A 229,936-nucleotide genomic window follows, 5' to 3' on the forward strand; every position below is an offset into this window, starting at 1 on the left:
GTATGAAAGCACACTACTATGCAAGATGAGATGACACTGAGTTATTAAAAAAATAAACGTAAAATAAAAAGTAAATGGCAGACTGTGCCTAATTGAAATCAAACCCCTAATAAATTTTCCCACTTTGGTGTTTGAGGTGGATATGTGTGTCACTAAGAGCTAAACACAACGGTAGCAAGTCCCCCTGCAAATTCCTCACAATATGGTACTAGCTGCAAATAAAAAAAAAAAAGTATAACGTTATTGTAGCCCTAAGAAGGGCTGTTGGGTTCTTGGAGAATCACTCCTGCCTAACAGTAAGCTAATAGAACACCCTAACGCTTTCCCTGACCAGCAGCAGCTCTCTCCCTAGCGGCATCCAGACACAGAATGATCCGAGCAGCGCGGGCAGCGGCTAGTCTATCCCAGGGTCACCTGATCTGGCCAGCCAACCCCTGCTATCGACGTGTAAGGGTACCACGTCATGCTGGGTGGAGTGCAGAGTCTTCTGGCTTGTGATTGGCTCTGTTTCTGGCCGCCAAAAAGCAAAACGGCGGGAGCTGCCATTTTCTCGAGCGGGCGAAGTATTCGTCCGAGCAACGAGCAGTTTCGAGTACGCTAATGCTCGACCGAGCATCAAGCTCGGACGAGTATGTTCGCTCATCTCTAGTAAATATCTCTTTTTGTAAATTTAGTAAAATAAGTTACATAAGTAACCCGAACAAATATAACCACAATATACAAAATATAAACAATATAAACAAGTCACTTGTTTTATGCTACAATGTAAAACAAATACAATATAGCTTCCAATTTTTTCACATACGGAGCGTAGTATCTTATGTATATAGGTCTTATTATAGACGCAAAATAGTTAAAAAGATGGTCTGTACCAAATATAATGTATAATACTGCGCATAGAGAGTAACTCTCAATGTTTAAAAATTGTACAGGAAAACTTTGAATTCTTATGTATAAAGTAACATTTAAAAATGGACATACTTGTTAAGAATTTGGAGTGCGGTTGTGTTCTGGTGAGTGTTTTATTTGTTGGCTTTAATGGTTTTAAAATGTCACTTTCCATGGTATAAGTACACTTGATTTTAATCTCTACTAATAAAAGTGAAGGTTTAGTGGTAAAAGGGTGGTTTAGCCGAAGGGCAATTTTCTGTTATTTGTTGTCCGACACAAGGCAGAGGTAGATATATTTTCATTATCCCTTCCTTCTCTGTTGGATCCTGACTGGTTTTGGCTTACAAATACTGATGCAAATGACTTGTGTGTGAAAGTGACCTTATGGACGAGCTTTATGGAACCTGCCCCAGTGTTATGAAGGTCTATGGGGATACACATGCCTCCATGGCCTCCAGTTTCCTACACATCATCCCTCTAGTGGTTTTTACAGTTTACAAAAAGTTGATCATTTCCCAATTCTGACAATCATTCACCCAGCTTTACCCTCACTGCGAATAACTATGTACCCTATGCAGCCAGAAGACAGGCTTTCAGATAATTTCATAATTTCTTGAATTAATACAACATCCAAAAATTTAACAGTGGTTGTTGTTTCATTGGTTAAAAGTCCCCTAAATAAAGTCTGAACTTGTGTTCTATTCAACTTTAATGGGGGTTGACCGATTCATTTAATTTTTTTGTAATGTGTGTGTAAACGTGGGGGGTTGGGTATTTTGTAACTTACCAAAACACATCTATTAAATGTTCGGTTCTGCTTTATTGATATGTAGAGTGATGTCCCTTCATTAGCTGCCATTCCTGTCCATAAAATGGCTGCAGATGGAGGGTCATCTGATCCTTAACTATCCATGACCAATCTCCCTTCCAGGACCTTATAATAATATTCATGAGTACATGCTTATGGTCCAGGAGAGGTAATAGACAGTCAAGATTTGTTAAAATATAGAAATATAAATATTTGCCTGAGTGGTTCATGCTCTCGTGCCATAGCTGGAGTCCTCTTGAGAGGATAGTATCTTTTATATTTTCTCACTTTTTACTAAACCTTCCCCCCTCAGTTTTTCTTTGTAAGTAGAAATGTGCGGTCCCGAAGTTTCCGTTTGAGTTCGGGGTTTGGGTGCATCCTGCATGAATTAGACATATCGGAGGATTGGGGTCAATAGGGGTGTCAATTTTCCAAATTAGGGATGCACCCCCACCTGAACAGAAACTTCAGGTCTGCTGGTCACTATGTATAAGGTAAGGAAGGAATCAGCTTTTATTTTACAAACCAAATTCTCCATATTTTACACTCCTCAGCTAAACTGCATTCAAAAATTGCCGTGGACCTAGTTTTTTGGGGACTGGGAAGTCCAGCTTGCTACCTATGCTTGCAAGAGTATTACCATCCCACTCCAGCCACCCCAGACAGGACAAAATGGTTCTGGTTTGCCCCCATTCTTGGGTAAATTTCTTGCATATGTTTGCTAACATTGTAGGACATAAGAAGACCTCAGCAGAAGTTAGACTTGTCCCCTATCTCCTTGTTAACTGCAAAAAAGCTAATAAATACAAACAAACATCAAACAGATAACAAACAAATCTGAATTAAAATAAGTGGTTTACATGTCCATATCAAACTATATAGTTCACATTCCCAGACTGCAGTGTTGGGGAGTCTTCATCTTGTTGGTGAGGTCACCACAGCTGATTGACACCTCTGCTTGTAAAGATGTCCTGCAGCAGCAGTAGCCTGTGACTTCCTCCAGCTGCTGGGAGTGGGGGGAGGGAGGTTCCTTCACATCTGGAGGCCAATGATCTGCTGCTGCAGACTAGTATAACGGGACAGCATCCCCTCCTGCCTTCTCTCCCACCCCCCTCCACACTGATTCCCGGATGTTGGATCCAATCCTGGAGTTTTATTCACTTCCATAAAAGGGCAGAGCAGCCTCCTGAAGGCTTGCACTGAGTGTGCAGGATCTCAGCATCTCAACTCCTAAAAACTTTTCTCCCCTACTTGTGCTCCCCCTCCCCTCTCCTCCTCCTCCTCCTCCTCCTCCTGCTCTTCCTCCTCCTTCACTCACTTAGCAGTTGTGAGTCTGAGCAGAGAAAAGGGAATAGAGAGGGGAGTGACTGCAGCAGATTGAACAGCAGTGACGTGAGGCCAGAGCCTGGGGGACTCCATTAGAAGAGCTCACACTGCCCTGCACAAGGGAAGCTGCCTCCTGCTCTCTGAGGAAACACTAGGACACTAGACTAGAGGTGAGTGTGCACTCAGTGCCTGATCCACACTTGCATCTGCTACCCATCAGCCTTGCTCCAGCCTGCTCTTCCCCTATGGAAAGTTAATATTCCACCCTGGCTGGGAGCAGACAGACCGGTTGGATAAGTTGTAATGAACAGGTGAACACAACGGTTTGCAGAGAGCAGAATGTGTGCAGACAGCTGCATGTAGGGTCTACAAGGGGCTGGAGAGGGGTCCTGGGCTGGGGGGATTAGCCCTAACTAGGAGGGGCTCAAGCACTGCTCACTCTCTTAGGCCATATGGGATTTTCTGGGAATGCTAAGACTTGTAGTCCTCCAGCATCTAGACTGGATCTGTATCTCTGTTGTACTGCTGGGACTTGTAGTACCATAGAAATTAGAAAGCTCAGACTCTTTTTAGCTAATGTGACTTTATACCCAGACGTAAACTTGTCTGTTTTGGGAAGCTGCCTCCTGATGTTTTGGATTCTATAGTTAATATGTATCTATATGAGGTGTATTGTATCGTTACTGCAGGTATATTATGACTTTAGGCCATGTGCTGCATGTGAAATGTTTTGGATCTGGCGGTGGATTATGACTCACATTATATCTTTGTTCCTTTTTCTATGGAAAGGGCTATAGATTTGTCCTGTGGTTTTAATGCTCGTCTTGAATAATTTCCTTTCTATTATGGGGCTGGGTGTGATGTCGTTGTGTTGCGGCTCCCTCTGCTCTGCAGTCCTGGGTGGGGATAGTGAAATAAAAAAAAATGGACTGGGATTCCCCTGTAATTTTGAGTAGTTTCATGTTCCATTTTAACTGTGAATGTGTCAGATATATTAGTAAATATTTTACAGTAAGATTAGTTATATGTGAAGATGGCTACGTGTATTAGGGGAGGGTATACTATACAGCGTATATAAAGATGGTTCCTGGCTAATAGGATTGTCATTTCCTCTCCTCACAGGAAGGTAACGATGGCTCTGGATGGTATACGGATGCCAGATGGCTGCTATGCCGATGGAACATGGGAACTAAATATCCATGTGACGGATTTGAACCGGGATGTAACTCTAAGAGTCACTGGAGATGTACATATTGGAGGGGTTATGCTTAAGCTGGTGGAAAAACTTGGTAAGTTGCACATGTGTAGGTGTGGCTGGCTCACTGTACTGGGGTTGGATCGTTCCCATCCCCCTAAGCCAAAGTCTGCAATAATGAATTCATTTTGCTGTTTTCACTCCTTTCTGAATAACTTTTTTGTTCTGCATCACCTTGTATTTTTGGCTCTTGATTCAAGAGTCCTGGTAATTGCCTATGAAATCTTTTAGGCTTGTTACACTGTTGTAGAAAACCTACAGGTAGATGGAGAACAAATAACATCTGGTGCGGTAACAATGTATCTATGCTTCTGTGTTGGAGAAATCCATAAATGCCAATTTTCTTACATACAACATAAATATAACTCAACAGTATTGTTACATCACACAGAGAAACCATAAAACTGGACAAAATGTATATTTATAGACAGTGTAAAAATAACCAAACGCTAATTCTAGCTGTAATATTGCAGGACAACCCCTTTATGAGTCTTTGCAATGTATTTTATTGTTTTAATTGTAATGTAAATGGAGGGAACCAACCAAGGACTAGTTGTCCCAGAAATTTACAAGTATGAAGCTTGTTCTTTTGGAGAGACTTGTATGGCGCACAGTGTATAAATAGCTGAATCCATGATTTGTACTCTGCTAAAGTAAACATGTCAGATAACAGGCTGTCTGCTGTATGTACACACCGGCCACTGCATACAATGGAGCCGCATGTGGAAATGCAAAGCCGAGTACTGCAGACTTTCTCTGACTGATAAGTTTACTGATACCACTGTAATACTGTATATTTGCTGGTTAACGGTTTATTTCCCCGTTGTTTGCTAGTGTTTTTTTTTTTTTTCTAAGAATGAAATGTGTTAAATATGGTAAACCAAAAAAATTGTAGTGGTCATATTGCTCTAAATTATTCAATAGGTTTACTGGTTTGCACCAGTCCTCAACTATAAAGAATAACAAATTGTATTGCTTTACCTTCCCGGTACTTCTGTGGGGATTCTGTACATGTTCGAGGCTGTAGCTGCTTTACTCAGACTTTTGGATGGCGATTTGTTTGTCCTCCTGTTTAAGCTGTGACATAAGATTCCTCTATGTAACTGTAACAGCCATTTTACTTGCCCAAAATTTCATAACAAAGCTTATGTCCCGGATCTACTGGACCAAACCCAGCACAGCTCAGTTTAGTTAAGTTGTATCCGATTTGGGCTGGTAAATCTGTCTGACATATGAGTTGAGTTAGTCAGACCAAACTTGCCCATGTGCATGGCCCTTAAAGTGCAAATATACCTTCCTGACTCACATATTTTTTGCATGTGGTGAGCATGTGTTCTCAGTTGGGACAGGGGAATAAGTCGCCTGCATCTCCCATAAGAACAAGGAACAGGCACGTTGAAACCCAGCATCCTTTACCCTATCTTTCCCCTGGCAAATGACCGTTCACAGTAGTCTGCTTGGCTCACTAAAATTAGCTGGTCCACCTTTACCTTTTACTGTTTGTGTATTTGCACCTTGAAAGAAGTGCATATAACCATTATCAATACACGTAAGCTGGCACAAGTGTCTCTTCTCTCCCCATATATATCCAGACTTAAATGGGTTGACTGGGATTAAAAAAAAGTTATACATTGCTTGGGCAGGGCTATTAAAACAATAAAAATATTTTACTTTAGCGCTCCTGTTCACCTGTGGTGCTGTGTGTCACTGCTGGGCCACTTTTTGTTTAGATGCCGGCAGTGCCGTCCCGACCACACCCGCACGCCTGCTACAGTGTGTGGGATGTACAGCGCCGCGGGTGAACGGCGATATTTTTTTTTTGTTTGTTTTCAATAGCCTCCCCCATATACAGCTTTTTTCCCCCCCTTGTAGACAAACCCCTTTAAGTAGTTAGTGGGCCATGACATTAGGTGAAAAGCAGACAACATAGGGATGGCCCATTTTATAAATGCCACTCATCTAGAATATGTTGGGATGAAACTTCACTGTTTATTTTCACTCTATTGTCAGCAGACTGTTCGCAATGATAAGTGTAAATATACATTATGCCAATAGGTTGTTTGTCATTGTCACCGGCTCGTAATAGCAACCGCTGAGTGGCTGAAACAAGTCCAACTCGTGTTACATTATTAACACATCTGTTGGGTATTGGTTGTTAGAAACACTGGTCAGGCCCAACAACCAATTTTACTTTCATCCCCTTAAAGTAGGAGTTGACCTCTTGTAGTAGTTCATGGCAACCAATTGGAGCTCAATTTTGATTTTATAAACTGCTGTAGGAAAATGAAAGCTGAGCTCTGATTGAGAACAGAACTTCTGATAAATCTCCCCCCATTTCAGACTTCTAGATATAAGGCCTTTGACCATATTGGGCTGCATGAAAATGATGGAGGCCGCGGCTCTTATTTGGCTTCCCTGTACAATCTGTATTATTCTGGTCAAGTCATAAGTTACATGTCTGCCAGGGTTACCTGTATGAAATATTGGGGGATACAGTTGTATCCTTAAAGCTTTGGGGAAAGATGTTTTTTTTTTCTAATTAAAAACAAACCATTAATATGCATTCCGGTATACAGACAGTCCCAGGTTACATACAAGATAAGGTCTGTAGGTTTGTTCTTAGGTTGAATTTGTATGCAAGTCGGATCTGTATATTTTTTAATTGTAGCCCCAGCAAGAATTTTTTCGGTCTCTGTGACAATTGGATTTTAAAAATGTTGGATTGTCATAAGAACCAGGATTAACAATAAAGCTTCATTACAGATGCCTTTAATAACTGTCATAGCTGTTTATTGTAGCCTAGGGCAAAAGTACAGTAAATTACCAACATCCAGAGGTCCGTTTGTAACTAGGGGTCCTCTGTAAGTCGGGTGTTCTTAAGTAGGGGACCGCCTGTATTCTGGAACTGCGTCCTCCCCTCCCCCACTGTCTTGAGCGACTGATGTTTCTTTGGCAAATGGCATTGCAAAGAAAATGTAAATTGGGTTAGAGTAATTCCAAATTGTTTGTTTATAAGCTCATTTTTTTCTGTTTCTGATAATAACAGTAATTCAGGTCTGGGATTGTGCACGGAGGGCAGTGTTGATAATGGGCTTCTAGGAGGCTGTTGATGCTTGGCACCATAGTGACAATGACATTTGCTCCTTTATGCAGTTGTTGTGTGTCTGGGCAGCAGTGTTGTACACTAGCCTTAATCTGTGTGTCCATTTTTTTTTCTTTTAGCTCTAGCTTCTTTTGGCTCTGAAAGTAGTAAGTGGGATAATTGAAGGGTAATTCCTATCACCAGGTCAAGATGGGAACACACACAGTCATCCCCTATCTTGTGGATAGGCAATATAACTATAACTTTGTACAATCTCTTTAAAGTGATTGTCCAAATTTCTTATTTTTTCTATTGGTGCCAGGTGGTATAAAAATACCACCTTTAATATTTACCTCTGTCTGCCTCTGGTCCAGCACGGTGTCTCCCATCATTGATGACCTCTTCTAGTAAACAGAGGCTCAGCATCACAGCCCTAGGCTGTAGTAGACGTGCACTGTCAATGTGACATCACTTGGGGTAAAAAACGAAAGGGCCTTTCATACTCTCCGCCAACCTTTGTGTGTTACATAGCAGAAATTGTTCGGCTCATTCTGGTGAATTTGGATTTTCTTTCTAGATCCCCGCTGTTACTGAGTACTCCATGGCATTTTTTCTTATTTCTGTCAGATGGGTGAGGCCAGGCAGTCTACTCCAGCCCTGCACCACCCATCTGACAGTAGAGTCTAATTAGCTTAGTTTCAGTACCCAGCATGCTAATTAGGCTGTCAGATAGGGGCACTGAGCTGAGCCATGTGATAGCTGAAAACCTTTTATTACTTATTAAGGGGGAAGCCTGATAAAAATCCCAACTATTTTAGAATATGCTTTGGATGTCTACAGAACTTGGCTCCTTGAATCCGAACCAGAGACGGTTTAGAACTGTCTTCTTGGTTATAATTTACTTTGGTATTAATGGTATAAACCAAACTGTATTTTACACTCATTACTTCAGACAAATGTCTGTGTGTAAACCATCGAAGATGTGATATCGGAGAAATATGTCTTGCAATTCGGGCCACTGCTCCATTTCTCGTTAACACATAAAGAGTGGACTTCACCTCTTCATTTCATTCACTTCCATTGCTTCATTTGGGGGGGGGGGAACAGCCAGATTGCTTCTCGTTTTTACGTCCTTCATTGATTCTGTTGATCAGTCACTGCCAACTTAGATCATGAAGGGGGGGGGGGGACCCTTGAATGAAAATATTCCCTTTAGGGGAACCCCTTACAAGAACCTCCCCACTTTTGTAAAGTTTGTCTTCTAGAACTTGTAATGCTGCAGTTATGAAAAATAATATAAAACCTCACTGATTAAATAATGTAGGATCTACAACTATGCATTTTATGCATTTCTGTTTTGGGTGCAAAAACTTCCATTTTAATCAATGGGGAAGATAAAGGAAGGAAACAGAGGATTACGGTAAATGAAATTCTCCTCTGTTGTCATCCTCTGCTGCTCTACCTTCACCTTGGCCGTTGTGTTGGATCTTCCATTGGAGTGCAACCACCATTTGTGCTATGTTTTTTCAAACCATGGAAGCTAATGGTGAAATTTAGTGACTGTCGTTCATACACCCTATGAGAGGAGTGAGCTCTGTGTCTGCATAGTGCTGTTATTTTTACACTAAGGCTGCTCCGTTATAGACATACAGCCAAGGTGACTTCTCCAGGACAGTTATACTCTCAAAATAAAGCCATTAGTCTGCAGAAATGGCACAAAGTAATGGCTGGGCTTCAGCTTGTGACTTATTGATTTTCTTCATCCCCTGTATGAGCTGCCTACTGGCTTCATTCGCTGTTAGGTTGTGGTGATAATGAATGGGCTTTTTGTCCTACACAAGGAGCAACTATTTACTGTTTTACATGTGATGGGTGTGGAATTTAAAAAATCCACATGTTTAACAGGCATTCTGCATTTATGGGAATCTGTAATGAGGCTTTGGGCTCATAAACTGACCTGTTCTCTAGGACAGTGACAGAATCACAATGATGTCCTTCTATATTCTGGGAGATTTTGCATAGAAATAGATCTGAATTATCAGGCAGAGAAATTTAATAATAGGATTTCCACTCCTAGCATGATAAACCAGGGACACTTACTCATATATACAGGCACAGTGACTGTGGTAATCGTCTTATATTTCTCCATGGCCTCCTTCCTTCTAAAATCAACTTTTAAATGATTCCTCAGATAAATCTGAGGTAAGAGGAAGTGTCAGCACAGTGTAACAGCTTGTGAATCTGTGGTATGGACAAACACCCCTGGGAGCCCTTTTAGTTTAGTTTTCATAATTTTAAAAGTTTTAGATGGAAGATAACCCACAGATCCACTGTGACTGTGGTAAGTGTCCCTGGTTTATCATGCTTGATTTTGAGGAACATTGGTCAAGCCAGGAGGGGTTAGGGCCGGCGTGACTCTCTTCTGCCTTTTTGACTCCTTAGCTCATCTCTATGCAGATTTCTTGACCTTCTAGTCCTTGTAGTAGGAAAAGGGACACAACTTGATACTCTGATGCAACATCTGTAACGGGCCATTCCCATGAATTTAATGGGCGACTTGCATGTCTGGCATCTGTTCTGTATTCCCGTGTCTGTTTTAACGGATTATTCATATCCACTTCACTGACGGAATTTTAAGAGTATTTTAGCAGCCTTTTTTTTTTTTTTTTTTTTTTTTTTTTTTTATATGGATGGCATGCCACGCCTATTGTGGTGGTTGTCTCAGCTGGTTTTCTGTTATCCATAGGAATCAATATACTGCTGATCATGTACATACTGTAAGTTATCACACAGATGACAACTGTCCACTCCTTAAGATCAAAATTGGAATTGAGTGTAGACGAGATGCATCTGGTGGCGCTAACCTAGTGTGAATACATTGTATGACATGTACAAGCAGACAGTCTAGTAAATGGAGATGATCTGTGCCACCAAGCTTCTTATCACCCAGCAGTTATCTCTCTCAGCTCTGCTGGCAATAAGTGGAGGTAATTGGGCTTTTAACAGCTAACCGGATTTTACATTTACAGCATTTACTCCGTTACTGTAGATGTAATGGTTCCTAGAATCTGGAGCTGACTTCATAGTGATGCTAGGAAGTGGCTTTATGGTATGTAAATGGAAACTGCCCCAGATAAACATGAGCTGCGGAGCTAAAGGTGGAGATGGTTTTTTTTTTTTCTAGTGGAAATATTTATAATGGGTTTTGTTAAAGGATTTATCCATTGAATGTCATAGAGAAGGGGGGGGGGTCCTCCTTCAAGAACCTCTTGTGTATTGGATGTGGCTCCTACGACCAAGCAGTCAACCTACTCAAAAAGACTGGAAGGAACCCTTTAAGGAGTTTTCCTTTGCCATAGATTTATACAATATCACTTGGTTTTATAGGCAAATGTCCTCTCTGCTTCAAGGGTCATTGGCTGTATCATACGGACCCTCAGAGTCTTGCACAGTGATTCCACAACTGCCATGAGACATTTGTCAGTACTTCCCTCAATACTTAGTTTACACGTTGCTCATAATTTTGACTGTACTTGAAAAGTTACATATTTATTTAAAATATTTTTGTTTTTTGGCACAGAGTAGCCATGTTTTTTTTTTTTTTTTTTTTTAGAATTTTGTACAATCCCTATAAAGGTTTATAGATCTACATGTTTATAAGAATTATCCCTCCTGTTTTTGTGGACAGGATGTGAGAAACTGGTGATGCATAATTCAGTTGCAGAATTTATAATAATTTCCAGGTCAAGTGGATGTCAACAGACAAGCTAAAAAGGTTCTTGTTAATGTCCCTTCCTGCCCGTCATAGTTAAATGGTCACTAGTTTTTCAACAAGTTTTACATGCATCAATAGTAGAAGTGACTGATAATATAAATTACAATCTGTGTTATTGGGCAAAATTGCGTATTTCTAAACTTGTTCTTCTCTCCATCACTGAAATTCACTCCAAAATTTCTGCTATTAGATTACATAGACGTCTATGAAAAGGGGGGAGGGGGGGGTATGCAGGTGTTAAAGGGGTATTTCCATGAAGACAAGTTTCCCAAATATACTCAGAATAACAAAATAACACATTCTCTAATTCACTGTTATTATCAAAAATGCAGCATTTCACAGATATAAGTCCAACTTGTTTCTATCAGTCCTGGTGTTTACTATTTCAGTTGCCCTGGTTTCCAACCCTGAATCTTCTGACTTCAGGGTTGGCAGACCTCTTGCCTGACTCTGTGGAGCTGAGGTCTTCTCTGCTCTCTGCCTCTAGCCCCCTGCAATCCAGGAGGAGCTCACACTCACTGACTTCCTGCTGACAAACAACAGATCACATGGTGAGGAGAGCTACGGGTAGATAAGTTAATGTAGCTGTGCTGACAGTGTCGTTGTGTGTAGTTTGCATCTCATGGATCTCTGTGTCTGCTTGGAGAGTCCCCGCCCACACTCTGGGATTTTACACTGACCATAGCTGAGTGAGCGGAGCTAAAACTGAGTAAAACTGTAAAGTAAGGGGTTAAAATGGGATCTCTATTGTGTAAACATCACTAGGGGATTGAAATTTGAGAATTTTCTTTCGTGGGCTAACCCCTTCAACTCCTTACCAGTCAGCACCTAATATCCCATGATTCTGACTTGGAGAACATATTTTTTCTTAAAGGTCAGAAATGATGTTCTTCTTTTTAACTCAATTTAGTATTTATGTAATTTTTGCTGAGAGGTTTGGTTAAAGGGGCATTCCCACACAATGGTTCTTAAATGTACTTAAATAACACATTCTCCAATTCATTGTTATTAACAAAAATACAACATTTCACAGATATAAGTCCAACCCGTTTCTCTCTCTGTCCTGGTGTAAACAATCTCGGTTGCCCCTGAGATCCGACCCGCAAATCCTAAGACTAGGGTTGGGCAGGGCACATTGTTCTCCTGTCTGCCGGATCATAGCCCTTAAAGGGACTCAACCAAATGTGGGCGAATCGCTAACAGTGTACTTGGCTTCAGGCTCCCCGGCCAATTAACGCCGATTTTTCCTGACTTTCGTCTATGGCAGAGTGAGGGAACAATAAGTTCCCTGCTCTGCCATAGACGATCTCATATAAGCAAAGATGGCGGCCCCCTGCCGCTAGCGGCGCATTGCATGACGTCTCAGCGTGTGACGTCACGGCGCCACGAGTAGCAGGGCGCCGCCATCTTTGTTTACATCCGACACGAGAAAGAAGATGATGATGGTGCACATCGGGGGAACGCTGGAAGGTGACAACAATTTTATTTTATCTATGACTGTATATAGTTAATTATAGTGGGATTGTCTGTATATATTTATTATGGGGGGAGGGTATTGTATATAGTTATAGGGGGTGTATATAGTTATAGGGGGTGTATATAGTGGGAGCCGGATATAGCGATTGCTGTTCCCTGTCTGGACTACATTCGATGGGGGCCCCCACCAACCTTGATCCGGCCCTGCTGACGCTGCACAAGCTCCTCTCTGTAGCGGCCCCCACCCATGCTATCAAAGACGAACACACACTTACACTCACACACTCTTTCGGTAAGCAGCATGGTGAGGAGAGTAAAGCTACAGGCAGATAAGCACTTTATCCACGGGAGGGGGAAGGCACAGCAGAGTGTATGTTATGCCTGTGATGGCAAAGCTGAAAATGTCATGGGTTCTATGTATCTCATCATCTCAAATCTGTCTCATCTCTGTGCCAGATATTAGTGGAATGTCCAGCAGCTAAATGAAAGTGTATATAAACCTGGACCCTGATAATCTAAGCACATTGTCAGCTCACAGCACAGAGGAATAATGAACAGTCTGCTTAGAATGTCCACGGCCACACCCTGGAATTTTACACTGACCACCACTGAGTTATAGGTGCTAAAACAACAATACAACTGAGTAAAATTGTAAGGGGTTAATTATTTTAATTGTCTACACATCACTAGGGGATTGAAATTTGAGAATTTTTTTTCATGGGCAAACCCCTTTAAGAGAGTAGCTATCATGACTAAAAAGGATTGTTTTGCTTTATAAAGGGTTTTCATATCTGTATATGAAAATGTTGTGATCGAAACTAGAAATAGTCAAAACTGTGCAGTTTATTTCTTGCCCCATACAATAAGAAGAGTATCAGCAGATAGAGCTGCTCCCTATGCATTTGCTTATTCAAATGTAGTACATTACTCTCTGCTTGATGTTTTTCCATTTGTACACACCGCGACCTCTGGGAATATCGTGCTCTGTATAACTCCCACCACCAGTAATCTCGCTAATGGCTCATCCCATAGCCTATGAATAAAACACACTGCTTTATTGATTCTCTGTCTGGATGAAACGTTGGAAGCTTCAATGCACTGTGTTGTCCTGACCTGCGCTTTGAGATTAACAATGTCTTGGCAGAAAACTTGGGTCACAGAACAATGATCTGGTCATTATCCAATAAAAGTTAAACCGTCAGATGTCTAAAGTGATCCTTGCAGGAGGTGACAAGTTACTCTACCCACACATAGCAATGTGCTTCTTCTTTTTACACTGTGCCAAGTAAAGACATGGGATTGGTAATTTTTTTTTTTCTTGTTGCAAGGAACCACATGGTGATGTATGAGCAAAAACCCCATATAGTCAATCGGCACCACTTTAAATACAATGGCTGGGTCTTTCCAAATGGAGACCCCCTCTTATGACTACAAGCTCACTTGTAACATAATACCAAAGCCAGAAAACAAAACTGAATTTTGGTTCTAAAAAAAATACATCTTTTTATATCATAATAATAACATTCACATAATCAACAAAATACCAGTATCAGATGGGTGGTATAAAAATAAGATGCTGTATTTTTAGAACCAAAATTTACTTTTGCATTGTGGGTTTGGTAATGGTGATGTTTGGTATTGCACATATTTTCAAAATGTTGCTGTCCATAGGGAGTTTAGATAATGCAGTCCCCTTTAGGAGGTTTCAGGGTCCTCCTTCCTTACATGAGGTTACCACTACCATTATAAAGGGTTGTCTCCTGAGTCTCAAAGATTAGTCTCCTTCCAGGGACATTACTCTGGGTTATAATGGAGAGACTCCCTTGCAGTCTCTGCCCTCTCCATGAATTTCACAGACCCTTCTCTATGTGTCCACCATGAGATGGTACAGTTTTGACATTCCCATTAAGCATATATATAAGCTGTGATCCGAACATTAGCAGCTTTATTCTTCTATTTCGTCTATGGAATAATAGACACTGGACTATGTTTTAAGAAGTATAACAATTTGCATATAAGAAAGCTTTGGGGTTTGATTATTTAGACCTCCTGGCATTGTTGTATTGTACTGGAGGTGGCAGCCATAAGCTTTACTAATGTTAAAGGGAATGATACCCAGCCAAGCAAGGCTTCCCCAGCAACCTCTGTATTCTCCAAAGTGTTAACTATGTCCACTTTTGCACCAGAACCTATTGCTGAAATGCACTAAAAAATGTAGCAATTGTGAAAATAGGTTCTCTTGTTGCTGAATACTTAGTTTCATGGTATCATAGTTTTATATGGTTGAAAAAAGATACATGTCCATCAAGTTCAACCAAGGAAAGGAAGGGATTAGAGATTCTCATTTAATCTATCCATTTCATCTATATGTAAAAGTATCTAAAAAAAAACTATACTTTCCGTTCTCACTGTTAATGAATGTATGGCGCACCTCCATGCATGAAGTGAAAGTCAAAGGTCAAGGAGCCATGGGTAAGGCTCATAGATAAGATTTTCGAATACATAATACATAGACACAATTTAGAATGGTCCTGACACGTTTTATGGTGTTTATACATGACCCAGACCAGACATGATATTCGTCACAGACATCATGCACTCATCTTCCTGAGGATGTAAGTCCCACGTCTTGTCCTGGATCTTTTGTCTCTGGTATAATGTGATGCTTTCCATATTGTCTTCAGACAGCATGTCCTAAGCAATGTCCGAAGCAGATTTAATTTATGATGTAAAGCGTTAGCTCATTTTTAATAAAGTTTAATTTCAATTCCTCCCTTTATATGTTGTTAGAATATTGCTGTAAGTAGTGGTGAATATTTATAGATTAACAACATACAAACGCAAGGCAACCTAAACTCTCCTTGTATGTCTTGTAAAGCCGGTAGATGGCTATTCCTGAGAAGCTTTTTTTCTATGTTTAACTAGGCAGAAAACATGCATATTCATCTGTACATACATGTTTTTAATTAAGTGCTATGAAATGCATTAACTGGAGAGGAAGTGAATGCTGAAGAAATGTACCATTTAAAATCAAGCATGATAAGCACTTGCTCAAAGATCCAGACACTATGGGGCACATTTACTTACCCGGTCCTGTGCGTTCCCCGATTTAGAGTGCCCAACAAGAATGCACTGTGTGGCGATTCACTTACATTGTGCGCCCGATATCCTGCATGTGCCCTTCTAAATCCCTGTCCCAGCAGTGTGATCCCCGAAAAGTCAGAAAAACCAACGGAAATGCGCCCACGGGACCCTTGGTAAATAATCCCCAATGACTGTGGTAATCTTGATTATCCAAGGCCTCCTTCCTTCTATAAACAACTTTTAAGATTATACTAATGACTCCTCTCTCTACCTGTCTATCATGGTAAGTGTGGTTTATTGTATATTATTCAATTGGCATAGACTTGAATATCTCCGTTTTAGTTCCTTATAGAGGGAGATGGCCTCATATCTCTGTTCGATCCTTTGACTTGCACAATGCAGAGGTCCCCCGTATATGGTTTGGTTTAACTACTGATTGTGATATATTTCTACTTCTATTACTACATGTGATATATGTTTAATTGTAGTCACCTTTACAATTGCAAATTGTAATAATTAATCAAACTTATGTCATTGCTAAACTTCAATAAAGTTTACTGAACAGAAAATTATATGAATGGGCCTGAAGGGCTACCCTTGCACCTGAGTGCTCTGTCTTCACAGCCTGTCTTACCCTCCGCCCTTCTCCCTCAGCATGCCCTTCCTTCTGTGTGCTGCTCCTATCTGAATAAAGGAAGAAGCAGCAGTAAGTTCTGAAGGAGCAGGGAGATGGTGAGTATAACTGCCTGTGAAGACAGAGCACTAATTGGCTCTGGTAGAGCCTTCTGACTCATTAGCATACTTTTAAAATGTGATCTGAGAGATTTAAAAAAAAAATTGGTATGCACTTTTAAAGGGGGTTTTCCCATGACATAAAATTCTCATATTTCAATCCCCTCTGGATGTTAACACAATTAAAGATTTTTAACCCTTTACTTTACAATTTTACAATTTTATTGCTGTTTTGGCTCCATCACTCAGTGATGGTCAGAGTAAGGTTCCAAGGTATGGGCGGGGACTCTCTTAGCAGATACGTTATGATCCATCTAGTTCTGTGAGTTGAAAATATGGTAAAGATTATCACGGTCCAGGTTTATATAGCCTTTTTAATTTACCCTCTGAACATTGTACTAGTATCTGACACCTAGAAAGAGAGATGAGACAGATCAGGGATGAGATCCGTGAGATGCATTTTACACACAATGACACAGTTGGCCCTCTTGCATCTCTGCTTTTTCACAACACACTGCTAGACTTGCTGTGCCATCCTCCACCTCCCCAGATACGTTCTTTATCTGTCTGTAGCTTGTAGTTCACCTCATGCTGCTGTCGGCAGGAACTCCTTGTCTGTGTATCAGTGTGACCTCTGTTCTGGAATGCAAGGGGAGTACCTAGAGGCTGAGTGACTGAATATCTCAGCTCCACGGCCATCACACAGAAATATGAGTGTAGTAGTTTTAAATCAAAACAGAAACTTAGTAGCAAAATTGGACCCCCCCCCCCCCCCTCCATACAGTGTCATGTTTCTGGATGAATCATGGTAGATGTGATAAAACCTGTGAGCCACAGGAACAGAAAACAGCTGTGGTTCTCTGTACTGTCATGCTGATTTTCTTAGATAATTCTGCAACCAAAGTGGTATCTCTAGATTTCGTTTTCATATGGTTTCAAACCACCACTCTGAAGCGGAGCCAAAAAACACACGTTGTAGTGCAAGGAGGAAGTCCTGTCTTTGGCTTTCCATGAAATGTAATAATGGTCAGTGCATGGTCACATAACCTTGTCAGGAAGGGGGTGGGACGGCGGCCTCTCGGCGTACAAGGGAAATGCCTGAGAGTGACACAATCTCTAATATTAGCAGCGCCAGTCACATACTATGGGTTGTGCTGTATAATACTAGACCTCTGTGCATCCTGAATCGTTATCATTTGTAATATGTATGCCACAAGTAGAGGAAGTGGTTAATGTGTAGTCCGTGCAGACAGTGTATGAAGTGATTTGTTATTATTAGCAAATATATCCAGTTCTGTATCTGATTGCATTCTCCTTGCGTGAATGAAGCCAGAATTTTTCGGCAGCCATTGTTATCAGATCCAGAACCTCATTTTGTCATAGAGGTTTCTCACTACTGTCTCCTCTCTTCCCTTCTCTGAACCTTTTGCTTATCTTTTGAAGAATGAACATTCGGGCATGTTTTATTTCAAAATACTAAATCTTTTTGCTCTTAAGGCACAACATCTTTGCAGAATGTCTTAAGCTAACTGGAGCCAGCTGTGAGGGAAGGAGGAGGCTGCAATAGGATGCAATAGCTTCTTAGACTGTTATAGTAGACTTCCCTTAGATGTTCATTCTTCTGTATCTAAAATTTACCCACAATTGCCAATGTTATTAAGCTTTAGAGATGTGTGTTTCTTGGTGGCCAGTGTTCTTTCATCCTAAGAAAATGTGGTCACGTCATTTGGGAACCAAGCTGGGTACCCCATAAATTGCCCTACAACACCATTTTGTGATGTTGGGATCCTATAATGGATAAATCACCCTTTAGACTTTCCAGCACACCCTGTTGGAGGGCCAAGGGTTAGAGACCTCTGCTCTAAAGCCAAGACATCACATGATTTCATACAGCCCCCCACTCCAATTATCTTTATTACAAGTGTTGTGAAGTATCTGATATTGTAAAGATACACAGAACCATGGAACTATTGCCATAGAGTCTGCATGTCTTGAAATAAATGGGATTATGCAGAATTGATTGGCAATAAATAACCAGATATTTGGAGAGCTGAGCTTGCAGGTGTCTTGCGCTCCCATACTTGCTGTAAATTTTTGGTCCTACATAGTTTTTATGCTATGTAATGCAACTGATGAAGTGTTCTTACTAGCCTATAAATCTTTAGTTATGATGACGCATATTCTGCTGCTTGTTGGATAACCACCAGTTCTCAACCATCTTTCCTCTACTCAGCTGACTGTGGTTCATATCCTTCAATTCATAAAAAAGGAGATCTGCTGCTTATATATCTTAAGTTTCTCTGAGTTTCTATGGTTCTGAATACAGTCATGTGACTCTGCATCACGCTGCTCCCTAGACACCGCCTAATGGGAAGTGATCGGGCTCTTCTGTTTAACCATTAAATGGTTGTCGAGGTTGTTTTGGTCTTTTTGTTAAGTATGTAGAATAGTTCAGGCAAGTGGATATCTGGAGGATCTTCTTGCTTGTCTAGATTGCGTCAAATTAGACTGGAAACTTCAGGGATGGGACTATATGGTTTGTTTATTGTCATGCAGCTAAGGCTTAATCCCACAATGCTTTTTGAAACTAGAAGTTTCTTCATAGAGCAAGGATTCTCTTTCATGATCTTTGAGCTCCTGTCAGAGCACCATGGCACAACTTCTGCCTTCAGACTCTGTCTGGCCCGGGGTTGCATTTTACTCCATTTTGGGCAGAGTCATTAATTTTTATGTTTTACCATATTTCATATAGCATACTAATAACTGCTTTTTTTTTTTTTTTTCTTCTTTTTCACTTGGTAGTGCAGGTTGGTAGCAGCTGCCCTTTGATCAGGATTTTCTCTTTAGACCCTCTAAGGCAGGCGAAGGGTGAGAACTGGGGTCAGATGTGCCAACCCACCCACTTCTGCATGTTGGAATTTGTCACAACCTGCTTAAGTTGTTTCGAAAGGCATGCACCTGTTAGTCCCCCCAAAAATACACAACCTTTCTTCTATAATTTGTTTTCCTGTCAAGTTTTATTTATTCATATAGGAAGTTTGACATTTGCGATCATTCATATTAGTTTACGTCCATCTTTTCTTTACTTCTTAATAACAATAGGTAGCAGATTTGTAGAGGCTTGTTTTGGCCTTAACCCCTTCCCGACGCGCGCCGTACTAGTACGGCGTGCGCCGGGTCCCGGTGCATGGAGAGGGCCCGCGGGCCGAGCCCCCTCCATAGCCGGTAAGTCTTTGCTGCATATTGCACCGCGGGTGCTTTCACGGCGATCGCCGCCGGCAATGCTGCCGGTGGCTCCAAAAAGATGGCGTCACAGGGAGCGGTGATCCGTTGTCATGACAGCTTTGGGTCTCACGAAGGCCCGAAGCTGTCTCGTTTTAACCCATTCATTACAATGTGCTGATAGCACATGGAGTAAAATCCCCATATACTGCCATATTGCAGTATGGCAGTATATGGTAGGATCGATCAGACAACCTAGGGTTAAAGTACCCTAGGGAGTCTGAAAAATAGTAAAAATAAAAAAATAATAAAAAAAAAAAAATTTATAATAAAAAAACCTAAAAATTCAAATCTTTCCGTAGAATTCATATTAATATTAATAAACAGTAAAAATCATAAACACATTAGGTATCGCCGCGTCCGAAAATGTCCGATCTATCAAAATATAATAACGGTTTTTCACTGTGTTTAACCCCGTAACGGAAAATAGCGTCCAAAGTCAAAAATGAAATTTGTTTGCCATTTTGGAAAATATAAAAAAAATAATAAAAAGTGATCAAAAGGTCACACAGTCCTAAAAAATGACACCACCTACAGCTCCGTACACCAAAGTATGAAAAAGTTATTGCCGCCAGAAGACGGCAAAATAAAAAAAAAATTTTTGTACATGAGGTTTTAATTTTTTTAAATGTATGAAAACATTATAAAACCTATACAAATTTGGTATCCACGTAATCGTAGCAACCCAAAGAATAAAGTAGACATGTCATTTGGGGCGCACAGTGAAAGCTGTAAAATCCAAGCCCACAAGAAAACGTCGCAAATGTGTTTTTTCACCATTTTCACTGCATTTGGAATTTTTTTCCCCGCTTCCCAGTACGGGCCATGGAATATTAAATACCGTCACTACGAAGTGCAATTTCTTACGCAGAAAATAAGCCATCACAGAGCTCTTTATGTGGAAAAATAAAAAAGTTATAGATTTTTGAAGGTGGGGAGTGAAAAATGGAAGTGAAAAAACTAAAGGCCAAGTCGTTAAGGGGTTAAAAGAGTTGTTTTCTTTGGGATGAAAAGAGTTACAGATTTTTATCAATTTCAGGAGACTGAGCGGGTATATCTTCTAGAGCAATATTTATGTAATCCTTTTGTTCTATATGATTTTGAGAAAAGTGTTGATATATTACCGGAATGGGACACTAATAAACCATTCATTGATCTATTGCAGGTCTCTGTATAGTGATATTGGCCCGGAACATGTTATTATAAAGCACATGTGTTATCATATCCATAGCTCTGGAAAGAATTTCTACATCCAGACAGCAGTTGGAGCACACTGCTTATTAAAGTTCTCAGCCAAGATGTTATATGAGGGGTCTCATGGCCAAGAAACAGATTGAATATGGACAAGTTTTTTTTCAGGAATCCTTTGGATTATGTGCTGGCATGTTTCCACGTCTCCTGCTTTTCTTATATTAGTGATGAATTCCATGAAAAATGGCCAAGTCTATTGTACTTTTTTAGCACTGTAACACTCAAGCACCTTCTCTTTAATCTATTAGATTTTTAATGTATATATTTAAAAAGGCAGAGCTAAAAATATTTGTGGGCATCCATTGTCCTTCTGCTTTTTATTTATTATGCTATTGCATGTAGTTAGTTTTTGACTTGGAAACTACTGATTGTGTTCTTTAAAGCCATATTTGAGAGCCTTTAGAAACTCTCAGATCCATATTGGTGACTCCTAATGGCGGTTTAAACAGTATTTTATTTTACAGACTTGGTTAACTAAATGGTCATAGATGGTCTCCACTGTTTGATGATTTCTTGCCTCTCTGGTTCTCTCTTATCTTGTTGTTTATTTGTGACTTAATAGACTGAAGTGTCTGAGATATGTCAGAAGTCTTTACTATCAGCTGTAAAGTGGATGACAGAAGATCAATACCCTCTTTGTTCAGAGATTTGTAGTTTGGATGCTCTCCTACAGCTAAGTCATGATGAAGAGCTAAAACTTTATGACCATCTCCAAGGAAAGAAGTGCAAGTGCTCTTCTGATAAGATGCTCTGACCACAAATTGACTTCTCTGTAGTCCTTTAAGTGAGATGTGGTGGCTTTGTCTGGAATATCTTGGTAGATAAGAACAAAATTGGCTACTCTCAGAAAAAAAACCCATTCCAATTATAACCCCAAATATTGCTTGATTTGTGTTCCATTCATTTCAAACCATTAATGCATTTACTGAAGTTCTGTTTAATAATACAGAACTATTGCAGAAGTACCTGGTATATTGGTAAAAACAAATCTGGATGATAACTTAACAGCATAGATAAGGTGCAAGATATTATACAGATACGGTATTTGTACTTAAATTATATTGCATCTTTTTTTTTATGTTTGAGTTCTGAAGAGCTCTGAAACTGAGCTGATTAGGACTATAACAATCACCCATAGGACGACGCTGAAAAAAACCCACAGCAACCCCACATGGTGCCAAAAAATTCCTAAACTATTGAATGAAAAAAATGACAGTTTAGCTAGTTTTGTATTCCAAAATGGCCTTTGTTTCTTTCCCAAGGGGGTAAACTGTCGCCAGAAAGATCCCCTCTATGAGCATGCACGTTTTGTGAAAATGACTATTGGCCATCTTGTGTATATGAGCAGCTTGATAAGTTCTGGTTTGGGCTCCAGTGTATGAGTAGCTTGATATTTTATGGCAACTTATATCCTGCAACACACTAACAGAATGGACTATGTCCTTGGCAATTCTAAGTATGCTGTAAGTATACCATACTTCAGTCTCCACCCAGTTCTGTTTTTCAAGACCAATCTATTTTTAAGAAGTGCCTGATATCTTGGGAGATGTTCCTGGGTGTGAACTAACCCACATTGATAAAATGGAAGATAATAATACATTGTAAGATAAGGATTATATCCATTTTTTGCTGAGTTTGGCAACATTTGTAAAAACTGAACCATATTCATCAAAGTTGGCTCCAAACAAGTATATAGGGTGGAGGTTGTATTACGTTGATGGATATGCTGCAGCTTCCGTCTTCATTAGTATCTTTATCTATTGACCTATTCCACTGTGCTGAGAGCAGGGCTGTCTAGTAAAACATGAAAGGGTCAGCTGTTCTTTTGAAGTTGAAGAGTGGACGTCCCGTTTTTTTCTTTTGTTTTTTTTTGCGCCAGTCTGTCTTTTATGAAATATAGATACAGACTGGTGATAACATGAGCGTGTGTTTTTTGTTTTTTTTTTCTTTCTAAATGCCCTTTCATATCTTTATCTAGAATTGGAGTGAATCCTTCAAGGAAACCTACCATCAGGAATCTACCTATTTAGGTATAACTGAAGGTAGGTTTCTAGAAACCTAAGCACTAAACTACATTTGCCAATTCTATAACCCTTTTTAACCTGAACTACACTTTATATAACTAATATGGTATTTTTTTTGCAGAGGCTACTGGGGTGGGGGTTAGCCTTTCCTCCCACAACCCAGAAAGGCTACTCCAAACCCCAGTAAAACAATAGCATATTCATTTATATTTACATTGGAATGGTAAGAACAGTTATCATAAAAATGGAATGCTTCAACCCAGCCTCCATTGGCCCATCCAAGTCCACACTGAGCAAAGATCTAAATGAATAAGAAAGTTATAGTTTGGATTTTTTTAACAATCTGATCATTTCTTCCTGCTCCATAACATGTTCACAGATTAGACTGCATTGTCATTGTGAAAGGTTTCCTTTAGGGTGGCTGTAGAGCTTTTTAATTTTGTTTGATGGCACATTTATCACATTTACCTTTTTAGAAGCCGATTTCCATACTTGAGTAGCATTTAAATGGTCTGTTAGAAAGGCATTGTGGATCTGAGCTTTTTGTGCCAATTTTCAAGTGGCGTATTGCCAGCATTAAAGAACTGCAAATACAGAAGGACAATAAGTGTCCTATTTAGTGCTGGAGAGCATCTTAAAAGGAACTAGTTGAGAAATTTGAATTCCTATACATCTGTTGAGTGTTGACGGGAAGACTGAAAATTAGGTCGATGGTCATTGGAATTTGAGACCCTATCTAGGGGGGATCCTAAATTATGTTGTTAATAAATATGTTCTAGTTTTCAATTTGCTACAATGGTCCCCATTGTATTCTTAAAATGTATGTATTGCTAGACTGACTTCCTTGTATAGGCCATGACATGTGTTGCATAGTTGTGGCAGCTTGGTTTTCCACCCACATGTTCATAATATTTCCCTGCAGCAGAGTTTGGTTCCATGCTTCTAGAGAGCAAATAATACAAGACCACCCATGTATTTTATCTGCATTATGTAGTGAACTATAATCCGTGAATATTGATTAACGAATGGCTCAGTAAAGATGGCCAAAGTCTCAGACAAATCCATCTAATGCCCACAGCCAAGCCATGGGTAGGCTGTGTCTCAGAGGACTTCTCTTTTCCTTTTGTTATCCAGGAAGAAAAATGTTGCCACCTATTTATTCCATTCTAACTTCATAAATCATGTGACATCAGATATATATGTGCATACATATATATGTACAAGTATATATTGTTTAGTATTGAATTTCTTTCTTGATGTGTATAGAATTCTATTGCAGTTCAGAAAAATATAGCATAATGGCCATGTATTGTTGAGTCCCTTGACCGGTTTTCCTGTTCTTGGCTTCTGTTTCTCTTTGTTTCCTTGAATGAAAGGTGTATTGTACATTCCTAAATGTTGCCATGTATATAACATTTTATTGTACAAGCAGAATTTTAAACTAACTCGTGCTTCAGATTTCACATTTCCCCTTTCATAAGGGCATTTAGTATTGAATTTGTTTCCCGGAATGTTTCCAGTTCTTCGACGCAGCGTCCTTGGATTGATATTGATGTAACCAACATGAGACTTGAATAACAATTGCTACATTAGCCTATAAATTCAGGTTGGCATCATTACTACTGTGGTGTCCAAGCCATGACAACTGGATAAATCCCTTTACCAAGTCTTCTCCTAATTGAATTATTAACCCTAATTGAAACGCTTCATGGATGAGCACAATTCTGAATAAAATTAATGTCTCCTGGCCAGGCTTTAGGAGGTCTCTAAGGAAACCTAAATCTTATAAGAAATTTGGGCCTTTCAACAAATCGGACAAGTGACTTGAATATAAACTGGTCAACTTATGTGCATGTCTACGTCCAAATTATATTTTATTATTCTCATTTTCTTTGTATATTAATAGGGTATCAACAGTCATATTTAAATAATATTTAGAATATGCCCTCATTCAAAAGGGAACTCTGCCATGTTTCATTTGGAGCACCTATTTCCCTGGGGATCTTGCAGCAGTAAGACCTAAACTTAATGTTTCTCTCCTTTTTATGAGCAAAATCTCTATAAAAAAAAAAAGCAGTTTAAAAATGTATAGTTTTGAAAATTGCATTGTGACCAGAACCAGTCATCTGGAGACATTCCCATTTAGAGATGGCCTATCAATAAAGGCTTGAGGGCTCTTTATTTTTGCAACCTGGTGGATGACCAAGGTCATCTTGCTGATCCAAGTGATAGTGATGAGGTTTCATTATGAAATGGTCACTTTAAGATGAGTTTTGTTGGACTCGGGTTCTGCTTTTATGCATGTATTTTCAGTGCCAAGAGGTGACTAAGCTAGTATCAAAGATTTATGTTCAAATTTCCAAACCCTCCTTTGACTAAGGTTGGGATATCCTCATACAATGAATGGAAAACTGAACACTTTTTTTTTTTTTGTTCCTTTCAGATGTAAAGAAAGACTGGTCTGATCATGCCTTGTGGTGGGAAAAGAAGAAGACATGGCTTTTGAAGACCCATTGGACCTTAGACAAATATGGTATTCAAGCAGATGCAAAACTACAATTCACCCCTCAGCACAAACTCCTACGATTGCAGCTTCCAAACATGAAATACGTCAAGGTGAAGGTCAACTTTTCTGACCGGGTGTTCAAAGCTGTCTCTGACATTTGCAAGACGTTCAGTAAGTTCAAATAATAATAAATAATAAATTATCTGTTCAGCTGTTTAAAAGTGATATTAGCGAGTTCTTGTTTACAGCATGCCTCATGTCATCATGTGGGGTAAGAGACCAGGTATCAAGTAGCTGTCAAATGTCTCATACCAGTGTGGGTAGGTTGTGTCTTCTTGTTGGGTAAACTTTCTGATATGAGGTCGTAAAAGGACAATTTTTCTAGCGTTTTGGGAAAAAATTCAGTTTTTATTCTTGGGCAAATATTGCCTCTTATAGGGATGGCTCCTGTCTGAGGGTGTACCAGTATCCTTCCTATAATACCTTGTAAAGGTTAGGGTGGTTTCAATTGTTATAAAAAGGGGTTCGGATTGGGCAGTGTAGGAAAAAAAATTGGTTCACTGGGAGCATTGAGAAGACTTCTACGTTGACAGTTCCACTCTAATGCTATACTGTGGATTAAGCACTCAGTCAGAGAAAACGGTTATAACTCTAAAGAGTATTATGAAATTTATCTTCATAGAATGTTGGACACATGGAATCAGGTGAACATTAATTTTGAAGTGATTTTCAGCCACTCCTTTCTGCTGAACATATGGCAGTTACAGGCAGTTATAAGCTTTAAAGAAAAGACTCATGCACATTAATGCGCATGAGACTTTTCCCGGCACATAAGAACAGAAGCACTGTGCATGGATTGCAGATCATTTCTGCTGGTGCCATATCAGTAACATTAAGTAACAAAGCTTCTTAAGGTGTTATGACCCTCCCTAACTGCTGGGAGAAACTGAACTTGTTATCATAGACTGGACTGATATTATCTTTTTCCACATATCCACTGGGGCTATGTTCACATGATTTGCTCATATGTGTTCAGGTAGGAGTTTCTTCTGATGCATTTGCAATGCGTTTAAGAACGCTATCCCAGCACATGAAGTTAATGTAGCCCGATAACATAGGGGATGTAATGTCACTGGCTCAATATCAATAAGTCAAGGCTTATGTTTAGTCTATGGTGTAAGATAAATTTGGAATTGCCAAATGTCCATTACTGCAAATTAATGTATTTTTCGGACTATAAGGCGCACCAGATTATAAGGCGCACCATCAATAAATGCCTGCTAAAACATCTAGGTTCATATATAAGGCACTCTGGATTATAAGGTGCACCTTATTATAAGGATGAATGACCAGCAGGTGGCAGACCTGTGCACTGTTCAAGGCAGCTGTTGTCTGTAAGTACGGTTCATATATAAGGCGCACTGGACTACAAGGCGCACCTTTGATCTCTGAGAAAATCTAAGGATTCTTTGTGCGCCTTATAGTCCAAAAAATACGGTATGTACTTTCTCATACTTCTCAGAAATACTTATTTTTTGCGTGGAATATTTAAAGGACTTCTACTACCAGGATGAAGGACTGTATGCAAATGAGCCCGAGGGGCTCCGTGCTCCATTAACACCTATGGATCCTGGAGCCCCTCACACTCATCTGCATTCAGTCCTTCATCCTGGTGGTAGATGCCCTTTAAATATCACTAGAAAGTACAATTTGTAGCACACTAAACTTGCCCTCAATATTTGTGACAGATAACTTTTGCTTTGCTTTTCTAAAATATCGCATAATTCTGTAAAGTCACAATGCCTGCAACTTTTGCAGTTATTGTACCCAACCACCCAGTTTTTTTTTTTTTTATTTATTGATGTTTTTACAGTAACTATAGAAGTGGTAAAGAATCGAAGTATATGGTCACTCTGCTTTGTCTGACTCTGCCTTTCCCTTGATGGGATGTAAAAGCAAATTTGTCTTGTCAGGTAAAATCCTGATGCAGCAATAATTCTTTGTGCTGAACCTATATATTGATTTGAAAGGCAGTGGTTGTAATTTTATTAAAAGAAAAAAATGCAATAACTACAGTAATCCACCCCCTCCTCACTGCTCAGTGACTTCATTAGAACATATGCCTTGTATTGATTGATGTCCGTTCTAATGAGCCGGGTTCAATGTAGCCAATTGTGTGGAACGACTGGGTGGATGATGGGCATAGTGGTCACTTTGTGTGATGTGACGATCCCCCTCTTGGTGAGGACTGTAAGAATCCAAGTACTTTACAGACAGTGATTGTTATAGGGACAAGGAAAGGTCATCCAATAGAGAGGAGATTGTTCCTTACAGGCACGAAGGGACACTTTCTTCAGCCATACATTCCTCAACTCAGGGAGTCACCACAATAATCTCAAGGGTGTTTATTTTTAAGGAGGGGGGGGCTATATACTTATTTCATGTACGGAAACCGGATGAATACGGATGAACATGCAGAACTAAGGAAGGACGCTCTTTTTAGAGTGAAAGTGGGAAACTATTTTTTTAAAGTATTATTTAAAGAGAAATGCTGTCAGCATGTTATAGAGCAGGAAGGCCTGAGAAGATTGATATATTTTGTAATATATATATATATATATTATATGAGACAGGTGGAGAGTTATCACATGCCGGCGCATGATAAAGTCCTGTGACCCGCCTCCACGGTGGATACATCATGAGGCCTAGACCTCATCATGTATCTGCCAGCACACTGCGCCAACGGACAGTACTTCATGAGGTTTGACCTGGCTTAGTTTTGAGTAAAAACCTGCAAACATTTAGCAGCGAATGTTAGCAGGATTTGAGAGCGTGCGCAAGGACCGGGCAGGAATGCCCCGTACCAACCCACTCCGCCAGCGGCTGCGCCCCTTCACATCCATTCCATGCCCACATAGCGTGAAGGTGCATAGTCACGATAATAATCGCAATTTCTTGCATTCCACAACTGTAGACCTGGAAACAACCAAGTGATGTCCTGTGGACTGAGGACTCCACAATTTGACTGGAAGATGTTCTATGAACCCCAACAGTCTTTTAACCCAGAGCCAGGAGCTTTTTTTTGGCAATCCTAGCGTTTTCCAGAATTGCTGATGTTTTGTGATGAAATATTGGTCAGCTGATCAAAGCTTTCAATGCTTGATTACATGTACATAGTAAAAAAGTACATTTCTATATCTATTTTGTTTTTTTTACACAATTTTGCATTTATTTTCTCCTGTGGTGGTTTTCCAATTGCTGGAGGAGGTGCGTGAGTTGATTTTAGTACATGATGTATTCTTGTATTGGGGACTCTTGAGTGTTCTCCTGTTACTTACCATAAGGCTGGATGTTGCGTTTGTGCCATTACATCTGTTTATATTGCACTGAGACTTTGTTTCCAGACAGACAGGTCCCAGTGGGATATATCCCTTGTAAATCTTATTAGCAGGCAGGGCAGAGTGATCTTTCTATAATTGATTCATCCACTGAGAGCCTTGGCCTACGAGCTTGCACTCTACAAGGCGTAGTTGGCATTACATGGGTAAAATAAAGTAGTTGAGCCATCTTTACATTATCTTTTCTGGTAAACTCTGTTAGTTCCTGTCATTAAAGGGGTTGTCTTTTTAAAGACTGTGTGTGTGTATACAGCGTGTTTGCGCATATGGATGTCCTCAACAGGGGTCCTTCACCTTCTTTCGTATCCTATATAAGAAGGCAATTTCATTTAAAGTTATAAATCTGGACAACTTGCCTTTTGCATGTAGTATATCACTTGTCATGATTAAAGGGGTATTCCCACGAAGACAAGTTTCTTATTTGTACTCAGAGAATGTGTTATTTTGTTATCCTAATTCACTGTTATTAACAAAAATGCAACATTTCACAGATATAAGTCCAACCTGTCTCTATCAGTCCTGGTGTACACAATTTCAGTTTCCCCTAGACACAAGCCAGTAACTTCTGACTTGGGGTGGCCACCATCTTGGATTTCTGTGTGAGATCGCTGAGCTGAGTTTCTGTCTGTCTCTGTAGTGTGGCTGCAGCCCCGCCCCCTGCCTGAAGCTCAGACACATTCACATCCTGCCAGAAGATCCCGAGCAGAGAGAGGCTACAAATTACAAGGAGATAAGTGGTCCAGGGAGGGGGAGGCAGGCACATATCTGTGAGATGAAGCAGAGCTCACAGTGTAACAGTGTAAAAGTCTGTCAGCCTATGTGTAACAGGCTTCATGCATCTCATGCATCTCTGATCTGTCTCATCTCTCATCTGGCTTCTGACATTGTACTAACACACTGACACATAGAAGGAAAGTGTATATACACCTTGTACCCTGATAATGTAACCACATTGTCACCCCACAGAACTAGATGGATAATACAGTAATGTGTCTGCTTAGAACACCCTGGGATTTTACACTGAGCACCATAGAGAGTGATAGGAGCTAAAAGAGCAATAAAACTCAGTAAAATTATAAAGTAAGTGGTGAAAATGATCTTTATTGTGTTAACACCACTAGGGTATTGAGATGTGAGATTTTCCATCGGTGGGAAAACCCCTTTAAGAGCATCTACTGTGCTTGAAACTCGTTGCATTTTATGTGACAAACGTGCTTTGTATTTGGACTACCATAATTGCGTGAATAAAGGCATTTTTTTTACCATAACTGGAGCTGGACCACAAACTTCATTTCAATTAATATTTTCCTGTGCCTGCCTATAGGCGAGCTGTATTTGCGTGCCACGGCTTCATTATGTGTAATCTGGGCACATCACCATTATGGTAGACATAATACCGGTGTCCTGGCCACACACCGCACAGAGATTGTGTATCTTTCAGGGTAGGAGGAGGATGCAGTCTTTGAACCTCTGTCACACAACAGATTTAGCAGCTTTCACCCCCTCCTTCAGCTGCCAGGGACTTCAAAGCTTGTAACCGGATACATGGCTGGCTTATATAAGTTACTACTGCATGATAGGAAGTGCCCACACAACAAGTGTTTCCTTATCACTGCCCCTGAACAATGGTACACACAGGATCTTCCAGCTCTACCCTGTCTTTATTTTCTGCCTGTATATTTCTTGTGGTTCTAGCGGTCTTAGCAGAGGCTTCTCCTGAGCTGCGCCCATTCTGTCAAATCACTGCCCTGAACTTTTTGTCTAGACTAGTCTCAAAAGGAACCTGTCAGCACTATTTGGGATACTAAATTCTGGTGTCCAAAATAGACTTCAGACTCTTCTATGGTGCTTTCACTGAAGTTGAGGAAATACATCTTTCTCACTATGTAGGTACAGAGCACTATGCCCCCCGCTGCCAGCCCGATTATTGTGCCAGGGCAGTAGAGCAGATCCTGCTGTGGCTGGCATCAGCTGTTCTTTGCATAGTTTATTAGCATGGACTTTCTGCTGGCAGAGGAATAAGTAGAGGTTGAAGGCAACCAGGGGCTGGCAATGATTGACATGATACAAAAGCTCCAGTTGATGTTGCACCTGGAAAACTGGAGTCCTATGTTGCTTTGGACCTGTCCTGCTAAAGCATTTTATACCTTCTTTGCATTTGGAGCCCTGCATAACTATGTACTTTCCGGGCAAATCCTGCTGGCAGATTCCCCTTTTAAAGGGTATATGGTTAACAATTTTATTGAAATGCTTGAAATCTAAAAAGAAAAAAAAAAACAATCCATTTGCAAAATCTTATTAAGGTGTTGTCATGCAGTTTAAAAAACAATTTTCCAGATTTCCTTCCTTAACGGCTTAAAGGACTCTCTTGTGCCAGTTCTTCACATCAATGCCTCTAACTTTGTCTACTACCATACGAATGTGACTTGCACTACTTGGAGCCACCGATTTTGCTCCTATATATCACTTTAAGCGGAGCTCCACTTCTTCTATCTGGGTGCCACTTGACATGCATCATGTCTTATTGGCATTGCCTTTTTAAGAAGTGTAAAATTCTTTCACGATCATAAAAGCAGAACACAGACCCAGCATGTCACTGCAGCCGCGGTTGGGTCATCACCGCCTCTCCTGGTCTCTGTCTCTCCCTTTTTTGTGCTTTGAACTGTCAAATATTGCATAATTGTAAGCAAATCTGCTTTCCCCTTAAAAGGCTGTTTGCCTGCTCCTCTGTTCAAGGCCAGGCAAGAAATTCCTTTTTGCTGCCAGTTTAAATACATAACTTTAAAGTTTTCACATTTGTGGCCAATGACCCGTCTCTCCAAAATGTAATTTCCCAATCGGTGAATTACAAAATACTGGCATCATGGCCAGAGAGTTCGAAAGCGTTATTTATCCCCACCACCAAAAAAAGGAACTTAATTGCTAAAAAAAAAGGGTTGTCTGACCAATCATTGGTCTCGGAGAGGCCAAAAACCACACATCACTGCCGAGATCAGGTGGTGATCAGATGGACTCCTGTTAAGTAAAGCAGTGTCTGGATTTTTTATGCTTAAAAACGTTGTTTAGTAAGTGACTGACAGCCCCCATTTACAGTATGTGCATACAGGGATGACCTTTACTTATATGACCACCACCTAATAATTAGCGCAGGAAAAATCTGAGATCTGCCGTAATCTATAAATTCTACAGAATCTGTCCCCACAAATTATGGAACAATCTGCTCAGCTGCTCCTGCTTTATAACATGCTGCCTGCAGGATTACACAGCGTTTTCATGGTGACGTCCCATTTTTAAGTCATTTTGTTCATTTTTGTTATTTTGTCAGCTTTCACAAATAGTATACTTTATTTAACATTTATGAAGCATCTTTATAATTCCTTCTGTAAATTTATGAATTTGTTGGCTGTTGCTACATATTCAATGGGGCCTTTTCCTGCACAACCCACTATCTTGCTATTTATAAACTGATCCTGGTGGCAATATAATTGGCAATGCACAGTTGTCATAGTATATAAGGTTGGAAAAAGATGCAGGTCCATAAAGTCAAACTTACAAGAAATCTTTAAATAAATGTTTTTTCCCCATAACCCATGATATTTTTGCTCTCCAGAAAGTCATCCAGGCCTCTCTTGAACATGTACAAAGAATCTGCCATAATATTCTCACTGCTCTTACAGTAAAGAATCCCTATCTATAACATTGTTGAAATGGGCCTCTCCACTAGGCATAGAGGATGCCTAATCTGAGAATGTGCCATTAATGACGACCCTCTGTTTTCTATCACCAAGTCGATTGCTTGCCCAAATACAAATGGCTTGGAAAATGCCTCGGGGATAAATGTTATCCTGAGTTCATTAAAGAATCTTGTCCTTGTGGGAATACCCCTTTAACAAAAAAAGACAACAATTAGTTGCATGGCAAAGCACCTAGTAATATTATTCGACAAATCCCAGAAATATAACATGTAGGTCTATGTGTACCTTTTGTGTGACAGCGTTGTGAAAAAAAAGATGTTCCGGAAGTGTTATGTAATGAAAAATGGAAGTTTTTTTTTTTAATGAAAATGCCATCTTTTAAGACATTCTACTGGATGCCAGACCATATGAGTGATTTGTATTGTGAATTTTTCAGCATGTGTTTGATATTCCTGCAGACATCAGACATCCAGAGGAACTTTCACTTCTCCGAAAACCGAGAGATCCCACAAAGAAAAAAAAGAAAAAGATTGAAGATAACCAAACGGAGGAGAACATTCTAGAGCTTGATGGACCTTTGACTCCTGGGACTGGTCAGTATAGGACAAAGAACCAGTATTCTATAGGCACACATGGCTATCTGTACTTCATTTTCTATGTTATATCCCATCTTACACACATGTTGTATCTATGGTCATCCATGATGCAGCCTAATTAATACCATTGAGAAAAGATATGTTCAATAGAAGCCACGCATTATATTAATCAGTGACCACTCTGCAATGGTCCATCCAACAATACAGGCTTTTGGCTTAGTGTCCTTGTTGAATGAATTCTCAGCTACGTTTCCTTGTTACTTGCCTTTAATGATTTATATGCCCAATTGATAAATGGCAAAATACCCAGTGGGAAATTTCTTTTTGAAGAATATCCAGCACCTTGTCCTTTACCATACAGACCGTAACAGAAAAGAAACATTGGAGTTGGGTTGTGGTGGGATTATTCTGGGATCCAGTTTGTTCTGCTGACAGAGCACCATCCTTCTGTTCTTCGCCCTCTCTGGCGGTCTCATTTCCTTTCTTTTTTTTCCTTTTTCCTCTCCTTTCTATAGGAAATGATGTTCTTTACATTGGTCCTGTCAAAGGTGAGTTTTCTCTATGCCTCTGTGTCTCTGCTCCTGTCTTCACCCCTTTGTTTTCCCACCTTCTTGTATATTATATGCTGGCTCATGTAGCATGCCGGATATGACTTGTGTCGTGATTGTTTTGTACAAAGAATTTTTTTTTTTTCACCTTTTCGTCTCTCATTCTCATTTATCTTTAAATTTTTTAGGAAGTATATACTCCAGCCCTGGGTTGTATAGCAAGACCATGACCCCGACATATGATTCTCGTGATGGCAGCCCTCTTTCACCCACTTCGGCATGGTTTGGAGATAGTGCCCTGTCAGAGGGAAACCCTGGCATACTGGCTGTCAGTCAACCAATCACCTCTCCAGATATCCTTGCTAAATTGTACAAACCCCAAACCCTTCTTGACAAAGCCAAAATAAATCAGGGGTAGGTATTAGAAAATGTTAGTAATGTAACTTTTCTTTTAGAATGCATTTACATATAAATATACAGTTAGTATATAGATCTAATTTAATCTTTGTTTCAGTTGGTTGGACTCTTCCCGATCTCTTATGGAACAAGATGTGAAAGAAAATGAGGCTTTACTACTTCGATTTAAGTATCACAGCTTCTTTGACTTAAATCCTAAGGTAATTCATAGAGGAAACTTCAATGTGATTATGGCCTAAATTGGTCAGCTACTATCTGCTCGGCCAATAAATAGAATACCATAGTGGGGGTTCTGTATGGTAGAAACAGTACCACTTACTTTGTATTTGTCTTGCTTGGGACTGGTTTTGGTTTATTTGATATTACTTTTTTTTGCCCCAGAAACTCCTCTTTCTTATTGTCAGGAAATTACAAGGCTACTAATAAACAATTATTTTAGACACCAACAATCACAAACTAGTAACTAGTCCCTCCTTCCCGTAATAGACACATTTTGGTGAACACAACTGCTCTTGATCACTGTGGCAAATGTAGTGAACCATTATTAAAGGTTGTAAAGATCTCTGAATATAATTAGTCATAAAAGCCATGACAATGAAGGATCTTCACTAAAATCAGATCATTTGAGTGCAGTCTATCTCACCAATTATTTTTTTTTTTCTGGGCACAGGCCCATAGAAAGTAATGAGACTTTGTGTTCGCCATCACATTGCCTATTACACATTTGTGTGCATGAGTCCTTATTCTCTGAGTGGTTCTCAACCCGTTGCTCACATGTGAATGTGGTCCGACAAACTTGCATTGTGTGCTTGCAGGATTTATCGGGGCGCAACTAGAATCGCTGAACTGAACAGACAAGCTCAGTTCGGTGATTCCATGTTTGGCCTTGTAAATTTTGCATGCACAAAGGAGCAAATTTGTAGGACCAAACTTATCTGAAGGCAAAAGGAGCATCTGGTTGCAACATCAGATTTTACCAGAAAGTTTGCTTTTTTTATACGTTTTTAGAGATTTTATTTTTGTATTCCTGTGTTCTAGTATGACGCCATCCGCATCAACCAGCTTTTTGAACAAGCAAAATGGTCCATCCTGCTAGAGGAGATTGAGTGTACGGAAGAAGAGATGATGATGTTTGCTGCTCTGCAGGTGGGTGAAGGTTGGCTGGTCTAATATGTTGTCTTACTAAATCCCCACCACCCTTTTTTTTTTTTTTTAATAACACTTTTCGTAAGCAAGTGAGTTTCTTGTTTTTGGGAAGGTACATGAAATGTCTGTGTACACAAGCCCTCTGAACTGCTCCTGGCAGGGAGTGCACAGCACATCTGAGAACTAGTCTTGGGATTGATATGCTTCTTACATCTTTGCTGAGTTGTGCAGATCTTAAAAACTGTACGCTTCACATTTTCTGTTTTTGTAACTCATGGACTTTTCCTTTTGTTCGCTTTCTATTTTTAGCGTAAAGATTTTTTTGTTTTGACACAGATATTTTGTATCTGGTCTTCTGTTTCCCTGCCGGAAAATTTGCATAGTGTGAGATGTCTATTGACCAGAAATAAACCAAAAACAGATCAGCCTTCATGTAGTTGCAACAGGGAACTGAGATATTTACAGGACCAGGAAAACCTTAGAGCCTTGTGACATATATTAAAAAAGTGTTCCCAAATAATTTAAAGGTAGTTAACATGATCCCCCACAAGTATACACGGCATTGTGTAGGGCAATTCCACCTTCCAGACAGTTTGTGTTTCCCAGTGACTTGTTTCTATACAATGCAGAAAGGCTGCGCAATTTACGGCTGTAATTCTGAGAGAAACGGAAACCAGTTTGGTGTCTGTAGAAGCTTTGCTGCAGTAGAGGGAGGGATGTACAATTCGGCACGGGAATCCACAGAGGGAATTTTATTTAGATTTTACTTACTGGGGCAATCTGGAAACTGATAGCATTAATACTATTGGTTGCTTACAAAAAAATTAAAAATGGTTGTTGCATCTTGGTCTACTCATCAAATATCTAACGATTGGACAGGATTTACAAATATTTTTCTGGATTGAGTGACACAAAGCTGGTGTTGTCACACCACATTATATGAACTGGATTAAGTATGCTATCACAATGCTGGTGATGTCACACCACACTTGTTGAAATCATACCATGGCTTTGATCCTAGAATCACTGTGGTGGAGGCCATAGGTATAGGTGATTTCATAAAAGGTATTAATCTCGTCAAGCAACCCTTTCAATATGTATTAAGAACTCGTGTACACTTCCATTTATACTCTAAAACGGCCACCACAAGTGTGTTTTTTTGGGGGGGTCAGACCGCAACATTAAAAATTGAATGTTGAAGTCTATGTCGTCATCAAAGTTTGTTTTTTGGCAGGTACGGCTTGCTTACAGTGGCATACGGGTAATGTATGCGACAAACCTACGACCATTTTTACAGCCGCAAAAAGTAGTCCAAAAATTAGGTCTATACGAAGGTATATGGTCACTAGAGAAAACTTTCTCTGACTGGGCCTTGCAAAAAGCAGATGAGATTTTGCATCCAGGCACCAGGAATGTCTATGCATTGCATAGACGACTACTAATCTGTATGCAATCATTAGCAGTTGCCATTACCATTAGGGTGATCACAGAAGATCAGCAGGATTTCGGATATGGGTAAACAAAAAACTAACTTTACATAATTAAACCTATCGGAATGAAATGTAATGGGTAGTCTCCGTTCTGTGAGCTCACAGTACTGTTCACCTGCTAAAAATACAGATTGTAAAAACAGAGTTGTGACTGGTCCTTGGAGTGGAGACATTACATCTGATCTGGGAAAGCGCTTGCATTTCCTGTTGTCGTTTTCTCTCGATGTGAAATGGGATCTGTTTTTCTTGCACAGCTGCTGGAGCGGTTAGATCGCCCTTCTCTATTTATAAGTGGTATGGGAGGGTGGAGTCGCTTCCTTACATCTCTCAACCCTAATTCCATGAAATTAGCCCTGCACAGCGGACATCCTATAAGTACTCATTAATGTCTTGAGCTGTGAATGACCCAAAGCTTGTAACAGAGGGTGGAGCATTCTCTGATCTGTGATTCAGACTTGTAGAGCTCAGATATCCGTATTTCTAGTTCCTCCCAGCGTCTGGGAATGTAATCCGCTTACCAAGTGCAATGCTATATGGCCTTCAATGCCGTCAGCCATAGTGCTGATTCACAGAGTTTCATTAATGGTCTCTTTTTGCTCTGTGTGATATCTGATATTATGACTCGAACTCAGCTAGTGTGTAAACTCAGACACGTAGGATGGCTCCCAGACTCCAGAGTGGATTGTGCGATTATATTTTATATTGGTAAACCAGAAAGTATGTCAGCACAACATGACCATAAAATTCTACAGCTCCCAGACCAAAGGACATGACAAAATGCATACACCTATGCATAAAGTACTAATATTCCCAATATTGTGTCATCCTCTCTGTATCTGTTCTCTTTTCCAATATGTCTTTCATGTGGTGTTTTTGGAGTATTGAGCGTGTTCCTCACACTTCACGCCCACCTTCTGCTAAGGATCTAGTGGGAATGTCTTCTCCTTCAGGGTAGATGGGAGATTATTCCTGTGGATTCTCTAATATTCTTTAGCCAGTAGGAGGTTAGAATCTGTAGAACATCTGTAGCTGGGTTGTTTCTGTCAGGAATAGAGCTGCTGACACAGAAAAATAATGTTTTTGTAGGTTATGTTGGGAGGGTATAGATCTCTAGAATCCCTCATATGACACCACAAACTTCAAGGTCTCTTGGCCCGTCTTTGGTCTCCATGCTTTCGTTATATATCATAAAAACCCAGCACTACGTTGAAATGACCAGCACATGCTCTTTGCACTTGTGAGGCTCACATGGAATTATATTGGACAGCCTCATTCTTAAGTATACTTTTTTTTTTTTTTCTTTCCAGTATCATATTAACAAACTGTCCATGATGTCAACAGAGAATCATTATAACAACAGTGATAAAGAAATTGATGAGGTTGATGCTGCTCTGTCCGATCTGGAGATCACTCTAGAGGGAGGCAAGACCTCAACAATTTTGGTAAGTCTTTTATTGACATTGCATAGAGAGAACTGTAAGCTTGGATATGCCCTTGCTACGAGATTGATGGGGTGTGCTTCGGGTACCCCAATAAATTTATTCAAAATGTCAGCGTTTTATAAGATTGGTTAAATATGGCAACTTTCTTCCAGACAACCTCCTATACGTGGGTTGACAATGGTATTGTACCTCGGCTCAACTGAGGTGAAGCTAGCTGAGCTGCATTGCCAGCCACAATCCATGGACAAAAATGGCACGGTCTTTGAAAATATAGAGGGGCAGATTTTTAAAGTGTCCTAAGGTTAGACAGTGCAGTGTTAGACTAAACAGATTTATCCTGCACCAGATTAATAGAAGTGTCTGATGCTGGATGATAAATCTGCCCTAGTATTAGACTATCTAGTCGTACTCTGCACGTCCTTTTAGCAGTATTTCTAGTGCACACCTTTTTGGTGCAAGGTCACTCCCTCTTCTTAGGCCATGCCCCTTTTCTCGAGCTAGTCGTAGGAGAACCTGAAAACTGTCTAAAATCCTTTATAAATGTGGTGCACACAGTTTTTTTTAATACCAACTAGGACAGAATACTGTCATGGACAGCTTAATAAATCTCCCCCAGAGAGTTTTTCTAATTGCCGACAATCCCAAGCTCTTCATCTTCATTTTCAGGAATGTGGGTGGGGTGCCAATGGATGTATATGCCAAAACATTATGATTAGTGATGGTCCAATTATAAACCAACATTTATTAGAAACCACACATGACTTTTGATTTGAAATTTAAACGATCTTCACTTGTTCACGATTTGCAACCTACTCATTTTGGAATTGCTAGCTTAGCATCTACGTAACATCCTACAAAGCTGTCACAATTCAAAGTAAAATAAGTGGAGGTGTCCTATTGATGTTTTACTATATCCAGCACCATGCTTGGCACAGTCCTGCCAGTTCTGCCAGTCTTTTATTCTTAATGTTCCTCACAGAGGCAGATTACTCTATTCTGTCCATACAGTTCCATGTGTCAGGATGCTGCTGACAGAGATGTCTTTCTAAACAATAAGCTAATGAATGTTAAAGGTCACATTCTCATAAAGACGGCATGTTCTGCCAGATTATTAGTTTAAAGCCGCAGTCCCTTCCTAAAACATTCACCCTTCCTCTTATACTTACAAACAAAGCAATGCTTTGCTGTAAAGATGGTGGATTTTATTTCCCTTCCTTCCCATGCCCTCACAACCCTGCCCAGTAATCCCATAACGCTATGGGATAACGCAAGATTGTCATCTAAATTATTTCCTATCTATATAGTATAAGGCTACACAATAAAAAGTTCCTAATCTCATCCTATTTTAACATAAAACACAACACCTTTGGGTCCTGCCTCCAACTACTTGTTGACTGTCAAGAAAAGCAGCGGCCACTACAACTACTACGCTACTGTATTGATAACATTTTGTAATTTCATCCCTTTTAGGGTGACATCACCTCCATTCCAGAACTTACAGACAACTTAAAAATCTTCAAGTAAGTACATTTGTATTGCAATAATTAACCACCATGCCTTGTTTTTTAGAGGGCGAGCCAAACTTTTGGAGCTGCTATCTTCTGCCCAATGTATATTGGGCACAATGGGTGTATTGGCAGGCACGTACAGTAATACTCCAGCTAAACTCCACTAATATTGGACGCACACTGCCTTCATGTCCGACAACTGATGAGCATGTGATATGCAGGCAGACCCCGGGTTATACGTACAGGATAGGTTATTTAGGTTTGTTCATAAGTTGAATTTGTATGTAAGTCGGAAATGTGTATTTTATGATTGTAGCTCCAGACAAATTTTATTTTCTGTCCGAGTGGCAATTGGATTTTTAAAATTTTCAGCTGTAATGGGACCAAGGATTATTAATAAAACTGCATTACAGACCCCTTAGCTGATCATTGCAGTCTGGGACTAAAGGCAGAGAGGTCCGTCGTAACTAGGAGTTGTCTGTAAGTCCAGTGTCCTTAAATGGGGGACCGCCTGTTTGTGACTTCTACACTGAAGCCAACCTGAGAGAGACTAGTTACTGGGATGAAATAAAGGCTTTTGTCTTGAGTATCTTGTAATAGGATTTCCAAGACAGGGAAGCAGCACTCCATAGGGTTAAATTTTTTATTCACATGTGGACAAGTGCCCTTGTCCACATGTGAATAAAGAATTGAACCCTATGGAGTGCTGCTTCCCAGACTTGGATATCCTGGTAACTCTGAGGTTTGAGTCGGACCTTGGTAGTCTACACCCGCATTGGATTATAATCCTTCCATATACACTGTGCCACCCTTTACTTTCTGAGTATCTTGTAATAGATGTATCCGCTTAGTCTTTCTTCTACATGGTTTTTAATTGTAATGTATTTTCCATTGGCTTGGTTTATGGGAAGTAAAAATTTGGAAATTACAGTGACACCTGTGCTGGACACATCCCTTTAAAAAAAAAAAATAGAAGATGGTCCCCTGCCCGTGTTGTGTTTGTGCTTGAATGAAAACCTGTTGCAGGGAATGTTGGCACATCAGAAATGACACTATCTTGGTCTTCATGATCTCTCAAAGTGCTATTTGTGTTCCCGACATAAGAGATTCTTAAAGGTCAGGACACTGGAGACCCCCCTGAGCACAGGGAGGTACAATAGTAGAGCTGTCAAAATAGGGGGTGGCAGTAACCCAATCTGCTCTTCCTTTGCAAATGCTGAAATGTCAAGCCCCAAAGGCACCACTTCCAAAAGCCGCGCAGAGCAGCTCTATTTATAGGACTGTGTTCATTAACTCCCAATCTCTTTCTCCGCTTATCCAATTGAAGTTTGGAAGGATTCCAGAGCTGCCTGGGCAGAATCCGCACAAAGATCTCAATGCCGAACACATGGCCATCGAGGCGGAGGGATGATCTCTTTTTAATTTATTGCAGAAATAAAAACAAATATGAAGAGTACATGAAATCCACATTGTTTTTAAAAAATTATCGGATTTTGCCAAAAACATTCAATTGAAGATCCAATTTCCGTTTAGTTGGCGGCATGGAAGTGATATTCTGGAACGAAGGTGTTTGGTTCAGGATGATATGTAGTAAGAAAGAATGTATGCTTCTCTGCAATACTCCCATATAATGTGTACAGGCAGTTCCCGGGTTACAGGAGAAGATGCGTTCTTTAGGTTTGTTCTTAAGTTGAATTTGTATGCAAGTTAGAACTGTATGTTTTATAATTGTAACTCCAGCCAAAATTTTTTTGGTCTCTGTGACAATTGGATGTTAAAAATATTGGATTGTCATAAGTACCAGGATTAACACTAAATCTTAATTACAGACACCTGTAACTGTTACATCTGTTTATTATGGCCGAGGGCTAAAGTACAGTAGATTATCAAAATGTGGAGGTCTGTTTGTAACTAGGGGGTCGTCTGTAAGTCAGGTGTTCTTAAGTAGTAAATTGTGCATTTGAACAGACAGCAAGATTTCTGCTTGCTGTCCCTAAATAACAGTCATTGTTCACTTTTAATTGATAAAAATGGTCTGGTCTTGTGATGATTATTCATGTGATTGTCTTTGATAATTGCATGAATTGTAATGAGGGCTGACAATATATAGTACATGCATACAGAAAGACTCGCCATACATGCAGTGGAAGTCACGTCGCAGGACATACTGACTCTATGTGATTTATTTCTGCACGGTGCCTCAGAGGTCACATGGGTGTATGAGAAATATTGGATCACTTGATGTATCGTTGAACTGGACCCTGAGAAATCGGGTCATCAGCTGACAAAAGGCTATCCACTGCTGATGACCATCTGATGCTCCATGCTCGTGACATAAGGAGATTTTATGTAGAAAGATAAATGTTTGTCCTTTTTTTTTTTTTTTTTTTTTTTTTTTTTTTTTTCCTTGACTAAATAGGCCCAAGAAACTGACTCTCAAAGGCTACAAGCAGTATTGGTGCACATTCAAAGACACTTCCATATCCTGCTACAAGAGTAAAGAAGAAGCAAATGGAACCCCCGCCCACCAAATGAACTTGAGAGGTAATTTAAGAAAAGCATAACTGTCCGAATTTCATTATATTCTTCTTCATAGGAGCAGTATTAAAGTAGTTATATTCTTCTCCATATGGGGCAGTATGATTGCAGTGATATTCTTGTACATAGGGGGTAGTAGTATAATAGTTATATTTCTGTACGTAAAGGGCTGTATTATAATAGTTATATTCTTGTACATAGGGGGCAGTATTATAGTAGTTATATTCTTGTACATAGGGAGCAGTATTATAGTAGTTATATTCTTGTACATAGGGAGCAGTATTATAGTAGTTGTATTCTTGTACATTGGGGGCAGTATTATTGTAGTTATATTCTTGTACATAGGGGTCAGTATTATAGCAGTTATATTCTTGTACATAGGGGGCAGTATTATAGCAGTTATATTCTTGTACATAGGGGGCAGTATTATAGCAGTTATATTCTTGTACATAGGGGGCAGTATTATTGTAGTTATATTCTTGTACATTGGGGGTAGTAGTATAATAGTTATATTTCCGTACGTAAAAAGGCTGTATTATTGTAGAGAGATTCTTGTACACAGGTTTAGTATATAATAGTTTTATTATTGTACATAGGAGGTATATTCTTGTACATAGGCGGTAGTACTGTAGAAGTTGTATTAGATACTGGGGTCTAAATTATAGTATTTGTATTCTTGTACGAGAAGGGCATTATTATAGTAATGGTATTCTTGTACACAGGAGCAGTATTCAAGTAATTATAGTCTTCACCAGTAGGGGGACAGTATATAACAATACAAATTCTACTATAAAGGGTGGGGGGTATTATAGTATTTATATTCTGGTGCCTTGGGGGCAGGATTGAATCCGTTACATGCTTATAAATTTGAGCAGTATTTTAGTAATTCTATTCTTGGTCACAGGGGCGGTTTTAAAGTAGTTCTATTCTTGTCCTTAGGAATATTTTTATTTATTTTATTTGTAGGTGCTAGTATTCTTGTAGCTAATGTTGGTGAATTACAATCTAGAATATCCTGGGGCACTGAAAGTGCAGGTTTAATTGTCCAGTCACTAGCTAACCTGTATGGCTGTGCAGTAAACACACTGGCTGCCAAATGATGTCAGGCCACAGTCATGACAGATGGTGCCAAGAATACCTTTTTGGGTACATTGACCTGCTCCAAAAGCGGGTGACTGAGCGTTATGGAATGCTGTTCCTCAGTGATGTGAGTGGAGCAACGTTCTGTCACTTTAAGATGTGAAGTGACTTTTGAGACCTGAAATATGTGAAGTGATTTTTAGGAGAAACACAATGTAGAAACCTGCTTTGGGGATCTGACCATATATTGAAATAGGTAGTGATTTAAATTGATCCTTGTTTGTCTATGATAGCAATGTCCCAGACTGCTTATTCTAGTGAGGCTAAACGATTGTTCAGATGCAAATAATTATTATGGCATCTGTGATGTTCCATCTCTGAGCCATATTTTAATATGAATGTTCTCTTTGAGAACTTAGGGCAATAAAATGTACCAATTCTTCCTGTTTTCCAGGCTGTGAAGTAACTCCAGATGTTAACATATCTGGGCAGAAGTTTATCATTAAGCTCCTCATACCAGTCGCTGAAGGAATGAACGAAATCTGGCTCCGGTGTGAAAGTGTAAGATATGGCAATACATACTGCAACATTTATATTATCACTAATTCTGATATGTCCTTGGGATCCAGTAATTATACTACATCTGCCCCAACCCAAAGGAGAGTATTCTGAGAGTTAACTTTAAGTTGTCTAAATTACCATGCATTGGTCAACTAAACCATACATACAGTTGCCAAAATACCATTGTCACACATTGCTACCGTTAACACACACTATAAAAGTACAGAACTTTGTGGGGCCAGGCGTTACACCACAAAAGACTCGCACCCCTGTGTTCATCCGTGATTTTCTTATTCAGGAATCGGTTTCATTGCACTTTATGTCCCAAATATATTCTTTAGGGTTAGCATTAGGGCTCCTATGTTTCTGCATTTTATTGGTAAAGAATAGTTTGATACCAAATAATATCTATATTATTAGGGTTGTCAATATTAGTCCCCTGTAGAGATCCAGGGCAAAAACCTACAGAACTGTATGGGTTTAATTCTTTGTAATAAATATATATATTACTCTTGCAGGAGAAGCAATATGCTCACTGGATGGCAGCATGCAGATTGGCATCTAAGGGCAAGACCATGGCAGACAGTTCCTACAACCTAGAAGTGCAAAATATCTTGTCTTTTCTGAAAATGCAGCATTTGAACCCTGATCCCCAGTTCATTCCAGACCAAGTCAATTCCGACATCAACCCAGAATGTGTTGTTTCACCCCGGTATTTGAAGAAATACAAGAATAAGCAGGTAACCGAGGCGTTTTGGTGTAACTCGGACACTGCTTTACGCATGAGGCTTAAGCGCAAAGCAGCAGTTTGATAAGGAGCAGCAGCAAGGGTTAATGACATAGTTGCTGCATCCGGGAAGTGGCTCTGGTTTGTGGTGGCAGAGGTCAGATGGGACGTTTCAGTCCCACAGAATCTCAGGACACCAGGCATCAGTATAAAGCAGGATGTGCTGTGCCAGGGGAATGTGTGGAATGCAGATACACATATCAGCTGGCTGCTCAGCATGGAGACAATCAGGACATCATTTCAACAGCTTTTCACTGTGTATATCTATAGAAAAAAGCAGTGGTGGTCTGAGCTACTCTAGAGTGGAAGATCATGCCTGTCATGTGCTTGTTGGATTGTTGTAATTTTGTGGGTTTACTGACCACCACGGTAAATCATTATAGTATTCCATCTTTCCAACACCTGCTTTTGCGTACCTGGGCACCTGGCTGTGAAGAAACACAATGAAGGCATCCACCTGTTGGTTGTGCCCGTACCCTCCACCATATTACACAACCTCCTCAAACTTCTCACTTTGCTTGCATTCACTTTTGCTTTTGTTTGTCCTTTTTAGTAATAGCAGATTATTCTTTTTTTATTTTGATTTTTTTTTTCTTATTTGGCTTAAAATCCATATTCACTCTTTTTGTTTTATCTCCATATTCCTCCTTATCCTATTATCTTCCATTTCTCGGCATTGCCACCTGCAGCCTGGCTATGTAAGAGACTTGGTAAGTTCCAAGCAGAAGTAGTCTTGTGTACCCTTGGCAAATTTCTACTTGTCATGCTGACTTTTTTTCTCCATTTTTTATAATAGATGCATCATTCTAACCAAACGTTTTATCTAATTCTATAATTTGTGATATAATTACTATGCTATTTTTTTTGTTTCTAAATTTGTTGTTTGATAGAAAGTGACAATATAGTAAGCATGTGTTAATAATCATAAGTATACACATACATATATGGAACGCATACGTACAGATAGTTTGTGACCTTTTGTACCTGGCATGAGGCTGACATTTGTATTTTGACATGTATTTTGTGGAGGAGGCTAAATCAGAAAATAATTTGGTGGATTTTCTGAAAATGTACCTAGAACTTTGAGTTCTGCTCCTGCCTTCAGTACCTGCACAAGGTATTATTCAATGAATCAGCTGTGACTTGAGTGTTCCTTTTAAAGGACATCGAACGCCACATTTAGGGGTGGTAGACTGTCAACAAATGTATGCCAGGAGGACTCCCAATTAACACAATTAACCCTAAGGTAACAAGCATGTATTTTATGACAGTTCACCACCCCTAATTGTGGTTGTAGAAGTCCTTGAACTATGAAACTTTTTATATGATCCAGAAATGTGTGAGTTGCCATAATATAATGGCATAATACGTTTTGACATTATTTGTCACAAAATATTCCTGAAGAACTGTGTATTTTTGACATATCTTGAATTTCAAGTGATTTGCAGTACAGGCAGTCCCCGGGTTATATAAAAGATATGAACAAATCTGCAGAACCTAAGTTGAATTTGTATGCAAGTTAGAACTATATACTTTATAATTGTCAAAAGTTGGGTTGGTGTAAGAACCAGGATTAACAATAAAGCTTAATGACAGACACCTTTGATAACTGTTATAGCTGTTTATTGTTGCCAGAGTCTAAAGTACAGTAAATTACCAATTACCAGGGGTCCGTTTGTAACTAGGAGTCATTTGCAAGTCTGGTGTTCTGAAGTAGGGGACCGCCTGTATTTTTTGTGTAATAGCCTCTTTTGTCTGACCAGTAGCAATAATGTTTGACTGCCCTTTCAGGTTATTCGAAGTACAGTAATAATTGTATTGATATTACACTTTGACTGAGCAGTGAATTAGTTGTAGTTATGGTAGTAATTAGAAGTGGCCATTGCTATTTCAGAGTCACAAGCTTCACTTGATGTATGATTTGTTCACGAGCGAGCCGCTCATTGCTGGAATGCTTGTCATCTGCTAGTAAAGGGAAGGATGTAATGATCCGATTATGTGATTGGAATGTGCTTATTAGTCACTTGTATGCACACATTCACTGGATAGGCGCGAAGTCTAGCAGCCTCTGGCGCAAGGCAGGTATTAGGGCACCAGGCAATGGCCTAATGCTTTCTAGAGACTGCTAGCACCTGCAATAGGAGTAATGCCATTATTTATGCCATACGCCCCTGTTTTTTTAAGAAAATGGAGTTGAAATCTGATGTAGTAAAATCTGATGTCCTGGTTCAGCCTCATAGAATACTGTATATAATATGAGTCTATGTATAACAATTGATCTCTGTGCATCAGTACAATAATTCTGCTTATATAGCCGTCTCCTGATGGTCATGACTCTAATCATTGACAGGAGCTCCAGTTGGTTTCTAATTCTAATTTACTAAATGAGTTTGGCATGAATTTCACCGACAACTCAAACATGGATACACAGGAGGATTCCTATTTATCCAGCATCTATTAATCTAATCTGAGAATGCAGCATGTGTTTGTAACACAGAACTGTGAATATACAAGGGGCAGATTTTGTGTAAACCCTTTTTATGCTTTACATTTTTACTTCAAGGGGGGATTTCTAGGATAGGCAATCAGTATAAGATTGGTTGGGGTCCAACACCTATAACTATCACTGATGTGGTGGAAAGGGACTGCAAACAAGTCATGTAATAAATGGAAGTGACCGCAGAGACCTGTGAACTGGCGCTTATAGAAGGGTGCTGACCCCCACTCATCTGCATGGGTGTAACTTGAGGGGATGAAGAGGGTGCAGTTGCAACTGTGCCCAAGAGGCTTAGATGGCCCAGAAGGTGCCACTTTCTCATATGGGAAGACTAGTACATTAAACCGTTCATTAGTTAGGTGGGCACAGAATTTGCTCGGGGGTCCATCAGCTGCAAGTTATAACACAGGTAATCTGATTTTAATGTTCTTCCCTGAGAATGGGGGATCATTGTAGAAACCCTAGAATGCTTTCTTCTAAGTGAGTTCCACGAAGTTTCCTATAACTATTTTGTATACCAGAACATTTCAAGCACCCATCAGATCCCATTGCTGAATTATAGGGGGTGTGAGTTTCATCTATGTACAGTGTGTATATTAAACATTGTGACTAAGTACTAGAGTGATCTGTGCTGTTGCTTAGGGTGAGACATTGGCCAGGCTTTGGGGGATTCTTAATCTTGGTTTCATCAGGTTTCCTTCATGGAGTGCAGTATTTTACCGGACAAAGGATAGGTTACTGCTCTATCTTTTCTGGTTATCCTCATGGAATCTGCAGCAGTGGAGCATATGTAGCTGCAGAGCATAGCAAGACCAGATACATGTGTTCTGTGCTACTGAGGGGAAGATTTACTTGTATTGAAGCATCTCTTCATCCATTGACAGCCAGCAGATATCTTGAAAATTTTGAATCATTGATCAATTGGGGGGGATTTAGCATTCGGCAGCTCCTTGGGACAGTTCTATGTGAGTCTTTGGGTCTCGGCTGCTCATCAGATTCATTAAAGTGGTTTTGGCCCTTTAATAAATGTTCTTATGCTTTATATGTGTTTGGTATTTGTCTTTCAAAAAGGCGCAAAATAAATGAAAAAAGCCCAATGCAACTTTTTTACGCCAAAATGATAAATCTTCCCCTTTGTGCCTATTAGAATGTAAATGCTTAATACATTTCAGATGGCGATATTTTGTTTAATGGCCGTTTTCGGTTTTTTTGGTGTCAGATTACAGCCCGTATTCTGGAAGCACATCAGAATGTTGCTCAAATGAGCCTAATAGAAGCCAAGATGCGGTTTATTCAAGCGTGGCAGTCATTACCTGAATTTGGTATCACCCATTTTCTTGCCAGGTAGGTGTAAATTACTGGTTTGTTGCCTTGCCTTGTGGTAGAAGCAGCACCTATACCAAGTTTTGGATTCCTCCCCGTGTCCCACTACCACTCGGCTTTCCTATATAATAATGCAGATTGTTGTCCTTATCAGGTTCCAAGGTGGAAAGAAGGAGGAGCTGATTGGCATTGCCTATAATCGGCTCATCAGGATGGACGCCAACACTGGAGATGCCATTAAAACATGGAGGTTTAGTAACATGAAGCAATGGAACGTCAACTGGGAAATCAAGATGGTGAGATGGGTGTATCATGTGTTTATTAGGCTTAAAGGAAACCTGTCACCATGAAGACGCAGTATGTTATTGTTTTAAAAAGTTCTACGTATTCTTTTCACATAAAACCATATATCAATCTGCTCAGCTGCCTCTTGCTCTATAACATGCTCACAGCAGATAGGCTCTCTTTAAAGGGGTTTTTCATCTCGTACATTAAAGCTTAATGCATAAGAAATAACATAAATGTTTTTGTTGGAGGTCCTACCTCTGGAATAGGAAGTTGGCTGTTCATGCAGGGTTCTCTCCACATGATTTCTATAGGTGCATTAGGAAACGCCTGAAAAAGTGTGTTTTGTATTCTATTAGGTATAATAGCCGTCTTGTCGATTTTTAAAAACTACTTTTATCTTTATGTTAATGTTTCTGAACTGCTCCGGCATCACGGACCCCATAGCACTTCTAACCCGCCTGATGCCGGTTGTCATCGGGAGGGGAAGGATAGATGAGGAAGTGGGCAGGTAAAAAGTGCTATGGGGAGTGGGTTGCCGGAGCACTTCAGGGACATTGGCATAAAGATAAAAGTAATTTTTATAAAGGACGAGAGTAAAGGTAGTGGGGCATTGCCTGCTGTCTAGAGATGAGTGGACTCAAACTTTGCGTGCATTCAGTGCATTATGAACCAAACATGCCTTGAGAATGCTGTAGGTACACTGATGCAGAAACATATCTTGTTTCATCCCCTTGCTGAGTGGTTTTGCTGAAAAAACTATTATAAAATTATGATAATGAGGCTCTCTTGCTTCTGTACCTGGCTCCAGCGCATCTTCTCTTACATTAAGGCAGAATTCACACAACCGTAGTGGGGTTTATGTACAGCCAGGGCCGGCGCTATGGGTAGGCAAAGGTGGCAATTGCCCAGGGCCCCCAGGGAGAAAGAGGAGAATCTCTTCTTTCAAATGAATCTTGAATTGTGTTTCTAGGTGCTATGGATCCAGAGATATTCAGGTTTAAAGTGAGAATATCAGGTGCCATTTTTATATATAAATATCACTTCCGACGGCAGTTTAACAGTTAATATCTCCGTTTTTCTGCATTTTAGAAACACAAATTTAGATTCATATAAAAGAGGAGACTCTCTTCTTTCATAGGAAAAAAGAAGTGAGGTTCTATGAGTCACAGAACCAGAGATACAGCCCCCTGAAGTGTCTCCCCCATCTCCAGATTCTTAGCCATCAGGCTGCAAGGAGCATTAGCTGCACACAGGAGCTGCTGCACCTCACAGATAATGGAAATATTCACTTTATATGTTACTACATTTTGAGAAGAGATAATATCAACTAATATTCATGTTTTTAACCCTTCTCTATGCAAATCAAAGAACACACTTTGGGCCACATGTATCAATCGTTTTTTTCTGTTGTTTTTGCGCCTTTTCATTCAGGCGCACCATTTTTTGTGCCATTTTTGTGACTAAATGTGACTAAATGCTAGCTGCGCAGCAAAAAATAACCAGCTTTCCCTCATTTATCCTAGCAATCCAGATGTTTTGATGCGCCTAATGATATTCATCACTTGCGACTTTTCATTTAGGCGCAAAAACGGGCGCAAAAACACTCCAGCCCGAAGGTGGCGTTATCTGAGAAGAAAGCACTGAGCCCCTTTGCAGAACTAGCTCATTTCTAGCAGCAGAGCTCAGCCAGACACTGCAGACACTAGTACAGATCATACAGACATGAAATAATCTGCAGATACTAGTACAGATAATACAGTCATTAGATACTCTGCAGACAGGAGCTGCAGACTCTATTTACACTTCATCACCTTCTATTTACAAAACATTCTGCAGAATCCTGAGCTCAAAGCAAGAGAGAAGAGAACGTTACAGAATGTTGCACATAGTACTGACAAGTGTCCCCCATGTAATTCTACACAGTGTCACCAGTGTTTCTGAGGGGGATACTGTGCAGAATTACAGGGGTCAGCAGGAGATCAGCACTGGGGGATCCCCTCCAGGAGAAGCCCCTGCTGAGGAGGTCACTGGGTGCAGGGTGCTGGGTGCTGCTGTGAGTGTTATCTCCATTCTGGGCTGTGGGAGAAGCAGAGAGGAGCTTGTAGCAGGATCACATGTAAGTGCCTGAATCTAACATTACGCCGAAACTGCGCCAAAATTGCGCCTATACTGTGTTAAAGTAAAGTGATTAATAAGAGGCAGAAAATATACTTATCACAGATGGTTGTGCTAATTCTGTAAAAGCTTGTGATAATTCTTGAAAACAGTGCACCAGAATTTAGGCGCAGCTACTACACCTATGCGCACAAAAGTGATAAATGTGGCCCATTCTCTCTTATTCCCTTTTATTTTGTGATAGTTATTTTTTGTTGGGAAAATTGACTGATACGATGAACATTCAATCCTCTTCGCCTAATGTGACTACACCGTGACCAGAACATGTCCATAAAGTTATATGTAACACCAAAAACACACACATGTCCTGGTATAAAGTTTTTATTTCCCATCATCCTCCATTATTTACACCTATGTTATGACGTTCTCACTCTCATTCTTATGAAGCGCGGAGGGTTCTGTTATTGTGATAATACAATGGCGACATCTAAACGTGACTTTTATTATCTCATTAGCTTGGTTTATGGATATATAGTTATTTATTTGGGTTACCATTGTGTAAGGAACAGACAATGATAGATCTGTGTGAATTTTCTGCAGTTCCCTTTGCTGCTTATTTTGGTGAATATATTGGTGTGGGGTCTGTCTGTTCTACTCACTTCTTACTTTTTTAGGAAAGTAGATTTTCTTTATATAAGTATTCTGGATTTGTACATATTTTAGAGGAAATTTTGAATGTTAATTGCCAAATGCATCGCCTGGTTGTCTGCTTTCAAAATTCTATAGGTTTTATGTCGCCTTTACTTTTTATTCTGTTTTATTGATATATTTTGTAGGTTGTGACTGTCTAAAAATGTCTAGCTGAAAAGCAGATATCTAGTTATTACAGTTAGTGATATTATGTGGATTTATTCATGTGAACATATCAATAGGGCACATTTGTGAACTCTACAAATGTCCATGTATTACATTTAGGAGATGTGAAGGTAAATATTTTCTGTTTGGATCAAATTTTTTACCATCAAAGTCAAATTTTAAGTATTTTTAATAAAATGTTTCAATTTGAATCAAAATTGCATGAAGGCGCCTATGTCTATAAAATCTTTGATGCAATTTTGAAAATGGGGCAAGTGTCTGCTTTCAGAAAATATCGGTCCCCCTCCCCAAATTTTTTGGAGTGTGGGAGGAAACCGGAGGACCCGGAGGAAACCCATGCAGACACAGAGAGAACATACAAAATTTTTGCAGATGTTGACCAGCGCTGCAAGGCTGTAGTGCTAATCACGGAGCCACCATGCTGCCCATAAATCTCCCTATCATCTATCTATCTCCTATAAAATTCTCCCATATTACAGTTTGTTTTACCATACTAAAGGGAGCCTCTTACTGACTGTGACTGGTCATAAAATAGTTTTATTTTGGGGCCCCACTTTTAGTTTTGCCCAGGGCCCCACTTTGTCTAGAACCGGCCCTGTGTACAGCCACAAGCTTGTGGCCGTACATATGTCCCACATGGGCTCATGAAGCGGCACCGCACCGCTCCTTGATCAGGGAAATGATAGGACATTTCCTATTTTTCCCATTGTTACAGCGCTGTGCAACGCTATGGAGAGGGAAGGGGTCACCACTCCTCCTCTCCATGGCGCCGAATGTATGCCCGCCCAGCAGGCATATGTTGGTGTGAGTGTAGCCTTAGTATGCAATGCTCCAGAGAATGTTGTAATCGCTAATCAATTGCTGCACCATCACTCAGCTGCTATGTATGAGTGATCGAACTCAGGTTGATCAGTCCTGTCTGGACAGTTCAGGAAGCTCCGTGTAATGTGGCAGACTGAATGCAATCCAGCTTTACCAAGGTCCTGAATGTTATAATAGTTTTTTCAGCAAAGCCACTGAACTCGGGGATTAAACAAGATAAGTTTCAGCATCAGTGTAACTACAGCATTCTCAAGGTATGTTTGGTTTATAATGCATCAAATCAAATGGTAGGTTTCCTTTAAAAAGAAAACTCAGATGGCCTACTCCTCATAAAACTGTAAAGATAAAACCCTGCATACACAACTCAGCTTCATCCAAAAATCTAATTTCAATAAATCCTGCAGAATAGTCTGGAATGTTCCAAGCCCTGGTTGTTGTTGTTGTTGTTTTTTTTTTTTTTTGCATGTGTATTTAGTCAGTAATGGAGTCCTTTTTCCACCCAATAGGTAACAGTGGAGTTTGCAGATGAAATGCGACTCTCCTTCATATGCACAGAAGTCGATTGTAAAGTGGTTCATGAATTTATTGGGGGATACATCTTCCTCTCCACACGGGCCAAGGACCAGAATGAAAGTCTTGATGAAGAGATGTTTTTCAAACTCACAAGCGGATGGGTGTGAGACCTGTGCAGGCCAACAACAAAACCTGAGCATTTTTTCCTATTTTTTTCCCTTTTTTTTTTTCCTAAGTATGCTGCTTAAGAAAAAAATAAGATAAACATAAGCTTGAAATGTATCCACCCTATGAAAATTCTGCATCTAACAAGCTGTGGACACTAACCAAAGCACTTCCATACTACAGTATGTAGCAAGTACCACCTGTTGTTTAAGAAAACATTTACAAAAAATGGTGGAAATTAAAAGGTTTTTTTCCACTTATTTCTGCCAGTGGTTTGAGGGGCCTAACAGCAAAATTAGGATGAAGAAAATGCAAGAATTTAAAGCCATTACCTTAGACAAGTATCAAGGGCTTAGACTGTTACATAATATCAGGTCTACTGCATGCATTTTTGTATTTTGTTTCTCAACAACTTCAGCTTGCGGGTTTTTAACCCTTTTGATGAAACCTTTTTTTTAGCTTGACATCCTGAACAATTTTGTGCTTTTTTTAAAGAACACTGTGGCCTTTAAAGAAAAATGCTACTTTTACACTCTAAACCTGAGATCTGGCAGCCATTTTGTGGTCCAAGTTAGGAGCCACAACAGAACAGGTTCAGCAGTTTGTAGACAAAATGGATGCCAACCTCTTGCCTCAGAATTGCCTCTGTGATCTATATTGGGTTCTGGGCTGCCTCCACTGCATATGGGCTCTTGGTACATATAGCTCAGTTACATTTCTCTGTATGTCTCCTTACAGTCTACACCATATAGTATTAAGTGAAAATGTAGTGTTCACCAGCGTCCTCAGCTAAGATATGCAATGTTTTATGACTATATGAAGTAAAGGTCGAATGAAGTATATGTTAATTCTTTGTTTTTTTGTTTTTTTTGTGTAACTTATGTAAAAAACACAAATTTTATAAAATTGTACAGTGTTTATTTTTTTGTTACCTGCTCACCTATGTTTTTTTGCTTTAGTTCTAGTACTCTGCATATAAGAATGTATTACTTATTGTTATTTTAGCATTAAATATATTTCACTACAACCTTATGTTCTTGGTTATCACTGAAGTGTATATATATATATATGATCCGAGTAAAATTGAGGGAGGGGGGAGTGGGTGTGGGGTGACATTTTTGGATGAGAACATTTTCTCTTGGACTGATAACGAAAAACTATCTATGACAAGAATACAAACAAAACAATTATATCCAGAAACGTAATTTGCTGGCTTTTGGTGCTAATGATTTATACACACAACAAATTGGGGGAGTAGGAGGATCAGGACTTGGGTTGAGTTAAAGGAAATCTACCATTTGATTTCATGCATTATGAAGCAAAAATACCTTGAGAATGCTGTAGCTACACTGATGCAGAAATATTTCTTGTTTAATCCCTGAGCTGGGTGATTTTGCTGAAAAAACAATCATAAAATTCAGGATAATGAGGCTCTGTTGCTCCTTTGCCTGGCTCGGCGCTTTTCCTCTAGCATTGCTTCGGAGAATAATGTTATCACTGTGTTGTGCCTTACAGGCAGAAGTAATCAATCCTGCACCATCCCCCAGCTGCTGTGTATGAGTCATCCAGCTCAGGTTAATTAGTCTGGACAGTGCAGGAAGCTCTGTGTAATGTGTTTATGAACGGCAAGTAGAATGCAAGCCAGCTTTCCCAAGTTCCTGAATCTTATAATTGTTTTTTGAGCAGAACCACACTGCTCTAAGATTAAACAAGACATGATCCTGCATCAGTGTAGCTACTGCATTCTCAAGGTATGTTTGCTTCATAATGCATCAAATCAACTTTGTTTGTCTTTTTCTTTAAACCTTTTGAACTCCAATTTCCAGTTGCATGCTAACAGTTACCGGGTGTCTCTGCTCCTTTCGCACCAATGTGACTAGGAAGTAATAGTGGGGAGCGGTAGAACAGAAGTGGCAGCGGAACAGTGAGGAGATGCTTTCTGGCTTTTAACCCAGCCTTAACACTATTGCTTAGCTTTTTGTTATAGAAATAGGCCCATAGTAGCCAATCAGGGTTTCTCTCTGGTTCTGGACAGTTTTTATTGTACCTATGACAGTGGTGGCGAACCTATGACACGGGTGCCAAAGGTGGCACTCAGAGCCCTCTCTATGAGTACCCTTGCCTTCACCCCAGGGTAGAATTTGCCAGACAGGACTTAAGGCCTCTTGCAGTCCCAGGCAGCTCAGGACCCTAGAAGGAAGCTACAATGATAATCCAAACTTCTTCTCCTTTTTTCTACTGTATTGGTTACCTCAGATGCCGATACAAATTAAACCTGTGAAAGAGCAGGGAGTCAGAAGTTACTGCTTAAACTGTCGCATTGACACTTTACAAAAAAAAACATGGGTATTGGTTGTAGTTTGGACACTCGGTGTCTAAAAGGTTTGCCATCACTGACCTATGATAAAGATAACAATTGGACTGATGCCAGACCATCCCATGATCCATATAATGTCTGACCTTTCTTAAGTATAGAAGGGTATAAACAGGCAGTCCCCTACTTACAGACGACCCCTAGTTATAAACAGACTTCTGGTTGTTGTTAATTTACTGTACTTTAGCCTTAGGCTACAATAAACAGCTGTAACAGTTATCACAGGTGTCTGTAATGAAGCTTTATTGTTAATCCTGGTTCTTATGACAACCCAACATTTTTAAAATCCAATTGTCACAGAGACCAAAAAAATTTTGTCTGGAGCTACAATTATAAAGTATACAGTTCCGACTTACATACAAATTCAACATAAGAACAAACCTACAGAACCTATCATGTACATAACCCGGAGACTGCCTGTATAGGTTTACTAATTTCAGAATTGAGAATTCTAGATTTGGTGCAAGTTAACATCTACCTTGTAGAATCATTATGGTTACGGCATTTTTTTTGGGGGGGGGGGGAATCCTTTCATAACATTGTGGCTAATGTAGTTTCTGGGTTTTTTTTTTTTTAACCTGTAAATGGTTTTCCCTAAAACTTTCTTACAGAAATAGAGTTTGAGATCGGTCTGGGATTGCAGCTTGGCTTCAATAAAGTTTATTAGGCTGAGCTTCAATGACCAGATGCAACCCGCGAACACTTGTAGAGCTGTTTCTGGAAAAAAATTTGTAACAATTACGTACTTCATAAAGCCCCAGAAATTTGACCTCTGGGCTCCTCCGTTTTTTGTTTTTGCCTTTTTCTTTTCCGAGAGTGTTATTTTGTCAATGTTCAGTGCAAAATGCTGCATGAGACACCTCAGACATACTACATGGCAAGGTATTGTGTTCAAACATGATATATTATGACTTAAAACTATGTATAAATGCTTTTTATTTTAAATAAAAGATAACATTTTATTTTAATGTCTGTTGTGTTTTTATAAAAAAAAATTTGGGATCTGCAATGCCAAACATTTGGTAAGCTGGTGGACAGGATGAAGGGCCCCTGCGCATTCCCACCAGCTCTGTGTATGCGCACACAATCCTCCTTCTTTCATACAGCGTCATCTATATACCAACTTTCCGGATGTGAAATAGGGACATAAGCCTCACCGTTTCCCGTTCTCCGGTCTGTCCGCTACCACTGCAGTACATGACTCCACAGCCAAAATGGGCAATGGTGACCTCATATCGTGCAGAGGCAGAATAGTGAAGCGGTAAGTCATGGGCTCCATACTTAACATTGCGTTCAACTTCAGGAATTCATGTATATTATAATTCTGTTTGGGGCCATGAATATTTTGATATGCAAAGTAACTGTGTACTTGTACACTGGGGGAAAAGTATTTGATCCCAGGCTGGGATTCTCACCAAACTGCTTACCTATTGTCCTGTAGCCCAACCAAGCCTCACGCAGGTCTACAATTTTGTCCCTGGTGTCCTTGGAGCTCTCTGATCTTGCCCATTAAGGAATGTGATGGGTGATGGATGGAATGTGCAGACAGGAGCCTTTTATATAGGAAACGGGTTCAATTAATACAGGTAATGAGTGCAGGGTATGAGGAGAAAAACTAGGGGATCAAATCTTGTGATTTTCTGGATTCTTTTTAGATTCCGTCTCTCACAGTTTCATGTGCACAATGCGGGGGGGGGGGGGGGGGGGGGGGGAGCGGCCACAAAATCTGCCCTGATTGCAGCCCTGTCAGGGACATTGGGGCAGTCCCAAATAGGTCAGATCCAACAAAGGTTTGCCAGGAAAATGGAGTGAATGTCACCCCTAGAAAGTCTTTAGAATGAAATGTTAAATAGGCAACAAGTGAACCTGTTCTGGTATGTGTCTTGTGATTTTTTTTTTTTTTTTTGGTCTAATTAAATTGAAGGCACCTTTTAACTGCATCATAGCGGCTATAAAGTGGTTAGCTCCGGTAATTAGCCTGGTCAGGTCATTATTTGTAGCAGGTATTATGAGGCTTTTAGGGTGCGGACACACGTCGCGTTGCAAAAGCTGAAGAGAGATTTGCCTAATTAAACGGCTGTTAACACTTGTGTTTACAAAATGCTAATGTTAATACTTGCATAAACAAACACATGTGTTAACGCGATGTTAACACATGCGCTAACAATGCATTAACGGTTGCGTTTTGTAAACCTCTCTTCAGCTTTTGCCATGCGTTTTTAATTGGATGCGTTAAACGCGACATGTGACCGCACCCTTAAGATTTACCCAGACTTATCATTTAACGTTCTTGTCATTGTTGATGCTATAAATTTTTTTTAAAAGACAAACATTCCTTTTTTTTTAATTTGTTTGTTTTAAACAAGGGCAATATTTATAATTTTGCTTAAAAAAAAATCACAATTTCTAAATGTCACCCATCATGTATGGATGCTGCTCACTAATTACATGGCTTTGACAGAAATAAACACCACAAAAATGCAGCGCTGAGTGAGTCATGAAATTACACTGTGCTTTCAGCTTACGAAGACTTTCCATTTAAGAGGCAGAGTTTTGACAGCTTCCTTTTCTGGCAAATGGGGGAACTATTTAAATTTTTTTTATTATTTCTGTACTTTAAAATTTTAAGACCTTTTCCAGTTCCTGAAACCCTGGTACAGATTGCAGCTCCACATTCTTCACATTTTAGTAGAAAAAAAAGTCACCTACAACTTTCCTTATGGGCTCCCACCTACATTAAGGGCAGATGAACACGGGGGGAGGCATTTATTGACCTCTTTTGTTGTCTTTTTCCAACTTTCAAGCATTTTTGTGCCTTTTTTTGCAACTTTTGTTTTCATTTCACAAAGTTTTGTGCAAATAAACTCTAATCCAGAGCAGGTGTAGGTAAGGGGTTGCACAAACATTTGAGACTTTCGGATGACTTTTTTTGGTCTCAAAAAACCAAGAGACTCGCAAGCCCAAAGCTAAGAAATCCCCAAAACTAGACACATTTCCAGAATTGTGATGTGTCCCCCAAGGTTCAGACATAAGTAGCTCCATGTATCTGCTAGATTTGAGGCCCAGATCTAGAGCTGCTGTACTGAACTATATTTGCGAATCCCGATGGAATCGCTGTCCCTCGGACCCTTAGTAAATGAGCCCCATGGAGTGAGATTATTGGAACAAACTGTGTTCTAAAACTCCTACAAAGAGCCTCTCCTCAAAGTGATGTGGTCAGTGCCAGGGCATTGTCTGTTGTGCCTGGGAAAGGAAAGTATTGCTAGCACTAGTAAGTATTTGGCCTGCAGTCTGTTGGGTGGGGGTTTGGTCTGATTTTTGCTCATTGCAGCTACACATATATATAAATCGGTAAGGCCCCTTTCACACTTGCGTTTTTCATGCGCGTGCAAAACGCACCATACAAGTCCTATGGATCAAAAATGCATTGCACTCTGAGACGCATGCAAGTCCAATGCGTTTTTCACTGATTAATTGCCATAGAGAAGATCGACCACAATCCTGAGTTCTTTGCACGCGTGTTGCATGGAAAAGGCATTGAAAGCACCAAAAAAACAGAACAAACTCTGATTGAAAACTGATTTAACTCTGATGAAAAAGGTCCTTTTTTCACTGACCAAACCCTGATTCTGATGTGATCTGCAACGCAAGTGTGAAAGAGGCCTAAGATGCACACCTCACAGCTTTTGTTGAGGGGAAAGATGCATTATTTTTTTTTTGCCCTATTCCTTGCTTCACCCCACACACACTATAAGTCCCCCTTACTGCCATCCAGCTCCCATTCACATAGTGGCTACCTCATATTCCTGAGCTCTCCCTCATTCTGTGCCCCCTACTTGACCCACCTACTAGTCGGTCGCTGTGATGTGAATCTGCATAACATATCTGCGCTAAATGCTGTTATTTTACCAGACTGTGCAACCAATGCGACAAATGTTTACTTTGTAAGTGACTTGGAGGACTGAGAGTTTCCCTTCAAGAGACCTGATCACGCCTGTCAAGTGTTCTCATTCAGGATATTGTTGACCCCTATTTTCATGATGTTCTGCCAGTCATGACAGCTGCAGTTCTAGAGGTTGCCCATCCTTAATCCATGGTATGCACATTAATTGAAAGACTCGGTTGTGTCTGTTCCGGCATCCTACCAAGTGTTTCTTCAGCATAGTAATAAATGTTTCAACAGGTTTTTTTTATTCCTGGAAGTAATAAAAGTTATAGAATCCTTTACTTATAATGTTATTCTTTGACAGTGTTTCCTGTTTATACACAATATATTTTTGTGTGCAGAATTTTGCAATTGCAGAATTTCTGAGGGTAGGAATGGGCAGTAATTTCAAAGGTTTTTTAGTCCATATGTAATAATTTGCCTGATAGTGGAGCTTTTAGAGATCCCGGAAAGAAAGGCTAGTAGCAATCTTGATGGTACACAGAGCCCCTCAAGTTATAGTAGATCTGAAGTTACAATAGACTGCATGTGCCCCTGCATGGAACAATGGGGGGATCTATCATGCGGCCATCTTATTCCCAACACCGGAACTACAGTGCGGTCCTGTCTGTGAAGATTTAAGCTATAACCTGCATCAGTTTTCTTGTGCAGGCCATGCTGTGTCCCATCCTGTCACTCCCACTTTACAAAGATGTGGTGTGAAGGTAACAAAAAGGAGAGAAAGTCACACTATCAAGACGCCAAAAAACTTCTGCATAAGGCATAGAAAAAAAAACAAAAACAAAAAAAATTTCTAGGGTAAAGGACCTCCATAATATGACATGAAACATAAAATCTGCATAAACTCTATAAGCGGAGTGAAAGACGAGAGGTTACTGCCCTCGAGTCATTGTACAGATGCAGGCCTCCACTCTCATTACTGCTCTCTCCCATTTACAGAGTAATCTGCAGCTTCCTGCGCACACTGCATTAGACTAAATGATGAGCGCCAGCATGATGGATGCACTCTGGAAAATGGATATGAGAGGAACATCCTGAGCGCCTATCACCTCCAGACCTGCTCTTCAATTATAGTGAGGATAAAACACATACAGCAGAGATGTCTCCTGCTGGCAACTGTGCGTCATACTTTAGAGTAAAATGGGGTCCAGAATTAGAAAAACATGGCTGTTTATTTAGCATTCACAGGTTATCCCCAGTATTGTAGCTACTTTCATACCATTTGCCTCCTCTTAAATTTTATCCTCCCTTTACATTTGTTCCCCCAATTTTATTTATCTCCCCTTCACTTATATATGTAATACTTTCTGTACTCCTCATATCGTTGCCTCTCTCTTCCACCTCTTCTGATTGTGCCCCCCTGCCCTCCATTACCTTCATATTGTGGCCTCCTGCCCTCCATTACCTTCATATTGTGGCCTTCTGTCCTCCATCCTCCCTCATATTTGGCCTCCCTCCTCACTCATACATTGGCCTGCAGTCCTCCTTCCATCCTTGAAATAATGGCCTCCCTCCTCCCTTGTATTAAGGTCTCTGTTTTACACCCCTCTCTACTTCATTATATTGTGGCCCCCTCTCCTCCCTGATATTGTGGCCTCCTGTCCTCCATATACCCTCATATTGTAACCTCAATCCTCTTCATATTGTGGCCTTCATCCTCATATATTGTTGCCTCCTCTCCTCCCTCATATTGTGGCCTCCATACCATTCCCAGTATTGTAGCTCCTCTCCATATTAATCACTGGTTATGACCAGTATTGTAGCTCCTCTCCATATTATTCACAGGTTTTGTTCAGTATTTACTTCCTCTCCATACCATTCACAACTTGTGCCCAGTATTGTCACCCCTCTCCATACCATTCACAGGTTGTGTCCAGTAATGTTGCCTCACTCCATTAAAATAAGAGCTGATATCTGATTGGTTACAAAGGTTACAGCTCCATTTATTTTAAAGTATTACAATCGGTTCTTGCTGTAGTGAACAGGAGCCATTCATGTTGTTGACAGTAACCCTTACTGTCAACCCATCCACTATTCCAGACTGCTGAAGTGGCGCACTTTGAGCTCTGCATACATTTTTTTCCATAAGCCACTCCGTGGCAATGGCCATGCCCCTTACTCCACCCATATATATATCTATAATTCTCTCCCTTAGTGGCCCCCAAGGCTCCCCATTATATTGTAGCTGCCTCATAATATACCCTCCCTTTTATATATATATATTATATACAATTCCCTCCCTTAGTTCCCCCCACAGTCCCCTGTCCCCAGCTCCCCATTATATTGTAGCTGCCACATAATATACCCTCCCCCAATTCCCCCACAAATTGTGTCCCCAAGCAGCTCCCCCTAATTGTGCCATCCATAGCTCCTCCCTCATATTTTGCCGACCCCAAAACCGTTTCCCCTCATATCATTCCCCCCCAGTAACTCCCCCTAATATTGTGCCCTTCAACCAGCTCCCCTTCACATTGTATGCCTCAGCAACTACCCCTTATCTTGTGCCTCCCAGAAGCTCCCCCTCATATTGTGTCCCCCAAGCAGGCCCCCCTCATATTGTGCCCCCTACTAGGTCTCCTTCATATTGTACAGCCCCAGCAGTTTCCTCTCATATTGGACCCTCCCCCCAACTCCCCGTCATATTGTGGCTCCCAGCAACTCCCCCTCATATTTCGACCACCCCAACAGCTTCCCTTCATATTATGCCCCCAGAAGCACCCCAGCTCCTTCTTGTTGCTGTTTAAACAATAATAATCACTAAATACTTACCTCACCCCATTCCTCTGCGGCAGTCCTTTCCTCTCCACCTGCTATGTGTAGTACTGTAACCGGCAGGCAGGATGACATCATATAATTGCACCTGCTGGCTTACTGCACACAACAATAGCATAGGTAAAGAGATAATGTGGAGATCTGACAGCCCTTTGTATTATCAATGTATTCAACTCAGAGTTGGGACATACCTCCCTACGGCCATGGCAGTGGGACAGAGTCAAAAATTTGGGACTGTCCCATAGATCTGGGACGGTTAGGAGATATGGATTTGTATATGATACACTTCCCCATAATCTTGTAAAAAAAACACTGGCCAGGTAATGGTGAAATAGACAAAAAACACTCCATAGGTCATACAAAAGTAGGAACTCCCTTTAAATAATCACTTGCACATACTATAAGCCCATTATCTGTTTGGCGTTAAGAATACACTTCTTTCCGATGTCTCAGACTTTACAAATGTCATATGCTATTCCTATTAAGAACATCGATGATGTGTTACTCATACTGGCATTTCAGCCTGATCCACCAAACTCGTCTGGTTTCCAGTGATTTTCCTGAGACTGATGAGAACACAAAGAATATTCTGCACCGCCGTCTGATACAAAATGTAACATAAAAACATAAATGACATGAGGCTGCGTGAATCACACGAAGTCCCAGAAATCTGTTCTCTCCCAATTTAGAAACATGTTTTAAAACATTAGCACTTTGTGAATTGTGCAATCGCTATACTGTGTGAAATGGAACAAGTTTGCATATAGCCAGAAGTAATGCTTAGCAGCAGTGCATTTACTGTAAGCGTCTGCACACATTTTGACACAGGGTTTAGCTCAAAGAAAACCTACCACCACGGATCTACCTATTAAAGCAGATCTGGTGGTAGGTGCCTCTATGGTACCCAAGGATAGCCCTTCTAAGGGCTAATCCTCATGTCCCCGCAATCTTTTTATAACTTTTATTTCCCTAATATGCAGATTTTCTAAAGAGGCTACCGGGTGTGGAGTAGCCTGAACTGAGGCGCGGCACGGCTACTCCACACACGGCGCGGCTACTCCATGCCCCAGTAGCCTCTGATCCTCCTACCAGATATATTTGGAGCGCAGCTACGAGGAGCTGCGTGCCCTTATCCGTGATGCCTCCCATCTGCATGCACAGACTGCAGGCTTCGTGAACGAGCTCCTCATAGCTGCACGCTGTTGGGGTGGTCAAAATAGGGAGTTGCTGGGAGCCACAATATGACGGGGAGTTGGGGGGGAGGGCCCAATATGAGAGGAAACTGCTGGGGCTGTACAATATGAAGGAGACCTAGTAGGGGGGCACAATATGAGGGGGGCCTGCTTGGGGGACACAATATGAGGGGGAGCTGCTGGGAGGCACAAGATAAGGAGTAGTTGCTGAGGCGTACAATGTGAAGGGGAGCTGGTTGAAGGGCATAATATTAGGGGGAGTTACTGGGGGGGAATGATATGAGGGTAAACGGTTTTGGGGTCGGCAAAATATGGCTACTCTATGCCCCAGTAGCCTCTTTAGAAAATCTGCATATTAGGAAAATAAAATTTATAAAAGATTGCGGATTAAGGGCTACTCCTCACGTCCAATAGATTTACCCACCACCCAATCTACCATTATAGGTAGATCCGTTGGTGGTAGGTTTCCTTTTCATTACAAACGGAGCTTAGTCAAGACAGGACTGATCAACCTGAGCTGGATCATTCATACACAGCAGCTCGGGGATGGTGCAGCAATTGATTATTCTGCACAACACAGTGATTACATCATTCTTTGGTGCAATGAATAACTAATGTACTAGGAAAATTCCAGAGCCGGGCACAGAAGTAACAGAGCTTCATTATCATAATTTTATAATTGTTTTATCAGAATAACCACTCAACTCAGGGATTAACCAAGATATGATCCTGCATCAGTGTAGCTACAGCATTCTGAAGGTATGTTTGCTTCATAATGATTCAAATCAAATTTAGGTAGGTTATTGCATCTGCCCATTTGTACCAAATTTGTACCATTTGTACCAAATTTGTGACATTCACCAATCTACTCTGCTTTTCACTTTTGCCTACTTACACCAGACACGGACAACAGTGACATCAGGTTGGTGGTGCAATACCAATATGTGCTATCATTTTTCTTACTTCACATAATCTGGTCTATTTGTCCATGTATGTTTGAACTTGTATAACCCCCAGAAGGTTTTTAATATTTTTTATTATATATTATCTCGGCCAATAAAATAATTTTACATGTGATATACACATCCCACTTTTATTTTGGATTACAAAATACTTTTGGATGTGTTTTTTGGTATTCAGGGCACTATTTATTATATCCACTGTCACTGCCACATCACTGCCGGCAGTAATGGGTGTTGCTGCGGGAGAACAGGAGTGCTGGATCACACCCACATGCCAAATAATTTTGTTTTATCCCAGAAAACCCCTTTAGTAAGTTCTGTTGTTTTGTATTTATATTTTCATTAAACTCAGATTTGCCAAAATTCCCAAATGCCCAATCAGAAGCTCAGATGCCACTAGGTTCTTATTCAACATAGATTTCCTAGGTTATTTCACTAAACCTTAAAATCTAATTGTATTTGTAATATGGTTGCTAGGATTTGTGTCCGCATGTAGATACTCCCTCCGAAGTCTAATGCAAATTCAGTATTGGGTCCCCACCTACTTTTTACAATATTAATGTGTTCCTATATGCCCAGGTAATGCGTCTACTGCCCCCCATCCATGGCTACACATTGGGCCAGATTAGCAGTGTGATAGTATCTTCTGGATACTATGGATGGTTTCTTATGTGTTTATTTTCTATAGACACTTCTAGTATAACAAAGCCAGATTTAAGATACAGAGAGGAAGAGAGTTTCTGCTCCCTAACCTCTGCTGGAAAAGTCAGGGATTGCCTCTATATTCCAGACAGTGAATTGTCACGTTTTTGTGTAGTTTTGCCCATTCTTAATTACATTTGAGGATGAACATCTGGTAGAGTTTTCCCACACCAGCACTCAATGGGGTCGATGTATCAAGCTGTGTATGGCAGTTTTCTCTACAAAAATGATAAGTTTTGGAGATTAGCATACAGTATTTGCATAAAATGTATAATTCTTTTCCATATCAGCGCCTATTTTCTAAGAAGGGGTAGGTATTGGAGTAGGAGTCAGAAAAGGATAACGGATGAAACCTATTCGGACACCTACCTATCACAATGGATATCTGGGCCACATGTTTCACCACCTTTCTTCTACTTCTACGCGATAACTGAAATGAAAATAGACAGCAATCCTGTAGCAGTGAAGTGAGAAGTGGTCTCCATTGACCTTGTACACTCAGATCTTGTGACACTTATTCCCTATTCTGTGCATGGCTGCACTTGAGTCCAGGAACTTCAAGTTACACCTCCGATAGCTAAAATGTATTTTCTTCCTTCTTAAACAAACTAAAAATTGCATGTGACAAAATATTGATCATAATAACATGAATTTCCCACTAAAATCTATGGTGTGCTGTTTGGAAGTGTGATGATGTGTGAACACAGTTTTAGGAAAATCCAGCAGGAAGGTGAGGTAAAAGTCACTCATATTGTTCATCTTAAGTTTGTATGTATAGCCCATAGCACATTTAGAGGCTGAAAACATAAAAAGTCAATATAATAGTGATGATTTCTAACATTTATAACCTCTATAGAAATATAAAGGCCTTTGAAATACAGGATCTTCATCTTCTGGTCACTTACTGTAAATAGAATTCCTCCCTCTTAGATTTGGGTGTGTCGAGGTTACACTGTCAAAAACAATTTTTATTAATATGTTTTCTTTCCAGTGGAAGAAATCAAAAGTTTGGAGCAGATTATCCCATTTTCCACTCACATGCGAGTGTGAGGTGTATGTATGGAAAAACCTCCTCATTATGTCTAGCTCTCCTGTCTTTAGATGTTACACCCCTTTTTACACCACTTTAAGATGGAGTTACATTGGCAAAATTTTTTGGATATTTTTGCATTTGATAAATCTGCTAGACAACCTTGTCCATGGCAGAATGGCTTGATCGCACTCTCCTAGGCATGGCCGGCGTTAAGGGACAGCAAACTGGCTATTTGCCCAGGGCCCCCGGTCCTAAAGGGGCCTCCTGCATGTGGACTTTTGTGGGCAGAGGATGTATTGCTCCTTTAATACCCCTTGGTTTAATGTCGAGTAAAGATGCTTAGCATCTATCTCATTTCTAGAAATGATCTATCATCTTTATCATCTATCTGTCTAGTTATCTATCTTCTATAATTTGTCTATTTTCTATTTGTATATCTGTCTATCTAACCATTTATCTATCTAGCTTTTTGTCTATTAATCTATAAATCTTCTATATACCTATCTCCTATCTATTATCTATCATATCAATATGTCTTCTATCGATCTATCTATCTATCTATCTATCTTTAATCTACTTTATATTTATGCATCTATATAACTATCATCTGTCTATAAATCTATATGATTTACTATCATCAATCTACCTATCATCTGTTTATCTCCTATAAAATTCTCATACAGTCCCATATTACAGATTGCCTCACCATACCACTGCTTGCAATCTACAAAGTGTTATTATTGTGTGGGGCTAAAGGAGCTTCTTACTGACTGTGACTGTTCATAAAATACTTTTATTTTGGGCCCCCACTTTTAGTTTTGCCCAGGGCCCCACGGCTCTTCTTGCAGGCTCCTAGCACCCAGAACCAACCCTTGGTTCTTTGGAATGAGCCCTCTTTCTCTTAACCCCTTAGCGCTCTGCACCGTAGCTGTACTGCGCTGAGTCCCGCGAATAGAGCTCAGCGCAGTACAGCTACTGCGCAGAGACGATGCCGATTCAGCACTGCATAGCAGCCGAACCGGCATCGTTAGCCGCGGGATTTCAACGGTAATCTACCGTTGACATCCCTGGCTAACACCCGCGGTCGGAGTGGGCTCCGATCGCGGGCGTTTAACCCATTAAATGCCGCGGTCAACGTGACCGCGGCATTTAACATGTCTTCCCGGGTCTTTACCTCACGATCGCCCCCCCCCCGCGCCGTTTTCGGGGGGGCTGATTGCTGTTTTGGCACCTCTGGGGTCCGATCGGGACCCCAGAGAAGCCTGAAGGCGGTGCCTTTAAGATGGCGTCTGTGACGTCATCTTAAAAGCAAAGTGTCAGCCTATGCATCTGCATAGGCTGGCACTGCTAATACCCTGCAATACATGAGTATTGCAGAGTATTATCAAGAACAAGCAATCAGATGATTTCTTGTTCATGTCCCATAGTGGATCATGTAAAAAATGTAAAAAAAAATGTTTATGTTTATAAATCACTAAAAATGCCCGTAAGCCCCAAAACATATAAAGAGACATATAACGCTCTAAAAAGTCTAAATCATAACACAAACCCCACATATATAGTATCACCGTGTCCGTAACAATCCATAGAATAAAACTAAATAACTATTGAACCCATATGATGAACGCCGTAAAAAGAAAACTTTAAAAACCCGCCCAAAATTATGATTTTTACCTATTATATACCACTAAAAATGCAATAAAACATATGTACTCCAGAATAATACTGTTGCAAAGAACAACATGTCCCGCAAAAAACAAGCCATCAACCAGCTCTGTAGCCAAAAACGTAACAATGTTATGCCACTTGGAAGACGGCGATGCAAAAATGATAGATTTTTCCCCACATTAGGGTTTTATTTGGCAAATTTAGTAAAACATAAGAAAAAATATTCATGTCTGGTATCCCCGTAATCGTATCGACCCATAGAATAAAGATAACAGGATTATTAGGATATACGGTGAACACGAAAAAAAAAAAAGTAAAAAATCCAGTACAGAATTGATGCTTTTCTACTCATGACCTCAAAAAAAGTTCCTAAATTTTCAACAATAGGTGATACAAACCCCAAAATGGTAACACTGGAAAAAGCATCTCATCGCGCAAAAAAAATGCCATCACATGGCCCAAATAACGGAAAAGCGAAAATTTTATAGCCTTCAAAAGGGGGCAACGAGAAAACTAAAATCCTGGCAGCTGCAGGGTGCTCCTTCCCTTCTGCGCCTTGCTGTGCCCCCATAACACAAGTAATGTCCACATGTGGTCGCTGCACTCAGGAGAAATTGTAGAACAAATTTTATGGTGGGTTTTCTCTTTTTATCTTTTGGAAATGTGTAAATTTTAGGGCTAAATGAACGTATAACCAACAAAATTTGACCATTCTAAATTTCACCGCCAATTACTATGAAGATCTCAAGGGGTTAACAATCTTTGTAAATGCTGTTTCTGATAGTTTGTGGGGTGCAGATTTGAAAATGGGTTGGTTATACAGGCAGTCCCCGGGTTACGTACAAGATAGGGTCTGGAGGTTTGTTCTTAAGTTGAATTTGTATGTAAGTCGAAACTGTATATTTTATAATTGTAGATCCAGACAAAAATATTTTAGGCCCCAGTGACAATTGGAGTTTAAACATTTTTTGCTGTAATGGGACCTAGGATTATCAATAAAGCTTCATTACAGACACCTTACAGCTGATTATTACAGCCTGGGACTATAGTAAAGCATTCAGAAAGCTTCACCAGAGGTCAGAGGGGTCTGTCTGTAACTATGGGTTGTCTGTAAGTCGGGTGTCCTTAAGTAGGGGACCGCCTGTATAGGGGGTTTTTGATGCTAAATATGTAAAATTTAATTTCAAACAGTATTTATCCCCAAAATAGTCAATTCTGAAAATACGGAAAATCGCTATTCGATTTGTAGGCCGCATGACGTCAAAATAAATTATCCAAACATTTCAAAAATTATGAAAATGTAAAGTAGACAAATGGGAAATGTTATTCGGCAAGTCATTTAGGTGGTAAATCGATCTGCCTGAAAACGTGGTGATTTAGAATTTCGAAAATGGCACATTTTTCTAAAAATTCATCATTTTTTTCCTTTTTTTGTAAATAAACGCAAAACTTATCAGCCAAAATTTACCACTAAAATGAAGTACAACATGTGGGGAAAAAACAATCTCAGAATCGCTTTGATAAGTAACAGTGTTCAAAAGTTATAACCATATAAAGAGACGCAGGTCAGAATCCAAAAAATGGGACTGAGCCTTAAGCTGTAAAATGGCTGCGTCCTTAAGTGGTTAATGAATGTCATAGGGTTAAAACATAACCTATTTCTTCTTTACCTTTTGTCCGTCATGGGGGTTCATGGAGTTGACAAATAAGTAAAATAGTCAAGTGTCTGGTATCTATTATTAAAATCTGCAAAATAGTGGGACACATTTACTAAGAACAGTTTCCCTGTGTAGTGTGCAGAAGGCGCCAGATTCCGGATTTCTGGCACACTTTCACGAATCTGGTGGCTCCAGCACTGCTCCGACAGAGTTTACCACTTTTTTTGATGCACCTTTAACATGGGATGTGCGAAACAATTATGTCGAACTTTGCATGATAAATGTGGTGCACGGTCCCACTGAGCACCAGAACACCCCCTAATTTGTATGGCATGTTGCCTAGTGGAGCCGCACTCCAAAACAGTCATGTGTGACACAAATGTGGTGCAGACACTTCTTAAATACCAACAGAAAACTGTGCCCCATTATGTATGGTTAAATTTTATGCACACATAGAAAGCCAAAGCTGAACAGTCTGGAGAAAATATGTGCCTGGCCCCTCGTACCTCAGTAATTCTTCCTGTCTATCTGGTCTGCCGGACTTTGGATTATTTTTGTGTAAATATTTTATGTTTTAGGGAACAGGGCAACTTTTCTCCTCCGGATGCTGCCATAGGTTACCCATCCACAATATAAGTCATGAGGCAGAGCTACGCCTTACAGAGTCATTGCGCTGGGACAGTACATTGAGACTTTCCGCTTTGGCTGTAAGCGCTGTATGTATGTTCCCCACCCATTAAATGCTCTGCTGACAGTAGAAAGTTACAAGCAACTTCCACATTGTCTGATACAACAGCTGGGAATTCTCAGTACGATGACACAGCTGCAGCATATATTTCATATTTGGGGGAAGCCATATAACATACGTCTTCCAGATACTGGACGTATGAGGCTCTGGCCCAGCGGCCTGGATATTGATATCATGGGGGTCAGTCGAGGCTGAAGCACATCGGAGACCCCCCCAGAGCATGACGTAATCTAACCACAACTCCCTCAAGATGAGTAACAAAGTAATTATAGAGTCAATGATTGAAGATCCTGGAGCTGGAGATTGGAAAGAATCAGACAGAAGACTCCATCATTTTGATTTAAAATGTTATTTTTAGATTCATGGTGACAGGAGGACGTGGGATATATACACACATAGAGGTATATGACCAGTTAGTAATCACCACCTTACTTTACATACAGAACTATATATATATATATATATATATATATATCAGGGCTCAGATCCTCTCCTGCCACAACTCTATGAAGTAGTAGTTCATTTAAAAAGGTATCTGTATTGAATTGTCATCTGCTGCCCCCTTGTGGTTGCCATATTACTTAACACCTGGAGATTTTTTGCACTCACTTCTGTATAATTCCATATATACTGCATTTTATGACATGTGGTGGCTGACTGAATAATATTCAATGTTTTCAATAATCAATATTCAATATTAAATCCAATTTATACATCTCCACAAATGCATGTACATCTGTTTACACCTATTATTCTTATTACTAAACAGTACTGTAGAGCAAAATAAACCTTTTTATAAAATCACAAGCTGCACAAGGTTTCGCCTTTAAGGTTTTTGGCTTCTTCCAGGATATTCTGATCCATGTGTATAACGTATTCAATACAATTCATAAAAACAATTTTCACAGTTCGGATCTCAAAAAGACACAAAAATACATTCATCTGTAATGTAAAAATTGTACTAAATAAGTTACACATATGGATCAGTATGAACAGGATTTGCACGTTAGGCAAGGGATTGGAAGCGCTTGACATTGCGGGTTGTGATTTTATGAAAAGTCCTTTCTATGCAGACAAAACAAGACTGAGTTCACTCCAGAAGAATGCAGTGCTTTAAAGGAAATCTACCATCTGCTTTTATGCATTGTGAACCAAACATACCTTGGGAATGCTGTAGCTACACTGACGCAGAAACATATTTTGTTTAAAATTCAGGACCTTGGGAAAGCTGGGTGATCTGCCTGCAGTACATAAACACACAGCTGGGGGATGGTGTTTGATTAATTCTGCCTGTCAGGGCCAACACAGTGATTACAGCGTTCTTTCACGCATGCCTAATTAGGGTAAGAGGAGAAGCGCCAGGGCAGCCACAGGAGCGACAGAACCTCATTATCATGATTTTTATAATTGTTTTTCAGCAAAACCATTCAGTTCGGGTATTAAACAAGATATGTTTCTGCACCAGTGTAGCTACAGCATACTCAAGGTATGTTTGCTTCATAATCCATAAAAGTAAATGGTAGATTAACCTTTAAACTCTAAAGTCTGTAGTGAAATTGTCTAAGACAAAAATAAAATATAACTTTTATCATAATCATGTAAAAGGTCATGCACACATAAAATAAAGGTCAAAAGTTGTATTTGCAAACCTATTAGCCAAGTTAAGTAAATATTTCAACAGTTCGGGTAAACTTCAGCAAAAGCCACTTAGTGTCAGACAAGTTTTATGTAAGGCAAGATAGTTACAACAACCAACCGTGTGTAATGTGTTATTGATATACCATATAGACAATGGATGGCAATAGACTATTCCAATTAGAACTAAAACCCCATGATGTGTGTTCTAATATATGAGAGTATTCAGGAGATGTGCAGCTGTAGTGGACAAATGCAACGCTAGCACCCAGGGGTGGGCAGGCTCCTGGTGCTGGTTACCCATCACATGCTTTTCACTGGGAATGCAGATACGATCGGGCTGAGGCCCTCTTCCGGGTGCTAGCACCATGTTTGACCGCACCCCTTGGGTGATGCTACTAGGGATCCATCCTGACTGTTATCCAACTTGAATTGATTTACACATCTTGGATAGAGTAATAGCCGGGGCGCAGTCTTGCACATTGTAGGTGTGTAGGTGTCTATTACTTGTAGGGGTGCCTGGTCAGGGTTTTACTTGCTTAGGTGTCTGTACATAGTTTATTTGCTTATTTGCATATATGTATTAGTCTGGCCGCTATATAACTTTATTTGGGATTTATTTTATTTAAGAAGGTCTACCCTGGCCTATATGTTACTTCAGAAGGTCAAGTTTGGTCTCCATATAACCATAGGAGGTCTGTTCTGGAGACTTTATTATATTTGGAGACCTGTTCTTGGGTCTGTATTACTTTAAGCATCTCACCTACTCCTGAGTCCAGTGCTGCTCTTTTCTAGTGGCACCTACAGTATATTTGCCTACTTTCCTGTGCACATACGGTATACACTCACCACTTGCTCACACACATATTCTGCACACTGCCATAGTCCAAGTCCATATTTGCTACTTCCCTACACAGAATAAATGAGAAATCTCTGTTATCTTTTTGCCACCACTAGGGGGAGCTCAATGTACATAGATTTTTATGGCCACTTTATAAGTCAATAGGTGCTGTAAAATGCCCTGTGCATTGAGCTCCCCCTTTTATGGGCTACAGGAATGTTCACAGACTTCAGTGTCCATGACCAGTCTGCGGCAGGTTTATCTATAGCAAGACCACCAGATATAATCGGCTGCTGGACAGCAAATGATGCCAGCTACAGTGCTCTCAGTATAGTACCAGGAAAAGAGCCCATAGCAGGGCCACTCATCCTGACTACAATGTCAGGAGACTCAGAGAGCCGGATATATAGAAGATTTCCCTCAGGCTTACAATGTCCAAGTGGTAAAGTATAAATAGTGTATACATCACAGTACAACAGAACTTCATCACATAATAACACTGCACTCTAAAGAGCTGACAATCTAGTTTAGATTGTCTGTGATAATTGCTCATCCTACTCCAAAGAGCGTACAGTCTAGAGCAGTGGTTCTCAACCTTTCTAATGCTGTGACCTCGTAACACAGTTCCTCATGTTGCGGTGACCCCAAACCATATACAAGAATATTGTATTTGTGCCAAAAAATGCAATAAAATCGTGGCTCAGATGGCTTTAGGCGACCCCTGTGTTTTGATCGTTCGACCCCCGCCGGGGTTGCGACCCACAGGTTGAGAACCACTGGTCTAGAGCACAAGCCGTAAGTCAGAAGAGCAGCATAGGACCGAGGCAGGGGCGGACTGGGAATTTAAAGTGGCCCTGGAAAAAGATTAAAAGTGGCCCCATGATATAGGCGGGGACAATTTACTTTAGGCGTGGACCATAAGCGACAACAAGGGCGATGCCACACATTAGCGTTTTGATTCCGTTTTGTAACTGAATCAAGACGCACTGTGGTGGCCAGCGGCCGATCGCATATGTGTTTTGTATGTAAATGCATGCATCACAATGAGCGTCCGGTGGCCCGCATTTACACAATACGCGCTGATTGCCAATTTCATATACGTTTGCATAGAAATGCATATTGCGATTGGCCGCGGGCCGCCACGATGCGTTTTGATTCAGTTACAAAACGGATTTAAAACGCTAAGGGTGCATTCACACGTTGCGTGTTGGCATGGGTTTTCATTGCGTTTGAAACATATTACAACAGCTGAGGAGAGGTAATTTGCCTAATTACGTTACTGTTAGCATTTGCGTTTACAAATGTAAACAGTAATGTAATTAGGAAAATCACCTGTTTACATGTTGTAATGCGTTTCAAACACAATGAAAACTCAGGAAAAAGGGAACGTGTGAATGCACCCTCACACAAAGCATGCGCCAGCCCCCACTCCCCCCACACACACAGCAGGCGTCAGCCCCATCTCCCATACACACACACAGCAGGCGTCAGCCCCATCTCCCATACACACACACAGCTGGCACCAGCCCCCTCTCCCATACACATAAACAGCAGGCACCAGCCCCATCTCTCCACAAACACAGTAGGCACCAGCCCCATCTCCCATACACACAAACAGCAGGCACCAGCCCCATCTCCCCACACACACAGCATGCACCAGCCCCATCTCCCCACACACACAGCAGGCGCCAGCCCCGTCTCCCATACACACACACAGCAGGCGCCAGCCCCACTTCCCATACACATACACAGCAGGCACCAGCCCCATTTCCCCACACACACACACAGCAGGCGCCAGCCCCATCTCCCATACACACACACAGCAGGCACCAGCCTCATCTCCCCACACACACACACAGCAGGCGCCAGCTCCATCTCCCATACACACACACAGCAGGCGCCACCCCATCTCCCATACACACACACAGCAGGCACCAGCCCCATCTCCCACATACACACACGGCAGGCACCAGCCCCCTCTCCCATACACACATAGCATGCACCAGCCCCATCTCCTATACACACACACGGCAGGCGCCAGCCCCATCTCCCATACACACACACAGCAGGCGCCAGCCCCATCTCCCATAAACACACACACAGCAGGCGCCACCCCCATCTCCCATACACACAAACAGCAGGCACCACCCCCATCTCCCATACACACAAACAGCAGGCACCAGCCCCATCTCCTATACACACACACAGCAGGCACCAGCCCCATCTCCCCCCACACACACACAGCAGGCACCAGCCCCCTCTCCCATACACACACAGCATGCACCAGCCCCAACTCCTATACACACACACAGCAGGCGCCAGCCCCATCTCCCATACACACACACAGCAGGCACCAGCCCCCTCTCCCATACACACACACAGCAGGCACCAGCCCCATCTCCCATACACACACACAGCAGGCACCACCCCCATCTCCCATACACACAAACAGCAGGCACCAGCCCCATCTCCCCACACACACAGCAGGCGCCAGCCCCATCTCCCATACACACACATAGCAGGCGCCAGCTCCATCTCCCATACACACACACAGCAGGCGCCACCCCCATCTCCCATACACACAAACAGCAGGCACCAGTCCCATCTCTCCACACACACAGTAGGCACCAGCCCCATCTCCCATACACACAAACAGCAGGCACCAGCCCCATCTCCCCACACACACAGCATGCACCAGCCCCATCTCCCCACACACACAGCAGGCGCCAGCCCCGTCTCCCATACACACACACAGCAGGCGCCAGCCCCACTTCCCATACACATACACAGCAGGCACCAGCCCCATTTCCCCACACACACACACAGCAGGCGCCAGCCCCATCTCCCATACACACACACAGCAGGCACCAGCCTCATCTCCCCACACACACACACAGCAGGCGCCAGCTCCATCTCCCATACACACACACAGCAGGCGCCACCCCATCTCCCATACACACACACAGCAGGCACCAGCCCCATCTACCACACACACACACGGCAGGCACCAGCCCCCTCTCCCATACACACATAGCATGCACCAGCCCCATCTCCTATACACACACACGGCAGGCGCCAGCCCCATCTCCCATACACACACACAGCAGGCGCCAGCCCCATCTCCCATAAACACACACACAGCAGGCGCCACCCCCATCTCCCATACACACAAACAGCAGGCACCACCCCCATCTCCCATACACACAAACAGCAGGCACCAGCCCCATCTCCTATACACACACACAGCAGGCACCAGCCCCATCTCCCCCCACACACACACAGCAGGCACCAGCCCCCTCTCCCATACACACACAGCATGCCCCAGCCCCAACTCCTATACACACACACAGCAGGCGCCAGCCCCATCTCCCATACACGCACACAGCAGGCGCCAGCCCCATCTCCCATACACACACACAGCAGGCACCAACCCCCTCTCCCATACACACACACAGCAGGCACCAGCCCCATCTCCCATACACACACACAGCAGGCACCACCCCCATCTCCCATACACACAAACAGCAGGCACCAGCCCCATCTCCCCACACACACAGCAGGCGCCAGCCCCATCTCCCATACACACACATAGCAGGCGCCAGCTCCATCTCCCATACACACACACAGCAGGCGCCACCCCCATCTCCCATACACACAAACAGCAGGCACCAGCCCCATCTCCCCACACACACAGCAGGCGCCAGCCCCATCTCCCATACACACACACAGCATGCACCAGCCCCATCTCCCATACACACACACAACAGGCACCAGCCCCATCTCCCCACACACACACAGCAGGCACCAGCCCCCTCTCCCATACTCACACAGAATGCACCAGCCCCATCTCCCATACACACACACAGCATGCACCAGCCCCCTCTCCCATACACACACACTGCAGGCACCAGCCCGATCTCCCATACACACACTGCAGGCACCAGCCCGATCTCCCATACACACACAGCAGGCACCAGCCTCATCTCCCATACACACCCCTCTAGCACTGACCTCTTCCTCCATGCTGCTCGGCCCGGGCTGTGCTGTGGGGGCGTGGCCTCCTGTGTAATGGGCAGGGCCTGGGAGGAGCCCAGCGCTTGGGCTGACATCTGCAGGAGAGAACAGGCTCCTGCACTGCCACCCCTGCTGTGCATCCATATCATAAGGTTAGTTTATCATATGGATGCATCAGGGAGGGAGGGCAGTGCAGGAGCCTGAGCATAAGAAGTGATCTGCCCGACAGCCCGACACATGTAGTGAGGGAGAGGAGGAGGAGGTGCCCGGCCCTGAATGTAGTGAGAAGGAAGAGACCGGCCCCATCAGCTGCTCAGAGCACCGGCCAACCGGGAAGTCTCCCGGTAAAGTCTATGGCCAGTCCGCCCCTGGACCGAGGATACTCCAATACTCACCTTTCCCCATTCCCCTGAAGCAGCAGCTGTCTTCCTCTCCTCTCCTTTCGTGTGGCGCTGCACATGGTTTAGAAGCTGGAAGAAGTGATGGCTTCATTACATCATGTCTGCTGGCTTCAGAGTCGCAAGCACCCAGTGCACAGAGGAAAAGAGAAGTGTATGGGGAACATTTACTAAGGACCATGTGCCAGTGTTTCTAGTGCAACTGCTTTTACAGATGGAAAAAATGCTATTATGTAGAAGCTCTTTAACTCGCCACTTGGTTTTAATGTATACCCCCAATTCAGTGTAAGATGTCATCATTATTATTATTGTTATTGCACTGCCGTTTACGATATTATTGGTCAATTTGCAGTTTTGCAATATTTGCATGTAATGAATATAGATCGATATTGACCGGAAACTTTCGGCTTCTGTGTGTATGTGCTCCTCCTTTGCTTTGGAAGAACGCCCAGACCCAACGTTTTCCGGTCATTGTTTTCTTGTATATACACTCACCGGCCACTTTATTGGGTACACCATGCTAGTAACGGGTTGGACCCCCTTTTGCCTTCAGAACTGCCTCAATTCTTCGTGGCATAGATTCAACAAGGTGCTGGAAGCATTCCTCAGAGATTTTGGTCCATATTGACATGATGGCATCACACAGTTGCCGCAGATTTGTCGGCTGCACATCCATGATGCGAAGCTCCCGTTCCACCACATCCCAAAGATGCTCTATTGGATTGAGATCTGGTGACTGTGGAGGCCATTTGAGTACAGTGACCTCATTGTCATGTTCAAGAAACCAGTCTGAGATGATTCCAGCTTTATGACATAGCGCATTATCCTGCTGAAAGTAGCCATCAGATGTTGGGTACATTGTGGTCATAAAGGGATGGACATGGTCAGCAACAATACTCAGGTAGGCTGTGGCATTGCAACGATGCTCAATTGGTACCAAGGGGCCCAAAGAGTCCCAAGAAAATATTCCCCACACCATGACACCACCACCACCACCAGCCTGAACCGTTGATACAAAGCAGGATGGATCCATGCTTTCATGTTGTTGACGCCAAATTCTGACCCTACCATCCGAATGTCGCAGCAGAAATCGAGACTCATCAGACCAGGCAACTTTTTTCCAATCTTCTACTGTCCAATTTCTATGAGCTTGTGCAAATTGTAGCCTCAATTTCCTGTTCTTAGCTAAAAGGAGTGGCACCTGGTTTGGTCTTCTGCTGCTGTAGCCCATCTGCCTCAAAGTTCGATGTACTGCGCGTTCAGAGATGCTCTTCTGCCTACCTTGGTTGTAACGGGTGGCGATTTGAGTCACTGTTGCCTTTCTATCAGCTCGAACCAGTCTGCCCATTCTCCTCTGACCTCAACAAGGCATTTCCGCCCACAGAACTGCCGCTCACTGGATGTTTTTTCTTTTTCGGACCATTCTCTGTAAACCCTAGAGATGGTTGTGTGTGAAAATGCCAGTAGATCAGCAGTTTCTGAAATACTCAGACCAGCCCTTCTGGCACCAACAACCATGCCACATTCAATGGCACTCAAATCACCTTTCTTCCCCATACTGATGCTCGGTTTGAACTGCAGGAGATTGTCTTGACCATGTCTACATGCCTAAGGCCCCTTCCACACTAGCGAGTGTGATGCGATGAACTCGCATCACACTCGCAACGCAAGCTGCCGGGAACGCACGGCCCGAGCGCTGCACCGCGGGAGTGAACTGACATGCTGAGTTCACTCCCGCGGTGCAGCGTTCGGGCCGTGAGTTCCCGGCAGCTTGCGTTGCGAGTGTGATGCGAGTTCATCGCATCACACTCGCTAGTGTGGAAGGGGCCTAAATGCACTGAGTTGCCACCATGTGATTAGCTGATTAGAAATTAAGTGTTAACGAGCAGTTGGACAGGTGTACCTAATAAAGCGTCCGGTGAGTGTATACACATAAGGGTAGCACTAACAGACTAGCTATGATGAAGGGCATGTCATTTTTTCTTTTTGCCCGAAACGTGTCATCTGTTCAGTACAGATAGTCATGTCGCTTTTTTTTAATATGTTCTAATAATAACAATAATAATTCTTTATTTATATAGTGCACACAGATTACGCAGCGCTGCACAGAGCTTGTCAAATAGGTCCCTGTCCCCATGGGGCTCACAATCTAATCAACCTAACAGTATGTTTTGGAGTGTGAGGGGAAACCGGAGGACCTGGAGGAAACCCACACAAACACAGAGAGAAGATACTAACTCCTGGGACTTGGACCCTTGTCCTCAGCATTGCAAAGCTGTAGTGCTAACCACTAAGCCACCGTGCTGCCCTAATAAAGACATTTTTTGATTTTCGATGGAACTGGGACCTTAAATCTTTTCATCCCGTCTACATGCTTTTACAGGTATTTAAGAAGTGTACGCACCACATTTGTGTCACACGCAACCCTTTTGTGGTGCGGCTGCACTATTCTTTATGTGACACAGATTTGTGCACTGAAGGGGGCGTTTTGGTGCTTAGTCGCACCGTGCACCAAATTTAACATGTCCGACAGATGGTTAAAGGTGCACCAAAAAAAAGTGGTGCTCTCTGGCGGAGCTGTGCAGAGGGTGCCAGATTCATGAAAAACGTGCGCCAGAAATTCGGAATCTGGCGCACCCTGCACACTACACAGGCAAACTGCATAGTAAATGTGCCCCTATATGTTTTCTTTTTTTTTTAAGCAGCGAAAAGGAGGAGGGTGGATGGATGGGATTTTGAACGGAAGGCAAATACATCTTGAGGAGGGGGAGCTACAGACATGGGTCTATTCCTTGTGAGGAGGCTAAAGAAAAGGGAGTATTATAATACTGTAGCTCACTCTTTAGAATAGCCCCTTTTTCTGGCCTATTCTGTGACTACTGGCTTCTGTGGGACGCTGTGACTGTTATAAGGCTGGCCCCTCCTCCCTCCATAGAAAACAGCGGCGCATGGCCGCACACTCGCCGAAATATAGAGCATACTCTATCTTTTTGCGGTGTGCAGCCCGAATTGGTATCCCCGCCGTGCCGCTATTGCCGTCTATGGGGACATACATGCAGCCACAAATTTGCGGCCGCATGTACGTCCCCGCAGACGGCCATGTGAATGAACCCTAAAAGAGACTACAACACAGTTCACTCAACTGTTTAGGGATTAATAAGTTTATACAGTAAAAAAAATAACATTCAGCCCTTTTAAGGCTCAAGTGAAAATGAGTTTGTCACCCCTGGTCTAGAGAAAGGAATCCTCTCTAATCAGTGATGACCAGAGCAAATCAGGGAAGTCTACTGGGATATGATAGTTACAGGCGTCATCCATGTTCCCTCGGTATTTGCTGATAAGTTGTCATCAGTTTTTTATTTTATTGTGGATCTGCAAAAGCAGATGTCATACGGTGACAGGTGGTGACGTGGAGAATTTTTGTGGACATACGGCTCAGAAGCATTAAAAAGGTTAAAAAGCATTAAACACTGACCTTGACGGACAACAGATCTATGTAGTCATAGATAAAGGCTATTTTCATACACAGCGTTTGTGTTGAATTTTGAAATGCCACACAAGTGCCACTTGTGTTTCTACTGAAATGTTTGTGACCAGTAACTAGCACAATGGCCCACATTTACAGTGCAAACTGTACTCTGCAATCTGCAGAGGGCCGGAGTCACCCAGGGCACAGACACCAATCCAATCTACAACATGGGTAAGAAAGCATTTTCTGCTTCATTCAGGCTGTCCACTCTGATGCACTTTACACAGTGAAACAGCTACTGCTTCAGTTGGTACATTTCATACTGCAATTCTAGAGTGGTTCAAGCCTTTACAAAATAGTACTTATTGGTTGGGTTGCTGTTGTGCCCCAAGGGTTGACTCCTCTGTCCGCGCATCAATATCTGGTGGCTGCACATTTTTTATGCCTTGTTTGTCAATATTGTATTTGTATGTTTAATTAATAAAGATTCTATTATATTATCTTCTTTAATCATTTTTGCTTTGGTTTGTTCACCTTGTGTGAACACAATAGGTTATTTATGATTCATTTTAGAACCATAGCAGCTCTGGTGTCTACATTTAGGAGGCCACATCGAGTTTAAAGCCACCCATAGGTGGGATGTGTTTACAGGATATGCCTCAGCAAGCAGTTTCACTATTAGCACCAATCTGCAGAGGGCGCAGATTCTGGTGCCTGTTCTTCAAGAATCTGGCGCCTTCTGCACTGTTTGGACGGAGTACAACAAATTTTCCTTTTGGTGCACCTTTAACATAGAGCTTGCAACACAATTCTGTCGGACTTTGCATGTTAAATCTGGCGCTGCATTACTTTTAGAGGTTTGGTCTCGTGGTCTGTATTACTTTTAGAGGTTTGGTTTGGGGTCGGTATTACAAGAAATCTTCTTGAGGTTAAGTTTGGTTTATACGGTTGAAAAAAGACACTTGTCCATCAAGTTCAACCAAGGAAGGGAAGGGATTGCATGAGGAAGAGTTATAGGGGGAACAATTCTTTATAACATAACCATCAATGTCATTTAAATGTAAAAAGGCATCTAGACCCTTCTTGAATCTCTCTGCTGTCCCTGCTGTGACCAGCGCCTGAGGCAGGCTATTCCACAGATTGACAGTTCTCATAGTAAAAAAGCCCTGTCGCCTCTGGTGATTAAACCTTTATTTCTCTAGACGGAGACAGTGCCCTCTCGTCTTTTGATTTGATTTAACCTGAAACAACTTAACACCATATTTTTTGTATGGACCATTCATACATATATATAAATGAATCATGTCCCCTCGTAGTCGTCTCTTTTGTGGACTAAATAAATCTAGTTGTTTTAATCTTTCCTCATAATTGAGACTCTCCATACCACTTATCATTTTTGTGGCTCTATGTTGAACCTTCTCCAGCTCCAGGGCATCCTTTTTATGGACCGGTGCCCAGAACTGGACAGCATACTCCAGGTGAGGCTGAACCAATGCCTTGTACAGTGGTAATATTACATCCCTATCACGAGAGTCCATTCCACTTCTGATTCATGACAAGATCCCACTAGCTTTAGAGGCAGCTGATTGACATTGCATGCTGTTATTCAATTTATGATCTACTAGTACCCCCACCAGTTTCTTCAGCTACTTAGATTTACTATTAAACTATGATAAGTATTGTACTTGAATCCTTGGGTATGATCTCCTGAATCCCTGCACTGCCCCATGTCTGCCACGTTTCTCAGCTAGTTCCTGTACGGGAAATCCCAGGAGATGTAAACTATTACCACATGGGGTCGGTAACCATGGTAACGCTTAGACGCCCCTTCTCCTCCATCTGTGAAGGCGGCGCGTCTGGTGACGTCAGAGTGTGGGCAAGGTGAGGCCGGTGCGTTGTGCTGGGCGCTGATTGGCTGCTCGCATGGGCTTGCCGCTCGGCTGATGACGTCACGCCACGTCCGAGATTCCCCCAGATCGCAGAGGCACCAGGGCCTGAGGAGACAGAGACTGGAAGCGGCGACAACCAGGTGAGTGCGGCCGGGACGGGACACTACATAGTGGGGACACTACATAGTAGGCTGCGTGTACTATACCCGGCCTGGAGGAAGGGGCCACCTATAGCTTATACACAGGGAATATAGTTCTCCCATACTATACTTCATGATAGAGCTGCTTCCTTGTCCGCTGTCGTATCCATCAGATCAATTCTTAGCATAGGAAGAGCTGGGAAGACCATGGCTACAGAGCAGTGCCCATGCTGATGATGGGCTAGAGGAGAGGCCATGGCTACAGAGCAGTGCCCATGCTGATGATGGGCTAGAGGAGAGGCCATGGCTACAGAGCAGTGCCCATGCTACTGATGGGGTAGAGGAGAGGCCATGGCTACAGAGCAGTGCCCATGCTACTGATGGGGTAGAGGAGAGGCCATGGCTACAGAGCAGTGCCCATGCTACTGATGGGGTAGAGGAGAGGCCATGGCTACAGAGCAGTGCCCATGCTGCTGATGGGGTAGAGGAGAGGCCATGGCTACAGAGCAGTGCCCATGCTACTGATGGGGTAGAGGAGAGGCCATGGCTACAGAGCAGTGCCCATGCTACTGATGGGGTAGAGGAGAGGCCATGGCTACAGAGCAGTGCCCATGCTACTGATGGGGTAGAGGAGAGGCCATGGCTACAGAGCAGTGCCCATGCTGCTGATGGGGTAGAGGAGAGGCCATGGCTACAGAGCAGTGCCCATGCTGCTGATGGGGTAGAGGAGAGACCATGGCTACAGAGCAGTGCCCATGCTGCTGATGGGGTAGAGGGGAGGCTATGGCTACAGAGCAGTGCCCATGCTGCTGATGGGGTAGAGGGAAGACCATGGCTACAGAGCAGTGCCCATGCTGCTGATGGGGTAGAGGGGAGGCTATGGCTACAGAGCAGTGCCCATGCTGCTGATGGGGTAGAGGGAAGACCATGGCTACAGAGCAGTGCCCATGCTGCTGATGGGGTAGAGGGGAGGCTATGGCTACAGAGCAGTGCCCATGCTGCTGATGGGGTAGAGGAGAGGCCATGGCTACAGAGCAGTGCCCATGCTGCTGATGGGGTAGAGGGAAGACCATGGCTACAGAGCAGTGCCCATGCTGCTGATGGGGTAGAGGGGAGGCTATGGCTACAGAGCAGTGCCCATGCTGCTGATGGGGTAGAGGGGAGGCTATGGCTACAGAGCAGTGCCCATGCTGCTGATGGGGTAGAGGGAAGACCATGGCTACAGAGCAGTGCCCATGCTGCTGATGGGGTAGAGGAGAGGCCATGGCTACAGAGCAGTGCCCATGCTGCTGATGGGGTAGAGGGGAGGCTATGGCTACAGAGCAGTGCCCATGCTGCTGATGGGGTAGAGGAGAGGCCATGGCTACAGAGCAGTGCCCATGCTGCTGATGGGGTAGAGGGGAGGCCATGGCTACAGAGCGTTGTACTGTGTCTTCAGGTTTAAACGGTAGACATTTACATCCCCATAGCAAGAACAATAGACAGATTATCGTGTTCACCACTGTAACTGTATCAGGGTCCATTTATCTTCTGTCCTGGGGGTAGTAGAGGATTTGTATGTAAATCAGACTGTTGTGTGATGTAAACATAATGCAGATAACATTAACTTTACAGAATTTCCATTTCAAAGAGAAAGTTTTCTTTGTCCTTTAAAGTCAATGTCCATCCTTATCAAGTGTAAAGGTGGGCTAATGATGATGTCTGTTTGTCCCCAGTCCTGATGCCTGTCCCATTAGGGGTCCTACTAAGAGCGTCTCCCGTTCTGTCAGATTTCAGCCATCCATTTGTGACTGTCTGCGTACATCTACCTAATGCTCTGGCTGGATGAAAATCAAGTGATCTATTTATAGCTGTACATGAGGGGCCTGTAATACAACATTGTGTATGGGTGAAATTTTAGGACAGCCCCAAAAGGATTAAATGGCCCTACAAAGCCCATGGGTGATCCTTCTTAAAGCCAGAGAGTACCCATGAAGATGTTGTAGGTAGTTTTCTGGTGCTGAATGTTCTCCAATAGGGGTTTAGGCATTGTACATGTGGCGTTGTAGGCAGTGACGTACACATAAGAGGTGGAGAGGTGAAAAGTCACCCTACAGGATCTAATCCTGCTTGTCACACAGGTGTGTCACTGTGTATATCTAGCATATATATGTCTTAAAGGGCCAGTGACAACATAGCTTCTCACATCAGGTGTTGTAACTACAAGCAGTACAGCACTTCCGTCTTTCTAACTAAATCACACTTGGTATAGAAGTTTACTCCATATATATATACTAACCACATCAAGGCACTAGATCTGCCCCGGAGTACAAGCTGCACACAATACTTCTGATTGTAGAGTGTGTCAAGATATTTATCATAGACCTGGGGTCCTGGCATCATACTTTAGGTCAGACTGTAATAAGATGCGTTCCCCGCTCTGTCAGGAATGACACTTATCCAGGACATTGCTCTCTTGTGAATGTGGCTGGAGTCAGTCATCCACCCGTAGAGCAAACAGTATGAGTCAGAAAGCGAGAAGTCGCTTATAAGAAGTTAATGTACAGGGGTGGATGTAATGGGTATATAATGATATTAGAACTTTTCAATATACTTTTACAGTTACAGTTTTGCATTGCTGTGACAAATCATGGTGGGAGCTCAGTGCATACTGCCAAGAAATGTGTCTGTACAGCTTATCGGAGGATAAACAGCATTTGTGTGTTTTCTGAGACCTTTGCCTGATTTAATTTTTTTTTGCATTGTGCTTGCAGGTGTTCCAGCCATGATCCCTGATGAGACCCCCTTGTTTGACCCCCAATTACTGGAAGAAATTGACTGGAGTCAGAATACTGTGTCGTTCAGACCACCCATTTCTCCTGTACACCCTGGGGAAGGACTTATCCTGAGACCCCTGTGCACTGCAGACATAAACAGAGGTTGGTGCCAACAGTGTATTAGTATGTTCTGTGTCCATTGGGAGCCATGTTTTATAGGACTACTAGAGCAGTTGCGTAACTAGGAGAGGCAGGGCCCCATATCAGGCTTCTGCATGGGGCCCCCCTTCCCACTTAAAAAATATACATATTTGTATACTCACACATGCGAATTACAATCACACATTTATACACTTAATGTGCAAACATATAGAGCATATACAGACTCACACATACAGTGTCATATACAAATATACAACATACATACACACATACACCATATACACATTACACATATGTTACATACATATTATGCTGTACAATGTGCAGCATAATATGTATATAATGGTGCACATCCTCCATTCTTTGCTGTTAGGTTGGAAGATAGGGTCCCCTGACACTGTGGGCCCCATAGCAGCTGCTATGGCTGCTACCGCTGTAGTTACGCCCCTGTACTAAAGGCTTTTTCCCCTATGATATTTGTCACATCCAAGAGATATACCATAGTTGCCTGACAGACACTAGTACAAAATCTGAAGGGATTGGTCAATAAATAAAAAAATATATTTAAAAGGGCCAGTAGGGCCCCCTTCACACAATGTTTTTTTTATATGCAGAACTCGCATTGCACTCTGAGACACATGCAAGTACATGAGTTTTTCTCTAATCAATTGCAATAGAAATGAATACCACAGTCAAGAATCCTTTTCACACGTGTTGTCGGCATGTAAAAAATATGCATTGAAAACACAAAATAATGTCATTTTTTTCATGCATTGCATACAACGCAAGTGTCGAAGAGGCCTAACATGATAAAATGCTCTTTGCTGTACTTTCTGGTTGTAACACCACAGGACACAACCAACAACTGGTTCAGCAGTGGGAGTCTTTTAACCAGTCATTGGCTAAGCTGCTGTTTTATTATGTTACTTGGCCCTTCAGAGCCCACTTTAAGTTCTCTTCCAACCATCTGCTTTAAGTTTAGTCATGTCCTCAAATCCTTTACTGACTCTCGATTTTTAATTTTTTTTATTTCAGGTTTTTACAAAGTACTTGGGCAACTGACAAAAGTAGGGGATGTGACAGCCGAGGATTTTATCAGTGAGTAGGATCAGTAGCTGGAATATGTCCTCTTAGGCCTACTACACACAAGTGCGTTTGAGGTGTCCCACTCGCAGCGTTTCCGTCTCGAACAGTGCACAACCAGAACTGAACTCAGCATCTCAGTTTAGTTGTTCCAGCCAGAACATGCTGCAAGTTTAACACATCAAACCCTGTATTTTTACACCTTTGCTATCTAACCTTCACTTTTAGGACAGTAAAGTCTGATGTTTAACATAAGTTTGACTTTTTCTTCAGAAAAATTTGAACACATGAAGAAGACAAAGGATTACTTTGTGACTGTGGTAGAAGATCTGAATCTTGGCCAGATCGTAGCCACAGCCACGTTGATTGTAGAACATAAATTTATACATGGCTGCGCCAAGGTAAGTGTAAGCTTGGCTCATATGAGAGCTTTGCATAAAAATGCCAAATTTATTTCTTATTCTGTGTCACGTGGCGAATGACCTGTAATAATCTCTTTTTCTCTGCAGAGAGGTCGGATAGAGGAGGTTGTTGTCAGCGATGAGTGCAGGGGAAAGCAGCTTGGAAAACTGTAAGTGATCATAAATATTTCAGTTATGCTAATTTAGTTCCAAAAAAATATTTCTGCATAGTGACATGATATTATATACTCAGATGCCAGAAATGGAAAGCTCCTGTGCTCGAGCACAAGCCATTGCTCTCTACTGGAGGGCATCATAGTTATGTCCACTACCACCACCTTGTTACTAGGTCACCTCTCCTGGCATAAGTTAGTGAATTCTCAGTAATGGAGCAACTCTCGGTTGTGCCTTTTCACTGTATTCCAAATTTCCAAGAGGAAATTTAACAATTAACCCCTTGAAATGTGATTGGTTGGAGACGTCTCTACACACTCACTTTGTCCAATCAGAACCACAATGTGTGGATGAATACCAGGAGAGTGAAGAAATAAGGCAATGCCTTTTTGAGGCTTAGTTTTGATGGTGAACTTTCGAGAATGCTAGTTCTCTTCGTAAGACATGAAACAGAAAATTTGCAGCATTTTGTACACACTAGACAGTGATCATCAAAGGAGAAAAAACTTTAAAACATCAGAATTATATATACATAGACATCTTATTTACAACAAATTGATAATAAACTAAAACCTGTGAAGGGTGACAAGTGAGCTCTGGCTCTTATCTGCTTGTGGCCTCCAGGTCAGAGATAGGGGGTCATGAAGCTGGCAGGTCTTCCAATGTGGTGACTTTGTGTGAACAATGTCCAACCACAGGCCTCTGTGTGCAGGAAACAGGGCAGAGACTTCATTAGAGCATGATCTCACACAGATACAACATTAAATAGAGGAAATATCTCCCAGTGGTTGCACTATAGAAGATTTGCAGATTACTGTTTTTATAAGACATTTCAAAACACAAAGGAAAGGAAAGAATGGAAGTATAAATTAATGCAGAGACTTAACACCTTACAAAGTGGTCTTAACATTCATGCCAGCTTCATGACCCCCTTATCTCTGACCTGGAGGCCACAAGTAGATAAGAGGCAGAGCTCTCTTGTCATGCCTCACAGGTTTTTAGTCTGTATATTACCATCCTGTTGTATATAAAATGTCTATACATATCATTCAGGTTTTTTTAATACCCTTTGATGATCACTGCCTCGTGTGTATAAAATGATCTGAATTTTCTGTTTCATGCAAAACCTCATGTCTGACCCATAGAACTCAATTCTATTCTCAAAAGCTCACCATCAAATATACTCAGCGTCCAAAAGGTATCGCCTGATTTCTTCACTCTTCTGCTCTCTATGGAACAAGTCTACACTACTAAAGAAATACCCACAATACAAGGGATAACACCCGTTTTTTTTTTAATTCTTTAAAAATCCCTAGAAGGTATGACAGAAAAAGTTTCTTAAAACGCAGGGTACTAAGAAAACATTCTTCAAATGGTTGTAAGTGGCATACAAGTATTAACTAAAGGAGACACAATACAGACATAAATCTGCAAACTAACACCAGATCATGGTATTGCTGCAGTAGGGGCCAAAGCATATCCTTTGCATTGCTTCCTGCAGCAAATAAGTGTCTGGTCTTAAGGGTGAAGGAGGCGGTAGAGCATCTTGCCCAGCTCAAGCCATACAATTCGTATTGACCCACACTTATTAAAGCGTTTTCTGTCTGATTTTTGTACTGAAAAGAACGTGTACACATGTGTTTATGAAGTGTTTTGTGTCATGGTTGCACTGTGTCTGCCATGCCACAAAACTCAGTACTTAAAGGGCTGTTCTGGTGGAGAGTCAGACCGTGCACCACATTTATTACTGTGACTCCACAGAACACTCTCTATGTTAAAGGTGCTCCAAAAAAAATAAAAAGTTGGTGCACACTTCCCGGTTTTGATAAATGTGGCCCATTGCATCACTGAGCTGTTTCTTTTATCTGCACTTCCCTCTCTTTCCACTAGGTTGTTGTCTGTGCTTACTCTGCTCAGTAAAAAGCTGGACTGTTACAAAGTTACACTGGAGTGCAAGCCCAAGAACGTAGCATTTTATGAGAAGTTTGGCTACACCGCCTCAGATGAAACCTACATGCAGTGTCGATTCTTCGATTGACATCAACTAGGATAAAAAAAAAAAAGTATAAACTTGCCAAAGCGAAAGATGGAAGAAGAATGTTCGGGGGAAGCAGGTCCTGCAAGCAAATCTGTAAATACTATGATTACTTTTACACTTAGAAATTCATACCGTGAACTATGAAAGGGATTTGTATTTTATTTGGAAAAAAATATATCTAAATGAAAATTGTCAGGGCAGGTAAAACCAGTGGACAGGTAAAGTGTTATCACAATTTAGGAATCTCCACAAGTTAACGTGGGGACTTTATTTAAATGACCAGGACATGTTTTCATTTAATTTTTTTTATATGTAGTGCTGGAGTTTGTCTCTATTAAAATAAGCGACCGAGTGCCCAAACTACAACCAAAATCCACTTTTTTTCCGTGAACATGGCCTCATAAGCAGTAACTTATTTCTACATGTTTTTCCACATCTTTTAATCGTATCGGATACCTGAAGCCACCAATACAGTTGAAAGAAGGAGGGCAAATTCAGGCCATCATAGTTGCTACTCTCCAGTGTCTATCTGTAAATGAAGAATGGTGGGTCTAGCAGGAGGATCTCCAAAGATATTGCAGTTCAGTCCACACCTTCAGGCCACATTTTACCTGCAGTTCCAAATGGTTAATGAAGTGTCGCTTTAAAGTAGCGCTGAGAGCAGCATCTCTTAAGTTGCCTGGGACTGCAGGAAGATTTGGTCCTGTTTGGTGAACTCTGTCCTGAGTGCCCACAGAAATGGCTCTGAGTGCCACCACTGACATAGGTCAACATCTCAATCATCTCCCTAGATGGCATGTCAATATCCCAGCACAGCTGAGGCTTATGCCCTTGAATGGCAGGCCACCTGTTCCACAGCCTAAAGTAATGCTGGGAGTTGTAGTCACCGTCTGGAGATCACCAACCTGCAGTGTATGGTCCCCATTATGTCCTTTGCTCAGTTCTATATTGATGTTTTATACAAATGGATATTTAGTCACTGAATTGTGAAAACATTTATTGGAGAGAATTATATTTTGTGATATCTTTTGGTATTTTAACTATTGTTATAGTTTACTTATTCTATCATTTCTTTTAATGAATGTACAGACATTTGGGACTAAACCTGATGCAATGGGTTATGCCTAGTTTAGGTCCTTAGGGGTAGGACACATCTTTAATCCAGTCCTGAGCCCTTCACTAGGCAGAAAGCATAGGTCAGTGATGGCAAACCTTTTAGAGACCGAGTGCCCAAACTACAAAGACCCGCTTATTTATCAAAAAGTGCCAACACAGAAATTTAATTTGATTTATACTTCCTTCTCTGTCACAGCTTTAATTGATACCAGCACCTGAGGACACCAATAAAGCAGAAGATAGTCCCAGGTACAGCTGTCACTTTAAAATAGCTCTGTGCACAGCAAGTCCTGGGCTGTGTGGGACTGCAGGAAGATGCCTGGAGTCATCTCTGGTGATGGCCTGAGTGCCACCTCTGGCACCAGTGCCATAGGTTAGCCATCACTGGCATAGGTCTTTATCAGCTCTGACAGGACTACCGCCTACAATGTAGGTAATAACACATTACACAGCACGGTGGCAAGTAAACTGATGCTGATTTAGTGAATACTGTACTAACATTTCTCATAATACCACTAGTCTGGCTCATTTCTCATCCATGTTGTGCCACTACTTTGTTATTCCATTTAGAAATCTAGGAACATTTCCCTACACAGAGACAATAACTACTCTGAGGAATAAGACACAGATGGCACCAGCATTGTTATTTCATGATGAATGCAAGTATTCACTAAAACAGAGGTCGGGAAAACTGACACAGTTTTTTTAAAGGTTTTCTCTGGAGACTGAAAAAAAAATGGCTGCTTTAGTCCAAAAACAGCGCCACACCTGACCATGGTTAGTACCAGTATAGAGATGAATGGAGTGGAGTTGCAATAACAGCTGAAACCACAGTGAGGTGTGGTGCTGTTTTGGAAGAAAGGAGGCATGTTTTTCAATCCTTTAGGACAACCCCTGTGCCATTACTTTGGATACTACCCTCTAGAGTTAGTTTGTGTATTGGTACTGAACTTGTAAGCCTGACATCCTCTTCAGAAGGAATCCAGAATCATAACCCAGATAAATTAGCTAAGGCACCAATCCTTAAAAAACAAAACAGGAAGGTGTATCATAAGTTACAAAAAATGTCCACTAATTATGTAATATTGTCTGTGAACTTGAGATTTTAGGGCAGCTTTTTTCCAAACTGTCTAGAGAAAGGTCACAAGACTCTCAATTCCATTGTATCCGCTGAGCATTGTAGGTTGTGTAGTCATTTCATTAAACCTTTCTAGAAAAATATCTTGTTTAGTTCAAAGACGCAGAAGATAATTTTATAACTATTTATGCCAGAATACCTCTTGTCATTTTACAACTGTATTTATTAAGTGATTTCTAGAAAGACTTAATATAGTGTATACAAGTGGTTATCAGCCTGTAGCCCTCCTGCTGTTGGGAACTATGGCTTCCAGGTTGATAACTACTGGTTACACCAAGAATGTGGAACATTTGGGCAGGGTGTAAGGCCACATTCACATGACCGACCAGAGAAGTAGTTTGTTTTGTTTATCCTTTTTAATTAAAATGCAAGAAATTTGAGCTTGTTTCTAATTTTAACATCTCTTTTGGGGAAATGTTAATTTATTGAAGTGTATTTAAAAACACATGATTTTTTTTTTTTTTAAATAAAAAAAAAACCTTGCCTTAATCAATGCCACTTGCTGGTTTATTGTAATTATCCTCTCTTCCCATCTGCACAAACCCCATTAAGTCATATTGAGATCATAGAAAAGGGTGGATGGAAATCAATTATCTATTACACAGTGCAATCACTGGGCAAGTCCTACATTGTTGAACAACTGCTCCATTATCTGGTATATTATGGTTTTCAATGGATGGCAAGTATAAAGCTGTATTCACAGTGTACCCGTTCCTCCTATCCTACTGTCACATACTGTATCTGCATGCAAATTTTTCCCCATAGAAAGGGGTAAACTCTCCACCCACACTACTGCAATGCTCATAGCCGCTTATAATACTCATCAAACCGGTTAAAAGGGAACCCAGGGAATTCAAGACCCAAAACCATCTACAGGTCCTTATGTCCAACAGTTCCCAAATCCCTACATTATAAAGTGACCACGGACAGGGATGTTCATTTAAAAAAAAAAAAATAGTATCAGTAGGAGTCTAAAAAGGTGTAGTGGAGTCATCCCTGGCACTTCCATCTCATGTAGCTTCAACAAAGCCAATGTAGTACAGCCTGGCTCCATTGCATGAACCTTTCCTACTGCAAATATCATAATTGATTCACAGGCTGAGCCCTGTCCATACAAGGTGAGTGTTTGCTGCATATTGCAGCAAACTGGCACTGATCACAGGTGTTAACCCTTCAGTGCACATTGTAAGAAATGGTCAGTAAAATCCCCCTATACTTCCATACTGTAGTATATTTCAGGGGTCAAAAAGTAAAAATCACCACCCTTTCCTGGAACGGATATAAAAATTTACAGTAAAAATCAAACATGTTTGGTATCGCCAAACGTTATCAGACGTTATTCTGGGCGTTTAACCCTACAATAGAAAATAGCACCCAAAGTAGAAAATGCCATTTCACAACATATTAAAAGATGTTGTGAAATGGCGAAGTGGCATTTTCGACTTTGGGTGCTATTTTCTATTGTAGGGTTGTATAAGCAGAGTTTTTCAGCACAAAACCTAATTCTGCTTATACTTGAGTCTATAAAAATTATTAACACCGTACTCACTCTGCCAAAATTTAGGTACCTCTGCTTATACTTGAGTATATACGGTAATAAAGAGTGATCAAAAGGCCAAACAGGCCTCAAAATGGTAGCGTTGAAAGTCCTATTGCAAAAAAATTACACCACACACAGCTCCATACACACCAAAGTATCAAAAAAAAGTTATTAGCGTCAGAAGATGGGGAAAAAAAAAAAAAAAGTTCAGGTTTTTGTTGTAAATGTACAAAAGAATTCTGAAACCTATACAAATCTAGTATCCCTGTGATCATACCAACCCAAAGAAGATAGGAGACATGTGAAAGCCATAAAAATCAAGCCCACATGAAAATGGCACAAATTCGTTTTTCACAAATTTCACAGTGCAATGTATCACGCAGAAAGCAAACCCTCACACAGCGCTTTAATTTGAAAGTTAAAAGTTATAGATCTTTGAAGGTGGGAAGTGAAAATGAAAATGCAAAAAACAAACAAGGGCTTGGTCGTAAGGGGTTCAGACCTTAGATGCCCCGTTTACTAAAGACTATGGCCCTGAAAGTGGTTGGTCAGATTCACAGACAACATGATTGGTTGCTATTCAACCTGGAGGACTCGCATCTTTATTTTGCAAAGACAGGATGACTTTACTGGGGGGAATTTATCATGACATGTACCTTATGACACCTGCATGCCAAGTGAGAAGGGAGCGGGCCCAGGAAGCTGCAGTTTGACACCTTTGCCTATGCTTGCACCAGCATTGTGCAAGACTCTTGGCATACAAGTCATTCAGGTGCACAATATACCAGTGGGGCATTCAGTATCACAACTGCTGCTTGACGTGTCCAGTCGTGATAAATCCCTCCAATAAGCTGCACTTATTATTGTACAAATAAAAACCTGTCACACCCATAAATTACCATGCTGACCAGTATAGCAGCCACTGAAATTAGCTCATTCTGCTAAAAACAGGCCCTTATACCAGAAAATGATCAGTTATGGCTTTTGGAAAAACCATTTTTTTAAGCTATAGTAAGAAGCAGCAGATTTTGTCATAATTGTAAACATCTCAAATTTTGAGCCGCTGACCCAAAATTGTGAAATTCCAATATTTTCCTTCATTCCTCAAAACATAGTTAACTAAAAGGGAAGTTAAAGGGGTATTCCCATGAAGAAAAGTTTCTTATATGTACTCAGAGAATGTGTTATTTTGTTATGCTAATTCACCATTAACAAAAATACAGAATATCACAGATATAAGTCCAACCTGTCTATCAGTCCCGCTGTGCAAAATATCAGTTGCCCATAGACACGACCCTGTAACTTCTGACTTAGGGTCTTGCGAGACTCGTGTCTTTCTGCTCTGTGCCTGTAGCCAAGCCCCCTGCACAGAGTTCAGGGACACATACACTGATTCATTTCCTGCCAGCACATTGTGAGTAGAGAAACTACAAGGAGATAAGTGATCCGGGGAGAGGCAGGCACATATCTGTGAGATGGTGAGATGTAGCAGAGCTCACAGTGTAAAAGTCTGTCATCCTCTGTGTAATCATCTCATGCATCTCATTTTTCTCTGTAAAATAGAAAGAAACACAGGCGGCGCCCCTATTGCACTATGTAGTTGTTAGGACTTAAATTGTGATTGTAAAATCTGCTCACCTTGTGACACCTCATGTCTATTGCATTGGAGCAGATGGCAGAGGTTCAGTTTTTTCGGGGAGGATGTTTGTGCAGGGGGTATGCGGCTTCTACCCAGGTTCCGGTACTGGATGGTGCCGGCTAGGAAAATTGTAGAGGTAAGATAATAAAATAACCGGGTTGGTGTGAGACACGCTTCCCCAACTTTGGGATGATCCAACACAAACTTCTTGAATGTTGAAAGGTCTTTTTTCGGGTAATAAAATGGACAACGCGTTTGGGGGGTGGGCCACCCCCTTCGTCAGGTCCGTGTTAGAAGCTACGTAGCCATATGAAAGTGTATATAAACCTGCACCCGGATAATGTAACCACATGGTCAACCCACAGAACTAGATGGATTCTAATGTGTCTGCTTAGAGAGGCCCCGCCCACACCCTAGGATTTTACACTGAGCAGCCTATGCAGTGATAGGAGCTAGAACAGCAATAACACTGAGTAACATTGTAAAGTAAAGGGTCAAAATGATCTTCATTGTGTTAACATCACTAGGGGATAGGACGGCACGGTGGCTGAGTGAGTAGCACATCTGCCTTGCAGCACTGGGGTGCTGGGTTCGAATCCCACCCAGGTCAACATCTGCAAAGAGTTTGTATGTTCTCTCCGTGTTTGCGTGGGTTTCCTTCGGGTACTCCGGTTTCCTCCCACACTTCAAAACATACTGTTAGGATGTTTAGATTGTGAGCCCCATTGGGGACAGGGACCGATTTGACATGCTTTGTGCAGCGCTGCGTAATCTGTGTGCGCTATATAAATAAAGAATTATTATTATTAGGGGATTGAGATGTGAGAATTTTCCTTCCTGGGAAAATCCCTTTAATCATTATGAGGATCAGTTCATATCTCCGTGGTTTTATCATCAATTATTGTGATCCAAAACCAGGATTGAACACACAGAACAAGTGCAAGCCTTTCTCTTTCAACTTAGCTCACCTGGCTACACTAAATTCTTTACTTTTCAATGGAACTGTGCAGTATGAAACTTACTCAATATGGAGTATGTACTAGCCCAACTATAGTTTTTCACCTCTGAAAATCTGCTCAGTTATCGACATCTAGCCTTGAACAGCCATGTAGACTGGAATCTTTTCTCCCCACACACCACATCTTCCATTGCAAAAAAACATCACTTCCATATTAAATGTATCTGTTTATTTGGAAAACCTTGGAACAATCCATTATGTAGGAACAAACTCAGTTTTTTTTCGTTCAGGCCAAAGCCACAATATAAATTGCATAAAAAAGGACTCTGATACTTTAGAGGGTTATATCAACAGTGTACAATCTGCCCCAATGATCAGGGGTGTTTTTTTTTGTTTTTCACTTTAAGTATATAACTTGGTTTGTTAAAAATTTGTAGAACTTCTAAACCTATAAAATGTATTTACAAAACACAAAGTTTAGCAAACATTTCATTACTAAAGCTTTTCTTCTCTTATAAATTAAACAACTTTAGGTAGAAACTCATCTCCCTCCCATTGGTTGCATTGCATGAAATTACTTTATATTATACAAAAAAAAAAAAAAGATTCAAGTATGAAAAAGTGCGTTATTGCAGTAATACCTCTTTGCACATCAAAAAAAGAGAAAAAAAACTTTCAGTAAAACGGCCGTGTAAAAAGCAGTAAAACAATCAGTGAAATCCACTTATCCACGGAAAGTCCCGTTATTGTCTATAAAGCACAATAGCAGCACCTGGACAAGAAGGTGACGGGAGCCGCGTGTGGTCACTAAGGTTCCCATGAGTGGGCTTGGAAATCAGCCCTCGTGGGTCGCAGACACCTGCATATTCCCAAGCTCATCTTCCTCTTCGAAGGTCCGCTTCAGGCTTCCTGAACACAAAGAAAGAGGCAGTAGTCAGTCAAATATTCTTTCCCGTTTTTGTTGTTCCATTCTTTTAAGCCCTGTCCTATAAAAGCTAAAAGTTTACAAAACCGTACAAGTCCATGTTATGTGCGATTTGTACTTCCTAGTGGATTCATTTCACATTCACTGCAATAGACTGGAAGACTAGAACATCAATTCCAAAGGCCATTGAGTCAAAACTGAACTAAAAGGGTCTCTAAAGGAGAATCCAGTTATACAATCACTAGTGACTTGAAAATATAGATAATATCCACACAACATGTCCTCAATATTAGTTTGCCGGTAGTGCATCACCCATTCCCCCAGAGATCTGCCCTGTCTTAGTGGTCAGACCAGGTCACAACAGATCATTCCTGGTCAAGCCTCCATTTATTAGCTGTTGAAAAGTTGTGTGTGTTTGTTGCCAACCAAGCCACATATTTTTAGCCCTCAGGTCAAATCCAAAAGATCCTAATATATGTATAGAGCGCTGAACCCCAACTTAAAGGAAAAGGACCATTAAGTATTCTTAATAGTCCTTTTCCTTTAAGTTGGGGTTCATCGTTCTATACACAAAACAAACCAGACACACTCACCTGTGCTCCCCTTCATTTTGATCTGGTGGTGTTCTTTAATGTTGACATGCCAGGATTGCCTATAGAAGAGACTTAGAATTAGCAGGCTGAAGCGTGGGGACAAGATGCCCAGCACTCCGGGCTGCTAATTATGCACAACCCCAGGTTGGGAGGTGCAGCTGAATTCACGCCTCTCCACTGACGTCATCTCAATCTCCCCATGCTTCCAGCATGGGAAAGGGAGGTGCGGGGGCGTGCACAACTAGCAGACGAAGCACCGGACATCTTGTCCCCACACTCTGTGCTGCTAATTATAAGTCTTTATTATAGGTGATCCATGCGGGTCGACATTAAAATAGAACTCAGTAGGGATTGTAATAAAGAGGAGCGCAGGTGAGCAAGTCTGGTTTGTTTTGCATTATTCCTAATGGATGTTCCTTTACTCTGATAACCTGAATCCTGAAGCTACTGTACAGAAAATGGAGCTCCACAAAGGAAAGAAAAATGCATCCATCCAAGTTAGTAAAGACTACAGACAGTGAAATATGGCCACCCTTCTTTCCAAAGACCAGAGGGACAGGAGAGAAAGGCAATAGCTATTCATCAGTATTTACTATCCCTTAAATGGGATATTCCCACTTCGGCAAATTAATGTTGTTTGTATGATGAAAAATTATACAATTTTCCAATGTACTTTCTGTATCAATTCCACAGTTTTCTAGATCTTTGCTTGCAGTCATTCTATAGAAAGCTTATATGTTTTGTTCCAGTGGACAGAAATCTGACCATGGTCACACAGGTGCACGGCTCGTTAGTATCAGAGTAATCAGAGCTGTGGGTTATAACGAGCCGTGCACCTGTGTGACCTATTTCCACTGGAAATAAACAATGAAGCTTCCTATAGAATGGCAGCAAGCAGAGATCTAGAAATCCATATGGAATTGATACAGAAAAGTATATTGGAAATGTGTATAACTTTTTATTGTTCAAACAAAATCTATACTATACACAAAGTATGTATGTTTGCTGATCACTTACCTGTAGCACCAGACTGTAAAGAGAAAGTCCTCCCCAACTGCAGAGGAGACATCATTTTGATGGTTAATTTTGCTAGATAGATGGCTTCATATTCCTGCAAATAGATATGGATAGAATAGATAAGTAGGAAGAGAGTAATATGATTATGGTTGAAGACAGGTTGCGGTCCTCCAGTCAGCTAGTGCCACAATGGTTCCCAATGACAAATGATTAGCAAGTTATTGGAATGTTCAGATAACGAATAAAACAATAGAATACCTGAAGTTGATGTACAAATCCAGCGTTGGGGTTAATGCAGAACCTCCTCTCTTGAACGTAAGTGAAGGCATCCCTTGGAGTGGATCAAAAACAGGCAAGGTCAGCATTGGATTACATTCATAGTTGTCATACTATTTGGTGCTGTACAGTTTGTTGCTGTGTCAGCTTGATACATCATTTTGCAGGAAACAATTCAGTATTAAGTTTTAGTTTATATCTATGCTTCTGTGCCAAAGGTCAGTAGAAGTCATCCTCAATCTATCAGAGATGGCCATTTATGTATTATTGATCTATAGAGGGCTGTAAATTGTTCATAGGATCCCATCCCCCTTTATGACTTTTCAGCATCACAAGATTACAGATTTAAGTGTGTAACTATCCTTTCACACAAAATTATACATCAATCTGCACGTCTCCTATAAGACGCTGCCTACAGATGACATTTTACTGTGGACTACTGAGCAAACAAACAACGAATATAACAAATTGTTCGCACATAAAGATACCACCCCTACCGCAACAGGAAAAAGCCTGGAAAGATTCTGAGTAGTTTTTTTTGTGTCTGCATGCACTACTGAGGAGAATGGACTTCAAATATATGGGTCCTAGAAACCCCCCACTGAACTGTACAGAAGGCACACATACAACCCCAGTGGTGGGTGAAGGCATTCAGCATTTTAATCACTGAACTCTAGCAGGAAAAGGTTAAAGAAGAGATCAATAAATATATAAAAGGATTCTATATGATCACCTAAAATGTAAAATGTATTTTCTACCTATATTTAATTCCAAAGGTTTCCATGATGTATGCAATAACCAAGGCAGCGCTTCTAGAGATTCCTGCGTTCCCATGAATAAGCACTTTACCTGCAAAAAAAAAAAAAAAAAGGCACAATATTAATGTGAGAAAAATTGCATTCTCTTTACTAAATTTCTACGGTACCCAACTAGGATACCAGGCAACACACGCAGTTGCACAGTAGAACAGACAAAATAACACGTGTATATAGCCCGATATGATGTGTGCACACAAAACCTACCTCCAGACTGTAAACAACCATCGATGAATTCCTTTGTCTACAAAAAATAAATAAAATAAAAAGTAATCACAAAGTGGATGATAAGTGAGGATGCACTGTACAAGGAGACATAGTGATAGAGATCAGGGTACAATATGGCGGTACAGGCGAGCACTATACAACGAATGAGAGATTCCCATCAGTATTATATATTAATCCAGAGGCCCAATAACACAACACAAGAAACTTCCACACAAGCCATTTCTTATAGAAACCAGGTCCAAAGCAAATGAAATGAGTTTTGTCTTCAATAGGTTCCAAAGTAGCACTTACCATAGGGAAAAACCGTATAATGTTTTCTATAGGGTTATCTGCAATATCCAGGACTAAATATCTGTGAACCAAGAACAAAGAATGGTCAGGACATGACCACATCCACCACACCCAAGAAGGAGGTCAAATATATACAATGCATTAATGGCAGCACTTCAGCCATTTGTATGTATAGTCACATTTATTAGGATGGCATTATGGGGGCCATGCGCCATAAATAAGCCCCCCTCATCCCACCTCATATGTGCACCCTCATTCCTCTATGGAGGTTGAGCTCTTTTAGCCACATCCACTCAAAAAGCACATAGACAGAAACTAAAAAATCTTTGTTATACTGATGAAGAACTTAATGACAAGATATATTAACCATTAACAACACGTGTTTTTCCAGGATACAATTCCCACAACCTGTACTATTAGGTCATATACTATGATGCTTACTCAATAGCTGCTGCATCAAGCTGAATATTGGGTGTTCACATCAGACAAAAGTAAAAGCTGCCACTTTTACAGAAATACACTATTTCAGTGTGAAATTAGTTGTGCACAGTTGTATCAACAGAAGCAGGCTCCAAAAACTGCTGTACCCAGGATAACCTGCTTAACAGTTATCCAAATACATGCTTCTGCTGGCCCAAGCTGTGTACAGCAGCGGCTCTGGAGTTCAGATGGTCACTATACACCTCGAAAAGTTCCTCGATGGTGGATATTTTTAAAATGCTATAAATAGGCCACAAAGTCACCTGAAACTCTTCCACTCCAGAGCCTGGTCATATTTCACAAGATTGCGACCACACGTAGGGAGATTCCAAAATTGGAAAATACAAACTTATTACTCAGAATCAGCTGGGGAAGATAAAAGGAATCTGTACAAAGCTGTAGACAGTGTTAGGTAGTGGCCCTGGAGAGCTGTGTAATCATAACATTGTGTTATAATCCAGATCTGCAAGTGACATGGCCAGGTTTTTCAGCCTAAAGACCTTTCTGTTCTGCTGACTTAGAAGCTTCACAATCCCTCCCCTCTGCTATGAGAAAGGGGTGTAGCAGGACTGAGGTTCAATACCACAGCCGTCACTCAGAGCAGTGTGGAGGAAAAATCTCTCGGGCTGCACTGGGTGCTTGCAAGAGCTGCAAACCTGGATTTAAAGGATTTTTAAACTAAATAATTGAATAATGTCTGATACAGAGCCGGAAAGGAGGAGCATTACTCATTTTCATTGTGTTCCTAGAACCTAGAGTCACGCTCCTCACTTCAGGTCCTGCACAAAGGTATAATTCAATGAAACAGCTGTGACTGCAGTGATCCTTCAAAGTGTTTTTTAAATTTTTTTTTAAACTAACAGTCCTGCTGTTACTAACAACATACATAAAGTCATGGTTTCGGGGTCAATATCGGTCACTGATGGGTTCCCTTTTTGTATTAATACCTTTTGAAATGCTAAGTTACAGGATAGAATTAAAAAAAGTGAGCTGTGTCAAGAAGCTGGAAACTTGCTGTAGCGGGAAGGGGTTAACAGATCCGATCTAGCCGCGATTTATGGAAAATAATTAGCAGATGAATACTCCCTGCCCCAGTTATACACAATGTAGGCTAGTCAGGCTGTCAGCTGTTGCAGTGAACCAGCAAGTATAGAGAACATTATATGAAAAGTAACACACTATTTTTGCTCTGCAAGCAGTAAAACATTGATATCGATATATGTATACACTTACCGAAATAGGTGTTGAAAGTTTGGTTTGATGAAATTTGCTTCAATGCTTTGCCTTATACAGACTACGTGTGTTATGCCATATTTCTGAAGTATGGAGAGCTGCAAGAAGAAAGGGATAGGAGTCTTGTTAACCACTTACCAACGTACCGGTTTCCAACTTAATATCCAGGAGATATTTGTCTGTTTTGTTTTTTTTTCATAAACTATAGCTGTATAGCTGGGGTCTTGTATATTTTAAAAAACGTTAATTTGTATTTTTTTTTTACTCTTTATTAATTTTTTTTAACAATGACAAGAAAGACACATAAGAAACATCTCAAATAAATAAACAAATTCAAATAACAAATACAGGCAGTCCACAGGTTACATACAAGATAGGGTCTGTAGGTTTGTTCTTAAGTTGAATTTGTATGCAAGTCGGAACTGTATATTTTATCATTGTAATCCCAGATGGAATTTTTTTGTTCTCTGTGACAATTGGATTTTAAAAATGTTGGGTTGTCATAAGAATCAGGATTAACAATAAAGCTTCATTACAGACACCATTGATAACTGTTACAGCTGATCATTGAAGCCTAGGAGTGTTCTTAAGTAGGGGACCGCTGTATTCAATGAGACTGGAATCACAGACATAGCAATGCTACAAGTTGTTGCTTGGAGGTTCCATTGGACGAATAGCTAAAGTTCTTGCTAGTACATGACTTTCTTTTTGTCTACAACCAAGAGGGATAGCATGCAGAAAAAGCCCCAAACCTATATGGAACACGTAGTACGAGTACAGTTTTTTTTTTTTTTTTTTTAATTTCCTTTTTTTTAAGAATAGTTTGTTTTTATTCATCCAATTTTTTTTTTTTTTTTTTACATTATGTACTTTGTCCCTCACTTCATCGCTTATATAATACACAGCAATAATTATGTAGTGCAGTGTATTGTAATGTCAGCAAATAACTTAGTGGGTACAGGTAGCCATGTCACTCCGCACCAACTTAGACATCATAGTCAGTGTTTGACTGTGGTGTTTAAGGGGTTTAACAACTGGGATAAGAGCCGTTTTAATCCCAGGTGTAATAACGTGGCCAAGCACAGGCAGTAGTAGAACACGTCCTACAATTTTCTTCTGATACATAACCGTAGAAACCCGGCGCATAAGCAGTACCACCTTCAACAACCAAAGGTTGTGCCTGGTACTACAACTCACTTTGGAACCTCATTCATTTAAAATGGGCCAACCAGCACTAAAACCACCAGTATTATTTCTTTACTTTTAAACACAAAGATTTCATTTTGGTTGCATACACACACCTTGCTTTTCATTGCTGCGGAGTAGGGACCCAAAAATAAGCCGGGAAGAATTTCCTAAAATAAATATCAACAAAACAGATGACAAATAACAGGAGTAAAAAAAAAAAGTAATCTATCACTTCTCCTTCCATCCCTGGTCGGTGAACCTACCTGCATCTCCCTTCTCATAGGGTAGCTCCAGTCCTGAAGAAAAAGAAAACACAATGAGATGGTGCAAGCCTTTCCATTACCAAATCTAAATATATGTAAATGTATGTTCCATTCACTGATGGCAAGCAGAATGATCTGGAACATGAAAAGGAATCAATAAAATTTACTAGAATGCTGAAGAACTTCACTAGAAAGCATCAATACCCGCTAGATTTTATTGAAATTCATGCGTATGATTTATGTTAATAAACTTTCCATTGTATTACGATGTGAGGGACAGGATGGAAAATAACAACCTGGGTTATCTAACAGAAACAATGAATGATACCAGATAACAATAGTGTGCAGCATTAACAGCACAATAACACTTAAATATAACAGTATTCCCTGGGAACACTTTCGGCATAACATATTATTACACGTGAACTGCAAGCTGTTCTCTACAATGATCAACATATGTGATAGGGCTCACTCTGGAAGGGAGGAGGGAGAAGATTTTTTTGCATTAGTTATTAAACTTTACACAGAATTTATTGGTAATTTTGTTTTCCCATTTATTAATCTTATATCTATAAGTCTTGACTTTTATTGCATAACACTGCTTGTGTTTACAACTAAGGGTTTTATAAATGTCAAGGGTGCCAAAGTAGAAAATACAGTTTCCCAAAAAATAAGAGCTAGTACAAGACCTGTAAATAAGACCTAGCAGCAGTCATTGCTATAACTCCCTCTGCGCCACATTAGTGTTAGTAGATATTTTAGATACTGCAAGAGGTTGTGACACGGGTGAGGAATTCATGGCATAAAATCAGTGACAATTGTACTGCAAATGCGATACAGTGATTCTTAACTGGTTGCTGACCGCCCGCCGTATGGAGAGGGCTCACCGAGGGGCGGTCGCCGCCATGAGGTTGCGAAAGGCCTTGGTCTCTACCAGTCTATAGGGCAGCATCTCTAGGCTGAGTAATTTGGAGATGTGGATGTTGAGGGCTTGGGCGTGTGGGTGGGTTGCACTGCATTTCCTCTTGCACTCCAGCGTCTGGGGTATAGACAGCTAAACGCTGCGCATGGAGACATTGGTGGATGTTGTGGAGGATCGTAGAGGCGAAGGTGTGGTTTTCCCACGGGAGGTGTTTGGGCCGGGGTCCTGGGCAGGGGGTTGACCAGAGGCAGCAGATGACACAGGGGAAGGAGCAGTGGTGTGCCCGGCCGGAGGTGAACGGCCTCGGTTCCATTGATTGGGGTGTTTAGCATTCATATGCCTGCGCATACTGGTGGTAGTTAAGCTAGTAGTGGTGGAACCCCTGCTGATCCTGGTTTGGCAAAGGTTGCACACCACAGTCCGTCGGTCATCCGGTGTTTCTTTAAAGAACCTCCAGACTTCCGAAAATCTAGCCCTCGCCACGGGAGCTTGACTACGGGCAACATTTGGCGCTGATGCACCAACTCTGGCCCTGCCTCTTCCAACCTGTTCTCGTCGAGGACTCGCCTCCGTCTCAGAAGCACTGTGTTCACCCGGCCTATCAACCCAGCTTGGGTCTGTCACATCATCCTCCAATCCCTCAGTCTGCTCCCCCCTCGGACTTCCTGCCCTGACAACAACTTCACCACTGTCTGACAACCGTGTCTCCTCATCGTCGGACACCTCTTTACACACTTCTTCCACTACGTCGAGAAGGTCATCATCACCCACAGACTGTGACTGGTGGAAAACCTGGGCATCGGAAAATAGCTCAGCAGCAACCGGACAAGTGGTTTGTGACTGTGGGAAGGGTCCAGAAAACAGTTCCTCAGAGTATGCCGGTTCAAATGCCAAATTTTGCTGGGAGGGGGCAGACTTGGGGGAAGGAGGCTGAGGTGGAGGAGCTGGAGGAGTGCTGATTTCGGTGACATGGGTGGACTGCGTGGAAGACTGACTGGTGGACAAATGGCTAGAAGCATTGTCCGCAATCCACGACATCACCTGTTCGCACTGTTCTGGCCTCAACAGTGCTCTACCACGAGTCCCAGTAACTTCAGACATGAACCTAGGGAGTGTAGCTCTGCGGCGTTCCCCTGCTCCCTCATCAGCAGGTGGTGTCTCACCCCGCCCAGGACCACGGCCTCTGACCCCTGCAGTAATTTGATGCCCACTCCCTCGTCCTCTAGCCCTCGGGTTCAACATTTTCCAAATTAAAGTCTATTTTATAGACAAAAAAGAGAAATATAAACTGTAAATTTTTTTGGAGATTTTTTTTTTTTTTTTGTTGGTTTTTAAGAACAAAACGTGCAGAAGAAATCAGACAGCAGCCTCAGAAGATGATTGCTATGGCTAGTTTCTAACCAACACTGACAGGACACAAAAGGATTTTGTGCTGTGACTCACTTTAACTTTTGAAAAACGCTAATGTAGCCCTAACAAGGGCTGTTGGGTTCTTGTAGAATCACTCCTGCCTAACACTATTCTAATAGAACAGCCTAACGCTTTCCCTGACCAGCAGCAGCTCTCTCCCTAGCGGCATCCAGACAGAGAATGATCCGAGCAGCGCGGGCAGCGGCTAGTCTATTCCAGGGTCACCTGATCAGGCCAGCCAACCACTGCTATCGACGTGTAAGGGTACCACGTCATGCTGGGTGGAGTGCAGAGTCTCCTGGCTTGTGATTTGATTTTTGGCGGCCAGAAACAGAGCCAAACGCCGGGACATGCCATTTTCTCGAGCCGGCGAAGCACCGAGCAGTTGCAAGTACGCTAATGCTTGAACAAGCATCAAGCTCGGACGAGTATGCTCGCTCATCTCTATTTGTTTCCGATTTCAATCAATTTCCTGTCAGAATTTGCTCAGCGTTTGGTTTTTCCACACACAATTTTGATCATTTTTATAATGCGTTTTTCATGTGTTATGAATGTGTCCTAAATTTCTGATAGCAATGAATCAATTAAAAAAACACATTGCACGCATATTGTGCCAGAGTGCATTTTATTTAGGCGTCCCCACAAACTTGAGTTCTCACACCCTTCTCTCATAGAAGAGCGGACTGCACGTTTCTCTGATGAGCAATGAACGGTCCAGTAAAGTCTATGGGGAGTGGAAGACCTTCCATATGTCTCCTTTTAGAATCTGTTCTAACACGGATAGGGTAATGGAAAGCCCTGGCACAGGTGTGAACTGGGCCCTAAAGGGGTGAGGGAGTGAGTAGCACATCTGCCTTGCAGCACTGGGGTCCTGGGTTCGAATCCCACCCAGGTCAACATCTGCAAAGAGTTTGTATGTTCTCTCCGTGTTTGCGTGGGTTTCCTCCGGGTACTCCGGTTTCCTCCCACACTTCAAAACATACTGTTAGGTTGTTTAGATTGTGAGCCCCATGGGGACAGGGACCAATTTGACATGCCTGTGCAGCGCTGCATAATCTGTGTGCGCTATATAAATAAAGAATTATTATTATTAAAGGACCATTGCATTTTTGCTCTATTCCAGTGCCTGCAGCTCAGTCCCCTCCATTTGTGGTCCTATAGTAGGGACATCCCACCTGCCACATTGAATTCAGCAGGACTTCTAGTCCAGGGGCTGTCATCACATCACACAGAGGAAAGGACCCCAGGCTGCGGCGCTGGAACACAGTAAAACACGCATTGCCCATTCTGCTGCTAGTAAATTAACGTGAAGCTGGAGACACAACGGCGGAGCTGACATACTCGTCCCCTATTACACCGCCGATAGTCCCATGGCAGAGTCTTCCGTACACTGAGCGGCTTCCTCCCTCCCAGTCACATGACCCGGGGCCGGCTGCGGCCTGTCTCACCTCAGCGTCCTCCTTGCATTGCGGAAGGGAGGGGAACTCCAGCTTCACGTCCTCCATGCTGCGCGCAGCACTCCGCTCTTACACTACCGGGCCGGGGATCAGCAGTGCCGCTACCCCCCGAGCCATGCTGCACTCTACAGACCTCCCGCTCGTCCCCGTCAACGCCACATACGCGGCTACGCGCACGACGCCAGGACACCACCGCGGCGCCGCGTTATGACGTCTTAAGCACGCGGCGTTTGATTTCTTTGAAATTAATTTTTCACAATGAATAAATAATTTTACTTGTCTATGGATTTCTGATAGTTCTGAACTGGTATATAAGACCGGCGTAATAATAAGACGCTTTTATGTTATATGTACATCCCGTGGACTACAAATTCCGTCACCATCACCCACTCCGTGTGTGACAAAGCATGATGGGACTTGTAGTCCTACTGTTATATTAAGTGCAGACCGATCTTTTATGCTTTGTCCTACCCTATACGGATCAATCCTTTGTCCCCGTTTACACGGCATTATTCTGATTAGTTTTTTCTTTCAGTATTTGTAACCATATTGTGAAAAAAGAATAACGATTCGGGAAAGATTTACAGCTTCTCCATGTTTATGTTCCACTCCTAACTTTGATGTTTAAAATGCTAAGGAAAACCCTGATCAGAATACAGTCGTCTGAATGAGATATTAGCTTTTTTTTTTCAAAAATAATAAAGCTTTATTTATATAGCACAATTATATCCCACAACACTTTACTGAGGGACATTTACAAATAAAAAAAGACATTACAGAGTAATAACATGGTCAGATAAAACAATAGGAATGAGGGCCCAGCTCACAAGAGCTTACAATCTGTGAGGGGGGAAGTGGTAGAGCTTGTACAACGGTCCAGTCATTCTTATAGATCAGAATAAATCAGTTAGGGTGATGCCACACGTGCCACTGGGGCGGGTCGCAGCTCGATCGCATCGGCGTTTCTATGGAAACGCCTGAGATCGGGAACGAGCTGCCGGTGTTTTGCATTAAATTAACGCAAAACACCGGCGCCTCGTTTCCGATCGCAGGCATTTCCATAGAAACGCCGATGCGATCGGCCCGCCCCGGCACGTGTGACATCACCCTTAAAGGGTTTTTTCCACAAACTAAAGTTAGGCCCTATCCACATTTGTGTTATGTTAATGCATTGTTAACACATGCGTTAACATCACGTTTACTCAGCAATTTGTAAACGCAAATTTTAATAGTAATGTAATTAGGCAAATCACCTCTCCTCAGCTGTTGTAATGCATTTTAAAACGCAGCCAAAACCCGACGTGTGACCGCAGCCCTCAAAGCAGCCAAACACATGGTAAACATGCAAAAATGAATGCAAAGTCAGTGTGTGACAGCACCCTAGAGGGACTCCCATTGGCTTTTTTTTTTCACTGAACCCATTTTAGCTTCTGGACACAGATTTTGTTTTTCTTCCTGGCTTCAGTGATTTTTCACTGATGTCTTACTGAACCACGCTCTTCAATGGGCTTTTCACACGTCCGTTTTTCACTAACCAGTGGTCAATTTAGAACTTGTTCTTAGTAGTGTATAATATAATAAGCGGTTTGGGCCCATTGGTACCACAACCACCTACCAAATTTGATACTGAGAATGGCCTTCACCCATGAAATCCTCATGCATCTGTTCCTACTCTTAAGGCCGCAGTCACATGTACCGCTAGGCGTCCGTCATAACGCGACGCTAGTGCACAGGGGGAGGTCCACATGCGTTCGGGCTGAGGACCTCCCCATGTGCGCTAGCGTCGCATTATGAACAGACGCCTAGCGGTACGTGTGACCGTGGCCTAATACACATGTATACAAGAGGCATTTCAGGACTTTTGAAGGTCCTTCATAGTTCCTGAAACCAAGGATAGAAATCAGGCAGAAAGGATGTATCCTCCATTTCCCAAGAAGTTTGATTCTAGTACTGTGTATAGGAAGTTATTTCCAGATGTGTAGGGGCTATAATATTCATTCAGCCCAGGGCCCATGGCAGTCTTAATCTGACCCTGCCTGTTCTCTTTGTCTTTAATGACAACATTGGATCAGCGGGAAAAAAACAGTGTGAACTGTGACTTTTTTTTGGGGGATAAGCCCCTTGAAAGGAATGGTTCAGTAAAACAATCAGTGAAAAATCACTGAAGCCAGGAAGAAAAAAACAAATCTGTATGTGTTGTGAAAGGGTTCAGTGAAAAAAAAAAAAAATCACTGATGTGGGAAAAAAACGCCAAAGTCAAACTACCCTAGGGTGATGCCATACGTCGCTTTTTTGGGCCGTTTTAAAGCATGCATTTTCAGACCGTATAAAACCGCATGTTTATGAATGCACCGCTAGCGGAACAATGACCATGGCCTAAGGGTGCAGCCACACGTTCAGTTTTTCAGATGCAGTTTTTGATGCCCCAACCAGAAGTGGAGTGAAAATAGGGGGGGGCAGCTTCTTTCAATAAGCCATTTTTATCAGACCTGCTTTTGGCTCCAAAATCTGCATCTGAAAAACTGAATGTGTGGACACACCCTGAGGGCGCGTTCACACGTTCCGCTATCGGGCGGGGCTCGGGCCGATCGCATATGCGTTTCCCCAAACTCCGCCCCCTGTGCGCTAGCGTCGCGTTATGAACGCGGCGCTAGCGGAACGTGTGAACGCGCCCTGAAGGTTTAACATCACACCTTTTTTCAGCCTCAGTGAAAAAAAGGGATGTTCCATAATTATTTTATTGTGCATCAGTAGACTTCTATTGCTTTCCGTGATCCACGTTTCACATTTTTCAACGGATCAATGAAAATACAAGCCAATGTGAAAACATCCATAGAAATCAATGGCTTTGTGAGGCATCCATGAAATTTACAACCGCATATGTGAAAAATAGCGCCAACGTGCAAGAGCCCATAAGGTGCGTCCACACATTCAGTTTTTCAGATGCAGTTTTTGGACTCAAAAATAAGACAAATAATTGAAAAGTGCTACTCCTCCTCCTCCTCTTACTCCATTCCTGGTTTGGGTATCAAAAACTGCATCTGAAAAACCGAATGTGTGGTCGCACCCATAGGATAACCCTAAAAAGCTTAAACTGTTCCCTGCTCCTAAATTCACTTCTGGCTCTGAAGGGAATGAAAAGCAACACAAATTATGTGTGTGTTTTCTTGCATCAATTATGTGCCAAAATCAGATGATGTGTGATTGGTAATGGAAAGATTTGCACCTCTTATGTTTTAGACCACTCTTGGTTGATACTCACAATATCGGACACAAAAATCAATGGGGCACATGTACCTTGGTTTTTACGCTCCTGCCTTTTTTCCTTTTTCTGATGGTCAGATGTGTTTTTTTCGGAGTTTTGCCTTTTTAATAAGTTTTGTGACTTTTTGACTAAAAGTTGCATAAAGCCTTAAAAAAAGTCGCAAACAGCTTTCCTAAGTGTGGCTAGAGCAGGTATGGAACACTGCAGGAAACTAGTCAATGGCAAACTTTGAAGGGATATGGCCCTATGTGCAAAAAAAAAGGAAAAAAGCTAAACATGTGCCCCAATATCCTCGGTAGCCGAACCACAAACATCCGACGGCAGTGGGTAGGGGCTTGGCCCGGTTGCACATGTGTTTAGACTGAAACGTTTGTAATCGGGAATAAGGGCCAAATGCTTTGTAATGTTCACAATCAAAATACTTGGGGGGGGGGGGCAATTGTAGCCCAGTGTGGGATTGCACAGCATCAGCCCCTCCTGATGTATCCAGCTGTACCATAAGGTACTTTATCATACACCAGCATATCACAAATACCCCCCCATGGTCCTCATTCCCAAGGGTTTCAGTCTAAACACATCTGCAATTGGGACAAGCTCCTAACCAACCCCATTAAATTTACTTTCAAAACGTTATTCAGATTGTGTGTGAACACTGCCTGACTGTGCTCGCTCATGGATAGCTGATGCCACTGAGTAACCAAAGTTATAACCAGAGGTTGCGCTGCTGGAAGCAAGATGCCCATTTTATTATCCCAGCCTACTACGAGCACAAATGTAAATGTGTCACAATTATAGGGTCGTATCTGAATTGCCAATAGTGGGTTAGCACTGTAAAGTAAATTATCTTGACCAGGACAATTCAAGATAAAAGGTTTCCCAGGCAAAGCTTTAATGTTATACATGCACTCCAGCATGTATAATGCAGATATGCATTTGTTACAGACCGGTTCGCAGATCCTGAGTTGCTTAAAGAAAATCTACAAACAAATCCATCATGATAAACCAGGAGCACTTGCTCATTAATATCCTTGCTGGTGTTGTTTATATTAGACGGCCTGTCCTACACGTTTACAGGCCACCGTGACCATTAAGGTAATTTGATGTTTACAATATATCAAGGACAACATCCGATTTAAACATGGTTTATTTACCTTGGAAAGAAAGGACAAAATTCAATTGATATAAAATATTTTACGAAACACAGTAACTCTCTTAAAATCTGCTATGTGGTTTCTTTATCTTCAGACTTTACTGCTATTTACAAGCAGCAAGGATTTTCTTTGCAATGTAAGAACTGCATAGAATGTAGTATGACAGAACCCTTTGTGTAGCAGACTTCAGCCAGAAATTATCAAACTACTAAATTCTGACGATGTTGTATGTACTTTTAATAGACAACCATACCCTAGAGGAAAAGGAAACCTCTAACAAGCCATATATATCACCCATGCAGTCTCTATTTACATTAGACAGGCTTATAATCTAATTTAGACTCCAGCTTCTTGGAATCCGCAACTTTCCTGACCGCTTTCATGAAATCCTCCTGGACGACAAAATCATGATCTGCCCGAATGGCAAACATACCTGTAAGAAAGGGGGGGGGGGGAGAAAAAAAAAAAAACAATGAAAATGCAGAAATAGCCTAGAAATAGAAATAAAGCACCAGCATTTCCAACATGGCCCTATACATCCATGTAAAATACAGAGATAGATTTGGACTCCTACACGCTGCATTACAGCTTTGTAGTCTTCTGCATTAGGTCTGTTTTGGATACTGAAAATCACAAAACCTGCTGCTTTTTTAAATAAATGGTCAAAATGGTGGAAAAACAGTATAGTGTTATCTACACTGCCTTCCTACTACTTCTGCCACATAGTACCCCTCCCTCCTTGGCACCAAGGAACTTATTCATTGATTGAACTATGGTATACAACTTCTGATATGTTAAAGTTAATGCTCATCTTAAACCAATTTACATAAGGACAAATGATTAATTAGAAATGGTATAGCAAAACCCTCGCTTTCATTTATACAAGGAAACTTACTGGAACACTATAGTCAGATGAACCTTATTTAATAAGTTAAAGACCCTCAGTTACTTATTAACCAGTAGAAAAAGGAATAAAGGTAACAAGTAGGAAAACATACATCTGTTTTCATCAAGAACCACATTTGGTGACTGCATGTGATCTTAACCCCTTCCCACCGCAGCCCTTTTTCGTTTTTGCATTTTCATTTTTCACTCCCCACCTTCAAAAATTTATAACTTTTTTATTTTCTCATGTACAGAGCTGTGTGATGGCTTATTTTCTGCGCAACAAATTACACTTCAAAATGGTGGTATTTAATATTCCATGCCGTGTACTGGGAAGTGAGAAAAAAAAAATCCAAATGCAGTGAAATTGGTAAAACAAACGCATGTGTGACGTATTCTTGTGGGCTTGGATTTTACAAATTTCACTCTATGCCCCAAATGACATGTCTACTTTATTCTTCTGGCGCTAATCACTTTTTTATACTTCGGTATACAGAGCTTTGGGAGGGGTCTTTTTTTGATGACGTTTACAATGTTATCATTTTTAGGACTGTGCGATCTTTTGATCACTTTTTATAGTATTTTCCATTACGGGGTTAAACGCAGTGAAAAAACGTTATTATATGTTGATAGATTAGGTATTGACGCGTCCGAAAATGCCCAATGTGTTTATGATTTTTACTGTTTATTTATATCCGTTCTAGGGAAAGGGGGGGTGATTTGAATTTATGTTTATTATAAATTTTTATTTTTACTATTTTTCAGACTCCCTAGGGTACTTTAACCCTAGGTTGTCAGTACTTTCCTATCATATACTGCCATACTACAGTATGGCAGTATATGGAGATTTTCCTCCTCATTCATTACAATGTGCTGATAGCACATTGTAATGATTTGGTGAACACGAAGCAGACTCGGATCTTCGGAAGACCTGAGGCTGTCATGGCGACGATCCTCGGAGCGATCAGCGCTGGCACCTTTCATGGGTGTTACTGTTAAGCCTTTGATACAATATGCAGCAAAGACTTAACGGCTATGGAGAGGGCTCAGCCGGTGAGAACTCTCCATGCACCCACACCCGGCATGTGAAGTAGTATAATGTCACATGTCGGTAAAGGGTTAATGGCTATACAACAATGCACCAAAAAAGATATCAATATAAACCCATTTACACTGAAATTAATATCAAGTTCAAAAGTTGTTAAGACGTACAGCTACCAGAGTGCTTAGTAGAGAAGAGATCTATCCAGCCCATATCCAGCAGATTACCCAGAAGGACATTTGGGGCAGATGAGGAGAGTACCCAATTATGGAGATCTATTATTGGACTGAGCAACAGCTACAGATGGTAAAAAACTTAGACTATGAAAGACTATTTTGTATCCAAAATAGGACAAGAAACCTTCCAATACCAATGTATTTCCTTACCAGCTTCAGTACAGACATTCCTCAAATCAGCACCATTAAACCCATCTGAAAGCTTCACAATGGCTTCATAATCTAGAAAGAAAAATACTGTAAACCACTGTTCTTGTCACAGGTAAAACAGTACAAAAATTATGGGGAAGTCAAAACACTAAAGATTTGTAAGACAACCTTTTCAATACTAAAAGGGGGTTTCCCATGAAAGAAAGTTCTCAAATTTTAATCCCCTAGTGATGTTTGCACAATAAAGATTATTTTAACCCCTTACTTTACAATTTGACTCAGTTTTATTGATGTTTTCAGTGTAAGATTCCAGAGTCTCTAGGCAGACACCTTATGATCCCTAGTGCTATGACATGCTGTGTGGTGTGCCGACAATGTGCTTAGCTTATTATTCTACTAGTATCTGATAAATAGAAAAAACTGAGATAAGACAGATCAAAGATTATGAGATCCATGAGAATGGCATTGTGTGTTATATCTTTCTCAGATCTGCTAACTCAACTATAACACACAATGGGGGAGATTTATCATCAAGTTTGTTAGGCAAAACTGTTCTAGTTGCCCATGGAAACCAACCAGAGCTCAGCTTTAATTTTAGAAAGAGCTGTGGGAGAATGAAAGCCGGGATCTGATTGGTTGGCATGGGCAACTAGAACAGTTCTGCTCAAAGAGACTAATGATAAATACCCCCAAATATGCCTCCCTGCATCATGACCTCATCTGTCTGCTGCTTGCATAGTATGTCTCTGCAGGCTGCTTTCTGGCAAGAAGTGCCTGTGTCCAAGCTGGTCTTGTAATGCAGGGGGGAGGTGGAGGCAGATAGCACTGCGTCATGCAGACAAGAGAAGCTATTCATGAGTAGAATCCGACGATAATCAGAAGATTTACAGTAGGATCCAGGGGCAACTAAAATTGTATACACCAGGACAGACAGGTTGTAATTATATCTGTGAAATGCTGTATTTTTGTTAACCGCAAATTAGAGAATGTGTTATTTTGTTATCCCGAGTACATTTAAGAATCTGGTCTTTATAGGAATACACCTTTTAAGAGTGACCATGCATATAGTTACATTTACCTATTTCTCCATGTTTAGTTATGGGGCCCGCATGAATCTTCAGAATATCTAGCCTGGCTTGTTCATTGGGCAGTTCAATATCTGAAAAAAATGAAACATTAATATTACATATAGTAAATAGTTGCTTATGCACAGAAAGGAAATAGGAAAGAAAAAAAACTCACGAATCTTGCGGTCAAGTCTACCCGGGCGCAACAAGGCTGGGTCCAATGTGTCTGGTCTGTTAGTAGCCATGATCATTTTCACTCTGTGCAGAGTGTCAAACCCGTCCATCTGATTCAACAACTGAAAATAATAAGAGTGAGGGTCAAAAATAGAGTTATAATGTACCCACAACTCAATCGCTTCCGACTACCCAGGATAAGGGCATACCTCCATTAGAGTTCTCTGAATCTCACGGTCAGCTGAAGTGCCTTCAGAAAACCGCCGACCCCCTACAGGTTCATATCACAAAAAAGGCAATTCAAGATATGATTGAATAAAATGAATTAAATCATAAATTATGGTCATATATACTAAAAATGACTTTCTGCTCAGGCTTCTTACCTATGGCATCAATTTCATCCATAAAGATAATACATGGCTGGTGGTCTCTAGCATAGTTGAACATTTCTCTAATGAGTCGAGCACTTTCACCAATGTATTTATCTACAATAGAACTAGACACAACCTAATGGAGGAAGAAAAATAGAATTGTTATTTATCATGACATAAGGGTCAAAATTACTACCAAGGCTGAAAAAAAAAAATCAAGCAACCACAGATACATTTAACACAAAAAACAATGAATTGTTACACACCTTCAAGAAATTGCAATCCAGCTGACTGGCAACAGCTCGAGCCAGGAGCGTTTTTCCAGTACCTTGGGTAGGAGGCAATAGTAGAAAATTATATACATATATTTATTGTTTAGACTGTTTTAGTCCAATTTATCATAGTGCCTTACACTGCTTAATAAATTTGGCCTTTGAGGCATTAATGTCTACAGACAAATTTTTGCACATACCAGCAGATAATTTTGTGCCCAGTTTGGGTGGGTAAAAGGCATTTAGAGGCTTTAACTTAGACATTAATTCCTGATAGTAGTCCCAGGCTATATTATTAGAAAACATATGCCGTGAAGTAGAAAGATTTGGCTTTAGGGTTTTCTTTATTAAGGGTGTTTGCTTAGACTGGAGTTTGAAAACATGGCTGCTTTCTTCCAAAAACAGGCTCTCTCCTTGGCTAGTTTGTGGTATTGAAATGAAGCTTCAATTATTTCTATGCGATTGAGCTGCAATACCGGCACACTGCCTTGTGTTTGGAAGAGAGTAGACATGCGTTTCAACCTCCAGGCAACCCTTTTAAATCTACTCTTTATGCTTACACCTACACAATTTTTAGACATACCTGGGGGGCCATACAGAAGACAGCCCTTTGGAGGAATTATGCCTACACGCTGGAACAGTTCTGGATTAGTAAGTGGAAGTTCAATGACCTAGCAGAGAATAAATCATAACAATATTGTTATCTCCAAGAACAGTATAAATCATGTACAATAATTTAAAGAAATATTTACTCACCTCCCGGAGTTCTCTGATCTGCTCAGACAGACCTCCAATTTCAGAGTAGGACACATTTCCAGGGTCTTCATGGGACATATTATACACAAGTGGATCAACCTCTCGTGGCAAGTAACTAGGGTAAAACAGAGGATTAATGGAACAGCACAACAGTTCATATAAAGCAAATTAACAGAACCACATTAGGATTTAGACACCTTGGCTATATGGGCAAAAATAAGCCATTTTCCCGATGTCACTACTAAAACAAAAGGGCATGTATTTTTGGCGAGGTCAGAGCCAATTGTTTCCAATATGTGGATGGTCTGTTAATTTTTAAAATAAAACTCTTGGAGAAAAACTCTGCAAAAATCTCAACTAGAGTGCAGGTGAAGCAAGAATGAGGACTCCAGCTAGCATTCTTGTAAGTTGTCCCATCACAGGGTGAAATCTTGGATCAACCTAGCATACTGGGCTCCACATTATATAGATTCAAGCCTTCTATAGACAATGGAGCAGATGAGGGCGAGTGAGAAATCGCCTTTAAATCTTACCGCATAATAGTGAGCGTTGTCATGTCTAAAGCTACTCTTGTTCCCGGCTTCAGCTTGCTTTTATCCAGCTACATGAAAAGAAAACACAGAATGTGGTTAGATAGCCAGAAAGTTTAAATGCATTACATATAATTTTGTGTCCACATTTACAGTAAAGGGATAAAATAGTATTGGAAGGCGACTGTTTTTATTTAAAGGCCAAGTTCACACCTTTGTCACAGTTCCCATAAAAATTCTACATAAAGTTCTACATGCACTTTTATAAAAGGAGAGGAGGGTTAAATATATAGAATAACACCGGTTAGAGAGCTAAACATACCTGTCGACGACACCCGACTACATATCTTGGCCCATTTGTAGCTTTGACAATGACTGAAAACAGATAATTTGAGTCAGTTTTATATATTTATAATTTTTTAGCCAAGTCTCATGTCAACAATTCCACCCCACTCAAAACCCATGTGATTTTGAAAATGTCCCACCTCTGCCACCATTGTAGAAAGTCCAATAATGATCACCAATATAGGTACACAGAAGTGTGAATAGTCACATTTTGTCAGAAATACAGAAAATTACTTACATTTTTCTTCTGTGAGCTGCTTGAGAACTTCCCCAACAATCTGAAAATATACAGAAATACAGCCATTAAACCGACAGGAACCACAAATCTAGATTTTGGTTTCATAAAAACAAGAAAAAGAAGATTTCCAATGTTTATTAGTGCTCTTAAAAAGGGTATTCCCCATCTAAACATTCACAGCCACAGTACAGCCTGTCCTTCTACTTTTAGAATTCCCAAAGAAATTGAAAAAAAGCCAAGTGTTTACAGTCCCTTCTCCACTTAAAGCATGAAGGTTTGAGGGTGTGTTCCAAAAGCAGGTATAGATGATAATGGGTGAACATAGTGAGAAAAAATGAATCTGAAAAACTGATCGTGTGAACGCCTCCCCGAGAGGTGGGATGTGGACCTACTGGACATTTACAGAATATCACTTGGAGAACAGAAGCCCCTTTATCTGGATGTACAATACTGCAAAGAATAACAAGATCAGATTACATAGGTCTTGATTGCTGTAACCATAGAAACACAGTAAACAGGAGCTGTGTACTTAGTGGACTAAAGACAAGTCTGATGAAAACACTGGACTCATATTCTCAGTTCTTTGGTTTAATCTGGGCAGACTGGAATAATAAAGGATTATTTGGCACACTAAACCACCAATCAATGACTTGTCTCAAATGCACAACAACTTCCGTCATCGTTAATTCCATCATGGACATAAAAATCATACGCAGCATCAGTACATAGCAATTCGCATTAGATAAGGCAGCTTACCTGCCCCACACTCTGCAAAGCCTTGAGGTCATTTTCGGATTTCTCATACTGCTTAGTGAGTTCCTTTAATTGCTCCCTTACTGAAAATAGAAATAAAGAGTTAGATTTTCTAGAATAGGGGCATATCCAGGGCCAGGAAATCATAGAACTCAGATTAGCACTGAGGAGTTTCCCTTCCTACCAGGCAAACTGCCATGCATTTTATAGTGGCTGTGCTGGGAATTGCATGGCTGTGCAACCAATGATGTGGCCACAAGCATAAAAGCCCACAGTATTAAACAACAGGTGTCATTCATAATATAATATATATATATATTACATACACTGGAGTTATAGCTATACAGTATATTAGATAAATGGGGATGAGACAGAGGCCATGTTGTATATGCTATATGATAAGTGTGCAGTGCATACAGTATAGGATATAGACGGGTACATGACAAGTATGCATTGTATATACAGTAGATGATATAGACCGGTTGCAATAACGCCTTTAAAAGTCTCTATTTACTCCCTCAAAAAAAACACCATTGCAGCACGTGCCGTCACCAGGACATGTAATGCAGAGCCACTCCCTCTCCCCTGCCAGGCCAGCTTGCAGCTCCAATAGAAGGTCATGTGACTTGAGCTCAGGTCACATGACATTCTACAGCAACCAAGGACTGGAGCAGTGAGTAGCTCTGCCCATGGCTGCGTGCACTCCAGTAACAGGACTGAGCTGTCTATGTGACAGCGGGCAGATATTATCAGCCCCATGTAGTCATACCTGCCCCTGTATACAGTGAAAGGCATGCTGGGAGGATGCTATGCGAATCCTCTCTGCATATCTCTATATACAGATCACCGATAACGGTGATCCAATGGGCTGTTACCATTAGATCACTGTCATCTTTAATCTATATATTAGAAAAGCAGGTAACACATACTGTGTTCCTTGCTAGGAAAAAACTATAAATGAAAAAAGGTGTTTTTTTTGTTTGTTTTTTTTTTTTAAATGTAAGCATTGTAAGCAACCTCTAAAAAAAATAAAAATTCAGCGGTGTCAGCCCTGGACTCGCTCTGTACAACCCCTCTGGTGCCGGCGCCCACTCTGGGGTGGTCTGGGGCCAGGGTCAGCCCAGGTATTACTTTAACCGTCTCAATTGTTTACCTAAACACAGGAAACAGGGCTGTAACAATTTATTGAATATATAGACACTATAGCAGACTAGGAGTTATATATTTGTATTACTCAAAATTTCACACTCATCCTCAACTAAAAAAAAACGATGAAAGGAGAATTATAAACATTCTGGAAAAACGTTAGTGTGACCTCTGGACGGGGTACGGGACACGGACCCAGTGGGCATACACAGTACGGGACACGGACCCAGTGGGCATACACAGTACGGGACACGGACCCAGTGGGCATACACAGTACGGGACACGGACCCAGTGGGCATACACAGTACGGGACACGGACCCAGTGGGCATACACAGTACGGGACACGGACCCAGTGGGCATACACAGTACGGGACACGGACCCAGTGGGCATACACAGTACGGGACACGGACCCAGTGGGCATACACAGTACGGGACACGGACCCAGTGGGCATACACAGTACGGGACACGGACCCAGTGGGCATACACAGTACGGGACACGGACCCAGTGGGCATACACAGTACGGGACACGGACCCAGTGGGCATACACAGTACGGGACACGGATCCAGTGGGCATACACAGTACGGGACACGGATCCAGTGGGCATACACAGTACGGGACACGGATGCAGTGGGCATACACAGTACGGGACACGGATGCAGTGGGCATACACAGTACGGGACACGGATGCAGTGGGCATACACAGTACGGGACACGGATGCAGTGGGCATACACAGTACGGGACACGGATGCAGTGTATACACAGTATGGGACATGGATGCAGTGTATACACAGTATAGAACACGGATGCAGTGTATACACAGTATAGAACACGGATGCAGTGTATACACAGTATGGGACACGGATGCAGTGTATACACAGTATGGGACACGGATGCAGTGTATACACAGTATAGAACACGGATGCAGTGTATGGGGGAGGGGTACAGGCTCCGCTCCAGGCCTGGGGTAGTTGGCGGCCGCTCTCCCCGGGGTTTCCAGCTATGCCGCCTGGCTCCGGGCTGCCCGGTCTCGTCCCCGCAGTGTGAGGCTCCAGGGGTAACATGTTCCCGTGACCGGTATCACTGGAGGCCTAACCAGCCCCCGGGCCCGGTCAGCACAGGCCGGCATGACAAAGCGTCTATGAGGCCGGGCAGTGTGCAGTATGAGCTGCCTCCCAGGAGCTCCAGCCTCCGCCGGCCGAGCCCCGCAGCTCCTACTCCCCTGCACTTACACTCCTTGAGGCGTCCGTCTATCTCCTTGTGCTCCAGCAGCTTCTTTCTGTAGTCCTGCAGCGCCTTCTCCCGCGGGTCCGCCATGATGAGAAGCCGCTGCTCATAGGGAATGCCGGGAAGGGCCATGGCCGCCGGGGGAGGAGAACTGAGAGGAAAACGAGAAGCCACACCCCCTGGCAGAACGGGCTGAGCGTCGCTGTACACATAGCGAAGAGGCGACACATCACAGCGCCCTCTCTGGTAGGCAGTGGTATAGCACCTAGGAAGATGTGAGGAATCTAATGCTCTGTACTGCATGGGGACATACAGGAGCACTATAACATCCATAATTATTAATATAAAGTTGGTTCCCCCTACAGTATATAGGAATAGTGTCTAGATAATTTGTTGTACAGAGCAAATCTCAAAACAATCGCCCCCCAGTTATTAATATATATACAATGCAACCCAATTATTTTTAGCATAAACAGCCCCGCACAAATTAAAAATATTAGAGAGACACATTTATGAATTATAGTGTATGCAGCTCTATCCCACTAACTTACCTTAGACATTGATCCCACTAAATTCATTTTAACATATACAGTGTCCCCGCTTTAATTAAAAAGTACCTTCCAGTACTTCCAGTGTCTTGCAAATTATAATATTGTGTCTGTTATGATGTATTATAATAGCGATTTACATATACACTTCACCAAAATAAATCTCAGTTCATAAATACAGCACCAGTACAGAGTGCAATACAGTACTTGAACTAAGATTCATACAGAAACACAGCACCAGGACCAAGTCCCAGTCCCTATATACATAAATACAGTATTCCAAACTATTTTACATATGTACAGACCCCTCTAATTTATGTATACAGCCCCCCTTTTTACTTCCTACTGTGCACTCTGTAATAAATATAGAGAGAAACTGTGTCCCCTGTATTATCTATATACAGTAACCATGTATTATCTATATAGCTATATACAGGGCCGATTCTAGCATATTTGCTGCCTGAGGCGAATATTAAAATGCTGCCCCCCCCCCATGCTCCCTGTTAAGTAAATGCTGAAAACTTTACTAACAATTAACATCCCTACAGACAGCTCCCTGACACTGTGTGACTGACTACAGGTTCTGGGAGTCATTAGTGGCATCTAGTACCTTATAGATGGCAATCTCTTCCATCAGGAGGACTTTATTCCGGGTTCTCCAATCCATGAAGTATCACAGGTGAATTCACTGCCAGATGTCTTCCACTCCGCGCAGCATCTCCACCCGGCGTCCCTAAAAATACCACAGTCACTTACAGTATAAAGTCTCCTGGAAAACAACACTGTGCTCCTAAATAATATATACCCCTCACAACACAACTGACCGCACTCTCCCCACATATAACACATCCCTTCATTATATATATATATATATATATATATATATATATATATATATTAGTCTACTGGAATTATAGCATGCTAAGCACCAATCAATATACAACACCCCCAATTTATTATTACAGACCCCCCAACATTTGGTTTACATGATGCAAAGTAATCTGTATCCTATAACTAATAAATATATAGCACCCCCTAATGAATATATATATATATATATATATATATATATATATATAATACATTTATTTTTATATATCCCTGCTCTCATATATTTAAAGGCCTCGTTATTCACCACCCAATTAAATTATATACAGATCCCCTACAGCTTAAATAAAATCTTGCCCCACATATACAGTCCCCTCCCAGCCTAGTAATATTCTGTATCCCATATATATCCCCCCAGCTCAGTAATATGCTGTACCCGATATACAGTCCCCTCCCAGCTTAGTAATATACTGTATCCCATATACAGCCTCCCAGCTTAGTAATATACTCTATCCCATATACAGCCTCCCAGCTTAGTGATATAGTGATATATAATATATAGCATCCCCCCCCAGTATAAAATAATTATGGCCCCAAATCCCCAAATAAAATATAGCATCCCCCCCCTAGTATAAAATAATTATGACCCCATATAATATATATAGCATCCCCCCAGTATAAAATAATTATAGCCCCAAATCCCCAAATAAAATATAGCATCCCCCCCCCCCTAGTATAAAATAATTATGGCCCCAAATAATATATATAGCACCCCCCCCCCTAGTATAAAACAATTATGGCCCCAAATAATATATGTAGCATCCCCCCCCCTAGTATAAAATAATTATGGCCCCAAATAATACATATAGCATCCCCCCCCTAGTATAAAATAATTATGGCCCCAAATAATACATATAGAATCCCCCCCCCTAGTATAAAATAATTATGGCCCCAAATAATATATATAGCACCCCCCCCCCCCCAGTATAAAATAATTATGGCCCCAAATAATATATATGGCACCCCCCCCCCCAGTATAAAATAATTATGGCCCCAAATAATACATATAGAATCCCCCCCCCCCTTAGTATAAAATAATTATGGCCCCAAATAATATATATAGCACCCCCCCCCCCCAGTATAAAATAATTATGGCCCCATATGATATCTATAGCGCCCCCCCCCCCCCAGTATGAAATGTTTTCTAGCCCTGTACAGTACCCCCCTCCCAGTATAACATGAAACCTCCCCACATTTAATTAAAGTACATGAAAAATAATAAAATCCTACTCACCTGCAGGCAGCTGCTCCCTCGGCGCGCGGCTCCGGTCTTCACGCGGCTCTTCTGTGAGCCGCGGCTCCGCACAGTGACACATGACGTCATGACGCCTGTGTCACTGCTTAGAACGGAGCGACGCAGCTGCCGGAAAGGCACTGCGTCGCTCCGCATATAAATCGCGCCTGTGTCTTAAAGAGACAGGAGCGATTTATTATAGCTGGTGGGCGATTCGGCGTTAATGGACGCCCGAATCGCCCACTTTAGAGCGGAAAATTTTGCCGCCCTTTACAGGGACCCGCATTCTGCCGCCTGAGGTGAGATTTTCATCCCGCCTCATGGCAGATGCGGCCCTGGCTATATACTGTGCCCCCTCTATTAGATATAGCTATCTAACACACTGTCCTCAATATAAATGTATTCGTATAGCCCCAGCACAATGCAGTCCCCCCCAACTGTTAGTATATAGGCAGCCCCCCACTCCCCAGTAATAATAATTCCTTTATTTATATAGCGCTACATTTATTTATATATACGTAGCGCTACACAGACGTCCTGATGACATAGGGAAAGGAAGTGGGGAAGTCGATGCCTGTAATTTTGATGTGATATACAGGCAGTCCCCAGGTTACGTACAAGATAGGTTTGTTCTTAAGTTGAATTTGTTTGTAAGTCAGAATTGTATATTTTATCATTGTAACCCCAGACAGCAGCTGACGCAGTCTCCATCTGCTCTAATATTGCTGCTAAAGCAGTGTCTCCCTTCTCTGGACGCAAGTAACTGAATCTGGGCTGTGAGCTTCGCCTACCATACTGCATCCAACCAGCTACCTTGGATTTTGGCAGATAGGACCACTACCTCAGCTTGTTACCGTTGCTGCGTTGCAGTCTGGGAATAGAGAGATTTTAAGTTTGATGTTCCACATCTTGTTTCTGCAACATCCCACACCAGGCCTAGCCTTTTCTTGGAGGCCTGGAGGCAGCCATGGCCCAGAATACCGGAGTGGCTGGCTGTTGCTGCCTAGGCACACTGTGGTCACGGTGCTTGGTATGGGGGACCGGAGGGCTGACCTACAGCCTGGCAGGTCTCCAGCAGGTGGTGTGTGCAAGAAATATGGAGGGTGAGGCTGATGCAATGGTTTCTCCCTGGGGCAACCCCTGAGGTGTCTATTGGATGAATCCCTGAGTGATAGATGGGAAACCTGTGGTGGTAAGCAGCCGTATCCAGGGATCAGGCGGAGGCAACCTTGTGCAAATCAACTTACAGTTCTTTATTGAACGGCAGGCAACAGCCAAAACGGATTCTTTAAAGGAGTATTCCCATCTGGGCATTCACATTTAATTTAATTCATTTTCCATATGTAAACATTTCTTCAATTGGATGTTATTAAAAAAATGTTCTTGTGTGAAGATAACTTCTCATGAATGTAGTCATGTTGTCCCTTAGCAACAAGATAGCTTCCTCGGATACGACCATCCCCCACTCTGGCAGTAGTGGCCAGACTTGTGCTGTCTGACCTCCTGGATTCTGTGATCATTATCTCAGGACGGCTGCGGGACGTGCAGTAACTTCCGGACATTTCATATACAAAAACCTTTTGTTTCTTTATGCAATCACTCCAGCAGAGGTGGTCGTATCTAAGGACACAGTGTTATTTCTAAGGGACCGAATGACTACATTTATGATAAAGGTCATGGAGAGCCAGTCCGCTGGAAAGGTGCACTCAGCTGGATAGAAGATTCAGGCTGGGCTAGTTCAGAAGGAACTGAGTCCATTTGGTGGAACTTAAGTCTCTGAACTTGAACCGGGGTGCTAGGCAGTAGGCCTGAGGCACTAGAATGTTCTTGGGATTAATGGTGCTCACTCTGCAGTCTGACTCCAAAATGGAGTTTCTCACTCTTACCAGACTGAACCATGTGCTTCCGCCCATCAGAGGTTTATATCCTCCCCTGGTCAGGTGGTAGCATCTCTCCAATCACCTTCCAGCTTGTGTAACAAACACCATTGGATAATCACATATCACAATTAACTGTTGCCTTGCCAGGTAGTGACTACAGCTGTGATTACACAATCTTCCAGTTCTAGAAACTTCCTAGAGAGTTCTAGATCCCCATTAACAGCTCCTGGCCTGGGGAGGGTGCTATTCGCAACTACCAGCCTACTTATGCATTGGCAGGGATGTTGCATTTCCATGTGTGATCCGTATTATTGCGACCTCCCCCTCTTCTTGATAAATACAGTTAAAAAGAAATAGAAGATTGATCGATTGATAAATAGATAAAAAGCAAAATGTATAAATTAATGGTGTGAAATAATAACTTTATTCCGAAACTTGTGTTTGCTTTTGGTGTTACATATAACTTTATGGACATGTTCTGGGTCGCAGTGTTAATTTGTAGCCACATTAGCCAAAGAAGATCGAATGTTCATCGTATCACTCATTTTCACAAAAAAAGATCACAAAATAAAAGGCAATAAGAGAGAAAGTGTGTTCTTAGATTGTTCTGGATAGGAGAGGGTTAAAACATGAATATTAGTTGATATTATTCCTTATCAAAATGTAGTAACATATAAAGTGATTATTTCCATTATCTGTGAGGTGCAGCAGCTCCTGTGTGCAGCAAATTCTCCTTGTAGCCTGATGGCTAAGAATCTGGAGGGGAGCACACTTCATAGGGCTATTTTTTTGGCTTTGTGACATTGAGAATCTCACTTCTTTTTTCCTATGATAGGGGAGAGTCTCCTCTTTTATATAAATCTAAATTTTCCAGAAAAAAGTGCCAGGAAAACAGAGATATTAACTGTTAAAGTTATATTTATGTATATAAATCGCACCAAAATCCTCACTTTAAACCTGAATATCTCTGGTTCCATGGCACCTAGAAGCACAATTTTAGATTCATTTGAAAGAAGAGAATCTCCTCAAGAGGCCCTGGTAAAAATGCCTACTTTGCCTACCAATAATTAAGGCCCTGCCTTGGTGTACAAGGACTGTTCCACCTGGACCAGTTGAACATGACAAGTCTAGCACTAGGCTGCACAAAAGCCAGCCACTCAGGTACCAGGGGAATCCAGGCATTCTCCTTATCAAGATGGATGGCCCCTTATAGAAGGCTACCGGCTACATAATTGTGGCAGGTTTCAATAGATGTAGTGGAAAAAATAAGGGGTGTAATAAATACTTTTATTTACTTCATGATATATTGTTTATACAGTTATATGAATTCATTCCATAGTCCATCATTGATGTTTTATACAGGTTCTTGCCTCCTCAAAGTGAAGTATTTTGGAACAACTGGGAGCAGATGGACAAACAGGAAAATTTTCTATACTGGGTGGCAAAACCAAGCACCACAGCTGCTCTGTATGATATTTGCCCTTTTTGTGTCATGTGCCCCACTGAGTGATTACAGAAAAATAGATAATTTAACATTGACCAATAATTGCTACATTGTAGATAAATTGGTAACATACTGGCCCAACTCTATTAAACTGGCTGCACCAGTTTTCTGTCTGGCTTTTCCCCAGAAAAAAATGTGCAGGTTACATGCAGGGGCGGACTGGGAATTTAAAATGGCCCTGGAAAAAACTAGTGGCCCCATTTTATGGGCGGAGTCAAAACAAGTGGGTGTGGTCAGATAATGTGGGTGGGGTTATAACAGACAAATTGTTGGTAGATGGCCTTAATGCAAAACAAGAACATCTTTTGCTAGTAAGTGAATCTAATGTGCAAAGAATGTGACCTGTCGATCAGTAAATGATGCAAACACATGACCCGATAAGCCTTAAATACCTTTCCCCTGTGCCATACATGTACAATTCAGAGAAAGAATATATTGATACTGCCTCCTATGTACAGTAATAATGCTACAATAACACATTTAGAATAACACAATCAATCCTGGCTTCTATATACAAAATAAAACTACTACAATACCTTCTCCCATATACAAGCCAACTACTATAATACTGCCCCCTATGTACAAGAATATAACTACTATAATACTGCCCCCTATGTACAAGAATATAACTACTATAATACTGCCCCCTATGTGCAAGAATATAACTACTATAATACTGCTCCCTATGTACAAGAATATAACTACTATAATACTGCTCCCTATGTACAAGAATATAACTACTATAATACTGCTCCCTATGTACAAGAATATAACTACTATAATACTGCTCCCTATGTACAAGAATATAACTACTATAATACTGCCCCCTATGTACAGGGATATAACTATTATAATACTGTCCCCTATGTACAAGAATATAACTACTATAATACTGCCTCCTATGTACAAGAATATAACTACTATAATACTGCCTCCTATGTACAAGAATATAACTACTATAATACTACCTCCTATGTACAAGAATATAACTATTATAATACTGCCCCCTATGTACAGGAATATAACTACTTTAATACTGCCCCCTATGTACAAGAATATAACTACTATAATACTGCCCCCTATGTACAAGAATATAACTACTATAATACTGCCCCCTATGTACAGGAATATAACAACTATAATACTGCCCCCTATGTACAAGAATATAACTACTATAATACTGCCCCCTATGTACAGGAATATAACTACTATAATACTGCCCCCTATGTACAAGAATATAACTACTATAATACTGCCCCCTATGTACAGGAATATAACTACTATAATACTGCCCCCTATGTACAAGAATATAACTACTATAATACTGCCCCCTATGTACAAGAATATAACTACTAATACTACAAATTTACACAGAAGTGAACATGAAAAAAAATCTGTATTTATCATATACAGCTACAGAAAACACATGAGATCCTCACCTAATGCATCCAGTGACATCAGGTGACGTTTCCTCGGATTGTACTCGTTCCTCTTCTCCATTAGTTCCACCATCACCTTGTCTCTTCCTCCAGGTACACAGCTTTCCTGCAGAGTTTACCACACAGACGTCTTATGTTCTGCACTTTCCCATTGTCCCTTCTTCTGCTACCACCAATACTGTGCCCCAAATACTGTAATAGAGCCCCCTGAAATATTAGTACCACACAAATAGTGCCCCATAATGTAACACACTGTAATGGTAAGGGTAATTTATTTCTTCTTTCTCTCCTACCCCAGACACATAATAAATGCCCCCAGCCTACCCCAGACATATAATAAATTCCCCCAGCCTACCCCAGGCATAGAATGAATGGTCCCAGCCTACCCCAGACATATAATAAATGCCCCCAGCCTACCCCAGACATATAATAAATGCCCCCAGCCTACCCCAGACATAGAATGAATGGCCCCAGCCTACTCCAGACATATAATAAATGCCCCCAGCCTACCCCAGACATATAATAAATGCCCACAGCCTACCCCAGACATAGAATGAATGGCCCCAGCCTACCCCAGACATATAATAAATGCCCCCAGCCTACCCCAGACATAGAATGAATGGCCCCAGCCTACCCCAGACATATAATAAATGCCCCTGCCTACCCCAGACATAGAATGAATGGCCCCAGCCTACCCCAGACATAGAATGAATGGCCCCAGCCTATCTCAGACACAGAATGAATGGCCCCAGCCTACCCCAGACACAGAATGAATGGCCCCAGCCTACCCCAGACACAGAATGAATGGCCCCAGCCTGCCCCAGACACAGAATGAATGGCCCCAGCGTACCCCAGACACAGAATTAATGGCCGCTGCCCACCCCAGACATAGAATTAATGGCCCCTGCCCACCCCAGACATAGAATAATGTGCCCAGCCCGCCCCAGACATATAATTAATGCCCCCCTGCCCGAGACATATAATTAATGCTCCCTGCCTGCCCCAGACATATAATTAATGCCCACTGGCAGCCCCAGATATACAATAATGCCCCCCCCCAACCCAGACATTTAATTAATGCCCCCTGCCTGCCCCAGAACTACAATAATGCCCCCCCAGACACATAAATAATGCCCCCTGCCAGCCCCAGATATAGAATAATCCCTCCCGCCATATAAATAATGCGCCCTACCAGCCCCAGATATAGAATAATGCCTCCCGCCACATAAATAATGCCCCCTGCCAGCCCCAGATACAGAATAATGTCCCCCCCCCTGCCCCAGACACATAAATAATGCCCCCTGCCAGCCCCAGATATAGAATAATGCCTCCCGCCATATAAATAATGCCCCCTGCCAGCCCCAGATACAAAATAATGTCCCCCCCTGCCCCAGACACATAAATAATGCCCCCTGCCAGCCCCAGATATAGAATAATGCCCCCTGTCATATAATTAATGCCGCCTGCCAGCCACAGATACAGAATAATGTCCCCCCCCCCCCTGCCCCAGACACATAAATAATGCCCCTGCCAGCCCCAGATATAGAATGCCCCCCGTCATACAATTAATGCCCCCTGCGGGCCCCAGATACAGAATAATGTCGTCCCCCCCCTGCCCCAGACACATAAATAATGCCCCTGCCAGCCCCAGATATAGAATGCCCCCCGTCATATAATTAATGCCCCCTGCAGGCCCCAGATACAGAATAATGTCCCCCCCCCCTGCTCCAGACATGTAATTAATGTCCCCCTTTCTATAATAAAAAAAAAACAAAACATAATACTCACCCCTTTGGCGCAGGTGTCTTCCTGTCCTCGGCCTTCTGTGGATTGGTGTAGAGGCGCGGGATAGTGACGTCACTGCTCCGCGCCTCCACACCAAGCCGCGGAGCTGCAGGGAGGGCCGGACAGCTGAGGTGGTAAGAGTCAGCCTCCTCCACTCTACACAGGTCGCGCAATGACGGGCCAGTCCGCCCCTGGTTACATGTGTATAGTGCAGAGGGCAACTAATTCTTGATTTCTGGTGCCTGTTCTCCACTTATTTTGGTGAACCTTTAACATGGGCTGTGCAACACACTTCTGTTGGACTTTGCGTGTTAAATCTGGCACATGTCCTACTGAGCACCGGAAAGCCCATATCAGTGCAGAAATTTGTGTTGCATGAAGACTAGTGCCACAAAACAGTCGCGTGTGACACAAATGTGGCCCAGCCATTTCTTAAATACCTGTGCAAGCAGTTTGCACAGAAAAGAACGTGCAATATCCAACAGGAAACTGGCGCAAAATTTTAGCACCCAAGTGACTTCATAACTAACATTTCCCAAATGTCTGCTTTATATTGACATGGCTTTTTATGCATCCTCTCTCTTTTCTAGGTTGTTAGGAAGTTCAGAACTTTGCGTGCAATTTTTAAAATTTTTATGAAAATCGCCAAAACCCTTATTTAGAGGCATCTCCTCAGCTTTAAATGACTTTGAGGGCGCCTTCCCACGTGGCATTTTTCTCACGTTTTTAAACGTATACAAAACGCATATGCGTTTGCAATTAAACGTTTCAGACAAACCCCCCTCCCACTTTTGTTTTGGATGCGTTTAAAAAAAACGCCACGTGGGAAGGCGCCCTGAGAGGCCTAAATAGCAGTAAAACCCTGTAAATTATGTCATTTTAGAAACTTGTTCACTTGTACATTTGATCATTTATTCATTGTAATATACTGCAATATTAACATATTGCAGTATATTACATAGCGAGCCTATGCCTTCTCCATAGGCTGACATTAGCACTGTTAGATCTGCAGAATGCAGAAGGAATTTACTGTTGGCAGCCCTGAGGTCCTTCATCGGACTTCAGGGCTGCCATGACAACGTTCAGCACGGAAGGTGCCAATCGCCGCGGTAACACACTATAGCAGCCGCGGTCACTATGACCATGGCGTATATAGGTTTAAACAGGCGGAATCGCGATAGTCGCACTGCCGGGATCCCATGGTGATTGCAAAGGCTCAGCTTCTGAGCCTGAGTGATCACCATGATGTAACTGTATGTCAAGGTGTGGGAACAACCCGCATCCTATGACATAGAGTTACGTTAGGGTGCGGGAAGGGGTTTAAGCTGCACCAAAAATAAAATGGTTTACACTTCCAGAGCAGTGCAGAGGGTGCCAGGTAATTGAAGACTGAACATTCCACACGCAAACTGCACTTAGCGCAGATTGCATGATGGTACTTTAAAAAAAATCTGGGCCAATGTGTCTGTTACAGATATGGCAATAGGTTTTATATATAATACTGTCACTGTTAAGTGAGTAATAAAACATCAAGGTTTTTTAATAAAATAATAATTTGCCTCACAAGGTTCAAGAATAAAACTTTAATTGTGAAGAATAAATATTCATAAACTCTTTTTTTTATATACAAATTATCTCCAATACTCAAAAACTGCATATACAGATGTATACAAAATAAACAACTGGTCTCTTCAAGATAGTAAAGTGGTTCTCTGATTTAGATGGCCCATTCTATAGCGACTATTAGATTATGTGGACATAATAGATCCCTTTCTCCACTGAGAACTCCACCAAATACACTGAACCTTTATTAATGTTCATGACATACATAATAGGAGGTAGCTTCTTGTGATGTAGGGGTAACAGTCACACATTAGCTAAGGGCTTCTCTAGCACACCCACTGCAATGTGGTCCAGAAATGTCACATTACGTCACTTTTCTTTACAATATTTACCTGTTAATGTTCAGATCATATTGATTGGCCAAAGTAAAAGATTGTACAAAGATAAAAAGAAAAAGCTATCCACCACCGTAGTGTTGTTAATGGTAAATCTAGTCTACTGTAGAAATCTAGTCTACACTAACAGCTTGGCAATATGAAGGACACATGGGAGCTACATGAATTATCTCTCATGGCAGGGCTTACTAGTGGTATTTGTCAGCATTATAATGTTCAACTATGTCCAGCATGCGTTTACCAGAAATATCTCCAACCGATAAATAGAATATTTAAGGAGCCAACTGTGACGCCAAAGTGTGCAGAATCTGTAACATCAGCAGGCAAATGTGCTTCGAGATACCATACAGAACCCTCTACCTCTCCATTCCCAACCACATCCAGGCTAAAAGTGGCCCAATAGAGTACAACAGCTTCTTTTTACAATAAATAATGTATTAACTCTAATACTATAATCACTTACATATATCAACATTACATTCAGAGATACAAAGTTTTATTTGATTACAACTCCTTTTCTGAATTATTTTCTTTTGTGACGTAATAAAAGAAAAAATCTTTCTGCAGGAACCACTAGGGGGAGCTAACTTCTAACAGCTAGTGGAAGATGTATAAATGTGTATGTATGGAGTTCCCCCTAGTAGGAGCTGCAAGTGATATAATGTGACCTATAAGCTAGGAGAGACAAGGCTGATGTGAGAAATATGTCACAACTTTAACCCAATCATTCATCCAGGTGAAAACAAGACCCTTAAAGGAATAGGACTCTCTATCCAACAGAGAGTATATACATTCTGAGAGGCTCCCCAATCCTACAGAAAAGCATTACATTTTATCTACAATTATCTGCTTATTTGAATCCATTACAATAGATGGACCCTGTAATGCCACTGTATGTTCTACGAGGCCATATGGGGTCAGAAAAAAAATGCATTCATTCGTCATGTGCTAAGCAGGTAAGATATCACCTTCCTTAATGTTGTCGGTGTTCCTTTAAAATGATGTTCCTTTAAAATGATATAAATTTTGATTCTAGAGCATTCTTAAGAATTATTAAATTCAGAAACAATCTTCTAGATGTCCAAGTTTGACCCGCCATCATCACCCACAAGCTCTAACTACTGGTTATTTGTTAAGTATAAAGTTTGTGCACGGTGGTCAGTAAGGATGTGATCCATGGCACATACTGTCTATGAGACCATGATCCAATGTTTCTGTAGGTTGGTAGTCATTGTTGCCCTTAGGGGTTCCTCATCCGTTCAGGTGGAGAAAGGTTTGATTGCCTTTAGTATGGCTTCATAGGTTAGAAAGACCACCATATTGACGGGAAAGGCTCTGAGGCAGTTTAGTGACAATCCTTTAAAGAGAACCGTGACTCCTTCTTGCCGCACACTGTCAGTGATACAGTGAATAAACCCTCTGTACCTCCGCTGTGTGACACCATCTGCCTGCAGACGAGAGTTAATCACATCCATAGGTGTGGCAATGCTCCATGCCACCACTCCAGCGAGCCCACCAGCCATGAGGACACCCATTAATTCTGGAAGGAAATACAGAGAAAGGATATTATAATGTTACATCTACAAAACAGAAGCCCTCATTTTCTAACTTGATAGATAACATCCCTTTGTCTGCAGCCACCACTAGGTGGAGCTTTATAAGTCTACATGAAGTAAGTACCTAAATTAGCAGCTACAAATAGTCACTTCACCCTGCCAAGCAATCAGGGGGTGTTATTTAGTGCCCCTCCATGGACTCCATATCTCATGTTTTTTTATCTGTATTTGCTACCACTATAATTTTCTTTTCCCCTTTAAATCCTAATGTTACCAGGTGATCTTAACGTATAGCCAAAGTAACAGAGCAGAAGGACTACCTCTAGAGGTATTACAATACCTATTAGTATGTGCAGTTGTCACATATACAAAACATACATGTTTGCAATCAGCTACAATACATACAGGAGTGACATATCTATTTGTATCTGAGGATACAGGATGTCCCCTCTTCCACCAGAACTGCTACTGCTTCAAGGAACATGTAGTACAATGGTGAACAGTCTGTAGTTTTCCATTCCTTACTGTTCAGCAATTCATGAGGATACAGTTACAGCCAATGATCCCTGCAATCCTGCACAGAACATCTGAGCCGTGTTTACCCTCGAATACCACAGACAGTAATAAGTCCCCTCACTTCATAAGAGCTGGATATCAGTGTAGTCATGAAGAAAACCAGTCCAGACAATGGCGTTCTGTATTGCAACCTGGCCAGACACATAATATAATGATCTGACCTGCTAGCTTCTTTTGGAATGGATTATAGGGAGGGCAAAAGGGGAATTCTGGTTATAACCTGGTATATACACAGCTCTCCGCAACAATTTCTGCTATGGAGATGATCTGATGCACGTCTTACAATATGGTCCCTGTCAAATTTCCTCAAATCCGTATCCATGCCTATTTCTCCTGCTTCCAACACGTCAAAAACTGACTGTTCACTTGACTTATATCTGTTACCTCCTTTAACAGATTTCATTGTCCCTGGATAAGCAATATTATAATCACTTCATCTGTCAATGGTTTTAATGCTCTGGCTTTGTGTTGTATGGTAGTCTGTGAAGGACTATTGTCATTTTGTTCCTAAGTTAATTTTTCTTACATGCATCATATCCCTAAAAAACGGATTGTGTGGTATATTTCAATTACATACCTGAATTACTCTGCTCCACTGGCACAAACCATTCCCGAAAGACGGCATATGACAGAAAGTAGGTAGCAAACGAATGGCAGTCTCTGAACATTAGAGAAAAGCAGCCTTTGTATAAGCCAAAAAATCCATCTTCCTTTACTATAGTCAGGAGGCAGTTGACAGGGCCGGTGTATTTTGGTTGGGTCAGAAGGGTGCACATATTGGAACGGTATGGAGACACCTGTGTCTGGAGCCGGACCTTTGCCATATCTGCAGGTGATGACACAAATACCTACAAAGAGGCAGCAATAGTTTGTATTTAAGAAAGCGCAAGAGATATAAACTTTCTAACCACACAGCCCCTTTAGCAGATTTTTCTTGGTCGTCCATAACTTTGTTATTTTTATGAATGAATAATATTTTATTATTCCCGTACTTTTAAAGCACTGTTTCTGTAAATAAATATCATTGTTTGTATCATGAAAAGTTACAAAATTTTCTAATAAATTTTCTAGAAAATTCTTTATGGTTTTCTAGATCTCTGCTTGCTGTTGTTCTATAGATAGCTTCATTGCTGACTTCCCGAGGATAGAAACTGTCCCTGGTCATGTGATGTCATACAGATGCACTTCTCTTTAGTATCACAGGTGAGTAATCAGAGTTGTGTGTTATAATGAGCAGTGCACCTGTGTGACCTCACATGACCAGGAAGCAAGCAACAAAGCAAGAAGAGATCTTGAAAACCTGGAGGAATTAATACAGAAAGAATATTGAAGCGTTGTATATCTTTTCACTACAAACAAAATATTTATTTGCTGAAATGGGAAGACCTGTTTAAATCTGTCTCGACTCCACAGAACTTAACAAAACAATATTATCCCCCTTACGGTCACCTGACAACTATAAATGTCAGCAAATGACTACAGCTGCAGGGATTAAGATTTCTACAGTGAATAAAGCAATGATGGACAGGATTATGTCACACAAAGAGAAGGAGACAGGGTTAATACAAGAATGTTTATCACTATGAGATGGGATCTAACCATAAATACCTCTAAGGCTGAATTTACACTACCATATGGGGGGGAGGGGTGTATATACTTACATATATACGTCCCCCTTATACGACAATGGCCGCACGGAGCAATATGGTGCTGCACATGTGCAGGACTGTACCGCTTCGTTCACGGGAAAAAGATAGGACATGTCCCATCTTTCCAGGTGTTACGACCCGTACCCAATGCATTGCTATGGAGAGGGAAGGGGTCACGCCTCCTCCTCTCCATGGCGCCGGACGTCAGGGTAAATGCAGCCTTAGGGTGATGTGACACGTCACGTTTCCAGACCTATTTAAAGTGTTTTCAGTCAGTTTTGAAAATGCATGCTTTAAAACTGTCCAAAACCATGACGTGTGGCATCACTCTTACGCTAAATTCACACTAACGTCTGCTCGCTAGACCGTAGCACAGTGGGCACACGTCGGCACCGGGAAAAGGAGGAAGGGATGAGCGATGTCCTGTCTTTCTCATGGGGGGGGGGGTATATCCGACGTATATATCCCCCAATGGCCCTCTGAATGAGGCATGAGTATGCAAGAATGACAGAAAACAAAGCAAAACAATTCAAGAATTTGTATTGGCTTTACTTAAAGGGATTGTACCAACCATTTAAGTTATCCCATATCCACAGAATAGTGGATAACATACTGAGTGGTGAGGAACCAACTGCTTGAATACCACCAAACATGAGAACAGGACTCCTGCTATCTCTGGCAACCCCATAGATAGTGAATGGGATTGCCAGAGATTGCTGAGCGCTATGCAACTGCCATGCAACTGAATGGAGCAGCAGGACCTTGCTCAACCTTCATCAATTAGTGTCCCAGCAATTAGACATTCACTGATCAGCTTTGGTAGTAGGTGCCATCCCTTTAAGGGTTTGGCATGGGAGTTTTGGCACTGCTCAACCCAATGTACTACCATATAGCACAAACTGCGGCTAGCTCATGCTTGTTCCATTTTTTAGTTTATAGCTGCACATGCTGTTTCTATACATAAACCATTTTGATTTGTTAACCATTATATTTTATCGTACCCGTAAACCTCCTGCTGCATAGCCAGATAGGAAAATATCCAGTTTGGAAGGTTTGACATTTGGTGTCCCGTATTTCAGCTTGCATAGGTGGTACAGACAGTTTCTATACATTCCAAACACAATAGATGAGCTGACGGAGACAGTAGAAATAGGAATTGACATTCCTTTAAAAAATCCAGATGCCTATGGAAGATAAAATTAAATTGAGTGAAAATACAATTCATATGTGAGGAAATTGAACATACTCGTATTTTTCGGACTATAAGGCGCACCGGATTATAAGGAGCACCATCAGTAAATGCCTGCCAAAATGTCTAGGTTTAAATATAAGGCGCACCGGATTATAAGGATGAATGACCAGCAGGTGGCAGACCTGTGCACAGTTCAAGGCAGCTGTTGTCTGTAAGTACGGTTCATATATAAGGCGCACTGGACTATAAGGCGCACCTTTGATTTCTGAAAAAGTCAAAGGATTTTTTTGTCCGCCTTATAGGTTGAAAAATACGGTAACTGGGGGTACTTACTTTCTCCACTTTGTAAGTAGAACTGATGCAGTGCCATATTCCAGTGTAATTTCTCTGAGTCTGAATTCGTACCTACAGTGGGAAAATTTAAAAGTATTAGCTCAGTTATAGAGGCTTCACATGCCAGCGCACCATTGTACTGGGTAATCGGTCTAGTTTATTAGCTTATAATTTACAGATGGGGACCAGTACAACCATCTTTTATACAAGGGTCCATTTACAATAAGCTGGCTGTCATGCACCAGGGCCACAGTGATCTGTTTTAATATGTCAAGGTCCTTGTTCAGTTCTCTCTTAAGGAATATTTTTGAATGTTATCAAAATTGGCTAATTTCTTTCCAATAACATTTTTATAGGGTTTTGAAAATTATTCTTTTGTGAGAGTCCTCCATCAATAAATAAATTATACATTTACTCCAGTGACCAACTACAACCTGTGAGGGACCCTACCAGCCATGGTTCTCCTGCAGCACCCCCACAAGCAAAATGAAGCATTACACCATTATTAAAGAACTGCTGTGCATCATCCTTCAGAGCTAGAGATGATCTATTTAGATTTTTTTCTCTTTTAAAACTAAAGCACTTTTGATTTCTGTAAAATCCTCTCTCAAATTAATTTATTTCCCTGCTCTTCCCTTAATTGATTCCCCTTGTTAGGAAATCAGTTATAGAAGGGTAAGCACTAATGGACACATATTGGACATTTTATTCTACAAACCTTCACAGTATCCAAGGGGTACCCGACCACAACTCCAAAAGCCCCTGCATTACAAACACAAAGGAATATGATGAGTATCAGTATATGGGATTATTATGCCAGTAAATATCATATTGTTAATATTTATAATTAGCTAGTAAGTCTTGTATTTATATCCAGTATTGACTAAATGATTGTATTCAAAGAGTAGCCAAAGAGAGGGTACTTATATACTAAGTACTTTATATATAGAATAGCTCATATGTCTGTTGGTGGACTAGTACTCTTTACACATTCATAAATCATGTTTAAAAGGGTTGTCCATGTTTAGCAAATAAGTGATATTTTTTTGTGAAATTAAAAGTTGTACAATTTTCCAGTATACTTCCTGTACCAATCACTCATGGATTTCTAGATCTCTGCTTGCTTTTATTCAAAAGGAAGTTTCATTGTTTACTTCCTGTAGATAAAAACTGGACCATAATCATGTGATGTCACACGTGCACAGCTCATTATATATATCAGAGAGAGTAATCTGAGCTGTGTGTCCTGGGGAGATGTGCACCTGTGTGACATCACATGTCCATAGACTGATTTCTACCCACACACCCAAGCAAACAGTGGCTGAATGGCGGCAAGCAGAGATACATAAGAGAGTGAGGAATTGATATAGATAGTACATTGGAAAATTGTATCACTTTTCAATACAAAAACAATCATTTTTTTCTGAAAGTAGACAACCCCTATAAATGGATAACTATTGGCTGAATTTATAATGGAATCAAGAGTAACTGTAATATTTTTATATATGTACCGGTAAGTAGTTAATTGCAAGGACATGCAGAAAGTTTGGTATGGACCATTCTTCTATTAAACTTGGTAATGTTAGAAAGCGTGTCAAGCTTTAAATAAAAAGTACTTATCTCCATGTAGTCTTTAATACAGCACTATAATAATCTAGGGATCTGTCCTATTGACAGCAAGGGGTCTTAAATTAATTTTTCACTTGTAGTGAATTGGTCTTGTTTTGTGCATTACTCTGGATAATCTGGTTCATAAGTAAACTGTGTAAACTGATGGACTTAGGTCTGTTGTCTCAACCCACTAGTTACGTAACTGTGTAACAAATTATTTAATAATAAATTTAACTGATTGATCACTTGTACAGGGTTATATGTCAATATTTATTATGCAATCCAGTTTCCTATGACCATAAATGGACTCTACCTTCCTGTGAACGCATGGAGATTAATATAATCAGCTTTCCTATGCTAGACTTCAGCGATTCCTAACATCCAAATGCCTGTTTGGCTGTGCATAAGAAGGTCACATAATAACTCATCCCCCACAGACTGGAATGCAAAACTATTATTTCACTATCTGAATATGAAATGCCAACTGGACAGCTTCTCCAAGCAATACAATGCTATTATGAGAACAAGCAAATCATGGGTGCCGCCTGTGGCCTTCAGGCAATGTTAGTAGTTTTGGTACAGCTGGAGGAACATTAGTGGGAGCTTCTCCTCCACAAGCTGAATTAATATTAGTAACTATAATAATTAGAATAATAATTGGGTTGTTATATTATTTTGTGTTACCAGTTGCTGTGTCGCTAGTATTAGAATCAAGAGTTAACTAAAGGGGTATCCTCATCTGGACATTCACATTTAATTCACCTGTCACATACATCCATTTCTTGAACTGTACCCATGTGAAGATAATGTCACATAAATATAGTCATATGGCCCCTTAGAAACATGATTTCTTTGGATACGACCTCCTCCGCACTGGACGTCTATTACCACAGGACAGCTGCGGGAAAGGCATCAACTCTCAGGCATTTGATATGCAAAAACTATTAGTTTATTTGTCTGGTCACTCCAGCAATGGTGTTCATATCCAAGGACAACAGTCCTACATTTCTATAGGACCATATGACTACATTCATGGGAAATTATCTTCACACTGGAACTTTTTTTTTTTTTATAAAACATGCTATTCAAAGAAGATACATATGGGAGATGAATTAAATTAAATGTGGGAACACCACTCATTGTGAAAAATTGTAAACATTGTAAAATGTTTATGCAAAATTAATTAAATTAAAATAAATTATATTATTTGTAATGAATAGTTCTACAATTTTCCAATATATCTGCTGTATCAATTTCTCATGGTTTTCTAGATCTCTGCTTGATCTCATTCTATAGGAAGCTTTGTGCGGATATAAAACAGTCCATGATCATGTGATGTCATACTGATGCACAGCTCATTAGTATCACAGGAAGCATGCAGAGCTGTGCGATATAACGAGCCGCGCACCGTCACATGACCTGGGACCGGTTTTTATTCACAAGAAGTGAACAATGAAAATTTCTATAGAATGACAGCAAGCAGAGATCTAGAAAATGTAAGGAACTGGTTAGAAAGCTGTATAACTTTTCATTTACACAAACAATATCAGTTATTTTCTGAAAGTGATCAACCCAATAAAAGAAAAATAATAACAATATAAATAGTAATATTCATATGAATAATTTAAAGTTCTAAGACCTCATGGCAAAATTCAATCTACTATGCACTGTATATAATACTGGAATCTAATGCAGGGGGACAGCTGAGCACTCCAAAGCACTACAGCTATATCTGTATCCCATACAGTCACATCCAGAATAATAATCATACTATGATATACAGTAGTAATATGGGTAGTAATAGAAGTGCAAATAGTAATATAAGAAGTAATAACAGAAATAATAGTAATAAGAGCAGTTACAATAATAGTTGTAAAAGCCATAATGACAATAGCGATGATAATAATAATTCTAAAAACAAGACAAAATAATACATTCATTTGTACTAATATAAATAATTCACTCAGTTGTAATCCTTCTAATAGATATGTCAGCAGTAGTAAAAATGTGTTCAATGTAATCACTATGTAATCATAGTCATAATATTACTCGTAGCAATAGGTATATTTAGACTAATATTGCTTATGCTAGTAATAGTTATATGGGTGTTAGTGATAATGATGAGAATGTGTTTTTAGGATCAGTAAGTTTCCCATGTATGTCACTTATCTTATGTTGATGCCTTGTAGCTCTACTTATGGTTCTAGGACAGTGATGAGCAATTTAAGCAGTAACTCATTGCTCCCTGCTTTCACAGCTTTCAATCGTATTGGCGCCCTGAGGACACCAATACAGTAAAATGAAAGTGAAGAAAATTGGTGAATCATTGTGGATTCCCTCCAGGTTCCCCTGAACAGAAGGAATTGTGGGGTCCAGAGCAAAAGCTCTAATGGCAATCCATTTCTGTCCACAACTTCTCCCACCTCAGGCTGTCCAGGATGTGTGTTTGAAAATATAATTGAGGACAGCATGTCTCAGGCTTCAGGGACTGGAGGAGGCCTTGAGTCCGGTCTGCTGAATTTTGTGCTAGGGAGACAGCCTGGGAGCCCACAGGGGGGCTCTGAGTGCCACCTATGGCACCCGTTCCATAGGTTACATAGGAGGTCATAGATATGCCATTGGGAAACCAGATGAATAAAATGTATTCACATAATTATATGGGATTAGGATAACCAATAATCCAAAAGATGTGGCTATTATACACTAATATCTATGCATATGTTAATTTATCCACAAGTATTGTACCTCCCAGAGCCCCAGCGATGAAGTCAGCCATATTCCTGTGTATTTCAGCCTGTTACCCGTCCTGTAGTACTCGTCACACTGAGCTGGTGTAATAGCTGTAGTGCCAGGCAATCTATTCCTGCATTTATATACACGGCTCTCCTGGAAGAAAGAAAGAGTGAGGTGAAAAGTCAGGCAGTGAGGGGTAAATACACAGAACCTGCCAGAACTAGCAGTCCCTGCCACCCATGTCGCACGTCAGGTGACAATCTGTGCTGCTCAGTGTGATAAAGGTGACACAATGCATTATGTATTCAGCTACAAAGTCTCAGAGCTGCAAAGCACAGACACAAGAGGAGGTTGATATCAATGTCTATGAGAGTACTGACGGCATCACAATCTCCTGGAGTCCTCCTTCCATAATCTGACCTTGTCTGAGTCATTGTCTCTCTTTATGTCCCCGATCCATAATTAGAATGGAAACAGCTGGGACAGAGTCTTACCACGTGATATTACACGTGCTGAAAAAAATGAGTAGTAATTGTATTCTGTATTTATGGCCCGTTTTAGATAAACCCCTCCCCCAGCCGGTCGCAGCCAGATAACTCTCCTTCCCACCCCCCAGTCCGGTGTCTTCCCTATATTCAGCAACAGCCTGTATTGACTCAACCTAGATCTAGAACTCTTATTAGTAGACATTCAGTACTTGCCCAATATTTTTTTGTTTTTTAAGAGTTTCTGGTGCCCGCACTGGCTAGCAGATACGGTAGTCCCTGTCTTATGGATGATAATGCTCCTGACGGAAGGCCTGGTTGGTCTGGCCATCGACCCCATATTTTCTCGAATTTTTTTAATGCTTTCCGTTTTAAATAAACACCATACTCCAGAGGTCATTCTATTCTTAAATTCCCTTAAGGTGGGAGGTCGGTATACCTAACAGGCACAGCTTAGGATCTGCAGCTATCTGAATTTGAAACACCTGTTGTATCAGGTTTAGAACCCTTTTCCAGTAGTCCTCCAGTTCCCCACATTCCCATAGCATATGCATTAAATGGGCATCTGGATGTCGACATCTTGGACAGATCTCATCCCATATTTATGTAGCATAACGGGAGTTCTGTATACTCTATAAATCATAAACAATTGCGACATGCGTTGTCCCTCACTGGGAGACAGTAGAGGCACCACTCCTAATGCATTTTCCCATTCGTCCTCATTTATTGGTCCCACATCCGATTCCCATTTAGCACAAGACCGGCAAGGGAACTGGTCTAAATATTTATCCAATAACCAGGAATATATGAATGAGATCATACCAGCTGTGTCTTCCCTCTCTAGAATATATGTTAGTAGTACATTAGATTGAATAGGTATTGCTACGTTTCCAAATTGTGTATGTATTGCATGGCGTAGTTGCAAATATTGGTAGAAATACCTATTTGTGATACCAAAATCCTCAGTTATTTGTTCAAAGGACTTAAGTTTTCCCTCCTGCAGTACTTGTGATAATAGTACTATACCCTGCCTTTTCCATGGGGAGAAGGCCTCTAATCGAAAGGTCTCCGGCAAGTTAGGGTTGCGCCATAAAGAGCTATGTTTTGTCAGTCCCTGAAGCCGAGTGAGATCCTTAAAGACCTTCCATACTTTATTCATCAATTGTAATGTGGGAAGGGTCGTATTATGTAATTTTTGAAAACCTGATTCCTGTGCCATCGCCGGAGTGGAATAGTATTTTGCTCTTTGGAGGTATTCATATCGTATGCGAGCAGTTTTCTGTTTCCACACCAAGGCTCTAAACAGTGATAATATATTTTGAAAGTATCTCTGCGGTATCCATACTGGGGTATTGTGTATAGTATAAAGGACTTGAGGCATGAAAATCATTTTTACTAAGTTTCCCCTACCTATAGGGGATATGGGCAGTTTACATCATGTAATAGTCTTGCTTCTAATCCGGGCAAGAATGTATGAGAATATTGTGACCGCCTACAGTAACCACAACCACTGCTGAAGTATGATGTAAGTCCCATTCCTCCAGCATCCCTGGTGTACAGTTCTACGCTAGGCCATGCCCGGGTAATACCAGCAAAGGTCCTGGCATGAATGGTCACAGGCGATAGCAAGTGCACAGGCCAACTCCATCGCCACTTGGCGTGGAGTGGCGCAAATGGGAAAGAATTACAATGCCCGATGCCTGCCACAAAACTAGCAAACAAGCCATTACAAATGTCCCCCTATGTGTCTATGCTCCCTGAATTGGTACCAGTTGAATGCCACAATATTACTATTATTATTATTTGGTTCTCTCTTTGCAGCTCTGGATAAAAACACCTGAACTTGTAATGTTGGACTTGAAAATATTAAAATGTTTAGAAATGAAGATTCAGTTTAATGAATCAATTGATTAGCAAATCACATATAAATAGTACTGAAACTAAGCCATCAGAACTTGTAGCTGACCTATTCTCATCTTCTCCAGCAGCAGCACTCTTCCTTTTTGTATACCTCACTCAGTTTTACCTGGATTTTTTAAGAGCTCAGTACAAATAAATCTAAAATAATCCTAAAACCAGATAAATCATCTCGGGACAATAGTTACCCTTTGTCCTAGTTGGATATTAATGAACACATTATAAGGTCGTAGAGCTCTCTTCCCAGGGGACAAAAGGACCCAAACGCCGTCCAAGTGGAATTTGTACTTACCCTAGCCATGCTGACTGCTATTTTGTTTTCATGATGAAAACCCTTCTTTATGCATTATTTTCTTAAAACATATGAAAAAAAGCGTAGAAATAATCCATTATCCGTTAGCTGTTCAGGCGGCAGCTGTGTCTATCCTCCATGCTTTACATTGCAGCTCTGTTTTTTTCGGTTGCTGTATGTACAGATACTCAACAAAAAGTCAGTGCAGTACAATCACCGTCCAAAGAAATTGTGTTTCCACAGACAAGTATATAACATCTATAAGGCCAAATTCATACCACCATTGACATCTCCGTTCTTTACCTCCATTAAAAAATAGTAAAGAACAGAGGTTTAACACATCAGTTAAAAATCACATTGACATCAATGTACATTTTTTGTCAATCATTATGTTCAGTTAGGCAGGTATCCATTATCCATGGAGGAAAAGAACTGCAATTTTCAGTCCCAAAATCGTATGCATAGAGATACCTGCCTAAACAGAACATAACACATAATACTTACATTGATGTCCGTGGGATTTTTAATTGACAAGTTAAAACTTTGTTGTTTACTTTTTTTAATGGAGGCATGAAATGGAAATTTGAACATAGAGTGAACTCAGCCTAATATGTCACTAAAATTGCCCTTCCCCCATGTTCTTTTCTTTCCCCACCATGGTCAAGAATATACGGTAACTATTATAATATTGCCCCCTACATACAAAATGTATATGTAAAAAATATAAAATACTTCTCCCTATGTACAAGAATAAAACTATTATAAAATTGTCCCTTGTGTGCAAAAATGTGGCTCTGGACAGGGAGGAGAATGATCATGTCTCTTTGCCTCATATTTGCAGTTGATTTCCAAATATTACAGCCTACACTTATTTAAGGCTTTGTTAATAGGAAGGGTTTTAGTAAAATTTCTCAGTACTTTTATATTTAGTAATCAATGTCTATTCTGGACAATAGCCCATTGACTTCTAACAGCTTACCCCCACATCTGCCAACCACAGGTTATGGGTTAAAATCACAAAACATTATACGTCAGCAAAAAGTAGTCATGTTCTGTGATGTTCCGATGTTAGAATGCCCTCATTACAGACAATTACAGACAATATTACAGAGTGTTCTTATGCTATCCGTGCCGTATGTTCTAAAGGGATGTTCCCATTTCAGCAAATAAATATTATTATTTGTATAATGAAAAGTTTTACAATTTCTAATATACATTTTTTTATCAATTTATCATGGCTTTCTAAATCTATGCTTGCTGTTATTCCATAGAAAGCTTCCAGTGTATAGAAATCTGTCCCTGGTCATGTGATGTCACACAGGTGCATTGCTCAGTATATTACAATACAGAGAGTAATTGGAGCTGTCTGTTATAATGAGCTGTGTACTTGTGTGACATCACACATTTGAAAATTGCATAACTTTTTATCATTAAACCAAAGTGGGGGACAGCAATCAGGGCTTCTACACCAGAAAACTGTCAGATAAGCCCTTAAATAATTGTGATGCCTTGCACGCCACCAGGTATTGCAATTATTATCCCCTTTACAACATTTCCAGATCAAGGAGCAAGGCCGGTGGTGGAGTCGGGTGCACGCTACTACCTAGACCATGTGAAAACTACAATAGGTAGTAGCAGGGAGGAGCTTCCACTAAACTTTGGTGCTCGTAATTCTCCCCCAATAAAAATTTTATTTGCCAAAATGTGAATATCTCTTTAAATCCGATTTGCTGCTGACAAAGGGGCTTATTAACTAAGGGTCTCGGATTGCACTTTCGTCGGACTGTTCGCTGGTTTCGGGATTTGCGTAGCTTTGACAGGTATTTAACAGGTGTTTGCTCTGGGATTGTGGCGCACGCAATCGGAATGTGGCACAGCGGCACTGGTTTTCATGCAACAGAAATCAGGGCTTGGGCCATCGGACCATCCAACTGATTCGGACTGAGCGCAGTATTTAACTTTCAAATTGTGACGCAAGACAATGCACTTACATGCACCAGTAAAAAGATGGTGAACTCTGTCGGACCTGAGTGGGGAAGCAACACGTGCAGAATATTGGGCGCACGATAATAGTGAATCGCGGCACATCGGACAATGCACTTTCAGTGAACTTCAAGGAATGGGTAAGTAAATGTGCCCCATAGTTTATGTTATTTGCAACCATTTTATAAAAATAGAATAAGACTGCATAAATTTCTTCATTTTAACAAAGAACCTAAAATGCAAACATTGTAGTCAAACATTGCAAGTGATAATCATAGGGCAGAGGAAAATGAGGTACAAATTAACAAAAATTAAGAAATTATTACAAATAAAACCTAAAAACTGCTAAACTCATGATAAATGTCACTCTATGTCACACTAAGAGTGGAAAGGGAAATGCTCAAAAATGACTGCTTTCATAATTTGCCATGTCATGACATCTATTATGATGTGCATATGCACTGTTTTTTGTATTAACTTTTTGAAAACCAAATAAAAATGACTGCTTTCAAATTTCTTGCCATAATTGTGGGTAGGAATGAATTTGCCCCTGGATTGTTTAGCAAAACAAATCCAGTATATGTTAACCCCTTAAGCACCTGGCCCTTTTTAGTTTTTTCACTTCCATTTTTAACTCCCCACCTTCAAAAATCTATAATTTTTAAATTTTTCCACATAAAGAGCTCTGCACTTCATAGTGACAGTATTTAATATTCTATGCTGTGTACTGGGAAGCAGGAAAAAAATTCCAAATGCAGTGACGCATTTGCGTTGTTTTCTTGTTGGCTTGGATTTTTACGTCTTTCAATGTGCGCCCCAAATGACATGTCTACTTTATTCTCTGGATCGGTACGATCGCGGGGATACCAAATTTGTATAGGTTTTATAGGGCCTTTCAGCGACGATACGCGTGGGGAGCCTTCCACCCTGCTAAAGGTGTAGTGTTGGTGGTTTTTGGTACCTCTTCACTTGTTTGTTCTGCTGCTATTGCCTAGGTGCTGGGCCCAGCACATGGTAACTCTCTGCTTGCCTATACTTTCTTGCTTATTACATGAATGGATCTAGCACATGCACTTCATCCATATTTATACTGACACAGTTGCAGTGTAGCTAGCAGGACTGGTGCACAGATATGCACACATGTTTATTTGGAAATATTGTGATGGTGGTTACCATACAGGGTTAAATATGTTTTTATCTGATGATAGAAAATTTATGCCTCTATTCCAACAACCTTCAGTAGGGGTGGTGGAGGGAGAAAACAAATACCTCAGTTTTTCTCTTTCCTATAGGGCAAAACTGGCTACTGCAGGGTGCTCCTTCCATTCTGTGCCTTGCTGTGCACCATACAACAAGGAACATCCACATGTGGGATAAAGTTCATGAACGTATGTATTACTGACAAAATCGAACCATTCTAAATTTCACCTCCCTTTTGAAACTATGAATATCTCAAAGGGTTAACAATATTTCATAATTTCTGTTTCTGAGTTTGAGGCGTGTAGATTTCAAGATGGAGTGAAATATAGGGTTTTTTTTTTTAAATGATAGATTTCAAATCTCCTTAAAAATAATAATGATCCCCAAAAAATGTCAATTCTGAAATCCTCTTGAAAATATGGAAAACTGATGTTTGATTTGTAAGCCGTGTGACATCAAAAAACAATAACCAGACTTTAAAACTTAAGAAAATATAAGTAATGTGGGGAATGTTGTTCAGTAACTAATTTGGGTGGTTAAACTATCTGCCTGAAAACAAGATCATTTAGAATTTTGAAAATGTCAAACTTAAAAAAAAAATTGCAAGTTTAATTTTTTTTTTCAATATATAAATGTAAGATTTATTAGTCAAACTGTACCACTAATGTGAAGTACAACATGTGATGAAAAAAACAATCTCAAAATCACTGTGGTAAGTTAAAGTGTTCAAAAGTTATAACCATGTAAAGCAACACATGTCAGATTACAAAAAATGGAACTGAGCCTTAAGCTTATAAACTGACTTCGTCCTAAAGGGGTTAAACTAAATCAATCTAAAGCCGTCCATATACATGATGCTATAAAGTCACAATCAGTGGCGTAACTACAGCAATAGCAGCCATATCAGCTGCTATGGAGCCTACAGTGGAAGGGGGCTTTGGCATCAGACCTGACACCGTAAAGAATGGAGGGTGTGCACCATTATATACATATTGGGGCACATTTACTTAACGTCCCGCAGCGATCCCCGCTGTGCGCTGTCCGCCGAGGATTCGGATCTTCCGCAATTCACATAGATTGTGCGCCCGATTTCCTGCATCTGTTGCTTCCCCGCTGAGGTCCGCCGGAGTTCACCATCTTCCTCCCAGTGCATGTAAGTGCTTGGCTTGCGACACAATTTTGAAGTCCAATCCCGCAGCTTGTCCGAATCCATCGGATCGTCCCGCCCCCCCCCCCCAATTTGTGTTGCATCAAAGCTATCGCGATTGCGTCAAAATCCGATCGCGTGCGCCAAAAACCCCTTTTAAATCCCTCTCCCAGCGCCGCAAAATGGAAATCGTCGGGATGTCCGACGAAAGTGCAGTCCGCGGGGACCTTAGTAAATGAGCCCCAATATATTACTCTATACACTATTTGCACTTTACTTTTTATTATAAAGTATTTATCTAGATTAATTTATATTTGTATGTATTTATGAATTATGATGATCTATTTAAAATTATGTATTCACCTTTTACACATTTTTGCCGGCTTGCACATTTTTAATTGTCCTTCATAATTTATGCATGAAATCTGGTCAATTTTTTCTTTGTAGTATGAACTGAACAAAGGGTTCTCTGTTGCACTAACCCATTATATTTCTTTGATCTTGTATTATCACTAGCCTGTGCCTGGGACGAGTGTGCTTCGTGCGTGCGCTGTCTAAAACTGAGTCTCTTGGTTGCACTGCCAACAGCATAACTCCTGGTGACGTCACCTCGGCCAGGACATCACAGCGGTAGCGCGCCATTACATCTCGGCACAGGTGAAGTGAATTCATCAATTCATCTAGTATATATACTTCCGTTTTGCTTACAACACACACCTCCTGACGAAGCCGCAGGGTGAAACATACGTCGAGGTGATTCTGTCCGCGGCGTGGCCCTATTCACAGGATGATGCAAGGTATACATTAGTGGTGTAACTAGGTGAGGCAGGGCCCCATAGCAGATTTTTGCATGGGGCCCCCCTTAAAAATATTCACACATACACACACGTTTATACAATCACACACATTTATACACTTAAATACACAACATAACATTCTACACTCACTTTTATATACTCATCCACACATACATACGTATACACTCATATGCACACATTTATGTACTCATATATACATCTATACACTTATACATACAGTATATACAAACTCACTGTATATACATACAGTATATATGCATCAAAGTTGCATGCATACTGTTTATATACATACATATAGCATACATACATCATATTCTTTTACATACAGTATACACCCAATGTGTATACACAAACATGCAGTATAAAGACACCATATACACACATACTGAATACAATACATACAATACAATATATACACACAAAATGCATATACATACAGCAAACATACAGCATATATAGCATATAATCACACATACAGTATATACAGCATATACACACTGTATATACAGTGCTTACAAACATACATACAGTACATACCGCATATACACACATACAGTATATACAGCATATACACACATACAGCAAATACACACATACAGCAAATACACACATACAGCATATACTGTAAGCAAATGCACACATATAGCATACATTCATTAACTATACATACATACAAAAGGACTTACATTTCTTGCAGTGGTGTGGGTCGCTTAGGAGGCATCCTCCGAGCCTAGGAAGTGTGCCGGCCGGGCGGCCGTAGCAGCAACATGGCGGGTGACCGTGGGAGCAGTGTGGAGGGTGGGCGGCCGCGGGACCATGGTGTCGGCCAGGTGGCCGCAGGACCAGGGACCGTGGAAGCAGCGTTGAGGGCAGTCGGGACTAGTGTGCCAGCCAGACGGCCAGGCGACCACGGGGGCAGCATGGAGCAGTGCTAAGAATGGGCGGGCAGCTGCGGGACCAGTGTGCCGGCCAAGGTAACCAAGGTAACGGCCGGGCTGCCGCAGGAGCAGCATGCCTGCCGGGCACCCGCAGGACCAGCGCTGAGGGGGGTTATTCATTATTGGCTTTTCAACAAAAAACTGACGATTATTTTTTCTCCCTTGCTGCGTGGTTTAGGGCTTATTTATCAAGTGTCAAGTGCCACAATATTGATGCTTTTCCGACACTCACAACTCTTTCTTTTCTTTTGGGTGCTGCTTGGGAATCTGACATTTTTCCTGCGCTTCTAGTTTATGACACTTTTTTGGCCCAATTTTTGGCACGCACTTATAGCTTCTAAAATTGGTCTTATGAAGTTCTATTTCACCATCATGTATGTAGAGAGAATTATTCTTAACCTTTTGGTCCTGTGCCAATTCATTGACCCCTTGCGCCACAATCTAACATCCAAGTGTAAATCATAGCACAATTTGTGCGCCAAAACAGACCCTGTGCCAAAATTGATAAATGCCCCACTACTGAGTATGTAAACATGAACAAGACCAGAAGCCAAGTATCTTATCTCCTGGCACCAGCTCTGCTGCCAGTTTACTTTCCCAAAGCATTTGTCTGTGATGAGAGTGGCGTGGTATGAGATAACTGCACTTATATCTCTTACTGCCCCCTGCTGGAAATCATGACAAATATTCCAATTACACTTTTTCACCTCTGCAAATGTATGTTGCGAACTTATTTTATATTTATCCTAAAGTAAAAGTAAGTGAAGTCATCGATATCTCCTACAAAGTGACAAGACTCCAATCATTGAGTACTTCATCATTGACTTTCCAGACAGAAAACTGACATTTTTTTTTTTCCCTTGCTGCACCTGTTGCGCCTTATTTATGAAATTTTTTTCTTGTTTTTAAGGCGCACAATTTGGACACTGCTTTCCGTGCGCTTCTAGTTTACTAGATGTTTTTTGGTACAATTTTTATTGTACACTTAGAGCTGCAAAAAGCTGGTCTATGGAGTTCTATTTCACCATCATAAATGTGGAGACAGTACTAAGCCTTTTAGTACTTGCACCAATTCACTAACCCCTTGTGCCACAATCCAACATCCCAGTGTAAATTATAGCAGGATTTGTGCACCAAAAATCCAGACCCTGCATCAAAATAGATAAATGCCACACAGGAGTAGGCCCATTTATTATGGCCTTTCAAACGGAAAACTGGCTATTGTTCTTTTTTTCCTATTTGCACCTCTTGCACCTGAATTAATGTGTCAGCACCACAATATTGGAATTTTTGCATTGCTGCACCTGTTGCGCCTTATTTATGAAGTGTTGGCTTCGCAATATTGGTGCTTTTCCAACACTCACGACTTCTTTTTTTGAGTGCAACATTTTTCCGGTGCATCTCATTTTCAGGTTCTAATTTTCTAATTGTGGCGCAGGGTCCATATTTTTGGTGCACAAATTGTGCTATAATTTACACTGAGATGTTAGATGTGGCGCAACGGGTTAATGAATTGACGCAGGACCGTCTTGACATTCATGAAGGTGATACAGAACTCTGTAAACCAGCTTTTTGCAGTTCTTAGTGTGCACCAAAAAAAAAAATGTATGTCGGAAAAGGACAAATATTGTGGCACCAAAACTTCATACATAAGGCACAACAGGCACAACAAGGCAAAAGAAACTGTCAGAAAGTCAATAATACTGTAAATGCCCACCTATATGTCTCAAAGAAATGGTGGGTTGTCAGAACCTGTCAGAGTGCAGCTAAAATCTTTTTAATAACTTATAGTGGTGCTCTTATAGTGGTGTGTCCCATACACATTCCCAAACACACAGAGGCCATGAATGCAGGTCATTTGTCTTGTCTTCTGCTATTTTGTCTTCTGTATTTCTGTGCCCATGACATCATTACTCTTGTAAAATTACTTATCTGGGGTCAAAGGTTATGCCCCACTCCTAACAGATGAAAATGCATGAGTGTTTGTAAATCTGAGTTTAACCAAAGGCCATCCACACGCTCCACTCAACAGGGTGAAACTGATCATGTTACTGTAGGATGTTCTGCGTCAATGCTCCCCCCACATCCGTGTATGGTAACCAGTAATGGAGATAAATAGAAAGTCCCTTCTCCTTTTGGATATTACACACAGGTTTGCCCCACATTATATACTTTTTGCCTCTTGAAGCCGAAATAGGTAGTGCTGGAATTTGTTTTGGTGATCACCAATCCTTAGAATAGATCATTCAGATTATGGTGATGGAACTCTGCCACATGGGGGGACATTTATTATTGGCTTTCCGACAAATTTTTGGTGTTTTTTTTTTCCACTTGCTGTGCCTGTGCACCATATTTAAAGTGTCAGCAATATTGGTCCTTTTCTGACATGTTTTTGGCTCTATTAGGCAGCCATACATCAATTGTGGCGCAGGGTGGAGCATAAAGCACACTATGATTTTCAGTTGGATGTCAGTTTGAGGCGCAAGGAAACAATGAATTGGTGCACAGCCCAAAATGGTCTAACCTAACTCCCCATTAATGAATGTGAAATAGAACTCCCTAGTTCCAAGTTTGTGCCCAAATTTGCACCAAAAATACGTTGTAAACTATAAGCACTGGAAAAGTGTCAGATACCCCAAGCCGTGCCAAAACTATGCACCCAAAAAAGAAAGTAATAGGGCACATTTACTAAGGGTCCAAACGCCACATTTTCGTCGGGTTTTGCAATTTTTTTCCGTTGTGCCCTGAATTGCCCCAGGATTTTGGCGCACGCTATCGGATTGTGTCGCATCCGCGCCAGTTTGCATTCAATACAAATCAGGGGCCGTGGACGTCGGACAAACCGCGGCATTTAAAAAGCAAATTGTGTCGCAAGATCAGCACTCACATGCACCGGGAAGAAGAAGGTGAACTCCGGCAGACCTCAGCTGGGGAAGCGACAGATGCAGGAAATTGGACGCGCGATCTTAGTGAATCGCAGCAGACCCGAATCCTCGTCAGACAACGCACAACGGGGATCGCGATGGGACGGGTAAGTAAATGTGCCTCAATGAGTGTTGGAAAAGCACTAATATTGTGGCACTGACACTTCATAAATAAGATTCAACAGGCGCAGCAAGGGAATAAAAATCTGGAAGCCCCCCTTAGAGTTTTAACCTATGGATCATTTTCAAAATGCTTATTTTCATACCACAGCATCCCATTCTTTTCTAGTCACATAATTCATATGAATGCAACACCCTTGCCAATGCGCATGGCAGAGGAGTAGTTGCAAATAAGCCCCTTGTACCATTTAGTACTTACAGAGGTAATTGTGCAGCGGTAGATACTGCCTGGATAGGCAAAGGTTAATATTATTTAAAGTTTATCATCCAATGATGTTCCACTATTGTGACTGGAGTGTGATTGGAGAGTGAGACCACCTGACCAGGGATTAACTAAACCCTAAATCAGAGGAGGAGTTAGATCAGTGAACAGAGTGAGTGAGAAGAGGAGAGAGTTCCAGAACTCCTGAGAGAAGGAAGCAGAGTTCTGTGTAGAGAGCACACCTGCTACTAGCCTAAAGTGAGAGACCTGGTATCAGTCCACCTTCAGGGCTGATACTGAACAATACCCAGGATTAAAGCTGCAGCTTCCAGCATTGGACACAGCTACATCCCAGCCTGCTCCTGCATCCAGGCTGGTGACCCAACTCCTGAGGTTCAATCTCCAAGAGCACTCCAGTACTGTACTTGTACAGAATCGTTTGGCCTATTGCTGCTGTTGGTTCGAATAAAGAACTGTAAGTTACTTTTATGCACAACATTGCCTCCGTCTGGTCCCTGCTATGGCTCTATCACCGTCAAGGGCGGCCCATCTATCTACCAGGGACACATACTACAGACTCTAATGGCTGCACCAGGGAGAACCAGTACAACAGCCTCTCCCTCATCTAATTTCTTGCACACACAGCCCGCTGGAGACCTGCCAGGCTGTAGGACAGCCCTCCGGTCCCCATACCAAGCACCGTGACACTAGCGTGCCAAGGCTGCAACTGCCAGTCACTCCGGTATTCTGGGCCCCGGCTGCCTCCAGGCCCCAAGAAAAGGCTAGGCCCCGGTGGGGGATGTTGCATGAAGTTAATTCCTAATGTGCAAATCTGTATCCTTTAAATAAGAAAACCTGTCTATTTTGGGTTGGTTTCCATTAGCCACATGTAGTTTAGCCCCATTGAATCAGTGTACAGTTCCTCAGCACTACATACATTATCGATTCTGAGAATAGTGAATAAAAACAGCAAATCCCTGGTGGATCTTGCAGGGGAGTGACTGCTAAAACTCCTTTCAGCTGATGGCTGTAGGGCAATGTCTGTAATATGCTGGGAGTCACAGAGATGTGCCACTATGAGAACCTAAAGATGGGTCTGCTGCAGACATGATATGCTCTCATCCGCCTGTCATCGGAATGCACATTAGGATATAACATGATGGGAAGGTTATTATGGGTTGAGCTTCTGTGTGCCAGGGGTGTGAGGGAGGTGTGTTGTGTTGACATTGGCAGGCTGGCATTCCATTGTGACGCAGTAATCGGCCAATATTAAACTGGCAGCAGTATTAACACAGTGAAGCTGCTAAATCATTAATATGATCCAGTATTATTTGTGGGCATCTGTTTTTAGAACAGCTGGGACACGGCTGCACTTTTTAATGGATAAGTTCCCAAAGTCATTATTTAAACAGACCATGCAGCCTATCGGTTGACAGGTTGAGAATGTGCTAATTCCAGCTGATTTTCACTGATCATTCTTAGCCTAGTACATGAGGATACGGAGAAAACAGATACGAGACTGACGCAAATACGCCGTGAAAGAACGGACGTGAATGGGCGATTGCTACAAAGCTCTGCTATATATATATGTATATTATTTTTCATTTTATATAAAAGGGTCATCTGGAGTCGGACATCTTTTCATGGGTCCTAGTTAGTGTACAGATGACAAACAACTTAAAGTTACCTGTGTCCTTACCTCCAGCACCCAGCACCCATCATTGCACACCCACTACAGGCTGTATTAGGCCATTAGACAATGACAATGCAGTGTCACCGCTGAACATAGGTACATCATAGGTCAGTGGTAAAAGGAGGTGCCGCACTGGACCGGAGATAAGTTAAAGTTGCTTGCTAATGTTTTATCACCTAGGCCCTGATCCTTGACAACCCTTTAATATTATTTCATCATAGATGTAAGATCCATATACTACGTTATATCATGGACTGCGATTAAAGAAAGTGTATTGTGAATGACAGTAGTTCATGCTACAAATGCTAATATTTACATTTATCAGGACCAGCTCCAGGTTTCAGTAGGCCTCAGGGCCTCTGGGTGCCCCTTTGCAGCAAACTTATGTGGCGGCATCAAAAATTCAGAAACTAACTAAAATGTTCTTTAGTTTATCATTCCCAAACATCCTTGTCAAAGTTATTTTATATACACCCTCAGTTTAACTATATACAGCCCCCATTGCTTCATTATATACAGCCCCTTCACCCCTCACCAGGTGCTGCCAGCCTGCTGGGGACTAAGATCCGACTGTGTGGGCCCCCCAGGAGCTCTGGGCCCTGGAACTGGCCCAGGTATACCTGGTGCTGGCGCCGGCCTTGACATTTATAGTCTTTCTAGTGTTTATCAGAAAAACAAACAGAAATGACATAAAGGGTGTGAAAGAGAAGTAGCAGAGCTGAGCTTGTCATTTAGTTTTACATAGGATCCCCCAACTACATTATCTGTACTCAGACAGCACTTCCAATGCTTTACTCAGCCCAGCTACATCCTAGACAACCTTCACAATTCCTCTTACCTAGTAATCCGCTTCTGTCAATGGACACTGTAAGCTTCTGCCATTGACTTTCTTGCACCTCCTCCCTCTGAACTGTAGACTCTTGTGACATGATTTCCCAGCCCTCAGGAGCTTCACCTTCACGTCTATAGGTGCTTACGTTACCCACCCCCCTCACTCCCCTTGCTGTGAACCTATATAGCGCTGACTGCTCTCAGTCCTCCCCTGACTCATCTAATCTATTTCCACTGACTATCCTATCACGTCATATCCCTGTAATCTCAACCCAAATAATCGCTAGCAGTGAAAATCCCATTATCCCAGCTTTATGCCACATTTATTAATAGACAGATCTAGAAAAGGAATTACATTCTTCTCATTCGAAAACTCCAGACAACCCCTCTGAGGGTGCTGTCACACGGTGCGTTTTTGGTCAGTTCTTGGTGCATTTTCAAACTAACATGTTTACCATGCGTTTGGCTGGTGTGAAAATGCTAATACAGGATTCAACCAGCACGGAAAACACGCACGGTAAACATGCAAAAATGGATGCCTTTTCAGTTTATGTAAAAACGCACCAAGAATGGTCCAAGACAGCACTGTGTCTAACGGTCCAAGAAAGCACCCTCAGGGTAAAATGGCTGATCGCAGGGAATAATAGCACAAAGCGTACTAGGAATGTTATGGTATCTGTGAATGACAGTTTTGCCATTTACCTCCTCAGTTTGCCTGTGAATAGTGCAGAGTGCACCAGATTCAGGATTTCTGGCACCCGTTCTGCATGAATCTGAATCCGACAGAGTACACCACTTTTTCTGGTGCACCTTTAACATGGGGCGTGCAACACATTTCTGTCGAAAGTTGCATGTTAAATCTGGAGAAGGGTCCGACTGAGCACCGGAACGTCCCCTTCAGTGCAAAAATTAGTGTTTCATGAAGAATAGTGCAGCCACGACACAAGTTTGCACTGAAAAGAACGTGCAAAGCTGGCCATAAAACATGTGTGACACCGATACGCACCACACACGGGGAAAAGATCGAGCATGCGGCCGCGTGCCGCTGTTTTCTATGGAGGGGGTCACCTCCTCTCCAGCGCACAGTATGCCCGTGTGAATGTACTCTAAGGCTACATTCACACGGCCATATGGGGGGCATATATTCGTCCCCCATAGACGGCAATAGGCGCACGATGCCACACACGTGCGGCACCGTACCATTCCTATCTTTAACAGTAATATGGCAGCGTGCGCCATACATAGCTGTTGAGAGGGGCGGCGGCGTGTGCCTAGTTTGTCGTGTGAATGTAGCCTAATGGAGCATGTACCTAATATTTATTATCCTCATAACATGAATGAACACACTATTCCCCATATAAAACAACCTTTATATAGTCCCTTGAATAAATCATAGTATGTACAGAACCCACACTCCAGACCCCCTGCACTACAGCACCTGGCTAATTTATATACACACCAATTTATTTATAACAGCCCCCATATAGATACTTCCCAAATTACATTATGTACAGTTATCCACATAAGGCCACCCAGTTTTATTAAAATCCAGCCCCTATATGCACATCCTCCATAGATTTATAGAGAACAGTTTCCCCTAGTAGCCCACAAAATACACAGCCTCCCCCGGTGGCTCACAGTCCACACACAGCCACCCCCAGTGGCCCACAGTATAAACAACCTCCCCCAGTGGTCCACAGTATACACAACCTCCCCCAGTGGCCCAAAGTATACACAGCCTCCCCCAGTAGCCCATCATATACGCAGACTCCCCCAGTAGCCCACCATATACACAGCCTCCCCCAGTAGCTCACAGTACACACAGCCTCCCCCAGTGGCTCACAATACACACAGCCTCCCCCAGTGTCCCACAGTATACACAGCCTCTCCCAGTAGCCCATCATATACACAGCCTCCCCCAGTGGCCCACCATATACACAGCCTCCCCAGTGGCCTACAGTACACACAGCCTCCCCCAGTGGCCCACAGTACACACAGCCTCCCCCAGTGGCCCACAGTATACACCGCCTCCCCCAGTGGCCCACAGTATACACCGCCTCCCCCAGTGGCCCACAGTATACACCGCCTCCCCCAGTGGCCCACCACATACACAGCCTCCACCAGTGGCCTACAGTGTTTACAGCCTTTCCCAGTAGCCCACCATATACACAGCTTCCCCCAGTAGCCCATCATATACACAGCCTCCTCCAGTACCCCACCATATACACAGCCTCAACCAGAAGCCCATAGTATACACAGCCTCCCCCAGAAGCCCACAGCCTCTCCAAGTAACCCATCATATACACATACTCCCCCTGTAGCCCATCGTATACACAGCCTTCCCCAGTAGCCCACAGTATACACAACCTCCCCCAGTAGCCCATTGTATACACAGCCATGACACAGCTCCAGTCCCTGCGCTCCCCTGCAGCTCCTCGGCTTTTTCCAGCTGTCATTGTGTGTGCTGCACCGCACTGCCTATCAATGACATTGGCATGTTAAAGGCGCTGGTGTAATAGATTTTTCAGGTAGTGTGGACTAGTACTACCGGCGGCGATGCGCCGCCCCCTACAAGGGTTCGCAATCTGCAGCCTTCGTCCTGCCTCATGGCAGATGTGGCCCTGTTTGGGGAGTTACCAGAGAACCCCCCACCACACACTTGCTATAGATTCACCGGCTGTCACACTGTGCAAGGAGCACTTCTGCTCTCCCACTGTGTGCAGAAACATCCTCTACTGTTACACCACTGAGGGAGGAACAGCCTATGAAACAGCAGCAAGGTGGTGCTCTGGTAACACTCCTGTATACCAATGGTTCAGGGCCAGATTAAAGGAGAGGCTCCTGGGGCTCTAGGGGCACTTTCACTTTTTAAGGGGCCCCCACCAGTTTCCAACAGTCAGAGACTCAGCTGTGTCAGTGAGACACAGCTGCCATCGCTGGTGGAGTTTTCTGATGCACTGTTTTGGTGGCAGCAGGTTGTGATGGGACGCCGGCGGCGAGCAATGACGTCAAGCTGTCGGCGTCCGATCACTACATGCTGCCGCCAAAACAGTGCATCGGAGATCTCCCCCAGTGATGGCAGCTGTGTCTTCAGTGGATGGCGGCTGCCTGAAGAGCGAGGAAGAGCCTGCAGCGTTGTGGGATCACTGGAAGGGAAGGTGAGGTAAGTATGAAGTTTATTATTTTGTGGCCATTTTCTACAGGGGTCCGGTGGCTATATACTACAGGGGTCTGGCAGGCTATATACTACAGGGGTCCGGTGGCTATATACTACAGGGGTCTGGCAGGCTCTATACTACAGGGGTCTGGCAGGCTATATACTACAGGCCGGCTTCTCTCACCTCCCCCGGCTCTAGCGGCGTCCTCCGCAGCTCCCGCGGCTCGCCGTGCGCGTCCACGTCTCCTAGGGTGCGCGCACGCTGGCTCGCTAGGATTTAAAGGGCCAGCGCGCCAATAATTGCCGCTGGTCTGATTTAAATTCCAGCCCCTTCCTATTGTTCTTGCCAGATCTTCAAACTTCCCTGAAGAGAAAGCTCCCGTTATTCCTGTGATTCCTGTGTGCCAGTCCGTTCCTGTGGTCCTGTGTTCCTCTGTGCCAGCCCGTTCCTGTGGTCCTGTGTTCCAGTCCATTCCTGTGGTCCTGTGTTCCTGTGTGCCAGCCCGTCCCTGTGGTCCTGCGTTTCTGTGTGCCAGTCCGTTCCTGTGGTCCTGTGTGCCAGTCCGTTCCTGTGGTCCTGTGTTCTTGTGTGCCAGTCCGTCCCTGTGGTCCTGCGTTCCTGAGTGCTAGCTCCTGCGATTCCTGACGTGAGTCCTGTGTGCCTTCTTGTGCTATTCTCCCGCTGTCACCCCGGGAACAGACTGTCTCCTGTGTTACTACCTTGGCAGCCACTGCGAGCTAGTCGCACCTGTGGAACGACCTGGTGTTTACCCACCGCAGCAAGTCCATCCCGCTTTGCGGCGGGCTCTGGTGAACACCGGGTTCCAATTAGACTCCGGTCCCAGGTCGGCTAGTACCACCTCCCGCGGTGGTCCAGAGGGTCCACAGACTCCCAGTCGTGACACCTGTGACTGCAGGAGGAGAGGTCTGAAAAGGAGGCCTCCGCCACCTCCCTCCTAGCAGGCTCCGCTGTGCCACAGGAAGGAGACACTGCTGGAGGGTCTGTCCTGTACACTGTTCTGCAGAGGGGGACACTTAAGAAAAGCATTCTTCTACCTGAAGGAGAGCAGAAGAGTCTTCAGCAGACACTGCAGACAGCAGGAGATAAGGTCCAGCTTGTCCTCCACTCCCCCAGTGTCTGCATTAACCCTTCACTGCCCTGTGTGTATGAGCTGACCGGTGTCATGTAAAGGTGACCGGTTTTGTATGTTCCAGGCAGGTCTTCTTTACAGCATGGAAGTCCCTTATAAGGCCGTGGTCACACCTTCCACTTGCATTCATAACACGATGCTAGCGCCTCTTCTGATCTCATATGCGTTTCCATATGCATTGTTTAAATGCAAAACACCGGGCCTGGTTATCAATTGTATGCATTTCCCTGGAAACGCAAATGCGATCAGCCGAGGCCCGCCCCTGTGCGCTATGAACGCAAAACAAGCGGAACATGTGACCGTGGCCTAGGTCCCACACCACGGCCCTGCTACACCTGACCGACGCGGCCCTGCTACACCTGACCAACTCACCTCTGCTACACCTGACCAACTCACCTCAGCTACACCTGACCAACGCGGCCCTAGTACACCTGACCAACTCCATCTGCTACACCTGAACGACGCGGCCCTGCTACACCTGACCAATACAGGTTCCAAACATTTTGCCAAACATAAAAATTTTAATAAAAAGCAATCATTAGGATGTACAATCATGAAAACTGTATTGATGGAAACATCAAAAAAATATACTTTAAAAATCTCCGTAAGTATGAAATAGTCCTACATATATGTTAGAATATTTGGTATCGCCCTGATCTTATTGACCTAAAGATTAAAGGGGGATATCCTATGGAGTGCACAGCAACAGCCGTAAGACAGCCCACAAGAAAATAGCGCATTTGAGGATTTTATTTTGTGAATTGCCCTGCAAATCAATTTTCTTTCCACTTTTCTGGTACACCCAATGTATCCCCCTCTACAGGTCACAGGGGGGGCGTCTTTCTGAGGTTCTCAGGCAGCAGACAGGGTAGCTGCACCCCGGCGCATGACACATTCTCTCCTCATCATCTGAGGTGAATAATACACACACAAGCAGTGACATGCTGAGGGTAAACGCCTACACACCAGCTCAGTATTTTTCCATGTGTGAACATGGTCTTATTGTATATCTGCATGTAACCCCTCAGTCTCCGTGCTGTAGCCAGGCTGCGGTATCATTACTATGCAGGGCACACACACTCCCGCCCGCTCCATTATTATGGATGTCCCCCTCAGCCCGCGGCGGTGTCTCTTTCATGTCAACATGTGGAGGATGCTGAGGGCTCCGCCTCTTCCCAGCCTTCTCCTCAGGGGGGCGTGGCAAGGAGCTGAGGGCTGTGGGTGTTGTCCCTTTTTGCTGCGCTCATTGGACAGGACGCGACTCCTAAATAAGGATATTTGTACCTTGTTGGGCGGCGTCAGTGATAGAAAAGACTAGAGTGAGGCTGGTGCAGAGCGGAGCGAGGATCGGGGGAGGGGGCCCCATACACATCATCAGCAACCACATTATTATTACTACACAGTCATCGGTGCAGCTCAGCACCTCATCTGTGCGACCTCATTACTACCCCCTATAGCGCCGAGAGTCCTTGTCCTTCCCACCCCCTGAAGAAGCAGAGGGCACTTGGCCCTGGCACTGTGGAGCACACTGAGGTGGACATTTGCTATTATTTGCATCCATCCTAGGAGGAATGGCGATGGATTTCCTGGCTGGATGCGCAGGAGGTGAGATTTGCCTATGATCAGTCATTGCTGTCATTGCTATCCGTATGATCAGCCATTTCTACATATATGAACAGTCATTGCTCTCAGATCAGACATCGCTACCTATCTTGAGATCTGTGTGTGGATATATATATATATATATATATATATATATATATATCTCAGTTACCTCATTTTAGATCAAGATTGTCAATTGTAGAGGTTGCATCAAGTGCATATGAGATTCCCCTCCTTCATATTAGCTGGATTATACAGAGGTTTATGGCTAGAAGTCTATAGATTTACACAAGGCGCCATCAACAGATGCTTAAAAACATGACATTACAATCTTGCTGAATGTTACATTGTAGACATCTGATCTTTTTTATATATAGTGTATAAATATTGATTTATTTTTTTTAATATGTAGACTCTACATATTACCTACATTACTCTACATTGTAGAGAATACAGCAGGAGATATACACAATATGTAGATGAAATATATGACACAGGGAATTCTGCAATAAGATTAGGCCAATGCATGGCAGGGTAGAATTGATGCCAGCTACATGCATAAGTCTGTAATGACTTTTTGGGGTCAGCTGGTGAATTATTGCTGGTATGGCAGTGTGCACACTGTATCAGACTAATGGTGATAGGAGTATACACTGCATGGGCACTAATCTGGGTAGATTTGATACCAAAGGCCTGCTCCTGGTTTACACTGTATTGTAAACTAATCTGCTCATAGGGCAGATTTACCAAGATTCACAAGATTAGGGATAAGATAAAAACGTGCCATGTTTTATACATTCATTACAAAATTACATTTTCATATATAGCGCCATGGTATTCTACAGCACTTTACAGATCATGGGATCACAAGAGCTTACTGTCTTACATGTTTTGAAATAAATATATTCAGTGTGCGGTTGAGGATTACTGGGACAGTCAGTATGAATCACCTGCAGACCTCACTTCCTTTTTCCTTTGCAATCTGCTGCACTGTGGATTAGTGAAATGCCATGTTACATGTGAACAATGGGCACGTTGGTTGCTGCGCGCTCTTCTACCGCTATACACAATGAAGCAAAGGACTATGCGGCAGCAGTAAGGATGTGCCATCTGATTATTTATTAGTGTCCTACTGACACTAAGAGGAAGATTGCATCATATTTGTGTTCTCACATATGATTAAGGTAGATAGTGCACATCTGCATGAATATCACCAAGGTTTATTGTATGTGCATTAGTATCATGGCCCTTAATCTTGACACTGTATAATTTATACTGTATAATGTATATTGTGGGCTTTTAAACATTTTTGCAAAAGCCATTTTCATAATCGGTAGTCTGTCTGTATTTTGGAGTTATGGGGAAAGTCACAAAGGGTAGAGGGCAAACAAACAGGTTATTATAGGCAGATATCAGTTGACAGGGCTGACGGCAGCACTGGGCATACCTGGGCAAGTGCCGGGGCCCAGAGCTTCTGGGGGGGCCCACATAAGGCTGTACATAATAAATCCATAGGGGTTGAGTGGGGCTATATATTTAATAAACATGAGGGGGCTGTTTAGTATGATAAACTAGGGAATAGTTTAGGGAACAGGAGACTGTTTTAGCTTCTGAATTTTTAATGCGCCCACATGAATTCACTGCAAAGGGGCCTATTGAGGCTCTTTTGCCCAGGGGCCTACAGAAACCTTGAGCCGATCCTGATTGGTGAGATGCACTTTTTATTAAAGATATGATTCCATCTTGGGTTATAGAATACCTGTTATACAAATTTTGCATTAAACATATGTTGTAAGATTTTGGTGGAGAGATAAATATGTCAGTAGTAGTAAGTGGGAGCAGCCATTATCGGGGTATTCCATTTACTCACAGCCGCAAGTTCTGTAGGTTGAGCCACTATGGAACTCCACAGCAGATGTGCAGGTTGCAGTTACATCTATACCCTTTTATCCAAAGCCCAGTCTGATAACCCAAATTATGAGTTTTGTATGTTCTCTACATTAAAACGGAAGAGGATTTTGGTTTGAGGATTTTGGTGGAAAATGGTTCTAGAACCATAGAAGAACTATGGTTCTTATTAAAGCTAACAAAATATTTGCTGGCTGCGAAGAGCGGTAGTGGGTTCTAGGTGAGATATAGATGTGTTTGGGTTTGCTCCAGTCATTGTCTCAGTGTGCATTAAACAAAACTTCTACAGGATTAGGAACATATGTCTGCCCACTTTCAGAAATGGCGCTTCTATAGTTCTTTGGATTGTACCTGGTATTGCATATCCGCCATATTGAAGCAAATACAGTATTCGGAAAAATTTCAAATATTTTGGTGCATTCTGCCTTTAGACACTAAATGCTTAAGGCAATATGTATGCATACATCATCAATGAAAAGTAAAATATTCTAACTCTGTAATGTGAAGGTTTATTAGTTGAGTAATAATGTATCAATAGCACTATCATGTAAATAGAGGTCTAGAAGACAAAAATGGTACTGAAGTTTGTAATTTGAATGATCCCCTTTGGTGTAGATGGATCCAAGTTTAGACCAGTTTCATGTGAATCCAATTATTTTAGTTTGTTGGTTGCAATGGGAGCAATACCAGAAAAGCACACAGATGCTCTGCACAGTTGCGGCATGTTTGTCTACAGGAGGGGGGAATGCTCTGTTAACTGTTTAACGCAAGAGTAAAATAAATAACAATACCCATCTCTGGCCCTGAGGCTGGGTTCACTAGATGGGTCTGCATTCCATTTCTAAATGGTTTGCAATTGTATAGGGGAAAATGTCTGAAAGCGAATATGGGGACATGCATTGTGTCACATTCAACTTATTATTAACTTGAAAGGGCAAACACATGTCCCTATTTTGGATGGGTGGGGGAATTTATTTAACCAAGGAGCTGTGAAAGGAATGATTCTATAGAACACTTGTCTTGACTGGGACTATAAGTGTAGGTGACGAAAAAGGGTCCTTCCCATACAGATTTTTCATATGTGCCAGACATGGGTCAAAAACATGCAAATGAATATATTAGAGCACATCCACAAATATCTGTAGGAAATGGACTAGTGCAGTATAAGGGTGTGTTCAAATGTGCCATTTTTGGATGCGTTTTTCAACACATTTTAGGAACAAATGTGTCTAAAACGCATGTAGTTAACATGTTACCATGCTTTTGGCTGCTTTGAAAGTGTTTTTCTTCATTGCTAGAAGTGTAAGCAGCTATGTACCAATGTTAACACAGCTGCTTACACTTACATCAAAATTGAAAACTCTTTAAATGCAGACAAATGAATGGGAACATCTAAAAACCTAAAAATGTGTCTAAAACTGGCATGTGTGACCATATCCAAAGGCTGAATACAAAAAAACATATTTTTGGGCCTTCTCATCCTCATTCAGTGGGATGGCTATGGATTTCATGGATCCCTTGTATTCAGCCTGAGAATGTACATGTGCGTCTATGGGTATCCTATTACTGATTAAATGTAGGAACAATAGTGTTGTATAACTTTATTCCATATGTGGCTGTGATTATAATGTCCAAGCAAAAATTGTATCTTCATGCAGGCCTAAAGGGTACTAGGACATCAGCTTTTTGTCAGGAGAACTGTCTAACAAGAGTTCAAAGGGGTTAACCATTGAATGTTGGAGCATTGGTCAGCTGAGCAGCAGTTGCCCTGGAACAGCTGATCAGTGGAAGTGTCAGGTGTTGGGACCCCTGCAGTTTGTGTGGGGGTCACACAGAGGCATGTAATGGGCTGCACACAGTGCGTCACTGTACAATAACATCATGGGAGCTGCTGCAGCGTGTACCAGGTGGCTGGAACTGTAGTTGAGGGGAGAGGTGTTTGTTTAGTTTAAACATTTGGGAAGTAAAGTGGCTTTTACTGTCCGACATCCACTGCTCTTGAATATTTCCATTCCAACAATGTGTGGTTTAAGGGCTTCTCTATTTAGTGGTATTTCGTTGCTATTTCAGTATTGCCCAGAACATTCACTCCAACTGCAATTGCTATTAACATGAGAAATCTCTGCTTGTTTTTCCGTACAGGGCTCATGACTTGTAGAACCTGTTTGTTTACGCTCTAATGGGCCCAGGGATCTGAAGGAGATCCCTAGGACTTGCGTTTCGCTCACACCCCCAGATCAGACCAATCACCGTCTCCAGGATAGAGTTCAGATGACATATGGAATACACTCCACATGCCTATTATGCATAGCTATGAGTGTATTTAAGGTCACAGTGTAATGTCTGTGCATGCCTTTACTTTCTTGGTATTCTATATCATACTTTCTTGGTATTCTATATCGTGCTTACCTAGAATTTCTGTTCACAAAGTATAATATGTCATGTTAAAGATGGGCTATATGAAAGCCATGGAGAAGCAGTAGAGCTCATTCTCTTGTTGGCTTCTAGCTGGGTAATCATTTGGCCAAATCAATCTTTGTAGATTTTAATTATTTGTTTCAGCCAAATCATAAGTCGGATATAAGGCCACTTTCACATGAGCGTTTTTCATGTGTGCGTTTCTGAGGTGTGGGACTTGCAGTGCACTCTGACCCATTGAAAGTCTTAGGCCCCTTTTACTCGCATCACGTGCCGCTTGGATCGCACGGCGCGAATGCTGCAAACCGCAACTGAACTGACATGCTGAGTTCAGTTCCGGTTTGCAGCGCTCGGGCCATGCGATCCGTAGTATAAGCGCAGTTTTTCTGCACAAAAAAATGTGCTGAAAACCCCCTCCTCTGCTTATACAAGAGTCTATAAAAAAAATAAACTTGCATACTTGCCTTCTGGTGCTCCCCGCGGCTCCTCTTCTTTCTTCTCTCTGCGCGTAACAGCAGGCAGAGAGGCGTCCATGTGCTCTGCCCTCCGGCGCACACTATGATGCGGCAGTGTCGCCGCTAATGACCTCATAGTGTGCACCGGCAGACAGAGCGTATGGACACACCTCTGACAAGTAGAGAGAAGGAGCTACGTGGAGCATTGGGAGCGCTGGAGGTTAGTATGTAAGTTTATTTTTTTTTTTAAACACTGAGGGGCTTGAGGGTAAGTTATCAGTAGAGGTGGGGCCTGGCTGCATCAGGCATTTCAACTGGGAGGGGGGTGGGGGGCTGGTTGCGTTTCAGTACTAGGGATGCTGTGACCGATGAGGCTCATACTTGAGTCAATAAGTTTTCCCAGTTACACATACGTGTGTTTATGTATATAATATATATATATATATATATATATATATATATATATATATATATATATATGTATGTATGTGTGTGTTATAGAATAGTAAAATTGTATTCCATGTTCAGAGGTGCAATTTTCTTTGTCCATAATATTGTTTTTCACCTGCAGTCTTTTTAATTTTATTTTTTTTATTCATGATTCAGTGTACAAAGAGTTAAAGTCGCTGACAGACTGTAGTCTGGCACTCATGACTTTTCTCCTTCTACAAGGTAACATGGAGTAAAAATAGCACCTCTAGTTCAGCTGGATCAATTTCCACTCTCATGTTGTCACATAACCGCTTCTGGATTAATATTAATGGGAGCAATGAAAAGCAAACCAGGAAATGCAATAAGGTGTCATCTTTACCCCAAGTTCTTAGAAGGATCATGAAAATCCAGATAATGACATGCATGAATGGAAAATTAAACGACTTTAGAGTGTGATTGGTCATTACCATTTCCAGTTCATACATTTTGGTGACTTAAGGGTAAACCATTGTTAGTTACTGTAAACATGTAACATTTTAAGATGCATGTAGCAGTTTCTTGGGTGAAGTGGACCATGTTCAGTTGGACAGGACAATCTGACAATTGTTCTTTTTTAGGGTTGTCTGACAGGGGGTCAACTGACCTACCAGACGGCAGACTTTACTCCTGATGTCTCTGTATGTGGTGCATTCACTGTTGAATGACCTATCTTATCTATAATCTTTGAAAGTAGTCCTTAGATTTACATTGGATTAAACTTTGCTCTCTTATCTTCACTGTATAGTCCACATTGTCCTGTGCTATGGAGTCAACATGGTTAACCTATAATTATTGCATATATCCCTTGTATGCTTATTATGTGCAAACTGTGCTTGTGTCATCCATCAGGAGGGGTAAGGGGCTAATCTGCTATCTACATCTTTTCCTGTTCATAGACAGTAGATGAAAGGTAGCTAGAGCATTGATGACTAAGTAACCTGCAATGACAATTACCTTGAGGACTATAACATGTATTCTAATGACGTGTTCTTCCCACCACATCCCAGGATTGCAGTGACTTGTAGGGTACTTTTGGGGTTTACCTAGTTGAAGACCCTTATAACTATCTCCTTTGTCCATTGCCAGTCTGATAGAGCCTTTTATGAGCGTTGTGATTGTAGGACATAATTTACACAACAGACTTGCTGGTATTACAGAAGTCTTCAAAATGACAATACCTTCTTATTTGGTTAGTTTAAGCTATTGTAGATGATCATTTTTGTTTGAGAGGACAGTTGCCCAACAAATATCCAGGTCAATAGTGGGTAATGGTAGGATCTGGTGCAGTGAGCAATAATTGATTTTATTACATTTTTCATGTGATTGTCGCTGCGTAGTCTATACAACCAGATATACAGTTCTCAGAATCTGATTTTAGTGAACCTTGGGCAGAAGATAAGGACACTATCTGTACATAGTAAACCTAGTGAACCTTTTCTGTGAATGAAGAATGTGCGCTGCTGTGACCATGACTACGGATTGCAATGTAACCATTGTTGAGGTTAATGTATCTGGGTATGGTAAGCGGGGAAAAACCACGTCCTTCCTATCGGAGCCCTGTAATTATCACAACATATGTCTGTTGGACATGACATGTGGACAGACTTTAGCAAAACTTTGCGGCCACTGTGGAGACCCATCTAAATGATAAGACTGCTCACAGTGATGTGACCATGAACACCCAGTAGTTTTTGGGTGATGTACTGCCCATTGGCCACCTTAGATTTTTTTTTTGCAGCCACTTTAATCTGTACAATAATTACTCTTTTCCTTTTGTTTCTTTAGGTGCAGCTGGCGTATTAGTTGGACACCCGTTTGACACTGTAAAGGTGGGTTACATTACAACAATTATACATGTTACCATTATGGCAAGCACAGATGTCAAATATTCAGGGTGTCATTTTCATAATTTCGCCGCATACCTGACAACCTGGATTTGAGCATTACATCTATTTCTGCTACATATAATATGGTGTGACCAGTAAATTATCAAGATATAACAAGCAAAAGTTGTGTAACATGAGCGCATTTTTCAGGCTGACTTCCGCATGTCTGTGCTAGGATACAATCTGCCACCTTCTGCACAGGGCAGACTATATCCAGGAGGTTGGATTGTTCTTGTGTTTTATGACATAATCTAAACGATGAAAAAAGTATAACCATAAATGGATTCAAGAAGAACTTGTTTGCTACAGTATGAAGGTCATCATAAGCTCCCCTTACAGACCTTACAATAGCAATTCAGTCAGGCAGACCGTTCAATCCATCACCAAGACTTCTTTGTTGCCCAAAAAGAAAAGCAGTTTAAGAGTAGCCATCTAAACACTAAAGTTGGCAGATCCAGATTTAACAATTGACTTATTTGTGACTTGGAACATACAATATATACTACATATAGTAATGAATAACAAATGATCACTCTTCGGATATCTTCTCTCTGTCCTCCTATCAGCATGTAATTGATCGGAACTCATTATTATCAACAGCATTCTGAATTTGGGTAATTTTGCAGTACTTTCCCCCATTAGACTGGAATGGGCTCCTTTATAATATGCTGTTATGCATGTTCACTATAGGTATACACAAAAAGGTATACAAATGTAACTCTCCAAAAGTATTGGGCATGTAAAGGTTTTGGGTATTCCTTGTTGTTGGTAATTGGTCTTGTTAACATCTAGAGATCTTAAAATGGAGTGAAATTGAAATGGAAAGAAAAGTCTAAGTGCTCTTTCACATTGGGGGTGTCCACAGATGTCTCACAAAGCCATTTATTTCTATGGGTGTTTTGACATTGGCTTGTATTTTCACTGATCCGTTGTCCGTGGAAAAAATTATGAAATGTGTCCTAATTTTTTTCACTGATCACGGAAGGCAAGGGAAGTCTAAGGATCTGCAAAATAAACGGTTTTTCAGCCTCATTACTGAAAAAATGGATGCATCCAATGTTAAACCTTCAGTATTTCTTTTTCATGGAGAGACAATGGAAACAAAATGGAACGGATATGCAATTGAAGCTGAAGCATCAATGCCAGTGTGAAAGAGCCCTTCATTTGCAGGAGAATTGGTGGAAGAGTTCCAGATGATGACTGTTAGGCTGGATTCACACAGCCGTTGCCTGTCGTACCGTAGCACGGCGGGCACACAGCATTGTGTGGGGAGAGGAGGAGGAGGAGGTGAGTGCTGCTCACCCCCTCCCCTCACCATAGGGATATATGGCGAACGGCGCCGTATGCCGTGAAAAGATGGGACATGTCCTATCTTTTCATGGGGTACGGTGCTGCACCGTAACGCTCCCGTAGGGCGCCGTGCGCCCATTACCATCTATGGGGGACGAATATTGGCCGTATATATATGTCGGCCGTACATACATCCCCCATACGGCAGTGTGAATGTAGCCTTAGATTGGTGAGAAGTCATCAGTTGCTGCTTCCCACCAGTAAGACCTTGGATGGAATCGCTCCATACAACCCGGGAAACTACCCTGTTTGTAGTATTTGGTGGGGGCCTCCAGTGGAAGGGTAATCTGCTGGAATACACCTTTCGGAATGGGGAGCATTGGTGATGTGATTGCCCCTGCAGCTGGGTGAATGGTTGCTGAATGCTCCTACTATTTGAGGGAGTGAGTATGGTAATGGTGGTATATTGGGAAATTACTACTTAATTGTTGAAGTCTATCATGTCTTCCTAATGCCGTTACCTCCTCTTTTTATGTATTGTGATATTTGCCTTGTTGCTTTTAATTTCCTCTGCTCTCCAAGCTAGGGGGCGCCTTAAAAGTGTTACTTTGTTGTAGATGAACCCGTTTCGCAGAGCGCTCCCTGCCAGTAAGTATTTCCCAGGTGAATTCTCGTTTCTCTCCAACTGATTCTTTCTGAAATCATGTATTTTCTGGAACAATGTGGGGTAGATTTGTCAAAATTGGTGAAAAGGAAAAATGAAGGAGTTGCCATAGAAACCAAGTAGAAAAAGAAAACAGGAGAACTACAGTCTAATTGGTTGATATGGGCAATTGCTACAGCTTTCCTTTACACCAGGTTTGATGCATTTCCCCGATGCCTTCAGAATAAATTAAGACATTTTTAACTTATCATTGGATGTTGCTATATACTGTACAGTATAGATTCTCATCCTCTATGCTCACGTTTTATTGCAACTTTCCATCGTGTACTTGTGTCTGTCACCCGCTTTCCTGCATGCTTACCCTGCTTCATCATACCAATCTTTAGTTAATAAAACAACACCCTAAAGTTAGACACCCCAATTTACAGCAATGGTAGTGGCTTTTCCCGTTTCCTGAGCAGCACACCTACTTGTTAGGGTGCTAGCTACTGATCGCATATGTGATCATCTGAGGTCCACCCCTGGGCCCTTGAGTTTATAAACGCAACACAAGTGCCACGTGTGATGATTAATGTAGGTGCTCATCATGGCTGCCTTACGCAAGCACTTTGTGCCTACTACCTCCAGTTGTCCCATACAAATGAATGGAGTGGCAACACATATGCAAGACCTGTGTGTCATTTCTTTGACAAACGCAAGACCTCTTTACCATAGTCACACCTTACGGATGGTGAGAACCTGAGCAATTTATTTTGAATTAAGTATTTTTGTGGAAAAGAGAAATCGAAAAGCTTTATACAAACTATTATCTACCATATAGACCAGCCTATGGTTGCAACCTTGATAATGCGGAGGATGATGTTTATGACACGTGATGCACTTTTAAGAAGGGGTGATATTTGCTCTGCGCTAGATGAAATCATTTGTGTCCTTGGCTTCCTGTCCTTGCATTTGTTATGTTTGTTTGTTGGTCGGACTGCAGAATGTTCTTCTGATATTTGGACTCTGTATGGAGTATTGACCTTCTCCCCTACCTATCAATCCATTTATTAGTAAGATGCCTATTAGACACTGTATATATATTCCTATCAATCGAAGTATGAATACTGATACACACACTGCACAAAATATAAAGGATCCTGCAAGAGCGGTGTGTGATCAATCTTAAAGAACTGTATGCAAATAAGCCTGCAGGGTTTCGGGCTCCATAGATGGAAATGGAGCCTGGAGCCCCCCAGGCTCATTTGCATACAGTTTTTCATCCTGGTGGTAGATGTCCTGTAAAGAAAATCTACTCACAAAATGAAGCATTATAAACCAGGCACACTTTACCGCAGTCATTATGCTTGAATCTATGATAAACATTTTATATTTGTTATCCATGGCCTCCTTCCTTCTAAAATCAATGTTTACAATTATGCTAATGAACCCCCTCCAAGCATATGAGAGCTGCCTCATGAACATGCCATGGATACCTTTGTTTTACAGAGTGTAAATTATCAAATTATCGCAATCCCATAAAATATAGGAACATAAATTGCTTCATCCTTTCCACTCCTTGCAGTAAAGAAGCAAGCCGAAAGCTTGTGGCTAAAATTATCGGCTGCCTTACAGAAGAGATAAGGCCTCTACGAGCTCCTGATAGCAACAACTGGTCCAGTTCACATGCAATGAACTCGGTTGAATCTTTTTATGCCTAGGTGATGTAGCACAACTGACCCTATAGTTGGAGAATATATGACTGGTGATGCAGTTAACCCTTGTAGATCCAGTCTGGATGCCAAGCATTGCTCTTCAGCTGTGACTGGCTGATGAAGATTAAGAGGAAACCTTGATATTGCACAACTATTTGTTATTGTTCCCTTGAGGAATTTCCGTCAGTTGACTCCTCGCCTCCCCCATACACCGCCTCCTATTGGTGGTGAGGAAGGCGTTTTCAGAGATAGTGTCAGGGCATGGAGATTATAAGCTGGACATAATACTAGGTCTTTTATCTGTTATATTAATGTTATTTAGGTTTCTTCTGTTTGGCTCCTGTAAAAGAGATTTGGGTTTATGTGGGACAGTAAAGTGTTCCCTGTAAAACTCAGATGTCCACAACTCAGGCAGACTTCTCATATTCTTATCTGTCAATAAAAGTCCATACACTGAAGGAGGATGCTTTACTGGATACAAATGGGTGCAGAAAAAGCTGTCAATATCTGTGCATGGCAGACGGCAGGACAGGACTGGGCGGAAGAAATGCGACTCCTAAGCAAGAAAAGTGGGGTACACATGCTTTCTGCAAGTCCTGGTAGTAGTTAAACAGCTTGGTAAACACATTTCATGAGTCCCAAAGTAAAATGAAGTAGGCTCGCCCACCTTTTGGGGAATATTTAAAGAAAAAGCGGCACAATGCTAAGCAGGTACTCAAGTATGGCAGCACCTTTACTGGTGATGGTCACCTGTGAATAAACCAGCACAATGGGGGAAATTTATCATATGTTTTTTGGAGCAAAACTTTTCTAGCTGCCCATAGCAACCAATCAGAGCTCAGCTTTCATTTCCCCACAGATGTTTATAAAATTAAAGCTGAGTTCTGATTGGTTTCCATTGGCAACTAGAACAGTTTTACCTCAGAAACTTGATAAATCTCACCCACTGAGTGTTCAACTAAGGCTTGGAGTACTGCCATTTTTATTATATAAAGAACTGGTTAAAAGGGTTTTACACCAGGATTTACCCCACTAAACTACTAGTCCTTCATAGTGGGTATGAAATGTCTTTTCTAGAATTCCCCACAAAGTCAGACAGATATGACCCTCTTTTCACATGAGGGGATAAGTTTAGTGGTTTGCAGGTCCTATATTAATAAATGTCATTTCTAATCAAACTGGATGCCTGCAACCACCACTAGGGGGAGTTCAGTACATAGATATTGAAACCAATCCTGTTTAAGTAATGGTGACTACCTGAAAATGCATCAATAAACCTCACAAAGACATGACAAGATTGAAATAGCAGTTACTTTGAGGCCTGTAAGCCATGGAATTTCACATGGTCCTGTAAAACACTGAATGCCCAAATTGTTAGATTTCAAAGGAGATCAACATTGCCCAGAGCTCCGAGACTTATGAAGGCAAGGTGCCAATGCATCTACATCCCCCTCCACTAAGGAGATCATTGACCTTTTAATGTAATAAGTAGCAACAAGTTATTATTTACTCATGGAACTGAGGCTATAAAGAAATAGTGAGCATCAAGGGTTACAGCATTTACCTTTTACTCCATTCTCACTACACTCAGAGGAGATGGCACTGGATATAACTGGAGTGTAATCGCTTCTTACTGTGTACAGGTGATATACATACAATAGTATAGAGGTGTTAACCATACATAGAGATGAGTTACTTTATTGTATAGACCTGAGCAGCTGTACCTAAGCTGCTATTATAGAGGCACTCACCTCTGAGCCACTGTATCTAAGCTGCGTGGTAAGAAAATATATGCATAGGGACCCCAAGTTAAAAGTTTTATCTTGAGTCCCGTGAGTCTTTAAGGTGCGGCCTCCCGGCATTTGTGGATGTTTTGCATTGTTGAAATGCAAGATGTCGGGTGCAGGTTACTGATTGAATAGATTTTCATGGAAACCCATATGCAATCCGGTTGAACAGGGCCCGGTGTTTGCATTGAGCTTGTAAACGGAAAACAAATATTATGTGTGGCCGCACCCTTAGTGTTTCCCTTGTGGGGGCCCTCTTCTTCCCACAGACCCCTTAGCCACTACATGGTCTGCCTCCATGGTGTGCTACCTTCAGATACCAGACATATTGTACTGGTGATTGATCACTGCAATGTAGCCCAAGAAACTTTAGTGGTGAACATTAGATGGAGCATTTCCCTGTACCCCAATTCTTTTACCCCTCATTCTTGCTTTTGTAAATCCTATCGCTTGCTCCTCATATGGTTCATCTCATACCTGTGTCTTGTGTTCATTGCCAAATTTATTTTATTTTTCAATATGTTTTGAGCTGACAATGGAATTATTCTGATATGTTATGATAAACTCCTGTTACTAAACTCTTGCTATCCCATGATGCATTGCGCTGGAAGAGCACTTTTCATGAACACTGTTCTTTTTTTCTTGTAGGTGCGACTGCAGGTTCAGAGCGTGTCCAAACCCCTGTATAGAGGGACCATTCATTGCTTTCAATCCATTATCAAACAGGAGTCGGTGAGTGTTGCGTCTTTATACCGAATAGCCTGCGTATGTTCACTTTGGACCTTATTGAAACTCTGTGAGGAACACGCCCAGGGGACACAGCTGGCAGGAAGTCAGGTGACAGGTTCCCTTTAACTTGGGCTCTAGATCATCTAAGATGACTTATGCCACTGCCTGGGATAGACTAGGGGTCACAGTACTTGAAAAGGATCCTGATCTCCTGCTTAACTTCTCGGGGCTCTACTTTCCATTTTCTACTACCTCCATTATCATTCAGATTCTTCTCCATATCCAGCAGTCTTGTCACGGTGGTTGCTGGCCCATGTATCGGTGTGATGGTTTCGATAGTTGGAAGAATTGCATTTTAACCCATAGCTTTCCCTTTTTCAGGGTCGGACTGGGATGCCATGGGTACACCAGTAAAATAGATTCTGGGGCCCCACCAAATGGAACATGGGAATATTACATGCCCATTTTTAGGCCACACTGATGTTATGCATTTACAGTGCTTTTTATAATGTCTGCAAACACATCAGGCAAAATTCATGATTATTTTTAATCATGGTGAAAACACAGATGTGTTTTGATTTTATATTTTCAGGTTGTGTTTGAAAGTGTTAATGCTCAATACAAACACATAGTGAGCTCTGCATAAGGCCGTGTTCACAAGATGCAACTAAATTGGGTTTTGAAATTTCTTTCAGTGCATCCGAAATAGCCTCTTCCGGAATACAGATGTGTCTAGACCTAAATGCTTGCATCTATTTAGTTGCAACACTAGTGTAGTGTTTCATAAAAAAAAAAAATGTCACCAGCATTTTGGTTCAAACCACATATGCGTTCAGGGAGAAGTTATTTTGGATGTGTTTCAAAGCACAATTCACTTGCATATTGAACCTTTGGAATGGGTTCCAGAGGTGCCATCCCAGCACAGAGTTAAAGGAGTTGTCAGATTGTTTTTAAAATTCTTCAAGGCAGGCTGGGAGGGATTTTCAAAAAAACAAACCTGTACTCCCCTCCTCTGTCCCTCTTGGTGTCACCACCGTCTCGCCAGGCCGTGCTCCTGTAAACAAATGGCAAGACGGTGGAACGGGACACCAAGAGCGATGGAGGTGGTGAGTACAGTTGTGTGGGTTTTTTTTTTTAAATCCCTCCCAAGCCCACCTCCAGAATGTTAAAAACAATAGGGCAACCACTTTAAGGCACTTCCTTTAGTCCAAGGCAGCCCAGGACGTGCTTTAAACGGTGCTATTTTCAAGGGACACATCCTTGGCTGCAAGAACTACAGGAGAGCACAAAGGATTATCGTTGGAGCTCCTGCTCTGGGTCCCCTGATTCTTCCTGTTCAGGGGACCCCGAAGAGGAGCTACAATAATAATCCAAACTTCTGTCTTCTTTCTATTGTGTACTCAGGACACTCGATATGAATGAAAGCTGTGATAGAGCAGGGAGAAATAAGTTATTGTTTAAAATTTTCATGTTGGCAATTTTCACCATATAATCTCGCCATCATTGATCTAGGATAACCTACATTGAGTTTTTCAGGGATGCACTTCAAAGTTTCGTCTACAGCTTGATATTTTGTGGTTTCTTGTAGGCATGGGGACTCTACAAAGGAGTTGGATCACCAATGATGGGGTTGACCTTTATCAATGCACTTGTGTTTGGCGTACAAGGAAACACCATAAGATACCTTGGCTCTGATACTCCATTTAACCAGTTTCTTGCTGGGGCAGCAGCTGGAGCCATCCAATGTGTAATCTGCTGTCCAATGGAACTAGCGAAGACCAGAATGCAGCTTCAGGGAACTGGTGAGTACAAATCAAAATCCAAGAACTACAAGAATTCTCTGGACTGTTTGGTGAAGATCCACCGCAAAGAAGGACTAAGGGGGATCAACAGAGGCATGGTCACCACATTCCTCAGGGAGACCCCGAGCTTTGGCTTTTACTTCTTAACCTACGACTACCTCACCCGGTATCTTGGATGTGAGTTCAATGACAATTTCATCATCCCCAAGCTGCTGTTTGCTGGGGGAATGTCAGGAATTGTGTCTTGGCTATCAACTTACCCTATTGATGTAATCAAGTCACGACTTCAAGCGGATGGCATTGGTGGGGTCAACAACTACAACGGAATCCTGGACTGTGTCCGAAAGAGCTACCAAGTTGAAGGCTGGCGAGTTTTTACCAGGGGGCTGACTTCCACGCTGCTCAGAGCCTTTCCGGTCAACGCTGCCACTTTTGCCACAGTTACCCTGTTCCTTATGTACATGAGGTCAGAAAATACCATCAAAGAATGTGATGCTGTTCCAGCGATACAGCAGCCGACCAGCATGTAAAATCTGTTACCGAGTATCTGAACAATGTTGTGAAGAGTTATTTTTATATGGGTTGTATAAAGTGTAATGTACATAACTGATATGTATAATTGGTTTATAGGCATTTTAGACAAAAATTCATCTCGATTGTATTATACAATGTGGCCTTATTGGGATACTGTGCGATGGTGTGGAGGGAATTTTACTTCTGGAGATCCTATGGGATCTGCTGTAATGATATTGATAAAGTGATCTCTTATTAGAGATTATGAATTATTGGGGGAGGGGCAAGTACCAGCTCAATGAACTGTAATAGAGTCCTAAGTTGAATACCAGATGTATTGCAGATCCAAGCAGTGACATTAAACAGTATTATAATAGAATGAGACCTTTATAGCAGGGAGGACGATTCTTAGGTGTAGATTCCCCCCCCCCCCCCCCAAGCTCTGATAATAAGTTGCAATACAACTTTTTTTTACTTCTCTAGAACTGGTGGTGGTGCTCTCCTGTGATTTAGAAGGTGATCGCCACCTGAATGTGGAGATTTGGATTGAATGCTTGTGGTTTCGCAAGCTCCATGCTTGGAGAATTTCTGTAGGAAGACTCTCTAATCGTTAATTACAATGGGAAAGGGAGTTTTCCTTATGGATATAGCTGACCACATCATCAAATCCCCACATTTGGTGATTGGTACCACCCCATCACTGCAACGTCTGCACTTGTGGCTGCTAGTTTTTACTGATTTAGTAATGCTCCATTCCTCTATTACCATTGTTGGTAGAAGGTACATTTATGGATCAGGCTGCATTTATTACATACACAGAACAGTACAGTTGGACTATAGGTCACAATTTATGTTGTGTATTATGTGAATATAGCTTTAAGAGATAGTGAAAGGCTTTTAATGTCATATTTATATTTTTTATATACAATGTTTTATTTCAGTTGGTTACAGCTTCAGCTTGTTTTACTGTGCAATCTAAATTATGTACCCTCCACCCCTTCCTTATCAATCATTTTAAATGTATATTTCTTGTACAACATGAATTGTGAAAAATTATCTGTACGGTGCATTTAATATAATTTATGATGGAAGCCAGCTCACCGCCGTCCGGGACTGAATGGGTTAAATAAAGAGGTTTTCATGTGTTTAAAAAAAAAAAAAAAAAAAAAATATTGGTTATGGTTTCTGCTGATTACATGGCCTAGAAGAAAACCAATATGTAATATGGCGCCACCTGCAGAGTGACTTGCAGTACTACAACTATCAAGGGTGCATCAACCAGTTATTTATGATTTTTATTTTTTTTTTATATTTATAAATGGTTTCCACATGTACAGATGTAATTATTCTTACAACAGGAAATGGTGCCTGTATTGATCAATAAAATAACCTAGACTGTAATTCTTTACTGGCGCCGATTCCTGTGGATTTCTCAATTATTGTGTGGCACAAGATCATAACTGCAATAATCCTGTCTAAGAGGAGATGCTACTCGCTCCCATGTGCCATATTAGAGGGCGACTTCCCACTACAGTGCTCCATATTTTATATGTAATGCAATACTGCATCTGACCACATGGTGCGCTATAAACAGTAAATGGCATACTTTTTGGCATGCTGTGATAACCAGCAGAAACTTGTACAAGCAATGAGAATAGGGTGCACTCACCTACTGCAGGCGGTGGAATACATTGTGATGGGCTTAGTCTTGTCATTGCCTTCAGTGCTTGCATAAAAAGCAGTCTATAGATGCTGTATATCCACCAGGAGGGTACAATACATATTTTAGTTTGCTCACTGTAACATCGTTTCCTACTTCATTTAAGAGAAACTTTTTGTTTTTTGACTTTCCTTTGACTCTCAGCAGCATCGTCGATGGGTCTTAACATTGAAAGAACAATCGCCATCTATTAAGATTATTGTATGTACAAGTAGATATGTGAAATAAAAGGTTTCTTTTTCCAGTTTGTTTCTACTTATTTACGGATCCTCCTTGCTGTTATGTGAAGGAATTGTGGATTTACAAGCTGCAATAGAGCTGATGTGCAGGTAATGAAGCATCATCCAATGGAAAAGGGTTATATAAGGTGCATATATCACGGCTGGCGTTTCATCATGGCCACTATCTACACTGCTCAAAAAATAAAGGGAACACTGAAATAACACATCCTATATCTAAATGAAATCTTCTCATTGAATACTTTGTTCTGTTCAAAGTTGAATGTGCTGACAACAAATTCCGCCCCCCCCCAAAAAAAAAAAAATTAGGCTCAGTCCTGTGTGTGGCCTCATATCTGTGTAATTTATTCATATCTTGTTTTACACAGCAGTTGGCTGATTTTTAGTAACGTTAGATTTTTTATTTTTTTTAACAACCCAAAAAACAGGTTTGTTAAAGTCTTTAAAAAGAAATTTGTGCAACCCCAAAATCACACTTTGAAATAGGTTATATTTGCTGAAGTTTTTAATATTGTTATGCCACCAGAGTCTCACTAAAGCCTACTGCCACCTGATGGGCATTATAAAGATTCTATTGTCCGCTGTTGGTAGGTTGTGCGTCATTGGCCATCCATCACACGGAGCCTTACAAATTGCAACAGCTAGCACCTGTCTAAAAACAAGGAGCATGTCTCAAGGGATGGTTAGCCAATGTGGTCTCACTTCACCCAAGATATACCTGTGCCTGGTATAAGTCCACACCAGGGCCTGGTTGGTATAGGCGGCCGCTGGAGAGTTAAGTTTCATCCTACACGGCCAGGTGCAGTAGCCGGGAGGCTGAGAGAATGCACTGAGCTCCCAGCACTCCTCCTCCTCCCCCGGGCCGGCCCCTCCCCCTGTGTGAGCTGTGCCTTATGTCTCCAGTTAGCACAGGTGAGGTGCCCAGCCATCAACTCCAAAACGTGTGTACGTGTGTGTGTGTGTGTGTGTGTGTAGACAGAGTCTACATCGCTGCGGCCTTCCGTGATGTCCCAGTATCTCTACACTGAGCATCTACAGAGCAGGGACCAGTGAAGACAACCACTCCCATCATACAGTGAGTAAGGTCAGTGCACCGTATGATAGAAGACAGTCATCAGGGCTTGTATGTCAGTTTTGTGACATACAAGCCCTGAAATAATTGCAACACCTTGCAAATCGTCAGACATTGCGATTATATTGCTCCTCATGAAGATGCAGACAGCAGCGCCTGTGCCCTCGCTATAACCTGTGAACTTTCATGACTGAAAGTTTGCAGGTTACTAAGCAATTCCACACCTGTCTGATTGTAACCGATCTATTACAATGTGCGATTTGCACATTGTAATAAATAGATGATGTGGAAAATCCCCATATACTGCCATACTGTAGTATACTGTAGCATGGCAGTACAAGGTAGTATCAATCACACATTCCTAGGGTTAAAATACCCTAGAAGTTAAATAATATACAATAATATATAATATTTAAACTATAAATATCACAATATTTTTTTTTTGGCAAGGTGACACACAACCCAAGTTATGCTCTGTTTTTTGGCGAATTTTGACACGCCAAGCTGAAAAGGTTGCCCATCACTGGCATAGGCCATAGTCAATGCTTTAGGCCAGAGCATCTCTACCCTGCCATTCCATTGCTACTCCATTGGTGCAGAGTCAGGAAACTGCAATTTACTAGTACCCCAGAGAACTGACACAATAGATGTCCCCATTGTCATTTGCGTGCAGACTCACCTATAGAGGATAGTAACCTTTGGTGGGAGATTTATTTTTTTTTAATTACATCTCCTAAGCCATCCAGCACAAGTGCATATTGTTTGCCTGTATAGATCACTGCATTCAGACAAGACTTCTTCACTCTTCTATTTACAGCACCATAGATAGCACTATGTAACCCATTCAATAGGACAGCACGGGGTTATGAAGCTGTGCTTAGTGCCTCCTAACGATCCATGACTACACACCAAAATGTGCAATCTGCTAGAAATAACTGACTTGTGGTCCCTGCATGAGGTCTGACAAACACAGCAGGAATAGGACCTGCTCTGTAATTTGCAACCAGAGCAGTCGGCCCATACATGAGACCGGGGAATCTACTACTGTGTCTACACTCACCGGCCACTTTATTAGGTACACCTGTCCAACTGCTTGTTAACACTTAATTTCTAATCAGCCAATCACATGGCGGCATGTAGACATGGTCAAGACAATCTCCTGCAGTTCAAACCGAGCATCAGTATGTGGAAGAAAGGTGATTTGAGTGCCTTTGAACGTGGCATGCTTGTTGGTGCCAGAAGAGCTGGTCTGAGTATTTCAGAAACTGCTGATCTACTGGGATTTTCACGCACAACCATCTCTAGGGTTTACAGAGAATGGTCCGAAAAAGAAAAAACAACCAGTGAGCGTCAGTTCTGTGGGCGGAAATGCCTTGTTGATGCCAGAGGTCAGAGGTGAATGGGCAGACTGGTTGGAGCTGATAGAAAGGCAACAGTGACTCAAATTGCCACCCGTTACAACCAAGGTAGGCAGAAGAGCATCTCTGAACGCACAGTACATCGAACTTTGAGGCAGATGGGCTACAGCAGCAGAAGACCACACCGGGTGCCACTCCTTTCAGCTAAGAACAGGAAACTGAGGCTACAATTTGCACAAGCTCATCGAAATTGGACAGTAGAAGATTGGAAAAACGTTGCCTGGTCTGATGAGTCTCGATTTCTGCTGCTAAATTCGGATGGTAGGGTCAGAATTTGGCATCAACAACATGAAAGCATGGATCCATCCTGCCTTGTATCAACGGTTCAGGCTGGTGGTGGTGGTGGTGTCATGGTGTGGGGAATATTTTCTTGGCACTCTTTGGGCCCCTTGGTACCAATTGAGCATCGTTGCAACGCCACAGCCTACCTGAGTATTGTTGCTGACCATGTCCATCCCTTTATGACCACAATGTACCCAACATCTGATGGCTACTTTCAGGAGGATAATGCGCCATGTCATAAAGCTGGAATCATCTCAGACTGGTTTCTTGAACATGACAATGAGTTCACTGTACTCAAATGGCCTCCACAGTCACCAGATCTCAATCCAATAGAGCATCTTTGGGATGTGGTGGAACGGGAGATTCGCATCATGGATGTGCAGCCGACAAATCTGTGGCAACTGTGTGATGCCATCAAGTCAATATGGACCAAAATCTCTGAGGAATGCTTCCAGCACCTTGTTGAATCTATGCCACGAAGAATTGAGGCAGTTCTGAAGGCAAAAGGGGGTCCAACCCGTTACTAGCATGGTGTACCTAATAAAGTGGCCGGTGAGTGTATGTAGTAATACATATCCAAAAACAACATATATGCATAAGGCCTAATGTTTCTTTGCCCTGCATACCAGGCATTAGATCCGGACAGGACAACAGTACAAAATGTGTATGAATATTACACATACACTGCTCAAAAAATAAAGGGAAAACGTAACAATATAATTCCAAGTAAATCAAATTTCTGTGAAATCAAACTGTCCACGCAGGCCACGTTCACACGTTGTGTTTTCATTGTGTTTTGAAACCTATTTCAACGGCTGAGGAGAGGTGATTTTCCTAACGGCATTACTGTTAACATGAGCTTACAAAACACATTGTGAATGTGATGTTAACACATACGTTAACATTGTTAACAAATAAACAGTAAACTGTAATGTGATTTGGCAAATCACCTCTCCTCAGCTGTTGTAAAGCGTTTTTAACCGCAATGAAAACACAACATGTGAAAGTGCCTTAAGGAAGAAACACTGATTGGCTCAGTGGCTCAGGTAGTGCAGCTCATCCAGGATGGCACATTAATGGGAAATGTGGACAGAAGGCTTTCTGTGTCTGTGTGTCCAGGGGCACTACCAGGAGACAGGCCAGTACACCGGGAGATGTGGAGGAGGCCGTAGGAGGGCAACAACCCAGTAGCAACTGCTACCTCCACCTTTGTTCAAGAAGGAAGAGGAGCCCTGCAAAATGACCTCCAGCAGCCATAAATGTGCATGTGTCTGCACAAATGGTTAGAATCCTACTCCATGAGGATGGTATGCGGGTCTGATATCCACAGGTGGGGTTGTGCTAATACCCCAACACTGTGCAGGATTCTTGGCATTTGCCAGAGAACACCCTGTTCTCTTTACATATGACAGAGTCTGGAGACGCTGTGTGGAGCAACCTGCTGCTTGCAACATCCTCCAGCATTACCAGTTTGGCAGTGGGTCAGTAATGGTGTGGGGTGGCATTTCTTTGCAGGGCCGCAAAGCCCTCCATGTGCTCGCTAGAGGCAGCCTGACTGAGAGGAGATCCTCAGACCCCTTGTGAGACAGTATGCTGGTGCGCTTTGGCCCTGGGTTCCTCCTAATGTAGGACAATGCTAGACCTCATGTGGCTGGAGTGTCAGCAGCTCCTGCAATATAAAGGCATTGAAGCTATGGCCTGGCTGCTCATCCAGTTGCATCAGACAGTTCAGGAGTTTGCAGATACTTTAGTTCAGGTCTGGGTGGAGATCCTTCAGGAAACCATCCGCAGCCTCATCATGCCAAGGTGTTATAGAGCAGTCATACAGTCATGTGAAAGCCACACACAATACTGAGCCTCATTTTGACTTGATTTAAGGATATATCATCAAAGTTGTATCATCCGGTAGTGCGTTTCTCCACTTTATTTGTGTGCAATTCCAAATCCAAGCCTCCATTGTTTAATAAATTTGATTTCCATTGATGATTTTTTTTTTTGTAATTTTGTTAGCACATTTAACTGTGTACAGAACAATAATATCTCTACAAGCTTCTGGTATGATAGAGTTATAAGAACTACACAGTGTAAAAATCTCAGGACCACCAACACCTGCTGCCTTTATGTATTTCTTACTCTATGAGGAGGGAGGAGGTTTCTGTGTTTGGAAGGGGTAATAGCAGACATGGGAGGGTCCTGGCACCTTAGGGTGATGCCACACAAGGAGTTTTGAACCCGCTTTGGTCAGTTTTTAACCCCTTAAGGACCAGGCCCTTTTTCGTTTTTGCATTTTTATTTTTCACTCCCCACCTTCAAAAATCTATAACTTTTTATTTTTCCATGTACAGAGCTGTGTGATGGCTTATTTTCTGCGTAACAAATTACACTTCGTAGTGATGGTATTAAATATTCCATGCCATGTACTGGGAAGTGGGAAAAAAATTCTAAATGCAGTGAAAATGATGAAAAAACACATTTGCGCCATTTCTTGTGGGCTTGGTTTTTACAGCTTTCACTGTGCTGCCCAAATGACAGGTCTATTTCATTCATTGGGTCAATACGATCACATGGATACCAAATTTGTATAGGTTTTATAATGTTTTCATACATTTACAAAAATTAAAACCTCCTGTACAGAAAAAAAATTCTTCATTTTGCCATGTTCTTGCGCTAATAACTTTTTCATACTTTGGTGTATGGAGCTGTGGGTGGTGTCATTTTTTGCGACTTCTGATGACGTTTTCAATGCTTCTATTTTTAGGACTGTGCGACCTTTTGATCACTTTTTATAGAATTTTTTCTATTTTTCAAAATGGCAAAAAAAAATGCCATTTGCGACTTCGGGCGCTATTTTCCGCTACGGGGATAAACGCAGTGAAAAATGGTTATTATATTTTGATACATCGGGCATTTTCGGACACGGCGATACCTAATGTGTTTATGATCTTTACTGTTTATTTATATTTATATCAGTTCTAGGGAAAGGGGGGTGATTTGAATTTTTATGTTTTTTTAATATAATTTTTTTTTTTAACTTTTTATTTATTTTTTTTACTATTTTTCAGACTCCCTAGGGTACTTTAACCCTAGGTTGTCTGATTGATCCTACCATATACTGCCATACTACAATATGGCAGTATATGGGGATTTTGCATACCATCTATTACAATGTGCAGATCGCACATTGTAATAGATAGCCTCGATCATGACAGCCTCGGATCTTTGTGTGATCCCAGGCTGTCATGGCAACGTATCGCCGCTCCCCGGTGACGTCACGGGGAGTGACGATCGTAGCCAAGGTGGCGGCGCCCACGCGCCACCGGCTCTTTAATGCCGCCGGCAATCAAAGGGTTAACACGCGCGATCGGTGCAAGCACCGATCGCGGGTGTTAGCGACGGGCGTTTGCGTCATTATGAAGCAAATGCCCGGTGAGTATGAAGAGGGCCCAGCCTGTGAGCACTCTTCATACTCCCCCATGCGCAGTAAGACGTAAGGGTACGTCTTATTGCGCTATGGGGTTAAGCAGTCTGTAAAATGCATGTGGTTTTTGAAAACGCATCCATTTTTGATGGTTTTTACCAATTATCTTACCGTATATACTCGTGTATAAGCCGAGTTTTTCAGCACAAAATATGTGCTGAAAAACCTCGCCTCTGCTTATACACGAGTCAATGATAAAAAAATAAATAAATAAATAAATACTCACCCTCCGGTGTCCCCGATGTTCGCGGCACCCCGTGTCTTCTCTAGCCAGCAGAGTCGCGTTCATGCGATCTGCTGGCCTTCGCACACTGATGCGACGCTGTCGCCGCGGATGACGTCATCAGCGGCAAGAGCGCTGCATCACAGTGTGCGACGGCCGGCGCGATCTCCCGGCCAGAGAAGAGTAAAGAAGCCGCGATGGAGATCGGAAGCCGCGACGGAGATCGAGACAACGGAGGGTGAGTATTAAGTTTATTTCTTTATCTGTATACTAATAGGGGCAGGCTGTATATTACATGGGGGCTGGTTGGCTGTATACTACACCCTCGGCTTATACTAGAATCAATAGGTTTTCCCAGTTTTCGGTGGTAAAATTAGGGGTCTCGGCTTATACTCGGGTCGGCTTATACTCGAGTATATACGGTAATTAAAACTAGTCAAAAACTGATGCGTTTAAAAAACAAAAAACGAAAACGACTGCTTAAAAACGGACCAGAAATACTATAGATGTATGCTATAAATATATATATAAATGTCCATATCTACTATCAAAACCCATACTTAAAGAACCCAGGACACTTACTACAGAGGCTGTGGTAATCTTATATTTGTTAATCCTTCTACAATAAACTTTAAGAATTATGCTACCGACCCTGAAGTATTCCTGGGCAGTGTTACTACAGCCCCTCTGTGCTGGAGGTAATCAACACAGGCATGGAACCTACAAGTAAGTGTCCCTGGTTCATGTAGCTTGAGTTTGATGGTAGATTTCCTTTGACCCTTTGCTGCCAACTGATATAATAGTACATTGGCGGATGGCAAGGGGTATGGGGAGGGCTCATCTTGGGATATCATGGGGAGGGATGATTTGTTGCCATGACAGCCTGAAGTCTATGAGACCATGGTCATTGTACACTGTTACACATTTATATCAATCCCATCCTCTTTTTCACCATTTCAACACAAAAAAAAAATCTAATAAAAATAATTGATCAACATGATGTGCAAACTCCAAAATGTTAGCAATGAAAGTCATCACGTCCTTCAAAAACTGTAAATTGCTCCGTACACAAAAAAAAATAAAAATATATAAAATATATATATATATTATTAGCGTTAGAATATGGCGAAAAGGTTTTTTCCCCCAAATCCAGAAGGTTTCCTTATTTAAAATCTGTTAAAACGTAATTAAAATTTAGATCGGTATTATTATAAAGTAAAGGTGTGATTTAAGAGAGCTCAATGAAAGCCGTTAAACCAGAGACCAAAAAATTTCACTGCATTTGGAATTTTTTTCCAGCTTCCCAGTAAAGGTACATTCACACGCAGTATGCCTACCGTGTGCTGGAGAGGAGGAGGAGGAGGAGAGGACCCCTACCCCCGCCATAAGAAACAGCAGCGCCCGGCCGCACACTCGGGAAAAGCTCTATCACTGCACGGTGTACGGCGCGGAGCGGTGCCACACGTGGCGGCCATTGCCGTCTATGGGAAGGTACATATGGCCGCATGTATGTCCCCCCATGATGGCCGTCTGAATGAACCTTTAATGCCATGGACCATTAAATAACATCACTAGTAAGAACAATTTATTACACAGAAAACCAGCCCTTAAACAGCTCTGTTCACTGAAAAATTAAGGGGAAAGGCATCGCAAAGAAGGAGTTCATATTGAAGCGCTGCAGAATTTGATGGCGCTATGTAAATAAATATTAATTTGTTTATTGGCAATGACTGTACATTTGCCAGTATATCTGAGAGCTAAGGCATTTCAGTGGGTTTACCCTGAGAAAGTCATCAACTATTCAGAAACTCTGGAAGGGCGGCTGTAATGTGCAGGTTAATAGAACTGTGGTTCATAGTTCAATGGAAATCCAAAAGCCAAGTCTGTATCGACCACTGATAACAGAATTCTCAATTCGCCAAAGATTAAACTTTTTTGCTAAATAAATGTACCATTTTCCATTAAAATAAGCCTTCTGTATTGTCTGTCAATTCCTCTCCATTGTCAAGACCCATCTTGCCATAGGATCCTTACACATGAATCTGTTGGTCATGTGAGGGACCTCCAACACAAGTCTATCTTATGATCAGAGAAACCCACAAAGCCTTTCCGTTCACTGCAGCAAGCAGAGGTATTAAACCATGATGGATTAATATGGAAAGCACGTTCAGAAACATTGTAAAAAGTTTACCATTGAAAGAACACAAAAGACTAGTCCTGTAGGAAAATAACAGCTCAGTTTATCTTCTTTGTCAACACACACTCCTCTACTTACAATTCCAAGACGTTCCATCAAAACAAGTTATTTGCACGGCAAAGGGACCAATGTGAAAGAAGGAAGCAATAGCTGGAGTCAAGGCAGATCATCAGTGTCAATAATATTCACAGTTTGACTGAAATACCTAAAAAGACATAAGGTCATCGAATAAACCACAATATAGAGGCAGCCCAGTATAAGCCACACTCAGCAAGTGCTGCAGTAAAAAATTAGAAACTGGAGTTATTTTTGGGAAATAAATGTATTTACAGTATTAAAATACAAAAAGTACGCCTGGTGGTAGTTAACACAGGTAGGAAACTCTTGTGACCAACAATTCAGATCAACCCAAGTATCCAGTTATCTGGAGGTGTGCGGGATAGGCCGCCCTCCCACATGTAGCAAGAGATAATAGAGGGGGGGGGGGCACAACTTCATGCAGAGATCTCCATGCAGTCGCTTCCTGAATAACACCAGGGTCAGGTATCGCCATGTTTGCTGCATATAGTCTGTACATCAGGTTAATAGTGGATGGACAGCAATCTCTACTACATTATTGTACTAGCAGTGCCGGAATACTTGGAAACGTCTAATAATTTACATAAAGAAGTTGCTTTTTTTTTTTTAAGGGAATATGGGAAAACAAATTTGAAATAGAAATTTTTTTGCCCAAATGTATAGCTGGGAGGGTTTATGGTAAGGGCTGCTACTTGCTGTCCAGGTCTAGTCTGTTCTCACATCGGCTCATAGCTCATGACAAGCAGTTAAAAACATTTGGGGAGAGGGGTCTTTATATTACATTCTACAACTGAGCACCAGTTTCTGTCCTAACAAATAAAAACAATGAGCCTCTGGCAGTACAATGCCACTCCACCCGCCCCTACCCTTTCCCCATCCCCTCGAAAAATAAGTGACTAAAATGGGCTTAATTAACACTAGCTTAAATCACATCTACTATTTGGTGCTACATGATTCCAATACAGCTATATACGGTACAATTATACAAAAAGGTGTTAACATCTAGAAATACAACCAAAAAGAAAGATAGCAAACAAAACCTATTATAAAGACCATGGTTTTTTTTTTCCTTTTTCAATTTTTTTGCTCGTTTTTCGATTTTTACAGAAAAAAAATACTTTTGAAGTATGCATTTAGTACAGTAAGTTGTCCATTCTTTTAAAGAAAATCTACTGCAAGCAAAAAAAAAAAAAATTATCAACCTTCAGAATTAAATCACATAGCATTACTAAGCATATACCCAAAAAGTGTACAATATGCACACTTGAAAAACAAAAAAAAAAAAAAAATAATAAATCGAGGAACAGGCGAGTGTCTATGTGGAGGTGAAACGTCCAATTTTCATCGTTGTGGTGGAAAGTCTGGATGCAACTAGTCTCTCCTGAAGGGTGGGAAGAAAAAGAGGGGTGGGGCAGGGGCACTTTACAAAATACACTTGAAAACTGGAAAGCGGGTAGTAACAGAGCATTGTAAGCACTGGATTGTAGAATTGTTTCCACTGAAGTCGACTACAGTACTTTATCAAAACTGTCTCAGGTGATGGGTTGGCTCCTTTTAAAATGCATCCCTGGAAATCATGTACAAAGGGAAGGCGTATTTCTGTCATACACCTGTAAAGATGCGGCTAAGATGTCTTTCCATTTGTGAAGTGTTACTGGTTGTTTTTGGCTTTGGCGTGTGTTAAAATATGAGATTTCAGATTGGTGGACTGAGCAAATTTCTTGTTGCAGCCGTCAAAGGGACACACATAGGGTCGGTCGCCGGTGTGAATTCGCACGTGAGTGCGCAAATTGAAGTCCAAAGAGAAACGTTTTCCACAACCTTCAAATGTGCACTGGAAGAAAAATAGAGTCCAATTACACAAGGAGATAAAGTCATGCAATGCTCAAGATTTAGAGGGTCACTATGGTCAATGCACAATATAAAGGTCTGTCATGTCTATTCTTCAAGGAGAAATGGAACCGCTGTAAGTAGTCAGAGAGAGAAAGAAAGAAGAGGCACTACACAGATGGCCTATAGATTTTACAATTCTTTATCCTCCCTGTGGAGACACTACAAGTAATTTGAGCCCTTGCTTCCAGGTTCCCCTAGAGATTACAGCTGGTAACTAGGGGTCATAGCAATTAGAGAACCAGTGAACAGTTTCATTTCAGGAGACCGATCTAACAAAACCAGGTTAAAAAAAACAGCGAATATTTACCCTTTAAAGGGAACTGGTCATCAGATGTTGATCTATCAACGTAATGACAGGGTCCTGCAGCTTACAATGCACATAATATTTTTAGCAAAATGCAAAGTTTAGTTGAGGCGAAAATAAACACTGAAATGGTAACTGACTATAACCCTATGAAACAAATATTGTTAAATGGGCGGCTCAAGGAGTCATCATGGCAAAAACTTGCCGACATACGTAGAAAGATGTGGCACTCACCAAGATGATCCTTCAGAAGTTAAATACGGCGTCCTGTACCCCTTGATGATCCTTCAGAATATTAGTGGGTGCATAAAAGGGGTACAGGACACCTTATTAAAATTCTGAAGGATCATCTCGGCAAGTGCCGCATCCCTTTCTACATTTGTATGCTTGAAGTATACCACTGCTGAGCACCTCTGGTTTCCTTTCCACTGCTACTGGCGCTGCCCAGGACTCCACAATTGACCCCCGGTTATACTTTTAGTGGAATGCGAATAGGAGCAGTGCCATTGCTGCTGTTTCTTCTGTGACTGTTGTGGTAAAAATTTCCTTAGTTACCTGTTTACTTACCACCTTTTTAGCGAGTCACTGCACATACCAGTTTCCAAACATTCACATTAAAGAAGCATTTTCATTTCTGGAAATTAATGTTCTTGTTTGTATTCTATAAAGTTGTACAACTTTCCAATATACTTTGTGTATCAATTCCTCAGGGTTTACTAGATCTCTACTAGTCAGTCTATAAAAAGCCTCTGTGTTTACCATCAGTGGACAGAAATTGGACCATTGTCAAACAGGTGCATGGCTCGTTAGTATCAGAGAGGGTTATCAGAGCTGTGTGTTTTAACGAGCTGTGCCCCTATGTTACCATGGTCAGATTTCTGTCTACTGGAAGTAAACATAGAAGTTTACTACAGATTCACAGCAAGCAGAGGTCTAGGAAACTGTCAGTAATTGATGCAGAAAGTGTATTGGAAAATTGTACAACATTTTATAATACAAACAATTACATTTATGAAATGGGAAGGAATACCCCTTTAAAGGAAACCTACCACTGCTCGCATGATAAAATCATGCGAGCAGACCACCTGGTAGGCTATTTAATACTGATGCCGGCACATACTTTCGTTAGACACGGCGATCGTTAGTTTAGATAAAAAAATGTTTTACTTACATATGAAAATATTCCTCCGGTGCTACCCCTACGTCATCTTCGGAAGGGAGATGCCTTCCGATCTTTAATTATTCACGCCTCCTTCATTGTAGCAGTTTCCTTCTGGTGCCGAGAGCCGTGACGTCACGAAGCTCTCGGCACCTATCGCGCATGCGCAGATACTAACTCTCACGCAGCCGGACAGCGATAGGTGCCGAGAGCTTGGTGACATCATGGCTCTCGGCACTCGAAGGAAATGGCTACAATGAAGGAGGCGGGAACAATTAAAGATCGGAAGCCATCTCCCTTCTGAAGATGACGTAGGGGTAGCACCGGAGGAATATTTTCATATGTAAGTAAAACATTTTTTTATCTAAACTAACGATCGCCGTGCCTAACTAAAGTATGTGCCGGCATCAGTATTAAATAGCCTACCAGGTGGTCTGCTCGCATGATTTTATCATGCCAGCAGTGGTAGGTTTCCTTTAAGCAGATAGGTCTCCACCTCACTTCACTGTTTCCATACAGGTTGTGGTGTCGACTCCATTGTTTAGTGCCAGGTGCTGGACTGCCAGAAAAGTAGGGTACATGATAATGGAGCTGAGAGAAGGTCCTACCATGGTGACATGGTGAGTCATGTGGGCATATCACAAGGCACAGATGCTTTATTTCCATTTAGTTAGGTGCAATTTCAAAATAAAATTTCAGTAGTTAGAGACTTTTTAGCAAAATACTAGGTTGAGTTATGTGGATTGTAAGCTGCAGACACCTGTCACTAGGTTGATGGGTAAAGACCCAGTGACATTTGTATTGGCCCTGTAAATTTTTTGTTTTCAGGCTTTTGATGGTCGAGATCTAAAACATGTAACTTAGTGCACCCCCACATCAATATAGTAGTTTGAGCACTAGTTTTCTATGCAACTTTTTTATGGCACTATTCTGGAGTGCCCATAAGAGAGTTGCTTTATTTTAATTATGCTTTCTGAAATGACAACCTCCAATTGCTGTAAATTGTTCCTTTTTTAATGCATTATTTCATGGCAAACCTACGTTCACATAAGGCAGTTCCAATTAATTTTAAAATGCATTACATCACAAGATAATGTATATGCACAGGTGTGTTGAAAGTTGCAACACAAGTTTCGTCTAAAGACCTTTATTGGTAATGATTAACAATGCAAAACATAGGTTACTTTCAAAACACATGCATTTTGCCTGTGCATTTGTAATTTGTTTCAAAACAACGCATCATGTGAAAGCAGTCTTAGAGGTGGTTATAAAACCTGTTAAAGAACTGGCATGAGAGTTGCAGCCAGTTCTGTGATCTGTACTGTTAGCTGACACCTTCTGCTCTACATATACAGTGCAGAGACAGCGGTGCCTTCCTGCTATAACAAGGCCTCAGCACATATAAAACGTGACCAGTAGATACCTGAAAAGGCTTCTCGCCGGTGTGAACCAGCTGGTGTCTCTTAAGTTTCGAACTTTCAACAAAGGCTTTTCCACATTCTGCACAGACGTGTACCCGTGGACCATGTGTGTGTAAGTGTTTCCTCATTGCAGAGTTATCCCTGAACATTTTTGTACATCCCTGGAAAAGAAACAAATACAACAGCTTGGTAAATGTAATCAGAGAAGTTGGGATTGTTCCTACGCTTGTATTGGCAATCAATTGGATTTCTGAAAACCCTATTCAATCTTTTATGGTCAGAAAATCCTGTACAAAAAACTTGACTTGGGGTACCTGCACATGTATGGCTGCTGGATTTATCTCAGCGGTAAATCGGTAAGTATGTGAAACCAGGCGATTTCTGATGCGTATAATGTGCAGTCGGTCGATTTAAGCACTGTGGTCTGCAGCAATAACTGACATCAGCATTTACAGTGGAATTGTTGCACAAAACGTGAATGGGATGGTCATAAAGAGGCTGAGGGTTTACAGTGTGGCAAATCCATGCGCTACACAACATGTGCAGATACCCTTTGATTGAACCTTTCCAAGAAGCTGCCGCATGATGGGGAGCCAAAAATGCAGATTTTAACATGATTATGCTTTGCCTCCTGTGGCTCAGTGCAGTTTGCACTGAAGACTCCTGATTTATCAGATAGTAACCAGAACATGACTTAAACTTATGTGAACCTAAACTAAGTGGTGTAACAGAGTATCTAAACGGCATTTTAGCTCACAACCGCTTCAAATCACTGTACACTTAAATACATAAACTTATTCAGACTGTGGTTCTGAAATGGAGAAAAAAAAAAAAAAAAAAAGGGGCTATTGCACCCTATAGATCTTTCTGTATGGGGGAAATACACAAGCTGAGACATGACATGCTACAAATCAGAAATCTGTATTCTGTCCTAGACCTTGCATGTAATTGCAATATACATTGTATGATTTTTAAATTTTACATGTGGATTTTCGATTTTGCCTTCTTCCCTTAAAGGAAACAATGTGAGAAAGCCAAGTTACCTTATGGGGACAGGCAATCGTCCTTGGAGCATCATCTTCTTTGATTTTCCTGGGTTTCATTCTTGAAAGGAAAAAATGCATTGTACATGATCAGGGTAGAAACATATTGCAGAAGTGACATACAGAATGCATGGAAATACATAATTATTAATAAGAAAAACAGCCATTTCCTCCCCTGCATTCATAACACGATACCTGTCAAATCTGTCTATGCTGGTTCTGGAAGATGCCTTTAAAAATCTAAAATTATTCCCATTTTTTTATTTTTCTGCTGTAAAGCAACTGTCTGCAGCAGCTCTCTCATTGTTCTGTTAGCAAATGGAAACAAGCTATTGTCTCAGGGAATACATAACACAGCTATAAAATAAGCCAAGAAAGTTTTTCCCATTTCTAATGCCCTTAGAATGGTCAATAATAACCTTGTCTAAACTATGGTTTATAAGTAGATACAATATGGCCAGCAGTATATTACTTGCTCATTCCTTGGCAAAAGTGGAGCAGGTCATGGAGAGTCAGATGCACTGCACAATTGGGCACAGACACATGTCACTTAACTCAGTGTCAGTTGTGTATGAATGCAGGAATCGGTAGTGTGGAGGTGTGGAATTCAATCTTTACAATGCATTGGCTTAGCTCCGTCCTCTGGGAGAATCACGGCAGTACCCACATCAGTGTGAAGCGAAAGCAATGTATGCCATCTATAGCAGCCTTATTATCAGTCCGCACTAGCCCTAATTGTGTGTGCCAGCCACAGGTTTGTCCAAGCAACATGCGACTGCACAAGTAAAGTGCGAAGCGGAAACAATAAGCCTCCTCTCCTTCACAGACCCCATAGCCTGTCAATGTTTCATTATGGTGTTAAATGCTTTAAAAGGAAGAGTAATTATCTGGACAAATGTGGTAGATGTAACATTTATTATAGATCTCTTGCTTATTCAAAGTTTGTATCATTAGAGGACACATGGTTTTAAAATGTGGATGGACTGAACTAGAGAACTTGTGCAGGTAGAAACTGCATGCTGTTAAAGCTGCCAAACGAGGTGGTATGCTTTTGTATACAGCCCAATAATATTAGAAAGGATAATGAGAAAATAACATACACCAAACCATATTTAAGGTCTTTAACTTCCAGCATGTACCTTTGTTTGTCATTTAACAGATGAGGATTTAAAGTAGGATCACATACCTTGCAAATTCTGCCAACTGCTTAGGATCAGACAGGTCAATGCCCGGTATTCCCCCAGGAGGGAGTTTCTTTCCGGTCATGTATTCGGAATAATCAGGTGGGGAGTTTTCGCCAATAATCTGTTCTTCCACCACAGTTTCATGGTCAATGTCTTTCTTATCATCTGTAACAAAGAAGACGGGTTGTATTATTTCAAGGTCTTTCGAAATGTGCAAATTGGTGACAAAACAGTCATCTGGAGAAAGGACCTGTTGACACGTTCTACCGCTTACAACAGAGAGCCGTGGGAAGAGACCTTGTGTCTGATAGAATGTCCCTTTATCTGTCTGTGAGAGCACATCACATGCCATTAACACTATAATATTTGTATATCAGAATTTAAGATGCTTCCCCCCATGGGTGGTATCCAGTTGGGACCGAAGGCGAAATTGTACTTTTGAGAATATCGTTCTTGAGATATCAATAGTTGCCCGGAATAAAGAGAATTTTGCTGGAAACCTCATTGAATTGGACAGAGGCCGGAACATAGAGAAACCAGCAACGTAACGGTAACAACCCTCGTCTATACTGTGACACTTTGTTCAGTCTAATCACCTGACGGAGGAAGGTATTAAACCCCAAGCAATGACAACCTGTAGAATATCTACAATTCTTAAATCCTATGATTTCTGGAGTAGACGAATGAATATTTGCTAGAGCACAATACACCTACCAGTCTTCTCTTCTCATCTACAACAGAAGGCTGGTAGGAGGTAACATCTCTTCTGCATGTGAGCACTGGAAGACTTCTCAATACACTTCATACACCACCATGTAGGCACCCCGGGGAATAAGTTGACCACTTAGGACCCCCCCCATGCCCACCAGAACAGACACAGAAACAGTGTAAGTGTTTTACGAACAAGGTCAGTCAGGACATGCTTCATAGCGCCCACATGGCATATACTGTGCCAATACTGTCTGCTGTACTTTACCATAAATTATAGAGTATTTCTGTATATGGAGACATCTATTTTCATGTACAATAAGATAGTGACAATTTCTACCTATGGAATATGTCAGAAGCCTCTGTAGGTAGTATATATTGCAAAACACCTAACACATACTTTAAAAGCATCCAATTAAATGTTATATCACCTATATATCAAGCCAGAGATACAAGTTACAACTCCTGTGTTCAGTTTATGTGACACCGTGCCTGTGTATGTAACAGACACAGAGCATAATGACCTGGTCAGGGAAAACAGATAAAAATTGGCTTGGTACAAAGCCCAACCATTTCATACATATATGACAACAACCTCTGAGAGCCAGAAGGGGTCCTACTTGAAAAGGATTTCCATCCCCTATGTCAGTGATGGCAAACCTTTAGAGCCTGAGTGCCCAAACTTCAACCAAAAGCCACTTATTTATTGCAAGGTGCCAGCAAAGCAATTTAAGCAGCAATTTATTTCTCCTTGTTATTTGACAACTTTCAAGCGTTCAGCCGCCTTAAGACTCCAACACATTTGAAAGGAAGAGGGCAAATTCGCCTATCATTGTAGGAAGATTCTTTGAGTCCTGTCTGGTGAACTGCATGCTGGGGTGATGGCCCAGGTGCCCACAGAAAGGGCTCCGAGTGCTGCCTCTGGCACCAGTGCCATAGGTTCACCACTTTTCGTTCCCTTACTTTGAGCACACATTTTCTGTCACACTTGCAACATGTCATTGATAATCTATAACCCAATTCTTGTGTACAGGAACCTACTGGTTATGACCCTATGTGTCACCTAAGGCCTAACTCTAGTATTTACCAAGTACAATGCATGAGATTACTTAGAAAGTGAACTCGCACACACATGATCTCAATACAAAAAATGCTTCACTTCCTGCTGCGCAAAGCCGAGCCCTTTGTGTCATATACATGAAGGGAATTCAGCAGTGACATGACCCACAGTACTGTGCTCCATATATCTCACACATACAGATTACTGTGGAATAGCAGAAGCTGCATCACACTTCCTGTTACATCCAGGCAGGAAGCCTGGTGTTCATCTCACAGAGCACAATGCCCCTGTGTAACAAGAGTATGACAGAGTAACACTGACATGACAACATGTACCTGACCTGGAGCCACATACTGCAAGATCTTATGGACCAGCCATCAATGCAATCTCTAGAAATACAGTACAGTACAAATTTATTCCGGATCAGCTATGAAAAAGGTTCCAAATACAGGTGGCCCGTGGAGCTATTCTGGTGGCAGGATTTGTGAACAACCATCTGATCTACATACAGTCCCATTTCCATATATATTGCAGGATATAGGAGTACTGTTACTGCCAAATATTCCCAATGCTCGTCAATATGTCACTACAAACCAGCCCATTGACATTAATGTGGAGATTTTTAGGGGAAAAAAGCAGATTTCTAACCGTAAACAATAATATGTGTCGTATAGTTTTGGCAACTTCTTGGAACATGTAAGGTGTACGCAGTATAAGATCAGAGAGAAAAGAGAATGCGTTCTTATAGCAGCAGGATATTTTGTAGCCGCTTTTACTACACGTGACTACAGATAACCCAGTGACAGACACAGGGGGCACAATTCACACATGGCAGAGTATATCCACTGCAGGCGCACCCCTTTCGAACGCTCGACCCAGACTTATTTCCCAATTGTCAGCCCAACAGCTAATCCGGCAAATTGTAGCTCCTAATGATTAGTCATGGGTAGGATTGTTCAGGATTAACCCCATACGGGGATGTGGGGTCCGCTCATTTCTAACTTCCCACAAATATTGTAAAGAACAGCATTCATGTAATATATGTGGTATGCATATGTAATAAATACACCACTGTGCCACAGTAAGTAGGTCAGCACCCCCCCCTGCAGCTGCCTCGATATTACAAGTCCCATCATTCCCATGAGCTAGCGGAGCACGCTGGGAGTTGTAGGCCGCACACATATAGCACCATGAATAATTTCCAGGAGGATCAGACATTTGTCTTGGCTCTTATTTAATACACAACTTGTGACACCCTGAGCACATGACGGGCACACACCACACCCCCTCCCTCCAGCCATGGATTTCACATCACTCAGTGCCCTGGCATCATGCAGCAACCAGCTGCCACACAATAGATGTAGCAGAGCCCACTCGTCTATAGGATGGGACCAGAGGATACAAGCACAAAACTGAGCCATCTGCAGCCAGTATGTCCGAGGGTGGGCTCTGCACTGTACACGTCCTAAAAGTGGTCATGCTGGGACTTGTAGTGTCTGGTGTATACACAGCCACATACATGAGTATATAGGTTTCTCTGCATCTTGGCATCATATCCAGGACTGGACCGTGACAGGAAACCCATTCCCACAGGAAAACCTCTCCTCATCCTCTTACTGGGAGCCCTGCCTGTGATATCCTTCCATGAAGCGTCACTGTCAAGGAACTACAGCTCCCAGCATGCCCGGTTATCTGAAGGCTGAACATGAATGCAGGGAGGATAGGAGTTGTAGTGATAGATGACAGGGATTATACACAGGGGATAGATCTATAATCCACTATGTCCAATAACGACACCAGATAACCATGTCACACACACACATATTATAGAATATATACAGAGGCCGGCAGCCATGACACCAGTCACCTCAGCAGTGCGGGCTAAGGTCACCCTCACAGCCGCCCTCAGCCTCCATGGCGCAGTCCCCGGTGCTGGAGGAGCCGGGCTGCAGAACAATACCCCGCCAGCCCAGAGCCCGGGAAGCGGAGGGAGACATGGCGGCCGCCCCTCCCCCCGTCTCCTCAGCACACCACGAAGTGCGCCATTGCGGCCTAGTCCCCGGGCCCTCAGCAGAAGCGCCGCTTCCCGCTCGGCCGCCGCCATGTTCAGACGCCATCTTCCCCGGCCCTCACACATACACATAAACGGCCATGTTTTTTCGGGTCCGCCATACTGTCCAGCGAACATGGCGGCGCCCAGCAACACATCAAAACATGGCTCCCCCTGTGAGAGAATAAAAGCCGGGCGTCCCCCGGAGCGGCACGCACTCACCCGAGGCCCACATGGTGACGGAGAACTCGCCCTCCAGGGTCTTGATCTGCACCTGCTTCTGCTCCCATTTCCTGGCGCTGGGCTCGGCGCCGCTCAGGTAGCTCTTCTTGCTGCTCTTCTTACCGCTGCCGCCTTTCTTCATGCCCCGGCCACCGGCCCCGGAGCTCTTCCCGGCCACCGTCACCAGAGTCTGCTCGATGTACTCGTCCTCTCCGGCCGGGTTGGGCACCGGGATGAGGATCTGGTCGTCATCGTAGCCGCCGTCCGCCCGCAGGTCCGAGTCATCGCCGCCCACCACCTCCTCCCGGGTCTGCACTAGGATCACCTCCTGGTGGTGGTGGACGTGGCTCGGGTCATCAGAGTCCAGCGGCTGCAGGGCGATCATGGGCTGGTGATGGTGGTCATCGTCGTCATCCTCATCGTCGTCCACCACGGTCGTCTCGATAGTCTCCACGGGGATAGATTCCACCTCGATCTCGTGCAGTTCCACCAGCTCGGCCGGCATCTCGGAGCCGTCAGCGGCAATGTATAGCGTGTCGCCCGACGCCATCGTGGCGAGCCCCTCGGTCTTCTCTCGTCAGCCCCCCCGCCCGCTTTCTCCGTTTTTTTTTTTTTTTTGGAATTTATTATTATTTTTTTTTCCTCCGCCTCCTTCAACACAAATAGCAACTCCAGCCCGCAAATCTCGTCGCCGCCGTCCGCTCCGGCATCATCTCGCGAGAGCAGACATTTCAACGGCCGCGCGACTGTTGGGAGGAGGCGGCGGGCGGCATCCTGGCAGTAAGGGGGGGGAAGGGGCGGGCCGGCAGCTGCGGGGACATCACGTGGTCGTAAGAGGGGCGGGCCAGGGAAACACGACGGAGGCATCACGTGACAGCGGGGCGGGGCTGCCGCTGATTTGTCAGAGGCTGTCAGTGTAAGCGGGCGGAGATTGTGACGTCACAGCTGGCCGTGGGAAGAATGTGACACATGACAGGAGGAGCCCATGCGCGCCCGGCCAGTAGTGCTGCCCTGCACGGGTAGTATACATCCACAGCTCATAGTCATCCCTCTACATGAAGGGGTTAACCCTTCATGAAAAATAAAGTTTGGGCATTGAAAATTCTTATTGTTTAAAAAAAAAAATCATTTTGTGGATGTGACAGTATTGCAGTTGTGCAGAGTAACCAATAGGTGGAATCTTGTACAGCTATAGTACAGAGCTATGGTGGCAGTAATGAGGCGACTGCTGCCCATCACTACACAGGACTGGAGCATATTAATATGCTTGGATAGCAGAATCTTTGGGATTGGCTGTGCAGCCAACAATCCGCCAATATGTCCGGGTTCTGCAGCCAAACCCCAAATCCAAAAGTCAGGTCTGCTCATCTCTTCTAATAGTAAAAACTCTGGAGAACTCCTTTAATCTCTCCTCTGTCATGTGGGTGGTGCCAGGTTGGACTTTCCAGCCCATGTCCGCCCACCTGACAGTAAAGAGTGTTATTAGATTATCGGGTGCTGAGTTATCAGCACTGACCAGTGTCGCTTCATAGGATGATAATAGGTGATAAGGTGTTGTACCCATCCGATGATTTGGTTCCCCCACAGATCACAATAATGGGGGTCTGTTGTACCTGTCATCCTTATACCAATGACAAAGATAACTAAGCAAAATACTCAGCTATTTCTGTCAATACCGTAAACAATGAAGCACATCCATCCATTTCTGTACAGAAGGCCTCCAAGCCTCATTTTTTTCTCCCATCCACTCCTGGTTTGGACATCCAAAATTACTTCAGCACTAATACGAAAGCACCTTCTCGGGGGTTCCTCAGAGTCGCTTTATGAGGACGAGGTGCTCATATAAAACGTCCCAGACAAAAAGGCCACTATGATGTTTGATGCATGCAGTCCAGGGTCCTAGTGTGCAGGATCCATAGTCCAAGACAAAAAGGGGAGAGAAGACCACAGCATCCAATATGATAAATAAATAGATTGGTTGCTGTCTTTTTTTCATATAAAACTTCCCCACACTTGTCCCCACTAGTAGACTCCATATCGGAGGTCATATAATTATATACCTCCAAGTCAGTATATGTCTTCAGGGGCATGGGGGGGGGGGATAGGACACAACCGACGCAGAACAATGCCCGCTCCTCCACACTACGCCTACTCCTCCAATCACAAAATGGCGATGTTGGAGAGCGTTGAGCTAGAAAGATCTGCCCAAAAGTCGTCACAGATCGCTGGCATTGGCCCGTCTGCTGGCATTGGTCCTGTGATGTCATCAGAGGGGTGTTGACTGGCAATGCCGACACCTCCCACCGAGATGTCACCCTGCCTCGCGACAATGTGACGTCCAAAGTGCCAGTAATGCTCACATCCGATATATCGGACACTGAGCATTATGTCACTGCGTTCAGCATCCGATATATATCGGATGCGGAGCATGAACAGGTCAATAATTTTGTGTGTGTGTTTTTACTTTATATGTCCCCCATGAGGTCATAAAAGACCCCTAGGGGACATTTTCACTTTTTTTTTTTACAAGTTTTCCCCTGTAACTGGGGCATCTATAAGAGCCTTAGTTACAGGGGAAATTACCACTTCTCACTGGGGACTCTGATCAGAGCAGCAGCTCTGATTAACCCCTTTAGACCCGGCGGTCATGTGACCGCCGAGTCTAGGAAGCCGGCTAAGCTCCTTATGCATTGTGCTCATTCAGCGCGATGCACGGAAAAGGGAGAAGCGGTAATGAACTGCATCTCCCTAGGGTCTCCAGGTGTCTCCAACACCCGGAGAACGGGTCCTGCTCCTGCGCTCAGAAAACTTCAGCGACAGCGATGTTTAGATGTCATCGGGCGGTCCGAAAGGAGCTAATAGCATACTGACCCATTGGTTTCCATGGGTCTGTTCACAAGTCTGTTTGTTTTTTGCATTGATGTGCTGACTGAGAAAAATATTGCTGCATGCTTCATTATTTTTTACATGTACACCATGGACCTCTGTAGAAGTCTATAGAAAAAAACAGACGGCAAGTGAATGAAATCTGTAAACGGTCCATTTTTTTACTCAAACGTTGCTAGGCAGTGAATTTTGCTAGGGCAAATTACATTAGCAAACCTTATTTTTACCTTTATTTTGTAAACCTGAAAAAAACCAGACTTCAATACATTATGGAGTGCACACTGATATCACGCGTCACAGACACGTCTGTCTGAATGAGCCCTTACAGTTGTTCATTGCAGCCTGGGGGGTAAAGTTCAGTAAATTATCAGCATCTGTGGGGCTAAGACCTCTTTAACATTTGCGTTGCAGATCACGACAGAGTCCAATGCGTGAAAAACCTGATGTTTTTGCTAGGAGTCATTAGCATTTTTTCTATGACAATTGATCAGTAAAGTTGTTTCAGAATTCAATGTGTTTTTTTTTATGCATCTGCAAAGACTTGTATGGGGCATTTTTCACGCATGTGACTTGCAAAAGTATTTTCACACGCCTTTAAGACAATGCTGTTAAAACACATTGGTCCAGATTAACTAAATCACAAGAAGTGCCTTTTGTGTCACGGCTGCAGTATTCTTCATGGGACACACATTTCTGTTCTGAAACGTGCGTTCCGCTGCTCAGTTGGACTGTGGCCACATGTAACATGCAAACCCAATCTGCAGAACTCACGTGTGAAAAACCCTAGTGGGAAAAGGTCCTAGGATCATCTGTAAGTTTGGGACTGCCTGTGTTCATTAAAGTGCATATCTGTTACAGAGAATTGACATGATTCATATTTTTTGAGCTACAGTTTTTATTCCGAAAAAAAAAACACTCAGTCTACATTACTCTGCCAAAATGACATTCATTTAAATGACACCAGTAATACGCAGCATGTGCAGTTGTCCTCGCTGTGTCGGCCGGCGAAGAATGAATTGGAAGAGTAACTCAAGCGCAGAACTACACTATGTCTTCATAAAAAAAAATGTACTATGTGTATTGACATCTTTAACGGGTTTATCTAGACACTAAATATGTAACAGACAAATTAGTGGAGTTCTCCACCATACCCTGTAGGCACAACATCACTTGGTGGATCTGAGAACCAAGGACCGTGTCCTGGACGGATATCTCGGACCGTCTACATTCGCTGCTGTAATTACGTACAGGCGGCTCATTCGTCCTCCTGCGTTTGAGCCTTAAGCACCTTTTATGAAGCCAAAATATTTGTCAAATACAAATGGTTTAATGTGTATGTGACAAATATTTGTATATGGGGCCATTTGTCTATGACAGTTTCTTATATTGAATAGAGGTAATAGAGATTGTGAACCAATAATGAAGTGTTTAAACAGAGGAATAGATACTAATAGTACAAATACAGGTGGTAAATGGTGAAGCGACACAATCTCAAACAGGTAGTCACGTTACATTACCATTGGTGGAGATCAGGGGAGAGTAGAGGACCCCACGCGTATCGCCCGTCTAGCGGGCTTCGTCAGGGGATAAAGGTGTAATGAATAAGATGCCCTTAAATAGCCCCAGACGGAGACCTGATGCGACTCAGCCGTAAAGCCAGCACGCGAGAGGTGCGCGACGTCACTTCCGGTTTCAACCGGAAGTGCGTCATAGTATGTGACGATTGATGCGGTTCATTGAGTAGGCGGGGTATGCGTGTCAAATGCAGCACGCCCCGTTCGATATCAGCCAATACGAGGTAAGACAACCAATAAGAGAGCCATGGTAACGTAGAGGACAGAATAATGAGATCGAGACAATGTCAGGCAGGCGGCGCCACATTAGAAAAGAGTACATCAATAAGCAACGGCGTATAGAACAACAAGATAAAAAGATTAAAGATCAAAGTAATAGGAACTTGATCATGACTAGAATAAAGTCCATATAAAATGCGGCGCACAAAAAATGTATATCTCACAATTGTGAGAAAATGCGATGAAGTGAAATAAATAATCATGAAAAATAGGTGATAAGACTTATATACTTATATAACACAGGTGAAAAATATATAAATAAATATTAAAGATATCAAAGTGATAAAACAGCAAACTGCTGAGTGTAAAACACCAGCCAAAAACATCGTAGATAATCCTGGTAAGAAAGAATATAAAATGATGAGGTGTCCAACCAGTGAAAACTATGAAATAATATCATGATCGCAAACCGAAAAAATGGAGAAACAAGCCACTATAGTGCGCAGAAACTGATATATGAAAGGCGCCAGTACATACGTGCACCGGCGGAAACAGACTGAGTCGCATCAGGGCTCCAAGGGGAGGGTAATCACAAGGGTGAGAATTAAAAACTATATGCAGTAGTAGTCAAAAAGGTAAAGGTCAAGATCACAAGAGTATATATAACAGAGCATCCAGGATATAAAGCACGAGTAGGAAAGCGGACTCGCAGCCAGGCAATCGGGTATATATACGTGTCCATACGGGGAAAAAAGAAAATGTGTACAGAAATCAGCAGGCAGAACAATACAGGAAAACTGCGGTCATGTCCATAACCAACAGTGATAGAGTCCGGGCAGAGATGGGAATGCCCAGAAGTAGTGGAACAACGTAGTAACCAGGCTTGAGCATGTTCTTGTAGATTGTTGGAGGACCTCATCCCCCCGAAAAAGGGATCAAGAGCTGAATCATTCCCGCACGTGAATATCAGAGATATCTAAAACTTAATGAAAATAAAGTTAGAAAACTTAAACCAACAAAAATTAGCATAAGGAAAATGAAAAGAGAAAATGTCTGAGGTGAAAGGAAAAAAACACGTAAGGGACCCAAAAGAAATCATTAAGGGGTCCAAGGTGAACACTGTAAAAAATAAAGTGAAAAGGTGCAAAGTGAACACTGTAAAAAATATAAAGTGAGAAGGTAGGGAGTGGAAAAATAGATGTGAATATGTCCAAAGTGCTAATGTAAATAAAAAGGAGCATGGAGAAGCGGGGAGAGTGGAGAACAAGGGGAGGGGGAAGGAGGTATAAGTGTAAATGAAGCAGATAAGGTGGAAAAAACATGCTTATAGAACGAAAGTATAGATCAATTTTAAACATTTACTTTTTGTAATGGCCAGTAAAAAGTAGTTCCTCATTTAAGCCAAAAGGAGCGACGGTGTTTAGGGTGTAGATCCATTTGGATTCACTGCGTAATAGATGGTTGGTAATATTTCCTCCCCTGATGTTTTGGGTGATTTTTTCCAGGCCGGTAATCCGTAGACCCCGGGCACGTCCACCGTGGAATTGCAAAAAATGCGCCGCCACCGAGGTGAGGGTTTTACCTCTTTGTTGATCCACTGCAGCCATATTAATCGTCGAGATGTGTTGCTGACATCTTTTCCGCAATTCCTGTGTCGTTTGCCCGACATACAACTTGGGGCAGGGACAAGACAGTACATAAATAACACCCTTTGTTTTACAATGTATAAAGTCATGGATTTTGTATTTACCTGAATTGATGGGATCCGTGAATTCGGTAGTCCGTATTACATGTGGGCAGACCGAGCAGTCCCTGCAGGGGAAGGACCCCCGCACTCGTGTTCCCCGTCCAAGAGCGGTAGTCGGACGCTGAAAATGGCTTCTAGTGAGTTCGTCCTTAAGATTTTTGGCTCGTCTAGCTGTTATTTGTGGTTTGTCAGAGAGGAACGGTAGAAGTCTAACATCACTTTTCAGAATGTTCCAATTTCTATCCAGAATCCTGTGTATGTCCGACCATTGGTTGTTATATGTCGTGATTAGTCTGGGTTTCACATCCATCGTTCTGGTTTTTGCCTGTAACAACTCGGAGCGTACACTATCTCTCGCACGTATATAGGCCCTGGAGATGGTCTTTCGTGGGTACCCCCTGTTGATAAAACGGGTGGTGAGGTCATGGGCATGTTGTTTAAAATCAGATTCAATGGTACAATTTCGTCTTACCCGCAGAAATTGACCCGTCGGTATTCCACTTCTTAGATGGGGGGGGTGGAAGCTTGTGAAATGTAGAAGGTTATTTGTAGCCGTCTTCTTGCGGAACAACGAGGTGGTAAGGCCAGGAGGTGAGTATTTGATGTTGATGTCCAGAAAGTCTACTTCACTGTTAGAAAAATGTGATGTTAATTTGATGTGCCAGGGATTACAATTTAATTTATCGATGAAGGTCTGACAACTCTCAATAGTACCTGTCCAAATGACAAGGATATCGTCAATATAACGAAACCATCCTGCCACAAAGTTTGCAAAGTCCGAGGAACGGTACACCACATTCTCTTCCCACCATCCTAGGAATAGATTCGCATAAGATGGTGCCCATTTTGCTCCCATTGCTGTCCCGGAGATTTGTTTATAAAAGACCCTGTCAAATACAAAATAATTTTGATGTAATATCAGGTACAGCAAGTCCAGGAGAAAGGAATCATGTCTCCTGTCTGTTGACCATTCTCTATCAAGAAAATAGGTTACTGCTTCAAGTCCTACCTGGTGTTCAATGATGGTATATAAGGATTCCACATCAAGGGTCACCAATAAAATCGGATTCTCTGTACGGAAATCGTTAATCCTTTGGATAAGATGAGTAGTATCACGGACAAAAGATGTCAATTTAGAAACCAAAGGTTGTAGGAAAAAATCCAGGTAAGTGCAGAGTTTTTCATTAAGGCTACCCATTCCCGAAACAATGGGACGGCCCGGAGGTTTTACCAATGATTTATGCACCTTAGGCAGTAGATAAAAGGTGGGAATGATTGGTTTTTGGGTCGTCAAGAAATCGGCCTCCGTTTTGTTCAGAATGCCAGCCCTGAGCGCTGCCAAAAGCAGTCGATCAATTTTGTCCTTGAAAATTTTTGTAGGGTCTGAGGGAAGAACAGCATAAAAACAGGTGTTACCCAATTGGCGCTTAGCTTCTTCCAAATATAAAGTAAGGGGCCAGATCACAATATTACCCCCTTTATCAGCCTCCTTTATTACAAAGGAGGTTTGTTGTTTAAGGCCACGAAGGGCCAGACGTTCCGATTTAGACAGGTTTTCCATTTTATTATTGTCCACATTGAGAGCCCGTATGTCCCTCAAGGTGGATTCATAAAAAATCTGTAATGCCGGGAAAAGTCGGAAGCTAGGTGTGCTCTGAGAGGGGTTGCGTAGGGTAAATCTCTTCCTACCTTGTTCTGTCGAGTTCTCATTGAGCAGGTCTAATAGATCCCTGAAGGTCTGTCTGTCTTCATCCGGGATGGAGTCAAGCAGTGATGGTTGGTGATAAAGTAATTTGAATGCTAATTGTCTGCAAAACAAGTAAAGGTCTTTGGTCAATTCAAATTTATTCAACCGCTGCATGGGGGAAAAGGAAAGACCCTTTTTGAGGACAGATAGTTCAATATCAGATAGAGAATAATCAGACAAATTGATAACTTGTAAATCCTGAGAATTACCATGTGCTGAGGTTTTCTTGCCCCTGACGGTCTTATCACGTTTGTGGTTTGGAGACCACTCACGGTGTCTGGGTCCTCGTTTTCTGGTGTTATGTTGCCTGGGAGTGGTATCTTCCGAGTTATCAGATTCACTAAAGTCCGTAGATTGAGAGTCACTTATTTGGGGACCAGCAGTCGATTTGTTGTAAGGCATTCTGGAATAAAAGCGACGTTTATTACCTCTGTGTGTCCAGTGGTAGGCCTTACCTTTCTCGTAGTCCGTTTTATCCCTCTGGAATTTATGTTGTTTATTCGTTATGATATTCTTCTCATAATCATCAATATTTTCCTGTAGTTTTTTCCGAAACGGATCAACCAATGTGATATCGAAGGTTGTCAGGCGAGATTCAAGTTTTTTTATTGCCTCGCGTTGTTGGGTCAAAAGTTCCCTGTCATGATCTAAAAGCATATTTACCAAGATTAGCGAGCATTGAGACAGGCCCTTTTCCCATGTGTTCTTTTCATCCGTGTCAATCTCCCAAGAAGGGAAGATCTGTATTCTCAAACCTCGAGGGAAAATTTTTTGTCTCAAATATTCCTCCAGTGTTCTGATATTCCACCAGAGTCTTGTGATGGTTTTATGTAGATGAAGTATGTCGTTACACAATTTGGTGAAGTCAGAATTTCCCACTGGTTCAGTTGAGTTATTGAAAATATTTGTGGAGCGATTGTTCCAAGCAGTTTCCCGAGTCTGCAAATCCATACTCGCCATCTTGGCGCGGATCTCCGCTCCCCGATGACGTCACGGGGAGCGGTGATCCGTTGCCATGACAGCATCGGGCCTCACGAAGGCCCGAAGCTGTCTCGTTTTAACCTATTCATTACAATGTGCTATCAGCACATTGTAATGAATGAGGAGTAAAATCCCCATATACTGCCATATTGCAGTATGGCAGTATATGGTAGGATCGATCAGACAACCTAGGGTTAAAGTACCCTAGGGAGTCTGAAAAATAGTTAAAGTAAAAGTAAAAAAAAGTTAAAAAAAAAAAAATTATATTAAAAAAACCTAAAAATTCAAATCACCCCCCTTTCCCTAGAACTGATATTAATATTAATAAACAGTAAAAATCATAAACACATTAGGTATCACCGCGTCCGAAAATGTCCGATCTATCAAAATATTATAACGGTTTTTCACTGCGTTTAACCCCGTAACGGAAAATAGCGTCCAAAGTCAAAAATGACATTTTTTTGCCATTTTGGAAAATATAAAAAAATTAATAAAAAGTGATCAAAAGGTCGCACAGTCCTAAAAGTGATAGCAATGAAAACGCCATCAAAAGTCGCAAAAAATGACACCACCCACAGCTTCGTACACCAAAGTATGAAAAAGTTATTAGCGCCAGAAGATGGCAAAATCAAAAAAAAAAATTTGTACAGGAGGTTTTAATTTTTTTAAATGTATGAAAACATTATAAAACCTGTACAAATGTGGTATCCCTGTGATCGTAGCAACCCAAAGAATAAAGTAGACATGTCATTTGGGACGCAGAGTGAAATCTGTGAAATCCAAGCCCACAAGAAAACGTCGCAAATGTGTTTTTTCACCATTTTCACTGCATTTGGAATTTTTTTCCCGCTTCCCAGTACGCGCCATGGAATATTAAATACCGTCACTACGAAGTGCAATTCGTTACGCAGAAAATAAGCCATAACAGAGCTCTTTATGTGGAAAAATAAAAAAGTTATAGATTTTTGAAGGTGGGGTGTGAAAAATGGAAGTGAAAAAACTAAAAAAGGCCAAGTCGTGAAGGGGTTAATGAAAAACTCTGCACTTACCTGGATTTTTTCCTACAACCTTTGGTTTCTAAATTGACATCTTTTGTCCGTGATACTACTCATCTTATCCAAAGGATTAACGATTTCCGTACAGAGAATCCGATTTTATTGGTGACCCTTGATGTGGAATCCTTATATACCATCATTGAACACCAGGTAGGACTTGAAGCAGTAACCTATTTTCTTGATAGAGAATGGTCAACAGACAGGAGACATGATTCCTTTCTCCTGGACTTGCTGTACCTGATATTACATCAAAATTATTTTGTATTTGACAGGGTCTTTTATAAACAAATCTCCGGGACAGCAATGGGAGCAAAATGGGCACCATCTTATGCGAATCTATTCCTAGGATGGTGGGAAGAGAATGTGGTGTACCGTTCCTCGGACTTTGCAAACTTTGTGGCAGGATGGTTTCGTTATATTGACGATATCCTTGTCATTTGGACAGGTACTATTGAGAGTTGTCAGACCTTCATCGATAAATTAAATTGTAATCCCTGGCACATCAAATTAACATCACATTTTTCTAACAGTGAAGTAGACTTTCTGGACATCAACATCAAATACTCACCTCCTGGCCTTACCACCTCGTTGTTCCGCAAGAAGACGGCTACAAATAACCTTCTACATTTCACAAGCTTCCACCCCCCCCCATCTAAGAAGTGGAATACCGACGGGTCAATTTCTGCGGGTAAGACGAAATTGTACCATTGAATCTGATTTTAAACAACATGCCCATGACCTCACCACCCGTTTTATCAACAGGGGGTACCCACGAAAGACCATCTCCAGGGCCTATATACGTGCGAGAGATAGTGTACGCTCCGAGTTGTTACAGGCAAAAACCAGAACGATGGATGTGAAACCCAGACTAATCACGACATATAACAACCAATGGTCGGACATACACAGGATTCTGGATAGAAATTGGAACATTCTGAAAAGTGATGTTAGACTTCTACCGTTCCTCTCTGACAAACCACAAATAACAGCTAGACGAGCCAAAAATCTTAAGGACGAACTCACTAGAAGCCATTTTCAGCGTCCGACTACCGCTCTTGGACGGGGAACACGAGTGCGGGGGTCCTTCCCCTGCAGGGACTGCTCGGTCTGCCCACATGTAATACGGACTACCGAATTCACGGATCCCATCAATTCAGGTAAATACAAAATCCATGACTTTATACATTGTAAAACAAAGGGTGTTATTTATGTACTGTCTTGTCCCTGCCCCAAGTTGTATGTCGGGCAAACGACACAGGAATTGCGGAAAAGATGTCAGCAACACATCTCGACGATTAATATGGCTGCAGTGGATCAACAAAGAGGTAAAACCCTCACCTCGGTGGCGGCGCATTTTTTGCAATTCCACGGTGGACGTGCCCGGGGTCTACGGATTACCGGCCTGGAAAAAATCACCCAAAACATCAGGGGAGGAAATATTACCAACCATCTATTACGCAGTGAATCCAAATGGATCTACACCCTAAACACCGTCGCTCCTTTTGGCTTAAATGAGGAACTACTTTTTACTGGCCATTACAAAAAGTAAATGTTTAAAATTGATCTATACTTTCGTTCTATAAGCATGTTTTTTCCACCTTATCTGCTTCATTTACACTTATACCTCCTTCCCCCTCCCCTTGTTCTCCACTCTCCCCGCTTCTCCATGCTCCTTTTTATTTACATTAGCACTTTGGACATATTCACATCTATTTTTCCACTCCCTACCTTCTCACTTTATATTTTTTACAGTGTTCACTTTGCACCTTTTCACTTTATTTTTTACAGTGTTCACCTTGGACCCCTTAATGATTTCTTTTGGGTCCCTTACGTGTTTTTTTCCTTTCACCTCAGACATTTTCTCTTTTCATTTTCCTTATGCTAATTTTTGTTGGTTTAAGTTTTCTAACTTTATTTTCATTAAGTTTTAGATATCTCTGATATTCACGTGCGGGAATGATTCAGCTCTTGATCCCTTTTTCGGGGGGATGAGGTCCTCCAACAATCTACAAGAACATGCTCAAGCCTGGTTACTACGTTGTTCCACTACTTCTGGGCATTCCCATCTCTGCCCGGACTCTATCACTGTTGGTTATGGACATGACCGCAGTTTTCCTGTATTGTTCTGCCTGCTGATTTCTGTACACATTTTCTTTTTTCCCCGTATGGACACGTATATATACCCGATTGCCTGGCTGCGAGTCCGCTTTCCTACTCGTGCTTTATATCCTGGATGCTCTGTTATATATACTCTTGTGATCTTGACCTTTACCTTTTTGACTACTACTGCATATAGTTTTTAATTCTCACCCTTGTGATTACCCTCCCCTTGGAGCCCTGATGCGACTCAGTCTGTTTCCGCCGGTGCACGTATGTACTGGCGCCTTTCATATATCAGTTTCTGCGCACTATAGTGGCTTGTTTCTCCATTTTTTCGGTTTGCGATCATGATATTATTTCATAGTTTTCACTGGTTGGACACCTCATCATTTTATATTCTTTCTTACCAGGATTATCTACGATGTTTTTGGCTGGTGTTTTACACTCAGCAGTTTGCTGTTTTATCACTTTGATATCTTTAATATTTATTTATATATTTTTCACCTGTGTTATATAAGTATATAAGTCTTATCACCTATTTTTCATGATTATTTATTTCACTTCATCGCATTTTCTCACAATTGTGAGATATACATTTTTTGTGCGCCGCATTTTATATGGACTTTATTCTAGTCATGATCAAGTTCCTATTACTTTGATCTTTAATCTTTTTATCTTGTTGTTCTATACGCCGTTGCTTATTGATGTACTCTTTTCTAATGTGGCGCCGCCTGCCTGACATTGTCTCGATCTCATTATTCTGTCCTCTACGTTACCATGGCTCTCTTATTGGTTGTCTTACCTCGTATTGGCTGATATCGAACGGGGCGTGCTGCATTTGACACGCATACCCCGCCTACTCAATGAACCGCATCAATCGTCACATACTATGACGCACTTCCGGTTGAAACCGGAAGTGACGTCGCGCACCTCTCGCGTGCTGGCTTTACGGCTGAGTCGCATCAGGTCTCCGTCTGGGGCTATTTAAGGGCATCTTATTCATTACACCTTTATCCCCTGACGAAGCCCGCTAGACGGGCGATACGCGTGGGGTCCTCTACTCTCCCCTGATCTCCACCAATGGTAATGTAACGTGACTACCTGTTTGAGATTGTGTCGCTTCACCATTTACCACCTGTATTTGTACTATTAGTATCTATTCCTCTGTTTAAACACTTCATTATTGGTTCACAATCTCTATTACCACTATACTTATTTTACCTGGGGAGTTTTTGTGATTATATACCCTTGTGTTTTAGGGCTTTTAAATGTTTTTATCACTGCTCTTTTTGTGATTAATAAAGAACTTTTTCATCTATACACATCTACTTTCCTTTGTTCTTCTTTCGTCTACTTATCTATTTAGATGTGTTTACCCTAATCCTATTTATTTGCCCTATTCTTTTGGTAAAATTATATTGAATAGAGGTGATTGCACCATTAGTGATCTGTACTAATAGAGGTCATTAGTAGTTAATAGGTGGGGGTATGACCCTGGTGTACCACTACATTGGCAGACCACTTGGCAGAACTACAGGCACAGCTAAGAGGCACATATATGAAACAGAACCTGTTAGTACATTTTGTTCTTGCCACCTATGCATCTGGGGTGTGTTGCAGACTCAAGAGGAAGTCAACGGACCTTGGTCACTATTATCACCTGGAATTCCGGGAGCGAACCCACCAAAACAAGTAAGGTAAATTGGTTTCCAACATTAAACCCCAACAGCATGAATGCATGCTGGAAGCTTAGGGGTCCCAAATCTACTCATAGGTGACCTTTAAATCCCCTATGGGCAGAAATGTGTAGTGCCCAATGCACATTCTTTTTTATAATTGCATCTTTTGCCTCCTTCAGTGTCAAAACAATAAAATCTAGCATTTATGCCAGCTTGGTGTACATAAATTAATCTTCATGTGTCACAAGATGAATAAGCCCTACATACATCCAACCCAATGTTTCGAAACATAGTGAGCAAGGTAATAACAATGTCTTTGGACAGGGCCAGCTCCAGGTTTCAATAGGCCCCTGGGCGACAGAGCCTCAGCAATGGTGGAATTGAAAATTCAGAAACTAAAATGTTCCCTAAAATATTCCATAGTTTATCATCCCAAAGAGCCCCCTCACTGGTTATTTTATTTTTAGGCTGCCAATGTGGGGCTGAGATTGGGCCATGTGGGCCCCTCCAGCAGTTTTGGGCCCTGGCACTTGCCCAGGTATGGATCTGTCGTTGGATATGATTGAAATACACTACTGTTGGAGAACAGAATACTTGGATGAGTTGGTGTTTAACCTAATTTGTGCATTGCCATTAGATATTAAACTGGTAATATAACTTGTATATTAAAGGGGTTGGCACTTTTTATTCTCTTCCATGTCTTCCATGCATGTATATGTACCTGTGTCTTTGCCTCCTGTGAGAGCTTCAATCTTTCCCTGTTCTCACCATCCTGCCCTCTGCATATATACAGAACTTCCTGTTTCTCACTCCTGTAGTCCATCATAATGGCGTCACCCACTGGGCCTCTTTCTCTCACAGTCTGTTCTCAATGACAGACACGGGGAGGAGGGAGAGCATAATAAGTCGTAATCTCCTGCTGCAGCCCCTATTATTCATCAGTGTTCAGACATGTAAACAAAGATCCAGAGAGAGTTTGCCGACCGCACTAAAGTAAGTATTAGGGATGATAAATCACATGATGAACATTCTGGAAATATTATGAAGGCAGTAAAGGAACATGGACAACTTATGTAAAAGAGTGACAAACCCCTTTAACTGCAGCACAGCTATTGTAATCTATATTGGTTCACTCTGCCAAAAACTACTCTTAACTGCGGACAAATGGATCTTGCCATCCAGATATGTGTGAGGTGTTCTGGTCATCATCTGGTCCACAAGGAAGAAGGACATGTTTCTCATGGCCCCTAGAATCAATTTACCAATCTGGATCTCCTAGTACAGTTTGTGGCCCATAGGTCATATACAAACATCACTAGCTTGGTCCTAATGTCCTGTTTGTTAAATGGATTTCTAAATACCACAGTACAAAGCAGGGCAGTTCTTAAGGCTAGCCCTTACCCCACCCCCTAGTGTTCCCATACGACACTTTCTCACCTGTTCATTATATAATGCCCCCCTCAGAGTAAAATGGCTACTTCCTGTAATTCTTATAATACCCCCTTTTCTGTTGGCCACTATTTAGAAGCCATATTTTCCGTAGCCCCTCTTTGATAATCCTACTTTTTTTTTTTGCCAGCCACTTCTAATACCTCTTTTTCTGTAGCCCCTAAATTTTCCTATAGCACCTAAAATGCCCTCATTTTTGTAGCCCTCATGCTTACGTTGCCCCCTTTCTGTTACACATCCGCACTCGTAAACCTCTTTGTTACAGAACATTTAGGGCTACTGCTTAGGGAATGGCTTCTCAATGGAATAGGATTGTGGGCGGAGTCTGGAAAAAAAACTGAAATTATCAAGAGGAAAAAGTGTAATGGTTGTAGTAATTTATGGGCTACACAGTTCATGAAAACAAAGTTTTTTAAGGACCCAAATGTGTTGTTTTAGCAGCTAAGCTACTTTCTATCTATCAGACAAGAATATACCGTTGGTGTAAAATATGTGACGTATAGGTTATGGTGTCATGGTGACTTTTAGCAGCGGTAACCGATGTTCATCCTGATTTCCTGTTTCCAGAATACCACAGCTATTAATTACACTGATGGGGAAATAAAATAAACTAAGATTCTTCCGGATTTTATTTGGAGGAGAGCTTATTTAGGTTAGGGCTTCCATAGAAGTGTCACAATTGTGCTAATACCCTCTTATATATGGCAAAACTTGTGGACCTCTTCCTAAAAGTTTCTGTGGATATCAGGATGAGCACCTTCTGTATAGCCATAAGTATCACTATACATGACAAGATGGTGGGAAGATTCAGAAAGACAATAATGACATTATCATAAAAACAATGGCGGTAGAGGGTAAGCAGTGCTGAAGCTTCAGTGCAGTCTTTCTAGTCCCCCAAGCAGCTATTTTACCATTTGCTGTTACCACAACTAATATTTACAAAGAACAGTATAGACTCTCATTGGTTCAGGAACCTCTAAAGCCACATTCAAGTCCCGAGATGTAAGACCTGAGCTGCCATGAAGTCTATGACCGGGGACTGCTGAGAAACTTGGCCAAGAATAAAGCAGATCCCACAGAGAACTGGAAACTTGTATGACAGCCGAGCCCAATAAACAATGGATAAGGAAATGCGTCAGTGCTACCCAAAAACATACGGAGCGGTGAAAGTCTGGTGGATCCATAACAGACCTGTGCCAGGCAAGATTGATGTCCTGACTGTAACTGGTTCATGACATCTGACGACTGTATGGTCTGGGATTCACAGCTGAGCATGTTTGTGCGTTTTTAGCTCCAGGGGGCAGTCACGCATTAATGTCCATTCTTGGTGCCTTTTTGCATGTTTATCATGCTTTTGGCTGGTTTAAATCTGTTTTTCTCCAATTGTGGAAGTGTAAGCAGCTGTGCAAATGTTTATACAGTAAGTTAAACTTCCAGAAATGAAGAAAAACTGATTCAAACCAGCGTAACGCATGGTAAACAAGCAAAAACGCATACGTTTAAAAACGCACAAAGAACTGAACAAAAATGTACCATGTGACCGCACCCTTACTGATGTGAAAAAATTGTAGGAAATTACTGAGAAATGACCTGACCATAAGGACAGTTTCACACCACTGTGGTCGGTCCTTGAATCATGGACAATGCAGTGTCCTGTTACACAGACCAAGAAGAGTTCAGAGGATGGTACTTTGTGCATCATATTGCTATAAGACGCTACCCCGCTGTAATCTTACTGTTCGACACTTCTGTATTGTGGGTAAGCAGGGACTCCTTGTATCAGATATGGCCAGGGCCGGCGCTATGGGTAGGCAAAGGTGGCAATCTCTTCTTTCAAATGAATCTTGAATTTTGTTTCTAGGTGCCAGGGATCCAGAGATATTCAGGTTTAAAGTGAGAATATCGGGTGCCATTTTTATATATAATAATCACTCCCAACGGCAGTTCAATAGTTATTATCTCCATTTTCCTAAAACTTAGAAACACAAATATATATTCATATAAAAGAGGAGACTCTCTTCTTTCATAGGAAAAATGAAGTAAGGTTCTACACTCACCGGCCACTTTATTAGGTACACCATGCTAGTAACGGGTTGGACCCCCTTTTGCCTTCAGAACTGCCTCAATTTTTCGTGGCATAGATTCAACAAGGTGCTGGAAGCATTCCTCAGAGATTTTGGTCCATATTGACATGATGGCATCACACAGTTGCCGCAGATTTGTCGGCTGCACATCCATGATGTGAATCTCCCGTTCCACCACATCCCAAAGATGTTCTATTGGATTGAGATCTGGTGGCTGTGGAGGCCATTTGAGTACAGGCTGTGGCGTTGCAACGATGCTCAATTGGTACCAAGGGGCCCAAAGAGTGCCAAGAAAATATTCCCCACACCATGACACCACCACCACCAGCCTGAACCGTTGATACAAGGCAGGATGGATCCATGCTTTCATGTTGTTGACGCCAAATTCTGACCCTACCATCCGAATGTCGCAGCAGAAATCGAGACTCATCAGACCAGGCAACGTTTTTCCAATCTTCTACTGTCCAATTTCGATGAGCTTATGCAAATTGTAGCCTCAGTTTCCTGTTCTTAGCTAAAAGGAGTGGCACCAGGTGTGGTCTTCTGCTGCTGTAGTCCATCTGCCTCAAAGTTCGACGTACTGTGCGTTCAGAGATGCTCTTCTGCCTACCTTGGTTGTAACGGGTGGCGATTTGAGTCACTGTTGCCTTTCTATCAGCTTGAACCAGTCTGCCTATTCTCCTCTGACCTCTGGCATCAACAAGGCATTTCCACCCACAGAACTGCCGCTCACTGGATGTTTTTTCTTTTTCGGACCATTCTCTGTAAACCCTAGAGATGGTGGTGCGTGAAAATCCCAGTAGATCAGCAGTTTTTGAAATACTCAGACCAGCTCTTCTGGCACCAACAACCATGCCATGTTCAAAGGCACTCAAATCACCTTTCTTCCCCATACTGATGCTCGGTTTGAACTGCAGGAGATTGTCTTGACCATGTCTACATGCCTAAATGCACTGAGTTGCCGCCATGTGATTGGCTGATTAGAAATTAAGTGTTAACGAGCAGTTGGACAGGTGTACCTAATAAAGTGGCCGGTGAGTGTATGTGTCACAGAGCCAGATATACAGCCCTCTGAAGTGTAGCCCCCTCCAGATTCTTAGCCATTAGGCTACAGGGAGAATTTGCTGCACACAGGAGCTGTTGCACCTCACAGATAATGGAAATATTCACTTTATATGTTACTACTTTTTGAGAAGGGATAATATCAACTAATATTCATGTTTTTTAACCCTTCTCTATGTAGAGCTATCTAAGAACACACTTTCTCTCCTATTGCCTTTTATTTTGTGATAGTTTTTTGTTGTTGGGATAATTGACTGATATGATGAACATTTGATCCTCTTCGCCTAATGTGACTACATATTAACACCGCGTCCAGAACATGTCCATAAAGTTATATGTAACACCAAAAACACACACATATTCTGATAAAAATCTTTTTATTTCCCATCATCCTCCATTACTTACACCTATGTTATGAAGCGCGGAGGGTCCTGTTATTGTGTGGATGTGGGGTATGTATGATCTCCTCACATCTTACTGTTTTAGGAAAGTATATTTTCTTTATATAAGTATCTGGATTTGTACATATTTTAGAGGAAATTTTGAATGTTAATTGCCAAATGCATTGCCTGGTTGTCTGCTTTCAAAATTCTATAGGTTTTATGGCACCTTTACTTTTTGTTCTGTTTTATTGCTATATATTTTGCAGGTTGTGACTGTGTAAAAATTTCTAGCTGAAAAGCAGATATCTAGTTATTACAGTTTTAGTGATATTATGTGGATTTATTTATGTTAACATATCAATATGGGACATTTGTGAACTCTACACATGTAAAGGTAAATATTTTCTGTTTGGATCACATTTTTTGCCGTATTTTTTTTGTAAAATGTTCGAATCAAAATTGCATGAAAGCGTCTATGTCTATAAACTCTTTGATGGGCAAGTGTCTGCTTTCAGAAAATATCGGTCCCCAATGGGCCTCACAGTCTAATCAACCTACCAGTAATTTTTTGGAGTGTGGGAGTAAACCAGAGGACCCGGAGGAAACCCACGCAGACACAGAGAGAACATACAAACTCTTTGCATATGTTGACCTGCGCTGCAAGGCTGTAGTGCTAACCACTGAGCCACCGTGCTGCCCATCAATCTTCCTATCTTCTATCTATCTCTTATAAAATTCTCCAAAATTACAGTTTGTTTACCATACTAAAGGGAGCCTCTTGCTGACTGTGACTGGTCATAAAATAGTTTTATTTTGGGGCCCCACTTTTAGTTTTGCCCAGGGCCCCACTTTGTCTAGAACCGGCCCTGGATATGGCTATGAATCAGTCTCATCCTTAGCACCATATTCATAGATTGAACACAGTAGTTGGAAACTGCTCTAAGGACAGTGACACACGTGATATTCAGGTGGTGTTTTTGAACTTGTGTAAAATGTTTTAATGTTTGGTTCTGTTAGGCTGCGTGATAGCACGTAATAGCACGTCACAGTTCAGCCGCGGGTGAATGACGAGGGCTTACGGGCTGAGCCCTCTCCATAGCTGGTAAGTCTTTGCTGCATTTCGCAGTAAAGACTTACCAGTAACACCCGTGATTGGTGCTGGCACATTGGCATGGCCGCCGCCACCCTGCCGAGTATCGTCGCTCCCTGTGACGTCATCGGGGAGCGGCGATCTGTCACCATGACAGCCTCGGATCTTCTGAAGACCCGAGCCTGTCTCGTTTTAACCCTTTCATTACAATGTGCCATCATGGTAGGATCAATCGGACAACCTAGGGTTAGTTAAAAAAAATTATAATAAAAAACCCTAAACATTCAATTCACCCCCCTTTCCCTAGAACTGATATAAACAGTGAAAGTCACAAACACATTAGTTATCGCCGCATCCAAAAATGCCAATCTATCAAAATATAGTAACGGTTTTTCACTGTATTTAACCCCGTCACGGAAAATAGTGCAAGTTGAAAATGGCACTTTTTTGCCATTTTGAAAAATATAAAAAAATATAAAAAGTGATCAAAACGTTGTACAGTCCTAAAATGATAGCATTGAAAACTTCATTAGAAGTCGCAAAAAATGACACCACCCACAGCTCTGTACACCAAAGTATGAAAAAGTTATTAGCACCAGAAGATGGCAAAATAGAAAAAAAAAATTCTACAAAATTTTTTCATTTTTGTAAATGTATGAAAACATTATAAAACCTATACAAATTTGGTATCCCGTGATCGCACCAACCTAAAGAATAAAGTAGACATGTCATTTGTGGCGCACAGTGAAAGACGTAAAAAATCCAAGCCCACAAGAAACCGGCTCAAATGCGGTTTATCACCATTTCCACTGCATTTTGAATTGTTTCCCGCTTCCCAGTACACGGCATGGAATAATAAATACCATCACTATGAAGTGCAATTTGTTATGCAGAAAACAAGCCCAAATACAGCTCTGTGCGTGTAAAAAAAAAAAAAAAAAATTTTTGATTGTGGGGAGTGAAAAATGGAAATAAAAAAGCAAAAAAGGGTGAGGTCCTTAAAGGGTTAAAGGAAATCTACCATTTTAAATTGGTCATTCTGACCTAAAAATACCGTTACACAGCGCTAGGTAAGCCGATGCTGGACGTGGTCGTGATATGGCATGGAAATCCACAGTTCCGATGAAAAATCGATTTATCAATAGGCATATGACCCCATTCGGCGCTCCTGGGCCCCTGACATAGGGCACTTGGCGCTCGGGTACATTCATAACAATGCACGCGCTTTGCGTGCTTGAAACATCACCCCCCACCTACCCTCGCTCCTGAGAGCCGGTGACGTCACCGAGCTCTCTGAAGCACCGGCGCATGTGCATTGCATCTTCATTTCACATGTCGGCACAATGAATGAAGATGCAGTGCGCATGTGCCAATGCTCCCAAGAGCTCAGTGACGTCACTGGCTCTGGGGAGCGAGGGGGGAGAAGTTTCAAGCACGCATAGCGCGTGCTTTGTTATGAATGTGCCCGAGCGTCAAGCGCCCTGTGTCAGGGGCCCAGGAGTGCCGAATGGGGCCATATGCCTATTGATATTAATCGATTTTTCATCGAAACTGCGGACTTCCATGCCATATCACGACCACCTCCAGCATCGGCTTACCTAGCACCGTCTAACAGTATGTTTAGGTCAGAATGGCCATTTTAAAATGGTAGATTTCCTTTAAATGGGTTATCCGGGTATACAAATTTACTGAGGGCCGGGCTGGGGTGGGCTATTTAAAAATAATGTACTTACCTCCTCCGGTGCCGCTGATGTGTACAGGAACACAGAAGCCGTGCACAGCGAACTTCCAGTCCGCGATGTGGCCGGCTCCTCCCATCCGTCCCTATCTCTCAGCGTTGTAAGTGTGCTGGGAGATGGTGTCGGCGCCTCTGTATACAAACCAGCGCACAGATGAGACTGACCTTCGCGCGGGACATCAGCAGCACCGGACGAGGTAAGTACACGTTTATTATTTTTAAAAAGGCCCTCCCCAGCCCGGCCCTTAGTAAATTTGTATACCCGGATAACCCCGTTAAGCAGCTGTGAAAATGTTAATATAGCTGCTTACACTTGCAGTAATGAAGAAAAACTGATTCAAACCAGCCAAACACATAGTAAACATACAAAACCGCATGCATTTTCAGTGACTTTAAAAATGCACCAAGAATGCATTTGAGGCCTGATTGCATATGTGTTTCTATGGAAACGCATTTGTGATCGGTAACCAGCACCTGGTATCTTGTATTGTCTAAATGCAAACAAAGCGGTCTGCATAACTGAATGCATGTGTTTCATGGGAACCCCATACACATTTCGGCCACACATTGCATTAATGTATGCCACCGCGCCCCTCTAGCCCCCTTCAAGCCCACATGGCGTAGTGGTATAATAATTGAAAATGCTTGCTGTATACAAGGATTTGTGATTATTTTGCTTCTTCTACGTCGGAAAAATTATCGGCGCCCCCCAAAAATGACTCGGGGGGGGTGGGGGGTGATCGTGGGGAAAAGACCCACCAAAGCCAAGTTAAATTCCGCAGTAGCGCTGACCGTGGCATTTAGCGGGTTAAACACCCACGATCGGAGCCCACTCTGACCGCGGGTGTTACACTGGGGTGCCGGCTATATGTTACAGTCGGGACCCCATGTTTCCCGATGCCGGTTCGGCACAGATCTTGAACTGAACCGGCATCGGGTCTGCATCCGATATATCGGACGTTGAGAGGGAAGGGGTTAAAGAAGAAAAGAGGTGAGACCCGAGCAGGCAAAAAGGTGTGCGGGCCAGTCCTAGGAGGCAGTAGGGAGACAGTGTGAGGACAGTGGCTACTCGGGGACACAGAAACATAGGCCCCGGGGCATGATGTCAATTACTCGTCTGTACCTCCCTAGGCCCCTTAACATCGGTAGTTACGCCACTGGTATATGGCGCGTTAACAAATGCGTTTTGTAAATGAAAATGTTAACACCAATTTAATTAGGCAAATCTCTCTTCGACCCTGTGTTCACACGATGCGTTGTCACGTTTTTTTGCCTGTGTTTTTTCAGACTTCAGCCTTGATCACATTCTGAGAAGCATTTGCTAAAACGCAATGTAACCTCAGCATGTGATCACGATTCAAGCCTTTGGAATGTGTCAAAAGCACAGCAAAAAATGTGTTGCAACATTGTAGCACGGACTATGCCCAAAAACCAGTTCAAAACGCCACACGTGTCGCCGACCTAAATGGGAAAGATGCCTCTCCTCTTCATTTTTCACTCCACTTCTAGTTTGGATATCACAAACTCCCGATCATGGGAAGATAGGCTCAGGGCGCATTCACAGAATGTGCTACGTCGCTTTTTTTTATACGTTTTTGGTGCATTCCAAAGCCTTGAATCTTGATCACATGTTGAAGTAACATTGCGTTTCCATTGCATTTGCTAAAACGCAATGTTACTTCAACATGTGATCAAGGCTGAAGCCTTTGGAATGCGTCAAAAATGTGACGCATCATGTTAATGCACCAAGTGCATTTGTTAACACACTGTTTACATGTGTTAACACATTCGTTTACACCGCGTTTACGATGCGTTTTGTAAACGGAAACATTACCAGTAGTGTAATTAGTCAAATTACCTCTCCTCAGCTGTTGTAATGCGTTTTAAAACGCAATGAAAATGCAACCAAAGCGCAATGTGTGAACGCACCCTGAAATAGTGAAATCTAGATGCAATTTGAAGCCATGTAGTCTATATAGTGATGCCTATAGTGATGTCACCCCATCAAGCTTGAAATAGTCCACAATGCAAGTATCCAGCATGTCTAGTCCCCTCCCCTCTGAAAAGGGAAGGTTAGATAAGCCCCAGCTGATCCTTCTATTTCCCTCAGTCCTTGGGAAGAAGAAGGATCTCTGGGGGGATTAAGAAATGAGCCACAATGGGTAACAAGGTGACTCGAGGAGACTTTGAATGGGTGTACACGGATCAACCGCACACTGAGCGCAGGAAGGAAATTCTAGGTATATCCCTGTCTTTATATCTATGTACTTATTTACCGTGTGTTGTTAATGTGTGTGTTGTTACTTGGGAGGCGGGTGGTTAACATTCATCTGCAGTAAGAGGTTTATCAGGTCATTGCTCAAATAGCAACTCCCTATAGCCCTAACACCCATTTTCTTTGAATTGTTGCAGTTATTGAAACTATTACAATTTTGTATTGATCTACCCAAGTTTTTTTCTTTAGTGCTAGAATTTTGGAAGGCAGAGCTTGATAGGTTCTCCTCAGAGAATTGATAAGTAAAATTCAGAAGCTTATGCTATACATGAACCTCAAACTGCTTTTAGCTGTCATTTTTAGACAAAGCTTTTGAAATTAAGGGGGTTGCCCACTTTCAGCAAATAATTGATATGGTTTGTGTGAGGAAAAGTTATCCAATTTTCCTAATATACTTTCTATATCAATTCTTATTTTCCATTTCTAGATCTCTGCTTGCTGCCCTGCTATAGAAAGCTTCTATGTTTGCTTCCAGTGGCTAGAACGTTGTCCGTGATCATGTGATGTCACACAGGTGCACAAGCAGTTAGTATTACAGAGAATAATCAGAGCCATGTGATAATAAGAATTTCTGCACCTGTATGTCCATCACATCACCATGAACAGATTTCTATCCACTGGAAGTAAACATAGAAGCTTTTATAGCAGGACAGCAAGCAGAGATCTAAAAAACTGGGAGGAATTGATATAAAGTATATTGGAAAATTGGCTAACTTTTCTTTATACAAACCATATCAATTGTTTGCTGACAGTGGCCAACCCCTTTAAGGCTGCATTCAATCAACTGTAAGGGTGCAATTGAAACTAATGCATGTGATCATGGATTCTTCTGATGCTGCATGTTGTTATTCAGAATTCTCATTTTATGTAAATAAATCTGAAAGTGGTTGTTGAGGATTGATTACATATTCTGAGGCTATTTCACCCTGGAATAACCTGAGGGATTTGACTTCATGCTCTGGGGGACATTTATTATACTTTTCTTTTGTCTGGTGCTTTTTTATGCCTGTAAATGTTTTTTTCCCCAGTATATTTCTGTTTTTTTTTTTTTGGTATTAGATCCCATTCTTTTTTTTTTTTTTTTCCTTTTTTTGTAACTTTTCGTAGCAGAAATGTCTTGAGCTACTGCAAAATTTCACAAAGATGTCTCCAGAATGCAAGGGGAGAAAAATTAAAACAAGAGTCGGATGTGAGAAACTAATCAATCATTCTGCACTCTGCACACCTACATAACATGATAATGCGACTAAAAGTCAAGGCTCAGTGGGGCATAGAAGTAGCGTCAAGTACAAACTCCTAAAAAATCCTTTAGGAAAGCAAAAAAAGGTTTTAATAACCTATTACTAACCTTTTTAATAACCTTTTAGTTACATCCTAACAACAGCCCTGGAAGCGATGCTTGATGTTGTTCACCATGGAAAGGCGCCAGTTTTTTGCAACTTTTTGTGCTACTTTTTAATGGATTATTGACATTTTCATACGTCAAACATCTGCACACTATAAAGTGCAACACTGGAAGAAATGAACATGGCGAACTTTGAAACGACAATAAGTTGCAAAAAAAGAAAGAAAAATGAAAAAAGTTGGATAAATGCTGTTCTCTGTATTTGTGGTCAAGCACCAAAACTGCAGGCTCAGCTGCCATTGACATGAAGGGATTTCCCATGAGTATGGATAAACGTTAAGGGTGATGTCAGTCGTGCCGTCTTGGCTGCGTTTGCAAACGCAGACCAAGCCGCGCCTATGGAAACGCCTGCGAGCAGGAACGAGCCGCCAATGTTTTGCGTTAATTTAATAGAAACGCTGATGCGAACGGGACGCGGCCCGTCCTGGTGGGTGCGGCTTGGTCTGCTTTTGCGTTTGCAAACGTTTGACATTTGACGGCACGTCTGACATCATCCTAAGGGGGTCTGCTACTCTGCTCCGGCTTACAGTTCCCACATCGCTCTAGTACAACTACCAGTAGGGTATGTAATATGCTTACTAGTTCTAAAAATGTCTCCTTCAGTCATGAGATGAGGGAGAGAAGGAGAGGCAGGAGGAAGAACATCACTTTAGACACCTCCTTATAGCAACAAAAACTGTTCTCATTGTAAAGATAAGAATCTCCTCTTTTCAAATGTATCATAACTGCTGTTCTCCAGTTCTATAGCTCACAGAACCACATGAGATTCTTAACTTTACAGTGATGCCAGGACCATGGGTTATAGCTGCTACAGAACCCATTACTCTAACCTCTAAATGTCCACAGTTTCCTGCATCAGAAGGCCCTATGATGTTGCCTTCACCCAAACCATATATAGTCGGAACACTGAATGTAATCCACGCAACAAAACATAGAATTATTTGTTAGTATTGATGAGGTTAGAGCAATGTTTAATAAGCCACTACATTAGATGAAACAGTTGATGCCTTTTCACTTCTAAATTGGCAAGCTAATTCAGCAATAGAATTGTAAAAGTGCAGTAGATGAACTACATGAGATTGCTGTTCAGTGGGCTTCTAGAAAGACTAATATAGTTTTTTCTTCTGTATAAAGATTCCTCTAAAATGGTGTGAAAAAAATTAAAATAATTGGTATCATCACGTTTGTCTAAACCCAAATAAAAACCATAAAAGGCTTTGAATTGTTAATGAAGTATCTACAACATTGAGACTGAATTGTGCTCAGAGACGATTCACTGTTTTTGCTATGCTTACTATGCAAGATGCATTACTTAAAGGGGTTATCCATGCACCCAGAAGCTGCTGGTCATGTGACCAGCATAATTGCTGAATATCCCTTTTATCTTATGTGTAATACTAAAAATCTTGTCTGGTATAGGTTTACCCTATATGCTTTTTAGCATATTTGGTCTTCTTGCGATTATACAGTCAACCAAAAATTGTTTTTTCTTTCTTTCTTATAGCAAAGTACCCAGAAATTAAATGTCTAATGGGACCGGACCCCCACCTAAAATGGGTTGTCTTGGCGATGGTTGCTGCTCAGCTTTTGGTCTGTCATCTCGTCAGAGACTTGGCTTGGAAATGGGTTTTATTCTGGGCATATGCATTTGGCGGGTGTGTGAATCACTCATTAACATTGGCTATCCACGATATCTCCCACAATGTGGCCTTTGGTAACAGACAGGCAAAGTGGAACCGGTGGTTTGCTGTGATCGCCAACTTGCCCATTGGCATGCCATACTCTGCATCCTTCAAAAAGTATCACATTGATCACCACCGGTATCTCGGAGGCAACCACCTAGATGTGGATATACCTACAGACTTTGAAGGATGGTTCTTCTGCACTCCCTTTCGTAAATTCTTGTGGTTGATCCTACAGCCGCTCTTCTATGTGTTACGGCCACTGTATGTGAATCCGAAACCCATCAGCAGAATGGAGATGTATAACGCTCTCGTCCAGTTTTCTGTTGATTTCTTGCTGTATCACATGTGTGGCCTGAAGACTGTGGTCTACCTTCTGGCTGGTTCCGTTTTTTGCTTGGGTTTTCACCCCATCTCAGGGCACTTTATTGCAGAACATTACATGTTTATGAAAGGACACGAGACCTATTCTTACTACGGATCCCTAAATCTCATAACATTTAATGTTGGCTATCACACAGAGCATCACGACTTTCCCAGCATTCCTGGAAGCAGGCTGCCTTTGGTAAGTACATGTGATCTTGCTTCCTAGTCATTTTATTACTGATAGACCCATGATTACTTTCTACAGGGCCTGTAGTGTCCAGCGACGGTCTTGGGGCTCTACACATTGGCGTCGTTTTTAACATCCATGGTTCATTGATTTTTATGGATGCATCACAAAGCCATTGTTTTCAATGGGTGTATTCACACTGGCTTATTTTTTCACTGATCCGTTTCACTGATGCCTATCACGGAAGGCAATAAAGTCTATGGGTCCACAAAAAAAAAACCTGACGGGTCAGTTTTTTTCACTAATGAGATTTAGAAAACAGGAGTTATGTTGTCAAAGCAGTGTTAAATATCATTTTTTGCGGAGACAAAACGGAAGCAAAACGGACAAAATGCAATGGATACCCAGCGGAAGCGGAGCACACGCACCAATGTGAAACCACCCTTTCGGCGAAGGTGGACATGTGAGGAGGAGCTCTCCTCACCCCTCCCATATCGGAGCGGAGTGGCTGCATTGCAATACGAGCAGGAATAGGACCTGCTCTGTTTAGCGGCACAGCGGCCTTGTTCACAGTGCGGAGGGACAAGGTGGGCTCACCGCACAGTAAGTGTGCTAGCTGCAATTTAACACGTCCCCTAAATATGGTTTTAAGCGTGAGGCCTTACAGATATTTAGTTAAAGGGATTTTCCACTGTAGCTCAGCTCCTATTAAAGTGTATAGGGGCTCAATTTCCATTCTGTGTGCTGGGATAAGTGTCAGACTCGCCAATCTGAGATTGATGACGTATCCCATGGTACCCATTGGGGTTGATTGATAGAATTAACTGAATCCTTCACCTCTGATCCATCAGAGATTTATTTCTTGTTAATAGCTAATCACAAATAATCAATTGGGAAATCCCTCTTTCCTAGCCATAGTTTGCACTATTTGCCCTATAACTGTGCTCTTATCCAGTAGAATTCACTGAGGTCTATTTGTTCGCAAAAATATTAAAGCATCTGCTGCACAAATTACATGAGCTAAACATATTTTTCTTTGTTTGTGTCCTGCAGGTACGGCAGATTGCTTCTGAGTATTATGATGGTCTCCCTCAGCACCAGTCTTGGGTTCAGGTTCTGTGGGATTTCATTTTTAATGAAGAACTCGGACCTTATTCAAGGATCAAAAGAAAATGCAAGCTGGCAAGGGCAGGATAAAATAATCTAGATTGAAAACCTTTTCTGTAGCTGTCTGATGGGTCACACTGGGCATTAACTGTAATAAATACTACTGGTAATAGGTCTGTGGGTATTCGAAGTTCTGTACAGACCTTTTAGAGCATATGGATGCCATCAACTACTTGGGACCTTAGACTAGTCATGTATTATGTGAATGGTCATTGATTCAATTAACTTTCACGGAATATTAGATATGATAGATGCTTTTGGAAATGCATCCGCTGATTTCCAGGGTGGATATTTTCTGGGATTTTCTACATCCCAGACATTGGTAAGCTTCAATCCCATCAATATGCGCACTGTGGCTGGAGAGTCTCTTTTGGGACCCTCAGTGATGCCCAGCAAGAAGAGGTTAAGTAAAACAGATCAACCACCTTGACTTTTTCTCCATCAAACTTTGTGAGGGAATCGGCACTCATCTATAGAACAATCCAGGATCTGTTATTTGGACTAGTGCCAAATGGGTATAAAATTATCTTGTGGAAAATATTCCTTTAGGCTGGGGAACACAAAGGGTGGGTTGGTTGTGGTTCATTCCAAGATTTATTTATAGATGGCTAACAGGTCATACAGGTTAACAAATGAGGGCTTACAAAGAATCATTCCATGTGCCATTGTTTTGGTTACATATAAAAATTATAAAGCAAATAAATAAATGTTTCACTTAATGGAGCGTAGTTGCAAAACCACCCGCCACCAGATCATATGGGTTTTTTTTTTTATAAAAGCAGCCATGTTTTTCAAACTCTGGAACAAACCATTTAGTAGTAATTGCTCAAAATATGTTACTTGTTGCCATGGGAAACAAACAATGGTTTAGCTCTGTCATCTGGAGCTCCAGTTGTGGACGAGTCATGCAAGCTCTTACCATGCACCTCTATCATAACTGGATAACAGAATGATGAGTGACAAAAATGTCATGTAATACCAGCTCCATACAAGATGAATAAAGCAAAAGAATAAAATTTACTACATTTTATCATTTTATGTACATTGTAATAAGTAATATTGTACATTGCTTTGAATATTTAGCCCCCTTGAACTTTTCTTTCTTTTGCCACATTTCAGGCTTCAAACAAAGATATAAAATTGTAATTTTTGGGTGAAGAATCAACAAGTGGGACACAATTGTGAAAAGGAATGAGATTTATTGGATATTTTAAACTTTTGTAAAAAATAATAAACTGAAAAGTGGGGCGTGCAAAATTATTCGGCCCCTTTAGCAAACTCACTCCAGAAGTTCAGTCTCTGAATGATCCAATGTCATCCTAAATGACTGATGATAATTATAATCCACCTGTGTGTAATCAAGTCTCCGTATAAATATACATTCTCTGCGATAGTCTCGGGGTTCTGCGTCATGAAGACCAAGGAACACATCAGACAGGTCCGTCATACTGTTGTGTAGAAGTTTAAAGCCAGATTTGGATATAAAAAGATTTCACATACTTTAAACATCCCAAGAAGCACTGTGCAAGCCATCATATTGAAATGGAAGGAGTATCAGACCACTGCAAACCTACCAAGACCCAGCCGTCCCTCTAAACTTTTATCTCAAGTAATAATAAGACTGATCATAGATGTAACCAAGAGGCCCATGATCCCTCTGCAAACTACAGAGATCTACATCTGAGGGGGGAGAGTCTCTCCATAGGGCAACAATCAGTCATACATTGCACAAGCCTGGCTTTTATGGAAGAGTGGCAAGAAGTAAGCCATTTCTCAAAGATATCCATTAAAAGTCTTGTTTAACCCCTTAAGGACGGAGGGTTTTTCGGCTCA

The 229,936-nt window shown here is 41.8% G+C and overlaps 9 protein-coding genes and 1 long non-coding RNA gene across 20 annotated transcripts; 4 read left to right on the forward strand and 6 right to left on the reverse strand.

Annotated features, from left to right (window-relative positions):
* The first annotated feature begins 2,870 nt into the window (after positions 1-2,870).
* Positions 2,871-54,329, forward strand: FERMT2 (FERM domain containing kindlin 2). Of its 5 annotated transcripts, none has more exons than XM_072116146.1 (17): positions 2,871-3,195; positions 4,148-4,314; positions 25,430-25,663; positions 33,044-33,178; positions 33,697-33,729; positions 33,918-34,143; positions 34,244-34,346; positions 35,185-35,292; positions 38,090-38,224; positions 39,695-39,744; positions 42,152-42,276; positions 43,805-43,911; positions 44,430-44,651; positions 45,388-45,408; positions 48,415-48,539; positions 48,673-48,814; positions 53,126-54,329. In XM_072116146.1, exons 2-17 carry the CDS (start codon positions 4,158-4,160, stop codon positions 53,297-53,299), a joined length of 2,097 nt encoding a protein of 698 aa, XP_071972247.1. In that variant the 5' UTR covers positions 2,871-3,195; positions 4,148-4,157; the 3' UTR covers positions 53,300-54,329. The 5 variants fall into 5 exon arrangements, with proteins under 5 accessions (XP_071972247.1, XP_071972246.1, XP_071972248.1 ...); XM_072116145.1 differs by lacking the exon at positions 2,871-3,195 and adding an exon at positions 3,315-3,336; XM_072116147.1 differs by lacking the exons at positions 2,871-3,195; positions 45,388-45,408 and adding an exon at positions 3,315-3,336.
* Positions 54,330-82,602: 28,273 nt separating this feature from the next.
* Positions 82,603-89,429, forward strand: GNPNAT1 (glucosamine-phosphate N-acetyltransferase 1). Its single transcript, XM_072116150.1, has 6 exons — positions 82,603-82,739; positions 85,493-85,657; positions 86,693-86,755; positions 87,014-87,141; positions 87,250-87,311; positions 89,206-89,429. Exons 2-6 carry the CDS (start codon positions 85,504-85,506, stop codon positions 89,351-89,353), a joined length of 555 nt encoding a protein of 184 aa, XP_071972251.1. The 5' UTR covers positions 82,603-82,739; positions 85,493-85,503; the 3' UTR covers positions 89,354-89,429.
* Positions 89,430-95,958: 6,529 nt separating this feature from the next.
* Positions 95,959-107,099, reverse strand: STYX (serine/threonine/tyrosine interacting protein). The gene is made up of 10 exons (XM_072116152.1): positions 106,834-107,099; positions 103,054-103,086; positions 102,904-102,957; positions 101,603-101,700; positions 99,890-99,950; positions 99,578-99,614; positions 99,314-99,404; positions 98,538-98,610; positions 98,280-98,373; positions 95,959-96,653 (listed from the first exon to the last, which is right to left on the reverse strand). Exons 1-10 carry the CDS (start codon positions 106,888-106,890, stop codon positions 96,580-96,582), a joined length of 672 nt encoding a protein of 223 aa, XP_071972253.1. The 5' UTR covers positions 106,891-107,099; the 3' UTR covers positions 95,959-96,579.
* Positions 107,100-111,233: 4,134 nt separating this feature from the next.
* Positions 111,234-120,619, reverse strand: PSMC6 (proteasome 26S subunit, ATPase 6). The gene is made up of 14 exons (XM_072116153.1): positions 120,459-120,619; positions 118,081-118,160; positions 117,325-117,364; positions 117,064-117,116; positions 116,745-116,812; positions 116,212-116,326; positions 116,039-116,126; positions 115,450-115,511; positions 115,196-115,319; positions 115,022-115,083; positions 114,814-114,934; positions 114,650-114,730; positions 113,572-113,643; positions 111,234-111,691 (listed from the first exon to the last, which is right to left on the reverse strand). The coding sequence occupies exons 1-14, from the start codon at positions 120,583-120,585 to the stop codon at positions 111,573-111,575; spliced, it is 1,212 nt and encodes a 403-aa protein (XP_071972254.1). The 5' UTR covers positions 120,586-120,619; the 3' UTR covers positions 111,234-111,572.
* A 10,680-nt stretch (positions 120,620-131,299) lies between these two features.
* SLC25A47 (solute carrier family 25 member 47) lies at positions 131,300-156,102 on the reverse strand. 4 transcript variants are annotated; one of them, XM_072116155.1, is made up of 7 exons: positions 155,957-156,102; positions 141,352-141,492; positions 137,714-137,757; positions 136,996-137,067; positions 136,472-136,654; positions 134,399-134,669; positions 131,300-133,229 (listed from the first exon to the last, which is right to left on the reverse strand). In XM_072116155.1, the coding sequence occupies exons 2-7, from the start codon at positions 141,380-141,382 to the stop codon at positions 132,949-132,951; spliced, it is 882 nt and encodes a 293-aa protein (XP_071972256.1). In that variant the 5' UTR covers positions 141,383-141,492; positions 155,957-156,102; the 3' UTR covers positions 131,300-132,948. The 4 variants fall into 4 exon arrangements, with proteins under 4 accessions (XP_071972256.1, XP_071972258.1, XP_071972257.1 ...); XM_072116157.1 differs by lacking the exon at positions 155,957-156,102 and adding an exon at positions 144,034-144,100; XM_072116156.1 differs by lacking the exon at positions 155,957-156,102 and adding an exon at positions 141,720-141,860.
* Positions 156,103-161,546: 5,444 nt separating this feature from the next.
* Positions 161,547-179,440, forward strand: SLC25A29 (solute carrier family 25 member 29). 3 transcript variants are annotated; one of them, XM_072116158.1, is made up of 4 exons: positions 161,547-161,862; positions 168,897-168,940; positions 175,081-175,164; positions 176,750-179,440. In XM_072116158.1, the coding sequence occupies exons 1-4, from the start codon at positions 161,829-161,831 to the stop codon at positions 177,491-177,493; spliced, it is 906 nt and encodes a 301-aa protein (XP_071972259.1). In that variant the 5' UTR covers positions 161,547-161,828; the 3' UTR covers positions 177,494-179,440. The 3 variants fall into 3 exon arrangements, with proteins under 3 accessions (XP_071972259.1, XP_071972260.1, XP_071972262.1); XM_072116159.1 differs by lacking the exons at positions 161,547-161,862; positions 168,897-168,940 and adding an exon at positions 168,947-170,950; XM_072116161.1 differs by lacking the exons at positions 161,547-161,862; positions 168,897-168,940 and adding an exon at positions 168,947-170,935.
* An 8,688-nt stretch (positions 179,441-188,128) lies between these two features.
* YY1 (YY1 transcription factor) lies at positions 188,129-200,025 on the reverse strand. The gene is made up of 5 exons (XM_072116162.1): positions 199,228-200,025; positions 195,190-195,352; positions 194,004-194,064; positions 192,963-193,121; positions 188,129-190,017 (listed from the first exon to the last, which is right to left on the reverse strand). Exons 1-5 carry the CDS (start codon positions 199,775-199,777, stop codon positions 189,835-189,837), a joined length of 1,116 nt encoding a protein of 371 aa, XP_071972263.1. The 5' UTR covers positions 199,778-200,025; the 3' UTR covers positions 188,129-189,834.
* Positions 200,026-204,292: 4,267 nt separating this feature from the next.
* Positions 204,293-206,264, reverse strand: LOC140068794 (uncharacterized). Its single transcript, XR_011848565.1, has 3 exons — positions 206,126-206,264; positions 205,269-206,051; positions 204,293-204,888 (listed from the first exon to the last, which is right to left on the reverse strand). It is a non-coding gene; the product is annotated as an uncharacterized lncRNA (long non-coding RNA).
* A 174-nt stretch (positions 206,265-206,438) lies between these two features.
* On the reverse strand, positions 206,439-208,673 carry LOC140068795 (uncharacterized). Of its 2 annotated transcripts, XM_072114182.1 has the most exons (4): positions 207,610-208,673; positions 207,343-207,461; positions 206,663-207,036; positions 206,439-206,540 (listed from the first exon to the last, which is right to left on the reverse strand). In XM_072114182.1, exons 1-2 carry the CDS (start codon positions 208,358-208,360, stop codon positions 207,454-207,456), a joined length of 759 nt encoding a protein of 252 aa, XP_071970283.1. In that variant the 5' UTR covers positions 208,361-208,673; the 3' UTR covers positions 206,439-206,540; positions 206,663-207,036; positions 207,343-207,453. The 2 variants fall into 2 exon arrangements, with proteins under 2 accessions (XP_071970283.1, XP_071970284.1); XM_072114183.1 differs by lacking the exon at positions 207,610-208,673 and having other exon boundaries at positions 207,343-207,573.
* Positions 208,674-223,062: 14,389 nt separating this feature from the next.
* On the forward strand, positions 223,063-229,121 carry DEGS2 (delta 4-desaturase, sphingolipid 2). Its single transcript, XM_072116170.1, has 3 exons — positions 223,063-223,261; positions 226,206-226,948; positions 227,990-229,121. The coding sequence occupies exons 1-3, from the start codon at positions 223,180-223,182 to the stop codon at positions 228,131-228,133; spliced, it is 969 nt and encodes a 322-aa protein (XP_071972271.1). The 5' UTR covers positions 223,063-223,179; the 3' UTR covers positions 228,134-229,121.
* The last annotated feature ends 815 nt before the right edge of the window (positions 229,122-229,936 follow it).

Source organism: Engystomops pustulosus, chromosome 7, assembly GCF_040894005.1.
Source record: "Engystomops pustulosus chromosome 7, aEngPut4.maternal, whole genome shotgun sequence".
Lineage (NCBI taxonomy): Eukaryota > Metazoa > Chordata > Amphibia > Anura > Leptodactylidae > Engystomops > Engystomops pustulosus.

What these genes read in the sequence shown, in the direction of transcription:
- LOC140068795 (XM_072114182.1), bottom strand. Translation starts at nt 208,360, where the DNA reads ATGGCGAGTATGGATTTGCAGACTCGGGAAACTGCTTGGAACAATCGC.
- FERMT2 (XM_072116145.1), top strand. An exon ending in TAAGCTGGTGGAAAAACTTG is followed by an intron (nt 4,315 to 25,429) that starts GTAAGTTGCACA and finishes TGTTCCTTTCAG; the next exon opens with ATGTAAAGAAAGACTGGTCT. An exon ending in TCTTTGACTTAAATCCTAAG is followed by an intron (nt 34,347 to 35,184) that starts GTAATTCATAGA and finishes CCTGTGTTCTAG; the next exon opens with TATGACGCCATCCGCATCAA.
- GNPNAT1 (XM_072116150.1), top strand. Translation starts at nt 85,504, where the DNA reads ATGATCCCTGATGAGACCCCCTTGTTTGACCCCCAATTACTGGAAGAA. An exon ending in CACTGCAGACATAAACAGAG is followed by an intron (nt 85,658 to 86,692) that starts GTTGGTGCCAAC and finishes TTTTTATTTCAG; the next exon opens with GTTTTTACAAAGTACTTGGG. An exon ending in GACAGCCGAGGATTTTATCA is followed by an intron (nt 86,756 to 87,013) that starts GTGAGTAGGATC and finishes CTTTTTCTTCAG; the next exon opens with AAAAATTTGAACACATGAAG.
- STYX (XM_072116152.1), bottom strand. Translation starts at nt 106,890, where the DNA reads ATGGAGGACGTGAAGCTGGAGTTCCCCTCCCTTCCGCAATGCAAGGAG. An exon ending in CCGCAGCAATGAAAAGCAAG is followed by an intron (nt 101,701 to 102,903) that starts GTGTGTGTATGC and finishes TTCTTCTTGCAG; the next exon opens with CTCTCCATACTTCAGAAATA. An exon ending in TTATACGGTTTTTCCCTATG is followed by an intron (nt 99,615 to 99,889) that starts GTAAGTGCTACT and finishes TATTTTTTGTAG; the next exon opens with ACAAAGGAATTCATCGATGG.
- SLC25A47 (XM_072116155.1), bottom strand. Translation starts at nt 141,382, where the DNA reads ATGGCTGACTTCATCGCTGGGGCTCTGGGAG. An exon ending in CTACTTACAAAGTGGAGAAA is followed by an intron (nt 136,655 to 136,995) that starts GTAAGTACCCCC and finishes TATCTTCCATAG; the next exon opens with GCATCTGGATTTTTTAAAGG. An exon ending in AGTGGAGCAGAGTAATTCAG is followed by an intron (nt 133,230 to 134,398) that starts GTATGTAATTGA and finishes ATTTCCTTCCAG; the next exon opens with AATTAATGGGTGTCCTCATG.
- DEGS2 (XM_072116170.1), top strand. Translation starts at nt 223,180, where the DNA reads ATGGGTAACAAGGTGACTCGAGGAGACTTTGAATGGGTGTACACGGAT. An exon ending in GCGCAGGAAGGAAATTCTAG is followed by an intron (nt 223,262 to 226,205) that starts GTATATCCCTGT and finishes TCTTTCTTATAG; the next exon opens with CAAAGTACCCAGAAATTAAA. An exon ending in CTGGAAGCAGGCTGCCTTTG is followed by an intron (nt 226,949 to 227,989) that starts GTAAGTACATGT and finishes TGTGTCCTGCAG; the next exon opens with GTACGGCAGATTGCTTCTGA.
- SLC25A29 (XM_072116158.1), top strand. Translation starts at nt 161,829, where the DNA reads ATGGCGATGGATTTCCTGGCTGGATGCGCAGGAG. An exon ending in CCTGGCTGGATGCGCAGGAG is followed by an intron (nt 161,863 to 168,896) that starts GTGAGATTTGCC and finishes TTGTTTCTTTAG; the next exon opens with GTGCAGCTGGCGTATTAGTT. An exon ending in CCATTATCAAACAGGAGTCG is followed by an intron (nt 175,165 to 176,749) that starts GTGAGTGTTGCG and finishes GGTTTCTTGTAG; the next exon opens with GCATGGGGACTCTACAAAGG.
- PSMC6 (XM_072116153.1), bottom strand. Translation starts at nt 120,585, where the DNA reads ATGGCCCTTCCCGGCATTCCCTATGAGCAGCGGCTTCTCATCATGGCG. An exon ending in TTCAGAGAACTCTAATGGAG is followed by an intron (nt 114,935 to 115,021) that starts GTATGCCCTTAT and finishes TATTATTTTCAG; the next exon opens with TTGTTGAATCAGATGGACGG. An exon ending in AACTAAACATGGAGAAATAG is followed by an intron (nt 113,644 to 114,649) that starts GTAAATGTAACT and finishes TTTTCTTTCTAG; the next exon opens with ATTATGAAGCCATTGTGAAG.
- YY1 (XM_072116162.1), bottom strand. Translation starts at nt 199,777, where the DNA reads ATGGCGTCGGGCGACACGCTATACATTGCCGCTGACGGCTCCGAGATG. An exon ending in CAGTTGGCAGAATTTGCAAG is followed by an intron (nt 194,065 to 195,189) that starts GTATGTGATCCT and finishes TTTCCTTTCAAG; the next exon opens with AATGAAACCCAGGAAAATCA. An exon ending in CCGGCGAGAAGCCTTTTCAG is followed by an intron (nt 190,018 to 192,962) that starts GTATCTACTGGT and finishes TTTTTCTTCCAG; the next exon opens with TGCACATTTGAAGGTTGTGG.